The following is a 288358-nucleotide window of genomic DNA, read 5'->3' on the forward strand; positions in this document are numbered from 1 at the left end:
ATACTATTAACTACTGTCTTTTCTGTCGCCCAGTACGCCACTGTTACCAATCACATTGACGCCACTCCCGCTGCCTGTAGTTAGCTTTTATTTAATTATTAACAATGTGAAATATCTCAGGGGTTTTACGGGGGTTCGGCTTCGTGGCTGCAGGCAGGAGCGCGTCTCGGAGTTTGAAAGAACGTTCAGAAATTACCTGGGCTGTTCAGGCCACCCAGGACGCCTTGTAAATGAATGGTAAACGACTTACAGGACACTGCACTTTATTCAGTATCAATACACTCATTCGTCCCGAGACTGGCTGCGTCCGTTGTCGGACCGCTATGACACGCGTATCTCTAAACGTGACGGTTCGCGCGACCAAGATAGATTGCAAAGTTATATTGACAAGCTGAAACAGTGGCTTCACGTCCCTATGAATGGTTTAGCATGTAAATGAATGCTTATTGCCACAACTGCCGTCACCCGACCTATGTGAAAGGCCCGGGGGGTACCTGACGGGCGCTACGGGCGTCGCGGTGCTCTTGTTGTCCGGAGGGGCGCCAGGCTAGCGGACTGCTAGGCCGTTGATGTTGGGTCGTGGGTACTCTGCCCCCGCGTGCCCCGCCAGGTACACGGCTTGAATCTACCCTGAATGGTTCTCCCTTGACTGTGAAGGCCGCTCGGCCGTGTGGAGGACGGGAGACTCCGGAAAATTAGTATACACGAGTTGGTGAGAATTACCTTTAATCTAGTCCCGCTACAAAACACTCTCACCAACACTTGGCGACGTCTAGCCGTTACACGATAAACACAGAAAAAACAACACTACTCGACATTAATGGTTACCGCGGCAGTCTCGCGGGACGCGGGTCGATGCTCGCTGGAGATGGCCAGCGCCGAACATTAATGGGTGCAGGGGGTGCTCTATGAGCGGGCTCCTAAATTCGGCGAAACACTTACGTGTGTGCAGCCGGCAGGCATATGCACGGCGTCCTTAAGTAAAAACACTTTCGCTGGAGTCGGCCAGCACCGTACGTTTTGTGCTACGATACGTATCGCGGTATCACACTTAAGACGGTCGGGATAGGCCCGGCTCCGCAAAATACGCGCCGAGTCGACGTGGGCAGCGGTGAATTAACAAAAGGTTTTAAATTTAAAGATTTAGTACAGAATAAAAAGTAATAAAATTAAAGAAACTTGGATGCTGCCCACGGACACACGTCTGTTCCCGGCGCGGAGTGGTTCGAGACTGCCGGACATGGCCGCCTCGCAAGGAAGAGAAACTTTCTCTTCTTTGTGAGTCGGCGTCAAAAAACTTATATTAATTTAATTTACTATATTACCAGTTAAAACATGTTCCAGGTGCCCAATTAAAATGTAGCACCTGGTAATTGGGTGCTTAAGGCTTAACAATAGTTTTAATGTATTTAATTATTTAAAATGTGACATCAAGTTGGCGACTGTATTTATCAACATATTGTCTCACTGTGAGCTGTAATAGTTGGATTTCTTCTAATCTGACACGATCCTAGTCACGGACATTTTAATTAAGGCCAGTGGCCGCGGTGACTTTTAATAAGGTTTGTTGTCTATTGGGGTCACGCCCGGGACGCTTGCCTGACTCAATATGGCAGGGCAAGGGGCGCGCTCCGAAAACGGGATACGGTACTGGCGGTGCGGAGCACGGGCTTAAAGGCCATGGTCGGTACGACGTCACAACTTAGGCTGGCACGTAAATACGTAGAAAAGATCCTATGTTCAGGATAGTTTGCAGTCTAACCTGCTATGAAAATTAACGTCTCTGAAATTACGTGGGCACGCCGACTGAAGACGTACACGTAAAAGTTCCTTACACATAAAAGTTAGTCACTTAACTACATGTTACACTTTGCACTATAAAAACGGAGAATGTTACAAGACGAAAGTTAGTCAGTGTTATTCTCAACACTTAAAACAGAGGATCTACGACGATAACGATTAATTGGCTAATCAGCCGAAAATTGCGTACCACTACTACGCGGTCCTTAAACGGGACATGGATTTACGTATGAAAATGAAAATCCCTTGAGGGAAGAATCTAATAAATTAAGAGCCGCACGAAATATCGTGCGACTGGATTGGGGTCGGCGCCGAGTTAATAAAAAGATTTACGAAAACTTACACTATTGCTGAAATGTTGAAGAGATGCTAGAGTTGATGACCCGACGTTCGCGGAGCGCCCGACCCCTTCGAGCTCCAAACGGTAACTGAGCGCGAGACCGCCCTGCGGCCTCGCGCCTAACCACATGAAACGCGGGAAAACCGACCCGGCCAGTTTTGGACTTAAGGACAAGTTACAAAATATATGCTTATAAAACAATTATACATAATTTCCCTTACATGAATCTTCTTTTAAAGTGCTATTAATTTAGTTATTTTAATTTGACAAATAATTATATATAATTAGTTAGGCGCATTGCCACACTCGGCCGGTCGCTGACGTCGCTTAGGTGTTCGTCGCGGCGCACTTTCACACACTCACGCTCGGGCGTGTTCGATGCACTTTGGGGCAAGTGTTGTTGTGACATAACGACCTTTGCGGACCAGAGGGAGCACCGGCGGTTGGCGTCAACATATAAACAAACAAACATAAACATGTACATTCAAATCCTAACAACCACCACATGGGGCCTGCTCAAGGAAGTGGGGCTGATTAGGTTTTCTGCTTCGTCCAAAATCTAATAGCGTCAGAATTCATTTCTAATAATGTTTTACTAAAACGTTGCACCCAAATTTGGCCTTGAAATTTTACTCCCATCGCGCGCAAAAAAGTTTCACTAAAAAAAAAAACTTTGAATATATTTGTTGAATATAATTTCAAACACAATTATAAGTATTGAACTTATTATTGTTTAATACATATATTTTTTGCCACATAATATTAAAGCAGTGCAATCTACTTGCCATGGGAAAAAAATTATATTATTTTTTTCTCTAAGTTTTTACTTTATACTAGGCATGTTGATATCGGGAAAAAATATCGATATTTATTATATCGATATTTTCAGTAATGTCGAAGTAATATTTTGATATATCGCAAAAATATATCGATATTTCGATATATCGAGTATTACGAAAATAATTTAATATTTATTTTTAAGTTTACAACCGCAAAAAGAAATTAGACGACATTGATTTTTTGCATTTTGCTATATAAGGTTGAAGAATATAACTTTTTATACATTTTTCAATGTAATAGTAATGGAAATCTTTTGTCTGGTGCAATCACAGTCATATAGTGAAAAAATAGTTTCTATTTGTTTCACAGATGTGATGATAATGCCACAAGACGAAAGTATCAATAACTTTAAACTAACCAAAATAAACTCAATCTCGTATTAGAGATAAAAAAATTAACAAACCCAATATTTTTTGGTACAAATTATCGATATAAATGTGTATTTATATGGAATGTTGAAATTAAAAATTATTCATATGAAAATCAGTTAATCGAGAATTTTTGTGTGTCTAAATTTTTGACGTGACGTCTAACAAATCGATGAACGCCGGCTGCACGTACGAAAAAGGGTCCCGTTACGCACATTTACCTGTTCCGCTGTGTCCCGTTATGCTCATTTTGTATTGCTCTTTGTTAACCTGATCCTCCTAGCATTGCGACCGAGTCCGTGGCGTAATTCTGTTTTCATGCATTACAATGTAACATTTTCATTGCTCTTTGCTAACCCGTTCCTCCTAGCATTGCTGCAGAGTCCATGGCGCAAATATATTATTTTTGACTGCATCTTGGCGTTGGGTAAGCCATTTTTCTTCACATCATCTCTGAAACACTCCCATTCGTTTCCTACTTTTCCTATCATCGTCCTATCCTTAACAGAATAACACAGATTAGAAGAAGTTAAATAGTAAATATGTATAAAAGTTATAGTTAAAATAATCTCTTCATTAAAGTAATAAACATATTTGAATTAATGAGTGCAAATAAAAGTAAACTTATCAATTAAATTGTAAATTTCATTTTACTTTTTCTTTGTATCCATACAAAATAGTGATAATTTAATAAAAATGATTCAATTTTATTTATAAAAGTATGTAATCATTTCATCAATGTTTTGTTATGATATTGTTACGTTAATATATCGTCCATAAACCGACAACCAATTTTTTTGTTTTGGCATCGTTACTTTTCTTGTGCAGTTGAACGAATGCGTGCTGGTGCTTATTTTTAAAATGTGTTGCTAGGTTTGTTGTGTTTCCACTCGTTTTGTAGGTTTTCCCACACAAATTACATGATACACTTTTGGTCTATCTTCTTGAAAAACTACCAAACGGTAGATGCAGTTAACGACATTTGGACGGCTTTTATATAAAAAGAACCAAGCGCCATTTTTTACATTTTTGAGATATACCCATAACTGAATGCATGAAACACGTTAAATTCTTTAAAAAAATAGACCCAAGTGATATCTAGACTGTGCTGCTATTTGTGAGCACTTGAACCAACAACCATTTTGCATAGAGGTTTTCTACTTTTATTTAAACTGAACCAAGTGACATTTGGCGGTTGGTTCTGTTTAAAGAATATTTAATGTGTATTTTCTTTCTTGATTTAAAAAGAACCACGTGATATTATGGTGATTCAACAGTGATAATATTGTGAAATCAAACAGCTGCTGGATTCAATTTGTTTTTAATTCAATGTAGATTTTGAAATACTTGAGGGTACAAAATTCTGTAAGTTAATATTAGATTTGTTATTGTGTGTGTGTTTTTTTTTAACAAGATCATGATGTATATTGTCAAAAGGATCATACAAATGATGATGAAGACTGGGATGATAGTGTTCAAGATCCAGACTACACTCCACATTTAGATTCAGGCAATGAAGGTGAACATAGAGAGACCAAAGACATAGAGGAAGAGAATAAAAATAATAGTAATGTACCTGAAAAGTTAGATGGGCAAACGACTCAAAATAAGAAAGGAGGTAGACCTAAAAAGATGAGAAAACGAAAGCATGTAAGTCAAACATGCCATTCACGGAAAAATCTAAAAGACAGCATCAAACCTCATTTCGTAGTTAAAGGTACTTACTGTAGTCCCAAGAAATTCAATGATTTCAATTGCAACTACCCCAAACGATGCAAAGACAATGTTAATATTGATTCTAGAAAAAAAATTAATTTTGGGATTTAGGATTTTATGATTGCCAGACTGCTTTCATTGCTGCACATATTCAAGAGGTAAATGTTAAAAGAAAGAGGTCATCATCTAACAAACGACAATACACTAGAAAATACGAACTGGACAAAGTGAATGTCTGCAGAGAAATGTTTACTCATGCCTTGGGAGTATCAACAAAACGAGTCAACACATCACTGAACAAAATTCGCTCCGATTGTGTAACTGACAAGAGAGAAACTCAAAGAAAAGGTGTGCCTCGAATTTCTCCCGTTGAAATTCAAAAAAATTAAGGATCACATCAACAAGTTTTGTAGGTATAAATCACACTACTGTCGGCGAGTGAGTGGTGATACACAATACCTATCTACAGAACTTACAGAATCAAAAATGTATGAATTATACAGAGAGAAAACTGAAGGAAATGGAGCAGTAAGTTTTAGTTGCAACAGAATGATACTTCACAGAGATTTTAATATCAAACGGAAAAAGCTGAAAAAAGATACATGCAATGCATGTGACAGATTTCATGCAGCAATGCAAAACTGCAACAACATTGAAAAGAAAACAATTATGAATGAGTTAAATGTGCATCAGTCAGAAGCTGAAGAAGCAAGAGATGCAATGAATCGTGAGCTTAAGACTGCAAAGGAATGTGAAAATGTGGAAATGTTATGTTATGACATGGAGAAAACATTGCCTCTGCCTAGAATCCCAACAAGGGATGGGTACAAGGCACTGCTGGAAGAGATGCCCAAGAAGTGGGTTCCAGCTTGCGAAAGCATATTGTTACTCATGTCGGAAGGAATGTCACAGACATCATTTTGTGGTCTGACTCGTGTGGGGGCCAGGATAGGAATATCAAAATGGTACTAATGATGAACACATTGTTTGGTGATCCAAACTCACTGAATTCTGTGACACTTAAGTATTTAGTTTCAGGTCACACCTCCCGAATAATTCTGATTTTGGCGATGTGGAATCTGCCCTAAAACAACAGCGACTATATACTTTGGAGGACTACATAAAGGTAATGGAAGGATGCCGTAAAAAGAGAAAATTTGTTGTGACACAAATGCAGAATGACGACTTTAAAGGGACCAGTGAAATAGAGAAAGAGATCACCAACAGGAAGATTGACACAGAAGGAAATAAAATTAACTGGCTCACACTTCGTCAAATTAAATTGGAGGGATGTAAACCACAAGTTCTTCAGATGAAGACCAGCCATTCTCAAGAAACTTTCATTGATGTTTACATTAACAAAAACAAGCGACGAGGGAGACCCTCAGATGGATTTCAATCATCTAAATTAATTTCCCTGTGGCCTGAAGGAAAGCCTATAAGTAAGGAAAAGCTTAAGGGTATTAAATCTATTCGTCATCTTATACCTCAAGGAGTATGGCATTTTTATCAGAAATTTCAATCGAGTACAGAGGTTTAAGATGACATAGATGGCTTTGGGAATAACGCAGACTTCACAATGGAAGATTAATAATAAATTGCTTTGTGTTTTATGCTGAAATGTGTAAGTAAAAGTTTCTCATAACCAACTGACTTTTAAAAACATTTTTGTGATTTATTTGTCATCTCATATGGTATAAGTTATTCTTTCAGGGTATCTGGCATTTTTAACACAAAGCTTATATCCGATACATGAAGAACACTTGCCAGATTGTTTTAAGACTGATTATGTAGATTTGCAATGGGCAATTACTGAACGATGGGTATTAAGGTTTTTAAAATGGTGTATTATTTGTTTTTTTGACAACGTGACCATGGCATTCATGTTCCATTATACTTGGTTCTTTTTAAAGAAACTCTACTTTATTTTATTCAGAGAGAACCAACATCCATTTTTACTGATTAAACTATGATAGGAAGATAATTCACAATGTTGTGCATAATAATAAAGCAGCTTATTATACCTGTTAAAATATTTTACATTGATTTTTTTATGTAGATGTTTCATTATTTTTTTGACATATGGATACTTTGAACAGTCTTTTCTCAGTTGTGACTGAATGGCGCTTGGTTCCATTTATATAAAAGCCGTCCATTTTATTGGCTGTATTCTTTATTTATGAAAATATCGAATGAAAATATCGCAGAAAAATATCGATATTGATATATATCTTTGATAAAATATCGACGATATATATTAATTTATCGTATGTAAAATATCGGTATTTCGATATATCGATATGTTTCCAACATCCCTTCTTTATACTATGTTTCCTAAGTTTCCCAACTCGTGCTTTGAAATTACTGCCAAACGAACAAATGGAAACGGCGGGTACGTCTCATAACTTGAATGAAGATGTGTTGTTTGGTATGTAATTAAGTCGGCGAGTGAAAATATTTGTTTTATTAAGGTATGTTTCGTTATTTATGTAAAATTAATAGTTTAATGCAGGCCCGTTCCGGAATATGAATCGGTGTATTTAAATACTTAATACGTAGTTTTTTTAAATTCCGTTTAACAGATGCGTCATGTATAGAATTAAAGCCATTATTATTTTAATTTGAGTGGATATTACGGGTTTATAGCTAGTTTTAGTTTATATTCGGTATTTTCACTTGTGCATTGATTAAGTTATTTATTAATTATATTAACGGATCATTGAAGTTCAATTATAACAAACAATACGACTGTTTTTACATATATGCAAATAATATCCTGCCAGTGAGATGTATTTGTCGGTACAGTAATACATTTTTAATTTTGAAACCTAAACAAAGAATATGTGTTTTTAACATAAGGCCAGCCAGAATGAGAGTGCGTTTCACATTTCATGTTGAGGTGCTGCTTATGGGGGACACCATTAATATGGTTACTTAGAAATAGATAGTACGTTTTTTTTTTTTAAATTTCAAATACACGTGCTTAACTTTTAAATATCTCATCACTGTTCATACCCATTAACTTAAGTATTTTACTTCTTTGTATAATAAATGAACAATCAAGTGGGAGGAATCGAAGCATAAAATACAACAGGTAGTATGGGTTTTCTAGCCTTGCGTGCTTAGATAAAATTCTGGGAAGAAAAGTGGCTTAAATTTGCAGTTACATATAAACTACCTACAAAAAATTCCAGTAGTATCAAAAATGATAGAGTTCTTGAAAGTAAGTTAATTATCAGGCCTAAGTGAAATGTTGGTTATGTTAGGTTGATGACTTTAATAATACGTATAATAGTTAAAATTGATACAATAATTTAGATCACCAACCCTAACCAACCTTCCAGTGTAAAATACGATTTGACTTAATTCCCAGAATATGTAAATATATATATTTTTTAATTTGTAGGTAAAGATGAATGGCATTATTTGAGTGACTGGATTTTCCAAAAGATCTTGGATTGTTTGGCATAATTTTTGTTCACGTATAATGAATACAATGTAATTTTTTGTGAGGTTTTGTGATATTAAGTACAAGCAGTATTGTTTTTACCATTAAGCAATTTTGTTTTTACCATTAAGCAATTTTATTTTCTGTTGGATTGTTTATTATTGAGCCATTTATATCATTTTGGAATCTGTTATGCCCTATGAAAGTGCAAGTTAATATTTACAATAACTTTGAAAGCATGTTTGTGCAACTTTGTGTTTTGTTTTTTAGAATTTGTAATTTGTATGGTTACAAGTGGGGTTTTAAATGATAGCCCAATTAGTTTTAATCTAGCTATGTCTTTATTCACTAATTAATCTAGCTATGTCTTTTTATTCACTAATATTTACTCAAATTGTTTATACTATTTTGCTTAATTGCACTCTTAAGCTCTAGTTAAAGAAATAAGCTCAAAGTTTGTTTGGATAGGAATATTAATCTAATTATGCTACTTTTCACATATGTCACGAGTCTCAACAGTACAGTAAACTCCCTATTATCCGCGGGCGGATGATCTGCGGTGCGGATTATCCGCACATGCTACGAAACAATACAGCACATATGTAAATCCGTATTTTATTACAAGTGAGCAAATTTGAAGTCTACTGACGAGTGTATTGTGTGCAGTATACAGTAAAATGCCACAGGCGAGCCCAGTGCGAAAGCGCAGATGACTCGCGAAGCGTCTTTGCAACACATCATCGGACTGCTTCACTATTTAGAGGAACAAGACGACGATGCGCAGTTGGCTGAAAAACTTATGTTGCAAAAATTCAATCAATAACTAAGAAAATATGTTTCCAAAGCAAGAAACAAAAGCAATGACTGATTGTTTCAAAAAGTTGTTAATTTAAAGAGTTGTGCTTTTTTAGTGTCTAATGAAGTCTCTGAGTACGTACAGTATGTACTGTATCCTTGTTACGAAGTAAGTACCGAGCGCTTTTATGTTTACATCACTGAAATGTATTGTATGTTAATTATTCAGTAAAATACTAAAATATTAGTATCATTTAATAATTTTACTGTTAATTGAAACTTTTAATGTACATAAATTTGTAGATTTTGAAGTTCAAATTAATGTGTCCTTTTTGGTTTCCCCTTTTGGCTCTTTTGCGGATTATCTACGATTTTGACTATCTGTGGTGGCCTGGCCACTTAATTTCGTAGATAATCGGGAGTGTACTGTAACTTAAATGCTTAATGGTTTTTGTTTGCACACCACTGTTTCCAAATACTCGTCACTAATAAATTGCAAGCTACGTCACTTGCAAGCTGACCAGTCTCCTCTTTGCAGTCGCTTATATTCACTAACAAGAATCTCTAAACCAAACACACTCTAGAAACTGCTTGGCTGATACACTTGTATAGTCTGCTGGAGTGATTAAGGAATAATATTGTAGTTTTCTGATTGTGCTGGAAATAGATTTACTTTATCTGGGGCCTAGAAGTTCCCAGAGAGGGCATCCAAGTTCATGTGTCTGGGCTAGGAATGGTCAGAAATCTCGAAATGTGAGAATGAAACATGGCGGCACCATGTGATGGCAGTGGTGCAACAGCTGCTGAATGATGACAAACAGAAGCTGGGATTCCGGAACAGGAGTTATCGTTGGACTTTGAATGATCTACGCATCTGTACATCATATGTCTGTCAACAAGCTGAGCTATTCATGATATTCCGCACATCCACAATAATATTTTTTTCATTTGGATGCTGCCAACTGATTAGAAAGCTTAAATTTTTAAGAAAAAAAATTCTCTTGTAAAGGTTTATTTGTTTGATCATGTATGCTACCTAATCATAGTAATATTTAATGTTATAATATTAAATAAAAATATTTTAGGTTTACTGTAGGTTATTAATTACCCTTTGTGTCTTGGTCAATTTTGTTTCAAATATTAAAATTCAAAATATGTTTAAATGCAAGTTAATAACATAATATGGAAGCAGCTAAACAAATAAATAAACTTAGAACCATTTATTTATTTGGTTTGGGTGACACAAAATCAAACACATTAAACATGCAATAACATACAAACCACAATTACACAAAAACACTGTTAAAACAAACATACAATTAAAAATATACATACGGTATTAACATGTCAACACGACACACTGACAAACATATAAATGTGACAAAAAAATTTTTTTTTCTTCAATTTTTTACATCGTACCCAAAATTATGACAAGAATACAAATATATTTTTATTTTTAATGGAAAAAGCAAACTAAAATCATATATTATAATAATTTAAAAAATATTTGTTTTCAGTTTTCTTTCTGTGAACGGCTTTAGTTTCTGACTGTAAGTACAGTATTGGTACGATCGTGCTGAGAGGCAAGGCCACAATGCGTGCCAGGTACCTGAGCAGACCTTCCAGCGTAGTCTGGCCTGGTGACCCCCGCGGTGATGCACGCCTACTATCACGCACACATACCTTTAGGGATTAGGGTGGGCTGACCTCGCTACCCTCAGCGGCCTGGGAGTTTTGCAGGTACACAAAGGCCGCCGTGTGGATCGACATGAATGTACACCACTGTCCTGTGTGCTTTAGGCTTCAGGTCATTGGCGTGTTAAGGCCATTCTAGAAACATGGCCTAGGATTGTAAAGACAGCGTCGCCATCTTCCGGAGCGCTGAAGAGCTGAGAATCGAGTGAGACTGGAACTGAGAGATAGCAATACCTGCGAGTGAAGCAAAGCTGCAGACAAGCGACAGGACTGTGCATGCACAACAGACTATTGAGTGGCCTGACACTCTGTGTTGGACAGTGGTGCGTGGTAAGAGGCAAGCAGTGAGAGCCATTGTCGAGCCGAGCTCCAGTGCGGAGAGGGAACTGGGGACTGGACCAATAGAGATTGATTAATTTTGAACTAAGTTCTTGAGTGCAGTAATTTGATTGATAGTGTAGACATTATTAATAAATAAAACTGTATCAAATAATTGGGCTATCCTTTTCTCCCTACAGTTTCCCTACAGTATTATAGTTTTTAACACACGTATTTATTATGCTGTTTTCTTTTCATATTGAAAGTGTCATTTATTCTATTATTATGTTATGGAATTCTTAAGTAAATCTGGATATTAAAACTGAGCAGTCAAAAAATTATAAAAAAAAATTTAACTTAATTATAAATAGTGCAGCATTGGTAGAACACCTAATGGGTACAGAATATATTTTAGTATTACATAAAAATATAATATAGTCAAAAGGGATGTCATATGACTGAAATTTTTTGTTTATAAATCTTTATTTTTTTCTGGAAATTTTCTAGTCTATTAAGAGTCTGTAGCTGTTATTTAATTTCAGATTACAGAGCAGTATTCTAATTTGGATCTGATTTAGGTGATGAATAAATACATTGCCTTTTAATACAAAGGCAATACTTTTCAGACATTTTTGAGGTTATAATTTGTTTGTCCGTCCATCTAAAGTTAAAAGCTTGGTAAAGTTTTAGTGGAGGGTCATCTGATTGGCTGCAGGTCACGTGATTGTCAGACAAATGCCATGGATCATTGTGAGTCCAACTTAAGGATACAATATTTCAGAGACAGTAAGCACTGTGTGTCTCGAGATAAAATAAACCTTAACATCGAGTGAACACTTGCGGCATTGCACATCTTGTGCGCCATTTAGACTGGCTGTCTGGATATTTTTTTCACCACAATATAATTTCCACTTTTTCTTAAGCATCAATTTAATTGTATTAACATTTTAATTTTTTTTATACAATATTATCAAACTTGTTTTATTATCTTTTTTAAATTGGAAGGTTTGGTAAATAAAGGTATGATATTAGATCATTTCACTTCTGAATAAGGTTCAATGAATTTGTTGTTCTGGTTTTTATTTTTGGTCAGTCATTAGGTAGTCGCTGTCATTGAATTTTTGTGCAGAATTTGTAATTTCATTTGAATGTGGAATATATAATAAGTCGTTCCATACCAGATCATCCAGCCAAGATACAAATTGTCCACCCCAACATATCAGATTTTAAATGAAAATTTGTACATGGTATCTTCAGACAATTGTAAGAACCTGTATTTTTCATTGATAGAATATTGGCTTTAGTTTGGAGTTAGAAAGCCCTTCAAAGTTTTCCTCTGTTTGGTGAAAATTTTTTAATACGCAACCAAAGTGAAGCGGCACATCTTAATTCAACTTACATTTGTAATAATAGTTATTAATGTAGAATCATGAGATTCACCATACTTATTCAGAATTTTACGTAGATTTCAAATATCACCAGTAAAATTTAATTAAATACCCAAAAGTAAGTGCAATTTAAGTTAGAAGGGGAAAAAACGAATCACCAAAAATTGTAAACATCAGTTCAGTAATCTCATTTAACTTTTTCTATTAATCTTTACTATCTTGGGCTTGGTACCATTAGAAAGAGCACAAAATTTGTTACTAGCTTTTGTCATAACATTCATGTCATGTCTTACATAATTGAATACCTTGGAGCAGAACAGGCTCGTATAACATTTTGATGTATCTGTACGTTAGGTATAACTTTTTTATGTGCCGCGGTGCGATTAATTTAAGGTTAGAGTTGTCAATACATGTGTGCATCGTTCAGGATTCATATATGTAGTGTGTCATATATGGCTACGGCCACGAGGTATATTAATGTGTCTGAGATTTGCTCTGTTTCGCTTGTGGCAGTTTTGTATTGGCTTAATCTTGCCATGCTAATTTATTAATAATTTTGTGTACTTTTCCCTATACTGTTTAAATTAGTGTATAACATCTATTACGTTGTGCACATATTTCTTGTTTGCCTTTTTTCATGTGTTTGAATAAATATAACCGAACGTACCTACTTAACAAGTTTGCTAATACAGTTTTTTTTTTTCTAAAATATTATATAACACACATTTGTTGGTGCTCTGGTTCATAATAATTGTTTTGACTTCGTCGTCTTGTAGTCTGTCGGAACTCGTGCAGTCCCGGGACGCTACAGAGCAACTCATACACACACAGACCAACACACACACACACACACAGCAACTCACACACACAGCAACTCACACACACAGCAACTCACACACACAGCAACTCACACACACAGCAACTCACACACACAGCACTCACACACAAACAACTCACACACAGTGACTCACACATTAACACACACACACAGCAGATACATAGAGAGTCACACTGGCAGATACACACACTGACATTTATGTTTTATTACTAAAAAAGGATTGGGTCTAGCGACCAATGATAATGCACCGTAGATTTAACCACCCATTTTATTTAGCAATATTAGTGCTATGTACAATGTCACTCGTAATGTGCACAGTCATTACACTCACCATCTTGCCTTGGCATTGCCGCCAATTTCTACGCATGCAACAGCTCCACCTTTTACATGGTTTCCTATGATAACTGAAATGGTATCTTGGCATTAACTCTTCTACCATTCCTTGTAACATAACCCATTTCCTCCATCCTTCTTGTTGGAGGTAGTATGTTCCCTATCCCCTGATGGGTTGTGGGGCCTACTTGTATTCCTTAAACCCCTCCGTTACAGAACTCTCGCTAGGGCTTCTTCCCTTCTTCTCAAGCTGTTTGCCCATTACTCTATCCTTCAGTGTGGCCTGCTCAGGTTCCTCAGCTATTGGACTTTCCGTATGTGCATGTCGACTGTGGACGGTGTGGGTTACCTGTCATGTGACAAGTGTTTTGACTAACTTGGCTCTCCATCTTATTCTTTCTGCAGCCAATATGACCTTGGTTCCTTACATTTTCTCAACACTTCTCCTGGCTCCCACAGATTCTCTTTCTCTGGCCATCTGGCTGTTTTATGGTGCCATTTCTTTACTTTCTCCTGTTTGGTGCAAAGTAATTGGTGAATTTCATTTTGAACTATTGGCCTGGATGTCTCCATGCTTACCAGCACCCTTGTCAATAGTCCTACTAAACAATATCTAAGATGGTGATGCCTGCAGCCTTGTTATTGGCGTGTTATTGTGTTTTCAAGAGATCTCTGTAGTCGGACCCTTATGCTGTACCGTTGCGTAGTATATTTTTTCCTAATATCAGCTGCTTTCTCCGCCATCCCATTAGGTCATTGGTCTATCCAATAAAACAGCTGCCGAGCTCGTGCCCTCGTTTTCTCTGTGTCCAGGTGCCCTTCATGGACCCACTGCAATACCACTGACCTGAGTGTTTTAGGGATTGTAATTTTGTGGGATAAAAATACTATGCCCACTGCCATGTGGATGTCAGCTGCAAGTTGTAGTCTGCGACTAATTTCAGCGTGGGATCTGGGCCATTTCCTTACTAAAGAGCCCCCGATTTTCCTCGCTTATCAGTAAGTGTGCACTGACCATGTGGACTATCTATAGCATGTCGGGGTCATCAGTTGTTTCATTTAAAGGGATTGGTGCAGGGCAAAAATCGGTCATGAGTCAGAATTTGTTGGAATTTGGCTTAAGTGTCTCATAAATGCTTGTTCGTTACTACTGTAGGATCAGCCAGGACGTATATAAGATAGCGGGTTAGATTTCGCAAGTTAGTGGCAAGCGAGCTCTCATGAGGAGAGGTTGTCGAAGGGTGCAGCTCTAAGGCCTGCCATCTAGCGGGGATTGTCGTTAGGTCTTCGAAAATATCGCCTTTCTCTTTCTCTCTCTCAAGCACGGACACCCCATAGGTTTTCTTTGAAGGAAAGCAAACCGTGATAACCAGCTATTCTCCTTTCCTCCCATACTCCCCACCCCCCACCCCCACCCCCTTTTTCACCAGCCATCAACCTTTACAATTCCATTGTCCTTCATTTTTGGCAGCAGCCCTTACACGCGCAGACTTTTGTGTGTCCTGCTCAAGATGCGGTCTGACGTGACCCGATACGTGTGTCACCGTCCAGTTAGATCTATATACAGTTCCCACACAAATTATATATGTAATGTTACCAGCTTTCTTGAAACTTTGAGTAGTTGCAATGCATTTCCAGACGTCCGCTTAATGTTTACCTTAGTTAACGCTATTTATTGTGAGTATTATAAAATTCTGAAATGTTGATATTCAAATGAATTTTATTGTAGCGTTGAATAAATAGCGGTAGGCAGTCCTGTTTTCCAACTAAGCTTGATTTTCACTCTCAATATTTTCCCCTGCACTCTCGTATACAAGAGCTAATGTAAAATAACACCAAAACCGGTCAGTTATTGCAACTTAAAGTCTTTGCCTTAATATACAAACCTTCATGTTTACTTGGCAGGACATATTTTGAACACAATGTAAGTAAATATCATTCCCAAACAGTCACTATGCCAATTTTTTCCCTCAAGCATATGTCTTACTTAGCATTATATTTCTTGCTAACACAAATTTACATTTTATGATTCATATATTTTTAAGATATTTCCATAAATGCAGAATGTTTATTTAAAAAAAAATTGAATTAGGTAAGTGATTTTTCTTGCCAAATGGATTTATGTATTTTGATTGCGCTACATAGATTTCCACAATTCATCTTTAAAAAAATGGCACTTTTTTACCTGGACATACCTTTCAAAATTTTTACTCAGCTAGCCTTCCGAATTAGAAAGACGAGGTGCTTAATTAACACAGAACAATATCAATATTGTGGGGGAACTAACTAGGCACCACTTGGGTTGTCAAATGGTTATGTGGGGCTGCTTCTCACCCACACACTTTATATGTCAGTGTATATATATAAATAGGCCCCACTTCTATGGAGATAAACATACATGTAACACGTTGGGCTGTGTTAAACTGTGTAGAAAAAAATCGATATTACTTATGTGGCTCTCCGATGGTATGTGCTGATATTATGTAGGCCACAGTTAGGTATTAATTAAATAGAGGTACAAATATACATAGACATACACTAGGGTAAATGAAATTATAAATAACACAACACTCACAAATAAAATATATAATTATTTATTGCAAATGAAAAATGGATTCAAAGTTTACTCTTATTAATTATATTTATTAAATTACTAATTATATTCAAAACCTAACTGGTACTTGGCATCATAGATCACACATGAATTTCAATCATCAGGAGTTATGGTGCGCACATATAATTCTTAACAAACGTCTTTATTTGGGTTCGTCAAAATTACACAGTTTTACTATATGTTTTTAGGGATCTTAATTAAATTTTCCTCGGCTAGTAAGGTCCGAAATGTCGGTAGAGCTCAGAGCCTCTCAATCTATAGGACCTCTGAGTCGATGTAATAGTGTGTAAAACAGTTAAATTCGTATCAAAATATTATTTAAATCGTAGATAATGTCAAATTACTTCAAAATATCAATGTTTACAATTGTTTCTGACGTCAATTTGACGGAAAACGGGAGTTACGTGACAATGTGCATAAGTGGAGGAAACAAATTTTTGGCACTTTTAATTACTCACGTTTTACACTCCTAGGTCATTTATCTTTTTAGATAAATCCCAAATTATGTTCTAGACTCCCTAGAATACATAATTAATCATCCTCAGTTCGGGATGCCTACCGCTCATTAGCTAAATTGTAGGATTTATTACCGTCGACGTCACAAACTACAGCTTTCTTAGCTGGCCATTATAGAAATTTCTTTTCTACTAGCTTCTTAAATTAAGACAGTTAACTTAACTTTCAAATGGCGGCCCGTGATTGGCAGAAAACCAAAATCAGTTACATAATTTCCTTAATAAAACGTGAAATCCGCACGCAACAATAGCGCGGATTACAAAATTTCACGTACAATTTAAATAAAAAATTATTAAAATAATAATTTACATTACAAAATAACGGCGTTAACTTTACCGTTTACCGTCTTAAAGTTCATTTAGTCCTTAGAGGGGTCCCAATGTAATACCCCAAGTGTCTTAAAGAATAATTCAGTACTTAGATAAAAAGATTTGGAAACTCTGAATACTGGGGCCCTCAATTGATAGCTATAAAAGTCAACAACAGAGGCGACACTAGGAGTAAACAAAGAAAATTTAGAGACTCCCTACGAACACTTGGGAGAAAAAGGATCGTTATTATATATTAAACAAATAAAAAACAACTGTTACGTCTATAGACTTCCTTATTTTATTAATCATTGTTCTTTCTTTTTTATAGATTAAATTTTCCTTAATAACATCTGTTTTTCATTGATAAGTGATCTTATTAAAATGCCTCACAATTACACTTATTTACTAATTGAATTTTTTTTATCGGGCCGGCCCTGAATGTTTAACAAAAATAACAATACTTAAAAACATGAATGAAATCAACATTGGTAACTTGTTGTACATATAGTCCTTGCAAAACATAAAATACATTTCTCCTCCTCGAACTGCTTTTACTGTCCGCTGTCTTAACTGGGTTACACTATTTTTTTTGTTGAGTTCGTGAATAGAATAATAGAATAATGCGGGTATCACCCGGGGCTGTAGGTAGACGGTAAGCGAGGTAGTAGGCCTAGAGATGGTGGATTCTGCTCAGGAACCGACTCCAGAGGTTCTGGCAGAGGATTTTGGCTGCCCCAAACTTGGAACCCTGTCAAAACAGGGTGTTGGTCCTGGCGCTCAGGAGAGGGCGCCTCGTCTCCGAAAACTCGAACCACGATTCGCGGTAGCCACGGAAGTCATCATGATTAATTAAAAAAAAAAAATACTAAATTTCTCTAGGTACTTTCAACTAAACTACTGACTGGTTAATAATAATTTTAGATAGGGACTCCATCCCTCTAGTCTGAGCAGACTACATAATATACGGTGCGATGTCGATGATTCGCCGAAGATCGCAATTACAAACGGTACCAGTCAGTCAGGAGGCGCGCACCGAAGTCAGTTCAGAGCGGGATATCACCAGGATATCATAAGCGCGGGGTCTCTAGAGAATGGGAGGGGGGGTAGGCTCTGAGCCGAAAATGACCGAGTCCACCCGAAGGTGTCCGGCATAAAAAAAATAGATCTTACTGGAGTGACTGCGCGACTGAGGCGCTATCTTTTGGTGGCGAGAGGAAGTACTAATAAATCGACTTGTGAGCGACGAGAGTGTCAAGCAAGGGGGTAATGGAGTAACCAGCGGTGCCACCTAGCGGCCTGAGACATAAGGAGGGGAAAGGTTGTCGTTACCTCCGCGCGAGCGCGGTAGTGTCGGCGCCGCCGACGCCCACGAGTGGCATTTGTTACCACAGCCGTCGCTAGGTGTCGCTAAAGTCCAGAATCGTAACTGCGGCTGTCAAGCCTGAGATGGCCTTGACTCCGGTTAACGTCCCCGTGCGGTCGTCGCTCCTAGCCACACTTCTGAGAAGAAAGTGGTGGGTGAGCAGGAGGGGGATGGCTTCAAAAAACGCATGGTCTGTGGGACACAAGGCCCACGGGATCCTCCTGTCGTGTCTTGCTGCTAGTGAACCTTATACCGATTCGTGACAGAGTTAGCAGGGCTCAGCACTGCTTCACAAGCTGCTGTAGGCAAAAGGTAGTCACGCGAAGAAATAAAGTTACCGGCTCCGACGTGCCTGGAGGCGGGAGAAATATTAGCCAGAATGCTAAGCTAGCATGAGGCTGGGAAAGAAAATCAGCTCGCCTCTGAGAACAGAGGCTGAGGGCCTGGCCGTAAAGAAAATAAGATGAGAAAAAAAAATAATATTTCCAAAAATATTTAAGATTACAAATTTTTTAAATAAAACGTGCCTAAATCCCTAATACACGGCACACCAACAATACATATTTCAAATAGTCCAGAAAAATCCATAGAGTCTCTTTCTAATAGATACACATAAAAATAAATTACCGTTTCTGACAATAAATAACACTAGACATAGAGCAAACAAAATAAATAAATCGTAATAAATAATAATAATTAATCTGTCAAAACAAATAACATGTTGCAGTACAATATTTTATAAATTTTGTAACCTACATGACACAACTATATAAATAACAAGTCAGGCTGTAAGTATTTAAAATTATTTTTATTTAGCTTTTCAAAACATTCACAATTCAACTGACAGTTATTAATTTTACATTATAAACCTAAGTACGAGCTACGCGACGCAAAGTAACCGCTGGCACCGTCGCCGCGCCGTGCTAGACGAAGGAAAGGTTTGTGGTGGGGAGGGGAGAGGAGATAAGTGGAGTGGAGAAAGGAAAATGTTGGAGGGTGGGAAGAGGGGAAGGACATCTGCCCTCCTCCCTCCTTATGCTTTTGCCGTTTCTGATGGGAAATATCCGGTGTCGCATGCCGAATATAAGTTATTGTGAGGGGTTTATTAATTAAAGTGAATTCTTTGTGTGGCGCATTTCAACATAGCGCCGGTACCCCTGGTTCCACCACACTACAACAAGACACAGGAAATTTTGTGGGAAAGCTCAGACGCTATCGTAATATTGCATCATTAAATCCTGTAAAGCTAGACAGGAAGAGTGCTTTTTTTTTTTTTTTTTTTTTTTGCTTCCGAGCCTCCACTAACACGCTAACATACGCAACGTGGTCTCTCGTATACACACATGCACACACGCACACAGGGGACACTGCTCTAGTACACTGGGGCTGGGTTATTTTTAGAATTACCCCTCTTCCGAAAGCCAGCCTAGCGGCAGTAAATGAACAGGGGGGAGGGGGAGGGGAAGGGCTTCTTGAAACGGCCGAGCGAGAAAGAGACAGAGAGAAAGGGAGCATATTGTCCGCCACCAGACCCCCTCCCCCTCAACATTTCATTCTTTCTCGACAACTAACTGTGAGTTATTGTCCGCCGGCGCCAGCGGCCAGCATAACGGCCCTCTCCCGCTTAGCAGCAGAGAGGGGGTGAAGAAGGAAGTGGAAAAGAGGGGGATGACGCAGACTGGCTTGGCGCGTGAAATTGTAGAGAAGAGAGCAATAGTGACAAAGAGAGAGACGGGTGGTTGGAATGCACGCAGGAAGACGTCACTGTTGTTAGGCGACTATCTTTCGGGCTGCTCTACTCTAAAAATAGCTTTGCCTCCCTCGTCTTCAACACACTTCACTACCCCCCTCGCAACCCAACCGGGAAGCAAAACGACCTGCGCAGTGCACCTGCCCGACAGCAGTTACGGTAAAACCTGCCTAGCGCACGTACGTGTGTAGATGTAAATAAACAAATTGTCTTGTACTACTGGCAAATATCGGTAATTTGATCATGGTGAATTAAAAACATTCTAAAGGTAATTTGAAGTGAGAGTAGGTACTGAAAATGCCGAACAATAAATTAAGTGCTCGCGACAGGGCATTTCAATATCAGAAAAATGGATTCTATTGCTCAGATAGTCGCACCGTAATGTGCAAATTTTGTGTCAGGTTGCGTGGAAGCGTAAAGATTCTATAGAAAAACACCTCAAATCTGCCAAGCACATCAGTGCAGAAAATGGTTGCCCTGAATCAAAATTACAGACTTCGATCGCTACATGCATCAGTAGTGCGGAAAGGAAGAAAAAAACTGCTGAATACCTCGGCAAATGAGTGACGGAAACTTTTCTGAAAGCAAATATTCCGCTAAAAAAACTTGAAAATCCGCATCTGAAAGATTTCCTGAACGAGTTTGTTGAAGGTGCTGGTGATATTCCTTGTCTAAGAGTACTAAAAGAAAAGCATCTTCCATCAATGCAGCAAGAGAGAGAGGATGTAGTAAGAGAAAAGGTGAAAGACAAACTTATAGTAATTCTGTGTGATGAAACTACGGACTCAAGAGGATGCTGTGTATTTGTTGTACTATTTAAAGTAATTGATAGCAGTGACAAAATTGATACTGTTGTTGGTGATGTCCATACCCTGGAAACAGCCAATGCAAAGAACTGCCCCAGGGCTATTTTGGATTCCCTAAAGAAGTACAACATTGACTTTGACAACGTGTTAGCGCTTGTTTCGGACTCTGCCAGATACATGGCAAAGTGTTTTGACACACTAAAATACATCATGGCAGACCATGTGCTCATTGTGCAATGCTGGGCTCACAAGCTCAATTTAGTTGTAAATGAGCTTGGAAAAAACCTCCCTGAGCTTCAGAAGGGTCTTGCCAAAGTAAAGTCAGCATTTTTAAACACACGCAAGAGAAAACATTTGTTTAAGAAGTTCCTGGATGAAAAGTTCCCATGTGAGGACATTCCCCTGTTTCCAATGCCAGTGTTGACGAGGTGGTCTTCCTGGTACGACTCCGCCTCCTACCTCCTCGCCGACAATCTTGATGCCATTGTTGAATTTTTGACCAGTGATGAAATTTCCTGTATCAACAACACTGGAGTAGAGTACTTCACTACGGCATCAAGGGATGATGTTAAATGTGTGAAAATCCAGGCAGTTTTTGTTAAAGAAGTGTGTGAGGGTACTGTACACCTTATCAAGAAACTGGAAAGGTCATCATATCCCTGCAGTCACATACTCAGTGGTGAAATCCGCAAAATAGAGCAGGTTTTGCAGCTTGCTACAAGCGGAAACTTTGGGCAGAAAGTAAATGAGCTCTTGATTGCTTGTGAAAAAGCTGTCTTCAAAGGGAAAATCACATCTGCCTTGGTGACAGCAGCATCACATGCATCAACAAAACTTCTGTCATTAAAGGCAGGTGATCCTTCTCAGAAATTTTATCAACATGTTGCTGTATTTGATCCCTCAGAAATTGTGCTCGAAAGCATCTTTCCTGAACTCGGCAAAAAATTGAAAAAGCTCTTCTTGCTCTCCAAGCTCTGTGAAGACATTTTACTTCAAGGGTACAAGGAACTGCAGTTTCTTGTGCAAAAAAAGTTGAGTGAAAACCAAACTGTTGACATTGTTTCACTCCTTATGGCAGTTTCAGTGAACCATCCTGACTTTGCTCGTGCTGCTTTGTAGTCTGTGTGGTTACCATGTGCTAACGTTGACTGTGAAAGGTTTTTTTCTAACTACAACAACATTCTAAGTGATAAGCGTCATCGCCTGAAACAAGAAAATGTTGAAATGTTCACTGCAATTTATTTTGAAAGTTAAACTTCGCTGTTTCCTCAGACATAGACATTATGTTAAAAAGAAAATATTACTCTCCAAGTGTTTCAGTGTATTGCATTGTTTTTACAAGTATTTTCTAAGGGTTGTCTGTATTTTTTAAAAATTTTTTTAGTAATTATTTGCAATAAATTAAATGTTACTGTATTTGCTTTGTTTTCATATGTATTATGGTGTTTCCTCAGTTAAAAAACACTTCCCCATTTATTAATTCACAATTGGAAGCATCAGAAGGTTAAAATTGATTATACATCATGAGAAAACTATTGCGGAATCATTAAAACACTTAATATGAAAACACTGATTTTCCCTTCCTGAAAGTACTGCTTTCTGGGTTTGAAAATACCGCTTTATGCCACTTGAAAGTACCGAAAAATTCCCTTCCCTAGGTATCATACCACATAGTTTCATCGACACTAAATAAGCTTAACTTCTTCTCGTTTTTCAGTACACAGTAAATACAGCTTCACATATATAGGCAAGTCTAGTTTCATGCACAGGAATTTGTGACATTTGAGTTCATACTCATACGAAGAATCGTGCAAGCCAACTGATACATAAATACAATACACATTATACACTGGTAGCTTCACAGGCTACAATAACATCTGTATGGGTGGCATTTCACTTCACCTCAAATACAGCAATATAGTGGGAATTACACTTCCGCATAACCACAGGGTAAATATCTGCATATCTGCATTTCACTTCACCTTTACACAGAAACAAGCGGGAATCACACCTCCGCTTAAACAACATATTAATACAGTGGCTGCACTACGCCTCACATGGCGTACTAGATCACATAATCACAGTGACATACACTTACTCATCTGTACAATCAGATCCTTGGTCTGAAACTTACACTTAGACTGCGCTCAGCTGTTCATGGTACTATAGCTTGTACCATCACGAGGCATTCGTAGCTAAGGTCGGTACTGCTTACATAGTAGTAGGGCTCTTGTATTCCCTTAGCTGCGTTATATTATAACGGCCTACTGGTCGGCCTGTTGCTGGCTCTGCTAGAGCATAGCAATTCTCTTGCACTATGTCTGTGATATAAGGTCCTTCAAATAACAAAAACAACTTCTTGGTTACATGTTCCCAGGCCTTGCTTACTGGAGTTGTTTTCTTCAGTACCTGGTCTCCAAATTTTGATGCTGGTTTCCTCTTGCGTCTGATGTCAGCTTCTGCTGTCAGCTTCTGCTGTCAGCTTCTGCTGTCAGCTTTCTCTTTACTAAGGCTTCTACCTCTTCTCCTGTAGGTAGTCTTCCATCTTCATTTTCAGGGACTTGGTCACATCGGGGTAGATATTTCGGGTTGATCGCCACCGATCTGTTCAGGCTCATAGCTTCTCCAGGGGTAACTCCAATGGAACCATGTACTGTATGGTTAATCACACATTCTACATAAGGCAATTTATCTCGCCATGATTGCTGCGAGTTGTGGCATAGCGTACACAGTAGACTCCCTATTGACCTCATGAGTCTCCACAGGATTACTTTGTGGAGGTCGTACACTGATAGTTGTAGGTATTGCACCTAATTTCTTGACTCCTGTTTGCCACAAATCACTGGTAAACTGGGTGCCTCTGTCTGATAATACCACTTTAGGCTTACCAATCTCTTCAGTGAAAACTTTCAATTTCTGCATTACTGCTTTCGCAGTTGGGTTCACAATTGCATACAATTTGGTAAATTTTGTGAAAACATCTTGCATCACAAAAACATACTTTACACCTCCCTTTGACTGTGGTAGGGGGCCAAATAAATCTACTGACAACAATTCCAATGGTGCTGTTGGAATAATGGGCTGCAACTCTCCATGCAGGTGTTGTCCAGGTGTTTTCACCTTCTGGCATAGGTCACAGGCACTTGTGACCTTACTCACATAATGTGACATGTTAGGCCAATACACTTGCCTCTTTAATGCATCAATGAGCTTCCTGCTCCCTACATGTCCCAAGGCTACATGTAATTCCCAGGTGATTGGTTGTCTCAAATCAGCTGGTATCACTGGTTTCCAGTGATCTTCAAATATGCCTCTCCTTCTTGACTGGGCAAACAAAACATTATCTTCAGATAAATAGAAATGCTGATGAATTTTGTTGTCAGCTGACTGCTTCTGCAGCTGGGTGATAGTGCTCTTGCAGTATTCATCTGCTTGTTGTTTACATTGTAGCTCCTTCAGGATATCTCGGAGCGTAGAGTTAGTTTTAAATATTTCAGTTGATACTGGTGCCACTAGAAATTCCTTCTGACGTTTTGACGTTGATGGTGAACTTTCTTGCAGTTCATGCAGGCGACTTAGGTAATCTGCAGTGGTGTTGGCAGATCCCTGCATATGATGTATGTGTATATCATATTCCTGCAATAGCAAAAACCATCTCGTAAGGCGGCTTCCAAATAACTTGCCTGCCTTAAGGCATGTTAACGCTTGGTGATCTGTTAACAGTTTCACAGTCTCCTAGTAGCAGATCCCTGTACTTCTGGAGTGCCCATATAATGGCAAGAGCCTCTCGCTCTGTAACAGTATAGTTCCTCTCTGCTTGGTTGAGGGTGCGACTAGCCATAGCTACAGTCTTCTCAACTCCATTTTCCTCCTGTGCAAGCTTGCATCCTAGGGCTGTGTCTGAGGCATCTGTGTATAACAGAAATTCCTTCCCTTGTGTTGGATGGTAGATGACGTGTTCAGTCAAGAACAAGTTCTTCAGACTGATGAAGGCTTGCTCGTGCTCTTCACTCCACATCCATGCCTGACCTTTCTTCAATAGGCTGAACAGCGGAACTGCACACTGTGCAACTTGGAGTAAATCCTGTAAAAACCCATTATTCCTAGAAACGCTCTCAGCTGTTTCACGTTCCTCGGCATAGGAAATTCCTGGATGTTCTGCAGCTTGTCTGGGGCTGTCTTGATGCCTTCAGGTGTGAGGATGTGTCCTAGAAAGGGTAATTCCTCTCTGCAGAAAACAGATTTTCGAATTTTGACAGTCATGCCTGCCTCTTGCAGTCTGTGCAGTACTGTGGCAACATGCCGCATGTGCTCTTCAAAATTTGATGATGTTATTAATATGTCATCGACATACACCCTTGCAAATCCCTGACACTCGGGTCCTAAGGTTGCATCTAAACATCTCGTAAAGTCAGCCACTGCGTTACACAGTCCAAATGGCATAACTGTAAACACATACTGTTGATTTCTAAGCAGAAATTATGTATATTGGCAGGAGTTACGCTCTAATGGTATCTGCCAATAGCCTGACGACAGATCCATGGTGGTGAGATACTTCACACCTTGATACAATCTCAAAATTTCTGCCGTTTGTATGGAACTCTCCCTGTCCTTGACTGTTATTTTGTTTAGCTCCCTAGCATCGAGACACAGTCTCACTGTCCCGTCTCGTTTACTCACACAAACTATGGGGTTAGCATAGGGGCTTGCTTCTCTCCTGACAACATTCCAATTGATCATAAGTTGCAGGTAGGCTGTGGCTTCCTGAACGTACTTCACCGGAATGGGATAGCATTTGCGGTGGTACGGTGCCTCCTCGTTAATTTTAATTCTAGCCTGGTAGGATTTGTTTCGGCCTGGTTTGTCAGAAAATACTGACCGAAAGTTTGCCAGTACACCAAACAGTTGTTGCAGCTGGCTGGGTGATACACTTTTCACCTCCTGTAGTGACTGCCTTATGTCTTCAAGTGATGCCTGAAGTTGCTCACGTGCTTGCACATTGTACACCAATCCCTCACTTAGCACGACTAATTCGTTCCTAAAAATGTTCGTGTTAATCGAAATCGCGTATTCTGAAGCATTAGTCCCCATAAATATAAGGCTAAATTATTTAATGTGTTCCAAGATGTGTAGGGAAGTAATCTTTACATAATATAAATGCGTAGAATAATACTTGAAAATGCATATGTCATATCATTTATCTTTTTAAGCCTACCACCGAATACGTTAGATAAAGAAAACATGGCACAGTGTAACGGGAGATAAGTGGTAACATATTTACCGTCAGTCAGCAGGTTGGCTTGCCCGCCCAGGCGTGACCTTCAACACGCGCGTGCGTCTGTCTGCCTGCTGTTGCAAGCAGCTGGATCCTTTGTTATTACGTTTAAAACTTAACAAAATTAAAACACTTTTATGAAATTAAGAACCGGTTTTATATAACTTTAAAACACACAGCCATATGTAAACATTTAATTTGTTATGCACACCTCTTATAAAAGCGGCTATGTAAACAAATCAGTTAACAGATAAACAGATTTAGATTTTCCCTAGAGCACAAACATAACATTAAAATACATATGTACAATATGTACATATACAAAACATAAAAGTTAGTTAAATATATTCTGGGGTGAAATTAACACTATCATCTTGCTTTTTTTTAAAAAACGTGTCCAATTTCATCTGCTTTGGTTTCTGTACGGTACGGCCTGGTCTGCAGCCGGACATCAACGGTACGGCCTGGTCTGCGGCCGGGCATCAACAGAACAGCCCGGTGTTTGTTTATCTGCGTGCGCATCTCTTTCCCCTCGCATTCCAAACCACTCTTCCCCCTTCGAATTCCATACCTGACGTCGCGTCGTTTCCGAGATTTTTTTTAGCCTGTGGCGATTTCGTGCTAACTGAAATTTACAGACGTGCTATCTGAGACAAGGGCAGTAAAATTTACATCGTGCTAACTGAATTCGCATTAATTGAAGACGTGCTATGCGAGGGATTGGTGTATATGTGCCTGTGCATGGGTTCACTGTACAATATTCCCACAAATTTTTCCCTCACATGCCACTTGCCTGTGAGTGAGACTGGAGTTTCACAGTCACTCGAATGAATTGCACACAGTTTAAAATCTATCACTACACCAAACTGTGATAGGAAATCAGTACCTATTATAAGTGGTTTTGCTAGGCCTTTCACAACTAATGCAGTCATGTCCTTTGGTCTGCCTAGGCCGTGTACTGTGATCAGTACCTGTCTGTTCACAATGGGGCTTGTCCTTGATGTCACTCCAATTATCTTGAGTGCTGGTACAGGTATCTTGGCTAATATTATGCCCTGTTGCTCGAGGTAGTTCACCAACTCCTTGCTGATACACGTGACTTCAGCGCCACTGTCGATTAATGCATCCACATTGCATTCTCCAATTCTGAGTGTCACATGTGGACAAACTGTACAAACTTGATGAACTCTGTTTTCATCACTTTCATTACATAGAAAATCTCTTTCACTTTCCCTTAGCATTACAGTGCATATGAATTTGTCGTAGCTGATACAACTGTAGATTGGAGTTTCGTCGTTTAGTATCCCTGAGCCTGAATAGTGGGTTTCTGTCCGGGGCGATCTAACTGAAACCCGTTCTAGTTTAACGTGCTTTGATTTGCACGTCCACCTGGAACACGTTGTTGTCCCTCGTGGTTCCAATGACTTGGTCCTGCGACGCTGGACACTGCAGCCTTGAACTCGGCTGCTACCGGGTTCACTTCCCCTCGCTGGTAGTACGCAGCCTGATGTCCTGCATGCTGCTGGAATGGTGGTGGAAACATCGCGTTCTGGAATCTTCGGTTGTTTCCAGAGAACTGGCTACTATAGGCATTGCCGCCATGGTTCTCTGTTGTCTGGGGGGAATAATGGTGTGGTGGCATTCGGGTCTCTTCGTGCCGGCCCTGGTAACGAGGTTCCTCCGTTTTGCGGTACTTCCTCGCATAGTCTCTATCGTCTTCTGACGATGATCTTGGGCGTCGGTCACGGGATTCCCTGGGAGGCCGTACCTCTGGCGAGTAGGAACGGCGGCGGTTGTCATTGCAGTTGTCCTTCCTCTTGCGCTGGTACGCTTCTTCGTCGCTGTGGTAATTCCTCGCATTCGACCACCAGGTCTTCTTCTTACTGTACGGGCCCTTGCACTGGCTCGTAGCGTACCTCCCATATGAGCTCTGCTCTCTGCCCTTCGGTTGCCAGGTCATCATGTGGACAGATGCTTGCCTGTTGTCCCTTGGCTTGTTGTCCCTGTTCTGCCAGTAATTGTTCAGGGGTGGCTGGCGGTTTTGCTGAGGCACCCTCTCGTGATCATCCTTGGGTGCTGGCGTCCTGTCCATTTTCTCCAGCTTGTCGTAGTTCAGGAGCCTCTCCCTGAACTCGGTGATGTCCCGGTATGTCAGGCCGGACAACTGCATCTGATACCGGAACGGCAGCTGGGTCAAAATCGCCGCTACAAACTCCTCGTCCGTCGTGGGCAGGTCGAGATACCGTGTCTTCTCGAACATGGTGGACAGGTGGGCTTCCAGCATTGTGCCCTTCCTAGGATCATACCTCTCGGTATGGAGCTGGGCACGCAGATTGCTCTGGATGCGCAGACTCCAGTACTGTTGGCGGAACATGGCCTGGAAGTGGTTGTAGCTGCTGGTGGTTGCACTTAGCATCTCCCACCAGTAGAACGCCTGCCCCTTCAGTGCGCTGTTGAGGCACTTTAACACCTCAGCCTCGCTGAGATTGAACGTGGCAGCGTACTCTTCGAACCGTTTCAGGAATCGGATCGGGTTCTCTGTTACCCTCCCTGAGAACGTGGGCATGGCTTCTGCCCAATGCTTGGCCGGGTGGTGCATTAAAGTAGCAGGGTCCAAGCTCGATGTGTTTACGAATGTTCTGGTGGCAGGCCTGTGAGTGATGGTGGTAGTATGTGGCTGTTCCTGGGACTGGTGCTCAGTGTAGCACTTGGTGCCGCCCTGTTGCTTGCCTGCGGTGGGCAGTGTGGGAACAGTAGGCTCCTGGCACTCGCTTGCCTGGGCCTGGCCTCGGCTACCAGCTGACTCAGCTGTAGGGCTCGGTTGGACGGACATGTTCTCCAACCTGTCCCTCAGTGTTGCTGTGGCCACCTCAATGTCACCTAGCCTGGTCTCCAGGTGCTGGATGTGCTCACGCACCTCTTCCCTCGCATTGGCCTGCCCTCGGTGTTCATTGGCCATCATGTTTCGGAGTGAAGTGACATGGGACTCCAACCCATCTACTCTACTGTTGTATAGGGAGACCTGTTCTGCAATTTGTTGCATCTCCTCATGTTGTTGTGTGAGCCTAATCTCAATACTGTGCTCGAGATTCTTTATGCTGGTATTGTTCTGCTCTAACTCAGCTTTCAGCTCAGACATGTTAGCTGCTAGGTGGATACTGGTCTGGTCCATTTTCGCATTAAGACTTGTGTTGTTCTGTTCCAATTTCGAGTCGGTCTGCAGCAAGATCTGCATCAATGCCTCTAGGGTCACTGGTGGTGTTGTAGTAATGATGTCCTGGTGTGCAGCTGTGTGGAGGACAGTGTCATTCATGTCTGATTGCTGTGTGGCTAGGGGAGACATGGGCCGCCCTAACCCCTCCTCACATGTCCCTACAGGAGAATTCCCTGCAGATGATGTAGGCTGGGATTCACTGCCTGAACCTTGGGCAGTTGCATACTCCTCACCTACACTGAGTGATCTGTTCCTTAGAAGTATGAATTTTGCTCGCTGGCCATGGTGGTGTATTATGACGTTATGAGGTAATTGACAAAAATAATTGATTACACAACTAGTGCACTTGCACACAATACTGGGGTGGTACAGTATTTACACACTAAATGTTGAGGTGTCCCTTAACCTCAATAGTCGGCCCCACCGTATGGGCTCCAATTAGATATGTGGGGGAACTAACTAGGCACTACTTGGGTTGTCAAATGGTTATGTGCGGCTGCTTCTCACCCACACACTTTATATGTCAGTGTATATATATAGGCCCCATTTCTATGGAGATAAACATACATGTAACACGTTGGGCTGTGTTAAACTGTGTAGAAAAAATTCGATATTACTTATGTGGCTCTCCGATGGTATGTGCTGATATTATGTAGGCCACAGTTAGGTATTAATTAAATAGAGGTACAAATATACATAGACATACACTAGGGTAAATGAAATTATAAATAACATAACACAACACTCACAAATAAAATATATAATTATTTATTGCAAATGAAAAATGGATTCAAAGTTTACTCTTATTAATTATATTTATTTAATTACTAATTATATTCACAACCTAACTGGTACTTGGCATCATAGATCACACGTGAATTTCAATCATCAGGAGTTATGGTGCCCACATATAATTCTTAACAAGCGTCTTTATTTGGGTTCGTCAAAATTACACAGTTTTACTATATGTTTTTAGGGATGTTAATTAAATTTTCCTCGGCTAGTAAGGTTCGAAATGTCGTCGGTAGAGCTCAGAGCCTCTCAATCTATAGGACCTCTGAGTCGATGTAATAGTATGTAAAACAGTTAAATTCGTATCAAAATATTATTTAAATCGTAGATAATGTCAAATTACTTCAAAATATCATTGTTTACAATTGTTTCTGATGGCGATGTGACGGAAAACGGGAGTTACGTGACAATGTGCATAAGTGGAGGAAACAAATTTTTGGCACTTTTAATTACTCACGTTTTACACTCCTAGGTCATTTATCTTTTTAGATAAATCCCAAATTATGTTCTAGACTCCCTAGAATACATAATTAATCATCCTCGGTTCGGGATGCCTACCGCTCATTAGCTAAATTGTAGGATTTATTACCGTCGACGTCACAAACTACAGCTTTCTTAGCTGGCCATTATAGAACTCTCTTTCCTACTAGCTTCTTAAATTAAGCCAGTTAACTTAACTTTCAAATGGCGGCCCGTGATTGGCAGAAAACTAAAATCAGTTACATAATTTCCTTAATAAAACGTGAAATCCGCACGCAATAACAGCGCGGATTACAAAATTTCACGTACAATTTAAATAAAAAATTATTAAAATAATAATTTACATTACAAAATAACGGCGTTAACTTTACCGTTTACCGTCTTAAAGTTCATTAAGTCCTTAGAGGGGTCCCAACAATACATATTTCAAATAGTCCAGAAAAATCCATAGAGTCACTTTCTCATAGATACACATAAAAATAAATTACCGTTTCTGACAATAAATAACATTAGACATAGAGCAAATAAAATAAATAAATCGTAATAAATAATAATAATTAATCTGTCAAAACAAATAACATGTTGGAGTACAATATTTTATAAATTTTGTAACCTACATGACACAACTATATGAATAACAAGTCAGGCTGTAAGTATTTAAAATTATTTTTATTTAGCTTTTCATAACATTCACAATTCAACTGACAGTTATTAATTTTACATTATAAACCTAACTACGTTACCAAACCAATGTGATTAGCATTGCCATGCATGTTTAAATGTAGTTTTTAAATCACTGCTTATTAATTTTATTGTAGGCTAAGCTTTCAAGGGTTCAAATTAAAAAAAAATCCCTTTTGGCTAAGCTTACGGGCACATATAGACTTCGAAGTTTGTATACATTTTGGAAAATTTGTATCCAAATCATCATACATATTTTAAATTTTTAAAAAAAATTGATAAAAATATCTCCCCATTTTTAAACCAAAAATTTTGGTCTTGATTAGAAAATTTACAAAACTTTGTAAGGCTGGATACTGTATCTACTTAGGGTGTAATAAATTTGTTCAGCATGCGTATTTTCATTACCCATAGAAGTAAGGATGGGTCATATCAATAACTAGCTCAGACCCTATTTTATGGATAATATTTAGAAAGTTATAAAAAACTTTGGATGGTGTCCTAAATTTTTATAATATGGGGGCACTAAGATATGTGCAATTTAAAATTATATTTCTCAGGTGTAATTTTCGAAGATCAATATCTGGTTTCGGGTTCTGCTGTGGATATCTCTCTCTTCCCTCGTTGGCGTCAGGTCGAGATGCTGCTGGTGAACTTGCCAAGCGGTTATTCCAGCTAGCACGCCACTGAATGTGTGAGAGCGATTGTGAGATTGTTGCTATTGAAACCAGTACTGTATGTATCAGGTGTGTGATGTACCTCTGCATTAAGTTATTGGTCAGGTCCATAGAGTTCAATATCCATTTAATAATATTCGCATGATTTAAATATAAAAAAAAAGATTCAATAATTAGCAATGACTATGATTCTAAGGTGGGTAGTGCAAAGATCATTTTCACATTGGTATCTAAAACAGGCTTTAATATACTAGAGGACAACCCTAGTTAAAGGAGATTTCAATTACCATCCTGATAGAAACCTGCACCATTTTAACTTTAATATCTGATAATGCAAGAGGTCACACAATAAAATGTCGGAACTAGCTGTGTGGAGTCGGGAACAAACTTATTGTAACTGTCGGACCTCCAGGTGGTACTCAGCTACACTGGAAACTGGTTTGAAACCGGCAACCCTTTAGTCCTGAAAAGTTTATAGTCAGATTGGATCTAACGAAACGTTGGAAATATTCGTAGTGGAATGCTTCAACCATCGTCTTGAGACACTATATGTACAAAACTGACAGACGCAGAAGTGTTTCACAAAGACGTCGTAACTCCCTATTTATGACATACGTCAGAAAATACTATCTCAAGACTTTCAGAAGATAGAGCTCTATCTAATTAAATCGTGGGTAACGCGTATCTTCGGCCACTCGAGCGGGCAAGCAAGGATTTGGCAAGCCCCAGCCCGAGCAACGTCTTCCCCAAGCAATGCCCAAGTCTTCCCTCTAATATATATTTTTTTTTTAAAGCTGTTGAATTTGGTTGCTCACAGCAACCAAGGAGCTGTAAGGTTTTCTCAGTCATTCCTCAATGGCGAGGTAGTTGAAAGGTGAAAAGATTAACGAATAAAATATCAATGTGTGTGTGCAAAGATATGGCAAAATGAATAAAACTCCAAGGAATAATAATTCAGAAGACTCTGAAACTAAATAGGTATTATAAGAGGTAGTGTTATGTTATATGACTGTCAAATGGTTGTCCTAACAAACAAAAAAATCATTGCATTAAATATGATTTATCACAAATGATACCAATTAGTTTAGAGCAATGATAAAGAAAATAAAATAAAAACTGTAAGCAGTCTGACTATTACAATGGATTTGACACTATACCTACTAAGAGAATTAGAATTGTTTGGTCCCTCAACCCTTATTTTTCATCCTTTACAGCCATAGTTGTTCATATAGAAAATTGGTTTAGACAAATTTTTTATTTAATATTAGAATATAAAAAGACATTTGATACTGTGCGAAATGAGTTTTGTTTTTTCCCCTTTCACCCTCTCTGTTTTTCATCCTTGCAAAAATGGTTTGTCATTCCAAAATATTTTCGTAAAACATTTTTAGATAATAATTCAAATATTTCTATGATTTTTTAATGAATTTTATTCTGTGGCTATTCAGGATATTGTTTTTTTTTTTTATCCTTTAACTCCTTTATTTTAACCTCCTTCTGTAACAGTTGTTCGTATCAATAATTATTTCAGTTAAAAGTTTTATATGATAATACCCTTATAAAAAATAACTTTGAATAAATTAGATACTGTGTGTACTACTGAAATAATTTTTTTTTTTCAAGCCAATTTTTTTAAACCTCTTGCAGTAATGTTTGTTAGTATCAAAAATGTTGACAGTCAAAAGTTTGAGATAAAATTAAGAATAGTTATAATCACTTTGAACGGATTTTACTGTAGGTGTACCAAGGAAGTAACGATTTCCCCACCCCCATCAAAATCATGTTGTTTTAGCCCTTCCTCTAACGGTTAGTCGCATCAAAAATTGTTTCAGACAAAAGTGTTATATAATAATTTGTTGGTTTAAAATAACTTTGAATAGATTTGATAATGTATAAATACAATTTTTTTCCAGCCCTTGCAGTGTAATGGTTGGTAGGTAACATCAAAATTTGTTTGTGACAAAAGTTTTTGATAGTATTTAGAATAGTTAAAATTATTTCAAACTGATTTAATACTATGCTTACTATGCGAGCTACAAATTTTTTGACGGAAAACTATATTTTTTCCACCCCTTGCTGTAACGGTTGGCTGTATTAAAAAAAGTTACAGACCATATATTGAGGCATGACTCTCGTACATAATAATAAATTTAAATGATATAAATAGATAATATTTTCAGTAAGTTACAGTGATTCATTTGTTTTTCGAAAAACCATCCCCAATTCGACACCCTTGGTCAGATTTTGCCCATTAATAAACTCGACCAAGATTTTCTACCTTTTGAAGCAGTTGTTTGAGAGCATTTGATGCAAATTGCGGTGGTTATCATGCCCATAAAAATTTATGCATATATTGTCAACAGAAAAGTTTATATAAATATGTAAACTTTTCTGTAGATTTCGATTTTGGGTTCTAGCAACCATGCAACTAAAATCTGCATACATTTCCCGTAAGTTATATCGTGGTAACTGCGAAGGTAGACTTTCTTAGAAATGTACTTAAAAGTATTATTTCTTATTTGTTATGTTAAATCTGTAATTAGGTTTTCAAAACCACTGTTTATCAAAGAGCTATTTATATATTTTTGTTATTACAGATATGAAATAAGCTTATTTCTTAAACAAATACATTCCCCAGTTTTAAATAATCTTACACCAATAAATCAAACAAATTATTTTACAAATAAAAAAAAATATTGAGTTAAATTTGTTTTGTTGATGTTCTGAAATAGGTAGTTAAGAGTTACAAGACAACATTTAGAAAAATATAGCCAACAATTTACATAAACAATGAATCAAAATTCATAAAAACACTCTAGCATTGAAATAAGAATGAATGATCACATTTCTTTAGTTTTCGCCACAAAAAAAATCATAGCAAGTGTTTTGTCTACATTTTACATAAATTAAAACACAACACTGTAACTAATAAATTTGAAATTGCTAAAAATCAGAGGTAGAATAGAAATGTGGTCAATTATAAATTATTTATGTCCCTGAAGAAGTTTTTTTGTTGGTTTTTTAAGTAAAGACAAGAAAAGCACGAAAAAATATAAATCAAAAATTTGTTTGCACAGCAGCAAAAGATGAGCACATTACTATCTACCCTAGTTATTTTGAACTCTCGTATTTTTATACCAATAATCACTACCGCCCAATTTCACGCCCTGTAAGGCTATGTGTATCGTACTTGTTTTTGGTTAATAGTGTTAACACGTTTAAATAATGATTTTTAATACATTCAGTAACCTGATAGGTTTTATAAATATAGTTAAATTAATAATAAACATATATCTATAACAGTTTTACGAATAATGTAAACTTAAAAAAAATAGTCGAATCACAAAAAATTAACACATTTCCAAAGCTTCTAAAATAATGCAAATATTTTTAAGATTATGATTTAAACTTTCCGTCCATCGAAAGTTTATAAGCTTGGCAAGCTTTTGACGGACGAATATAATTCTGGCAATTTGATTGGCTGTAGAATCCCGGACGAACAATTGTGATTGACTTTTCTAAACATAACTTTAAAAATTAACTTTCTTTTAGTTGTTAGTTCTTTTTCATATTTAGTTATAAAAATAAAAAAAATATTCGATATTATTATATAGTTACATTAAATATTTCATTTATCATTTACTTTAATTTTACCAAATATTCATTATTTACAATTGAAATCGTTTTCGGGACTAATGCGATTGTTGGAAAAGCACTGAAGCATCAAAAATAATGGCAGAAAAATACCATCAAAGACAATTTAGAACATCCCCGGAATAAAAATATTGATGAAATAAATAATTTCAGTTTCTTGAATGACAAGATCACCGTGGTTTTGACATCATAAGACTTAGTCAGTTTTGATACAAATTGAATGTTATTTTAACCAACATTTAATAGTGTGAATGTGTCTTTCACTAGATTTACTGTAACAACATATTAATCAATAATAGTATGCACGGATTTGTCTTACACGGATGTATTGTATTAAGGCAGCAAACATCGTATCGCAATCTCTTGTAGTTGATGCTGAACTTTTTCCTTGGAATTTTCCCTTGGCAACTTGCTTTCTTTCTTGTGCTTCACTAATGTAGTCTGGATCTCTGCACCTTAGACCACAGCTATGCCTGCGGGCTGATTACGAACACTATCGACGACTAGCGTTATTCTTCACGCGGTAACGAAACACGTATCGCATTTGGTGATTACGACCCACCTTGCGATATGCGTTTCGTTATTTTCCACGGTAACGCTGACCTGCGATACGAATCCATGACGTCAGAGGACAAGCAACAATTGAACAATTAATATGTTCGTCGAACAGACTATTTTGTAAGTGAATCATGAATACTTAGTGTTACTGGGAACAAAATAATCTTTTTTAATGCACTAATTTCTTAAATAAAGTCTTTAAAGCTTTTTTTGCTGCCTTTTTCGTAGAAGTTTAAATCAAAAATGCAGTTAAAGATTTCGCGTCGTCATTGTGGCTAACTGCGTCTTGCCATGTAAACATAAACATCGAACGAGAAGCATGTTTAAACTTCAATAGAATGAAAATGAGGCCACTCTACAGGTTACAAAATTAAAGGAACAACTAATTACCACGAACCCGTGTCTGTTTTTATTTTACCTATTATTGATATGATATGAAGAGTGGAATTAAAAAAAATATTTAGTCAAGTTTTGTGTGCTTGTGTAAAAACATAACCTTATACTTCAAAGTTATACATATATGTGGTTGATGATATATTTAAGTGGTTATTAGCATACCTAATAAAAACTACACTTTTTAACATATTTCCAGCGGTGAGCTTTCTAGTTTATGTAATCTAATCAGTTAAAATTTTATAAATATATTTTAATACTCATGTGCTTTCGTATATTTTATATACAAGTGTTTTGAAACAATGTTTCCAAGATATTAGTACCATTCGTAAATAAAAATAATTTTGCTAATATTTATATTATAGGTCACTCAAACATTTTTTACTCCCTTCGTACACTTGGTAAAGTTTAATTACAGTAAATTATTTAAATTTGTGGTTTTCTTGACTAGAGTGCACATGCCGCTATTAAAGAGGACACTGTGTTGAATATTTGTGTTCTCAGTTAAAATAAGCCTTAGAGTGGCACTGGTAAAGTTACTGCTGCCCAACAGAAATCATGGTGTGGTTTATTAAGAGCCACAGAGAGTTTGCAGCCAATTTTTCTTCAAATAATGAATGTGAAGCTTGCATGTATCTGTGGATTTAACTGACAAAGAGGCTTAACAAACGTTTAGGGACATTAAAAACCATTGACCATTGGCAAAATATTATTCTTTTTTTTTTCTTTAGTGAATATAGCATTACAATTTTTATGTAAGCAGCAGCCTTCAATTACAATGGAGAAGATATGGGCTACTTTTTGTATTTTCATTTTTTTGAAGTCTGTTTTAAACTCCTCAGTGTATTGGGTTGCATATTCTAAGGATAAAATTAGGCCCATAATGTTTCAATTTAAAAAGATTGACATTTTAAACAGTTATTATGGAACAGTTCTTGAAAATTTTCAGTGTAAGAACAGTTTATTTTTATAATCTGAGGATATGAAAGTTCATTGCTATGTTTTTTTTAATTGCTGTTTAATTTAATCTCACCAATGACTTAAACAAGTGAAACTAAGTACTTAGTAATTAGAGTAAGTACTGAGTAAACAACTTTGTTTTCAAGATGGCATTCAAGTTGGTTAATGATCCAACATGTATGTAAATTATTAATATGCTGCAATTATTTTAAAAACTGTCTAGAAATATTCAATAATTTTAATTCTCCCCTCCCCCTTTTTTTTCCATTAAGATAAATTAATAGATTACTTTTTCTCAGCAAGTTTAGAAATTGATGGTTTAATATGTAAAATAATATTCAGTTTGAACAATTTCTCATGTACATGCATTCCAATTATTTAATCCATTTTTTTTTAATTTCAGTAATGGATCAACATGATATATGCTGCAATAAAAAGAGCAGCTTAAGCAATAGCTGCTAAGATAACAGCTGGCAATATTATCCAAGTTATATTTCTGAGCAGCCTTGACCAGTGAATTATCCAAATCTTCGTACAGCATCATTGGGAATGATGTAGATTCTAGAAGGTGGTTTTGTCCCTCAACCTCTGGTAGACATTATATTGTGTTAGTCATGCATTTTGTTTATCCAATACTTTTCCAAATATTTATTTGAAAATTAAATATATATTTTTTTCAATACTGGTATGCTTCCAATTTTGTTTTTTGAGATTGGTGTAGTGGGTTTAAAATAAGAGTGGTGAAAATTAAGTAGTTAAGATACCTGAAAGTTGACAGAGAGAAATTGGAGGTGTGCTACATTTAAAATGAAACACAAAAAAATGACTTGCATAAACATGGAAGTGTTAATAGTTCATATTAAAAAAAATAAAAATTAAAGTTGTTCTACTCAGAAGTGTATGCAGAATTTTGTTATGAGGGAGGAAGGGGGATGGGGAGGAGGAAAGTGGTATAGAAGCACTTAGCCTGTTGGCTTTATTTTTTTTGGGCGGTGGGGGGGGGGGGGGGAATATAGATTTTTCTTTTAGGATTTTGGGGGAGGCATATATTCCTCTTGCCCCTGCATATACCCCTGGTAGGTTCATTATTAAAACAAGACCTCTTACAATCCTTGTGTTTTCATAAGATAGCCAAGAAACCTAAGAGTTTTTTATGCATATTTGTTATAATGGCCATCAGTCACAATCAGTTACATATTAATTTACTGTATTAGTCTTTTATTTAAGTTAAATTTTACTTAATATAGTTAAATAAGCTGTTCAAATGCTTCATCACATATTTTAAGAAACATATGATTTGATCTCTAAATACTAGCTCAAAAATTGCTTATTTTAATGTTCACACACATCTAAGCACAGATTTAATGGTTATTGGTTATTCTGATGATAAATAGAAAGATAAGAACAGTGAGTGATGATAAAAATTCATAAGATGCAGAGTGTTGACTGGGGAGGTGCAAGGAATGGAGCTGTACCAAACTTTATCGCAAGATGAATCATACTAAGTAAGTCAATATTTGTTCCTGAATTATCTAGCTAAATGCAATGTGTGTCATTTAATTTGTTTGTACTTGTCTCAGTCTCAATAAACATACCTACATTGATTCTAAACTTACAATAATAAAAATTAGTTCAAAATATTTTTTTTTAATATTCGTCCACATGAAACAATGTCTATACTGTATACAAATGGGCTCACTGGCAACAACAAGCAGTTGTACCTGCTGGAACTTGCATTGATAGTCAGCTAGTCTAATGAAATTCTTCCATGTTATATCTTGTTTACACAAAAAAAAAGTAAAGAATGGTTATATACAAGCATTGTGAAATCTTTGACTGGAAAAACCTTGATAATTCTTTTAGTCAGCATACTTTATAGAATCTGTACTTTGTTATTAGCACCTCCTTTATTATAACTCTGCATCTATGATACCTAGTGTAACCTATACAATTCATACTGATAATGATCAATAGTACAATTTAAAAATAATAAAAAAAGATCAGTTGAGCAGCATTCAAGAAAGATAGCTGGCAGCTGATAAACAACATTCAAGAAAGACAGCTGGCAGCTGATGAGAAGCATTGGGAATATGTGCTTCTGAAATGGCAACCAGCAATTTGATTAAAAAGGCATCAAAGAACTTAAAGAAAAGTTAAAAGGCATGCTGGAGGCATGTGCTAAAATTGCCAATTATGAGAAAATATTGTGTTAAGAAATAATTTTTTGTATACAAACATGGAAATGAGTGAACACTTATTTTCACAATTTCTTTAATAAATGCAACAAACTTGATAACAAAGTATTTATTAAATTGCATAGCTCGTTTCTTCATGTTTCTTCATTTTATAAGGTTTTCCAACTGCTATGAGGGTGCAATCTGGCAATTCGAAGGGATTTTGATGGTTTCTTAACAATCTTCTCTGCCTTCTCCTCCAGTTCGATATTTAGCAGAAAGGCAGCAAAGGCCATTGTGTAGAACCTGAAATATTTTCAAACATTAACTAAATTAGTGTAATATAGTTTGGTAGGCTACTAATTGTTAACAAGAGGGCCTGATTAATAAAAATAATTTTTAAGATGATATTATTGAGCTAATATTCCTCGATGTAACGCATAACTGCATTCATTTTTCTTTAATTTCTAAAAACAATTTTAACTTTTCGACTTCTTTTCCAACAATTCTCCATGAGTGTGTTGTAATTCTTCAAGCAGTTAAACTAGAAATATGCCATTTTAATAGCTTGTTAGGTTAGGTAAATCAAAAAATTTAGACATGAGAATGATTGGTTGGCTTAAGTAAGCTACATTAAAAATACTTACTGTGTGATTTTGTGAACTGTTTCTTAAGTTATGTTACCAACAAAAATAATAGGTATAAACTGTAGTGTGGTTGGTTAGGTTAGAGTTAGCTGTGTTACAATATATAATTCTTAAAAACTGTTAAAATGAGTTCACAGTATATTTAATATAACTACCATAACCTAATAAACTGTCTACACTACTTTCAAGTATTTATAATTAACCTAATCAAACCAGCCATTCCCACCATTAAGTTTGTTAGATGAATTAAAAATAACAAATAAATAGTGTGGATCTGTGTGAATGGTAAGTTAAGTTAGGTTAGTTACATTAATTGTACTACAAAATATGTGTGGATGGTTGGTTAGGTGAGGTAAGCTTAATTTTCTATTAGTAAAACAATGTTACAGTATTGATAGCCTATGTTAATTATTGGAATTAATGTCTGAAAACTAATAAATAATTTAAAAAAAACATATGGACAAGTAGCTTTTCACCATATTTACCTCATTATACAATATTTAAAATGTAGCTAACCTAACCAACTATAGACATGAATAGGTTTGCAGTATTTGAAGTGTAGCTAACCACACATAACCAACAATAACAACTTGAAATATCTCAACAGAAATAAGTATCAAGGTTAATAATAGGAACTCAAAATTACCGTTTTCATAAACTTATTTTTATAATAAAGCCTCGCCTCCCCTACATAAAAGCTCGAAATGTTATTTAATAGAATCATCCTGTTTAAGGAGGGGAATTCATAAATAAATTATTCATCAAGTTATTTGTTTTATGATCAGCCCCACTTGTTAACAATTACCAATGTTAACACATTTAGGTGATAGAGCCAATATGTAAATGAATGAGCACAAATGAAAAATGTATTGCACAATTGAACACACAAGGAGGCCGGAAATAGCTTTCTGAAACTAAATAAAGAAATATACAATTTACTGTCTGAAGTCTACAAGCGCACAGATTAAACAAAAATGCTTGTTGAGCAAATACCCGAACACTAAATATACATAAGTAGCCTATTTGAACTATTTATAGCTATGTTGAGTTCATAATGTGCGTGTAAATAATATCGCTCTTTAGGTTAGGATTAATTTGATAAGCTATGACACAGCATTTATTAATATTCTTCTTACCTACTTTGATCGTATTTAAACCACTTCATAATTATTCCACACAAACTATGCATTGAAAACAATGATTTCATGGTACAATTAATAAACAGAAATAGCACTTTAAAAATAATGTTCGCGTTTTAAATATACACACGCTAACCTAAAACAATTGTTTTCGTTTAACTTCATCGCTTTACATCGTACTCGACTATATTTAAAACAATAATGTGCGATTATAATGCCGTTTTTAGGACGGGAGGACATTATTTTTAAGAGTAATTATATCACTTACCTCACAATCGCTTCGTATCACCACTTGAAATGCCCGTGATATATAACGTAGCTCCGGTGCGATAAATATCACTTGAAAAGTGTGCTCGTAATCAAAGTTTGCGATATATACCGCCACAACGTCATCAATATTCGAAGTTTAACGAAACACGATGTGTTCGTAATCACGTTGCTGGTTCCTGCGATATTCTTCGCAAACCTTCGTTATTTATCGCAACTTATAACGCAAAGTGTGTGCTCGTAATCAGCCCGCTGGGATCAGCTATTTCAGGCAATACACATTTAAGATAAAACATTTTATCTTTGGGTGGATTTCAATTGACCAAAATTGAAAATCTCGTTCCACAGAAATAAATTCTGTATCAAAATCACAAAATAAAACAAGAGTAGCGTACTTTACACTACAAATGTTCAGTTGCCCCTGCAGCTGATAGTAGTAATACGAGCTGTTCTTGTTTGCTACACCAAACATGTTCAATTGTCTTCTGAAAAGGAGTGCGTTGACCTTCAAACAGGTATCATCTTTATTCTTCTGTCTCCCATTCGTCAACAGAGGGCCGGCGCAGGGCCGAGTCAAGAGAAAGCACTGGTTGCAAAAAGTTCCGAAAACTGCCGAAAGGTGACTCCACAGTCCAGCGCGCTTTGCCACACATTGTCACCAATATTACACGCCGCCTAAACTCTGGTCACTACCATTGTACCTGAGGTCCGATTACAATAAACTATAAGCTAAAATAAAGTCAATCCTTCAGACGACAGAATGAAAGGATTTTAAATTATAATTGAAACGTGAATGCTTAAAAACTTGCAAATGAATATCACGTTATTTTGTAACAGATAATTTATTGAAATTAAAATCTCAAATACACTAAATTAGTAATGATTACATATACAATTATTGTTTTAATCAAATCTCTCCTGTTTGAAGATGTACCTACAGAAGTTTTACCACTAAATTCTTTATATTTTTTGAATTAGGAATGTTGATAATCCCAGAAAAATCATTAATAAATATATTGTTTTTTTTATAACTATGCTGGTGCACCAATCCCCTTAAGAAGGCCACGACAGAGCAGCTGAAAGCTCTTTGAAAGAAGCCTTCCAGAAATGCTTTTAATCTTGGAATTCACGTTGGAATAAATGCATTGCTAGCTAAAAAGAGTATTTTGAAGTATAATAGCTCAAATTTTATGTATGCTTATTACTTTCTTCATAGTAAAATTATTCTTTGTATTTTTGATCACACCTTGTATGTCTAAGAGTTTTTTCCTTTTGCTGCATTATCAGAGGTATTTTGCATTTCAAGCTTAGAATTTATTGTTGTGCAGCTGTTAAAAATGATCTAGATTGTTGTCTCATGACAATGTAAGGTTTTTTTTGTTTGCTCAAGAAAAAATAAATTCTATAGTCTTTTAATATAATGTTACTTAAATAAGCTGTACTAAATTCATATATCTAGCCTAACCATAAAAAAGTATAAACTTTTTATCTACTCTCTAAAGTATCCAATATTTGAGAGAGTTTGTATGCTGTATTATTGGTATCAGGTAGTATTCTTAGCTGGTATGTTCTGATTCATTACAATATGTATAAATAATTGTAATATACATATATCAAAATAATTGTAACTCTTGAAAGATATCTTGAAACTGTCTGAATTACAGAATGATTGGGAATGCAGAAGACTTGGAAGATTCCAAGGAGAACATTCAGCCCTTGAAGCAAGGGCGAGTTGTGTCGCAACTCAGCATGGCCCTAAAAGCTCAAACTGATTCTTCAGTCCAGCAAGAGTTGTTGGAACAGCAGAGGTGAGTGTAGGCTAGTGAGAAATAATAAAACACTTCCTTTACATTAAAATCAGCCTTTATTCACCGCTATCTTACATATCACACTGCCGCCAACCTTGCACTCGTTTCCATACAAACATAGCACTCCTCACATCTCCTTTTTTCAATAGCATAACATACACATTCTACGCTGTTCCTGTTGCAGTAAGAAACATACAAATTGACACTAACTAAAGCAACGTACAAATTCCACATTTTTCCTTTTACATTAAAAATACATATCAGCACATTACAAACAATGACAATATTATTGGGAGCCAAAATAAACTTAGGCCCTTCTAGTTTATATTACTTGGAAACATACTCTGCACAATTATATCTTTTGGATGGTTTCAGTAACCTCCCAAACCTCGATCTGCATTCAGCACTAACACAATGTGCATCAGATACATTTGCTGCTGGGTTCACAGAATCTTGCATGTCTACTGATGAGGGGTTTGTGTGTAATGTGTCCTGGGCACTACTCCTACAGTCATCTTCAGTGAATCCTCGAACGCCCTCGAATTTTGTATCATTGTGACCACCTATGTTGGGTGTAGCATCCTCTCCAAGTTCTGGACTAGCCCCCCTATTACTGGTACTGATATTCCCACCACCTATCACTGACATGTCCTTGTATTTAACTGGCACATCCGCTATACAATCATCTTGGCGAAGTACCCTAGAAGAACTTTCTAAAATGTTACCATTGGGCATTTTCACCACATACGAACGTGGGCGAGTAGCTGGCCCTACTATCACAGCACCTTTCACCCAACCGTTAGAAGTCGTACCCTCACTGCTCCTGACAATGTTTCCGCTTCCGCGTGACATGCTCTCCTATCATAGAATGCCTTTTGTTCCTTCTGCCGTACAAGAAAAGCAACCTGATGGTTTGGAAGCAAAGGATGAAGTAACTTAGGGACAACGGGAACACATCCTCTAAGTATACGACCCATGAGCAATTGAGCAGATGAGTACTCTCTTATGACCGGAGTGTTGCGTAACTCAAGTAGGACCATGTCCATGTCTTTCTGATCTTTGATCGCTTTTTTTTAGCAATTTTTTGACTGTCTGAATATGCTGTTCGGCCATGCCGTTCGACTGAGGGTAATGGGGGCTAGATGTGTGGTGACTAAAATTCCACTCGCGAGCAAATTGGTCAAACTGCGATAAAGTGAAATTACTACTTCCATCAGACATAACTACTACTGGGATGCCTAACCTAGCAAAAATGGCTTTTAAGCATTGAATAACGCATTTGCTTGTTTGGTTTTTGAGCCGTTGAAGCTCCACCCATTTAGTGTAGTAATCTACGAGAAATAAGTATGGCCGATCATGAAGAAAAAATATATCAATGCCTACCTTCTGCCAAGGTCTGTCTGGAACTAGGCGCGGAAGAAGTGGATATCGACGTTTCGAGTTCTGGAACTCCCTGCAAGTCTCGCAAGTATCAACAAATTGTTTGATATCTGAAGCCATCCCTGGCCAAAATACCGTACCACGTGCTCTTGGAGTACACTTTTCCAAGCCCTGATGAGCTGCATGAATGGAACCAAGAATTTCCAACCTTAACGATTTAGGGACCACTATAGCATTACCCTTGAGAACTAAACCATAGGCACAGCTAATGTCTTCTCTGTATGTCCAGTATGGTTTCAGTTCGGGAGATACATCCTCAAGCCTTTCAGGCCACCCTTCACTAACCACTGTACGCAAACTTCGCAGGACGTCGTCCCGATCAGTTGATTGCTGCAATGCTAGCAATTTGGCATCCGATATTCTGGAATTAACTACCAAAGAACATACCTTGCAACTACATTTCCTTTTCCAGGTCCGTAAACCCACGAGGTTTAGCGCTAGTCTGGCATGCACGTGAGAGTGTGTCAGGAATGTACACCTGTGAGACTGGTTTATAAATAACGGTAAGTGAAAATAGCTGCAGCCGCACTCTCTGCAACCTAGCTGGGCAATCTACCAAATTCTTTTTGAAGATAGTTACCAATGGCTTGTGGTCGGTTTCCACCGTTACTTGTTTATTGTAAATGTACTGGTAAAAATGCTCGACTCCAAACACAATAGCCAACATTTCTTTCTCTATTTGTGCATACCTTCGCTGTCTCCGTAAGTGCTTTAGAAGCATAGGCAATCGGATGACCCTCTTGTAGTAGCACTGCACCTAAACCCGCTTGGGATGCATCGACAGAATGGGTAGCTGGTTTACTCACATCGTAATATTTAAGCACAGGGCTTTCACACAACAGACCTTTAAACCTCTCAAAAGCTACCTTTTGCTCGTGCTCCCAATGCCAGTCAACATCTCTCTTCAAAAGAACCCTGAGTGGAGCTGTAGCCTCTGAAAGGCTGGAACAAAATCTTGACAAATATGTGACAACACCCAAAAATCTCTCGACATCTTTTTTGCAGGATGGAACATCTATATTTTGAATGGCATCTACTTTGGTACCATCAGGTTTGACACCATGTGCAGTGAAAATGTGTCCTAAATAACATATGTCCTGAACACCAATAACACATTTACGTTTATTAAACCTAACATTATTATATTATAACATTATTAGCTCTCTCCATCACAGCTTTAAGCCTCAGATCATGCTCCTGTTTGGAACTTCCCCAACAGATAATGTCATCAATATAGGTGAGCACTCCTGGTAAGCCCTCAAATACTTCACTGAATTTACGATGAAAAACTTCAGGAGCTGCACATATGCCATAGGGTAGCCTCAAAAACTTATAACGCCCCCATGGAGTGTTAAAAGTTCAGTAGTCAGTGCTGCTATCGTACAGTTTAATTTGCCAAAATCCTTGTGCCGCATCTAGGACAGTGAAATAACTAGCACCTGCCATTTGAGATGTAATTTGCTCAAACGTGGGTAGTGGAAAGTGCTCCCTCATTAATGCATTATTAAGATCTTGTGGATCTAGGCAAATTCTTATGCTACCATCTCGTTTGTGGACCATTACAAGAGAGTTTACCCATTCTGTGGGCTCGAGACCACTTTAGCGATTATTCTTTCCTTCACCAACCTATACAACTCCTTCTTCAAGGGTTCCCTGAGGGCAGCTGCAACTTTACGAGGAGCATAAATCTTTGGCTTTGCACCCTCCTTAAGAACCATCTTATAGCTACCAGGCAACTCCCCAATTCCTGTGAATCACTTAGGATACTGGGTGACTAAATCTGTAAGCTTAGGACTTGTGGTACTAGATTGCACACAATCAGCCTTGCGTATAAGGTCCAGCAACACGCATGCTGCTAGTCCCAGAATGGGTGAACTGTTATTTTCAACAACATAGAATTCGAGAACTCTAGTTCTCCCATTGTATGAACATTTCAGGTAACACCCAAGAAGGGTATTTTCTCTCCCAAGTAATTAACGAGCTTAACACTAGAACTTAACAGGTTCTTATGGCTAATATTAAGTTTCTCAAACATCTTCCTAGTTATGAGGTTGGCTTTAGCTCCAGTATCTAACTTAAATTTGATGAAATGAGAATTTGTTACCTCAATTTTTGCAGTCCACTCAGATATAGTGCTTGTGTGAGAGATAGTATGAACACACAAATTCTCCTGCGGACAACTTGTTGAATTTGATGCTGGAGTGTCATGAAGTTCCTTCAATTTGACCTCCGCCACCACCATTTCATCCTCGGAGGAACTAGACGTCGCACAGGAATATTCCTTTGTCACTTCCCTGTCTTTCTTCTGAGAGCGGCACCTTTTCGCTAAATGATTTTTTCCACTACACTTTCGACACACTGCTCCATATGCAGGACACTTACGACGTTCATGCTTCCTGCCACACCTGTCACAATCAAAGCGCCAATACTCGTTCGCCTTTGTTTCATGACTATTTGAGTCACTGGTGTTCTGCCGAGGAACGCGATGATTATTGCTGTACCGACGCAACTTGTGGCATGACATTTCTTGAACTGCAACCGCTTCTTCTTGAAATTTTTCTAGTCTTTTTCGGTCACTTCATCAGTTCGGCAGGTATCCGTGGCTTGCGCCAGCGTGAGGTTATGTTCCCTCAACAGTTGCTGTCGTACGGCATTGTTTCTGATACCACACACGATGCGATCTTTGATGAGATCCTCTTTCATAGTACCAAATTCGCAAGTTTCTGACTTCTTCCTCAATTCGGTCAGATACATATCAAAAGTTTGACCCTCTTTTTGAGAGCATGTGAAAAACACATGCCTCTCTTAAGTAAGGTTACGTCGCGGGAGAAAATACGAATCAAACTTATTTAGCACAGCTGCCAATGTCTGTTCTTCGTTTTCGCCAAAAACAAAACCTTCATAGATATCTTCAGCGTCATGGCCCATCAAGTTCACCTAAATGGCTATTTGTCGCAGCACCGGGAAACTATTACCGCCGACCGCCTCGTGGTAGTACTTGAACTTTTTTCACCATTGCAACCAATTACTGGCTACATCGCCATCTCGCTGAAGTTTCTTGATAGTTTTAATTAGAGAATCCATTTTGACCTAAGTTTTTACCGACTGCGCCATGTAGGCTAGTGAGAAATAATAAAACACTTCCATTACATTAAAATCAGCCTTTATTCACCGCCATCTTACATATCACACTGCCGCCAACCTTGCACTCGTTGCCATACAAACATAGCACTCCTCACAGTGAGTGAGTGGTTTCCTCTTGTCTCTTCATTATTGTCTCTCATGTGGTTGACCCATGACTTGCATTTTAGCAATAAATAGTAATGCTAAACATAATATTCATTATATGTACCAAGTAAGTTCATGAAATAAGTTTTGATATGACAAAACTAGATACTTTGTTCATGCTTTTTTTACATTTTTAGTTTATTAAGAGTATAAATAATATTAACATCAACCTAGTTCCATTAAATTGGTTTTAAATCATGATAATTTGTATTTTTATCTGATACTATTTAAGGTTTATTATATTATAATAGCTAAAATAAGTGCTAAACATAAACCAGTCCACATAACATTTGGCAGTAGTAATTTAATTAAGGGATTATTGTACAGTAAAAGTTCTGTATTGCAGTACTTCTTGGTCTGGCAAATTTTCTAATCTGGCAGTGATCAAGCCATTTGCATTCAGATTTTTCTGGTATTTGTAATCCCATCAAAAATGGAAGAAATAGCATTCAAATTGATAGAACCTATTTTTGCTTTACAACAATTATTAACTGTAGGGTTTGTGTTCTTACTAACCTTAATTTGTACAACTTAATATGTTTAAAAAAATAGAATAATTAATTATAATTTTATTGGTAGAGATTTATAACAACTCAACATTGCTGTAAATATAATGCGCTTCTTTGTTCCACATATACCTCTTTCTTCCCGTTAAAAATAGAGATGACCTGCCTGTTTGCAATCTTACTGGCTTAGTCTCACTTATCTCTGCATTTCCATGCATAAGATACTCAAATGCAAATAACCGTGTGAAACACACTGAAAATGCATTTCTACACATCCCAATCATTTCTTGAGCTGCTGACGATGCGACCGCACATGGTGACAATCGAGCAACTAGTTGGAACATCGTAGTTGTCTTGCCTTACAAAGGTGAATTAAGGGGGGAAGCATCCCTGTGTGTCAACGGACCAATCACAATACATAACCAGGTACATGACCATTTAAGGAAAGTGCTTTTCTAACATAGTGCTTTTCTAACATTTGTTTTCCTAAAATTTGGAAAGTAACATCACACCACAGCAGGGCTCGTCCTGATTGGCTGGCGAGACAGCGCCCAGCAAAAGTGTAGTGGTTTAGTCCATTGCTGCGCCTATGTGCTGTTTTCCCAACAACGCACTAACTTGAGGCGTGAAAAATAACTTACTGATGACAGTGTGGCACCCGTGTCTTGCCTTTTTCTTCCTTTTTTAAAAAACTTTTAGAATGTTACAGCTTTGCTATCAAGAAGATGCTTCAAAGTATTAAAAATGTAATTAATACAAAATAATTTTAACTGACCAGGCAAAGTAGAGAAAAAATTATAATAATAATAATTAAGCACAACCAAAATACCTTAAATGCCTATGCATAGTAAACGAAACATGAGTAAAAATTAATTATGAAACATGAAGAAAACATCAGCACCATAACACATTCTCAGTTACAGTGTTATTAGTAGCACGGGGCAGGAATTATGCTATATTACAGGTTTAGTGGAAGACTGTTCATTAACTAATTTTAAAAACATGTGTTTTCATGATGGTATTTAAATCAGTGTCCATAGGGTTAGGAATCAAGGACACCGACATCAATGTCACTGATGCTGGTTTTATTGAGTCAGTAAAAGAGTACCTAATTTAAATTATATAACTTACTTTAACCTGTAATTATATTTACCTAGCTTTTGTTAGGAGTTTTTTTTTATATGTTTGAGAAACCATGTATATGATACGAAAAAGTGTTATATGCAGTGTAGTATTTTATTTGACTGTATTATTTGACATATAAAGTTTTATTAGTTCCGAACATGCAATGACACAATTTTGAAAAAACTTAGAAGAAAACAAATTTGTATTGTCTGGAAGTGGCCACCTTGAACTTTTTCTTCCTGGTTCTCTGTGATTGCCAGTGCACCACGTTGGTGGCGGGGGTCGTACCCGGCTCAAAATTGCAGGCGCTGAGTCAGTCCAAGTGGTCCACTTTTATCTGAAACTTTGGAAGATTGCGTTAAGCCTCAGTGCATAATGGTGCAAAACCCTATTAAACAAACTCTTTTTGAGGTAGGCTTTTTATCCAAAATGTCAACTACATCCATGAAACATGTATGTCAATCATATATAAAATGTTGATTACAGAGTTAAACATAGAGAAAATATATAAATTGAATTATAGTAGATAATAAAATACGAAAATAAGATATTGTGAATGCATTTGTGGTTTCAATAGATGAATTAGAAAAAAAGAAAGAAAAAAGGTCCAATTGGTGTGGATGGAGTTGCTAAAGCAATCAAAATTATTACGTAGTGTTCACTGCACCAAACCTACCCTATTTTAGCAGGGTTTAAAAATTGTGTGTGCACCGAACTAATCTTTGGGAGATGGGTTAGTAAAATGATTAGCACAGATTATAATTAACATGTCATTTAATATTGAATAAATCTAAACTCAGGTTTGATTTTTCTGCTGATAGGTACCACGAGATGGAGATTCGTTCTTACGATGGAGATGACCCTCTAGAGCCGTGGTATGACTACGTGGCTTGGGTGGAACAAAGTTTTGTGAAGGATGGTCGAGCAAGCCAGCTGCAGCTGTTGCTTGAGAAGTGCCTCACAAAGTTCAAAGACAATCCCAGATATCATCAAGACTTGCGCTACATCAAACTTTGGATTACATATGTAAGTTATTTGAAGATTCAGGAAATGCTGAGTAGGGCATGGCAGTGAAATATTCATTATATTTTCAACTTACTTGCATCTATTTAACCCAGTGGGCGCAAATGTTAAAAAAAAATATTCTAAAATATATTTTTTGTTTTAGTTTTACTGCATACTATAAACACCACTTAAATTTCTTGCTTTCCACCAATTTGAAAACTGAACTTGAAATTTAAAACAAATTGAATTTTTAAGTACCTACGGTTGAGTTTTCTATTAAGTTATGTTTCATTGCTTGGAAACTTATAATTTAACAGAATCAACTGAAAAAGGTTATTTACAAAATGGTGCCACAGAGGTTTCTTAAGTACTTCTCATTTTTATTGAGTTGGGTGTTTGGAATTAATGTCAGTCTATTTCGGGCACATGAACTTCCACATGGCAGCAGTTAATTAAAGCACTAACTTTGGTACAAGATGAAGAGTTCTTTTTCAAATTGTGAGTAAGGCATGATGTGTGTGGCATTATAAATGTAACATTAAGTGTTCTAAGTGGTGGGAAGTTTATAAGCCGAATCAGTATTAAAAATAGAAAATTTAATTTATTGTTGTCATATTGTCACCTTGTATGTCATTCACTTACAGTGGAATTCCATAATTATTTTTGAGAATTATTCTTCATTGTGAGTTTCCTAAGAACTTCTTCCTTCCATGAAAAATGAACATGTACTAATTTTGAATTGGGGTTAGTAATCGGTGATGTAGGAGATGAAGTTTTATGGTTACAGTAGTGTTCTTTGATGAATAGTGGAAGATTTTCGTTCACAAACAATCTGTATGGATTATTTGTGCATTACCTTAAATTAAATTAAATTAGAAAAAAAACCTAACATTATTTAAAACTCCAGTTCCAGCTACAAACTGGATTGTAGTATTTAAAATATGTGTGTCACTTTACCAAGTTATGAATAACATAATTAACTTGGTATATTTTATCAGGGTTGTCCACATTCTTGAAACTGTGGGAAGTTAGAATTAGTGAGGGAAAGTTATAGAATTTACTTGAAATCCTGATCATAGTACAGTGTAAACTCTTTATAACGTCACTTGATTTAACGACAAACTCCTTAAAACGTCGAAATTGCTTGACTTTGGTTGGTTTACCTTGTTTTCTATACAATAATACACTCTATATAGCATCAAGCTCACTCTATTTAATGAGAACAATACGGCATTATAAATCATTTGGCAGTACTTTCTAAGTTGCCGAAGTTGATAAGAACTGCAGCTTTGTATGTTCTTTTGTTTGCTGTTGTATTATCTAGCACATGTTTACTTCGACTGACGTACCGGAGATTCTAAGGAATATTGTCTTATGTTTTTGTATGATGAACTTGCACATGTTTACCTCAGTCACCGTTACACGTTATAATTTTCGCATTTGCTTACAGACTTTCGAACTGTTGTAGCCTCTCGTGTTAAACACACGAGGGGAACAAGGAGTAGGAAGGGAACAGAGTGTGGCGAAAAGTCATTGAAAGCTATTACAACTGAATACATTTATTACTGATCATACAAGAAATTATTCATTGCAACATTAATGACGAAAACGTAAACAGTTCCTATTTGCGGCGTGGCTCTGATTCGAAAGTCTGCGAACAGAAACATTTAACAATTATGAGACCGTAAATGCAGCTTAACACATCAACTTTACAATTGCCCGTGCTCTCATACTTGGCACGCCGCTTGGCGTTGGGTACACCGTCAAAGAAAAGCTAAGTTACAACGTACATAAATTCCCAGACTGTAAAAGAAAATATATTGTTGACCTCTGTCAATGAACAAGTTACCAAACATCAGTAACTAAAATAATACTATTTGTACACAAGATGACTAATACATATAGCATGTATTTACGTAGGTACGCAGACCTCTAATAATTACTCTAACAGCTCGTCGACTCTTGTCGACATGTATTTCTGCGGGCAACTCGATGCATGGATTACCAGTGACTATCTGCGCAAACTATCTTAGCGCCAGAAATGCTGGTCGGTGTGGCCACTGGGTTTATTCTTCGGGTGTCACTGCCGGGTTTCGCACCTAAGTGCTGTATGTCCAGTCGGTAGTCCTCGGGACTCACGAGCTCACACTGCCGTCTCCAAGCCTTGCCTCCGTCACCACTGCCCCTCTTCTCGCTCTAAGTTTTCTACCCACTCGGTTTATAAGTGTCTACGACGAAACAGTACATTACCAAGTGGTAGCTTCTTCCAACGGGCAGCGTGACGGCAGGCCGGCGAGACGTGTAGACGGTGTAGCTTCCTTCCGCAGCCAAGGCCAGCAGGGCCTCCGGCTGGTGTCGCTGGCGGTCGCGACGAGTCTCCTCCTTCACCGCAATATGGGCCCCCTTTTATACTCTGCGAACTGCTCGTATCAAACATGGCAGAATGTTCTCGGTCGGGGCAACCGGAACCGGCGCCTGCGGCGATGTCCGGTTGGCAGCCCGCCAAAACGAGCCTCCCCGAGGGCTCCCGAGCGGCTCCGAACTTTGCGCGCTCAGCGCGTGAACACTTTCCTTGTGCGGGTTGCATCGGCGCGCGGTTAGGCGCCGCGCGGCATATCTTGATGTGCGTGTGCGGAGCACACGCAACACTGTAAACATGGCGAGTAAACGAAAATCTTTGTTTGAAGAAAAAGTTTATTAAGAGGGCGATAAAGGGCTTCATTTAGAGCTGTTTTAGTGGTCAATGCGACGGCAAGTAGAGGTCAAACCAGTTAATGCAGATGAATGAGATTTTTACACATCATTGAGGAAACGTATAATGAATGATCCCAGTTGTCAGAATGTGGTTAATGTTGTTATTAATAAGCAAAATTAATTAGTAAAAATGTTTATATTAGCGCAAATTTGACATCTTGCAGAAAATAAAGTAATCGGAATAACAAAAAAGTAAAAACTGAACGATTTACATGTAACATTCTTTTATAGTATATGATTTTTGGAATTAATTATCTTCATATAATTGCGAAATACTTGCACACGCTTAAGTCACTGCACATTCATGTTTGAGCCGAAAATTTGCCACTTCACTGTTTGGACATAGGACACTTTTATTCCATCCCTTCAGCAAGACCCGAGCGCTGTAGATAATCCTCGCCATTAGAGTGGTCGGGTTTCAGCTGTTATCTGCAACTGGTTGAAGGTCTGGTTTTCGATAACACATGTCTTGTCGGGTTGCTCTGCATTTCTCTTGTCATTGCATTCGCATCCACCTCATTTACATTATTCTTAGAGTATTCTTTGCACATATATATTTTATAGTACCATTTATTTACAAATATTTAACTGGATTGTGGATATACAATTAATAATTTTTAGTTGCTTTTAGGTTACTTGGCATACATCTTATTTTCAACCAAATAATAATAGTTGTATAAAAATTAAATGAACTAAATATACCGTGGGATATTACTTTGCAAGGCATTTATTGGGGGATAAGTTTTACAGATTTTGCAGTTCCAACACTTATAAGCGCAGCACAAAATACGAATAATTACACAAAACTGTAAAGCTGATTTGTAAACAAAATACATAAGTTACAATAGTTTACCTCGCGGTTACATACAAATTAATAATATACATAAAAATATTACAAGTTTTCAAAGCTATCATGATGTTTCATTACGTAGCATATAGAAGTACTAGCTGCAGTACCCGGTGTTGCCGGGCTAAACACATGGAGCTTTATTGTCTGTGAGTTAAAGCAAACTGGATAGCGCTATATGTCAGTGTGTTGGGCATAGAGAAATGTCACACAATTACTGTTTGTATATTTATGACCTATGATTTTTTGTTTACCAATGGCGATAGGTTATTTGTTATTTATTATAAATTATTAAGACCATTAATCAAAATAAAAACTACTATATCTCTCAAGTTGCAAAATTTACACATAAATGCCAATTTTCATCGAAATCGGTTGACTTGGTGAAGATTTCACTGGAAACAAACATCAGGACACTGGATTTATATATATTAAGATCTCTTGTTTGTATCCCATTTAACACTAAAATGTATTTTATATATAATGTATCACATATATAACACATGTATATTTCATGATTAGTAGTTACTGAAGTAAAAGGGTTTTTCCTTTATTACAAAATAAAATACACAATATAAACTATTCATAACGTAATTTCTTCTTGCTTTTAGCATTCTCAGAAGTAGTTTCTGCAATTGGCGTACTTTCTTCAGTCTTTGTGCTTTCCTTTAACCTTAAATCAAGGAGCTATACACTGAAAATGACTCATGAATACTATAAATAATTTGTGTACATACTTATTTTTCTCTCTCCAATTTGCTAGATTTTTACCTCTATTCCATTTTCTTCGCACAGACAAATGCAATTTACCACGAGCATTACCTTTTAAAACACGTGCGTTTGTTTTCGCCATTTATAAATGAACATCCATTCATTTATCCCGAGCTAACACAGCGACAGCTAGGAAAACTAAATCCGACTGCCTCGCAGTGCCACCCCACCCCTTTCGGTCCTTATCGTGGGACTGAGAAGTGTCACCTATCGCGAGGGACTCTGAGCAATATCGGTCTAACGTACAATATCAGGCGCACATGTTACGCTTCAAGCAGCTGGAATTTCTAGTAGCTATTTATCCCACTCTTAAGCACTTGATGCAACGAATCTATTAGAAAAATACTTTTTATATAATCAATGTGATCCAGCAGTATCTCAAGATATCAGTAAAATACATAAGAAAATACAATTAAAATATTGGAGCAGCAAAAAACATCAGACAAAGATAACAGACTATATGCAATAAGTGTTGTTATTTGTATGAATAATAATGTTCGTGTGTTAAATTTGTACTATAATAATAGTAAATACATATTATAGAATAGTATTCTCTGATAATGTTCTAGCCTTGTTAAACCTTGAATTAAATAAACACTATAAAATGCAAAATTAAGTTAATGTCACCAATGGAAAGAACATTTGTCAATCTTTCCAATATAATAAGACTAAAATATTTAAAAAAAAATTCACAAAATTGAATAATATGAGTTAATGGTGCCAGATGCGGTGTAAACATCAGACATGTTTACATGTTAATTTTATTATTAGTATTTCCTAAATCTGCGTTTCTTTAAATCTTAAATATGTTAACTTCGTACATTTATGTTGTCATTGTATTGAGTTTGTGTATTTGACCGAACCAGTACTTAGCCAGATATGTTTTATCTAGAGATTTCTAGTTTTGATTCTATATGTCTTTGGTTTTTGTTTCTCTACATATTTTTCTCGTTTAATTGTTCCCTTTTTAGCTATGCAGACATCAATTCACTTTTCATTATATTCACCTACACCTTTACTAAGCTCGCCAAGTAGGAATTTCTGAGTCTTCCATAGTTTCTCTTAGAAAGTTTGTTCCTTGGCCAGGGAACGAAATTGAATAGTAACTTTTCTTCAGTAATAAGAAAACAGAAATGGAATGTCGAGTCTAGACTTTGGACGTGGCAAGACGTCTCTCGTGCATGTGGCAGTCCCAATGGTCCAGGGATCCTGCATTGGAGACAGGAAGATACGTGATTACTGTGATTCATCCAGAGTCTAAGTCTAGGAAGTCTGAATTGTACTTTGATCAGACTTAAGGTAGTTGTCATTGTCCTAGTATACAACTGCGTAGTAGAAGGCTGATGTTAAGAGTCAGAGATATTCTCTGATGCCATTGTTGGCGAGACTTATCCTATTTTCCTATTTTAGGAGTTTTAAGCCAACCAAAAGGGAGGCAGTAATGTTCCAGAATACAGCTTCTCACTTAAGTGGTAGTGGTAGACAACTTCCTAGCTTCGTTCCAGATATCCTGAAACAATGAAGGATAGGTCCAGAGGTCCTGAACACAAGAATCTTTAGTTCTACTCCCTGAGCTAAGCAACCTAAAATTACTCTGTAATAATGTGAAATACTCGAGGCAGATAGTCACACTAAAAACATTTTGAACTGAATTAGTTAGTCTAGTCTAGCTGAATACTTGTGTCATTTAATCATTCAGTTAACTAACATAGTTTGAAAAACTATTTAAATATTATCTTTCAGTTAAACTAATTAATCAAACTATTAATTGGAAACTTTTATATTAAAAACTGCAAAGATTGTTTTTTAAAATGAATGCATATTGTATGTGTTAATGGCATTAATAATATATGTAAAAAACATAATCATAACTAACATATTTCATTTATGTTTCAACATTTTATTTGTTGTTTTATGGTTGATGTTGAGACCCATACAAGGTAAGGACCTACTGAAATAATTAATAAGCATTTATTATGTGAGTGTATTGCTTATAGCCTCTTAGCCGGATATAACACTAACACAATTTCCCATTTTACAACTATCATATAAAGTAGTTTGAGGAAATATATTTTATTAAATATATATATGTAGCCTATATTATTTCCATTATATCATTTCTATATTCCCACCACAGCTGGTCCATCATCTGGATGAAATCAACGAAAAATTGAGCTCTGCGCATGTGCAGAATTTGGGCAATACATAGGTCACAGATAGGACACTGAAATCTGTTCCCTAAAAATAAGGGACTGGCCTTGTCCTGTTGTACACTATGAGTACAGTTAGGGTACAGGTGTAACATATTCAATACCTAAACACAATTAAATTTATATCACTTCATTCATAAGTAGGGGATATATATTTTAAAGAAATTTATTTCTAAATATTAAAATGATTAATTTTATTACAAAAAATTACGCATGCTGGTTGCTAAAACATATGGGGCACTTTGGCTAACCTTTTTCTGCAGCGATGTGAAAGAATTTTGGTCTCGGGGCAATCCTGAAATCATGCAGTTTGGGACAGGGTGGTGAATGTTGTTTCTATTCATCTAAGTAGATTTTCAGTAACTTTGTAAGGTAAAAATAAAAGGAGGCTATATTATTGAATTGTTTGCATATTATTTTAGGTTCAATTTCCACTGCTCATGACCTTTTATTCCTGTGATGTGGGAGTGGAGAAGGGTGAGTGCTGCTTTTCAGGAAGCGAATACAGGCTCGTAACACGTGATAGAAAAATGGGCGGATTGCGAATCCAACCTATGAACACTGCTTGTCTGGTGGCTAGATACCACTGAAGAAATATTAGCGTTTTGTAATTGTAGAGATGATAACTGTAATGACTTCAAATTACGTGGTACATATTTTATGTCACACTATCTCACACCATGCATGTGAATAAATGAAATGTCCTAATTTTGGTTTGAATTACTTCCAGCAGATTTGATTTCATTTGATGAGCATAGTCAAAGTGAACTAGCTTCTTGATAAGTTACCTACAGTTAATTTACATGATTAAATTATAGTTTTCTTGAGAAGCTTGCTGCTGTGATAAAGCAATCTATAACTGTTATTGTGAAACTAGCACTGCTATGAGCAGAAGAAAAAAGTACATAATAACCAAAGTATAACACACTTTTGTTACACATACTCTCTTGTTCACTTGTGTAACTTAAATGTCCCTTTAAAATTACTTTGGGTGACTGGTGGATCTTTTAGTTTCAAAGGCAAAATAATAACCCAAGTGATTTCGTCTAGATATAAGTGCCTCTATGTTTATTGAACTCTTAATTACTTTAAGGGGGTGCCTCCTATTTCAGGTCATAATTTTATATTTATATTAATTACTTTACTGTACAACTTTTAGACTTTTTCAATTGTTTAACTTTCAAGAAATAAATAATATGTACAGAGCATACTTTTTGCATAATTAGCTGCCAAAGTTACATTTTTAACGTTTTTGGGTTGTTCAAATAAGATAATTAAATTTATTGCAGAATTGAAACTTTCTTGGTTTAACCGCAATGCCACTGGCTACTTCATGATATGGTACTCATTTCATGTTTCTTGGCTGTCAAAATTGTAAAAAATTTGAGAATTTTGAAATGCTGGGTAAAATTAATTAATATTTTCTTAAAGAAATTCAAACCATCTCTTGAAGTAGCCAGTGGCATTGCAATTAAACCTAAACAGTTTCAGTTCTGCAATAAATTAATTTCTCCTTATTTGTACAACCCAAAAATGTTAATATGTAATGTAACTTTTGCAGCTAATTAGGCAAAACGTATGCGCTGTATATATTTTTCATTTCGTGAAAGTTAAACAATTGAAAAAGTCTACAAGTTTATTTGTAATTACTGTAAATATAAAATCTTGACCTGAAATGGGAGGCACCCCTTTAACATCATTAAAAAAAAACATGGATTCCACAAACAGGTTAAAAAAGTAACTTAATTTATGTATGCGTCTTGGCAAAACATATTTAAATTATAACATTCAATGAATTGGTTGACAAATATATTAAAATTATTAAATTATATTAAAATATATTAAAATATATTAAAACTACATCATTTAAAGTATGGGCTGGCCCTAATTAGAAAATTACTCTTAGGTTTCATTTGACATCATTAAAACAGAATCAGAAACAATAAAAAGGTTAAAGTAAACAATCCCAGAGTTAGCGCTTAGAGTGATTAAAGTCCCGTAAAGAGAAATTTCGGATGTTCCAATCTTGTCAACGTCGTGATCTAATGGTTACGTTGTAGACATAACAAAAATCTGGAGGACTGAAGATTTGACGTTCGCTGACTGAAGGTGAGCTGTTAATATGGTGTCAGGGCGCCTTAGTCGTCCTGTTTGCTGGAGGAAGGAGTCGAGGGTGGTGTAGTTATGTCCACATCCGGCCCTTGGATCCGGTCTGTGAACAAGCTCCAAATCGAATATGATCAGAACTGGTTCACAGACAGTTAGCAAAATAGGCAGAAAATGCACACTAAAAACGGTGATGGTTGGGGAATAAAGTTTGACGAAAACTCACCAGACAGGGAGGTGGCTTCTAGCATCAGCAAAGTAGCCTGCCAGAATGCGAAGCTCGCGTACATGCGGTTGTCGCGGACGTTTCCATAATTTAAAATAAGTAAAATATTATTTATCATTAGTGAAGCATGACTATTTCTACGAGGCACGCAGACTGACTAATTACTAATTAAGAAATGGTTATAGGGACAACATCCCTTGCCTAGCTTACTACATATTTGAACGACGACTGGACTGAAGTCTTGTGGTGTGGCTCGCCGAGGATATGATGTCAGTCTGCTCTTGCGGCGCGAAGTGTTTTTCAGGGCGACAGCGACTCACAATTAAAACGGCGAAGTCAATCAAAAGAAAAGGAGGGGGGGGGAGACTTCGGCTTCCGGACCGAAATGTTCCTAAGATTTCTAAGGGGGTGGTTGAGACTTTGATATCTCGACGTTGGTAGTACTGGCCGATTGCAGCGCGATATACTGAGGGGTGTCCGAAACAAGAAAAGATAGACTTGTGCATCTCTCGCACGAGGTGTCTGCTAAAGCATGGAGCTTATGGAATGGATTAGTGCAGCACTCTGGTGGCTTGGAAATGAACTACAGGGTACTGCTTGTTGCGTGAGGCGCCAGGGGGCAGGCGTTTAGCGGGCGTTCAAACACACAGGGGAAATAACTCGCAAATCCGCCACGAGAGGGCGGTACATTCGCAGACTAGTATTGAGACCTTGAGGCGGACCGGGGTTGATGGCCGGTCAGTGAACTGGGCATGGTTCCCTGGAAAGGCAGTAGAGGGGGGAGGGGGGTGGAAAATGTGCTAGGGCAGTGGGAAACACTCTCGGCAGAGGCCTGCGACGTGCCAAGAGCTTCAGCAAAACGACTCGTGATCGTGTCAGAAATCACTCGCGTAAGGCTGCCTCTCTGAACCTAGCTGCTCTAATAGCTTGCAGGACATAGCACTTCTTGTCACTGCTCGGAGGAGAATTACAGGCGATGGCCGTGCGTGAAAGCGGGGATAAAATGAGCGCACAGTCTGACTCGCACTGGATCGGTTAAAATCAGATCTACCTCTGGGAACAGCATTGGGAAGGCTTGCCTTACAAAGATTAAATGGGAGTGTACAAGAGGCGGAAATAGCTTAAGTTTTAGCAGCAAAAAAAAAATGACTGGCAAAATTATTTTTCGAATTCAAATTTAGACTAGTGTTAAAAAATGCTAATTGGCGGCACACTTTAAAAACTATTTTGTACTCTAAAAATTTATCTCAGCATGTAGGAAAAGCAGAAGGGAAGGTATTTAGTTAATATATACATGATAATATTTGTTATTTCTCTTTTCTTTTACCATAATGATAAGCTATTATGAGCCACACATTTTAATTCTTTAAAAAATTAGATTTGTTACCATTATATGATCAAGATTATTCTTTAAGTTGCATAAGGTTTTATGAAATTGGTCCGAATCTATTCAAACCATGATGCATGATTTGTGTTAAAGATTTCCTCTTCAAGAAATTACTGAAGAATTTGTTAACCAGTTAAATTATGATGTATAAACTACTGTAATGTTATATGTGATGTTTGTATAGTGAGACAGAAAGATGAAAATAGTAATAGAAGAACAGCAAATAGTAACTGCATCATTGTGAAATAGGCACACTGTAGAACGGAAGGAGGGACCACTTTTGAAGGCATCATGTGCTTGAAAGCAGACCTCGAGTCTAGAGGGTGTTAAGCCCACCCAGATTCCTGCAGGATGTGTGCAATGTAATTCAAAGAGTTCTTTGTGCCGAGATACCAACATTAATTTTGTTCCTCTTTTCACTTGTGGTCAGGAATGATCTTTTCAACCAAAAGTAGACCTGTGGAAAAATAACACAGGCTCAATATACTACTTTAAATCTTAAATTAAAAATAAACTACGTACCATGATTTATAGTTGTCTACTCCTCATTGGACTGTAAATGTTTATCATCTTTCAGCCCTACATCACTAACTCAAACAAAAATACATGGTTGTGTATCCTCTTTTAACATATCTCTGTTAACTTAGGGATACATTACCTATTGAATTACATAAATTGCAATTGCAATTAATAGTTTTATTATTTCCTTTGTTATTTACTTCATCTCTTGGGAACAGATTGTACATTTTTCTCAAGCAAAATTTTTATGTGCCTAAATTAAATATTGACTCAGCAAAAAAAAGTTGTTACCTTGCTGCTCCACAGGATGTAGGATCTGTGCTACTGTAGCCATCTAGTAAGACATGTAATCACCTGTTACCTAGGGTTAAGGTGACTTGTTTGTGGTGAATTATGGTAAAGAGGGGCACTTAGCAGTGATACTGTTCAAATAATCATGACATTTTTTAAGACATGCTGTATCTTTGGTGTGACTGTAAATTGTGTGGTGGTGAACCAAGAACCGATTTTTAAGAATTGGAACCAAACTGGAAAGAAAGTAGAACCAACACATCACTAGTATGATTGCTGCTGGAATAAAGTACAAATACTTAGATAGCTGTGCCCTTTAGCTATTAGGGAATAAATAAAGGCTTCCAGAAAGTAAACATGGATAATATGTGATGTTGTGTCGAGTTCTTTAAATCGCATAGTTTTCTATGGGTCCAGCTAAACCATAAATCTAAGAGTCTCAGTTTGTCAAAGCCACTGCTTCACACATGCTGACCATAACAGCACCACTTTATTCTTGAACATGTAAGCATTGTCTTGTTCCCGAGACTAGCGCTGGAAGGGGCTGGATGGAAACAAAGGGTGGGCAGAAGCTCCGAACATCTGGAGTTATGTCTGTTGTGTGTGTTACCGTTGAGAACTATATGAGCGGTAACATGCAGTTCTCAGTGATGCACAGCTCGTCAGCAATATAAGAACAGCAGAACAGGGCGGCAGCAACTGTAGGATATCACATTCTAGCCACATTTCTATCGGCTGGCGACTTCTGGTAAATTATTTTCATCTTGGATTGTTTTGTACTCTCAAAGAGAATTGCAGCGTGCAGCAGCCAAATTACAAGAAAACTACTTTTCTGCCGATTTCCATAGGTTTTTCTCTCAATTTTTTAAACAAATTTTTTATTATATCCTTAAAAAGAGGATTATTACTTGGAGAGAATTATTATTCTCTATGGCTGTATAATTGAGAGTTGCCTGTGTTTGTATGTATTTCTAAGTAAAGAAACCTTTACTGTAATCTGAAAATATGTACAAGAAGTCAGGAGCATGTTAATTACTTAAAGATAACTCTTATAGAATTAAAATATTACCAAAAATTACTTCAGCAAACCATGTTGCAGAATTGTTTGTTTATTCTTGGTTAAATTTTTGTTTTATTTATTGAAGTGAAACTTCTTTGGACACGATGAGAGTAAATTTTCAAGGCAGAATTTTAATGGAACGGTTTAGTGAAACATTGTTGTGAAACGTTTCTGATGCTAAAAGGACAGAATAGGCATAAAGAGAGAATTATGCTATATATGTTCCTGGGCTCATTTTTGTTGTCTTCATTGTGTGCTGAGTTGTCTCCCACTTAAAAATACATATAACCAATAGAAATAGGTTAATGAAAGAATATAACAAAGTCTGTGCACATTTGCTTGTTCCATAAAATAGACACCAGTATTTTATACAGTTAGCCTTGAGTGCCTTGAATTTTATATTTGCTACCAGCGCACTCGCGTTCCTCCTTGTTCAACCAATAGTATAGATATTAGATAGCACTACCTTTTATGAATTTCATATTTAGTTCAGAGATTTGGCATGTTCCAAATGACAGGATTGTTTTAAGAAACGGTAATTACTCAGTCTTTATGGTGTATTTCAACAGTGAGTAATATTTATTGTTAGTTAATCATTATTGATTGATCAATAATTATTGATATCCTGTGCAGTTATTTTTGACGTGAGTAATAATGTAGTTGATTCATGTTTATTTAGAAAATTATATGAAGTATCAAAATCATTATTTTCTCTCTCTCTCTGCCGCTTTACCGCTTAATTTACTTTTGAGTCAAGGTTTGCAAAGAAGTTTCATGTCTGTCATATGTGCCTTTTTTTATTTTCTTTTCTCAAAATCATTACAGTTGGTAACAATGATACAGAATAGGGATACAGGGGAAAAATTGTCCATGGAGTATTGTAAAGCTCAATTCTCATGGGCTTCTTACTTGTGCACAAATGTTAACACAAAAGGCAAACAAGGAAGTGAATACTAATTCTAATTCTAGCTTGTAGGCAGTGGACAATAAATATGGTACAAGTTTATATATAGACATTGTTACCAATTTTTTACTAAAATGTTTTTAATTTATACATGCATGTAGGTACACCTATCCCTCACTTAGCACGTCTTCAGATTGCGCGTATTCATTTAGCGTGATGTGAATTTTACTGCCCCAGTCTTGAATAGCACGTCTGTAAATTTCAGTTAGCACGAAATCTTGGCAGACAAAAAAAAAGTCGAGCATGATGCCATGAAGTCTGTTTCTGTAACTTCAAAAAAGTCAACTCCTGTAAACAACAGATGTGCCGTGGGATACAGTTAGTCAAACAAGGGTGGAAGAGATGCGCGCGCTATCGGCTGTTGTACAAACATCAGCTATGGCAAGTTAAATTGCGGCTATGGAGTGTAAAGGACCAAATGTTTTTACGTCGCCTGGCCACAAATCGGGCCGTGAACTCAGTCTAGCCAGTGGCAGGGAATTCACTCAAACAAAAGCAACGTCTGTTCACTCAGCTGCCAGTAACTGTACGTGCTTGATCACTCATAAGTATTCAAGTATTTGAGACAAAACTAAAAGTATTACGGCGTGCAGATTGTCATGAAGGTCACTCTTATGTTGGTCGCACTTTAGTTTTAAGCAAGTCAACTGTGCGCACAATCATACTAAATAATGACTCTTACCAAATGTTTATATGACTGATGCTGTTGATTGTACTAGCAGGAATATATTTGACATTAGATACCGGAACAGAAATTAACAGATGATTCACATGGAAAAGGTTGTTAAATGAATGTTGCAATGAAAAAAATAATCATTGGCCTGACAGGATTGGTGTGAACCAGGTGGTGATACGCGAATAAGCACTTTAATTTGTGAAAAATTAAAATGTAATGATCCGGACAGTAATACCTGTTTCACTATCAATAAAGGATGGTTTGGAAAGGTACACAATTGTGTTGAAGGTCACACTGGGTGGGCAAGTCAGCCAGCTGACTGACGATAAAGTACATAACCATGTATCTCCCGTTACGCGGTGTCATATTTGTCATACAAAGTGCGATGGGGGGCACATAAAAATAAATGATGTGACATATTTATAGTTGAGTGTTATTCAACGCATTTATATTACATTAAAGTATATTTTCTTACACAATTTTGGAACACATTAAATAAATTAGCCTTGCTATTTATGGAAGCTAATTCTTCAGAATACATGATTTCGAATAACACGAGTATTTATAGGAACGAATTAGTCGTGCTAAGTGAGGGATACATGTACTTAAAATGGGCTAGAATTAATACTCAAGGGAAAAATGTTAAATTTTGTTTTCTAATGCTGCTATGAATAATAATCTGTTTATTTACAAGAAACTTCCCCAAGAAAAGTAGTGAAATATAGAACTGTCCCTATACTGCACTGGCTGGTATACTGTGTGGTCATTAACATGTTGCAAGCTCATTATAGGTTGATGTGTATAAGGTGTGCACAATATTGTACTAGAAAGAAGCCTGGGTTAAGCATTAAGGTACCATCCCAGCATTTACTTGGAATGATTACATGACACAATGGACAGGCTGGGATTTGGAGGATCCTATGGAATGTGAATCCAGTGTTGTAACTAATATGCCATTTTGCTTCACTTTAGTTTAATAATTGGGTTTTTAGAATCATGGTTTTCCAGTTTGATTTTTTTAATAATGTAAAAATTTCAGGTTACTGTAATGCTCCTCCAGATTATAAAATATTATAATACAATTCTGGGAGAGCTAAGCTTTGGATGCAAAACCCATTTTTTAATTCAGGCATTGTATGTAAGCTTGCTCTTAGATTAGCACCCCATAAAGCTGGGGCATTAATAACATGTAATAAATCACTCATAAATATAACATTAACAATAATTTGACATTATGTCAAACTAGTTACAGAGTTTGTTAACTTTTTCTGTTGTGTTGCAGATTGAACTGCAGGTACATCCACAGGAACTGTACAATTCTGTGTTTATTCATGGCATTGGCACAAAGTCTGCCTTATTTTATAGGTCTTGGGCCTATGAATTTGAGCGAATTAAGGATTTCAAAAATGCAGATAAGGTGTATAGATTGGCCTTCGAGAACTTTGCAGAGCCCAAAGAAGAGTTGGAGGCAGCCTATCAGTTAGTCTACTTTATAATTTTATTTCCTTTACATGCATAGGTTACTGAGTGAAGTTTGTGTGTTTATGTGTGTGTGTGTGTGTGTGTGTGTATATATATGTATATATATATATGTATATATATGTATATATATGTGTATATATAGATGTGTGTGTGTGTGTATTTGTGTGTGTATTTGTGTGTGTGCATATAGCTTTGATAGTGTAATTTTTCTTTTATTACAACCATTTTAATGAGGCTTTTTAGAATTTTTACAGTGGTCTCTTGATTTTTAAAAAATGGGTTTCCGTTTGAAGTGTATAAAATACTTAAAAAAAGAAGACTGGTACAACTGCATTTTTCAAACTGGTGGTGTATCTCCACACTGTAAAAACCACTAGGTGAATTATGCTAAAAATTAGTTTTTACCTGTAATGGTGGCCATGCGGTGCAGTGAAATGTTCACATTTGGAAATGATGAGCAGTGTAATGCCTACATTCAGTCACATGGAATTTTTTACATTGACTGCAAAAAACTATGCATTGCTTTACTTTTGTAGTTGAATGACATGTCTCATGAGAAATCTGTTACATCATCAGATACAGAAGACAGCAGTCAAAAACATAATGCATCTATTGATACAAAAAACTTCTATGTGAAGTTCAGGCATAAGAAGGATAATGGTTATAAAAAATAAAGCATAATAAAGTAACATTGTTTATAAATATTTTAATTGGTTTTATACTTTATTTGAAAAAAAATTAGGCAGTGTGGCAGTCTTTTACTCTTCACTGTTATGCCAAGATATTTGATTAACAACCTTGCTTTGTTTTGTAATATCATGTAAACATTTGTGAGAGATTGTAAAGTATTGAAAGCTGACGAATATTCATACTCGTACTGTTTGTAATTTCGTATTCACAGATTTAACAAGTCTCCGTTTTGTGTCCCAGTTTAACATCTAAATTATATAAGTTTTCCTATGAGTTACAGTAGAACCCCGATTATCCGCGACTCGATCATCCGATTCGCGGATTAACCGCGATTTATGTCCATCAAGTCCAATTTTTTAGTTACATATAACCAATGACTCAATATGTATGTAAATGTTAAAATACTTTGCAAAATGTATGTTGGGCAAAGTACTTTTGACTCAGTCATGTTTATATACAAAGAAAGTTAAAAAAAATACTAGTCGATACAAACGTTTGTACATACTATTTTTGTGTTCCGTGTTACGTGAATAGATTATGCACTGGTGCGCGATTCCATGCCCGCATGACTGGACTGTACACTCCCGCGCGCAGCACGGCGCCGTGTCACAGAGATTACCCGGCGCATGGAGACAGTCCATTAGTGTACGTTGTTGAAGCGTGAAGGTGGTGATAATTTTATGTATTGTAACAGTGATCTGCATTCCGACGGATTATACCGTAGTGTTGTGCGGAAGTGTTGAGCGTAACATTTAATCATGTCATCAAATGAACAGAAAAGAAAGCGAGTGGTACTGTCAATCGACAGCAAAACAAAAATTATAGAAAGATTTCAGAGTGGAGAAACGATTGCAAAACTTGCGACTGAGTTTGATGTCGGTAACACAACAGTGCGCGACATCATAAAAAATCGCGAAAAAATCCTTCAGTTTGCTTCACAGGCTGACACTTCAAGTGGATTAAATAAACGAAAGACGATGAAAGAATCCACATTTAGCAGCTTGGACGCTTGTTTGTTTGAATGGTTTCAACAGAAAAGGTCGGAGGGTGTACCACTAAGTGGCGTAATTTTATCACAGCAGGCTCAAATTTTTAAAAAAAAACTAGGCCTGACAGAAGAATTCAGAGCATCGCGAGGTTGGTTGGCAAGATTTAAAGATCGTCATGGAATAAGAGAATTGTCCTTGGAAGGTGAAAAACTTAGCGGCGATACCGAAGGGGCAAGCACATTTAAAAAGGAGTTCCAGCGAATTATTGACAGACACAACTTAGTTCCCGACCAAGTGTATAATGGAGACGAGACTGGTTTGTACTGGAAGTGCTTACCAAGTAAAACACTTGCAGCATCAGCAGAAAAGTCTGCGCCTGGCCACAAATCGAGTAAAGAGAGAATCACAATCATGTGTTGTGCTAATGCTAGTGGAGAAGATAAACTAAAATTAGTGTGTGTCGGGAAAGCAAAACAGCCACGATCATTTAAGGGCACGGAAATGAAATATTTTCCAGCCGATTACTATCACAATAAATCTGCTTGGATGACTCGAGAAATATTTAAACTGTGGTTCCATTCCAAATTTGTACCACATGTTTCTGAATTTTTGAAGTCAAGAGGTTTGCCGGTCAAAGCAGTGCTTTTCTTAGATAATGCACCATCTCATCCAAATGAAAACGAGTTGAAATCAGCAGATGGGAATATTTTTGTATCCTATTTGCCTCCAAATGTGACTGCGCTCATTCAGCCAATGGATCAAGGTGTTATTGTAACATTAAAGAGGCATTACCGACGAGAACTCTTAAACTTACTGCTGGAGGAAGATAGGGAAATGGTTCAGTTTTGGAAAAACATGAACTTAAAGGAAGCAATTTATCTTGTTGTTAAGGCGTGGGGAATGGTCTCGAAAGTAAACATAGTCAGATCTTGGAGGAAGTTGTATTGTGACATTGAAGGTTCAGCTGATAACTTCCACGGCTTTGAAAAAGAAGACATTGAGACGGAAAACTTTGCTGATTCGCTTCAATCGACTATAAAAAAATGAGCAATTTGCTCATGTTGATGAAGAAAACATAGAGGAATGGCTACAAACTGATGTCTTGCTTCCTGGGTATGAAATTAAAAGTGATGACGACATTGTCAGTTCGAACACATGCGCGGCCGCCGATGTCAGTTCAAGTGATGAGGGCGACGGGGAAGATTTGACTCCAGCAAAACGTGTGAATCTGCAAACTGCGTTAGAGTCAACAGAAACACTTTTACAGTTTATGGAACAGGAAGAAGATAGTGAGTTCTCAGATATTCTTACATTAAGAAAAGTAAGATTAAACATCAAACGAAAAATAAACAAGTCGCGACAGAAAAAAGTAACAGACTTCTTTAAAAAACTGTAGAAGACTTAACATATTTTCCTTAAAATGCTTAAAATGTGTTCAAAGTTTTAACATCTAGTTTTATAATGTTCTTAAGATAACTTTTGTAAACGTTTGTACCGAATTCCTTTGTTTTCAATTGCAAACCGCTCCACTTCAACTCCTCACTGTGAATGTGTCACGCTGTTGGGGCCAGTAAATCATTCCTCTCGGTGACAGTGACGACAGTAGGGACGAAGATAGTGGTGGTAGGTCTGATTCAAGTCTGGAAGGGATAGCACCACTGCCAGATAGTGATTAGGTGAGTACCAAATTGTAACACTATCATATTGTTGTCTTACGTTACGGTGCTATTTTATCGATTATTCAAAAAATAAACATTGTTTCCTTTTGTGTCGTGAAAGGTCACGGCACCATTTTCCTGTTATATTACTTCCGTTATTTTATTAGCACCGACTGTACTGAAGTTTGTGTGTGTTGCAACTAGTGCTTGGCATGCAAGATAAATTCAGCCTATCACTAGCTGACGCGGCGCAGTGATACGACGGTGTTTTTTATTTCAAAACTCAGCTAAGAGTGAACGGAGAATAGATACGACCCCTCACGGTTCCCGAGATTAGGGTCGTTATTTATATGTAATCTCCGAATGTCCACAGATGGTTGTCTGTGGGCTAATGACCTTTGAGGCAAGCATGACTCGGCTAACCGCGATTTTCGATTATCCGACTCACTCGTCCCCTTCATTAACACGGATAATCGGGGTTCTACTGTATTTGTGTAATTGAAAACTACCACCTCCCCAGTTTCTTTGTGTATGTAGAACAGTTCAGTTGCTGCAAGTGGAACAATTGTGATGCACAGGAAGTTCACGATGGCAGTGGGGCAGGCGGCCCTGGGGTATGAGGGGCCTGTCCCAGAGAAGCCCCTGGACGAGCAGCGCTTGGTGTTGTCGAAGCTGCACTCTGGGAGGAAAGGGCAGGTGATCTCTCGCGTGGGCAGTGCTGTTCAGAACAGGATGCCCATCAAGTTCAAGCAAGGGCAGCAGACGGATGGCAATGTGCAAGGATTTGCCATTAAAATTTTTGTGAGTTTGCTGGTTGTGTTTTTTAAACTTTTTGAGTTCAATTATTATAAAGGAAGCATTTGATTTGGTTTGAATTGGGGATGTACCAATATTTAAATGCATTCAGTGAATTCTCTTTCTTAAATACTTGATGGGACCAAAAATTTTGACTTTGCCTTATAGAGACGTACTTAATGGAAGGGTTTTCCAAAATTGTCGCAATGTTATGACTAGTCATTTTCTATAGATTTAAAACACTAAATTAGCTATATTTTGTTAACATTGGGTCTTGGAAATATTGTTTTATGAGAGCAGTCAATCAACTGGTAGCTATACATACAGTAGAACCCTGTTATAATGTTCCTGCATATAATGTTTTCCTGCTTATAATGTCATATTTTTAAAGTCCCAATATTTCCTCCATAAGGACAATGTATTTATTTCCTGCATATAACGTTCATAAATAGTGTAATTTCCTGCTTATAATGTTTGCTTTCTAACATTCAATAAATGGGAAAAAAATGTTTTAAAAACAAATTATTCCAACACTTACGATAAAAAGTTTCCTTTATGTATGTTTATGTTTACAATCACTACCATACAATATATGAAGTTTGTTAAAATACAATTTTATGCAATATACTGAAGGTACACAATGTTCATAGTTACGTGTCAGTTGGCACCCTTAGTCAACTCTTCTCTTCCTTGCCATTCCAGTGGGTATTCAGATGCACGTACATAGTCCTACGATATTTAAGTTGCCAACCATTGAGCGAGGGCATAACTAAAAGTGTTTTCTATTGCTTAAAAAATAATTTTTTTTTCATTCGTACGTAGGAATCCCAAAATTAAACATTTTCAGGTGGCGAAGGAGTAGACGTTCTCACTCTTATGTTGTCGTCATGAATCGTGAGACAATTTTACAAAAAATGTGGCAGTGTATCTTTAAAGACAAACAAAATTTAACCAGGGAACAAGACGAAGTTGAAAAATTGTTGGCTTGTTTCAGAAAATTAATGTATCAAGTATACTATCTTTGGTTTTAACATTGAAGTTGTTTACATAGCTTGGTGAGTCCACTGGTACAAAGCTCGAACATTGTTAAGTGCTAAATTGAGATTTCCTGCTTATAACAATTACCTGCTTATAATGTTTTTTTCTTGTGCTCCCTTGAAAAACATTATAACAGGGTTCTACTGTATTAGAAAAAAATAAAATATGGAACAGTTTCAGTACAATAAATGAAAAAGAACTTTTTCCTCTTCAGGTATAGTTTTTCTGTACTTTATTTCATTTTAGTTCTGGTTGATATGAGAGTTCATGGTGTCACCGGAGAAATAAAAATGTTTTGCCACATCAACTTCTTGCAGGTATTGACAGTTTTACGAATTTCCAATAATGCTGTTTTTTGTTACCATGATGGTCTCAAAGTCTATCATGATATATGTGCAAAGAAACACATTTTAATTTTACGTATAATTTTTTTTGCTAAATAAATTGTTACAGTACAATGTATTTTTAGGGCACTGTTTAAAAGCTTGACTGGTTACGATAAGGCTATTTTCTATTGGTGGGTTGTTCATGAACTGCCCGTGCATTTTGAACGGTTCTGAAATACAATGTATGTGTAAATAATACTAGAACTGTTTGTGCATGTTTGAAATGCAACATGGCTGCTGACATAGAAATGAAACAATTAGATCAAGTAGGAAATATCAGAGAAATTTTTTTTTATCGAAATCCAAAGTGTATATTGTGTGTAATTACTCTTTCTTCAAAGACATAATGAGCATATTATAATTTATTTTTTTAAATTGAGAAATAAATAATTGAGATTTGTACCGTAATCTGTAATACTTAGTTTAAAGCAAATCAGTTGGCCTAAAGACCATTGGAACTAAGATAATATCTTTGGCTCTTATCTCCCTAACTATAATAGTTTGTCTATTCTATGGGTACTTCTACTTTATATTATAAAAAAAAAGAACTGTGCAACATGTAAACAAGCTTAAAATTTACAGTTTGAATGTAAATGAGTAAGAATATAAAATAAAAATGTTCACATATTATAAAACTTGGATAAGTTGTTTTAATGCAGTGATGCACCGATTATGCCGCCGGTTAATCGGCAACTGCGATTATTGACCCAATGCCGATTAATCGTAATCGGCGATTACCAGGTTAGGTTATAACTGATTACCGATTATTGTAAAATTTGTTGCTGAAACCCATACGAATTGAAAGAAAAGAAAATACATTTAAAGTTTAAACCTTAATAAATTCTTGAATTGAAACTACAAACTGCTGAAATCTCTTAACGAATATGACCGTGGAAGGTAGGGAATGTCAACATCTCTGAGTGTACATAGATACACTCGCCTAATAATATTTGCTTGTTTCATGAATTGTGCTCGTACATACATAACTGCCCTGTATTACTATTTACAGTATTTACCCCTTTCAATTCATTTACTTACTGTACAATTTATCCTGTTAAGTTAACGTCGTGAATGGTATTAAATTATTGTCACAATATTTACCATGGCCACAGCCAAATCACACACGTGATTTCTTCGCACAAAATATTTAGTTAAGAAAATTAATGCATTTTTAAAGCTGTCACAATTCACAATATGGCATATGTTACTTATATTAGTAAATGTAAATCTGAAAAAAAAAAATTGGACATGGCATCGTAGAAACGATGCGCCTAACTAATTTTCACTGCGTACCGTATGTCGGCCATGTTTGTTATGTATGATGTGAGGTTGGAATCGACAACACGCACAAATACACAATAGCGCCGTTGGTTCACATTCCACTGCCGCTACATAATTCCCTTTCTCAAAGGACTGAGAAAAGTAGGCTCACGTGATGCTAATTAGTAATTAATAAACTGAAATGGTGATCATTTGGCATTTTTTTAAAATTTAGTTTTTACTTTTTAGTCATTAACGGGAGTTACTAAAATAAAATACCAAATTGCAACCATAATGTTTGCACAAGTGACGATCAGAATTGAAGTTGGCAACACTGCAATAGTAAGTCATGAATATTGATTACTGCAGTTTTTTTTCTTCGTAGACAATGGCCATTAACATAAAAACATTGTAGTTTAGCTTTGTAGTTTGATTGTTGTTCAACATAATGACGTCTTCAAGATTGAAAAGTGACATATGGAAATATTTCTCGGTGGATTTAATAAGTGAATCTAAACCAAAATGCTAAATATGTGGAACACTCATCTCACGAGGCAGTTGCGGGAACCGGAAGTCGTACACAACTACAAACATGTGGAAAAACGCAAAAAAAATTTCATTCCAGTGAAGTAATTTCAGCAAAAATAAATAAAAGTTGGGAAAGTGAAGTAGATGATCCTGATGTCACTCCTAGACCACCTGAAAAACGTCCACTGTCACAAAAAACACTACCAGCAATGGTATCAAAAAAAAATACATCAGAGAGGTTATTCTCCACTGCTGGAACTATTTTGACAGATAGAAGAAATAGGCTGATTCCAGAAAACCTCAATATGCTAGTGTTTTTTTAATAAAAATTTGAATATCTAAACTCTTCCAACCAACAGTGGACTCTCAAGCTACATTATATTTTAGTTATTTTACAAGTTGAGGCGTAAAAAAAATTTAGTGTGTTTTATTTGTGTGCATTTTAAAGAAAAATAATTATTATATCTACAACTACATATCCTAGTGCACTAATATATAAAAATCTGATTACAGTATTTCAATAAAAAGGTGTTCAAGTATGAATATTTAGTAAAAGACTTTGTTTTTTATTTCAACTTTACACAAAAACTGATAATCGTAATTGGTAATTGCAATTATTGGTGTAATAGACGGTAATCGGTAATCATAATTGGCAAAGTATAATCGGTGCATCACTAATTTAATGTAACATAAATATGTTAGTACCACCAAGGTAATTTGAATATTAATAACAAAATCCCTATGTTACTTGATATGCCCATATATTTATGCATGTTTTTCAAGGAACTGTTTTATATGGAATTTTATGTACACCTATCCCTTACTTAATACGACTAATTCGTTCCTAAAAATGCTTGTGTTTTTCGAAATCGCGTATTCTGAATCATTAGTTTCCATAAATAGCAAGGCTAATTTATTTAATGTGTTCCAAAATTGTGTAGTAAAATATAACTTTACATAATATAAATGCGTAGAATAACACTCAACTAAAAATGTGTCACACCATTAATCTTTATATGCCTTCCATCACACTTTGTATGACAAATACAACACCGTGTAAAGGGAGTAACATGGTATGTACTTTATTGTTAGAGTCAAGATTTTGTGGTGTTATTTTAAGACAAATTTCGGTGTAAAGAAATAAAGATTTCGGTGTTATATGGTTTTATTGTTTTGCTTAAAATACCCACGGCAAAATTTTCTTGCTTTTCTGTATGACATGCAAATTTATTAAAACAAATATTAATAAACACTAAAACCTCATGATCTAATTACAATTAAGTTCATTTGCAAATTCATAGATAATTAAGTTCATTTGCAAATTCATAAATTCAAACTTTTAAATAACTACTAAAAATTTCACGACTTAATTAAAATCACATACTTTACAAAATTGCACAATTAAGCACTTCCAAAGTAACTATTAAGACGGTTTTATTGAAATGCTATCATAGTTAAATTTTCCGCATTTTCTGGAGTGAGACGTTGTCTTCTGTCACTAACTACCAGTGAGTACCTGGAAAATGAACGTTCTGCATCAACATTTGATGTTGGGAACCAGATTGCCCTTAAACTGGCTTGAGCAAATTCACTGTAGTTCCCTTTAAGGGAGCAAAGTACCTTTGCAACATCAATTTGGCTTGTTTCTGTCAATGAAAGTTCATCCTCAATTATTTTTTTGAAAGCAACATAGCCATGTATGAATGTATCAATGGGAAGATGGGAAACAGAAGGCAAGTTATGCAGAGACTTCTGTAGGTTTGCATCTTCTATGCTAACCCTACTCACATTTCTTGTGTTGAACAGCAAATTAATGGCATTAAAGGCTCTTAGACAAGGATGTCGTCTAACAGATGAGTTTTGCCTCAAACGCTTATGTTTCTCACTCGCGACATGTTTCACAAGCGTATCGCGTCTCTCGTAGTCTAGCCTGCAGTTACAGAATTTGCACATTAAAATTTTTTCACTGATATAAAATCCTTCGCTGGAAAATTCTTTCGATCGGTCACTGGCAGCAACCTTCGTTTTAGGCATTATCAAAAAAATTTTAATCACATAGGAAGAATTTAACCTCTCAATACGCAAAAACTTGCCGTGCTGAAAAGATCAAAACAATGGAGAATAGATGCGAATACAAATGCATACCGAATACCAACATACGTACGTGAAAATTAATACCGACATAAACATGTACTATTTATTATTTACAATCGTTACGTTAAGCAGGGTTAATTTTATTTTCGTAGCCTACGTACTTTATTTTAAATAAACACTAAAAGCAATGTGCTTTAGTGTGTAATATTTTAATGATTAAAAACGTAATCTTAGAAAAACATATTTTGGACGTTTGTTATTTTTGTATTTACAGAAAGTGAACGGCGGCCATTGTATCATAGTTATCAACATCTTAAATTATTATGGTACACAAGATTACCGTTTAAAGAAAATATTACGTTAATTCCGAGACTTCATTTTAAAATCTATAATGAATCACCGTCGCATATAATATATATGGCTGCTAGTTACTGTAAGAAATATTTGATTGTGCTGAAGATAGTGAATTGTCTTTACAGAATGGAAAAAAAAAAAAAAAAACGTAAATAATCAGGATAGACGAACTTTCGTGACATATCGCGGATTTCGCACAATTTTGTTTTATTTTGTGTTTTCAAGCGGTTTTCGGTGTTATTTCGTTTTATCGCGCATTACCATATAATCGTGGCTCTATTTATTGTCAGTCAGCTGGCAAGCGTGACCTTCAACTCATGTCGCGTACCTTTCCAAACAATCCTTTACTGACAGTGAAACCGATATTACTGTTCAGATAACTACATTTTAATTTTTCAATAATTAAAGTGCTTATTCGCATATCACCACCTGGTTCACACCAATCCTGTCAGGCCAATGTATATTTTTTTTCATTGCAACATTCATTTAACAACCTTTTCCATGTGAATCATCTGTTCATTTCTGTTCCGGTATCTACATAATGTCAAATATATTCCTGCTAGTACAACTAACAGCATCAGACTTAAACTTTTGGTAAGAGTCCTTATTTTGTACGATTGTGCTTTTACAGTTAACTTGCTTAAAACTAAAGTGCGACCAACTTAAGCATGATCTTCATGACAATCTGCGCGCCGTAATACTTCTTGTTTTGTCTGAAATACTTGAACACGATGCATTATGACTATTATTAGGGCCTGGAATTTTTCGCGATCGCGAATTTTGCGAAAATTCGCGCGAATTTCGCATGAAAACGCGAAAAGTAAGTACATTCGCGAAAATCACATCATTTCTATATTACACTGCGAATATATCCCCGAAAAGTACCATTACAGTAGAATCCCGCCGATGCGACCCCCCTCTGATGCGTCCATTCCGTTTATACGACCGTTTTTTTGAGAAACAGTGAAAAATTTGAGCAGAAAAGTCGAAAATTTGAGTAAAATCGGCTTAAAAACAAGTCTGTTACACTTTGTTGGGCGCTGTGTGTTCACGTTTATTTTGGTGAGAGCTGTACTGTAAGCAGGCAGGCATACAAAAGACGGCTAAAAATAGATACCACCCCTCTAGACTGGCCACACAGCAGTGTCTAGCCGAGCTCGGCGCCTCCACTATCGCACGAAAAGCCGTCTCAGCTGTCACGTTATCTTACGATCTTACCCGCCCGGGGGCTTGACGTCATACGTGACGTGACGCGACACGCTTACCTCTCTCATCCCCTGCTAATTCTTCAGGGCTAATCCCTCCCAGAGCCACAAACCATGTAAAAACAACCCCTCCCCCCCCCCCCCCCCTTTTTAACAGCTAACATTTCAACACATTCCCTCCCTTGTTTCAACCTTCTGCGTAAGAAACTGTCAACATCCTCCTCCCCTCCCACACCGCGTGCAACAAAAGCCAGGTTGTATAGTCTATTCTCGGTAAAATAAATATTTTTATGGGCTTATACGACTGTCCTTCGCCGTTGATAAATACTTTATAAGTTTAAGTTATTATGATACAATTTGTTTATTAGTCACAGCAGTTTCTGCTGAAAAATCACTAATACCTCTAATTTTATTGAATAGAAAAATTTAGCAGGGCCGTAAATATATTTATTTTACTGCATAGTTACTTTTTCATCTGCATTCCGGGTTTTTTTCTTTTCTTTTTTTTTTTTGCGCTGCGAAGGGACGTGGAAAAGATAATTGCTTGAGCTGTCAAAATAAACATCGCTGACGGCAAGGGGGGGAGCGTATCCTGTCGGTCTGTCGCTGTGATTATCTACTCCAAAAACGTCACAGCATTTCAGGATAGCATTGTTCACACTAAGTTTATTCTCATTTGTGCGCCGGGGTTTGTTCAAGTGGCAACCCCGTGTTCCTCCAATCCATTATGCCAATATCGTATTTATTGAATGCAAGAAATCTCAAACTTTTGCACTAAACGAAAAATAAAAATAATATGATGCTGAATTCTAAACTACCGTGCACACTTGGCCGGATATGAGAACGTGTTTATTGTATTTTGCGAAAAGTGTATAAAATATATCAAAGCAAAAGAATAACCTAATATCTTGTATTTATCCAAGTTGCATCGTTTATGGTAAAATGTAAAGATCCAGGTTAGCCAACATAGCTTCTACTAACTTCTCATGTAAGTGAATGCTTCCTTACCGAAGATCATACATTTCCCAGACTGTGAGAAGTTTTGTTTTGTGTAAAGCTAAACACATATGTTAGCTGCTAACGAATTTATCTTACCGTAGTTGTTTATTTTGTGTAACTTCGTAAATAGCAAGAGAATAAGCAAATAATGATTTTGCAGGTACAAAATTAGTCTGCGTAGCAAGACTGGGAGTGTGCGGGCATGCGTGACTATCATGCAGCCAGCATCTGTTGTTGACGTCACGAGCCGCGACAGCATTCCCAACGTAGTGACATTCCACTGCTGATATTTATTCGCGCGCCAAGTTTAGTTTATTGTTTTCGTAACAGCCTGTCTGTAGTATGTTGCAACATATTTCTGTCTAGAGTTTGAAAATGCCGAATAATACTTTGAGTGCTCGAGACCGAGCATATCAGTATCAGAAACATGGGTTTTATTGCACTGACAATAGCACAGTGATGTGCAAATTTTGCAACTGTAAAGTTTCATGGGAAAGAAAAGATACCATTGACAAACACCTAAAGTCGGCTAAGCATGTGGCATCGGCAGCCGAAAAAAAGAAAATTTGTAGTTGCCAACATCTATAGCAACGTGTCTCTGTTTTGTGTAACTGTTTTGGATTTAATTGGCTGTTATTATGCATATTAGTCTATTCCTAGTATACATGGATTGTTTATTAAATATGTAAACTATTATATTCAATAACTGCACTATTTAGTCAACATTTAAAATACCGGTAAAATTTCCATTGCATAACGAAAATACCGACTTTAAACAACCGCTTTTCTAATTTGAAAGTACCGCTTTTTGCATACTGAAAACACTTAAATTTTCCAGGCCCTAACTATTATGAGTGATCAAGCACGTACAGTTACCGACAGCTGAATGGACAGATGTTGCTTTTGTTTGAGTGAATTCCCTGCCACTGGCTAGACTGAGTTCACGGCCCGGTTTGTGACCAGGTGACAACGGTACGGCACGGCGGCATACGCGTGGACGTAAAAACATTTGGTCCTTTACACTCCATAGCCGCAATTTAACTTCCAATAGCTGATGTTTGTACAACAGCCGATAGCGTAGACAGACCTGCGCGCGCATCTCTTCCCCCTTGTTTGACTAACTGTATCCCACGGCACATCTGTTGTTTACAGAAGTTGAAACAGACTTCGTGGCATCGTGCTCGACATGTAAAATTTACATTGCGCTAAATGAATCCGTGCAATCTGAAGATGTGCTAAGTGAGGGATAGGTGTATATGAGGGTGACATTTAAGAGAATTCACTGTACCTATTACTGAATGAAGTAACCAATACGTAGTCGTGTTTTTTTGGGTGCATAAAAGCAAAACAATGGAGTTCGTGAAATATTTTGCCAAGAATTTATCAAATCGAAAATACTGTTTTAAGGAAAGTTACTCTCATTTTAGCTCTTCAAATCCTGACCATTACTAGTTTAGTGTGGGTCTTTTAAATTACAATTTGTTCTCAACACTTAAATGATTTAAATAACTTATAGTTCTTACAGTTGTAAGGTTAATAGTTGCCTGTATTTTACCTAGTACCGGTATCAATTTATTTTTAGACTGATCTAGATCCTCAGATTTGGATAAATGCACATTTGAATTTGTACACCCCTAGTTGTATGTGTAAACACTAGAACTGTTTGTCTAGGAATGTCAGAGCAGCTTTATTAAAGTTGAGAGGTAAACAATTATTTTTTAAACTAAAAACTTTGCAATAAGTAAATATTTTTTTTTGCAGAATAGACTGATTTAACTTCACTGGATGCAATTTATTCTATAAGAACTGCAGGTCAACATTTTTTAAGGGTCCCACCTATTTAAACATTTCTCTATATTTAAAATCCTACTGTTTGAGGCCATATATAATGCATCAAGGAACAAAAGAGTCTTCTTGGTTTTTCCTTTGTGCAGGTACTACCTTTCTCTCCCGCAGCAAGCCAGCAGAGGGGTGGAAACCAACTGTTGTTCTTGAGCTAGACTTACTCTTAAATTTATTTGATCATTCATTTCGTAACTTAATCACGTTCCAGTTTTTTTTTAATTGCTGTCCAAACTATGTCCAAACTTTGTGATTTTGTATTTTTTAATATAATGATGTGACTGGATACTAGATACTATTTGTTTCCATTTGTTATTTATCCATAAATATGTATAAAAATTGATATTTGATTGCATAAATTTAAAAGCTTTTGCAAATGCTTAGCTGAAGAATCTGTTATGAACAAAATAAAATTTATGGTATAGCTAAAAAATTTAACTGCACCGATATTTTACTGAACTGCTTAGTATACATTTAACACATCTGCTACTATATAACATTGTTAACTGGAATCAAAAGTTACCACTGTGTGAACAGGAAAAATTGTAACAAACTAACATTTTTGTTTGCACACATTTTAATAAAAACCAAATATTACTTTCGTAATTGTTGCTATTCAGTTAATTGCTAGTTTTGAATGCCTTGTTTACTGATGATGCTGTAAGTTTTGTTCAACTGAATACTTTAACTGGTGTTACAGCAAAATTTGGCAGTAATTTACTTTCCACACTTATCAAAAATTTTCAAAATTAATTCAAGTTTATTTCCAGACTTCTGCTTTGGCTTAAAAATAAGTGAACCATATACATGCACAATAATTAATTGATAATTGTGTATCTATCCCAATGGATTTTGTTATGTCAATTTCTTTATTAATTAGAGTGCTTACAATAAATTAGCTGTTTGTAGTATGAAAGTATGTAATTTTGCCAGTATTACAAAATTAACATATTTGTTGGAACTGATGCCGTCTCCAAGTTCCTTATCCAGACTTTTCAACCAAAATATTTCTCTTCAATTTGAAATTTTTACAGCAAAAACATAGCAAAAAATTTCACTAGTAGTATTCCTCTGCAATTTAAATTGTGTCTTCTTGTAATGCTTTATTTAACTTTTTTAATGCTGGGAGCGATTCCTTTAGAGAATAAAACACAGAGTTTTCTTCATCCACGTAATTTTCCTGTCTTCTGTTTTCTTTACCCTGCGGGTGTCAAAAAACCAAACTGGTTTTGCGGTTTCCCTTTCCCTCTGTTAGAATTGATTATATTGTTAATATTGAACATCTTTTGCAGCACTATCGACGACATTCATAAAAATATTACTGAAAAGTGTCGCAATATTGTAAATAACATCTACCGTGATTGTTCACACTGAGTGTACCCAATTTCATATGCAATTTTAATTCTGAAGTGGAAACTATTCCGTAAATCAGATCATGTAACATGGACCTTATTCTGCCAATGTTCTTAGCTAGCAGGCAGCTGCCTGACTGACCCCCTCTACTTTCTGATGCGCTCGTCATTTGTTTGGTTACTGTGGGGTCTGTGCAGTTTCTTTTGCCTCTTGTTGCATTATAATACTTGGCATCTATTAAGCATTATTGGTGGTGACTTGCACTGCTCTTGTAAATAGTACATTTTTCTGGAGCATCTATGCAGTCAGAGCACAGTGCTCATGTTTATGTATTGTAGCAGTGACTGTAGTTCATCAAACTTTCATCTATCATCCTAGTAGATAGGACCAGCAGAAGTGGCTCTTCTGTGTCTCTCAAGCTTAATTTAAAATGCCCTGAGTTATTCTGACATCCTGCAAACAATCGGTGCTAGTCATCTTGCTAGTGTCCAATAACCAATAAGTCAGGTGTAGTTGAGACAATATTTTATTCTAATTGCTTTCACCCAGGCACCATTTGGTTCCCTAATTATCTTTTAAATCATAATCACTCTAGTACGCGTGGTATTTGTGTGGAAGTTACCTATTGCAACTCCAGTATGTGCGGCCTCAAGTGAGATACTGCATGTTTCCATGTAACTAGTCCATGGCACATTGCTACAGTTAGTTGAATCAACAATCAGTGAATTTCTCCTCTCTGCTCCATCATTCAGTGTTTCCTTTGTAATTATTCTCACCATTCCTTGGGACCTTGCCTCTATTGGTAGCATTGCTGTGCATGCAGGAAGACAACGCAGAGGCGAACTTGTACCAGCGCTCGGAGCTGCAGCACGTCCCTCGCAGGGACGTCCTGACCAAGGAGAATGTCCAGAAGCCTGGTCCGTGGACGAACGCCCACCGCAAGACCAAGCTTGGTGCAGCAGCGGTTTCTGCGCCACGAGTCCCTGGTCCTCACTTTCCCAGTGAGTGAGACACTTGTATTGATCTGGATTGAATCTTGTCAACGCCTTAAAACTAGGCTCCATCTCACATGCCGAGGTGGTTATTTTTTAGAGGTGTGCGAAGCTTGGAAAAGTTAAAGTTGAATCGAAGACTAATACTTTTCAACTTAGAGAGAACCAGTTAAACCATTAAAAATGAATTAGAACTGTCAGCATATTTTTTTCTAGGAGATAATACATAGCGACATCCAGACAATTATTTATTTTGTCTAGCTAACAAAAAAGGGTCTACTCATGTCCCCCACAAGAAGAAAAAACCTCTAAAGCCTTTTTTTTACACAAGCATGCAAGCATTGGTAAAAAAAAACACTCTAAACTTTCATTACACTCTGTTCAAGTTGACGAGAGACATTTTTGGCAGGTGATCAGGAAACATTTAGACTTAAGTACCTGGATATTCTTTTAAAATTAACAAAATAAATATTTACATGCTATTAGTAAGTCTGGTGAAAATACTGAGTTGTCAAAGTCTGAATGTTTAATGAATGAACAGTCACAAAAGTCTTGTGTTATTATGAAAAAAAGTGTATATTTTATCAAAATATTTGTAATTTTTTTTCTGTAAAATGACTTAATTTCAAATTAATTTCTGTGTTGCAATAATATATTCCTAATATTTAAATGTTCAATAATCAAATTCATTTAGTCTGTGTGAGACAGATGCTGAGGATAATAGGCAATTTACTTACATTTATTAATAGATTAATTACAATGAATTTGAATTTCACTATGCCTCACTCATAACAATGAATGCCCTTTTTTACAGCCTCACCCATAATTATTGAATCCAGGCTTTGAATAATATTAATTGTATTATCTATTACAGTACAAAAATTATTTTTAAATTTGTTTTTAAAAATATATATAAATTTTTAAAATTTAGTTATAAAAAAAAATATTTTTAAGATATTGTTAGTGGTGGTCTATTTTGAAATCTGCTGGAATGAGCTATTATTCAAAACAATTTGCCAAATTAGCATAATAAATATTTTGCTGTGTGAGTTAAAAATACCTGATTAATTTTTTTTTACTGCATAAATCATAGAAAGAAATATTCCCCCCGATCCCTCCACAAAGTACTGAATGTTTGATTTTATTTTGCATTGTTATGAAAAGTATGGTTAATTCAGGATTGTATAAAAAAAATTTGAACGGCACAATATGAAAATTATTAGTCCTAGTATCATCTTATTGGATGCAGGGTGGATATTAAAAAAAAATATGTGTACAACAATTAAGAGTTTTTTCCCCCTCCAATTCAGACCATCATTTATGAGCCTATATACTATTAATGGTACAAAGAAATCTGCGACATCCATAACTTCTTTAATCTCACTTACCCCTTTTTCCTTTTATCATCATCAGAAAAAAAAAATTACGTTTTTTCAATCCAGCAAAGTTGAAAAGATGATACCTAATTTAGAGACAAATGTTTCTCTCTTTCTCTTTTTCTCTTTTTCTCTCTTTCTCTCTCTTTTTCTCTCTTTTTCTCTTTTTCTCTCTTTTTCTCTCTTTTTCTCTCTTTCTCTCTTTCTTTCTCTCTCTCTCTTTTTCTTTTTCTCTCTCTCTTTCTTTCTCTCTCTCTCTTTCTCTCTTTATCTTTCTTTTTCTCTTTCTCTCTCTCTTTCTTTTCTCTTTCTTTTTCTCTCTTTCTTTTTCTCTCTTTCTCTCTCTCTTTCTCTCTCTTTCTCTCTCTCTTTCTCTCTTTCTCTCTCTCTCTTCCTCTCTCTTTTTCTCTCTTTCTCTCTATATATGTATATGTATATATATAATGCTATATCTCTATTCATCTATATTTCTCTATATATTGCACTTTATATAAACTCAGGGCCGCAACTAGAGTCTCTGGTACCCGGGGCATGAATGGATTCATTTCCCCCCCCCCCCCCCCTCTTTTTTGCACATACCACACCAATAAAGCGGGGGGTCCGGGGGCCCTCCCACGGAAAAATGGTGCTATGTGGAGACGTTATATTGTAAATCAGATTAGACATTTCTGGCATACAATTAAAAAAACTTTTTACCAGTTACCAGTTGTAGTAGGAAGGAATTACAATGCAAGTGATTTTGGCACCCCCACAGCTTTGCGCCCGGGGCGTATGCCCCGCTTGGTCCCCCCTAGTTGCGGCCCTGTATATACTTCTATGTCCTATATATCTTTCTTTATAAATCTCTATATTTCTATGTATATGCATCTATATCTTTACATCTTTATTTATCTATATATCTCTATCTGTTATATATTTATCCATTATATAGCTATCTTTATGTCTACCTATATAAACCCAGTTCCAAGAAGCGGTGCCATGTTTCTTATGTGGCAATAAGCTGAGACATGGTGACGAATACTGTCGCCTTCCCCAGAGGCCCATTCGCCACCAGCACAAATCCAGATGCGAACAAGCATCAATGCGGGCTGAAAGGTCCAAGCTCTCGACCCCAGCATGTTAGAAACCTTCTGCCCCTGACCAACTTTTCTTCCTGAACCAGCCTTCTTGTCCTGTACTGAACCTACCTGCTTAATGCTGGCACTATTTAACCCCGCATGAATGAGCTCAGGGTTTCCCCTGACTATGCAGGTTTTACCTGGACCCGATTTAATTAATTATAGTCCAGAGTTTAAGATACAGGAGTTAGTCATGGTTAGAGACATGCAAATTTCGCATTTGCGATAAAACAAATTTTTACGCGAAATTCTTAATTTTAACAGGAATAACTTCACTTTTACATAATTTCCGATACCGCGAATTTTTTTGCGAAATACGTCTGTTTACCACAAATAACCACACATTCCCGCCATTTGGTAACCTAAAAAAAAGGTAAATAAACAGCCGTTGTCACCATTGATAACACCATCAACGTAAAGACTACACTTGCCAATGTTTACATTTTATTATTTATTTGATACAACACGTTCTTGGCAAACTGCACTCGTGCACTAATACGTTACATACTCTCAAAGGCACGTTTACAGAATCAAAGAGTAATGTACAGCCATTTTGTTGGATATTTTGTGCGTACAGCGCTTGTGTCGCAAAGCAAATTATAATTTACGCACAACTGTTCATCTTGCATCTACTATGTACTGTGCAAACTGTTTTAATTTGTTCTCGTACTGTAAACAAACTTAACAATTACGTTTTCTGTTTAAGAATTATAATTTTCATTTAAAAATGTTTTACCTATACAGTGCTGCTATTTTATAAAAACTGTAGTTTGTAATAGAATGTCTTCATATTTTTCAGCAGAAGTGTGAAAGTGTAAAATATACCGAAACCTCAAGAAACCACCAAACTTCGAGAGCGTGAATTTCGTGATCGTGGGTTTCGTGATCGCGAGTGATTAAAGAACATTAATGTGTCGACACTGCAATGTTACTGTCTCATGGGATAGAAAGGACACATGCAGAAAAATGTGGAAAGTGTTAAGCACAAGAGGCTGGCTGCTAAAAATATTGAAAAGAAAAGACAAATGTCTTCTCTCTCAGCTGTGTTCCAAACTGCAAAAAAGGAAAAAAAGATTCAGCAAATGAAATGGCGAAAGACACAGTGGAAGCTTTTGTTAAAGCAAATATACCACTGGAAAATCTTGATGATCCCAACATTCGGAGTTGGATGGATACATATATTGAAGGAGCGGGCAATTTACAACACTCAAGAACCCTTAGAGAAAAATATGTTCCTGAGCTTGCTAGTTCACGTCAAGGCAAAGTTACTAGGAAAGAAGATTGACATTCTTTGCGACGAGACAACAGACAAAATGGGGAGGTGCGTGTTTTTTTAGGATTTTGACAGTTTCTAGTCCTGAACTTCTTGTTGGTAGTGTTCACTTTCTCGAAAGCGCCAATGTCACACATTGCTCAACATGTGCCATGTTGGGCACACAAGCTAAGTTTGTTTGGAAACATTTGGGCTCAGGAGTTAAAAAGATCTCAATGAAGTAGTTGTCAAAACAAAGAATGTGTTTCTGAACACGAAGAAGAGGAAACACTTGTATTCTCAGTTCCTCAGAGAGAATTAAGGTGAAAAAAAACAGTTGTTTCCAATGCCTGTAGTCACAAGGTGGAATTCCTGGTTTGAAAGTGTTTTCTACCTTGCTGACTACTTTCATTTGGTTGTGGAGTTTTGCAAGTCAGATGAAATGAAGGCTACCCAAAATGCTGCTGTGCTGTTCTTGTCCTCTTTAAGTTAAAGTGAAATAAGTGTGATTCAGTGCCTGGCGGTTGTTGTGAAATATCATGGAAAGTGTCTTGTTGATTTAATAACGAGGCTAGAAGGCTGGAGCTACCCAAACACTCATATTTTGAATGGTGAGCTTACCAAGGTGCAGCGCAACTTTGAAAACATGAAGCAGTGCATTTTTTTTTTTGATGAAACAAAATAAGTTTTGGACCACATGAACACCACGAAAGCAGCTGCTGTGAAAAGAAGTGTAGTGCAAGTGGCTACAAAATCTCTGGTGAAGCTTACCAGCTTGATGGCTACAGATCCAAGCAGACTTGACTTTGAAACACTGAATGTCTTTGATCCAAAAAATATTTTGATTATAGACATGAGCCCTATTTTGCTTGCTAAGTTGTGTGAAGTTTCTACTCTGAAAGAAATGGACTGCCAGGAGCTGATCACCGGTTTTGGAGAGTTAAAATAGATACCGTATTTACTCGCATATAGGTCGCCATCACATATAGGACGCACCCATAATTTTAGGTCTTGAATTTGGTATTTAAGATTCCCCCCATATAGGTCACACCGGTAATTTAATGACGTGAACGGCCGGCGCGCCGTGCATGAAAGAGTTAACAGGTACTGTAAAACTCCGCTACTACGAGAGCTGATAATGGCGTGATAAATTGTTGTAACAAGTAATCGTAATAACCGAATATAGAAAATTGAAGTCAAGTTAGATTCCAAACTTCTTAAAATGTCTTAATTGTAGATTATAACTCGAAAACAGTGCTTTGTATTGAAAAAATGCACAGAATAAAAGTTGTAGTAAATTTAATTACGAATAAAAAAGGCCTGTTATGATTTTTTATATCTACAGCGGTTTTCGTTTTAAACGTGCAATTGGTCTGACGCGTTAGGAAGTTCCCGACACAGATAAGATAGTGGCTGGGGAAACCATTGCTTCTCCCCTTCCCTTTTTCTACTTGTTTGCTATCCAGGTGCAACATCGCCCTTCGTTTACCATTTTTTTGTGTTTACTGCGTGAACATTTTCAACAGTTTTTTTCCCCTTCTTCGAAGATGCCATTTAAATCTTTCGTTGCCTTTGTTGCCTTTAATTTTTTTTTGTGTTTGATTTCTTGCTATGAAAATTTGCTTGGTTAATTAAGATATAAGAATGATGCTATCCTGAAATGCTGTGAGATGTTTTTGGAGTATATTATCACAGCGACAAACCGACAGGATGCGCTCCTCTCTCAGCGATGTTTATTTTGACAGCTCAAGCAATTATCCACGACCCTTCACAGCATGAAAAAAAAGAAGAAAAAAAACATGTTTGAATGCAGATGAAAAAGTAACTATGCAGTAAAATAAATATATTTACGTCCCTGCTAAATTTTTCTATTCAATAAAATTCTAGGTATTAGTATTTTTTTCAGCAGAAACTGCTGTGGGACTAATAAACAAATTGTATCATAATAACTTATAAAGAATTTATTAACGGCGAAGGACAGTCGTATAAGCCCATAAAAATATTTATTTTACCGAGAATGGACTATACAACCTGGCTTTTGCCGCACGCGGTGTGGGAGGGGAGGAGGATGCTGACAGTTTCTCACGCTGAAGGTAAGATAACATGACAACTGAGACGGCTTTTTGTGCGATAGTGGAAGCGCCGAGCTCGGCTAGACAGTGCCGCGTGGACAGTCTAGAGGGGTGGTATCTATTGTTAGGCGTCTTTTGTATGCCTGCTTGCTTACGGTACAGCTCTCGCCAAGATAAACGTGAACACATAGCGCACAACAAAGTGTAACAGACTTGTTTTTCAGCCGATTTTACTGAAATTTTCGACTTTCTCTGCTCAAAGTTTTCACGGTTTCTCAAAAAAAACGGTCGTATAAACTGAATGGACGCATCAGAGGGGGGTCGCATCGGCGGGATTCTACTGTATTGCAAAAAAAATTCCTCAAAAATTTTAAAAAATTTTTCTTCACATATAGGTTGCACTTCATTTTTGCCCCATCAAATCTGGTAAAATTGCCGCGACCTATATGCGAGTAAATACGGTAGTTGAGAAACAAAAGAAAAAAGCAGTGTGGATGTAGTGAATGCACTTCAAGTTGTAAAACTGTCACAACCTGAATTTTCTGACAAGTGCCTGGAAGCAGTGTGGATGTTGTGTGCAAACGTTGACTCGGAACGCTTTTTGTCACAATGCAATAATGTTCTCACTGACAAGAGAACTAATTTGAAACAAGAAAATTTAGCTACAATGGCTATTTTTTTCATTTTAATGTTAAATGTTGTGTCAAAGTACTTTGGTTCTGAAATTATTGGGTTAACTTAATTTAGAATCTGAGTTCTTAAACTTGTGTCTTTTTAACCTATATTTGTGTAATTTAAATTTATAATGTTTCAATTGATGGTGCAATTATCTTACAATGTTCTCTTCATATTTCTTACACTTGAAATCGTAAAAATAAAAAAAATATATAAACCCACTTTTAGGTAAAAATAACACCACTTTTCATCACAAAATACACACACCTTTTGTATGTCTCTAGTCATGGCATCAATTGCTGCCATGGCTTGCCATTCCCCGAACAAAGCACATGATGCGTGATACTTTGAAACCCAGCATGATTAGACGTAAAGGCCTGGGGTGTACCTAGTCTTCCCTAACCCAGACCTCTCAACAAATATACTTAAAGTTATGGTTGGAAAAAAAATTGACACGAACCATGAAGACTTAACTTGTATTCTACAGGATTCAGATTTATTGTGTGACCTATATTTGAGGGCGACCCTTATGGTGAAAAGGTTAGTTTTTTTGCCCAAAATTATTGATGGGACCCATATGCAGGGGCAACCCTTCTGTGGATAAATACGGTAGCCATGTAGGATGTTATTTTCATTAAGTTCTCAATAACGGTCTAGAAATTTCTAGAATGTTCCGGAAGTATACAGAACATTAAAAAATGAATATCTACTTCAAAATATACCTGGCCCTGTAGGCTGTGTCGAATGTGATTTTATTTCCTCTGGGAACTGAAACCATCAATTTTAATTCTTTCCAGGGTCACTGTGAGCAGGCAGGTCGCTTGCCTTCCACCAGGTGATCTGGGATTGGTTTCTGGCGGGGTCAAACCCAGAGTTTAAGTTTCCAATAGCCAGAGGATCTTATCAGCTAACTACCGTTTCTCTCGCCCATTCATTCCATACCATTCTCACTTTGTAACTCTCATGTGTTCTGTCAAATGACCTTCGTGTGGACAAGATGCTGTTGCTTCTCCAATACTCTTACGTTTTGTACAATCTTGGGTTGCATCTCCAGCAGTTTTACATTTTAGTACGGCTGATGTGTGTACAGTGTATGTTGTAAGCACTTTGTTCTGCTGATTTGTCAGAATAAATTATATGAATGGTAGTACTTAATTTTTTTTTGTTGCAGTTCATGAAGATCAATCAGAAGGTTCCCCTCATGCACACCATCCAAGTAATGATTTACTGCCTACTTTGAAAGTGAGAAAACACCAAGTCTGCGATTTCAAATGTCCCATTGCAGTTTTTGAACAATCAGATCCTACTAAAAGGCCCATGTATATAAAAGACAAGGTAATGTTTAGTAAATAACTTATTTATAATGTTGTAGATGTAAAGAATATAGTGATAGAGTATTTATTAATTTGCTTGAAAATTTATATTTGATTAATTTTGTTTTATATTATCATTAATTTTATTATTTTTTTGATTTACATGCAGAAATATTTTGTATTGTACGTTAAATTTCGTAAAATACTTTATTCCCACGTATATTTATGGGTTAATATTTTTGTAGTTCTTTTCCCCCCTTTTAGTTGTGTAGTAATTGTGATTCAGAAAATAATTTGCATTGGTTTGAGCTAAAATATTCTAACCAAACAAAATTTTCTTCTATAAAATATAACAGCTTAACTGTCAACAAAATTTGTAATTGAATGTGTTTAGTTTCCAAAAGCATAAATATGTATGTACGTACTTATTTCCAAATAATATAATGAACTGTTGTCACTCTATCAGTACAATACCCTAACAGTAGTAACTTTTTGTTGAACTTCATTTGGTAAAACTCTTTTTGGAATAATGAAATGCAGCAAGCTGCTTGCCAGGTGGAAAAAAATTTGCTATTATATTGAAATATACTAAATTTAATAATGTTCATTACGTACCATTTGTGATTAACTAATAATTTTTTTTTATCTTAGGAGATAGTATTCTTACATACTATAATATATCAGACAAATATCAGCAGGACTTTGCTGCTAACTCTCTTCCATTTGCAGCAAAATTTTCTATGCGTTTTGCATGTAGTTGTGGCTCAGTTATGCCAGTGACATGCTGAACTTCTGGGCTGAGCTCAAGAATTTATTGGGTGATTCCACGTTATATCAGCACACACATTCTAACTGACCCTCCTAGATTTAAATTATATTTTGTTTATAGTTTACCTGCTTGAAATAAACAAAGAAATAATTAATTTTTTTTTAAAGATTTTTAAGTTTTTTTCTTCTTCAATTAATTCACAAAATAACCCAAATTTTGCATGTTTCTGATCTAAAAAAATAATTGTAATTCGGGAACAGTTGATAGAAAGCTAAAATTGGTCCCATTTTAAAGATTTTTTTATGAGCTTTCATATGACATTGAACTGGATTTAGGCTGCTTCATTAAAAAATACAATGGAAAATTCCAAATTTGGTTTTCTCAAAAAGTGAACATTTTGAAATTTAAATAAATTGTCAAAAATTGGTTGCACCTTTCTTATTTGACCTGTTTTGGGATCAATATGGGGTCATGAGATATGAGGCATAAATCCGTGGTATATGTTAAGAGCAGGTATTTGATAATACCTATTTTTGTTCATTTATTTAAACTACGAATATTGATGTTTTAAGTACTCTCATACAAAGACAATTATAAGAATGGTTTATTAGGATGCTTACCAAATTTAACAGGTAGCACTTGTATAAATGATGCCAGCAGGCTAACCTGGGATTCTGTATTGCAGTGTTTCATTTCTCTTTGGATTGATAAAAGACATAAGTTGCTTTCTGTACATCGTAGTCAGAAATATTGTATGTTCTGCCTTTTGAGGTGACTGGGTGAACTTTGCACAGGATGTCTTTTGATGAAATGTAGAGAATATCAGATGCTGTGGAATAAGAAAAAGATGGATGGAGATAGTCCTGCAGGGTGTAGAAATGCCCCTTTCCCATGTGCTGTTGCTGAAAAATGTCATTCTGCATCAATAAGAAAGTCTTTTTTTTTTTTGTAATGGCACAAGTTCAGAAAGTTCTTCTTGTATTTATATTGTGCACTAGACCCATCTGAAAATTATAATAGGTATCTTTGTGGGAGTTCTTTATAATCTCTGCTTCAGAAAGTTTAAAAGTTTTGTTCTGAAACAGGTAGACAGCAACTGTGTTGTGTGTTAGAAATTACAACAAAACTCATTTGTTTGAATTTCCCCTCGGACAAATGCTAGCATCAGGCCGAGCCAAATTCAGAATTTTAGCAGAGGTGCTGCCATACATGTCTGGGCTGTTTCTAGAGGGAGTGACACATATAGCCACGGATATACCTTTCACAGTGTCATGAATTTGTCGGGAGATATAATTTTTTGTTTCTAACTTCCCTTAAAGCTATGGAATTTATACTATTTGCATCCAGTCAGCTTATTTGAAAAAAACTACTCACTCTGCCTATAAAGTGCATTACTTAGGTTACTTTTGATGAGTGTTATTTAATTCATCACACTTCACATACCTGATATATATATACTTACTTCTCTTGTGATTCTATTCCTTTCTTCAGTTTAAAAACACTAAAGATATGATGATATATGTTTTGTCACATATGACATGTAAAATTGATGAACTCCCTCAATTACTTCAAATACGTTTAGATGATGTAGGTATTTTTTTTCTCCGCCATAGCCAGTCGTGTCTTTTAGTGAAAGTGAGCCATAACAGAGACTATACATAGTCTCAGGTTAGCCTACTATCATTTATGTAAATGCTGCCTGTTAAAACTGTTAAGTAGTCTAATAAATACTTTGCATGCCTTTACTTAAAACATTTATATTAAGGTGGAATGAAAAAATGTATTTTGTCAAATTGTTTCTTAACACCAGGTAAAATTTGCCTTACCATCAGTATCAATTCACCAAAACTGGAGCTCGATTGAAAGTCATATTAAGGTGCTTCAAACACCTCAAACATTCCAAATATTCATGATTTTAGTCATTTTTGGCAGTTTTTATTTTTTTATTCTAAGAAAATTGTTTATATGCTTTAATTAAGAGTAGGTATGTATCTTATTTATAAAGAAGAGTAAAGAAAATTAATAATATTTGCTAGAGTATTAATAAAAAAAATGACATAAATCGTTGCAGACTGTTTGGGCATTGACATGATAAAATGATACTGAAGGGGGGAAAATTTTTGGTAATACTCAGTCGAGCTGTTCATGTTTCCTGAAATCGACAAGTATAAACAAACACAGGAATCCTATTTTTATCTCTTCCCTTCTCCATTCTGCCCCCAGGCTCCCACTCCAAATATTTTTCCTCTATACTTGCCATTTCCATCATTATTTTTCAGTCTCCTAGCAAAGAAGAAACGAGAGTATCGTTTGGTGTTTTGTAAACAATGACAGCTAAAGCAAGTAGTGAAGTAACTCGTGGTGTAGGTAAGAGTGTTGTTTTTGGTTTTCCTTCACAGTTGAATAAACAAGTTTTGCCAAGTTACTGTGAAGTGATACAAGGAGGAGGGAGGTGGGTGGGTGGTCTCGAAAATTTTCCATATACTGTAGACTGAAAAAAACCTGGAAAAGTCAGGGAATTTCATATTTAAAAATGTGTAACAGCCCTGATATTTATAATTTGTAGTTGAAAGCCACAGGTTGTTTCTGTACATGGTTTTAAAATGTTTAAATAAAATTTTATTGTCCACCAATTTGACCTTTATTACTTAAACCCTTGCCAAATGACCAATTTTTTTTCTAGATCAGAAACATGCAAATTTTTTTTAGTTTTTCAAATTAAACTAAAAATATATATATTCTCATTTACTTAATGCAGGTAAACTATAAACAAAAATATCATTGATATCTAAGAGGATCAGATTGAATTTAATGTTAAGATTTCCCTGCGGGGTTCGTAAAGGATAGCCCAATTAAAGATTTTTATCACACACACAGTTTTATTTATTACCACTGCTTGTCACTTACAAATAATCTTCTAAATTGTCAGATAATTAATTACACGTAAAGAAATGTAAATTCCCCAGTCACTCGTTTCACACACCTCGCTGGGCCGCACTTCCGGCGCAGCTCTCGCCGCAGCACCCCTCGTGGGTCTCCGCCGCGGGACTCCGTCGCCGCACTCCGTCGCCGCACTCCGTCGCCGCACTCCGCCGCCGCCGTCACACCCTTCGCCGAGATCCCACACGACGACTCGCTCGCAACTTCACTCGGGACTCCGCCGCGCCCACGACTCTATCGCCCGGAAACTCCCGACTCCACTGAACTCACTCACTCCCTGCCCTGGAGCCTTCGTCCAAGGACTTCGCCACTCTGCTGCTCCCGCGGCACTATCGCCCGGAAACTCCGCCGCGGGAGAACTTCCGACTCCACGCACTCAGACTCTCTGCCCTGGAACCTTCGTCCAAGGACTTCGCCACTCTGCCGCACCCGCAGCACTATCGCCCGGAAACTCCGCCGCGGGAGAACTCCCCAGTGAACTCCTCCTCGAAAGTCAGCCCAACCTCCTTATATAGCCCGTGGGTTCCCGTCCAGAACAATCGGGCATGTCTCCGAGATATCGCGCGACCTTCGCCGTCGAAATGCCCAGAATCGCGTCGTGAGTCCTCGAAGGACGCGGCGGCTGCTCAAAGAACGCCGATAAACGCAACAAGCATCGGGTTCCCACAAAACGCGCCGATAAACATGTCTAAGTCCTTTTATTCCGCAGTGCGGCCTCTTTTAAGTAACTCGATCTGAGGCAGGTGCGCGCTGCGACGGTCAGGATGTTGCGAGACAGTATGACACGAGATACCAGGGAGAGGATGCGGGTGGACGGGGGGTGCATACAGGCCGAACGAGCACGGCGATGCCAAGCACTGCAGCCAAGCGCGATCGTAACATTGCCCCCTCCTTAAACCTGTTCATCCCGAACAGGTAATGCATCTCCTCCTGGAGTTCCCCATGCTACTCGAAGTTTAGGCCTCCTGCCTTTCCTCCATCGCGGGCTGTACAGTCTCACCAGATAACCCTCTCTCTCATTAGATGTAGCTTCTCTTGTCACCCTGCGACACTTCTGCGTCGCAGATGCCCCATGTCGTTCAGCCAGCTGCCCGAGACGGGCTGACCGATGCCTTGGACGGACCCGATACTCTTGAGTGCATTGCTTATTGCCTTCCAACAGTTTCCTTGTTTCTTCCCTTTTTCTCTCCATTTCTTCTCTCGCAGCTACTTGTTCACACAGCATTTCTTCCCAGCTCTTCTTCGTCTCTTCTTGGTTACTCTTCAGCTTTTCTTGGCATTTTCCCCTCTCTCTTTCGTTTATCTTCATTTCTTCTTGTTCAATGTTCCTTACTTTGTAACTCATCTTCACTACTTCTGTGCTTTTCTTCAGCTCTTCTTTCATCTTCATGTCCTGGCTAATTTCCTCTTCGCTGTTCTCTTCGCTGTTCTCCTCTTGGCTGGTCTCCTCTAGGCTGGTCTCCTCTTCGCTGGTTTTCTCTTCACTGGTCTTCTCTTCGCTGGTCTTCTCTTGGCTAGTCTTCTCTTGGCTAGTCTTCTCTTGGCTAGTCTTCTCTTGTCTAGTCTTCTCTTCGCTGGTCTTCTCTTGGCTGGTCTCCTCTTGGCTGGTCTCCTCTTCGCTGATCTTCTCTTGGCTGATCTCCTCTTGGCTGGTCTCCTCTTGGCTGGTCTTCTCTTCACTGGTCTTCTCTTCACTGGTCTTCTCTTCACTGGTCTTCTCTTCACTGGTCTTCTCTTCACTGGTCTTCTCTTCACTGGTCTTCTCTTCGCTGGTCTTCTCTTCGCTGGTCTTCTCTTCGCTGGTCTTCTCTTCGCTGGTCTTCTCTTTGCTGGTCTTCTCTTCGCTGGTCTTCTCTTCGCTGGTCTTCTCTTCGCTGGTCTTCTCTTGGCTGGTCTTCTCTTGGCTGGTCTCCTCTTCGCTGGTCTCCTCTTCGCTGGTCTCCTTTTCGCTGGTCTCCTCTTGGCTGGTCTCCTCTTGGCTGGTCTCCTCTTGGCTGGTCTCCTCTTGGCTGGTCTCCTCTTGGCTGGTCTCCTCTTGGCTGGTCTCCTCTTGGCTGGTCTCCTCTTCGCTGGTCTTCTCTTCACTGGTCTTCTCTTCGCTTCACTGGTCTTCTCTTCGCTTCACTGGTCTTCTCTTCGCTGGTATTCTCTTGGCTGTTCTTCTCTTCTATGCTTATCTTTACTTCGGTCTTCATTTCATTCTTCATTTCTTCCTGGCCATTCTTAATTTCATCCTGAAACTTCTTCATTTCTTCTAGGCTATTATTTGACCCGCTCTTCGTTTCTTCATGATGGTCCTTACTCTCATTATTTTCACTCTTCACTTCTTTCGCAGAGTTCTCATACTGGATCTCCATGCCCTCATGTCATTCACCATTTCTTCCAGGAGAACCCTTATCTTCCTGATATCTTCTACATTTAACTCTTCAGCAGCCATCTCTCTCTAAAGAATTTACTGATTAAACAACCTAAATAATTTTTTTCTAATACTGATCTTAATTTTAAATGACCTAGCCGAACCTTCTTATTAAACTAAAAATATCTCTATTACATTCAAAACTAACACTGACTACAGTATACTCAAACTAACTCTAGAAAATTTCAAATTCACTGAAGTTCTGAACACTAACTATATTCTCGTTAATCTAAATTCTATCCTTAACTTTTATTCTAAAACTGTAACTGAATCCTAAATCTATTAATTAGGGCTATCCCACTTCTGACACCAAAATGTTAAGATTTCCCTGCGGGGTTCGTAAAGGATAGCCCAATTAAAGATTTTTATCACACACACAGTTTTATTTATTACCACTACTTGTCACTTACAAATAATCTTCTAAATTGTCAGATAATTAATTACACGTAAAGAAATGTAAATTCCCCAGTCACTCGTTTCACACACCTCGCTGGGCCGCACTTCCGGCGCAACTCTCGCCGCAGCACCCCTCGTGGGTCTCCGCCGCGGGACTCCGTCGCCGCACTCCGCCGCCGCCGTCACACCCTTCGCCGAGATCCCACACGACGACTCGCTCGCAACTTCACTCGGGACTCCGCCGCGCCCACGACTCTATCGCCCGGAAACTCCCGACTCCACTGAACTCACTCACTCCCTGCCCTGGAGCCTTCGTCCAAGGACTTCGCCACTCTGCCGCTCCCGCGGCACTATCGCCCGGAAACTCCGCCGCGGGAGAACTTCCGACTCCACGCACTCAGACTCTCTGCCCTGGAACCTTCGTCCAAGGACTTCGCCACTCTGCCGCACCCGCGGCACTATCGCCCGGAAACTCCGCCGCGGGAGAACTCCCCAGTGAACTCCTCCTCGAAAGTCGGCCCAACCTCCTTATATAGCCCTTGGGTTCCCGTCCAGAACAATCGGGCATGTCTCCGAGATATCGCGCGACCTTCGCCGTCGAAATGCCCAGAATCGCGTCGTGAGTCCTCGAAGGACGCGGCGGCTGCTCAAAGAACGCCGATAAACGCAACAAGCATCGGGTTCCCACAAAACGCGCCGATAAACATGTCTAAGTCCTTTTATTCCGCAGTGCGGCCTCTTTTAAGTAACTCGATCTGAGGCAGGTGCGCGCTGCGACGGTCAGGATGTTGCGAGACAGTATGACACGAGATACCAGGGAGAGGATGCGGGTGGACGGGGGGTGCATACAGGCCGAACGAGCACGGCGATGCCAAGCACTGCAGCCAAGCGCGATCGTAACATTAAGTTAAAACGGTGCTGATTTGACATAGAATGACACATTATTTTTTGGCTTGATCACAAGTTTCATAATCACTAAACAAATGTCACATAGAATCAGACCACTCAAAGTTTATATGTAATACATTCACACAATTTACGACTGATGTTTAACAATCATCTGATTAATTTTTGTGGCTGTGAGAAAACTTAATTTTGTTACCTGTCTATAGTTGAACAGCTATGACACATTTATATATCAATGCGGTCTTACATTTCTTTTATATTCTAAAGTTTCTACCAGGTTATTGTATATTCTTATTTTTTAGAATATGTTAACAATTTCATAAGGTGAAATTTTTTCTGAATGTTCTAGGTGTATGCTGGAAATGTTGAATTCAGCCTCGAAGAACTTCGAGCAAATACGTACAGAAAAAGATATGCAGAAGGTACTGTGTCAGAATATAAATCATATTTTAATTAAATAAGTAACATTACACTCTGGCTTTAAGTTTACTTTTACAGAAATTCATCTTAAGTTGAAATTAAAGCAGTGATGATTCCTGGTCCAAACTTTGTTAAATATTATGAGCAGGGCTGTGTGAATCCTCCATTTTCAGTTCGATTTGATTCTGAATCGAATCCCTACCAACTATTTGAAATTCGATTCCAATTTTGAATCTTTTCTTTCATTTTTAAGTTTTATTATCATAATAATTTGCATTAAGTTTATATGCTCATATTACTGAAGGATAAATAGTTTCACAAACAAAAGAGTTGACAATATTATTTTATTACATACAATTTCCAGCTGGCAGTTGTAGAAATAATAATTAAATTGAATGTAAGAACTTCTTTAAATGCTATTTGTTACTTTCATATACAACATTCACAGATTTATATAGGCTACACTGCTACAGTTTACATACAAAATAAAACACTTTGACATAAGATTTATGGTAGGCTGTATATACATACATTGAAACAAATGATTTTACAAAAATAAGAATTACGTAGACCTACATGTTAAAGCTACTTATTCCTTTCACAAAAAGCTAAAAATATAGGCTCAATGCCTAATGCAAACATCCCTTTTCAATAAACAATTCAGGTGTGTCAAGTTCATTATCATCTTGTGTACCTACCTATATAAAAAATGGATAAGCTTAATAAACATAAAACACTGCAAATAAAAGCCTGTATTAGAGATGGTGTTTACAAATTATCATGTAAAAATGTCAACTTTTCCCGAGTTCAGGCGCAAGACATTCCCTGCGAGAAGACACAATATTACCAGCTGTAGAAAACATTCGCTCACTTGGTACCGAAGTAGCGGGAATTGACAGCAATCTTTTGGCAACCACCGAAATGTATCTGAACCGGAATTGATTTGCTTTCCACCATGCAAATGGATCAGTGTGTCGGCTGATGACAGGCTCATTGATGTACCTTGAAATGTCATCAAGCACTCTCTCATGTGGTAAGGGATGATTCACGGCCACTGACTGTGAAGCTGTATCAAATTTGTTCCACACTGAGAACTGAGAAGATGATAATGGCTAAAGTGTATGTTGTGCCCCTGTTTGTTCCTTATGGATGCCTTCAGAACTTGTCAGACTCTATGAACAATTTTAGAGAATGTTGCTCTTTCTTCTTTTCATGGCCGTGTAACAAAATTGCTTTATACCTTAGATCTACAATCATTGAAATAACATATTCTTCTCGTAGTCTGTAGTCAGGAAATCGCACAAGAATTGCCTTAAGCATGTTATGTGCAAAGACAACGCCACTTCCTGCTTCAGCTCTTGAGATGAAAGTTTCTAACAAATCTTTAATGCTATCTGCAATGGGGATAACCATAGAAATGGTGGTATACTTTTCCCCACAGAAATCATTAGTAGCTTCATAAATAGGTGCTAATACATCCATCACACCTGCAATCAATCTCCATTCAAGAGCATTTAAATTATCCATTGAGCATGAAGAAGCAAGCTCAGCTGCAATTACTTCTTTCTGTTCCAAGAGACGTAAAAGCATTGCATATTCACTGTTCCAACGTGTGTTTCAACATCTTGAATGAGTTCATGTTGTAGTTTCCCCATTTGTTCTTTAAGTGTGTGCAACCGCTGAGTGGCCTGTGAGCTACGCTTGTAATGGCCCGCAATGTGGCATGCTTTCTTGCAAACTGACTCCATGCCAGGAGTTTCCTTTTTTCCATCATTTACAGCTAATTGCAGGGTATGACCCAAACATTTGAATGGCACCCAAAAAGTTTTTGATAGTGCAAGTTTAATGTTCTTTGCATTATCAGATAAGACATACACATGTACACCTTGGGGAATTTTCCACTTGTTTGAAACGTCTAATAATGCATGGCTAGGGATGTGCGAGTACCCGATATTTTCGGGTACGGTTCGAATCCACAATTACCCGAACCCGGAATCGTTGTAAGTACATGGATTCAAACACTATTACGAATATTCACAATAGTTATAAATTAGGGATGGGATTTTCGAATCTTGGATTCGTCGAATATACCGAATCCTATGGATTCGAGGATTCGTAGGATCCGAGGTGGGATTCGAGGTTGGATTCGAGGTGGGTTTTTAAGAGTTTTAGGTAGTAATTGAAAATTGTAGTGCTGGGCGAAGTTCGAAAATTTAGAACCTAACCGAACCGAACCGAACCGAACCCTTACGTTCAGTTCATCGAAACCTCATAAAATATATTCGAAAAACCGAACGTTCGTTTAAAAAAAATTACTTTTTCTAATTTTCTAACCCCCATTTGAGACCATTCACAAAACAGCACAACAAAATTCCATTACTTGTAATATTCCGACTTTTATTGTATAATCGTCGCCTCAACAGTTTCAAGCGCAGACAAAATAAAAATAAAATTATTAATCGTCGCATAACTCGCATAGCATTTTTTTCATATAGGCGCGCCTCCTTTTTTTGTTTACTTTAGAGATTTTTGTATGCATTTCTCGTACTACGTAATATAAACTATCGTACAAATGCCAAAGGTATTGTATATTATACCTTTAACTATAGTGCGTGTACGATAAGTATTGTAAAATCACCAAACATTGCGTACCCCATACGTTAAACTAAAGCGCATGTATGAGAACTCTCGTATTTCGGCAAAACTAACGTGATCAAGTTAACACAAGACAAATGCGGTAGGAAATGATAACGTAAATTACGTATTTTAAATTACTGGGATGTATATATTTTCTTTGGCCTTTTTGGTTATATCAGTCAAGTACTGAAAATATTAATTTAATCTTGTGTATTAAAAGTACTGGTCCAGTAAATTTTACAGTACGGTACTAAGTTGACTAGCTTAGTCGCGGCAGCCATCATTATTTTTCGTGTTTTCTTCTTTCTGACGCAAATTTCTATAACCACACTTCTTATGTTACGTTTACAATATTATTGTTCGTGAGGTGATTTGCGATGAGCAGGCTTCCGTCGTTGAAGTTTTCCAAATGGAGAAAAGATAATGACGACCCAGATGACCCAGAACCACCCAAAAAATGTCTAAAGTTTCTTCTGGCGAGCAGCATTCTTCCAAGAAAACAGCAACTGCAGTCAGCTGGTTTTGTAATGTAGATAGGTAACTTAATTCACATTCGACTTTTTTTTAATATCCTATTAAAAAGTTTTACTTATTAAAAATGTTAGGTTATGTCTACCACAAAAATATGTTATGTGGCATTGTGCTGAATGTTCGTCATCTTTATAATATTATATTTTTTTTAATGAAGGTTAGTGAACACTGAAAAAGGAAGATACTCTTTATGAAATTTAGATGGAACTTTTTCATGAATTAAAAGTATGTATATATAAAGAAATTAAATGCAAAATGATTTTCTCTAAACTGTTTTCTTTCCTTCCCTTCATTATTTATTGCATAAACTTTACTTATACAATGTTTTGTAATTTAATATAGCTAAGCTATATAATGTTTTAATTTTACATATGGCTGGAGAACTTTTCTTTCTCACCATTCAGTTAAAGACCAAAATTCTGGTGGTCGGTTCATTTTAATTCAAAACAATTATTTCTGTATGACGTTTGGTTCGGCTCAGTTTGAAACCAGAGAATTGAGGTTCGTCCAGCTCTAGAAAATATTATACCTAAACTATATTATAAAGGTAACGGAAAAAGCACAAACATAAGATGAACTACGCTGCATTTTGTCAATTAGCATAACTACTTGATCATTTCCAACATTCAATAATGTAACATTGCAGAAAAAAATGTAAATTTTTTTAAATGGTGTCTGTTATACAAACATATTTTATTGAAAACATAGGAAGGATTAATTTAACAGAGAATTAGACAGATGCAAACTTACGTGTGTGGTTTTTGAGGTTATTTGTCTCTGTTTTATATCAGGTTTATACACTATGCACTTATTTTATAATTTTATAAATACATATGTGATTTTTTTTAATACATAGGCCTATGTAATTTTTTAAAATAAATGTGTGATTTTTTTTAATAACATGTGAAGTTTAGTGTGGGACTGGGATTCGAGATTCAATGACAAACACTGAGGATTCGAACAAGGATTCGGATTCGACCAAAATGTGGATTCGTCCCATCCCTATTATAAATTAATTTAATATGGCTCAAAAATACTAGCAGTGAAAAATGAAATTAGGCTACTATTACGTAAGTATTTATAATATGATGTATCAAAGAAAGATATCTAAATTAAATAATTAACACAGTGACATTAAAAGAATTTCGAGATTTCGAGAGCTTAAAATATAATTACGAATTTTGTCGTACAGCAAACTATAAACTAAAAACAATTACTTACCTACAAGAAAAAAAGTCTTGGCTATTTATTGGAGAAAAAATGGTTTCGTTTACTGAAACGTTTATAAAACTGAGATTTCCCTGTGGCGTGCAGTTTATTACGATTGAGTTGGAGAATCAATATGTTTTGGTTTTCTTATTTTAAAGTGTTTATTATTAATTAAGTTTACATACTTATAAACATTTCAATCTCAGTGTAACAAATAATTGCTAGTAGTTACAGTTAGAAAAAAGAGAACATACATTATTTTTAAAATAATCAGTTATTTTTAATTATTTTGTGCTTAATATTCGGAATCGGATTCATATCTCAAATATTGCCAGGGATTTGAATCGGATTCGAACCGTACTGAAAATCAAGGATTCGCACATCCCTATACATGGCAAATTGCAGCACCGCTGTGTTCCCCAGAAAAAGGATGTACAATGTGATGTACAAGGACAAAGTCGCTAGTCAAGTAATGGCAAGTCAGTGACAAGTAGCTATCATTACTGCGAGATGTCCACATGTCTAGTGTATGAAATGGAGCCAACACCATTTTGAAAATCATGTTGCATTTCTTCTGTGACCTTCTTAACTGTATCTTCATGCATTTGTGGAATTACAGTTCGTGAAAAGGTAGTGCGGTCAGGAATTGTGTACTGTGGTTCTACTAAATTCATCATTTCAACGAAACCTCTGTCATTAACCATGCTGAATGGCTGAAGATCAATTGCAATCATTCTGCCAATACTTTTTGTAATGGAGATTGCACGGGGGTTGTCAACTGAATATTTATTACTTTTTGTAAACAATAATGGTAAAGATTTTTGAGCCTTTTTTACTACATGTATTGGTTTTTGCTTTTCCATCTGCATCTGCAAGAATTCTGAATATTGCTTTGTGTGTCACTTCAAATGTTTGGCCATGCTTGATGTGCAACCTGTCGTTATTTTGAGTTCCCGCCCACATGTATTACAATTTGATTTTAATTCAGACACTTTTTCAAAATGGGTCCAAACACTGCTACGACTTTTCAATGACGTCGGCTGTACACATGCCAAAGCATCACTGTTGGCGGCAGCGTAACTCATTCTTCAGCACAGTAGGCTACCACAGAAAACTGTAGTTACTTTACTGCATAACCTTCGATATTGTGTACAAGCATTGAATATATATATAATGTATAGAAGTCGTGAGCCCAGGTTAAATTTTCTGTCCGTTTTCGCAGAAGAATTGTTGTAGTAGGAAGCTCCGTCGCAGCGATTGCTTCAATCGCTGAGTATCGACAGCACACGCCCCTAGCGGTCTTAGCAAGTACTACGTTAACCAGCCAGTCATGCCACCTCCCTTCACCCTCCCATGTATGGGAAGCTGGTATCAGCACCGCTCTGTGACCTTGACGATAAGTATTCCTTACCACTGCCTTTGAGAGCCACGAAACCCCGGGAGAAGACAGTTACTGGATTTATTTTAATTTTATTTCGCATTGGTAATTTTATGTCAAACATTCTGAAGGGTAAAAAGGTGCGTACACGGGTTGTCAGAATACGAGGATCAGTTCACGAGGCACATCAATGTTCCAATTTTCCGCTTCCCAGTTAAAAATAATGACAGGGAAGTTGTGAATTATAACTTGCCAATTTTGTTTTACATTATTTATCAGTTAGATACTGTGTAAAAAAAAAGTTGACGTGAGTATGCGAGGAAAGTCCTAATTATTTAGTATGAATTGGTAAAGAATTATTTTCTTTTAAATTTAAAATAACCACGTTTTAATTACTTAAAAAAACTAATTAGATTACTACAACAGCATATTTTTAATTTAATAATTTTGACTAAAATCGAGTGAACGCTAGTTAATTTTCGATGTAAATTTAAATAAACTCAAAGTTTTAGCCAAGTATTACCCACGTCGTCTATTTCACATAAAATGCATTTGTTTGGCAAGCGTTTCAACAAAAATTTTAAGATTGATTGCAAAATATGTTTAAGAAATAACTAAACCACTAAATAATTTGTGAGTAGATAGACTGCAGCTGCATTAGTATTTTGTTTTGTTTATTACTTTATAATATTAAGATGTTAGTAGCTTAATGATCCCTGTCAAAAAACGTCATGTGAAAAATGTTGCGTTTATCTACCAGAGAACATACTTTGCAAGTGGATTAGTGTAAGAAAAACATAAGTTCGAACTTTTGTTTTATACAAAAATAAAAACAAAACCGTGGTAAAAATTGGTCCACACAACCACCTCAGTACTTTTTTAAAGTACGTAGATAAAACTGTTTAAAATGCATTATATTCTACCGTTATTACCTAAGTTATGAACAATTTAAATTCCAAAATACTTTATTATGTATCCAGAAACAAAATTGACCTGGAAGACACTTATATTGATATTCTTAAAATTAGGTACTCATTTAAACACGAGGTGTTTTAGACTTCTAGCCCAGCCAAAGTATATTATGTGCTCAAATTCAATCCGATGTTTATGATTTTGTGTTTCAATTGTTTAGTGGTCTGCATGGAATGTCACATCAACAGTCATGATAACTAGGAAATGATAATGTAATTGAAATATTTTTGGCAAATAGATGAATCAGTACCACTTGTCGGCTATATGACTGTGTAGTAAGAAACCACCATTGAGAACAAAGTCAGCGTTCTCCAAGTCCAAATTCTCCCTTGTCACCTAAAACATGTACAGGGTTGCTTTCTTAGCTTTCCGTATCCCAGCTTCGTCAAAGAGAGCTAAATGAAATGGAGCCAACTCATACTGCATATACATGATCAAGTCATCCTATTTTTCTTAACTTATCGTTATCCTCTGGAAAACTAGCAAATGATGAATGAGCTATTACAATTGAAAGTAATAGTGTAGCTAATATTCGCCAGAGGGAGAACTTGATCTTTTCGTGACAATGCTTGATTAGAATTTTTCCAAAATTATTCTCTATTGATTTCTTTAGCTAAGCAGAGATCTTATATTAATCTGTGGCATCCCTACTTCTTCGAGATTGTCAGAAATCAAGTTCAAACATATAAACTGAGTACTGCATAACTCTTCAATGATGAACAGATGCAGTTGCGGTCATCCCCAAGATCCACTCGCAAAGAACTTATCAGTGAATCCTCGTCCTCGTGTAAGGCTTCCAACAATTTTCATGTTACGCATTTAAGTCTGTTCTGTGGTCTGTCTGACCAAACGCTATCAGTTCTTTTTATTGAGAAGTAACCCTGATATGCAAAAAATGTTGAATTCTGGATTATCATGGATTCTAGCTTAAACATGTCTTGTAAAGTCAAATGACAGCATTTGGCATACGAGAGGCACGGTTCACAAATATATAGGTCAGTTGCTATAGGAAAAAGGTTTGAGATAAAAAGAAAAACTCATTGTTTAAGCGAAACTATCTCAAACAATATTGGAGATATGAAAAAAGTGAAAATAATATTTTATAGGATTTTTAATGGTCTTCCATTTTTTATCAAAAACGTTTTCTTTCAAGGTTAATCATTTACGAGATAATTCTTTAAAAATCAAAAACAAATGCCTTTTTTTATAATCCTTTCTAGTTTCTGACTATCTCACTTCCTATTCATCATGTCTTTTGATTTTAATTCCCCTGGACACTACTAAATACGTGTAAAGTGTAACAAAAATATTGGATTTAATTCGACTACGAGTGAAATTTTAGCATATTTTGACTGGGCTATTCCTTCATTACAACTATTGCTAGTTTGAAAGCTTTCAACAAACGTTTCTGACAAATAATCTCAGTCCTGACATATGACAGTTGATTATTCCTCTGCGTTTTACACGATCATATTTTTACATATTTCACAGATGATGAAACAAACACGTACATTTTCTAATGAGTCATTGATTTATAAACCTCCCTTTATACGTGTCAGTGATTGCACGTGTGTAAGTCGTTTGCTAAAGCTCGACAATGAAATATTTTACATTAGTTAATGTTTTAAAAAAATAATGAGATTATTTTACTTAATCTATAAAACGTATACGTAACGTATACTTATGGACAATAACATAATACGTAGTTTTGTTAAATGTCATTAGATGGCATTGTGCATGTTTCGTATCGTTAAGAATGTACAGGAGTAAAAGTTACAAAATTTTTATACGCAATGGAAGAGTGTTATATACTGATATTTAGAATGAAATAATTCTTGGAAATTTATTTTGTACTGTTTTCTTTTTGTTTTGTTTTTTTAAGTTGTTAAGTTATATTTAAATTTATTGTGCATATACATATAATACAGTAGAACCCTGTTATAATGTTCCTGCATATAATGTTTTCCTGCTTATAATGTCATATTTTTAAAGTCCCAATATTTCCCCCATAAGGACAATGTATTTATTTCCTGCATATAACGTTCATAAATAGTGTAATTTCCTGCTTATAATGTTTACTTTCTAACATTCAATAAATGGGGAAAAAATGTTTTAAAACCAAATTATTCCAACACTTACGATAAAAAGTTTCCTTTATGTATGTTTATGTTTACAATCACTGCCATACAATACATGAAGTTTGTTAAAATACAATTTTATGCAATATACTGAAGGTATACAATGTTCATAGTTGCGTGTCAGTTGGCATCCTTAGTCAACTCTTCTCTTCCTTGCCATTCCAGTGGGTATTCAGATGCACGTACATAGTCCTACGATATTTAAGTTGCCAACCATTGAGCGAGGGCAAAACTAAAAGTGTTTTCTATTGCTTACAAATAATTTTTTTTTCATTCATACGTATGAATCCCAAAATTAAACATTTCCAGGTGGCGAAGGATTAGACGTTCTCACTCTTAATGTTGTCATCATGAATCGTGAGACAATTTTACAAAAAATGTGGCAGTTTATCTTTAAAGACAAACAAAATTTAACCAGGGAACAAGACGAAGTTGAAAATTTTTTGGCTTGTTTCAGAAAATTCATGTATCAAGTATACTATCTTTGGTTTTAACATTAAAGTTGTTTACATAGCTTGGTGAGTTCGTTGGTATAAAGCTCGAACATTGTTAAGTGCTAAATTGAGATTTCCTGCTTATAACGTTTTCCTGCTTATAACGTTTTCCTGCTTATAATGTTTTTTTCTTGTGCTCCCTTGAAAAACATTATAACAGGGTTCTACTGTATAAGGTAAATACAGTTGTGGTACATGGGAACTTGCACAATTACAATTTCGTTCAAAATTACTGTGCCCCATTTAGCCACAGTCTGTTTCACTTAAGGTGGCTTTAAATAACATTTATTGCGACGGCTTAAGTCTTTGGCCGCTGAATATTTTACTGTAAAATAAACAAAAATTATTAATAAATAATACATGATTAACTAGTCTTGCACTACATGAATATGTGTTAGTTTTGTTTATTGCTTCACAAATTCTTAATGCTTCACATAATTCATATCTCATATGTCAAAGTCTTAAATTTCGTTGTACGACCTGTCAAAAATGTCACCTACGGTACTATGATAGGATGATTATGTGGCTTTTTTTACATTGAAAGTTTTGTGCATGTAAATAAACTCTCCAAACAACTCTAGAATACAGAGAACTGTTTTTCGCAAGAGTTTTATACACCAACTTAACTCAAAGTTACTGGGCCCTCATTATTTGGAAATTATAAGCACGTATAATCATTTGTTTGTGGTATTTTTATTTTACTTCCACCCATTTTTAATTTGTTTATGTGACTTGTAATGCAATTCAATGCACTGTGTTGTATAATGCTTCTGAAGGAGAATTTACAAACCAACCTTACTTCTGAAAAGTATAGGTAGTAAATATTTTTAAAATTTTCTATAAACTTTTTTTATATCTAGCCATGTTAATAAAATATTAATTTATCACTGCAAAATAATATTCACTGCACGTATGCAAACATAAATAATATGTATGTACATGTTCACTGTTTAGTTATTTCTTTAATATATAATTTTTTTCCCGATAAAATCGAGTTTCTGGTGTTAGAGCTTTTATGAATGTATGACTAAGTTCGTGCACAGATTTACACTGATCAATTATTTATATAATAGTGTCCGGTATTTTATAATTTCCGCTTTAAATACATTTGGTTGAATATATATTAAAGTGGATTCTTTGAGGTACTTTAATTAATTTGTTGAATAAAATATTTATTTTATATCCAATTGGACCAATTTTTATTCAAATACAATAATTATTACACCATATGGAATCAAACACCAATGAATTACTGATATATGTGGCTCTTTTTAAATAATTGTGTAATATTTCAAGGATTTATTTTTTGCTTTCGGTTCTTTAAACAATTTACGCATCATTTTGACGAGCATAACCTACCGCCTTGTCAATGCGCTGGCTCTCCACACAGCAACGGAAACAAAATACAAAAGATTGAGAGAGAGAGAGAAAGAGTGAGAGAGAGAGAAAGAGTGAGAGAGAGAGAGAGAGAGAGTGAGAGAGATAGAAAGAAAGAAAGAGATAATACGCGCGCAACCATGAGACAAGCGATACTATAGCGCTCTAGCGTGGGAGACACTAACCACGAGTGCCTTCTTTTCGAAAGCAGAGCTGTCTGGCGGGGGAGCTTCCAACTACCTCAGTTTGGATTCCAAAACTGGCAGAATAAATTGTATCCTCTCGCGACTTCTATACGTTATATATATTCAATGGTACAAGTAAGCTAGCCCGAACATGAACGTGTGTGGGAACATATACGCAGACGCTTCAAATAAAATTATTTTAAGGCATTTACAACTACAGTATTTGCTCCCGTAAAGGCCCTGCCCGCCCTCTTTGTTTTGTAAACATTTTTGATAAAAAATTTAAAAACGTTGTAGAACGTGGTATATTTATTTATTGAAATTGGGTGCCTAATTTTATATATATGTTTCTCCAGAAATAATTAATTAATTATGATTCCTCTTATTAATATTGTTTTATCCAAGTTATTACACTCATTTGTTCCTGGCTAAAATGTTTCCGCTTACAAGACATGTAAGTGTCTAAAATGTGTAATAAGGAAGTGTAGAGTGAATCATAAACTAAATATTCATTTATGAATTCGATTTGTAAAATGTATATTTTAAAAGTAATGCCAAAGGTTAGGAATTTGACGTAACTAGTTATACCTTCCAAAATATTAGTTTTTTTTTTATTATCTTGACTTAAAAGAACAAGCAAACATTAATGACATCTATTTAGGTGATCTAAGTCTCAATAACATATATACTATATCAGTGATAGTTATCTGTATGCGGACATATATTCCTAGAGAGCCAAAAATCTAAGTAAAGGTATTTCATACTAGTAATGTCTCGATTCACGTAACCTTACGTCTAGTTCAGTTGTTCGGAGACACTTCAAACTCTGCTGCACTGGACATCTGGATTGCGGTAATCAGAGACAAGGACGTTTTGACCAGCTGAAAACTACAAATACTACTGTTCTAATTGTAAAATTAGATGACGGCAGTCCAGCATCCTTCTCTGATCCTGAAAAGTCTTTATAATTATTGTGAAACGATCTCACCGACGTAGACAACATGGAACCTTGGATGTATGGTCGTCATGGTTGTGTCGGGAACTCAGGCCTCAGAATTCTTGTGACAGCGACTGACTGCACCGACCATCGTCCTTCAGGGATGGAAAGTACGAAGATTCGAACCCAGGATGGTCTGGAATGTAGATATCGACCGAAGAGTAAGCTTATTCTTGAAGTTCGGAAAATACATAATTCCGTCAAATTAATGCGGAATTTGATGTACCCAAATTGACGTCTATCAAAATAACGTAACTCCGCTGTAGTCTCTTCTTGTGAGCTGAACGGAAATGTAAAGAAAAGTACGACCCTCACTCAGTACGTATCTTCCTCTCCAGATAATTTTTCCTTATTTTATTTGCTTTTTACACATCCATATTCGAAAATCCACTATCGAACGAATACCTGTTTATAGCAACCATATATGAATTAACCAAAGCTGGAATTGAAAATCCACAGACTTATGCAAGTAGGAATAACGATAATGTGCAGTGTTGTCGGAGTAGAAGAGGGGAAGGGAAGTGGGTGGAGCAGGTACCTACACTCCTTTGTCTGGTTGGCTGACTAGCTTACAGGAGGGAGGTCCTGTCAAAGCGCTGCCTCTCCCCCCCTGTGGATTAACTGCCTCTATCCCTCGTGCCGCGTCGTTGCTTCCCCCACCCACCCTCATTAGAACAAAGACGCACGACTTGCCAGTCGTTCCGCCTGCTGTTTCATTTAATCAAAATTTAATTGGCGTTTAAATAAGTTGTGGCGGTATTTCATTTTGCTTTTATTAAATGTTAGTTTTTCATACCTGAAAAAAAGAAAGATCTATTTTTTCCTCCGAATTCGCGTATAGGAGTCGAAAATTTGGAAAAAAAAGTGGGGGCCTTTACGCGAGTAAATATGGTACCTCAAATTCTTCTAGACTGCTACTTTATTACGTTTATTAGTGTGCTCACTTGGAGATGCCTAATATGTCCATCAAGTTCTGTCCCTGCCCGAACACGCCCGAATATTCACCTTCTGCCAACCTCAGGATTTATTTTATTTTTGCGCAGAAAAAATGAATTGAAATATTAAAAGTGGTCGGTTAGGTTATCTACATTAAAACACTTTAAAACACTATGGACTGTTAGTTAGCTTAGTATAGCTACATTAAAATAAACAGACAAATATAAATATATATAAATAAACCCGAGGTTGGCCGAAGGTGAATATTGGGGCGTGTTCAGGCAGGGACAGAACTTGATGTACATCTTAGGCTTCCCGCTGACTTGAGGTTATGTCAATTCAATATACAAATTTGGTAAATAATCGGCAAACAATATTAACACACAAGTACCAACAACATATTAAAATAAAATTGGTTGTCTGTAAAGTCGGTTTACGGACGATAGTTTAACGTGACGTCATAACAAAACATTGATGAAATGATTGCATACTTTAAGAATAAAATTGAAGAATTTTTATTGAATTATCACTATTTTGTATGGATACAAAGAAGGAGTGAAATGCAATCTACAATTTAATTGATAACTATAACTTTTATACATGTTTGCTATTTAACTTCTTCCAATCTGTGTTATTCTGTTAAGGATAGGACGTTGATAGGAAAAGTAGGAAACGAATGGGAGTGTTTCAAGGATGATGTGAAGGAAAATGGCTTACCCAACACCAAAATGCAGTCAAAAATAATATATTTGCGCCACGGACTCTGCAGCAATGCTAGGAGGAACGGGTTAGCAAAGAGCAATGAAAATGTTACATTGAAATGCATGAAAACAGAATTACGCCACGGACTCGGTCGCAATGCTAGGAGGTTCAGGTTAGCAAAGAGCAATATAAAATGAGCGTAACGGGACAATGTGCGTAATGGGTCACTTTTTTGTGCGTGCAGCCGGCGTTTATCGATTTATTAGATGTCACGTCAAAAAGTCTACCATAACAACCTAAGATATTATTTTATTTATACCAAAAAAAATATAGTACTTAACTTTCAACATTATTTTTTATTTTTATAACAAAACAATTGTCTGATTTTGTATTATTTTATTTCGTCAGACGCATGCCTGTTTGTTGGTGTTGCCTGAGTGCAGTAAGTGCAACCAGAGTATTGACAGAGAACAGATTAGAGTATTATTCTGTCATGTTGGTGTTGCTGTTCTGCTTTCATCCTACAAATCCAACATTCAAAATGGCAGCTCAGAAAAATATTTGCTTTGCGGGATGTTCTTTGCGTTCATATAGTTACAAAATTTTGATTTGTATTCAAAGTCCTATTACCGGTAATTATATGATACGGTAAGCTGCAAATTAAACATTTTAACTGTCTTGAATAAATAAAATACTTTAATTTATTGATGTGTATGTGTGATCATAAGCTAAACTTTTTTTTTTTACTTGAAGCATTTCGAATCTATTAAAATTAATCGGGGCGAGTTCGGGTATTCATGGAACCAAACGGAAATTTCGGGTACCTGCACACCCCTAATTATTGTTTTTTTCTCAATGTTTTTAGCTGTTGCTTCAGTGTTGCATTGTCAAACCTTTATTTTGTGGACAAACAGGGTTCCCCTAAACTAGGTATTACAACGAACATTATTGTTTTCTGGCTAATTTTTTGATATATAATACAGCAAAAGTGCAGATGTGAATAAAGAGAAGCAACCAAATTATAAAGAGAACTGTCCAAATTAGCAACAAATTTATCACATAGAATTTCTGCCCTCATCTGTGTACAACCATCATGGTTTTTTTTCCCCATAGAGAAAAACAATTTAATCATGTAATGTGAATATTATAATCAGGAGCATACCGTGTTTTATCGCATAATCGTCGCACGTTTAATGCCAAAATAAGGTTTGAAAAGTAGGAATGCAACTTTCGTGAGATTTTGGGATTTATTTTTGGAGGTTAGGTTTTTCATAACAACAAAATACGTTGCAAATCAAGTACATTTAATTAATAATTAGATTATTCACAAACGCACGCTAAACAATTAAAATGATTTACTTAACAATCTATTAAAAAAAATCTTCGGTAATGCATCTGTTATACACGAGTTGTTTTTCCATTGTAACCTGCAAGAGAGAAAAATTTTACAAACAAGCAATAAGTAGTTTTAAGTAAAACACCGTACCCGTAAATTAAATAATTTAACTCACCAGAATTACTCTGCATCGCTTATTCCGTACTTGATCCATTGCTTCCGCCGAGGTTGTTGTCAGAATCGTCGCCGTCACTATGCCAGATATCATCATCTTCACTTCCGTCAATGGCGTTTGAGATAACCGTTTTCTTGAAACTTTTGACGACAAGTTCGAAAGATATCTCGTTCCAGCTTGCCAGAATCCACTGGCACACTTTTTCTAATGATGGCCGTTTCAATCTTCCTGTAGGTGTTTGGGCATGTTCGCCAGTCGACATCCAATCTGCGTAGTAACGGTGCAAATTGTCTTCGAAAGGCTTATTCAAGCACACGTCGAGTGGTTGTAAAACAGACGTCAGGCCACCTGGAATTATGACAAGATCTGTTTTGCCTTCTTTGATCATTTTTTTCACTGGTTCCACAAGATGATCTCGGAAACTGTCCAACACAAGCATAGATGGCCGTTTCAATAACGCTCCCGAACGATTGTTCCACACACATTTTACCCATTCCAACATTAACTTTTCATCCATCCACCCTTTTCCCTGAACACGTACTAGTATTCCACGCGAAAATACTAAACCCTTAGGCAAAGTTTTGCGTTTAAAAATAACGTATGGCGGTAATTTTCTTCCGTCTGCTGTAACTGCCAGCATTACCGTGCAACGCATTGTGCTGTTACTATTTTCATAATGCACAGAAAGTTATGACTTATTTTAATGATATTATTTATAAAATCTTATTATTTTAATTGTTATTATTATTATGAAATTTTATTATTTAATTTGTGTATTGTTCGCCCGCAAAAGTTATTTAAATATATTTTTATTAATTATGTATATCTACGAGAGCTATGCTCTTGTATTGCTATGTAGTATTGTATTATAATAATTACTTATAAGTACTTATAAGTATATAAGTAGAAGTGTGCTACAATAATATTAGTTTCCCAATGGTAGTAATATAGCTAAATACATATAACTGTGATGAATTGGGCGCCGTTGCTATACTATCCAAAGGGGTCTATTATGTTGATTAGGAGTATTGAACACGTACATAAAAAAATGAATTAGAGAATAATAATTAATTTTAATGATTCAGATGTGTGCGGATTGTGATGGGGACATAACACATATTAATTAAATACAGAATGACAACAACGATAACACATACATTTAACTATAAACAAATACATACACAAAACATAACACTTCAACTGCAAATAATCGGTAATTAAATGTGTTATTAAAGGGAAGTAAATATGGTGTAGATGTATTGTAGTAAAATTCTGGGTTGATATGGATTATTGTGGCTTTCCTGGTTATTTTTATGTTGTTTAATTTTCAGGATATACGTAGGCACAGATTTATATTCAACCAAAAGTTCGTCAATTTAAAATTATCATCACTCCAAAAGTTCATGTATGATAAACAGTTCAGTGTTCAAACTCTTCAACTTATTTAAAATTATCGTAGCTCAGTGTTTAAAAAAAATCTAAGTGCAATAAATAAATATCTTAGAATTTATTTATGATATATTGTGTTCACCTCGGCTATTAGCTCAGGGTTTGCAGGAGTTCTGCTCTAAGACCACTGAGTAGAATGAACTGTAAAGGACACTGAAATAAAAATATTAATTTATAATACTGTTCCATCAGATGTTAAAAATGTACTTAATATGGATAATTAGCTTTGCAATAATCATCAGTCTCAACATTAACATTGCATAATAGTCCGTACCAAGGACGCTACTAAGATCAAGATGGCTACCTTTGGCTTATAGCATAAGCCTCAACTTAATTTGTTGGTAACTTATCTTTTTACTGCCTGATATTGCTGCAAACACTCACGTTCGTAGCTATCACTATACCAATTAATATTAAGTCACTGAATTTACTTAATCTTTTAAGATTATGCCAAAAATGCTAATTTAGATAAGGCCGGCGTCGGGATAGACCCTGACGAAGAGACGCCTATTCTTACTTTTTTTTTACATAACATAATTCACGGACGCATTTCCGCCCACAGCGGTATGCTATTTTACAAGATAGCCTGCGGCTGTAAACAATGCATCCAAGAACAGACAAAATAATGTGGGTGATTAACAATCACCTCAAAACACAATGTAAACACAATTAAATATAAAATACTTGTGGTGAGACAAAAATTACAATAAATAACAGAAGTGAAATTACAACAATGAGTTAAATATGGAATCAGGTTAGGTTTGATGGTAGTATAGTCAGTTCAATGTTTATGAATGCTAAGCTGTAGCATGACAGTTCCGTAGTTTGAAGGTTCGACGTATTACATTAGAAGGTTAAACAACAACATAGTATCATAACTAATAAAGAAATACATATATGATAATAAAACAATTAATAAATAGTCTTATGTTGCTGTACGCGGTACCATGTACCCGTACACTCTATGACCTGAAATGGACTTATATGGACAGTCAATTGAGTATACCCCTCTAAGGACTAATGAACTTAACGAATAAACTATGATTTTATTCGGGGTATTACTTAAAGAAATTTTCATTGTTGGAAATTTTCGTTTTAAATTTACCGCATTTTTGTGTTTTCAATTGTATTAATGAGAGTTATTTACGGTATTTATATTGTAAATTACGCTAACCGATTTTGGTTTCGGCCAATGAGAGGCCGTGTTTTAGATGTGAGGCGTCTAGAACGTCTTAATTAATAAGAATGGTTGTATGAAGGCGTCTGATGCCGACGCAAAGGCGCGAGGCCTATTTTAAATTTGAAATATAGCTAGCTAGATTATGCCATCCGACACTCAGGATGAGCTTAAACGACGTATAAATAAATAATGTGTAAGATTATAAGGGCATATTCTGACGGATATGTTATTAGGAGTGAAAATCTGTAAGTAAAGATCTTGCATTTTGTATCGCCCATAGACATACCCAGCTGTATGTAATTTCGTCGTAAATAACTCCGATTTGACTACAAACTGATTAGTTTTCACGTAAAAGGTGTCAATTATCCTGAACTACGTCATGAATTGTTAGTTCCAAGATTTAAATTATTATTTTATTTTGTGATACCCAGAGGTGAAATGGGAGTACAAGTTTCGTGTCTCTACCATATAAACTGAGTTAAGCCAAGGCAAATACGAACCCAAATATAAACATAAATAGTAATCATACAAATTAATTGTGCTATGATTTCAAACATTTTTCTGTTATGTAAGAATGCGTCCGTAAAAATATCATTTGATTGATTTTCGAAACTTACACTAACGAACTTTTGTGAACGATTCATGTGTGCTACGTATTTTCCTGATGTTTAATTTACATAAGCGCATATCCACGAGTCATGTTCAGTATCGTTAGGATTGTTTTTCTGTGATTTTTATCTAATTATATTAATGTTGATTTTTATCTCTACACATATGTTAGTTGTCCCTGATGAATAGCCATTTTATTCTTAATAATAAAAACCTGAATTTTATCCCTATGTGTTGATATATGTTACCTAGCTACCTGTGTCCAAGAGTGTGTGTTTTATGATAAATAACATTTTATGCATGTTTCTAAGGGTCAGAGTACAAGAGCATAACAGTACCATTGACACACATATATATATGTATATATATGTATATATATATATATATTTTTTTTTTTTTGAAAAATAGTGACAGCCAGTGTATATTGTCCCGACAACACACACACAACAAAAGGGTCTATTTATAAATCGAGTACTCATAATGGTACTGGCGCCAGCAGTAAGAATACACCAACAAGTTTAGCAGCAGTACAGCATCTTCTCATTTCCTGTGGTTCTTATTGTAACGCTAGGTGCATTTTTCTCACTAATTGTCGTGTTCCTCGGCATATCAAAATATACAGGTGTCTGGTCTGCATTGCCAATTTGAGAAAGCATGTATGCATTTACTTTACGCTTTTGGATTACGAAGCTGTGAAATCTCGCAATTTTTTCATTGTAATCTGCAGGAAGACTTTGGCACAAGGAATTTCTTCTGCGCACACTCAAATTATTGCGCCGCATGAAACGCACAACCCAGCCTGCAGATGCCTTGAACCGATTGTTAGGAATATTGTTTGCTCTTGCAATTTCCCGGGCCTTCGCCTGAATCATTTCGTAAGAAATAGCACAACCATTATTTCGAAGTTCACGCACATATTCAAGCACGCTTGCATCGACTTCCGGATATTTCCCACGTTTCGCCCCACGAAAAGTTTTCCGGTTTCCGTCCAACATTGGTTTCACTTAATTCTGTTGTTTGTTTCCTCCAATCTCGCACTAATTTTTCGTTAATGGAAAATTCACGGCCTGCCGCTCTGTTCCCATGTTGTTCAGCATGAAGAATTTCTTTCAGTTTGAAGCCCGCACAATAATTAATGTATTTTCCCATTATAGAACTACACTGCCTGACTGCAACTTAAAAACTGATTATTGTCACGTTGTTGCTCAGTGCTTCGTCCTGTGACCTTGGCAAGGTCATGTTTACTACCTACACAAAGCGCTCTGAATCTAACAGCGGGACCAAAAACATCACATGAATAATACAGCGGCTGGACCAAAAACATCATGCAACTTTAATGCAGCGGCCGGACCAAAAACATTGTGCGACTTTTATGCGCGAATTGTTTTTTTCCCAATTTGGACGTTTTAAAATCACAGTGCGACGATTATGCGCGTGCGACGATTATGTGATAAAACACAGTATTTCATAAACTACAACTTGCAAGTTAACAAGCTACGAGCTGTAATGTTTTAAGATTACATTTACTGACTGCAAGATATGTATATGTTTCATAAAAATAAAAACATTTTCTCACTTGTAAAAGTAGATGACCATGTAAGAAATTTTACAAGTCAGCTGATTTTGTTTTTAAAATGTGTACATAAATGATGGGAGGTATATGAGTGTCAAAGTGCAGCATTAAACAAAATATAATGATATTCTTTTGAGCTAAATTAAGACAGTTGTGCCAGGCTCAAAGAATTTGTTTTTAATAATGGATAGTTTTGGGGGATAATCACTTAATAAAGACAAAGACTCGGGATATTTGAGAGAGAGTCTGCAGAAACATCATGTATGTCACCGACAGTAAGATGCTGCCCTCCATTTCCTAACCAATATATAGTGAGTGGAACTCACAAATGTTAATCTCAATTTTTGGATACTGTAAAAAGTGCCAATTCTTTGTGAGGGTTCTGCTTAACCTGGACACATTAGAAAAATTTATTGCATACATAATATGTAGAGAATGTTAAGACTAGAGAAAGGGGATATTTTAAAAGAGGTGTTATTTTTTCTTAAAGGCAGTGTTATTTTTTACAACAGGGTGACAACATTCTAGGAAGTCAAGGAAAAGTTAGGAAAGTTGAAATTGGTCAGGGAAAGTCAAGGAATTTACTTTAAAACCTGGAAAAGTCATGGAAATCCCTGAGAGCTTTTCTGCTGCCTGGCTTCTATTAAAACAGGAAGCTACAGAGATGAATAAAGAAAATTGATATTGTTACTGCAGGAATATTTTATTGTGAAATCAAGCATGTAAAAAAAATTAAATTAAAGAATGTGGCCTAATATAGTGGTCGCCTGAGCGTGTGAATGTAAAGAATGCTGACAAAGGGAAGAGAGACTCTTGTGACAACATCCATTAGCGTGCTCTCTCTCTTACTCTCTCTTTCCACTCCTCCACACATTATTAAGGTTATCTTGTCTCATTTTTCACACCCAGAACTGGTTAAGGAGGCAGTCAAAAGTAACATATATGAGTGTCACATTTTAAGGGCGGAGCGTGTAGTTTTACAACTTAGCTCATCCTTCTCTATGAAGAATTTAAAGCTATAAAGATGTTTTTATAGTTCTCAACTAACAGAAATTCTGGTGACAATTTTAATTGTGTTAAAATTATTATTATCATGTGTAAACTCATTTTATACCTGGCAGTAGTTGAAGTAATTTTAATTATGCCCTTATGGGTAGCTATTATTATTTATACCAAAGCTAACTTTTCATGAAATTTTACTGTTGATTGCTACTGACATAGTTTAAACAACATAGAAGAGCTAAATTATGTTAAGGAAATTTACTTTTATCATAAAGTATATAGTCTCACAGGAATTCTTTCTATTTTACATGATATTTAATGGTTAATTTATTTCAGCTCTCATGTTAGCTAAGTTACATTTATTTTTATTAGGTAGTAGCAGTTATAAAATTTGTTTGTCATGTGAGATCAGTTACACCTTGAAACAGCATCAGTTTCATGGTGCTTTAATAATTTAATGATCCAATTTCATAAACCCACTGCCATTGCTATTTTTTAATTAATATATTTTTATTTATTAAATGCTTTAAAAAAAGGCACAGGGCAAAATTGGATATTGTTTGAAGATAGCTTCATCTTTTTTTTTTTTTTTTTTCCAACTTATAATTTGGGGGTTTTATGTCAGTTCTGAGAGCTTAAAACTGGTACTTATGTAATATGATGGGTCTTCATATATGCTGAAAAATCTTGTACATAGGTATTTTGAAGCTACATACAGAATTAACTTTATTTTAAATGTGGCCCGTGTGATCAAAAAAAAATTTTAAGTGTATAGTTTTTACTTGTAGTTTATAGTTATATAGACCATTTTTAGTTAAATGTCTGTTTGTAGGTTTGAAGAAATTGAAGAACAGATCACCAGTTGATGACAGAATCAGTCTATCGCTGTCGTGTGGAAATGTGGAACAAACAAGCTCAGAAAGATTGACCTCACACACAGATGGATCAGCTGCTGGTTATCGAGAAGTCTGTCAGAATCTGCCACAGGTCATACAATCACAGCAGCATGCCCAGATGTCTTATCCTGACACGGACTCTGATAGGCCACTACTGAGGGAGCAGGAGCCTACTAAAAATGTGACAGAATTTGTAAGTTAGCTCAAATTCTTTTGATAACTTCAAAAAAAATTTCAGTAGCAATGTATATAGTTGTTAACTAAAAACATGTCAACAATGCTATTCTCATCAACCAAAAAAATTTTTTTTTACTGTGTTTGCACGTTATATGGTCTTCGAATAATTCACTACAATTTACCTTTTTACTATAAATTGGTAGATGTAGTCATCTTGAACAAAATTGAGATGGAAAATTTTCCCAGGATATAAAAATTTTAGACTATAATTTCTCCAAATATGCAAACTGTTTTTTTTTAAAGCTCTTTCATTATAAAACAGAACCAAAAAAACACGATAATTAACTCCATGCTCACTTACTGTGATTGAGGTCACTCAGAAATGAATGGTAACCAATGTTTTTGTTTCCTTATCTATGAAGTCATTAGAAATTGAAACATGCAACATGAAATTTAGAGAAAAATGGGAAAGGAATCTGCCATAGCCTGTTGTACGCAACCATCCCAGCAGTAATGTTAGTTTTCCAGAAAATGATTTTTTGCTAAATTTTCTGGTAATTTTCAGCTAAACCAGAAAATTTTCCGAGTTACACTTTCACAGAAAAAAAATTACTAGAGACAAGATTTTATAATGTTATGTTTCGGAAAATTTTGTTTTTAAAACAGGAGATTTCGGGGCTGATTTTTTTACTTTTACCTTTGAATATATATACTGTATAGAAGTTGCCAGCCCAGCGGGCTGATTACGAGCACACACTTTGCGTTATAACTTGCGATAAATAACGAAGGTTTGCGAAGAATATCGCAGGAACCAGCAACGTGATTACGAACACATCCTGTTTCGTTAAACTTCGAATATTGATGACGTTGTGGCGGTATATATCGCAAACTTGATTACACGCACACTTTTCAAGTGATATTTATCGCACCGGAGCTACGTTATATATCACGAGCATTTCAAGTGGTGATACGAAGCAAATGTGAGGTAAGTGATATAATTACTCTTAAAAAAAATGTCCTCCCGTCCTAAAAACGTCATTATAATCGCACATTATTGTTTTAAATATAGTCGAGTACGATGTTAAGCGATGAAGTTGGGGGTGCGGCGTTTGTCCTAAAATCGTTTGTCCTAAAGCGTTTATCCTAATTTCGTTTGTCCTAAAAATTAGGACAAACGACTTTAGGACAAACGACGTTAGGACAAACGACTTTAGGACAAACGACTTTAGGACAAACAAATTTTAGGACAAATGACGGAACAGCTTCAAAATATTTTTACTCTGAGTTTTAGGACAAACGACTTTAGGACAAACGACATTAGGACCAACGACTTTAGGACAAACGACTTTAGGACAAACGACTTTTAGGACAAACGACGGTTCCAGTATCGATAAATCCTTACTCTGAGTTTTAGGACAAATGACTTTAGGACAAACGACATTAGGACAAACGACATTAGGACAAACGACTTTAGGATAAACGACTTTAGGACAAACGACTTTAGGACAAACGACTTTAGGACAAACGACTTTTGGACAAACGACTTTTAGGGCAAATGATTTTAGGACAAACGACATGTAAAAACCCAAGTTAGGACAAATGACTTTAGGACAAAAAACTTTGAGTCAAACTATTTTATTTAAAAACAACAGAGCATGTGAGAACTTACAGTAAATGAAAATGTTTGAAAAAATAATGTTATATACTGGGGAAATACTTTACATTCTATGTAAAAAAATTCAGCGTTTACGATCGTTACAATTTTTAGACATCTAGCAATGGACGCCTACGATTTCAACGACTTAAATCTGTTTTTTTTTTTTTTTGCCATCTTGGATCCGCCATATTTAAATAGATCGCGCCACTCATTATGATGAAATTTTCGTCATGACCGCCATATTGAATTTTTCTGTTCCACTGGAGACGACCATCTTGGATGCCGTCGACTTTGTTTCTGTTCTATGTTCCTAGATAGCGCCAGCAACGCTCCTGATTTTTTTTGTTCTTCTGGAGGCCGCCATCTTGGATACCGTTGACATTTTTCTGCTGTTTGTTCCTAGAGAGCGCCAGGCTAGCTCTATATTTTATTTTTTTTTTGTTCTTCTGGAGGCCACCATCTTGGATACCATTCACTTTATTTCTGCTGTTTGTTCATAGAGAGCATCAGCGTCGCTCTGATTCATCACATAAGGTCGATGTTCCATTACCTACCATAGCTATTTTGGTCCTTATCGACATATTAAATTTAAATTTGTTAACAAAATACATTGCAAGCGCTGTGATTCGAACCATTGCAGCTCTGATCTCTAGGTTGGAAAACATACGCCTTTAACCGCACGGCCATCGAGACATTTACCAGACTGAGGATTAAATAAGGTATATATAAAAATAACATGCATATTCTGACTTGTAATTTTTTTGATTTGAAGTAATAATAGCACCACCTGTTCGAGACAGAACCACCATCATGTATTAAGACGTAACTGTAACAATTATCGTTACCGTCACAATCTTGAATTTCCGTAATTATTTTGTTAGAAAATTGGAAAAAAATTTAAAAATCATTAAAAAGTTATCAATCGAATTAAATAATAAAAATCTTAAAAAACACAGTTGCACTTTTCGTTACAGTCACCATCTTGAAAATACATAATTTTAATGCTAGAGATTCGAGAAAAAAAATTACTTATTAGAATACTGATTAATTAGTTCGATTCCTGTCCTTGCTTCGAAACTATTAGAACAAAAACAAAACAGGTCCTTCCTCCACAGAAGCCACCTACAGACTGATCTCCGCCACCAATAGCAAGGTATATATATATCGTCAGCTGGTATGACGACATGTCCGCCATCTTATCTTCATCTGCTGGAGACCACCATCTTGTTTTCGTCTACTAGTGTGCTGATACCATTATAGTATAATATTCTGTTCACCATAACTTTGTCCTCAACTGTTGGCATTGAACTTTGACCTTGACCTTGAAATTTGTCCTTGACCTTGAAATTTGACTTTGAAATTTGACCTTGACATTTAAATTTGATCTTGACATTTAACTTTGACCTTGACCTTGAAATTTGACTTTTACCTTGACGACCATCATGGATCCGCCATTTTGCGTTTAGTACATGCTACCAGGAGCTACCACCTGCTAGAGGTCATTGCCACCATCTTGTTTTCGTCTTCTGGAGGACACCATCTTGTGCGTGTACTTGTCTTAAAGAGTACATTACCATCATACTTGTCTAAGTTTTACCCGCTAGAGTGCAGTAATCATTTATTATTACTGAAGTGCCTGCCATCTTGAAATTTGGGCGCCATCTTGGAATCGTGTATTTATTTAGCTAGACATTCTGGAAAAAATTCCAAAATTCATCAAAAAAATCACTCATTAAAGTAATGATTGATTATATCAATTCCTGTTCTTGGTTCGATCCTTGGATGATGCAATAAATAATTTTATGTAAAAAATAATTATTTTAATAAATTATTATCAAAGTCCTAAAAGAGACTTAAAATCATCTATTACCATCATCCTTTAAACTATTACGTCCGCCATTTTAGATTTTAGTATTTATTGATTTATTCGGGAAAAATTCCAAAATTCACCGAAAAAATCACACTTTATTTTACATATTGAATCGAAACTTTCTTCAATCTATGAACGAAGCTGAAAATAAATTTAATTTTAATACCAGAAAAATGTCAGGTTCGAGAAATAAAACACCGCAAGTTCTTTTACAAACACAATATTTATTACATAATTTCTATCCTACTAAAGGATCACTAGCGAAAGCCAGCAATCTTATAAACATTTAGCCCTGCATAGACGTGAAACGACTAATTCTTAGCTCCAACAGCTCCAACTGCTCCAAATGCTCCAACTGATTTCAATTACTTTATATTATCGAACTTGACATGATTACATGCATGACTTTATTAGTATTAATTTGGATGTCAGTGGTGATTTTTTACACCTTTAAGTTATAAATTTATTTAGAAATGAGCTTTCGAGAAACATAAAATACATTTTTAAAAAAACATTAATTTTTCTTCAAGTTTATACACATGCAATTAATGGAAACCATTATTTTATGTAGCCAGCTTCCCTCAGTTCTTTAAGTATGAAGGATATTTCTTTGATGCTCGAATAGTTTCCTGCACAAAGCGAACCATGTAGAAGTCTTAGCCTGTCAACCAATATGTAAGGATCTTCCCATGAGGTATAATCAATCTCTCTGCTACGTTCATCTTCCTTGTATGTTTATAATAAATATGATTATTCCTGGTGTCTTCTGTTTCAACACCAACCACAAGGTCACTTCCCTCATCGAACCAGTGATTATCAAAGGTTGATTAGGATAATTTATTTTGTGTTGGAAATTAGGTATTTCGTCACCTTTTTTTTAATTTTTCTATAATTTTAAATATTTTTTTTTGGAAATCTTATTTTTTTTTTATTTGTCTAGTTGTTAAGGGGGTGATTTACTCTTTGTTAGGCCGGTGTACGCCACGTTTTTAAATTTTGTGCCAGTGGACCGAAGACCCCTTTCCCAGGGGGCCTATCTGATATTTTGCCGTCAAAATGTGGACGTGGGCAGCCCAGTTGAAATTTCTCTCGCCTGCAGTCACGTCCCGAGTTTGTAATTTTATTTCTCTCCATGACCAAAATTGCATAAAGCAGCTTCTGGGCTGCAAGCTGCTACTTCTTAGAGCCCTGCTGAGAATAGCAAGTCTCGTCACGAATGGGTCTCCAGTGGACCTGTGTTCCCACCTTAGTGGCAATTTCTGTCCCCCCTTCCTCTCACTCCACCTCACCTTAGTTCTGAGAAATCAAGTCGGGAGCAGTGACCTGATGTGAACTTAGCCAAGACGATGGGCTAATTCAAGGACTTTCTGCCTGGTCTTACAGAGACGTCCACGACATCTAGCGGCAGAAAAAGTAACAGCGGGCCTGGTCGCCAGCGTGTAGAGCACACCCTCGTGACACCTGGTGGCAAGTCAGCTCACCGCCTCAGTTAGTTCCCCTTTACGCTGCTATAAAGCAGCTCCGCGGAGCCATAAGGCACTATGTTTCTTCTCGCGGCCTGTAGAAGTCGATTGTTTGTTGCCTTCTGTACTTGCCGGTAGAGAGTGCGCATGTCTGTGTTCTTGTCACGACCGCCTCGGACTCCTTCACATGTTTTCGGCCATGAGCCGAACCTTCCCCCTCTTTTTTCCTAGGGCCGACCACCCGATTTTATTAGTAGCTTTGACCGTCATCGTTAGGACTCAGTACTCTGACCTCGCCTGCTGACCACATGTTCTCGGCATCCTCTGCGCTAAGAGACTTTTCGCGGGAACGGCGATTTTCGGTTGCATAAAAAATGTAGTCAGTTGCTTAAGGGATGTGATTCCATTTGTACAGTAGCCAGGCAGATGTAGTTTTTAGAAAAAGTCATGTGTAGTTATAATTTTTATTTTTTTTTATTCTTTAAAAATTTGTTTTCCTAACGCGCATCCGCGATTTCTCGGTGCATGTCATACTGATGTCGGCGCGAGACACCTCGGAGGCCCTGTTTCCACACCCTGTTTTGTGAGTTATCTGTTTTTTTTTCCTCCCCATATTCCCGTTTGTTGGCATTTCGCGCCGACTGTGTATGACTGTCTGGAAGCAGGTCTAATTCGTTTTTATTTTGTCTTGTGTTTCAGACAGGGTCCAAGTTTCTGGGGAGAGAAATTGCTCCCCGCATGATCTTCGGGACCTCCAGCTGTGTTCCCCCTTTAGAAGAGTTTTCCTCTCGGTCCGACGTCATCCTGGGAAGACCTGGGTGATATGAGCTATATATATTTTCCGCTTGCATAGAAGGAACTAAATTCATTAAAAAGATACCAGCGAGCAGTGCTTTAAGAACGTAATCCTCAAGAACATGTAAAATCAAGGAAACTAATATATATGTAATCGTTGGGAGAATCGAATTTTGGTGCTATACTTGAAATTTTGTTAATGTAATCATTTGTTTGTTAAGGTGTAATGTGTATTGTTTTAAATAATGTAGGGGCTCCCCCTTAACTTGGTTAATTACTAAGATCTTTATTATCATGTCGAAATAATGCTAAAACAAAACCTCTTAATAATAAACCAGGAAAACCTTTAGGCCAAATTATTTATATAGTGTATTTATTTATCATATACCTTCTTCTACATAACGATCCACGAACGCCCAAGTTACTAGAGTGCAGGGAGTGTAAATTTTGTCTTGTTCACCGCCTCGTGTCCCCTCTGGTAATTAACTTTAATTGTCTTAATATTTTGCCCAACAGTTTTCAAGGTGTTTTTAATTAATTTAAAATAATATAGTTTTTGGGCACGAGGGGCGTTACAATTTTATTAGGTCATTCCCATCGTTTTGATCTCAAGCCACCATCACTGTCTTCGCTCTTGACCGCTTTAGGTGCTTCAGCACAGTACTCAATTATGTCAGCCTTACAAGCTTGATCAGGAAATTAATTTTATTACGTCGTTTCCATCGTTTTGGTCTCAAGCCACCATCACAGTCTTCGCTCTTGCATGATTTAGGTGCTTCAGCACAGTACTCATTCATGTCAGCATCACAAGCTTGATCAGGATAATTTATTTTATTACGACATTTCCATCGTTTTGGTCTCAGGCCACCACCACAGTCTTCGATCTTGACCGCTTTAGGTGCTTCAGCACAGTGCTCAATCATGTCAGCCTTAGATTTGTCAGCACAGTCATCGATATGTCAGCCTCAGATGTGTCACCACAATCTTCAATCATGTCAGCTTCAGAAGTTTCATCACAGTCTTCGGTCTTGTCAGCTTCAGGTGGTTCTCCATCTTTCACATTTTCATGGAGACGACTAGATATTGATGTAAATATATTTTCATTTCTAATGAGGTTGATACCTTCTTAGTTTGTTTTTTTTAATTATTGTCTTGATCTATATCAGTATTTTTAGCATTAGCTTTTTGACATTCTTCATAATCATTATTGTCGTCTAATATTCTGCCTTCATTCCTCTTCCACGATGTTGGAGCACAGTCTTCGTTATCTTTATTCATCTTAGTTGTACAGTTCTTGCAATTTCTATCCAAGTAATATCTTCAACCAAAGGATTTATGACACTGACTGCAATTATATAGTTTTTGACAAGGACCCAAATTATACTCCTTCTCTCATGTCGTTTAGCATTCTTTCTCAAGGTAAACACCTTGCTGCAGTATCTACAGTGATGTCATATTGATACAGCTACAGACAACGAACCAGGGTACATGTTAGATTCTGCGACTAATGGCAGATGCAAACTAAGAGTTTTAAATTAAAACCATTACCTAAATAGAATTTTTTAAATATTTCGTCAGCGAGAGTTAAATTATCTCATGCAAAAGTACTGGTTGTAAGTAGTTATGCTTTTCAACAACAGATGATGCCATGTAGCTGCAGGTAAATAATATTTATTTCTTTTATGCCGGATGCGGATGTTCACTAACGATCGCAAAAGAAGGACGGCTTTGCTAGACTCCAAGGAGAAGGAAGTTTTTCATCCAGTTAGTGTTACTCAGATTTCTCAGGGCATATTATTATTTGACTGAATAATGATTTTTTTAAATTCCACCTGATAAAAATATTGCAAGTGGTGATTTAGTAGCAGAAATTCACTAATTAAATTTAACCTTGAATAAAATGACATGTCTCATTAACAGTAAAACTCCTTCATGGAGAGATCGGTTTCTCATAAATAACCAGAAGCACTTGGAGAAACCACAGGAATGATCTCAAGCACACGGAAAAAACCATCACAATATTGACAAGAATAATTAGGAGCACACGGAAAACACCATCAAAATATTGACATCGATAATCGGGAGCACACAGAGAAAACCACCACACATTTTCTTTCATAAATTACAAAAAAAAAAAAAATAAATTACAAAACATACAAAAACTGATTCTGACTTGGACTAGAACTCTATCTTTGCTCAATAATGAGAAGTTCATAAGTATTATTTGGGTCCTTGTCAAAAACCATATAATTGCAGTCAGTGTCATAAATCCTTTGGTTGAAGATATTACTTGGATAGACATTGCAAGAACTGTACAACTAAGATGAATAAAGATAACGAAGACTGTGCTCCAACATCGTGGAAGAGGAACGAAGGCAGAATATTAGACGACAATAATGATTATGAAGAGTGTAAAAAAGATAATCCTAAAAATACTGATATAGATCAAGACAATAATTTAAAAAAAAAAAAACCAAGAAAGTAGCAACCTCATTAGAAATGAAAATATATTTACATCAATATCTAGTCATCTCCATGAAAATGTAAAAGATGGAGAACCACCTGAAGCTGACAAGACCGAAGACTGATTAAACTTCTGAAGCTGACATGATTGAAGATTGTGGTGACACATCTGAGGCTGACATGATCGATGACTGTGCTGACAAATCTAAGGCTGACATAATTGAGTACTGTGCTGAAGCACCTAAAGCGGTCAAGATCGAAGACTGTGATGGCGGCCTGAGACCAAAACGATGGAAACGTCGTAATAAAATAAATTATCCTGATCAAGCTTGTGATGCTGACATGAATGAGTACTGTGCTGAAGCACCTAAATCATGCAAGAGCGAAGACTGTGATGGTGGCTTGAGACCAAAACGATGGAAACGACGTAATAAAATTAATTTCCTGATCAAGCTTGTGATGCTGACATAATTGAGTACTGTGCTGAAGCACCTAAAGCGGTCAAGAGCGAAGACAGTGATGGTGGCTTGAGATCAAAACGATGGGAATGACCTAATAAAATCTTAACGCCCCTCGTGCCCAAAAACTATATTATTTTAAATTAATTAAAAACACCTTGGAAACTGCTGGGCAAAATATTAAGAAAATTAAAGTTAATTACCAGAGGGGACACGAGGCGGTGATTAAGACAAAATTTACACTCCCTGCACTCTAGTAACTTGGGCGTTCGTGGATTGTTCGTACTTTGTGACTTATGTCCTTGTTGTGTGAAGTGTTACTTGTGCCCCTTTTGCGTGTCGTATAAACAGTTCGGCAAGATGGCGGGCCCCATACAGTCGGGTCGTTTGTTTTGTATTTGGCTATCGTTTCGTTGTCATATTTGTATTCAATAAATCAGACTTTTAATATATTTATGGTCCTCCAGAAGAAATTTGTTGAAATAAAGAACATGGATCGTTATGTAGAAGAAGGTATATGATAAATAAATACACTATATAAATTATTTGGTCTAAAGTTTTTCCTGGTGTATTATTAAGAGGTTTTGTTTTAGCATTATTTCGACATGATAATAAAGATCTTAGTAATTAACTAAGTCAAGGGGGAGCCCCTACATTATTTAAAACAATACACATTACACCTTAACAAACAAATTATTACATTAACAAAATTTCAAGTATAGCAACAAAATTTGATTCTCCCAACGATTACATATATATTAGTTTCCTTGATTTTACATGTTCTTGAGGATTACGTTCTTAAAGCACTGCTCGCTGGTATCTTTTTAATGAATTTAGTTCCTTCTATGCAAGCGGAAAATATATATAGCTCATATCACCCAGGTCTTCCCAGGATGACGTCGGACCGAGAGGAAAACTCTTCTAAAGGGGGAACACAGCTGGAGGTCCCGAAGATCATGCGGGGAGCAATTTCTCTCCCCAGAAACTTGGACCCTGTCTGAAACACAAGTCAAAATAAAAACGAATTAGACCTGCTTCCAGACAGTCATACACAGTCGGCGCGAAATGCCAACAAACGGGAATATGGGGAGGGAAAAAAAACAGATAACTCACAAAACAGGGTGTGGAAACAGGGCCTCCGCGGTGTCTCGCACCGACATCAGTATGACGTGCACCGAGAAATCGCGGATGCGCATTAGGAAAACAAATTTTTAAAGAATAAAAAAAATAAATTATAACTACACATGACTTTTTCTTAAAACTTCATCTGCCTGGCTACTGTACAAATGGAATCACATCCCTTAAGCAACTGACTACATCTTTTATGCAACCGATAATCGCCGTTCCCGCGAAAAGTCTCTTAGCGCAGAGAATGCCGAGAACACGTGGTCAGCAGCCGAGGTCAGAGTACTGAGTCCTGGCGATGATGGTCAAACCTACTAATGAAATCGGGTGGTCGGCCCTAGGAAAAAAGAGGGGGAAGGTTCGGCTCATGGCCGAAAACATGCGAAGGAGTCCGAGGCGGTCGTGACAAGAACACAGACATGCGCACTCTCTACCGGCAAGTACAGAAGGCAACAAACAATCGACTTCTACAGGCCGCGAGAAGAAACATAGTGCCTTATGGCGCCGCGGCGCTGCTTTATAGCGGTGTAAAGGGGAACTAACTGAGTTGGTGAGCTGATTTGCCACCAGGTGTCACGAGGGTGTGCTTTACACGCTGGCGACCAGGCCCGCGGTTATTTTTTCTGCCGCTAGATGTCGTGGACGTCTCTGTAAGACCAGGGAGAAAGTCCTTGAATTAGCCCATCGTCTTGGCTAAGTTCACATCAGGTCACTGCTCCCGACTTGATTTCTCAGAACTAAGGTGAGGTGGAGTGAGAGGAAGGGGGAAAAAAATTGCCACTAAGGTGGGAACACAGGTCCACAGGAGACCCATTCGTGATGAGACTTGCTATTCTCAGCAGGGCTCTAAGAAGTAGCAGCTTGCAGCCCAGAAGCTGCTCTATGCAATTTTGGTCATGGAGAGAAATAAAATTACAAACTCGGGACGTGACTGCAGGCGAGAGAAATTTCAACTGGGCTGCCCACGTCCACATTTGACAGCAAAATATCAGATGGGCCCCCTGGGAAAGGGGTCTTCGGTCCACTGGCACAAAGTTTAAACACGTGGCGTACACCGGCCTAACAAAGAGTAAATCACCCCCTTAACAACCAGACAAATAAAAAAATATAAGATTTAAAAAAAAATTAAAATTATAGAAAAATTTAAAAAAAGGTGACGAAATGCCTAATAATCCGGCACAAAATAAATTATCTTAATCAAGCTTGTGATAATCACTGCATACCTGCCAACTTTTACGGATTGTCCGTAAGTTTTACGGATTTTAATACTATTTTACGGTTTTACGGACGTCTTTAATATCTTAAGGATTTATTTTTGCGTGGTGGTTTATTACCGTTAACTGTAACGGCCATGTATACCTGCCAACTTTTACTGTACCGGCCATGTTACCGACGCACCGACGGAAGGCGGAATGAAAACAAAACAAGAGATAGTTATTTGTATTTTGTATATGGTTTGGACTGAACGGTTTGCGGTTGTTTTCCATTTACCGCAACGAAAAAGTGCTTCCTTAAACGGAGGAACGGACCACAATAATTGTGACGTCAGCCTTACCTCCTTGGTCTGTTCCTTGTTCCTTATATTATGTTTAAAATGGCTGACTATTGTTCGTAGTTCCAATTTAGTGCTGCGCAACCGTTTTTTTCGTGTGTATTTGCGTGGTGGGAACCATGAGTAAGCCAGCCAACAAGAAATATGTTCAGACTTACCGTGCAGCGTATAACAACGAATTCCCGTGTATTTTGAAATCGCAAAAAGGAGAAACTTTTGTGTTTTGCACAGTGTGCCGGTGTGATTTTAGTATTGCTCATGGAGGTAGGTCCGACATAACTACACACGTTAAGTGTCCTAAGCATAGGAAAAACGTGCTTTCTGAGGAAGAAAATAAGAAGATTTATAGCTTTTTCACCAGTACTGCACACACGGGGTTGGAAGTGACGAAAGCAGAATGTCTCTTTGTTTCGTTTTTGAATGAACATAATATTGCATTAAACGCAGCAGACCACGCTGGTGCATTATTTAGAAAGATGTTCCCGGACTCTGAAATAGCAAAGAAATTTGCTTGCGGTCGTACTAAAGCAACGTGTATCTTAAATGAAATGGCGTGTGATGTAACATCTGAAGTTGTGAAATGTTTGCAGGTTAGTGCATTTTCCATTGCCACAGATGGAAGTAATGATACAGATGAAAAGCTGTACCCGATTGTAGTTACGTTTTTTGATAATGATGAGAGTAGAATAGTTAGTAAGGTTCTCTCAGTGCCTAAGTTAATCGGTGATTTGACTGGCAAGAACATAGGCAATATGTTGCTTTCACAGCTGAAAATGAAAAATATACCTCTAAAAAATTGTGTCTCGTTTTGTTCTAACAATGCACCGAATATGGTTGGTTCTAAGAATGGCGTTGCAGCTTTCTGAAGGAAAATCATGAAGAAATAATAGTTATTGGGTGTTCATGTCACCTAATAAACTTGGCAGCAGAGAAGGCTGTAGCAAGTTTGCCACTAAAAGTAGAGGACATCCTGATAGACATATTTTACTTTTTAGAGAAAAGTGCGAAACGAAAAGAGAGCCTGCAGAAATGTCAACAGTTGCACAATAAAGAAACAAAAAAAATTTTGAAGCATTGCTGTACGAGATGGCTATCACTTGGCAGAAGTTTGAAAAGATTGATGGATCAGTGGGAACCATTACTTAGTTTTTTTAAACAAGAGGTGTCTGCAGCAAAGAAATCAAGTAATGCCATTTCTCTGTCGTCATACAAGATCCCTAAAATTCAGAAACCTGCAGATGATCCTGTTCCATCAAAGGGAAGTGAAAAACATGGGAAGAGAGTATCCGACGTGGTTGCAGACACTGAGGCAAGTAGCAGTAAACGAATTGCATTGGATGATAGATATAGCAGTGCTCCAGTTTTGAAAAATCAGAATCTGTCTTTGAGCCGTGAGGAAAAATTATTTCTGTTTCTTTCCTCTAAACTGAATTGTACATTTTGTACGTTCCTTCTAAACACGATACCTATGTTTGACAAAGTAAATGTTTTACTTCAGTCTGCTTCACCACAAATACAAATTCTTCAAGAAATTCTCACCACATTACTGAGAGATCTATTATCAAGATTTGTAAAGCCAAAAGTTGTGAAAAGTGGTAATATTCTGCTTAAGTACCATTTGATTGAAAATCAAAGAGAAGATGATGAAGTAGTTGTTGGGAGTGAAACTTCAGCTTTAGTGTCTCAACTAGAAAAAAAAGAAAAAGTATTGTTTTTTGCATCAGTGCGGAAATATTTTGTTACTGCATGCGACTATATAGTAAACAAGTTTCCCCTCAAGAGTGAAGTTCTGAAACATGCAGAAGTGGCTCGACTAAATGAGTTTGAAATTGCAAAGTTCTCCTCTGTTAAGTTTTTTGTGGAAAAGTTTCCATTTATCCTTCCTTTGAAGGACAATGAAACAATAGATTCAGCCATGGATGAAGTCCAGCAACAATTTGTGGCACTTCAAGTTGATGACATTTCATCTCTTCTAGAAAAAGAAGGCACTGTTGATGTCAAGTGGGCTGAATTATCAAGAGTTCGTGGAGTAGATGGCTTCCTGAAGTATAACAGACTGTCAAAGATAATGCTATCAATTCTGTCAATCCCCCACAGTAATTCAGAATGTGAGCGCATTTTCAGTATGGTAAAAAAAAACAGAACCCAATTTAGGTCCTCCATGTCATCTGAAACTTTGCAGTCTATTTCTGTGTTGAAATCTAGAAATTGTGTTTGTTATGAACAAAGGTTTACCTCAGATTTGTTAGGTAAAGCAAAGAAGGCAACTGCTGCACATTTAAAGTTTTAAAATTGCATCAAGGATAATCAGGAGATGACTGAAATATGTAACAAACATGTGATATAGCAAGGTATGTCTTTATGTAATCTTGTTTAGTGAATACTATTGCTTTTGTTTTGTACTTGATCATTTTGCTTTTCATATACATGCTGTGTAAATTGGCACATTCTGGATAGGTTTAGTTTCCCAGTACATTTACAATATTGACTGTATTAGATTTTCATTCTAGGCCATCATTATGCCCTTCATGTCATTAGCAAATTAGCATAATCCAAATGGAATAGAAAAATAGAAAATAATTGCATATAGAGCATGTAAAAAATTGCCGCATTTGATTTACGATACATTTTCCCAATTTAAAAGTTTTCTTGATGACCAAACTAAAAAGTTGGCAGGTATGTCACTGGTTCGATGACGGAAGTGACCTTGTGGTTGGTGTTGAAACAGAAGACACCAGGGATAATCATATTTATTATTAACATACAAGGAAGATCAATGTAGCAGAGATATTGATTATACTTCATGGGAAGAACCTAACATATTGGTTGACAGGCTAAGACTTCTACATGGTTTTCTTTGTGCAGGAAACTATTCGAGCATCAAAGAAATATGCTTCATACTTAAAGAACTGAGGGAAGCTGGCTACATAAAATAATGGTTTCCATTAATTGCATGTGTATAAACTTGCAGAAAAATTAAGAGTTTTTAAAAATGTATTTTATGATTTCTCGAAAGCTCATTTCTAAATAAATTTATAACTTAAAGGTGTAAAAAAGTCACCACTAACATCAAAAATGTATACTAATAAAGTCATGCATGTAATCATGTCAAGTTCGATAAAAAAAAAGTAATTGAAATCAGTTGGAGCATTTGGAGCATTTGCAGCTGTTGGTGTAATTGGAGCTGTTGGAGCATTTGAAGTATTTGGAGCTGTTGGAGCATTTGGAGCCTTTTGAGCATTTGGTGATGATGGAGCTGTTGGAGCATTTGGAGCATTTGGAGCTGTTGGAGCATTTGGAGCATTTGGAGCCTTTGTAGCATTTGAAGCTGTTGGAGCATTTGGAGTATTTGGAGCTGTTGGAGCATTTGGAGCTGTTGGAGAATTTGTAGCATTTGGAGCTGTTGGAGCATTTGGAGCATTTGGAAGTGTTGGAGCTGTTGGAGCTGTTAGAGCATTTGGATCAGTTGGAGCGGTTGGAGCTAAGAATTAGTCGTTTCACGTCTATGCAGGGCTAAATGTTAATAAGCTTGCTGGCTTTCGCTAGTGATCCTTTAGTAGGATAGAAATTATGTAATAAATATTATGTTTGTAAAAGAACTTGCGGTGTTTTATTTCTCGAACCTGACATTTTTCTGGTATTTAAATTAAATTTATTTTCAGCTTCGTTCATAGATCGAAGAAAGTTTCGATTCAATATGTAAAATAATGTGTGATTTTTTCGGTGAATTTTGGAATTTTTCCCGAACTAAAAAGTCAATAAATACAAATATCTAAAATGGCGGTCGTAATGGTTTAAAGGATGATGGTAATAGATGATTTTAAGTCTCTTTTAGGACTTTGATAATAATTTATTATAATAATTATTTTTACATAAAATTATTTTTTGCATCATCCAAGGATCGAACCAAGAACAGGAATTGATATAATCAATCATTACTTTAATGAGTGAATTTTTTGATGAATTTTGGAATTTTTTCCAGAATTTCTAGCTAAATAATTACACGATTCCAAGATAACGCCCAAATTTCAAGATGGCAGGCACTTCAGTAATAATAAATGATTACTGCACTCTAGCGGGTAAAACTTAGACAAGTATGATGGTAATGTACTCTATAAGACGAGTACACACACAAGATGGTGTCCTCCAGCAGACGAAAACAAGATGGTGGCAATGACCTCTAGCAGATGGTAGCTCCTGGTAGCATGTACTGAACGCAAAATGGCGGATCCATGATGGTCGTCAAGGTAAAATCAAATTTCAAGGTCAAGGTCAAATTGCAAGGTCAAGGTTCAAGGTCAAAGTTCAAGATCAAGGTAAAATTTCAAGGTCAAGTTCAAAGTTCAATGCCAACAGTTGAGGACAAAGTTATGGTGAACAGAATATTATACTAACATGGTATCAGCACACTCTAAAAGACGAAAACAAGATGGTGGTCTCCAGCGGATGAAGACAAGATGGGTGACATGTCGTCATACCAGCTGACGATATATATATATATACCTTGCTAATGGTGGCGGAGATCAGTCTGTAGGTGGCTTCTGTGGAGGAAGGACCTGTTTTGTTTTTGTTCTAATAGTTTCGAAGCAAGGACAGGAATCGAACTTATTAATCAGTATTCTAATAAGTAATTTTTTTTCTCGAATCTCTAGCATTAAAATTATGTATTTTCAAGATGGTGACTGTAACGAAAAGTGCAACTGTGTTTTTTAAGATTTTTATTATTTAATTCGATTGATAACTTTTTAATGATTTTTAAATTTTTTTCCAATTTTCTAACAAAATAATTACGGAAATTCAAGATTGTGACGGTAACGATAATTGTTACAGTTACGTCTTAATACATGATGGTGGTCCTGTCTCGAACAGGTGGTGCTATTATTACTTCAAATCAAAAAAATTACAAGTCAGAATATGCATGTTATTTTTATATATACCTTATTTAATCCTCAGTCTGGTAAATGTCTCGATGGCCGTGCGGTTAAAGGCGTATGTTTTCCAACCTAGAGATCAGAGCTGCAATGGTTCGAATCACAGCGCTTCCAATGTATTTTGTTAACAAATTTAAATTTAATATGTCGATAAGGACCAAAATAGCTATGGTAGGTAATGGAACATCGACCTTATGTGATGAATCAGAGCGACGCTGATGCTCTCTATGAACAAACAGCAGAAATAAAGTGAATGGTATCCAAGATGGTGGCCTCCAGAAGAACAAAAAAAAAATAAAATATAGAGCTAGGCTGGCGCTCTCTAGGAACATACAGCAGAAAAATGTCAACGGTATCCAAGATGGCGGCCTCCAGAAGAACAAAAAAAATCAGGAGCATTGCTGGCGCTATCTAGGAACATAGAATAGAAACAAAGTCGACGGCATCCAAGATGGCCGTCTCCAGTGGAACAGAAAAATTCAATATGGCGGTCATGACGAAAATTTCATCATAATGAGTGGCGCGATCTATTTAAATATGGCGGATCCAAGATGGCAAAAAAAAAAAAAACAGATTTAGGTCGTTGAAATCGTAGGCGTCCATTGCTAGATGTCTAAAAATTGTAACGATCGTAAACGCTGAATTTTTTTACATAGAATGTAAAGTATTTCCCCAGTATATAACATTATTTTTTCAAACATTTTCATTTACTGTAAGTTCTCACATGCTCTGTTGTTTTTAAATAAAATAGTTTGACTCAAAGTTTTTTGTCCTAAAGTCATTTGTCCTAACTTGGGTTTTTAAATGTCGTTTGTCCTAAAATCATTTGTCCTAAAAGTCGTTTGTCCAAAAGTCGTTTGTCCTATAGTCGTTTGTCCTAATGTCGTTTGTCCTAAAGTCGTTTGTCCTAAAGTCTTTTGTCCTAAAGTCGTTTATCCTAATGTCGTTTGTCCTAAAGTTGTTTGTCCTAATGTCGTTTGTCCTAAAGTCGTTTGTCCTAAAACTCAGAGTAAGGATTTATTGATACTGGAACTGTCGTTTGTCCTAAAACTCAGAGTAAGGATTTATTGATACTGGAACTGTCGTTTGTCCTAAAAGTCGTTTGTCCTAAAGTCGTTTGTCCTAAAGTCGTTGGTCCTAATGTCGTTTGTCCTAAAGTTGTTTGTCCTAAAACTCAGAGTAAAAATATTTTGAAGCTGTTCCGTCGTTTGTCCTAAAATTCGTTTGTCCTAAAGTCGTTTGTCCTAAAGTCGTTTGTCCTAACGTCGTTTGTCCTAAAGTCGTTTGTCCTAATTTTTAGGACAAACGAAATTAGGATAAACGCTTTAGGACAAATGATTTTAGGACAAACGACGTGTACCCATGAAGTTAAACGTAAACAATTGTTTTAGGTTAGCGTGTGCATATTTAACCCGCAAACATTATTCTTAACATGCTATTTCTGTTTATTAATTGTACCATGAAATCATTGTTTTCGATGCATAGTTTGTGTGGAATAATTATGAAGTGGTTTAAATACAATCAAAGTAGGTAAGAATATTAATAAATGCCGTGTCATAGCTTATCAAATTAATCCTAACCTAAAGAGCGATATTATTTACACCCACATTATGAACTCAACATAGCTATAAATAGTTCAAATAGGCTGCTTATGTATATTTAGTGTTTGGGTATTTGCTCAACATGCATTTTTGTTTAATCTGTGCGCTTGTAGACTTCAGACAGTAAATTGTATATTTCTCTATTTAGTTTCAGAACGCTATTTCCGGCCTCCTTGTGTGTTCAATTGTGCTCATTCATTTACATATTGGCTCTATTACCTAAGTGTGTTAACATGGGTAATTGTTAACAAGTGGGGCTGATCATAAAACAAATAACTTGATGAATAATTTATTTATGAATTCCCCTCCTTAAACAGGATGATTCTATTAAATAACATTTCGAGCTTTTATGTAGGGGAGGCGAGGCTTTATTATAAAAATAAGTTTATGAAAACTGTAATTTTGAGTTCCTATTATTAACCTTGATACTTATTTCTGTTGAGATATTTCAAGTTGTTTACTGTTTAAATTGTTGGTTATGTGTGGTTAGCTACACTTAAAATACTGCAAACCTATTCATGTCTACAGTTGGTTAGGTTAGCTACATTTTAAATATTGTATAATGAGGTAAATCTGGTGAAAAGCTACTTGTCCATATGTTTTTTTTTTAATTATTTATTAGTTTTCAGACATTAATTCCAATAATTAACATAGGCTATCAATACTGTAACATTGTTTTACTAATAGAAAATTAAGCTTACCTCACCTAACCAACCATCCACACATATTTTGTAGTACAATTAATGTACCTAACCTAACTTAACTAACCATTCACACAGATCCACACTATTTTTTTGTTATTTTTAATTCATCTAACAAACTTAATGGTGGGAATGGCTGGTTTGATTAGGTTAACTACAAATACTTGAAAGTAGTGTAGACAGTTTATTAGGTTATGGTAGTTATATTAAATATACTGTGAACTCATTTTAACAGTTTTTAAGAATTATATATTGTAACACAGCTAACTCTAACCTAACCAACCACACTACAGTTTATACCTATTATTTTTGTTGGTAACATAACTTAAGAAACAGTTCACAAAATCACACAGTATTTTTAATGTAGCTTACTTAAGCCAACCAATCATTCTCATGTCTAATTTTTTGATTTACCTAACCTAACAAGCTATTAAAATGGCATATTTCTAGTTTAACTGCTTGAAGAATTACAACATACTCATGGAGAATTGTTGGAAAAGAAGTCAAAAAGTTAAAATTGTTTTTAGAAATTAAAGAAAAATGAATGCAGTTATGCGTTACATCGAGGAATATTAGCTCAATAATAACATCTTAAAAATTATTTTTATTAATCAGGCCCTCTTGTTAACAATTAGTAGCCTACCAAACTATATCACACTAATTTATTTACCTAATGTTTGAAAATATTTCAGGTTCTACACAATGGCCTTTGCTGCCTTTCTGCTAGCTATCGAACTGGAGGATAAGGCAGAGAAGATTGTTAAGAAACCATCAAAATCCCTTCGAATTGCCAGATTGCACCCTCATAGCAGTTGGAAAACCTTAGAAAATGAAGAAACATGAAGAAACGAGCTATGCAATTTAATAAATACTTTGTTATCAAGTTTGTTGCATTTATTAAAGAAATTGTGAAAATAAGTGTTCACTCATTTCCATGTTACTTTTGAGTATAACTTGGATATTATATTAAACACATGTTAACTTTTTGTTTTCTGGTTTCAGCAGATGATCTCATTGTCCTGAGAGAGTTGGCAGTGGCTTTTTTCAACCATTGTTTGCTGCTCAACTGATCCTTTTTTTATTATTTTTAAATTGTACTATTGATCATTACCAGTATGAATTGTATAGGTTACACTAGGTATCATAGAGGCAGAGTTATAATAAAGGAGGTGCTAATAACAAAGTACACATTCTATAAAGTATGCTGACTAAAAGTATTATCAAGTTTTTTCCAGTCAAAGATTTCACAATGCTTGTATATAACCATTCTTTGCTTTTTTTTTGTGTAAACAAGATATAACATGGAAGAATTTCATTAGACTAGCTGACTATCAATGCAAGTTCCAGCAGGTACAACTGCTTGTTGTTGCCAGTGAGCCCATTTGTATACAGTATAGACATTGTTTCATGTGGACGAATATAAAAAAAAATATTTTGAACTAATTTTTATTATTGTAAGTTTAGAATCAATGTAGGTATGTTTATTGAGACTGAGACAAGTACAAACAAATTAAAAGACACACATTGCATTTAGCTAGATAATTCAGGAACAAATATTGACTTAGTATGATTCATCTTGCGATAAAGTTTGGTACAGCTCCATTCCTTGCACCTCCACAGTCAACACACCGCATCTTATGAATTGTTATCATCACTCACTGTTCTTATCTTTCTATTTATCATCAGAATAACCAATAACCATTAAATCTGTGCTTAGATGTGTGTGAATATTAAAATAAGCAATTTTTATAAAAGTTAGCTAGTATTTAGAGATCAAATCAAATGTTTCTTAAAATGTGTGATGAACCCTTTGAACAGCTTAATTAACTATATTAAGTAAAATTTAACTTAAATAAAAGATTAATACAGTAAATTAATTTGTAACTGATTGTGACTGATGGCCATTATAACAAATATGCATAAAAAAAACTCTTAGGTTTCTTGGCTATCTTATGAAAACACAAGGATTGTATGAGGTCTTGTTTTAATAATGAACCTACCAGTGGTATATGCAGGGGCAAGAGGAATATATGCCTCCCCCAAAATCCTAAAAGAAAAATCTGTATTCTCCCCCCCCCCCCCCCCCCCCCATTTCCAACCACCACCCCGCAAAAAAAATAAAGCCAACAGCAGGCTAAGTGCTTCTATACCACTTTCCTCCCTCATAACAAAATTCTGCATACACTTCTAAGTAGAACAACTTTAATTTTTTTTTTTTAATATGAACTATTAACACTTCCATGTTCATGCAAGTCATTTTTTTGTGTTTCATTTTAAATGTAGCACACCTCCAATTTCTCTCTGTCAACTTTCAGGTATCTTAACTACTTAATTTTCACCACTTTTATTTTAAACCCACTACACCAATCTCAAACAACAAAATTGGAAGCATACCAGTATTGAAAAAAATATATATTTAATTTTCAAATAAATATTTGGAAAAGTATAGGATAAACAAAATGCATGACTACCACAATATGTCTACCAGAGGTTGAGGGACAAAACTACCTTCTAGAATCTACATCATTCCCAATGATGATGCTGTACCGAAGATTTGGATAATTCTCTGGTCAAGGCTGCTCAGAAATATAACTTGGATAATATTGCCAGCTGTTATCTTAGCAGCTATTGCTTAAGCTGCTCTTTTTATTGCAGCATTTATCATGTTTATCCATTACTGAATTTAAAAAAAAAATGGATTAAATAATTGGTATGCATGTACATGAGAAATTGTTCAAACTGAATATTATTATACATATTAAACCATCAATTTCTAAACTTGCTGAGAAAAAGTAATCTATTAATTTATCTTAATGGAAAAAAAAGGGGGGGGGGGGGGGGGGGGAGAATTTAAATGATTGAATATTTCAAGACAGTTTTTAAAATAATTGCAGCATATTAATAATTTACATACATGTTGGATCATTAACCAACTTGAATGCCATCTTGAAAACAAAGTTGTTTACTCAGTACTTACTCTAATTACTCAGTACTTAGTATCACTTGTTTAAGTCATTGGTGAGATTAAATTAAACAGCAATTAAAAAAAAACATAGCAATGAACTTTAATATCCTCAGATTATAAAAAAAAAACTGTTCTTACACTGAAAATTTTCAAGAACTGTTCCATAATAACTGTTTAAAATGTCTATCTTTTTAAATTGAAACATTATGGGCCTAATTTTATCCTTAGAATATGCAACCCAACACACTGAAGAGTTTAAAACAGACTTCAAAAAATGAAAATACAAAAAGTAGCCCATATCTTCTCCATTGTAATTGAAGGCTGCTGCTTACATAAAAATTGTAACGCTATATTCACTAAAGAAAAAAAATAAGAAAACTAATATTTTGCCAATGGTTTTTAATGTCCCTTAACGTTTGTTAAGCCTCTTTGCCAGTTAAATCCACAGATATATGCAAGCTTCGCATTCATTATTTGAAGAAAAATTAAGCTCACCGCTGGAAATATGTTAAAAAGTGTTGTTCTTATTAGGTATGCTAATAACCACTTAAATATATCATTAACCACATTATGTATAACTTTGAAGTATAAGGTTATGTTTTTACACAAGCACACCAAACTTGACTAAATATTTTTTTTAATTCCACTCTTCATATCATATCAATAATAGGTAAAATAAAAACAGACACGGGTTCGTGGTAATTAGTTGTTCCTTTAATTTTGTAACCTGTAGAGTGGCCTCATTTTCATTCTATTGAAGTTTAAACATGCTTCTCGTTCCATGTTTATGTTTACATGGCAAGACGCAGTTAGCCACAATGACGACGCGAAATCTTTTAACTGCATTTTTAATTTAAACTTCTACGAGAAAGGCAGCAAAAAAGCTTTAAAGACTTTATTTAAGAAATTAGTGCATTAAAAAAGATTATTTTGTTCCCAGTAACACTAAGTATTCATGATTCACTTACAAAATAGTCTGTTCGACGAACGTATTAATTGTTCAATTGTTGCTTGTCCTCTGACGTCATGGATTCGTATCGCAGGTTAGCGTTACCGTGGAAAATAACGAAACGCATATCGCAAGGTGGGTCATAATCACCAAATGCGATACGTGTTTCGTTACCGCGTGAAGAATAACGCTAGTCGTCGATGGTGTTCGTAATCAGCCCGCAGGTTAAAATTTCTAACACGGTTTTGAGGTAGTTGATTAATTCACCGCCGCAATCGCCACCATCTCTAGGGCATCGACTTGTGGTGGTCCCTGGCGGACAAGTGTCGAACTCTTCAAACACCCCTTCCCCCTCCCGTTGAATGACCTTGAGCTGCAGTGAATGATGGATGAGGGGTGCGGGGAATGAAAGCGGGCGACAGTGCTGCGCTCTAACACGTAAATAACAACTAAGACGATACAGGGCGTTACGGCAGCGCACTGCAGCGGTGAAGTTCCCAAGCTGCTCATCATACGCATCTGAAAAACTTAGAGTAAATCCTATCCACTCGCGACTTCTATACAGTATATATATTCAAAGCTTTTACATAGTGTCTTTGTTCATTAAAAAAAATGTCTATTATTCAACAAATGCTAAACTAAAATATTAATAATTCTTATTTCACCAAAATACTCTTATTTTGATTGACAACTGTTGTAAATTTACATTTAAATCAGTAGTAATAACATTTATAGAACAAAAGTACTCAGAAAAAGAAAAATAAATATTCAAATTTTTATGTGCTTGAAACATATGCTAGCATTAATGTAAAAATGTGTTACTAATGTAAGAGATACAAGATCAAACAATATAGTGTTGATTTCTTTTCGTTCAGTTTAGGTCATACATTCTGGTACAAAATTCATGTTGCAAGATAAAAATTTTTTTTTTGACGTGGCAACGTCTAATAAATCGATGAACGCCGGCTGCACGCACGAAAAAGTGTCCCACTACGGATGTCCCACTACGGATGTGTCCTATTTGCTCATTGTATGCATGCGTAGCATCTCTCTTCATGCTCATTGTAGGGCCTACGCATGCGTGGCATCTCTCTTCCACTCTATTGGAACGACCATCGATTTGACTTTTCAATCATATTTTCGTCGTTTGAATTATTAATATTATGTAATTTAACTATTGTCCACCGATTTTCAGCACAATCGGTACAGTTATTTAAAAGTAATGTTGAATATTCAAATATGTTTTGAACCAACAATGGTGTTTTACAGTTACACATAATAATTCAAATTACAACCGGGATCTTTTGCACAATGTTTTAAAAAATATTGTAACACATTATAAATAAGTTTATTGTATTTGGGATGCGTATTTGTTATAAAATCGAGTTATAAAAACGAAATAATATTATTCCCCTACCGTGAACAAAATTTTTAAAAATCTATATATAACATCTGAAACAATTAATTATTGAATATGGCCTCGTGGGTGAGCGATCAGCGGCGCTATCTTCTAATTGTAAGGTTGACGGTTCGAATCCCGGCAGGTGCAAAAAATTTTTTTGTACTTGTAAAAATAAATACGGCACATGTAACATTTCAAAAGTAATAAATATATTTGAATGATGAATGCAAATAAAAGTATATTTATAAATTAAATTGTACATTTCATTTCACTCCTTTGTATCCATACAAAATAGTGATAATTCAATAAAAATGATTCAATTTTATTCATAAAAGTATGCAGAGGTAGATTTTATCATACAAAAGATAGAAAAATTTAAAAAAAAAAATTCTTCCTCAAAGAATATAATATTTTTAATGCCTAAATGGTTTGGTTGCAAAAACCTATTACGGCTCAGTCTCAGGCCGAATATGATATTTCCTTTTCTTCTGGATCAATCATTTCATCAATGTTTTGTTATGACATTGTCACGTTAAACTATCGTCCGTAAACCGACTTTACAGACAACCAATTTTTTATTTTTTTTTAAATTTTTATTATGAGTTAAGTTTGGTTAAGTGGTGATTGATTTAATATATTTAGTTACATTTCAGTGTTACATGTTGAATTGGCATGCTTTGTGGTGTTATTTCGGTTTTATCGCAGTTCACCATATGATCTGGTCCCAAACAATTACATTTTATCAACTTTTTTATAAAAACAAAACCAAATAAAACATACATTTTTGTCTTTCTTCATAACGTAATGGGCATGGCTCACTTAGCATTTGAGAGTTGGGTAGAACATTCTACTCTCTACCAACTGATAAGAACAAAAAACTGTTTTCAAAACCATATCTACAATCAGCAAAAAATAAGTTATTGTGTAACATACCCTCTTTTATGACATAATCGTCGCACCTATATTTTTGGCTGTCAAAATTGGGATAAAAAAACTTCTCGCTTAAACGTTGAATGATGTTTTTGGTCCCGCTATTAGATGCAGAGCGCTTTGTGTATGTACCTTTTCCGTATAAAACTATGTATTTTAAAGTAGAAATCTAATATTTATTCGGAAATAACCACTTACTTATTGAATTAACGGAAATACGAAGTTGTCTGACGTGTAAATTTTCTTTTAAAGATGTTTTTAAACGTTATTATCTTTATCTGATCATCTGCGTCGCCACGGTGTACCGGTGTAGATATCTTTTCCGTATAAAACAATGTACCGTATTTACTCGCATATAGGTCGCACCCATAATTTGAGGTCTTGAATTTGGTATTTATGATTCCCTCCATTATAGGTCGCACCAGTAATTTAATGACGCGAACGGCCGGCGCGCCGTGCACGAAAGAGTTAACGGGTACTGTAAAACTCCGCTACTACGAGAGCTGATAATGGCGTGATAAATTGTTGTAACAACAAGTACTCGTAATAACCGAATATAGAAAATTGAAGTCAAGTTAGTTTTTGGAGTAGATAATCACAGCGACAGACCGACAGGATGTGCTCCCACCCTTGCTGTCAGCGATGTTTATTTTGACAGCTCAAGCAATTATCTTTTCCACGACCCTTCACAGCGTAAAAAAAAAAAAACTTATTAACGGCGAAGTACAGTCGTATAAGCCCACAAAAATATTTATTTTACCGAGAATGGACTATACAACCTGGCTTTTGCCACACGCGGAGTGGGAGGGGAGGAGGATGCTGACAGTTTCTCATGCAGAAGGTTGTAATAAGGGAGGGAATGTGTTGAAATGTTAGTTGGAGAAGGGGAAGGGGGTGTTTTTAAATGGCTGGTGGCTCTTGAAGAATTAGCAGGGGATGGGAGAGGTAAGCATCACATCACGTATGACGCCTGGTCGGACGAGTTTCTTATGCTCTCGCAGAAGCTACCACAGCGGCTTTTCTTGCGGGCGGGTAAGATAACATGACAGCTGAGACGGCTTTTCGTGCGATAGTGGACGCGCCGAGCTCGGCTAGACACTGCCGCGTGGACAGTCTAGAGGGGTGGTATCTATTTTTAGCCATCTTTTGTATGCCTGCCTGCTTACAGTACATCTCTCGCCAAGATAAACGTGAACACATAGCGCCCAACAAAGTGTAACAGACTTGTTTTTCAGCTGATTTTACTGAAATTTTCGACTTTCTCTGCTCAAATTTTTCACTGTTTCTCAAAAAACGGTCATATAAACGGAATGGACGCATCAGAGGGGGATCACATCGGCGGGATTCTACTGTATTGCAAAAAAAAATTGCTCAAAAATTTTAAAAAATATTTCTTCACATATAGGTGGCACTTTATTTTTTTCCCATCAAATCTGGTAAAATTGCCACGACCTATATGCAAATAAATACGGTATTTTAAAGTAGAAATCAAATATTTATTCGGACATTACCACATACTTATTTAATTAACGAAAATACGAAGTTGTCTGACGTGTAAATATACTTTTAAAGACTTTTTAAACGTTATTTTCTTTATCTGATCGTCTGCGTCGCTGCAGTGTACCGCTTATGAACATTTAGCCAGCGCTAGTAGTCATCATTCATGTTTGGTTATGTTGCTTCCCGTATAGAGCGCACACACGTAGTCGAATATCGATATCTCTCTGATTGCATGCAGCGCGCGCTCTCTGTCGAGTGCCGAGTTAACTACATTTGATGGCCCGCATTCTTTCTTGGTAAATGTGTACTACGGCAATAGTTACCCGTTGGTTCACGTCACAGATTCAAGTGGCCTGCGTTCGCGTTACAGTTTGGGTTTTCTATATAAATTTGAAGAAAGTTTTTTGTTTAATGAATTATTAATATAAACTGTTCGGCGTGCCTTTGTATACTCCACCTTTTTTTAAATAAACGTACTTTCCATTAACTGGTTTGGTTTTTATGAATAACTTTACCTAACAAATTTTTTTTTTCCTCATAATCATTGCACCCCTACTTTTCAAACTTGATTTTAAAATAAAATGTGCGACGATTATGCGAGAAAACACAGTATCCATTTTAAATTATGCTTATCTAATTTGGTAATTAGACAAAGGAAAAATTTTCTGGAAAAATTTTTTTACAGTCTCTCTACACAAAATAATTATCTTTATTTAAAAAGCTAATCAGATGCAAATATTTAATGCTAAATATTAAAGTATAATCAAATTTTCCACTTTCACCAAGAATCATAACACATAAAAAAATAAGTAACCATAGTAAATGAAGTTACAGAAATTACGAATCTCTATCAATTTTTTTTTGTAAGATAAAACATACGTACACATTGAAACACTCTTGAATGCAATGTCATTTATAACATTACCTAATTTTCAACTGACATATTTAAGTTATATTTAGATTTTTCTAAAACTGGCCTGTGATTCTAACTGCATTTTGCAATTTAAATAGCTTCAAAAATTTATTTTCTACTCGGTTAAGTAACTCTTTGACACAAGTTTCTTTTATATTTCTGTACACCTCTGCCTTTTATTTTCAACCAGTAAACAAAATTAGCTGTCACTATTAAACTGTTAAAACAAAGTCTATGAATGACTTGTTCTGTTGTAACGTTGTTTTGGAACTTCCTCGTCCCTAGTCACCTCGAATTCCCTGGCTACGAAACCAGTCCTTATCGTAGGCCACCTCGAAAGTCCTTTGTCTTGGCATCTGGATCTGAGGGTTCGTGATCTTAGCAACTGATGAAATAATGTCCTGGAAGTTCCATGATATAAAATGTCTTCTAGCACTAATATTCGTTGAATAAATCAGTTCAATACAGTGTTAACAAATTTGACACACTTGTAGTTTGATGCTAGTTACTAGTTATAGATATTTCATAAATACAGTCTCTCTTCTTTAGTTCTAACTCCATTTAACTGTATTTACATAAAAATATCTTGGCGAATATGCCTAATCATTGATGAGTTTCTTTAGTAGAAAGTTTGCACAAGTCCATTTACTAACATAACTAATTACTTCCACCAAATTTTCTTAATGGAACCTTTTATTCCAAACTCCAAAGTATACTGATTATTCAGAACTTAATTTTAGTACATTTCTCTTAGTATACCTACTTTCATAGAAATATTATGTAATACTTTTGGTCCCAAAATATATAATTATTTTACTACAATAATTTTTAAATAAATTAAATATAATGATCTATACATACCATTATAATATGGGTTTTTTTAGCAGAAAATTTTTCAAGTGGAAAATTTTCCCACTCACATCTCTGCATCTTAGAATTTGCTTGGAGTTATTCCAGCTTACTTCAGAGTTACATCTATTTTATTCAGAAACAAGCAAATTTCAAGATACTGCTGATGTAACATTGTGCATAAAGTATCTGGTAAATCCCAAACAATTTTACTAAAGCGATATACACAGTAAAATGTCAAGTGGATGTAAGATTTAATTCATAACTAAAAATTTTAGGGTTTAATTTCAATAATAGTAATGCGTAACCATGTGGGTATATGTGGATACTAATCGTGGTATTTTTTTTTATATATTTTATGTAAAACGTTTTTTAGGGAGTATAAATTAAATTCCATTTATAAGGATAATGCATGACTACTCAGGCTACAGTAGCAATAGGATCAAGGCGCAGACTTTTGCCTTGTTTCATTTAACATTTTGTTTGATTTATTGCCGAGTTTAAATTTTATGTCCTCATTATATCTGTAACGTTTTCTCTGGGTTTATTGGGTTTACAAACAAAAAGACGTGAAATGAAATAATGTAATATTACATGAGTGAAAGAATTTTTCAAAGAGGTCCTGTTGTTTTCATGCTTATTTCTTCCACAAACTGACTCTCTTTATGAGTATAGATATCACTTTTTTTATTCTTTTTTTTTTTTCACTTTACACTTTAACGACTTATCACAAAAAAGGGAAAAGGGAGATTTAAAAACATGAGTGGTGTTCTGCAGATGGTGTGCTGTCACTTGAGTAAGTTATGGAATGTGCCTACTGCATGTCTAAATTCTCTTGTAACCTGCAAATCTTTATACTAATTATACATGCATAAGACTTTTTTGTTAGATTTTTGTTTGGACTTTCACTAATTCACAACTTTTTTTTTTCTGATTATTTGACTAACCTAAAAATACTGTAGTATGTCATCTGTTTTTATTAAAGTTATTAGCTGCTCTGCTATTTTAAAAATTTTCACTTAGTATATTTATTAAAAAAAAATTTTAACAAAATAATTTAAAAATACAGAGTGTTTTAAAACAAATTGTAAATAGATAGTGTACTGACACGTTGGGCGCCAGAAAAATTTTTCTTCTCTTCTCTCTCTGTAATGTTACTTGAAACTTAGTTACTGACTATTAAGTTGAAAAATGTTATAGGTATATATTAAGGTTTTGGTATTGATACATACCATGGGAAACTTTATATCATTGATATTAGTAAGAAAATTACAATTATTACAATGAATTAATAATAATGTGTTTACTTAAACTTAATAGAATGTTATGAAATATGGTTTGCATTGAGGTATAATGATTGCGTGTTCATTACAATATACAATGTATAACACAACAACAACATATATTAACTCATAAATATACCACACAATATCAGTATTCCTACAACCTAAGGAACATATAACAAATCATTCAATATCCTTGCTATTGTTGCAAATAGTAAGTTAAGTACTAATTCGTGAGAATTTATCTCTTGCTAATAATCAGGATTTTAGGCTGGGGCTTATAGAAAAATATCAAGTGTCATTTTCTAGCAAAAATCTTCAGTTTTATTTATTGTACATTTATATGTTTAAATTAATTCACAGAAAGTTTCTAAATAAGATGAATACGAAACTCTGTGTGTGTGTGTGTGTGTGTATGGCTAGCGTTATGTCGGAGTTCAAAAGAATCTACACTGAGACCCCTGAATATACGTTGTATTTTGTTACAATGTAGGTTATTCTGGTCTAAAATGTATTTTATTATTTAAATATTTTTAATTTCATACGGTACTAATTATTATCATAACCAGATTTGCACCTATTCGAGGTACTGTACCGTAATTCATTGTTAAGCAGTTGAACCAATAAGTTATACATTAAACTCGTAGATTTTTTTCGGATCAAATGAATATAAAATTCATATAAGCATTACTTACTCAGACATATTTAGCACTCCTAATGACTTCTAGCTTTGGCTGAAGCCCTAACAATACTAACTTTTATCCTTTTAAGGTTACATACCAGCTACACACGATACTATCACTGTATTAATTAGTATTTCCTCAATTTATTTCAGGTTTATAACTTTTTTTTTTTATCATTTACTTCCAATGAACAAATCTTGTTCATATAAATAAAACGTATAATATTACATTGTTACTTTTGTACCAAAGACAAAATGCATAGCATTCGACTATGGTAGAACCGTATATTAGTATTGAAATATAAACATAGATAAATATTAAAAGTAATTACTAAAATAATGTCACATATTAAAATATAATTTCTGTACGGAAAAGTGTCAGTACAATAGTAAAAAATATACATATATGTATTTAAACATCTTGAGATGATCAAATTTATAATTGTTAACATTCCTGTATTTTAAGGAGCTTTATGAGTAGGTATAAAATTACCCTTAATGAAAAGTGTAGTTATATAATTTTCTTAATATTATATACAGTAATTTTTAAGTTTCTTGTAGTAGTTTGTCTTACTTAAAATATGTTACAAATATAAACTATAGAAAAAATATATTCTAATACATACAACCATTTATTTTATACCTTTTTTGTACCAAAGCTGCATGTAATTGGTACTGGCTGTATCATAATCAGTTCAAAAGCCGCATTAGTTCAGCTCTTGTAAGACATTTGAGCTGGAAACAATATATAACTTGTTGGGTAATCATTGCACGGTTGATGTAGTTTCATTTATTGCTGTCTCATGTTATTTTTCAGTTTGTACCCCAGCATGGCTCTCAGTCAAGGGCAGTGTTTGAGAGTGATCAGTCTTCACTGTGCAGCCAGTCTATAACAGTCAACACCAAAGAGGCACTCAAGACGGTTGGTGAACTGTGGAAGACGCCCATGGACAAGTGGTCACCACCATCCAAACCTTCACGTAACACTGAAATCTATTTATTGAAAGCTTTGGTCTCTAAATGTAGATCACATGTAACTACTAGAGATGTTAATTTTCTGGAAAAATATTCTGCAAAACCAGAAAACATTTTGAGTTTTACTTTCACAAACAGAACCAAATAAAACATACATTTTTTCTTTCTTTACCAGGTAATAGCTCACTTAACATTTGAGAGTTGGGTAGGCCTGATGTAACCCTATACCAACTGATAGGAATCAAAAATGGTTTTTTAAACAGATACTACCAATCTTTAGAAAATAAATTAGTTTAATATGTATATCAACCTACCTTCAATTATGTAAATCTTAATCTTAGTTGATAATCTTAAAAAATAAATTTTTCCTTAAATATATGTGGTTAGAATTTTTAGAATGTTAATGAGTGATAAGGCTAATAAGAACTTAAATGTTTCAAAATTGTGGATGGTTCTAAAAATTTTTGCCAGACCTTTGATTTTGCTATATACTTAATGTGAAAAATTTTTATCAACTAGAATTTGATTTGGATAGTTCAAAGTGAAATGCCCAGAATGTTTGGTTAATAAAACATCTCTGAATTTCTATGGAAACAGTATATTGTCTTTGTAGTAGAAAAGAGATTTAAGACTTGTTTTGTAACAAAAGAATCAACTCTCCGGCCATAAACATATCCAAACATCTTATGTCTACGCAACCCTGCCAACAGCCAGTGATTACCTAATGATTACCTACAGCAAAGATTACCTAATTACCAGCTTTATTGTTCATTTATGTTAATCTTGAATTTAACTTGGTTGTTTCTAGATTTATACTGTAATGTTTTTTTTTGACAGAGTTATTTTACCTTGATAGTCTGCTAACATTCTTGAATCAGATCTTATTCATAAGATATCAAATGTGCTTTCTCTACTTTTACTTATCAAATCAATTCAGCTGTGTGATTTGGTTCTATCTTGTGTGGTTTGTTTCAACTAATGGATTAGCAACTAGTGTAGGTATATAATGGGGAGGGGATGGAACACCCAATTTAATAGAGGTCTGTTTAAAGTATATTAATACATGATATGTTGGTTGTATTATAAATATAAGTAGAAACCAAGAAATTTCTTGAGCAGCAATTTTTAATTTTTTGTGACAGACATCAAATCTTGGGTGAAATTGGAGGGATTCTCGAGTAAAAAAATACATTTCTTTAGTTAAAGGACGTGCATAACAAACTAAGTGACATGTTAATTTATATAAATATAACATTAATAATTATATTAAAAAAATAATTCTACTTAAAAAAATATTTTCAGGTAAGCTATTTGTAATACTAATTTAATAAAAGAGAATAGATATTTATATCCGTGAAATAATGAAAGGACCCTTTGTCTTGCAAAACCCAACTTCAGAATAATGAGATTATTGTCATTGGGTTGTTTGGCTTGAAAATCTGTGGCTGGGTAAAATGTAGTTGACTGGGGCGGAAGTGCTGAAGGTGAAACGAAAACTGCCAACCACAATTTTACCTTTTTGTGAAATTTAAACCCTAAGGGGGGTAAAAGGGTTAGGTTTGTTTTTAAAATAAAATATGAACTTCCAATTCAGTTAGAACTAGAAGTAAGAAGCTAAGGAAAAAACTTACATCTAGAGTTACACATTGCTTATTTATACCATTTATTGAACTTCATCTTTTAATGGGGTGAAAAGGGTGCAAGTTTTGTTGTAAAATGAAAAACTTCTATCTCCATAGCAAATAATGCTGGATGTAAGAAACTGTGCATGAATAACAAAAAATTATTACGTGGGGTGCTTTTACACATTTTCAATATTTGACAACAAAGGCATTGAAGCGGAAGCAGGTTAATTTATTATAGTACTAAATCATATATCTAAGAAAATTAAGATAGAGTTAAGAAAATGATCAAGAATAATGTATGTCATTATGATTTAATACCATGTTTTTTTTTCTTTACAATTTATAGTCAACCACAAAAGGGGGGAAAAGGCAGTGTTTTTTTTTATTATAAAATTTGTATCTCTGAACCTAATCAAGCAGGATGTACATTATGCCGTATGATTTATAAACGTGCAAAATCTACCAACTCCTTTTTACTACTTGCCAAAGTTCTACTTTTTAAGGATTTAAATATTGTAAATATGGTTTTAATGTAAAAAAACTTAATATAAAATATTGGAAATTATTAATAAACATACCTTAAGCTACTTTAATTTAATGTTCTCCGAAATATCAAACCATGTTGTAAAAGGGGTTAATATTATGAAAAATAAAAGTTATGGAATCTACTTAGTATTAGCAAGATAAATTCAAATTTAAAAGAAGTTTAAGTGAAGTTTTTCATTTTCAGTAAAAAAAATGAGTTGTGTTTTATTTTGTTATTGGATATTGCCACATTTACTTATTTATGAATTTTTATATAGGCATCCCTGTGCGAAGAGAGGAGAGGGGTAAAAGATTATTTTTAAGGAATACTTATCATAACTAAGAAATACTAATATGTTAGATAAGAAATTTGGTATCTTAAAATAATGGAGGTATTTGTAATAAGGTGAAATTATTTAATTATTCTAAGCATAGCTTTAACCATAATAAATTAAAATGTTGGTGTAAATAATGGCATAAACTTAATTAAAAAGAAATAGGTGGATGTTTAACAATTTTTTTAATTATCTACCCCATGAAATGAAATGGAGGTATGTTTGATTTAATCAAGTTAAAATCAGATACTTAAACATATACGAAAATTTAAAAAGGTCTACCCTTTAAAAAATATCATTCTTAAACATTTCTCTTATGAATTAAATCTTTTATGCACCTGAAAATTGTGCCTTTTTCTGTAGTAAATATGTTTGGAATAAATCACATACTTTTCATTCAATGTTAGGATAGCAGTACATAATACCCTAAACTTGCATAAGCGAAGCTGCTGGTTATTAGTTGGTAGTCTAATAAGTTTGTTGTGTTAGCTGTCACAAATATAATGCATATTGCTAATAATTTGAACAGTAATAAAGTACGTTGTGCTTGTCGCTAAATGATGCTACATTTGCTAATCAATAAAAATTAAAGGCTCTTTTCTATGGAGTATTATAATTTTAAGTAGGATTTTAGCCAATATGTTTTACTGTAGCTGTTTATACTTCTACCCAGTTGATGCAGATGTCTTGTGTTGCAATAGAAAACATATGCCACTCGCTCTTCCCGGGCAATGTCAGCGCTACCTCGGAAGTGAAGAGTGTGCCCTTCCAGATCTACCCCGACGATCAGTCCATTTGTCAGCCTAGTCAGCCCATGCCTCCGGTGTCAGAGAAGAAGCCCATCAAGTCGATACTGAAGGCTCCTCCGAAGGTTTTGGTGCACCCCCCTCACGAGCAGCTCCCTGGAAAGTGTGTCGATCTAGCACAGGGAAAAGAAAATATCAATTTCTTTGTATTTCATGATGACGACAATGAGGATGTGGACTGTCCTCATCAGTGTAAGTATAATAAATTTTGCTCATCACTGTCTTTGTGAAACCTGCTTGTACACACAGTGGAACCTCCCAAATAAGAGTTACATGAATTACATCGAAAACACAATAGTTTTGTAATGCATCTTCAGTTTGACTACAGAAATCATATTGAACTAGTATTTAATTAGTGTATTTAACTAGTGATTCCTAGTTGGCCATTTCGTAAGTAAGTGATTATTGTATTTTTAAACAAGAAAATCATAGTCTGTTGAAAGAAAGGAAAATTAACATTAACATTTTAAATAGAGATGGGTCGAGTCTTGGTTTATCGAGTCGAGCCGAGCCGAGTTGGGTCAGATTGACTCGACTCGAAAACCGAGTCACATATTTTATCAAGTTCGAGACTCGAAACACGTTTCGAGTTAAGTACCAGCATCGTGACATTATAGCACTTTATTATAGGTTGTCTTAACGTTTTCGCCAAGTCATTAATACAGCAAGAAATGATAATGACCTTTAAACAAAACAAATCCCGTGCAAACCTAACCTTGCCCGCTACCGTGCTACGGCACTATAATAGGTACAAGTGCAACCAAACCTAGGCCTACCTTCATTTATGAACGTGACGTCGTAACGTGATTTTGTCGATAGTGGCGACAGTTTATAGGACAAAATTATGTCACATGACCATTTTATATAAAAAAAATGCTTGGAAAACAGCGTGCACTGTTTTCATTTTGTTTTTCATCATGTGTTTACTTCAAATACGGTACCGCATTTGTTTACAAAATACGTCAATGGATTTTCACTGAAGAAATATTTGTTGCAAAACGCACATATATTAATAATCATCACGTTTATTGTGCCCCGTTTATAATAACTCGTATAAACAAGAGATTTCCGTAACCTAAAAATAAAAACATACAATAATTATATTGTAATATTTAGTAAATAACACCAAGCCGTGATGCGTGAAAATGGCTGCGTGTTAGGCCAGCCAGCCTTGCATTTTGGAACTAAATTTAGCTGTGCTTCACTACGCAGCGCTGCGTGTCAATAACGTTAAGGATAAAATTACTTTCTTATTGTTTGAATAAAAAATAATAATAACGCTCATGCATTTTATTTGGCAATCAGTTACTGATCGCCAAATCAAATGCATGAAATATTTATTTAAAAACATATTGATATTCTTGTAGTTGTAACAAGTTCCGGGCGAATAATCTTGCCGCGGAAAGTGTATTTACATTGAGAATGTGACAATGTGACAAGGCCTATATCCCTTGAGCTGTTTGTTCATGTGGGGATCTGCCGGTGGATCGGAAAAAAAAAGTTACGTAACTCGGGAAGCCTTCTTTTCACAGACGAAAGAGCCAAACTCCCGATCGTACATCTTCGTTTTTTTTTTTTGTTCATTGTAAATAAATATGGCGGTGTTGATAAAAGGAAATACCATAAACAAGGCAACGGTATTTATTTGTGCGCCGCCATATTTTTCGTTTGCAGTGTGTCCGTGAATGTTTATTTTGGACAACTCATGATAACTATGGTCAATTAGGTTAGGTTAGCTACATTAAAAATTCTTTAAAACATTGTGGACGGTTGATATGGTTAGGATAGCTACTGTACATTAAAGATACTGTGAAATAATGTTGAAATAAAGCTTAGTTTTTTATACAGTACAACCCTGTTATAACATTCTCCAAGGGACCAACTTAAAAAAATGTTATAAGCAGGAAATCATAAAATTACATCTTCACTTTGTATAAATTACGTGTCGATTGATTAATTTAAAGAGTATAGGTAAAACAACACAATACAGGAGTAATACACTAAGTACAGCAATAGAGTGGAAAATTGGTTAATTTTATTTATAGATAATACCTAATAATATGCTAAAAAAAAAGTGTTGTACGATACAGTTCAGACACAAACAGAAATATTCAACTCTTTTGCAATCACAACACGCGTTTTGTTGGGGTTCCTGTCCACTAGTTAATAAACTGAATTTTTTCAGCTACAGAATATGATTTTCGTTTATATTTATCGGCCATCTTAGCCGTACAATAACCTGAATAAAATTTCAATACTGCGTATTTTAATTAAATACGACCGTGACTACAATAAGTAAGTGAAAAAAAAAATTACGGTAAAGGTTAACCACAAACAAAAGCCGTGAATATATCCATAGAACATTTAACTATCTCAAGGTGTTAAACCTTTGAAACAAAAACCAGCACCATAGAATACAGTAGCACTGTTTCCGACCATGTATCAGTGCACAAAATGTGCATCATAAGTATAACGGAACAAGTCATAGGCTAACATGTGCGAACAGGACGCCATATTGATAGTTGATCCGGTGCAAGTTGTTTAGTGCGTGTGTACCACGTCTATGGTGAACTACACAAATGTAAACATCTGATGTTTGTATATGCGTGTTGTATTTTCTAGCTATGTTTTTGCTCTAAATTATGACTTTGAAGGAAGAGATACTGAAAATTGTGGCAGTTATCAAAGCAAATTTGAACGTTAAAGGCGGGAATGTAGAAATGTTAATATTGTTACAGGCGAGAAATTAAAGCATTGTGATAAATGGAGAAATGACGGGACCATGAAATTATGGTGTTATAGGCGGGAAAATGTTAAAAACGGGAATGTTATAACCGGGTTGTACTGTATTTAAATAACATAATGATTTGAATTAATCATTTAAAATATTTAAATAACATAATGATTTGCTAATTAATCATTTAAAATATTTAAATAATGCAGGTGTATCTTGGATACACAATTTTTATATCAATGGGTGTAGTAATATTTTATTTATCATATTCGACGCAAAAAATTATAAAATTATGAAACTGGAACTGACTCGACCTCTTCAAAAATTTTGTGACTCGAACTCGACTCGACTCGAAATATGAATTGCTAAACTCGGCTCGACTCGACTCGAAGCCAAAAAACCTCAACTCGTCCATCTCTAATTTTAAACACTTTCAAAAGAGAGTGAGCACATGGCTAAGACGTATACTAGCAGCCATTTCTACTCCTGTTTCCCCAGACATGTCCTCTCTTCCCATGTTTGAGGGGTGACATTGACATTGAACAATGGGTGCTTGTTAAAAAAAAAACAACCACACTGCTTGCGAAAAAATGGGAAATGTCGGCGTGAGAACTGACAATGTTATTAATACAAACAACAATACCGTTTTTATTTGTATATGGATAGTACATTTTATGCTAATTTTAAGTTTAAAAATTATAATGTGAACCTTACGTGCTAATTTCTAATAAAGTGGAGTCCCACTTATCCGAAAATCCAGCTAATTCCATCTACAGTAAACTCTCGATTATCCGGGCCTAGATTATCCGGTTTTCGGGTTATCCGTGCTTGATTTTTTTATGAAGTTGTAAAAAAAAAGACTGGGGTGTAGCCGCACTTTTTTTTTTTAATTTGTCACACTTTAAACCAAAAAGGAATGCCGTGACTGCTGCTTCCAGCTCAACTCCCCCCCCCCCCCCCCCTCCTCTTTAAATTTTCTTTTCACAGTGCCCCGCCACGCTAAAAAAAAAAAGTTCCCTCTACCTCTTTTACTTTTCCACACTCCTTACGGCTGGAAGAGGCATTTTTCACGCAGTTATTTACATCAGTTCTCCCAGGCACATTTGTTTTTGTAATGATGTCTGGTAAAAGGAAACGTAAAGTGCTGACAATAGCAGAGAAGTTAGAAGTTGTGGACAGGTTAAAAAAAGGAGAAACTGCCGCGAAATTAGCACAGGAATATGAAATTGGAATCCAAACCGTGCGAGCCATTAATAAAAGTGAAGAAAAACTTTTGTTTGCTAGTAGATCAGACAGTGTGGCAGGGCCTTCTAAATGTAAAAGCATGAAAACATCTACCCATGCAGATGTTGACAATGCTTTGTATGTTTGGTTTAGGTCGTTAAAAGAGCGGAGGGAGATGCTGAGTTGGGACTGCCTCCGCCTCCCGAAGCAATAAAGGGGACAGGAGAAGGATGGCGGCAACACAGTGCCAGTATTGTTTACGGTCCAATAAGCTGGGACGTGGTATACAAAGCCTTTGCTTGTACTCATAGAATTCTACTGAAGAGACCCTCTTTTGCCAGTAAATACACCATTTTTAAGTGGTGAAACGGATTATCCGGTTTTTTTTATGGGCATTCAATTATCGGGGCATCGGAAGGTCCCAATTAACACGGATAATCGAGAGTTTACTGTATTTTATTTATTTATGTATTTTTCTAATTTTTGATGTCTTGGCCCAATAGTAACATGTTTGTGATTTCTTGTTTGTAGAAATGTTATAGACTTTGATGTGTGAAAGCTTAATGCTTATAGAGATGTAGTTTACTACAGCTTAATGCGTTACTGCAGATTATCGGCCAATCCGATAATATAGTAATCCAAACAGGTATTTACCCCAATAAGTTTTAATTAGTTGAACTCCACTATATTACACTGTGTTGTTAAATGGGTGTAAATAATTAGACTGTGTTAAATAGATAAATAAAACTTTACTGTAGAGTAGAAATTGTTTGCATTCAAATAAAGCATCGTGAACCGTGCCAGCATGTCATTAAGTCTGTCGTCTGTCTTTCTGACTGGCCCGCCTGGGTAGTGACGATTCTGCTTGCTTCGCAGACATTCAGCTTTAGGAGAGGAAAATGTAATACACCTATCCCTCACTTAGCACGACTAATTCGTTCCCAAAAATGCTCGTGTTATTCGAAATCACGTATTCTGAAGCATTAGTTTCCATAAATAGCAAGGCTAATTTAATTAATGAGTTCCAAAATTGTGTAGGAAAATATACTTTACGTAATATAAATGCGTAGAATAACACTCAACTATAAAAGTGTCACACCATTAATCTTTATATGCCTTCCATCAGACTTTGTATGACAAATACGACACCGTGTAATGGGAGTAACGTGGTTATGTAAGTACTTTATCGTCAGTTGGCTGGCTGACTTGCACGCCCGGGCATGACCTTCAACTCACGTCGCGTATCTTTCCAAACCATCCTTTACTGACAGTAAAACCGAATAATTGCGTTTTAATTTTTCAAAAATTAAAGTGTTTACCTTGTCTTAACACATAATCGTCGCACAATTATAATAAGAACAAGTTTAAAAAGTAGGGGTGCGATTTTTATGCGGGAAAAAAAATTGTTAAGTAAAGTTATTCATAAAAACATAACCCATTCATGGAAAGTAAGTTTATTTATAAAGTAGAGTATAAAAAAGCACGCCAAACATTTTTAAATTAATAAGTCATGCAACATAAACCTTTCTTCAACTTTAAATAGAAAAACAAAATGTGTGACCCAAATGCAAGCCTGAACTAACGCATAACTATCGTCATAGTACACACCACAAAATAGTGCAGGCTATCAAATGTAGTAAACTCAGCACCAGACAGAGTGCACATTGCATGCAATCAGCGAGATATAAATATCGATATTTGACTACGTGTCCGCGCTCTATATGGGAAGCAACATAGCCAAACATTAATGGTGCCAACTAGCGCTGGCTACATATATTTATATGTATAAGCGGTACACCACGGTGATGCAGGCGAACAGATAAAGGTTATAACGTTTAAAAAGTCTTTAAAAGAAAATTGTGCTCACAGTTGACTTGCTTAAAACTAAAGTGCGACCAACATAAGCGTGGCTGTCATGTCAATCTGCGCGCCGTAATTATTGAACATGATGCATTATGAGTGATCAAGCACGTACAGTTACCGGCAGCGGAATGGGCAGATGTTGTTTTTGTTTGTGTGAATTCCTTGCCACTGGCTAGACTGAGTTCAGGGCCCGGTTTTTGGCCAGGCGACAACGGTACGGCACGGTGTCATCCGCGCGGACGTAAAATCATTTGGTCCTTTACATTCCATAGCCACAATTTAACTTGCCACAACTTATGTTTGTACAACAGCCGGTAGCATAGTCAGACCTGCGTGAGCATCTCTCTCTCTCTCCCCCCCCCCCCCCCCCCTCCCCCTTGTTTGGCTAAATGTATCCCATGGCACATCTGTTGTTTACAAAAGTTGAAACTGTTTTCATGGCATCGTGCCCAAATATATACAATGTGTATATATTTTTTTTTGAGATTTCGCGCTAACTGAAATTTACAGACGTGCTATTCAAGACTCTGGCAGTAAATTTAGCATAGCGCTAAATGAATCCATGTTGATTGAGGGATAGGTGTAATGAATAAAAAAAAAAAATATTTGTGTGTTTGCTCTTTATGAGCACGAGTGACTATATCTTGATCAGTGTTCATGGTTCTTCTTTCTGCTCACTGTTATAAATGTCGGTGAACTGGGGGCAACCATGCGAGGGCTGACTAAACAGTATGAGCCCACCCGTCACCCCCCTCCACCAATCCTACCTAACCCCTCCAGGCAGGCCTAGTGCACAAGGCACCACAGTTGCTTCACCTGTTGCCTGAGTGACCACCCCCGCATATTTTCTTTTCTTTTTTGGCAACCATTTCAAGAGCTGACCAAGTTGCCCGAACCCACCTGCCCAGTCACTACCCATCCCCTCGTCCACCAGGCAGGCCGAGTGCACATAGCACTACTGTCACCTGGATCCAAGAAGCGGCTGATGATTCCCAGAATACCACCCTTGAATATGTTAGTCCCAGGCCCTCAGGAACAATATATGAAGCCATCCCGTGGCCAGGAAAAGGCAGTTAGTGTCCAGAACAATCCCGAAGGCAGCTGAGTTCACTCACCGCGCCAATCCCCCCCATACTGCTGAGCCCTGTTCTCACAGTGCCGGCAATTGAGACGTATTGCTACCCCCACATGGCACAAGATCAGAGGACTAGCGACCGGGAGCCAGACCACTGAGTAGTATCTGCCTAGCTAAATGCCGTAGTCCACTGTGCTGCACCGTGTGTAAGTAGTGTAATTTGCCGGTTCTGAACCAGTATGTATGTAGACGCTGTCGCAACAAAGTGTCAACTCGTAATAAACCCTCTGCAACATTATTATCGGTGAGTGTTTCTACAAACGTATTTGTCAATCAGTGTAAATACCCTACTGCAAAAGACAGCCTGCTTGGTCTTAATTGTGTGTCTATCTCTTTTAACAAGTTCATGTTCTGTTATTTCTGGCTCTCTCTAGAGTGTCATTCAGCCATAATTAGCCTGAAGCATGGTTCAAAATAAATACAGCTGGAACCCCAAGATGGATGTGTGTACTATCAATCTTAATGGGATTCAGGAAGCATCACGTGACAAGAAGTCTCAGCTCATAGCTAGCATATAAACACATAATGCATTTTCTCTAATCTGGTCATGTAGGGTGGCCCAGACAATTTAATTGGCTACCTTTCTTCATGCAGTTTTGAATTTTAAGTTGTGTATTGGTGTGGTGCAACTTAAATTAAGTGTTTTGAAACCTCATGAAACCTCATGGGAGCAGGAGGATTGGCATGATGTGCATAAAGGGGTGTGGACACCATGAGGGTCCTCCTCTGCGATCAGGTGTGAGTGAATATAGCTTCCCCGTCACTTGTTGTGCAGCCGGCTTTTGGCATAGATGATGTCACACACTGAGACAGTACCTAGCAGGGACTCTATTCCCTTTAAATCTCTTAGAGTAGAGTCTAACACACTGAAAAACATAAAAATACAATGTTACAATGACAACAAAATAAGCAAGTAAATTTTTTTTTTTGCAGGTAGGTAATGTATATGAACAACCACAATTCCAATCTCTGTGATTTGTAGCTTTTTAGCTGTTTCTAACTCAATCATGTAATGAAGTTGATAATTTTGTATATTTTATAAGTTTACCAGTACGTATTAAATTACAGAAAAAAATCTGCTAAGAAATTTTATGTTTTCGGTGATTATAGGCTGCATTTTGTAATAATATATTTTACTAGTTACTCTTACTATGTATATTAAATTTGAGTTCTTATGCTTGAAGAAATGCAAAATTAATGTGTCATTTAAACTTTAAGCAACAGTGTTTCAACCTTTCACACTCGGCTATTATAAGTATTTGATTGTATTTATTTGGGCAGATGTCTAATGAGGCTTGGTGTAACATTTACAGCAGAAACCCCGAAGCAGGACATTCCATTTGTACCGTCGCCAGGCATGTCTGAGGAGGAACTGTCAAAGCTGAAAGACAGTGAAGTAAAGGAGAACATTGCACCGTTAGGATCGGCGGCCGTCAAGAGGACACAGCAGGTTGATGCTGACAGGATCCTCCAGCTCTCCAAGACTGTTCCCTTCCTCCCGCTCGAGGAGCAAGAGAGACTGTGCAGCGAGGAGGTAACCAGCACACCATTAGTGTAGCAAGTGCTCTTAAATGTGATTGAGTCTTGCTGTTACCATGCTTGATGATTACTGCAGAAAAGGCAATGTCCTCATTATTTCCATTATCAAGGTGTGTACAGGTTACGAAAGTCACGAAAAAGTAAGAAAGCTGGAAGACGGGTCTCGAAAGTCATGGCATTGTCCCAGAACAAACAGTAATGGTTCTGGAAGTCACAAAACTAATTTCCAGCATCATTTAGGTTGACTTGCATGTTGTTTTCTGACACCTCACTTCAATTTATAGTCTCACTTTAAATACAAATATTTGGAGCCCGTCTGCTTAAATTGTCAAATTTGCCCTGAAAAGGTTTTAACTAACTAACTTAAACATTAGCACTTTACTGTGAATAGTAGATTGTTTCGTTTTACATTTGCTTATGATAATTTTCTTGTTATTATGTATATAACAAACACCTTGACATCAAATACAAGTTGAAAGATCCTGAATAAGTTATTAAATTAGGGCACTAAGTATTTGTAGACACCCTGATTATTTTTTATTTAGTGGGGTAAAGTTGCTTTATTGGCCTTCGTGTTGTGTCAAGTTCAAGCAGGTTAAAAGGTAATTTTCTTTGCTGGTTTTAGTTCCTTAATTAATTTTAAATTTTGCTTGCAGCAGGGTTAGAGGTAATGCAGTATTATTAGTAATGAAAAATACCTTGTAGTGAAAAATTATATATTTTGTGAGAAAGAATGAAGTTGTGTAGAAAAAACTGCAAAACAGCTATATGTTATGTTGCTGTATGTGCAGTATAATGATCTTGGAGTTCGGAAGCTGCCCGAAAACTCTGAAATTGGCAATGAAACCTGCAACACCCAAGCATTTTGTTTTCCATTGCCATCTTCAACGCCGTTCACCATTCACTCACGTAGATTCCAGGGTCTCTGCGATGATTCTGAACCTGAAGAGGGGTGAGTTTTTTGAATACTGTAATGTATGAATTGTAATGTTTGCCATCAGAGTTCTCTGCCTACCATGGATTTTTTATTTCAGTCAATGGTTTTTATGTTTTTTAGTTGTTTTTTTTAACTTACATTAAACTAACTGTGAGATTTTCCGATAGGGTCCAACCCAGATTTTTTCAATGCAGGGTGTCGGCAGGTGACAGAAGGGACGAAGAAGTAATTTAACTGAAGGATTGGTGATGAAAGTCACGAAAAAGTCCCGAAATAAAGAATAACAGTGATGAGTCACGAAAGTGTAATTTCCAGCAACAGGCAGGGAAAAACCAGGAAAAACTTAAAAATTTTAGAACATCTGGGAAAACTGGGAAATTTCAGGAAATTTCTGTCCATTGCAGGAGAAAAAATGTTGTTAATTTAGTGTAATTTGGTCGTTATTCATAACAAGTATGTCAATGTTGTTTTTTTTAGTTCTCGTTAGTCACGTGCTAGCCTTAACATCAAGAATGATTTGAGATAGGAAATTTCTCTATATAGCCTCTCAATATTTTGTCTCTGTATATTTCAAGTGTGAACAATTATGTTTTATTTGGGTATCACAAAAATACTTTAAGTACCAAAAATGCAAAATAACTCAAGAGAGAGAGAGTGTGTGCACACACACACGCACATGCACACAGCGACTTACAGGGTGTGGCGCTGAAACTTGCTGATTTGCATTTCGCGTCAAGAGGTGAGATGGGGTCGGGAAAAGGTGGGGAGTGCCTCATTCGAAAGAGGCAGTTTATGACGTGTTGTCACCCGCCTAGTCAGTTGCTGCCATGAGTTGAACCAATGAGCAGCACGTGTTTGCCATCGAGGCTTACTTTTTTAATGACCGTTCCATTATCGCCACTCAACGAGCCTTCTGTATTCGGTTCCATATTCGTCCTGTAGGTCCAGTTCCTGGTCAGCAATCGACTTTTACGTGGATGGACACGTTTAGGGCGAGTGGAAGTTTGATGAAAAGTGGGACAGGAGGGTCGCAGGCTGTCACCACCCCCGAAAACATTGAGAGAGTGAAGCAGTCATTTTTGCGCTCTCCACGGAGTTCAGCACGTAAACACACCGCTGCTCTGGGGATATCGGATCGCAGTGTGAGACGAATTCTTCATAATGAACTGAACTTTCATCCCTATAAAATTGTGATGACACAAGTGCTTAGTGAACGTGATTTTATTGCTCGCCGAAATACTGTGAAATGCTCCGCGAAAACTTGCCTCATGACACACTTGTGTTCTTTAGTGATGAGGCTCACTTTCACATTTCGGGCAGTGTAAACAAGCAAAACATGCGTTATTGGAGTGATAAAAATCCGCGTGAACTTCACTGTGAATGAGTAACTGTGTGGTGTGCAGTGTCAAGAGTGGGGATAATTGGTCCTTTTTTTTTAATTTACAGTAGAACCCCGATTTAACGAAGTGCTATGGTTACCAAAAATGTTTACTCTAAATCGATGTTTCGTTAAATCCGATTTACCGATTTTCAATGACCCCCGCACTCATAATCGCGTCCCTACGTTTCCATATCGTAGACAGGGTCGACGCCGATATCTTGTACTGCCGTGCTATCTTAGACTTCGTCAACTTTCCATCTTAAACGTTTTTGATCTCGCTCGTACGGCCCCCGGTTCGTACGTAAACCTCAGTCGTACGTACAGATTTTCAGAAACCGTGAAAAAATAGGCAAAAAAATATATGAAAAGTGTAAGAAATACGTTAAAGTTTATTAAAATACAGTCGCAACCTGCAGCGTTTATAACAAATACGAACTACATACACATTGCGTCACAGTAAAAAATTAAAAAAAAAAAATGGCCGCAAATTGATGGATATAGCGCGCCGTACGCGGAGAAAGGTAATTAATTACTCAGTCAGCTGTTGTTACGGCGCGGCGTAGCCGCCGGCTGGCTCTCTCTGTTCGCTTAGCTGCGCATGCGCTGTATAACTCACTCAACGCTCCGCCCAGACTCGTGACCTTCCATCAGCAGCCAGCCAATAGACGCGAGCTTAGCGGAAAAAAAATAAAAGCTCCACCGCCCGTGTACCAGTTTTGTCCAGTTCTAATACCAGTAACATAAACGAATCGTCAAAAAAACGTAACAAAGCCGATATCCAAAAACAGTAAATAAAGTCATGTACAGTAGAATCCCGCCGATGCACGTGGTAGTGTCTAGCTGAGCTCAGCGTTTCCACTATCGCACGAAAAGCCGTCTCAGCTGCCATGTTATCTTACCCGCCCGCACGCACGAAAAGCCGCTGTGGTAGCTTCTGCGAGAGCATAAGAAACTCGTCCGGCCAGACTGGCGGTAGCGGCGGCTTGACGTCATGTGACGTGACGTTTACCTCTCCCATCCCTTGCTAATTCTTCAAGGCTCATCCCTCCCAGAGCTACAAACCATGTAAAAACACCCCCCCCCCCCCCCCCTTTTATCAACTAACATTTCAACACATTCCCTCCCTTATTACAAACTTCTGCGTGAGAAACTGTCAGCATCCTCCTCCCCTCCCACACCGAGTGTGGCAAAAGCCAGGTTGTATAGTCCATTCTCTGTAAAATAAATATTTTTATGGGCTTATATGACTGTCCTTCGCCGTTAATAAATACTTTATAAGTTTAAGTTATTATGATACAATTTGTTTATTAGTCACAAAGCAGTTTCTGCTGAAAAATCACTAATACCTCGAATTTTATTGAATAAAAAAAATTAGCAGGGCCGTAAATATATTTATTTTAATACATAGTTACTTTTCCATCTGCAATCCCCCCGTGTTTTTTTTTTTTTTTACACTGCGAATGGACGTGGGAAAGATAATTGCTTGAGCTGTCAAAATAAACATCGCTGACGGCAAGGGTGGGAGCGCATCCTGTCGGTCTGTCGCTGTGATTATCTACTCCAAAACATCGAAGTCCGAACAGCACTTATAAAAAATGTATTCCAAAAACTAAACACCACGCACAAAGCTCTTACTGAAAATAATTATAATGGCGTATTGGTGTGACGTGCTCACAAGTTGAAAAAACCTGGAGGATGGGAAAAGGAGAATTTGGAAACGTGTGATTAGCACTGTTACTATGCGGGCGTGATTGGAAGATAACGTGGTGAGTCAAGCTAGGGATAAGGAATAGGGAGGGGGATGCGGACAAAGAAATCCTTCATGACGTCATGTGTCGCGGACAGTCTATCTATCCAGGCGCGCGCAATGGCACGCACCTACGCAATTCAATTACAGCGCCCGGAGTTTTTAAGCAATTTAAACAATTTTTTTTTATTTTTATTTTTATTTTTTTTTGTGATTGGACAGATGAAGCAAATGCACATATTAATATATAGTACCTCCATTCTATTACTGACACCACAGAGTGTATTTTTTAATAAGTTTCCGTTACAATTTACTTTCATTTTTTGGAAATCTATATTATTATTTCAATAAATTGGTGTTTTTTGATGGTTCCTGAAAACCTTTACGTTAAATCACTGTTTTCGTTAAATCCGTGTTCGCAAAATCGGGGTTCTACTGTATATAATAATAATATAGAAAAATAAACGCACAGTCATTGTGACTGCGGCTCGTTACACACAACTGATTGAAGGATTTTTTTCTGCCTGCACTCGCAGAAATTAATTTTGGGGATGTCTGGTTTTAACAGGATGGAGTCACGGCACACACCGCGCAATGTTCAAAGGATCTTTTGAATCAACATTTCGCAGAGCGTCTTATCTCATTGAGAGGTGACCTTGTTGTTTGGCCTGCCCGTTCCCCCGATTTGGCTCCGTGTGACGTTTTTTTATGGGGTTATCTGAAATCAATTGTTTACAATAACCGTCCAAGGACCCTACCTCATCTGAAAAATAACATACACCAAGCTATCTCCAACATACCCATCAAAATGCTTGAAAGAGTTGCACAGAACTTAAGAAATCGGGTAACTCAATGAATTGACAATGGGGGCCATCATTTGATGGATGCCATCTTTAAAACTATGTAATGGAAAAATTTCAGGTGATATATATTACAAGAAAAATCTAATTATAATGATATCTTTACTATATTTTTTATTGGCTATTAAAATCAGTAAGTTTCCATGCTGCACTCTGTATAAAGATGAAGCTTTAAACAAAATTGCATGTATTTGAGGTTATTAAGAATTTTGTGTGTACTATCAATAAACTAAACCAATTGAGAGCAATTGTTTATTTTTGTGTGTTAAATGTTTACCAGAAATGGCTTCTTTTTTATTTTATTTTTTTTATTTTTTTAACTTTTTTTAACATAGTTTATTGTGTTGAAAACATTTTTTGCATTCCAGGGTTCATTTCAGCGATTGTGAATAGTGATTTATTTCTGTTTAGCAATGAGTAATAATTTTGGCAAAACTGTTAATGTTTTGTTATTTTGTGTCAGTTATTTATTTACTTATTTATTTATTTATTTATTTATTTATTTATATTTTATTTGTAACATGCCACACCAACAGCACAAGGCTCCAACGGTGGGCACAACACGTAGGAAAAGTACAAAACAAATGCAGTAACAGAACAAAAACTAGAACAAAACAATTATAAGAACACAAAAATAGTAGGACAAAACAAAGACAAGACAATACAACATACGAATGCTTAAATTCTAATAATTACTTAAACTAACAAAAAGTTTCATGAGAGTAACATGGTTAAATTAACGTATATATGTATAAAAATTTTAGATTAATTAAAAACTACAATTATATAAAATTGAAATACTATATGTAACTAAGGTAAGTACCATAAAGATAATTAATCTTTGGATGCAGAAAAAATAATTTTTTTAAACAAGTTTTTTCTCTGTGGTAGGTTGTAAGTGATTAACATACATATTGAAATTATTAACAAGTCTATATATAATATCATTTGTATTTAAGAGTGTGCACACAAAAGGTGGGTTACGGCTATTAAATGAAGGAATTTTAATGCCAGTAACATCAAATATATGAGGACATATAAGATTATCATAATAACAATTCAAAACAAAAATAGCATCTAAGATCTTTCTTCTATTTGATAATTAACCGAGGAGGGAATTTACATCTATGTTATTGATGGTATTTAATTTTTTGTTAATATAGTCGGATACTTTAGATTGAAACCTATCAAGCTTTTCAGTGTTATTGATGCTATTCCATATAATAGAACCATATTCAAGTTTCGATCTTATTAGAGCTGTATAGAGAGAGAGAGAATAGTCAATATTTGAGGTGTTGAAGGTGATAAATTTAATTAGACCAAGTATTTTATTAGATACCGAGATAATGTTTTCAATGTGAAGATGAAAAAATAGTTTTTGATCAAGTAAAATTCCTAGGTCTTTGACATGTTGAGATTTTGTAATAGGTGAGTTATCAAGTTTGTATTCATATTGCAACGGGTAGATTTTTCTAGAGAAGGTAATGATAGAAGTTTTTTCCATGTTTAGATTAACCAAATTATTTGTGCACCAATTAGGAATTTCTGTAATATCACATTGTAGTAGATAACTGTCATGATATGAAGTGATTTTTCTATATATCTTTAAGTCATCAGCAAAAAGAGTGCCAACTGAGTTCTTTAATTCAGATATTATATCATCAATGTAAATATTTAAAAGTAAAGGAGATAGTGTGCCACCTTGAGGGACGCCAGAAGGAGTTGGGTGAAGATCTAAATTTATATTCTGTACTGAAACATAAAATTTTCTGTTATTTAAATAGCTTGTTAACCATGATAAATATTTATCACTTAGCCCAATTTTGGAACATTTGCTTAGTAGTATTTGATGATTAACAGTGTCAAAAGCTTTAGCTAAATCAAAGTAACAAACATCTACTTGAACACGTGTGATGACTTCAGAATAAATGGGATTAAGAAAGGAGACTAAGTTTGTCATGGTTGTTTTACCTGTTCTGAACCCATGCTGTGAATCGGATAATCTATTATTTACATTAAACGCTAAGTGTTTAAATATTATTTTGTCAAATATTTTGGCAAAGCCTGTAATTTGAAACAATAGAAGTTTTGCCCTTTTTGTGTACAGGAATAACCTTGGCAATTTTCCATTTGTCGGTGACATCTATGTCTGGTCACTTAAACTAAACAAACATTTACATAATGTACCTATATTTTGTTTTCATATTTTTCTTCTTATCAGGACTGTGCTATTGAGATTACCCATTTTATAAGCAATAGGTTTTTATATCAGGTTCTGTGTGAAACCCAGATAATAAAGAACATTTTATGTATTTTGAAATGCATAAAATGGTTGCTTATTGAAAGTATTACTTGAGGTTTGTAAAGACTACTGAAGCCATGTTATTACCAATATTCGTGAAATAAAGATTCATTTTATGAAAAAATTATAAACATTAATGGCATTTAAATGTTAGAGATATGCAAGAGATGCCCACTTCAATGTTTTCTTGCAGGAAAAGTACAGATTTTGGCATATGATTGTTAATAAATTTTGGTAGTTCCATATTCTGAAAATAAAATTGAGCACCTTTGAATTTGACTTAAAGGATATATTGTTGTTGATGTTTACAGCAGTACTATAAGTCTCATGATGAACGTAAACAAGAAGAAAGAAGAGCCAAAAATAGTGTGTGAAGGTAACAAGAAGGAAGAAGAGCCAAAAATAGTGTGTGATGGTAACAAGAAGGAAGAAGGGCAGAAAACAGTGCGTGAGGCTAATATCATCAGCATGAAGGCACCAACTCCAGCTGGCAGGCATTGCAACCTCAGTGACGTCATGGAAGAATCATCCAGAGAGTACAAATCCAGCAGCTCATCGGGTGAGTTGTGTAGTTTGATACCTACAAGCCTTGAGTTAAGTAAAAATATATTATGTTATCACCAATACAGTATCTCTAAAAATCATATTGCATTGAATAATTCATAGAGTGAAAAATGTTTTTCTAATATTTTTTATAATAATAACCATAAGAATATATTGAGGATTTGAACGATTGACTCTAATTTATTATGATTTTTTTAACATTTTACATAACCAATTTTCATAAAGTTTTATTTTTAGTAATTATTCAGTACTTTGGTTTTAAAATGAATTTTTATGGAGATGGTTTAATCATTTAAGCCAGTGGTTTCCAAACTTTTTCAGCTGGCGACCCACCTTTCCTTATAGCAATACCTCCACAGTTTATCGGTCCATGGTGGAGTAAAAAACCTTGTTTGTATCGTATCCCTTCCTTATGTATATACATAATTTACCATCATGTATATATATATATATATATAATGTGTGTGGTTTTTTTTTTTTTTTTTCCCAAGATACCGATTGATAATAAACAAGATGTGTTCTGATTTGAAAATGATTGACAAAATATATAAGTACTTTGTAGCAAACCAATTATTTATTTAACAATAGATATGTGTTAGCACACAATTCGATTTGTTTCGATTTTTCTTATCTTTTCTGATGGTTTATTCGATGGTTTATGATAGTTATAGGATTGAGTCGCGACCCACCGTTTGGGAACCGCTGATTTAAGCAATGATAAATCCCTAAATTGTATCATTTGTGGTAAATCCAAGATATATTTGGTTTTAAAAAAATTACAAAACAAATTTGTTTATATTTTTCATTCTCTACAAGGATAACATGCAATTTTTTTATTTATTGTATCATTATATTTTTTAATACATGAACAATTTCAACTAAGTATTTTGTTATAATAATTTATTTAGTCCTTTCTTATCATTTGAGTACATAATATTAATTTTTTTTAAAGGAAAAATTTAATGTGGTTGTTTGGTAAACACTTGAGTTTGTATCTAAATTTCATTCCTGTAGTTAATCAACACACAGAGAGAGAGAGAGAGTGAGTGTGAGTGTGAGTGAGTCCAATCACTGACTGACAACTGAGGAGCGCCACCGCGGCAGATTTACTCCCTTCACCCCGTCCGCATAAATCCCCTTGCCAGAGGAGAGTATCAAATTAAAGTAACCTTAGCGCACAATAAAAATTAAATTTCATGCTGTCTATGTTGAATCTCGAAAGAACTGGGAATTGTATTTAAGTTCCCAGTTCTAATACTTTATCAAAATTACCTGGAATTCCTGGTACTTTCTGGATTGGGCTTTCCCAGCTCTAAACCCTTTTGGAGAGTGAGCAAAATCGCAGTCTCCTAGCATCAAGCTAAGCCAATTTGAGAAATTTGTGTTCAGTGCTACAGTAAACACTACTCTTCGAACATCATTACTGGGAACTTCTTATTTATCATTGTCCAGTTTCATAACAAACAAGACATTGCGATATAAGTGGCCTGCCCCTTTGCCAGCCAGCCCGTACGTGATGAAACTGCCCCAGTATTTGGCGTCTCCGTCTTCGGCATCTGGATGATGTCTCAACCTGACATCACTCATGCGATCAGCGATACAACTCGTAGCTCCCAAGAGTCCATACAAAATTTCAACTGGTGGTTATTTTGATTTAATGATGACCAAGTTTCACCATTTACCCATACAGCGAGTGTCCTGTACTCATATAGCGAGTGCAAATTTACACTCGCCTTGCCTGTTACTTCTTCACTCGCTTCCCTCTATGTCCTGGTCTCCGCAGTCCTCCAGCATGGATGGCGAACTAAGTCCGTCTCTTAAATATTAAAATGGTGTCTTACCAAATAAAAGTTCCAGTCCGTAGCGTTCGTGGCGGCCCACAATTGGGCAGCAGGGCGGCGGCGCACATACGGGTATTTCAACGATCTACGCGGCCAAAATTATTTTTTTGTTTTAATGTATTTTAAAAAATGTTACTAAGTCAAACCAATTGTATTTATGAATACAAAATGTTTTTTATATACAGAACAAAAGTTTTAATGAAAAAAAAAAATAATTAAAACAATAGGCTATAGGGTATATAAGCCAATTGATCACTTAAACAAATTTATGCACTTATAGAAACATTAAAGGAATTTTTAGATAAAATAAATAAATAATAAATGCAATAAATATATATAAATATTATTATAATAAAAATAAAAAAATTATTTATTTATAGTAAAAATAATAAATAAATAATAAATTAAAAATGGTTTTTCATGATCTTGCAACAAAATATTTTTGAAGCATGGGTCTAGTACCGTTGTAATCATGACTTCTTTTACTGTTGTATACAACGGAAACCTAGATTTAATACTTTTCTGAAGAGAGATAGCAAATGCAATTCCAGGATTATTTTGATCTTCAACATAGTAAGAAAGTGTTGGCTCAATTTTTATATTATATATATATTATTTTTATTATATATTATATTTTTATTATAATTAATTACATAAAAAAATAAAAAAATAATTTATTTATAGTAAAAATAATAAATAAATAATAACTTAAAAATGGTTTTTCATGATCTTGCAACAAAATATTTTTGAAGCATGGGTCTAGTACCGTTGTAATCATGACTTCTTTTACTGTTGTATACAACGGAAACCTAGATTTAATACTTTTCTGAAGAGAGATAGCAAATGCAATTCCAGGATTATTTTGATCTTCAACATAGTAAGAAAGTGTTGGCTCAATTTTTATATTATATATATATTATTTTTATTATATATTATATTTTTATTATAAATAAAACCATGAAAATGTTTAGAAAAAATAAATAATAATTATATTCATATATTCCTTTTTTAATCACTATATAATGTGGTTTTGGCCCTATGAATAATAGATAGACAGATGAACATGTTCTGCAGTCACAAAGTAGCTAGATGGAAAACAAATTATAAAAAGATACAGTTGATATAAGCTCTAGGTAATACTTAATACAAATATTAATAATAATCACACTATCATTCAAAAACAAGTTTTCTTAGTCACTTCCTGAAGAACACTTTGGGTTTGGATCAGCAGGCAACAGCATTTCTAGGGTTTCAGGTAGGTAAGAATTTAGCTTCCTCTTTTTTTATTCTCCGTCTACATCTAATTAACGGGTCCGAACTTAAAAGCAGGCGGTTAAAGATGTCTCTATTGCAGTTTTCTCGAGAAAATTTTCGTGCGAAATCTTGTCGATATGATCGGAAGTGCTTGTTGCGTGCTTCTGCGGCTTCTTCAGAAAGTTCTCCAATTGGTAACAATGCATTTTTTATAATTACTGCGCCATGAACGAGAATTTTGTGCATCGTGGGTGTCATGGGATGCCAAGGATATAGGTCAACATATAAACGAGCAGTTTCTTTCGCGTAACAATCGTATTTTTCCCGATTTATTTTGTGACCACTTGAGATAGTCTCTAAAATTACTTTTAATATGTATATCAGCTCGTAACTAATGCCCGTAATTTCTGATGCCAATTTGTGATCTTCAAAAAATCTTCGGCTTGTATTGCCATCATTCGTGTTGCCGAAATTTGCCTTTGAGTCATTCCGTGTGAAATCACCAAGTTGAGGTTGCTCGACTATTTTTAAAAAAATTAATATTTTTACCACATATAACCTTATCAATGGGTAGTTCAAAACCATATTCATTTTATTTTTGTGTGCCACCATTTTCAGTAGAGGCTTGTATATCTTCCCAAGTGCGTGCTCTAACAGTGGTTTGCAGTGGTTTCAATAAAAGGTCATTGTTGACATTGTATTAAAGATAGAAGGTTCTGGTCTTCACTGAAGTAAAGTAAACATTGTATGGTTACCAAAAATGTCTAGAAATAAAGATATAATTTTGTTTAACCTTATGTGAAATGACCTTGAAATTTGTCAAAAATGTTATAAAAATTCCATTTTGAACATTTTTTTAAAGTGACTTGGAGTTGGAACCACAGGGCAAATATTTTTTTGCAATAAGTATGGATGGCAGACTTTCCAGAAAAAATGAGATAATGTGTGGGTTTAAACTCCTTCCTGGTTTTCTGTTGCATTAAACTTCTAAAATTTTCATTTTTTTGAGTTTTTCAAGGTCAAATATCTCAAAAGGGGGACCAGGTAAAATTTTTCTGTTTCCACTATTTAGTACACCTACTGGTACTTAACAAATTCTGCAAGTTTCATTTTGTGGTTCAAACAGGTGTAGAAGTTACAGGCTTTGAAACTTGGGTAAAAAGTTGCATTTTACGTAGAAAATAAAAATTAACAGTGGCTCATGTTCACATAGTCTTTTAGTGATTTTACCTTTAAGTTAAAACAATTTGTAGTGCTAATAATAAAAAACATAAAACTCACCCTATTACATTATCCAGATTTGCAAACCACAAAAAAAAATGTCAGCTGCAACAGATTTATTTTACAAGTTTGACCCGCAGTTTCTGAGAGAGTTCTATATTTTTCTCTTCAGTTATATTAAATGTTCTACCTGTTATAGTAGTGAACTCTGTAGGTTTCAAAATGTCTAGAACATTCTTCATCTCCACCCATAAAACATCATCTTTTGTTTTACTGAAGCTTGTAGATGGACCACCTGGTGTGTAGAAGACCACCTTGATATCACTGTTTTCTTGAGAAACCTCACAAACTCTACCAATATACCATCTGTTATCATAAACACACACAACAATGTCGTTTACTGAGATGTCACTAATGTTAAAAACACCAGTAGTGCCATCAATTGGATATTCTTTGTGTTTCGTATCAAACGATGCTGAAATGATGCTGTATTGTATTGTTGATGTGTTCTTCGGTTTAAAACAATGTTGATCTCTAGTGCTTAAAATTCTTTTAGCATTATCAAACCTGCTTTTTAAGTGAAGATCTGCCTCCTGAACTTCTCTTTCTCCCACAAACACAAAATTTATTCCTTTTATGTTTTCCACACAAAATTGAAACATACTCATTGGTGTTATGATATGGCCTTCTTTCGGTCGCTGTAAACTTGTCTTAGCCACCAGTCGCTTGACAGTTCCACCAATACCATCACAAGGCCCCTTTCCATGACTTGTTGCAAAGAAATGCCACTCTGCTTCTAATCCAAAATCTTCTTTATGCTTGCACAAGTTAGAAAAATTGAACCTGTTCTTGTATTGAGCAGCCGATCCATCAGAAAAATAGGCAACTCGATTCAAATTAGGAATAAGGGACTTAACAAAGTGTATCAACTTTGTTTGGAATGTGTACACAGCAACTGTGTTATGATTCATACAGTCACTTATAACACAAAGGCTCTTAGTACACAAATTCTTAGCATCATCTCTGTAGTACACACAGAAGGGATGAATTGTGGCCTGAGAATTCATCCAATGATAACTCTGGATCTCATCTTGGATGATAAATGTATAGTTTTCTGAGAAATCCAGAATTATTACACATTCATCACTTTGTAGATTCTCTTTCTTACTTTTCAGAAATTGTGATTGACTCTGCGAGATGAAATGGTGTTTCTTCAATGCCATTAGTTTACTAACAAATTTCTCTTTGAATTCAGCATGTGGTTCTACTATCGTTACAAGGTTGCAATGGTCTGCTACTATCCACTGACTGTATGTGATATCGTCATCATCACTGACACCCTGCAATAGTTCATCTACTTTCAGGTTTCCTACTTCAGGACAATTTGGGCACTCTCCAAACATACAATCTTCACTATTTAAATCACACACAATATTTTCAAGAAGGACCTTCCAGTCATCTGTTTTTACTGCCATAGTCATTAGTTTGAAATTTTGGTGAATTGAACATACACAAACAGAATGAGTGCCACTAGCTCCTGCAAGGATGCACCACTTGGGACGCAGAATACAGAATGTAGAAAACCCAACCTTTACAGATTGATGCTCTTCTCTAAACTTTTGGTATAGTTCTTTTAAATTACACAGAATTAAACGTTTTTGCTTTAGTTCTTTCTTCCCATCATCAAGACGAACCGATTTTGTATCCTTCATTCCAGGACAGATTCTACTAACTTCATCGTTTTCATAAAATTGAACAACGAGATCTCTAGTTTCTTGAGGCAATTCTTTCCCTTTTTTCTTAGATGTGAGCTGTGGAATAACACCACGTTCCTTAACAATTTCACGTGTTCTTCTAACCAGATATTCGCTTACATCTAACTCATGTGCAGTTCTTTTCATTGACCAGCTTTTTGGCACTACACTAATGACTTGTATTTTCTCATTGTTGGATGTACAGGTCTTAATTCTTTTCTTGAGATTTTCAATATGAATTTCCATGTCTTTTATTGCAGTATCAGCTATTTCTTCATCATCCTCATCTTGAGACTCACAGGTGATGGTAAAAGTGTCGCTTAATTTTTTCTTAATTGCACAAGAAAATTTGCTCACAGTTCGTCTAACTTCTAGATGTTTTTTTGTATCACTAAGTTTAATAATTTTAGTTGGGGAAACTCCTAAAGCAGAGCCAGCTTGATTGATAGACTCTACAACAATTTCAGGTGCGGTGAATAGTTCTTCGTTATCACAGTTGCTAGTACTAGTACCTAAATTCCCCTCAACATTACTTGAAAGTTTTTTATGACAAGAGCAACAAACAGATTTGCCAGGAATCAGTGATGGCCATCTTTCAGACAACTCTACAGTTATTTCCCTTAACTGTTTTTTGATAACTTTTTTATGGTATGAAAATGGATCGCAACACGAATTTCCAAAAAGATGATTATACTTGTCCAGATATTTTTTTTCGTGGAAAGTACACACATTAACAATGTTATGTAACTTACTTCTTTTCTTAAGAAGGTCAATTTGCGATTTAGTGAAGTCTGATGATAATTTTAGGTAATACTTGCCATATGAATCATTTTCACAATCTTCATGTGTAAAAGTACCCAAAGAACACTCCATACTTCTGGTAGATAGTTCTACGTAGTCACTTTGAGACAGAAACTGCAGGTAACAACTAAGTAGCTCACTTCAATGCAGAATTGTAACACATACCAGCAATACTTGTGTGGAGCCAAATAAACAATATTAGAGTAGACAGCACATACAAAACCACAGAACACAAACACATCTTTACTCCTTGGCAGCAGACACAAGACTAAAGTGGTTGGCTGCAATGCACATATATTCAACTTGTCACAACTTGCTCTTTGGATGGTTACATCAGGTTTGCTTGTCACAACTTGTCCATTCATGCCTCCTTACAAAATGATTTACTTTTAACTTTCCATATGTTACAACTCAAAGCCTTATATTATATTTGCACTTCATAAGAAATAAAATAAACATTAATAACTGTTACACAATTTGATTACAGTCAAGTAATTAGAGCTAAAATATTACAACTTTTTACCTAAGTTTCAAAGCCTTTAACTTCTACACCTATTTGAACCACAAAATGAAACTTGCAGAATTTGTTAAGTACCAGTAGGTGTACTAAATAGTGGAAACAGAAAAATTTTACCTGGTCCCCCTTTTGAGATATTTGACCTTGAAAAACTCAAAAAATGAAAATTTTAGAAGTTTAATGCAACAGAAAACCAGGAAGGAGTTTAAACCCACACATTATCTCATTTTTTCTGGAAAGTCTGCCATCCATACTTATTGCAAAAAAATATTTGCCCTGTGGTTCCAACTCCAAGTCACTTTAAAAAAATGTTCAAAATGAAATTTTTATAAAAATTTTGACAAATTTCAAGGTCATTTCACATAAGGTTAAAAAAAATTATATCTTTATTTCTAGACATTTTTGGTAACCATACAATGTTTACTTTACTTCAGTGAAGACCAGAACCTTCTATCTTTAATACAATGTCAACAATGACCTTTTATTGAAACCACTGCAAACCACTGTTAGAGCACGCACTTGGGAAGATAAACAAGCCTCTACTGAAAATGGTGGCACACAAAAATAAAATGAATATGGTTTTGAACTACCCATTGATAAGGTTATATGTGGTAAAAAAATTATTTTTTTTAAAAATAGTCGAGCAACTATTTAATTAAACATTTGGTGATTTCACACGGAATGACCCCTTTGGCATGTCTATTAACAATCCAGTTTCGTTACGAAACCTCGCCTGGATTTCTTGTTTCCTTTCTTTTTCGAGGTGCTTTTCTGCTTCTGTTTTCCTTTCCCTATATTTTTTCACTGGCAATTTATACGCTAAATGGAGAATACTCTCAAATAATCTTATCCTGGCATGTAGTACAGAGAGGCCAAATTGGATAGCCTCAAAATTAACATATTTTATTTCATCCAATGTGTTAAAATCCTTTGAAGTTTCACCGCAAATATAGCATCGACTTGTCGATGTTGTTCCTGTGGCGGCATTACACACCTTCCCGTCAACCATTGTCATTATGAACTCATGTTTAACGGTAAATTTTTTGCCACACAAATCTAAATCAGTTGCAATGAGCGAGTTTATAGAAGTATTGACATGATTTATTTCTTCTTGCGTAACATCAGTAGTTTCTTTGACGAATCTAAACCTTATAGGCCGACAAAATCTAGGAGAAGAGGGTGTTGGATTTCTCCATACAGTCTTTTCATTTGTTTGTCCACACACTAATTTTAAAGGCACGAAGCAGCTCTGGAATATGTTCATATCACTGTCCGCATCACTGTCTAACTTTTGTTTGTACTGGGATTGCTGGGACCCATCGCAGCCCCATTTGCAGATTAATTTTAGGGATTCACGTTCTTGATCCTTTAATGTTATCAATACATCTTCCAGATACTCCGATAATCGCCTAACGGTAAGGTCGACCAAAGGCTGCAATTGAGCTTCTGCACTAGTGCTAGTTACCGTGCATGCTTCTTGTGGCGGATAACACTTATTTTTTTTTCTTTTTGTAAAATACTGTAACACGGAAAGAATTTCTTATTCGTGCTTCTTATAATATCATATTGCTCTCGTGTTAGGTCTGCATCAATGAACATTTGATGTGCTTCCTGGATGGTCAAAGGGCTAATTTTATCTTTTGATGACTTTGTGCGATGGTATGCCTTTTTGTACTTTGTTGCGCGAGTTGGCGAACGGATGATTTCCTTGAGTACATTCGAAGCGTCTCGCTTTCCATTTTTTCTTAACTCTACTTGAGCAGCATGCACTATGATGTCCTCGTCAAAGTTAGAGCGAAGATACTCAGTTTTTCTTCTTTTGCTTCTCTCGCTCAGCTCCCCAAAATATTTACTCGGTCGACCTGGCCGACTTCCCGGACTGTCGGCAACGGGAATCGCAAAGGTCCCTTCTAGCCAATAGTGATTGTATTTAAGAAAAATATCTTCTTTGTTATGAGCTTTAGTCCATCTTTTCTTTATTTCTGATTTGAAATGTGCAAAATTGCTTTTTAAAGTTTCAATTTGGTCATTGCTGTAGCCTTCATAAGATAAAAGTTGATTTTTCAAAGAATTAAGTTTTGAATCTAAATTAGGTAAATTTTCACTGTTCATGCGGTCAAACAAGTATTTCCTAGTTACGATCCTCATTCTCGATGTACCCATAAAACCTAAAACAAATAAACACCTCATTTAAAGCCAAAAAATTAAGGAGAATATTTTCATACAATTTACTGAACAATTTTCAAAACACTAAATTTCTGTTTATCCGGGCTTATCCGGGGCCAAATCCTGGGTTTCTTAAAAGAATATACATTGAACAATGAAATGCAAACAAAATCTTAGCCCGATCTATCCCGATAGTATGAAAAAGTACCTATACAATATATTTTTATGAAAATAAAATAGTCTAGGGAAGGGTCTACTTTTAGAGCTTAAAAATGAACTCCTAAATAAATAAATTATAGAAATTAAAATATATATCATAAGTTACTAACCTGTTGTTTGACAATCCATGATTTTTCCCACCACTGATCAACTTAAAAACATTAAATTTCACTTTTGAAGTGTAGCTTTTGTAAGAGCACTGAGAACAGAAAACGTGCACGAAGCGATACGATCAGATTCCGACTGATGGTAACGGTGCGTAAAGCGTGAGCGGGGAGCGGGAGGGGCTGGGTTTAGTTCTCGGAAGTGTCCTGCACCTCAGGTAGTCATTTTCGTAGAAATGTGTATTGTTTTGATAACTGGACCTTTGGCCGCTTGGATCGTTGAAATACCCCTATGTGCGGCGGTTGGAGCAGTGTGATTGCAACTCTTCGACGACGACAGCACGGCACTGGCTCGTTATCTTGCTGGGTCATTACCCTCAGAGGGTAAACAAACATTTTCTCAGAGTACTTTCTACTCTGTAATCGCTACTGTGGTGTGGACTTCCGGCCATGTGGTGATGACTTCACATCTGGCTGGCGGCCTATCACTTCAGGGATGAATGAGGCTTGCCCGTGCGGTGCTAGAAATGGAGTGGGCAGCCTGCCACCAGGCCTCAGCTCCAAAGTCAAATTTTGTGACCCTGAATAAGAAAGTTATGGCTTAAAATTTACAACCGTAACAATACAATATTGGTGTCCGTGTCCACTAAATAGAGTTGTTATTCTTTGGTTGTAAATTATATTATGTACCTACTCCAAATTCTATTAAGTCTGTATTAGTTAGAAATTTTGACATCAGATCAAAATTCTTTTGAACTTAGATGATTTACTTCTGTAGATTATTATAGTTTGTATACATGCCAGTTGCTCATGTTCCCAACCTCTAGAAAAAAACATTTATTTAGTTTAAAATACAAGCTTCTACTCAAGGACTAAGGGCTTTCATTTAATTATACACATATAACTTGACAAATATATTTTAAAAATAGCATATTTAGATGTATGTTTATCTTCTTGTTATTAAGATACTATACAATAGATGTGAGAGTTTAATATAATTTCATTAATAATATTATGTAAATTTATGTATTTATATTATTGAAATTGATTTTTAGAGTTTTATGTTTTCATTAGTCCACTAAAAGAAAGTAATTTTGTTTATTCTGGAAAAATTATGTCAGAAATAGTAAATTTGTGTTCTTTTTGTTATCTAAGGAAGCAGTGGAATGGTCACGAGGCGGACAACATACTCAGTAAAAGAAAGTCTTGGAATAATTGATGAAATGAGCTCAAGATATGATGAAGGTGATAAACAAGTCTCCATTCCTCAGTCTGGTCACAGAATTGAGCATCAGAGCATGAATGTGGTGTATACGAGGGAAGAAAAGACTGAAGTTCAAGTGGCAACGCGGGGCATTATTTTTAATGGTCAGAACAGCGAGATGGCTGCCCCAGCCCTGGACCGTCCGGACAATGTGGTAGAAGGGAGACAGTTGGACCTGGAGGAACAAGATAATGACCTTTCTGGACATCCTGTGCTGAGAACACTCATGAGCCTGACTATAGATTCTGATTTTGATCCTTTCAGTGACGAGTTACAAGAAATGGTGTTGAAGAGACAGAATTTCCCAAAATATTTTGAGTCTGATTACGTAAGGTGTACATCTGATCTACCATTTTTTAAATCTTCAAGCACTGTTATTTTAGGTGAGCTTACATATTATTCCTTATTTTGAGAGTAATATTGAGATTATTTATTTATCTATACTTAGCAGTATAATGTTCCATTAGAAATAGTGAAAGGGGTCGTCCATTAATCACGTGATTTTTTTTAGCAAATTTTTAACCCCCCTCCCCCCTAGTGATTTATGGTGAGGTTTCAGACAACCCCCCCCCCTCCCCCCCCCTCCCCCAATAAATCACGTGTATTTTTTGGTGCAAAATATTTTTAAAAATTTTGGAATATTATCTTTAAATATAGGTATAATCTAATTTAATTCTGGAAAATTAAGCACAGTGATAAAAATTTCCAGACACACATTTAGTTTGCAGGTTTATTCTCACTGGCATAAAAATAATAAAGGAAAGGCTTATATGTGATTTACGCATGTATTCGGCGCCAAAATCACAGTCTTACTAGCGACTGGCAAGCCAAGCCGGGTGGTTCATGTTGGAGCGGGCAGGGATATTGTTGCCTGGCTACGGCGAGTCAAGGTCACGCGTCGCTTTTCGGTTTAGTAGAAATCGGGCGAAAAGAAAAATACACGTGATATCTCTCTACACCTCCCCCCTTGTGATATTTCGTGATGTTCCCCCCCCCTTCCCCCCCCCCTCCCCCTTTTCGAGCCTCACGTGGTGAATGGGCGATCCCAAAGGTGGTGCATCAGTAAGACACTGGACTCATACTCCAAACCTGGTTTTGAGTCCTGGTCTTAAACAACTTAACCAGTTAGTCATGTTTCCCTCAAGATGTATTTCCATTTATTTAATGATCCTTAACCTTTCATTCCATGATTTCATTTCTTTTAAAGGTAGTACCATGATAACATGCTTTATTAACACTACCAGGCAGTACATAGCAATTACGGTATAACACTGTTTGCACTCCTATGTATATGTAGTTTATAATATTTACTTTAAGTATAATTATTGTATAGTATAAATGTTGTGTATTTATATAGTGTAAAAAATAACACATGTAAACAAACATAACAAACTTCATGCATACATATCAATGAAAAATATGCATAAAACCATAAATACAATTAAAACCTTCTCACCAAAATGGTTCCAATTCATAAACAGAACTCTTCATAGAGAACTCAAAATATTGTCAGACGTATCAATTGTGTAATTTTTAATGCCTGGCTGTTTAAGTTGGTGTATTTTAGTCTTGGGCGATGGTGCCGTGTTTTTAAACCACTTACGATACAAACAAAAAAAAAAATCAATAGTCGTTAAAACTGTATGTGAACACGTAATTGTTTTCTTGCAATTTTCCAAACAACACTTATAAATTTGGTTGCAAATTCATTCTAACTTCATTTTTGCTATATTAAGAGTTATTGACCATAATTTTTATAGGATTAAAGAATTCAGAATACAATTATTTTAGAATTGCAGCTGGTCCATTGTTTGTTCTTTAGCTGGGATGCCACCAAAAATGGCATTTAAATTCTTAAATTAGCAATCCAAAAATCCTCAAAAAATTAGTTTAAAAACCTTAAGTGTCTTAAAATCTTTCTTTATGAAAATATAATTTGTATATACCCTTTTTTATCGCATAATCGTTGCACCTATGTTTTTGGCCGTCAAAATTGAGATAAAAAAACTTCTCGCGAACACGTCGAACTATATTTTTGGTCCCGCTATTAGATGCCGAGTGCTTTGTGTAGGTGTCTTTACCGTATAAAACGATGTATTTTAAAGTAGAAATATAATATTTATTTGGACATTACCACTTACTTATTTAATTAACGGAAATACGAAGTTGTCTGACGTGTAAATTTTCTTTTAAAGAAATTTTTAAACGTTATTTCCTTTATCTGATCGTCTGCGTCGCCGTGGTATACCGCTTATGAACATGTAGCCAGTGTTAGTTGGCATCATTCGTGTTTGGTTATGTTGCTTCCTGTATAGAGCGCGCGCACATAGTCGATTATCTATATCTCGCCGATTGCATGCAACGCGGTCTCTCTGTCGAGAGCCGAGTTAACTACATTTAATGGCCTGCATTCTTTTGTGGTAAATGTGTACTACAGCAATAGTTACGCGTTTGTTCACGTCACAGATTCAAGTGGCTTGCGTTCGCGTTACAGTTTGGTTTTTCTATGTAATGTTGAAGAAAGGTTTTTGTTTAATGAATATTAATATAAATTGTTCGGCGTGCTCTTGTATACTCCACCTTTTTTTAAACAAACGTACTTTCCATGAACGGGTTTTGTTTTTTTGAATAACCTTACCTAACAAAATTTTTTTCCCCGCATAATCGTCGCACCCCTACTTTTCAAAATTGATTTTAGAATAAAATGTGCGACATTTATGCGAGAAATCATGGTACACATTTACATTCAAATCTATACTAATATTATAAAGCTGAAGAGTTTGTTTGTTTGTTTGTTTGTTTGTTTGTTTGAACGCGCTAATCTCAGGAACCACTGGTCCAATTTGAAAAATTCTTTCAGTGTTGGATAGTACATTTATCGAGGAAGGCTATAGGCTATATTATATTATCAATAACATTAGGGATCCTTACTAAAAGTCCAATTTAGAATCAAATGCGTTGGAGGGGGTTAGATACAACATGCAGTACACGTACGAAGTGTGTGTTGCCAATGCCGCAGGTGCTAGAAGTTTATTTCCTATTGCCTATTAACATTATTGCCACGCACTAGGTGCCTTATCATTCTTAATTTTCCCATACAAGTAAAAAACACCCGTGTGATATTAACAACGAAGCAATCAGTACCCTCATAAGAGTTCAATTAGTATTTAAATACTTTTTATCATTTTAAATCGCAAACCTAAACTATTGGTTTTTTTTTCTCTCTCTGTGTTTAATTTGTTTTTTAATTGCCTTTCTTTTTTTTTTCTTTTTTTCCAAGTATATATATTTTACAGACTTGAAACTTCACAGTAATGTTCCTTATGTTACGCAGGATGACATTTTCTAAAATTAGATCCCATGGGTGGTTAAAACCAGGCAACAGTGGGTACTTTGTCTGCATGAGAACAGGATTTTGCATTGTTCATGCCTTCTGTGTCTCCATGGCAACGGGCATTGCGCGGCAGTGGCGTACCCACAAGGAGGGGCATGTATAATGAGCTGCGCAAGAGTGATCTGCCTGTAGACTGCCGTAGCGAAGTACGGGTACATCAGTTGTACGTTGCGTGCACGAGTCTGGAAACCATCGGTGTTATTCTTTTTCTCTTCGGTACATTATACAGCATTGTAATAAATTTTCACTGAATTTTTTTTATTTACCATTACTGTAAATGAGAGATGTGGCTTAATTTTTTTTCCATTAGTATAGCCGTACGAAGCCGGGTCGGGCAGCTAGTAGACTAATAAAAATATTACTTTATACAACATTCTTAAGGTATAAGATATTTTACAATTTCAAAGCAGTTATTATCAAACTTGTGTTGTTTTAAAAGATAATACAGGGTAGAGCAGAGAGTGTGCATTTTTGAAACCTACATAATTTAATTAGATTTGGAAAATAATGTCAGTAAGATGATGTCCTTGGATGCAAATCTGGAGCCTCTCCTGAAAACTCTGCATGGCTTTCTTCAACATTGCATTTGACACAGCTTAAATTTCTTGACAAATGGAAATTTTTAGGTCTTTGTTTGTGCATGGCTTGTTCACGTACACTCTTGATATCAAGCAGCCTCACAAAAGGTAAACTCAGACTGACAGATCAGAAGAGCGTGCAGGCCAAGAAACATCTCCGAATCGTGAGATGATATTGTGACAGGACTCCGTCAGACATCCCGCGTACACCTATACACAAATCAATAAATAACCTATAACATTTGGGGGGGGGGGGGGGGGGGGGTAATTAGGTAGAGTCGTGGTACCCGAGACCAAGTCTTCTCCCAATACAGGGAGTGTAGGGTTTGATTTATGCACTGAAAAGAAACATTATTAATTCATTCAAGCACAGATTTTATTTACTTAACCAGATACTAGAAACACAATAAACACACACTGAAAAAAAAAGTTTAGGAAATAAATTTATATCAAATAAGTTAACAAATAGATTCACGCATAAATAAATACATTAAATACACATTAAAGTGAAGTCGGCCGGCAAACAATTATCATTACAACAACATGGCCGTTCTCTCATCGCCGCAGCTCCGCTGAGGAATAGTCTACTTCCCAGTTCCCACTACATGCATGCTTATAACCAGACGTCGATTTGTTTTAAACTAAAAAAAAATAATATGGATGGAATAATACTACGTTATTTCTTAAAAGATTAAGTACTGGACGAAGATCGTCCAGCCCGAAGCTTAGTCTCCTTATCCATCACTGCCAATCACTTACCCTCACTTCGTCTCAGTGATTCTGCCCCGTACTGTCGTGAAGTACCCGTCCAGCGAGGTCTCGAAGGCGAAAAAGCCCCGTTCACTCCCTGGACGAGGGTTTTACCTCCCGAACGAGGTCACCCCGAAAAAACACGAACACCGGGAAAAACTTAGCCACGGGGAAAATGGCTGTCCCTCCTTCCTGCAAGGAAAACCAAAACAAGCGAAGTCGACAGTTCCTTCTGCGCAGGCGCGAGCGAGCTTCCCCTTCCCCCTCTCGCGCTGCTCGATTGTTTCTGCCCACGTTTCCAAACTCGGACGCAAGATGGCAACACTAATCAGGACAGAGTCCTCGAAACGAGTACACGAAAGCCTCGCGTGGCAGAAATAACAAAACGGCAATCAAGAAACTAGCGTAGCGCAGCAGGTTTTTAGGAACAACGTGGTGCAATCCCTCGGCGAGCCCTGGCCAGCGGCCCGCGAGAATCGGCAAACCACGCAGCCTCGCAAAAGCCTACGGTGCCTGCAAACTACCATCGCAGCAACCTATATTCCACTACCCGTGTGTCGAAATCAACCGGCCGAGCCTGGAAACGTGCACGTACACCAACACGTTAACCTAACGAGATACAAAAGTAAAATAATTTTAAGAAGAAAAAAAAGTAATGAAATTTTCAGATTGTGACAATATGTCCAGGAAACATACTAGTTTAAAAAAACATGCATTTCCTCTGCTCTGCCCTGTATGTAATGAAATTTCATAGACATAGTCATACTCATACACAGTTTGAATTTACAGAAACTAGTCACAAAAGATGAGTAGGTGTCAGCAATATTTCATATACCTTCGTGGACTCTTTCTTATTTTTGCAAATGGTTTCTAGGTAAAAATTTGGCCTATTGTATTATTTTGTGTGATTAAGTTGCATTGATTCTTATTTTCTCGTTATTTTAAATCTTGCATCTCATTTCGCGAAGACAGATGCTGTAGTTTGAAAAATTAAACACAGGCAAACATTAAACTATTGGAAAAGGTTATTATGTAATAAAAGATAATATAGCTGTAAACAAATTCACGTGCAATTTGAACAAGATAGCTCTTAATTAGATAGTTAATTATTCTTGACAACAGTTTGGTGGAAAACATACAAGCAGGTTGTTCCTACAGTCTAAAAACATTAAATTTATTTTTCAGAATGGTTCCCCCTTCCCCGCATGAAATGAAAGCTTTTCAATTTGTATGGTTTTTCTGATTCAGTTCCTTTTTAGGAATTACGAAAAAAAATTATTACAATAGCTAGCATTGGAGTGTTTTCAATGTTTTGTTCATATTTATTGTTTTGTTTATCTGTATTGGTGTTTTACAACAGACAATTGCCCTTAAAAGGTCTATGTTCAAAAAATTTTATCTAAGACCCCTCTTTTGTTGTCCAAGATGAAAGACACTTAAGTGATGTAATTTAAAACCAATCACAAATAACAAATATGCACAAAAAAAATTAGCCAGCCATGGGCACATAGCAATAAGGAACTATACCAACTCACTTTTCTTTCTCACTTGCAGGCAGTGTTTGTGTGGTTTTTTTTTCTTTTTTTCTTCTCACACTTATACAACTAATGAAACCATTTTAAAGCCTTCGTGAAAAATCCCTGTATTTACATACCAAAGAAATGCAACAAACAGAATAATTATTTAAAAAATATGTGGATGCACATAAAAACGTAACTCTACAAATATCAACTTAAAATGGCTTACACACCCTAAAGCAAGCAAAGCATCAGGAACCCTTAAAAAGTATTAAATAATTAAATTTGTCATGAAACAGGTGGCAAACAAAAATACTCTCAAAAAGAATAAATAGCTGTTATTTACAATATACCAGAAACCTCACCAAGTACTGAATATGATCAGACAACATGATAAATTGTTATTCAAACTGTTTAACAAGTAGGGAATTGTACCCTGAGTTATTTCAGACAATACAGTAGAGCACCCTGTATCCGGAATGGTCGGGACTTAGACTATTTCGGATAGTAGTAAATTCCGGAAAGTAGAAATTCACTATAAGGCCCCCTAATTGAAAAAAAAAATTGCTTCCGAAGTTTGTGAACATCCTGTAGCTGTAGATGAGGACGGCAAGGGGGGTGGGGGTAGGGTGATGACAGCTACATCCGGTGTTGTGACCTTGCCACGGGCATGCTTATCAGACCTTGCCTAGAAGCACGCTACAGCTACGTGACTGTACCATGATGTCCGCGCGAAGCAAGCAGACGTAGGCGAGACGTTTGACATTCAATGAATTGTGTTACAATTACGTAATTTACATACAGTTTGTACAGTGATTTGGTGTATCCACATGTTGCATAAATAAAATATAAAATAATAACACATGGTACAGTTAGGTACGGTACATTACAAATAAAAAAACACTTACCATGACTCACTGTAGGCTACACATGTCCCGCGAATAAAAAATAATGTCCTAGAACTTAGATAAACTGTATTGAAATAATCACTGTATACGGCCCCACTTGTCAGTGTGTAAGAAACATTGTTTAACAGTCGCATTAATTTAAATTTAAAAAGCTAAACAAAAATTACCTAAATCGTCACACATTGTTAAAGACAGGAGAAGTTAAAGTTAATCACTGTCACTGTCACTCTGAACGTAACTGTTTACGTTTGTGCCACTGGTGCCAGGTGTTGGATCGTCAATGTTCTCACTCGTAGTTGAAGCAGGTGTGGAAACAGGAGCTTTTTTGAACATGTCACTAATGCGTTGTTGCCGCACACGTTTGTGCTTCTCTTCAGTCAGCTGTTTTTGAAGCATATACAAATGCATAATTTGCTGGTCGTTGATATAACTTCATTGCTCTAGGCCAGCTATTAATCGTTCAATGTGGTGAAGGCACTCATCTTGCGAGATTTTCTCCTGTGGTTAATCTTCATCGCTACTGCTTTCATTGTTTCCGTCGTCTTTGTTACACTTAACAGAGTCTAATCTCCTTATCTGAAAAGTGATGCGCAACGGGAACATTATCATCAACACAAAACCATTCCACAATGTTTTGTTCTTGCAATTGTAAGTCTTCTAGTTCTGGATTTGTTATGTTCTTGGCATACTCCAGCAGTTCGTTCACGTTTTTTTTTTTCAAAACCTTTGAAGTCGGCTTCATTTCCCTTGTCATGAACCTCGTCACGATAAACCAAAGTCGGCCACAATTTAAACCATGCCTTGTGAAATGCTGACGCAGGCATACCTTCCCATGCACGAGCTAGTGAGCATATGACATCCTTTATGGTGTATTCCTTTTTAATTTCTGAGATCGTTTTGCCGCCATTCAGATCAGATAAAAAGTGCTTCATGAACTCTGTGCGATAACGACATTTTAGGGAGCGTAATATTCCCTGATCTTGCGGTTGGATTAGTGCAGTGCAGTTAGGGGGCAGATACATGACAGAAACATTATCCCTGTCTAGTGTTTCAGCTGCAGGATGCGCGGAGCAGTTGTCTAGCACAAGGACAATCTTGCAGTGCGGGTCTAAGTCTATCTTGTTACAGTGTTGCCGGCTCTGGCGCACAAAACTGTCAAACCATTCTGTGGTTATTGCAGATGTTATCCACGCGGTTTTTGTAACTCGGTATTCAACGGGTAACACTTTAACACCTTTTAGCGCCCTTGGGCGCAAGCTTTTGCCAATTACGAGTAGCCTTAGCTTGTGGGTACCGGCAGCATTTGAACAACCAAGCACGGTCAATCTGTCTTTAGAATCTTTCATCCCGCTGTGAGGATTATCTGCAGTGCACAGCGTGCTTCGAGGCATACAACGCCAGTACAAAGCAGTCTCGTCCACATTGTAAACTTGGTCTGCTGTTAAGTTGTTGTCCAACACATATTCTGCGAACTCAACAACAAACTTTTCCGCCGCCGCTGTATCTGCAGAAAGCTTTTCACCGCTAACTTTGAAAAAAGAAATTCCATGGCGTTTTTTTAATTTATGAAGCCACCCTAACGAATAGTCACAATCGTATGTTATATTCAGTTCGGCATGAAACATTTTTGCCTGTTCTATCAGCATCTGTCCAGAAATGCTAACACCTTCACTTCGCCGCAAACGAAACAATTGATAAAGAGCATTATCAAGGTCGCTACATTTTGATTTACTACCCTGCATTGTTTTTCTGTTTTCAATTTCTCTCTTCGTATCACTGTCTGAATAAAATTTACACATTTCATTCTTTTGTTTCTTTATGTCGTAAATCGTCGGCCGACATCATACGATTGGCTGAGATTCTTAACAGAAGTCCCAGCATCTAGTTTCTTGAGAATCTCAACCTTTTCTTTAATGGTAAGAACTTTTTTCCTTCGTTTACTACTCTTTTCCTCATCACCAGGAAGTTTATGTTTTGAAAACATCACGTGTCTGCAGGAACGTACATACTAGCGATCGCGCACCACAAGCAATACTGACATTGAACGCACACAATACACCACTCCCCCTCCCCTACAACGCGTTATCACGGCGCGCTCACGCGTAGGCGGGGCCGCTGCCGCCAATTCCTGATACTGTACGCGCTCGACGCCCGTGCACTGCAGTCGCGAGACCGGAAGCCTTGGCTTCCATCATAACTCGCTGAGTGTTTATAAAATCAAGTGCACCCTGACTGACTAGACGGGGCGTGAACTGCGCAAACAATCGGTATTTACTTCCGCGGGAATAATATATATTAATATATATTATAATTCATTTAAAAATATATATATATTTTTAAATTTTGTAAATTTTTTTTAACTCTCGGAAAACATCCGGATAATAGAAATTCCAGTAAGTAGAATTACGGATACAGGATGCTCTACTGTAGTGTCAACTTGTTAGTTCTCAACCATATAAACAAATTATATCTCTATCTATCAATGATAATAGTGCAGGAAAAAAGTGTTTCTTAATTAATTTTGGTCCTCACGCTGCATTTAAGAGATTTTTTTGTCTAGTTTTTCGCCAATTATGTTAATTTGTGTTATTGGCTAAATTTAATTTTAACCAAATACAAATGCATGTAAAAATTCAATATTACTGGTTCATTGTGAAACCGTTTCAGATTTTCTTGTAAATAGTGAAACTATGTAAATATAACATGACAGAGCCATGTAATAGGTTTTTGTTATTATTAGTCCTGGTTGCCATCGTATAATCTGGTTGTTTGTAAATTTTATAGTGTATAACAATAATATCTGCATGTTTTCATATCATTTTAACCATTATGCACCTGTGTTGTAGTGTTTATGTTTCATTACAAAAATCACTTATTTTTTTTGTGAACCCTTGGAAATTATTTTGCAGTGGTTGGTATGATTTTTTTCTGATTCTGAATTGTGTTTTCATAATTATCACATTGTTTATTTTGTATTTCTGCACATCAAAAATTTTATTTTTTCAACTAAGCCGGTTCTAAAAAAAATTTGTTTAAACACAATTTCGTTACTTTTCTTCTCAATTTCTTACTGACTGTAAATCACTATCTTGTTAGGTACTGCATTTTAGGCAGTCATTGCTGAATTATTTGATCATGTTGAAAATCTTAATGTTCTTATATGTATTGTTTCATTGTGTGTTGCCTTATTTAATCTATATATAAAATTGGTTGTTTGTATGTATGTATGTATGTATGTATGATGTTAATAAATTCCGACACCGTTTGACCGACCGCTCTGAAAATTGGTATTCATTTATATTTGAACACTGAGAATATTTTCACAATATCCATTTTGGCATAACTTGCCACTAGATTGCACTGCTGCGCATTAACTTCTGTTCCGTTCAATTTATCACCATGAAAATTTGTATATTGTAATTTTTCATCTTTAATCTTCAATAATAACAAATAGTGATTGTGACTGATTAGTAATTGGTGAGTGAGTTTAAAATAAAATATCACTTCAAATGCTTTATAGATTGTAGATTACATACAAACCATCCATTTTAGATATATAGAGGTAAATGGGTAGGACAACATCTGCCAGGTTCTGCTAGTTATATATATGTGTGTGTGTATGTATTAGAAAGTATAATTATCAGTGCAGAAACCTTGTAAAAATAATTTTTATAATGTAAAAAATTATGGGGACTTTACTGTTGTAAAAAGATTAAGTTTCACATTTTAGGCCCATTGTTATTTCAAATAGTATAGCTGTGTTACCTAATGAGGTTCTTTTGTAAATTTTGATAGGTTCAGAGAAATTCATGTTGAGTGAAATTATTGGAAACGGTGCCTATGCTAAATTGATGAAAGCAACACATCTTGGATCTGACAAATTAGTTGCTCTTAAAATTCAAAATTCCTCCTGTGACTGGGAATTTTACATCAGCCGGCAGATTCAGAAGCGGCTGTCGGACAAATCAATGGTAAGTCAGGTTGCTTGTGACAAGTCTGTTGTTGGTGACACTTCCACTTTGGCTCATTCACAAACAAAAGTAGAGTTGTAAGTAATCATTTGAGGAATGCATAGCAAACAATGGCAAACAATTGTCATTCTGTTCTCATTTCATTGAACTTTACATATTGTTAAGAAGTTTTTAATGCTCTCATTCTTCAGTGTGATTTTTTTTTTTGAAAGTGCACATTATTTTAAATGACTTATACACTTTAGTACTGTTACTAAATTGAGACCTGGCCCATTCTGACCATCCAAACATAACTCTTTGCAGGGCAGCTACAAATGTGCTACAGCAAACCTGATATCCCAACTGTAGTGCGATTTCTGCAGTTCTTTTATTGCACACATTAGATGCTACAGCGCTACAGTGGCGAGGGCTCGTTCAGCTTCTAGCCGTACCCTATCCTTTTAGGCACCCACCCTTCAGGAGAGGTACAACTATCTAGAAGGGAACAACACATTTACTGTTTCAAAATATGTATGTTTCATTATAGCTACAAAACCTGCTGAACATAAGTCAAGCAATACATCATGCAAAAAATACAATATGATATTGTATGATAGCTGCTAAGGTTACTATTTGCTTGCAATACACTGATTACAAAAGAAAAGAAAAACTCCAGAAACTCTAAACATTTATAGAGTTCATTTACATAGAATCTGGAACTCCACAAAAGAGCGGGCTAGCACTGTAATGTACAGTTACAGTGTGAGGTTATGTCACAAGAAAACATGCAGAAAAATCAACATTTTATCTTGCCTTTATAAATGCATTTTAATTATTTGTATGATTGTAAATATGTATATGTATATCATCACCCAGTACTCCCAACCCCTAATCCGGTTATTATGTTGGTCTAATCTAAGTAAGATCTTTATATTACCATCTTTTGATTGGTTATTTTATTTTTATGAAATTATTACTTTCATTATAGCAATATCATTATTGATTTTCCTCCAGGTATCTTCTATGTGTTCCTCCAGGCATAGGTAGGTGTTAATACTCAATATTGTAGTAGGACAAGACGAAGACATGTTATGTAGTGCATTCTAGCAGCAGGGCTTGGTCCTATAGGGTTAGCGCATTTGTGATAAGGGTAGTTTGGCTATTTAGAATTTATTTATTTTTTTCCAACATTTCAGCAGTTGTGATTATTTCTTATGCCTGGAAAAGTTTTTGCAATGTTTGGTTACAACAATTACGATGTTAACTGCTCAAATCCATTTTTGAACTTTAAATTCTTTAGACGCATTGGTGCAGAAGTCATCTGTGGGTAGTGGCATTAACCTGTATATATTCGCTTACATGAACATGGAAGGATGTATCGTGCATATTGGTGTGCTAAATAAGTTTTTGTGATTGCAAAACTATTCTGGAATACATTTTATAACCTCTAATTGCTAACCCAATTATTTTTTCAATTCTTTAATTGTTAGGTGTATTCAGCCTTGCAGTAAAGTGTGTGATTGCTGATTTAAAGTTGGCTGTGATCTAACCTCATCATTATAAATATTTTTTTATGTATTTTCTTATATAGCTTATTGTTGCTCTTTAACATTATAGTTTCTGAAAATTATATTATTACTTGTTATTTGTTTAAGTATGTGTTATAACTTTTAATACAAAGCTGAATCCATTTGTTTGGTTTATTTAACTAGGTATAAAACATTTATTTTTTACTTATAATACAAATAAATCTTATAAACATAAAGTGATTATTCAGGTATATATGCATGACTGCCAAATATCATTGCGATATTTTAAGTATTTTACTATTTTGAACAGTTAGGTTAGTTAGGAAACTTTAAAATGCTGTAAATTGTAAATGGTTGGTTAGCTTAAGTTAGCGACATTAAAAATATTTAAGTGTGTTCTTTTCGGAACAGTATCACTCAAAAATACTATTTTTTGAGTTTTTTTTTTTTTTCAGATGAGCACTTATTCTAGAAATTTAACTATTTTATCATGTTTCACAAAATCAGTTACGAAATGACCTATTAACAAAAATTGGTGTTTGAAGTTCAGTATTTTTCTCTGTTTAAAGTTGTATGATGTGTCCTTTTGTTATGTTTAAAGTAAGGTATTTTTCATGATCTTGGTCAGTAAATTTTTTTAGATTGCCTAAACGCATTTCAATTACGAATACACTGTTTTAATAAATGCATGGAGTGTAAATTAATTTCTATATAACACGTTTTCAAACAACGAGAGAAAATGTGCCAAGATCACATTTAAATTTTGAGGATGTTTTACCTTATGATCGCTGCAGTCTGGTGTCTCCAGCATTTGCCATGTTAAAAGGCATAAGTTTCCTATTAGGTAAGCTAGGAGGAAGGTCGTTTAGTGCCAAGTCTTCAATCCATCAATGTCAAAAGAACTTCTGCTGTACAGCACACAGGAGTCGTGAAGAAACAATTGTCCGCATATTGGCGAGATAGAAGGTGTGCTACTAATTAAATAGTTAGGAGCATCTGCCTTTCTGATGGCAAATCTAGGGGATTTCATCGTTGTCCGAAAAAACATCTGCGACTGTCGCTTGTTCTGTCCACGGCAGCCGAGATCATGCCAAAGGTGACAGCGTCGACATCCTCTGACCCCAAGGTCCAGCAGCAGAGGTTGGTGAGATGGGCCCAACTCACCCATATTCCAGCTTCCTCTTGATAGTATTTTTAATATTTCGACATAATTTTCCTCTACTTAAATGCTCCTAATACTAATTACATGATTGCTCTTAAGTTACACCTAGTGGTCTAGTAGTGTTAAGGGTTTCTTAACAGATCAACAGGCCAGAGAGCAAAATTTTGTGAGACCTTGGAATGCCTCATATTTTTCAAAGAAACTGCCTAGTGAGCTTCTTAATAATTTTCATTGAAAACAAAACCTAAGGAGTTGGCAATTTGTTATCAGAATGTGAGAGGATTAAGAAATACATCTGTTGAATTCTTTAATAATATAGTCAGCTCCAACTGTGATGTTATCTGTTTGAGACTTGGTTTAATGCTGACAGTATAACCTCTCATTATTTCACCACTCAATATCTTGTTTATAGAAATGATAGGAATGCACAACTAACTATGAAGAAAAGAGTTTGCGGTGTTCTCTCAGCTGTTAACAAATCTAAATTTATATCAATACTACCTAATTATGTCCTTGACTATCCTGGTACTGAAGTTGTCAGGCTGAAAATAAAAACATCTACTAAAACCTTAACTCTCTGTAATATCTGTCTACTCCCCGGGCATTGTTTCTAATGTTTACCTAGAATATTTTAGTTTTTAGAAGATAAAACCATCTCCTGTCGAGAAGACTTTGTGATTCTTGGGTATTTTAATGTTTCCATTATTGGATGGAATAACAATCACTCTTCTAACATTCTGCACGTGCATGTCAAATCTAAGGCTCATCACTTACTTAATTTTCCATCTACCCTCGGTCTGAGTCCAAACATATTTTGGAAGTATTATGGCTTACCTTCACTAGACATGCCTGTGGCATAAGTGAGATGCAGTTAGTTATCTTTAGGAAGATGATAGCGCTTATAATTTGGAACATGAAACAAAGGCTGTGGTTGACAGTTGATGAAATAATGCAAAACTGAATGTTGCAATGGAGTGGCAGAATGTTTGCTAACTTTGAGCTCTTATATATTCTCAACTGAGGTTACAGGGACGCAAAGTGTATTACAAGTGCTGTGGTCTCTATGATAAGACGTGTGTTAAATTTTGCAGGTGGCTGCATTTATCCATCCAGATGCTGCCTTCACGTTCAGTAATGGGAGTGTACTGGTGCTGGAGTTGCTGCCTTATGGCAATGTACTCTCTGTTTGCAACAAAGTGCGAGAGAAAACTGTAAGTAGAGCTGCTAGCTTAAAAGCATACTTTATGAGACAAAATTATATAATTACTGTGTCTTTTTCGCAGTAAGATTTTTTTGTTGTACTACATAATTATTGCCACTCATTGAAATGGTGACAACTATTTGCAATAGTGGCAAATCTTTAAATACTGATAAGCGTAAACTATGTATACATTTAATGAGCCCCAACATAAAAAATCTCATGAATTTCATGACAACTAGTATTTCATTTACCAATTGAAAAGATTTAACAATCGTTAAAATGAAGTTATCATAAGAGGTTTTTTTTCCCCCTGTTCAAATCTAGGCACCAAACTTCTCAATATGACACCTACATTAGCTCTGAAGAACTATACTTCAATAAAAAAATTTAACACTATTTTAATATCTATGTTGATAACATTAAAATCCCAATTGCATTAAACTAGTTCATGAATTCCACATTAGATATCTGTGCATATTTTGAGTCTGCAAGTTTTCCACCAGCATTCAATACTCAGTAGTAGTGTATGATGCATGAATGTCTATTAAACTGTATATCACTGCCATACACATACACATACAGTTCAGTTCCAGGTCAAACATCACCTGATTAAACGTTCTAAATGAACCAAACTCTTTTCTGTGTCTTTGTTTTTTTCTGATATTACCCAAATGCATAAAATAAGACAAAATAAATAAGTTACTTTTACAATAGCTCATAGAGCAATAGTTTAACAAAAGAAAATTCATTTTGCTAAGTTTTATCATTACCATATTACTATCATCCTATGAAAGATTGGATTTAACATTTAATATTATTTTCTGTGATTGAATGTCTTCACACTCTAGCCTGCATTTCTAATATAATTTATAATTATCTTCCACTAAAGGAGATTTTTTGCACGAGTACAGTTTTTTTCATATGTTTATATGAAAAAATAGCTTATTTTTTATAACAATTCCTTTACTCTCAATACTTGTGTTGTGTATATATATATACGTGTGTGTGTGTGTGTGTGTGTGTGTCATATGGTCTTGTTGGTGGGTTTTGTCCTGCCAAGGAACACTAACTAGACTGGTATCATGTAAGTATTTTACCATTAACCACGAGGGGTTCGCTCCACTGTTGGAGAAATCCGCATTTCTGCGCTAGTGGTACTGTTCAGGTTACAGGGGTCTCTCTTATCTCCCGTGTGTGACCTCTCTATGTAGGCTTGGGCATTCCCGAGTAAGATATCTCTGACAAGAAGGGAGAAGGGGACTGCCATATTGCCAAATGTAAATGCTAGCAGGTAGACATTCTTGTAAGCCAGGTTATTTATCCCTGCCTTTCTTTTCAAAGACATTGTCTGCCTGCATTTCCTCATCTGCCAGGCAGTGGTTTTCTGGGTGAAGCACATCTCGTGGATGAGAGGTAGAAATGTAAGCATTAAGATAATTTTTGTACTCTTCAGTATAATTAGAATTATTTGAAAAAGGCGCAACATTTAAATGAATGAAAATCAGGGATTAAATGCCCAGAAATTAAAGATCATTGCAAATTAATTTAATACATACAATTAAATGGAACTTTAAAGAATAATGAATGAATGTTATCCAACAGAATACTTTAGTCAGTATTTTGATTTAATAAATTTTAAAAATGTTTTATTAAGGTAACATGGTTCTTGGAAAGGGTTTGAGTAAGAATAAATACAAACAGCAGGATTTTTTAAAATAAAATGTTTTTTAGAAGTTATGTTTCTGTAAATAATTATATAGCTGAAAGTGTTTTCATGCATTGATTTATATATATATAGGCTTACCAATAAATCACATTAGAATGCTAATGATCTTGATTTGAAATAAATTTTAAGAAAAATAGTCAGGGACAAGTATTTGTGTGTGTGTGTGTGTGTCTGTCTGTCTGTCTGTCTGTCTGTCTGTCTCTCTCTCTCTCTATATATATAATTAATTAATTAATTAATTTTCACTAAAATGAACACTTAGAATTAACCCTTGAAAAAAATCCCTGCCCATAACTGCATCTAATGTAAAATTGTCTAGTAAACATCCAGTCAAGTTAACAAATGAAAATTCAAAAGTATAGTTTAGTGCTTTAACATTTTATAAAAAATATAATATTTAAATTGCTGCTCCTGTAATTGATTTATGTTTTATATGAACTAGAGTAATAATTAGTATATCAACAGCATTTTGAAGTTTGTAATATTTTCACATTTCTCCATGATAGATATTGATAAAAGTCACAAAGTCAAGTACGTCAGTTTCGCCTTTGAGCACAATGATGAAGAGTTTTCAAAAGTTATCAGCTAAGCCTTAACACACAATTTTAAATATATTACTAAGTAACCACCTCAAAATACTCAGAATGATACATTAAGAAAATATTTTGTGCTCACAAAATAACTCTCGTTATATTGCGTGATTTAACCCATATCCCATATTAAGTTATGGAGTATCTAAATTTGTACATACGTTGTAGGAAAGAAACTAGTTTCAAAGATTATTACAGTTGCTAAAGTCTTCCAGTTTACATATTTCTGTTAACAATACTGAGGGCCAAATCACCCATAACCAAAAATTATGATGCCTTACTACATCTTAGTTTGTAATGCATAGTTGCTATAAAAACAAGCAATGCTTATTCTTTGAGGGGGTACTAGAAAAAGGTACATTTATTCTCAAATTTGACTACCAGGGATAATTGTATACTAGATAATATAATTTTGGGGTAAAGGCAGGTTTAATAGCTGAGTTATAAGTCACTTAGAAAGCAGAGAGGGTAAAATAATACTCCAAAAAAGATGGCATCATGCATGTTTGTGAACTGTTATTTTAATTTCATAAAATAAATTTACTGATGAACTACAAAGGTAAGGAATAGCATCTGAGACTTCTTTCAGACATAATTTTATCAAAAGTTCCAGAGGATACAATGAACTTTCATTTATGCCGAAGTAATCTCTTAACAACTTATGTGTTATCCTATCCCTTTTTTTGTATGGTTCAGCATCAGTTGTGTGTCATTAAAACCTCTTAACTTCGCTGGGTGTCTAAAAGTGAAATGTATAATGGTACTGTATACAAATAGACTCCAGAAAATTTTGTACTATGTATGGTTATGTTACCATGTAAAGAATCTCCAGTTTGGTAAAAATTAAACAAAGGGTCAGAAAGGAAAAACCAAAAAAAAATTGAAGGTTTTCACCATAGGTAAAACATGAAATTGGGGGGGGGGGGATTTTTAATGTGTTTTTATGCAAAGTTTTTATAGTTTCTGGAAATAAGTTTTGAAATAACATTTACCTGTGGCAATTTTCTAATATCTTTGTATCTATTTTTTTTCTCCCAATTAAACACTGCACACATATGATTGATTTATTCAATGTCTCCAGCATTGAGATTACAGGTTTTGAAATAAGTCTTCATGAATATGAAGATTCACTTCATATCACTCAGCAACGAAATCAGAAATGCACCAGGAGTACCGTACACAAACATTTTTTATCTCAATTTCGCAGTGTTGCAGTGGTCACGTCTGGGTGATATTAAAACCACTCAAAGGTAAAATTGACATTCTAAAATATTATTTACTCCATGCATAAAAACAACCTTAAAACTCATTATTAACAAACAATTATATTGGAGCATCAATTATCCAAACCTTCAACCGAACAACCGGTTAACCAAACACATTCCAGGAGGCAAAATTAATTCAAATTTGTGCACCATGCATGTATGTAAACCTACAGTACTTTTAATTTTCTGCAGATTTTTTTGATGATTTTATTCTCTACATAATTGCTTCTTTGATTCGTTGTTCCTGTGTTTATTTGTTCCTTTGTGACTCCAATTTGTTAAATTGTTAGTTCTTGTGTGAGCATTGTAGTACAATAAATACATAAATATTTGTGTTTATTGCCATTGTTTGTTTCACTGTGCTCATATAATCCTAGTATTTTTTTTCCCTCGAATATGATTGGTTATCCAAAATATTTATTATCAGAACACCCCCAGTTACCTAGTAGTTCGGATGATCGATGCTCCAATGTAACTACAAAACACAGGTGAGCCTTTCTTAGTTATGATAAGACCTTCAGGTCATATCCGACCTTCCCACAACCGATTCCTCCGGGTATCCGACCTAGTCTCTGTGGTTGGCGAGCCTGTTTAGACTTGAAAAAATGACACATCTACATGTTTTCGTGTCACAAACTGTCAGTTCAGCCGTGATTGTTAGTGTAGAATGTGCTCGTACTATAATATTGTACTGTTCTATGTTTTTTAACGTAACGTAATTAGGGATGGGGCGAATCCTGATTTCCTCGAATCCGAATCCTAACTCGAATCCTCGACTGGAATTGCCGAATCTCGAACCCAAATCCGAATCTTTTAACAGATGATGTCCACATATATAATGTAAGTGAGATGTATTCTGCTTGCACTAAAAGTCCCTTGACTTTATCACATGTAGTTTGGTACATTTCTGGTATATCCTAAGTGTATATAAAGACAAAAAAATTTTCTTGAGAAATTTCAGTTTTAGTACAGATTAGCGGTTAGGATTTTTTCTATAAATAAGCTAAAGGTCTGCGAGCCTAAGAATTTTACTTCACGCCGAGCTCGAGCTTTTGTGGTACAGTTACACTTTTGGGAAATTATTTTTATCTTAAACTTAGTATAATGTTTGAATAAAGTATTAAAATGAAGTGGGCTTATTAATTTTGGGTAACTATTTACAGTGTGTGTTTACATTTTGCACTGCTAGAAAAAAATAACATTTTTTTCCATTGAATCTTACCTGTTTCCATTGGTTCATTAGTAACTGATATCATCCAACTAACATAACCAAGTATATGTTTGTGTAAATGTAACATATCTTTGGGAAAATTTCATCCTTGTCAATTTTTCTGGAGTCCTTACTGAGCTTCAACAAACTTAACACCAAAAATCATGTTGTTTGAAAAGTACATTCACATTGTTTCAACATTTCCACTTTTCAGCACAATAATTCTGAGAGAGATTGTCACAGAGTATTAAATTCTGTTCTTTAATCTATCATGCAGAACAATAATTTGTTCTGCACGTTCAGGAGTTAAATTAGCTCTACGATTGGAGATAGTGTTTCCAGCAGAAGAGAAGCGTCTCTCGCTGGCAACCTGCTTGGCTGGAATGCTTTGGTAAAATTGCTTAACCTCTAAATTAGTGTCATAAATATCTGTAACTGGTCATTAAAGTTTTATCAATTGAAAGTAATAAAAATAAAAGCATTTTACTTCATTCAATTTACACATGCAAAAAAAACATAACACATAAACCTACATGGAAATTAAAGTCTTTTTTAATATCCTGAAGTCTGAAATATGTTTACTCATGTCATTTAATGTAGAGCTGTATTGAAGAAGCCGATTTTGCCAATATTTAGTTGAATCGGCATTTCTGCCGACTTCCGATTCAGTACGCTTGTTAATTTTCGGCCGATATTACTGAAAAACGAAAGAGACTGCCATAACCTAAAAATCCACGAGTACCATTTAAACTTTTCGTAGTAGTACTGCATTCTTTCAGATCGCATTATTTCTTCGCAACATGTGCCAACCGTACATATCAAAGTTTAACATCCTTTTTTTTTCAACAATGTTCTTTAATTTAATAAGTCATAAATAAATAATACATTACTATCACGGTAAATATACATCTCGGTTGTTACGGTAACTATAGTGCAAATATGGTAGCTATCATGCTTCTGTAGTAATTATGGTATTCTACAAAGAATCTTTAGTTCTTTTTATGGTAATTATCTTAAAATAACTATTGGGTTTGTACTGTAGTTATGGTACATCATACATATTTCTTCGTATGTTGTTGTTCATTTGTCTTTTCTTCATATTTACGTGCGCCATTATTTGAGACAGGAAGTTTCAGAAAAAATTTTAACGGACATTATATCACACATTTAATGGCGTAAATGACGATACCTCGGGCAATTTAAACGCTTTATACGGAAAAACCTACCATGCGGGACCTCGTAAGCGAGTTTTACTGTATTTTTTTTCCGTAAATAGTAAAAACCGAATCCTTTGACGAATCCTATATCAGACCCGCCGAATCTACGAATCACTAGGATTCGGCGGATTCGGCGGATATTGGATTCGGTCGCCCCATCCCTAAACGTAATGTATTGTGGGCAAAAAAAAAAGTGGAAGGGCACTTCCGCATAATCAAATTGACAAAACTCAAACAAGAATGCATTACTGAATTTTTTAAATTAGGTAGGAATGCTTACATTGTATTAATCTTCTCATTTATAATTTAACAACAGTAAATGTTTGAAATGTATACCGCAACATTTTTACAAATAAAGTTGTATTACTATACATGCTGTATAGCTGGGAAAGACATTGTTTGCTCCTACTGATATCCGACCATGGCCCAGTCCCGTCATGGTCGGATATGAGAGGTTCTACTGTAGTAACTGACTAACATTTATCTTTTGATCTTGTAACTAAATGTTAGGCAATAATAAAGCCTATTTCAAAATTATTTTATGGCTTTCATATTAAAGATTCAAGTTACTACAATTAATACTACAAGTTCAATTTTGTAAGGTTATTGTAAATCCTTAGTTCCATATTTTTGTATTTTCTTTATTTATTTTCATACACTAGCCACATACATTCACAGTTCTTGTCCGCCATCATGCTTACTGCCTACCCTCTACAGTCCTGCCAACCTGGCCCTCCTTACAGTCTCTCTGCACAGTCACTTTCCCTACACTTATACACTTATACACTACACTCCATCTTCTCTTAAAACTTTAACAACACAGTACAACACTAATACCAACAACTCCAATGCAGAACTCACACCTTACCATGTCAAATACCCTACTTATAAATCAAGCTTATCTGGAGCCTTGACCATCCTGCCAGAACGCCTGACTACACCCCTTTGTGGTAGCTCGTGGGAGAATCGTCGGGAAGGTGGAGCAGGTGTGCTACCAGTACCCCATCCTCGGAAGGGCGAAGAAGGCGTACTGCTATCCCTACTACTTGACCTCCTTTCTCTAGTGGGCGAGCTGCTACCACTTCTCTCACTGCTCCCTATCTTCTCTAACACACTACTGTGAGGAGGAGAGTGTTTTATCCCAGTACCACAAGTCCCTGCCGAGTCTAGTGTGGGAGGGCCAACCGGGCCTCTAGCTGACGGAGACCCAGGATGACGCTCCTCGGTCAATTGTGACTTCCGCAGTTGGTCTACATGAACCACTCTCCGGCGCTGTTCTCTATCCTGCAACACTAGGTATGTCATGGGACTTAAGATTTTCACCACCCGATCTGGAAACCATTTTTGTCCCTTTGCTTTTACACCTTGTACCCAGACCTTTTCCCCTGACACATAGAGTGGTACTGTATGTCGAGATCCCTGTCTACTCTGTTGCCTTTTCGTCTCCTTTGCCGCCGTTTTCCTGTGTGGTTTTAACATCGTAAGCCGTGTGCAAGGTTTATGTTTGAACATGATTTCTGCAGGACTCTGCTTGGTTACGGAGCATGGAGTATTCCGATATGCAAATAGAAAATTTTGCAATCTGTGTTGCATGTCAACTATTTGGCTGCATTTTTTGTTGTCGATGACCTGTTTTTTTAAGTTTTGTTTAAGGGTTTGCACCGCCCTTTCGGCTAACCCGTTAGATTGTGGGTGGTATGGTGGACTTTTCATTTCCCGAATGCCATTTGCTCGACAAAAGGTACTAAATTCTCCCGAATTAAACGGTGGCCCATTGTCAGACACTAGAGTCAATGGTATTCCAAAAATGGCGAAGCAAGATCGTAGCCTTTCAATGACACAGCCTGCAGTTGTTATCTGCATTACCCAAGCTTCAATCCATTTGGAAAACTGATCACACAAAATCAGTATTGTTACTCCTTCATGTTCCAGAAAATCCACGTGGATCCTCTCCCATACCTCAGAAGTGTCAGGCCACGCCACTGTTGGAATATCATTCCTCACATTCATCACACTCTGACAAGCTTCACATCTCTCCACTGTTTGTTTTATGTCATCGTCTAAGGTGGGCCACCATACCATAGAACGAGCCAGCATTTTCATCCGTACGATACCTGGGTGTTCGGCATGTAGAAGTTTCAAAACTTCGTGTTGAAGCCCGAATGGGATAACAACTCTATCACCCCAGGTTAAACATCCCTCTTGACAGGCTAACTCCAGCCTCCTACGAAAAAAGGGCTTTATGTTTATGTCAACAACGCTATTAGGCCAACCTGATCTTGTTGCATTCAATACTCTGGACAGTACTGGGTCTACTTTTGTGGCTTCTGCCACTGCCTGCGCATCAACTGGGCTAGTCAAGGTTGCACTGAACGAACACACCCCTTCCTCTGCTGCATTCAACACTGGCAAACGGGACAGAGCATCTGCATTTGCCATCATAGACCCCCTTCTATACTCTATCACATAGTTATATGATGCTAGTATGACCGCCCATCGCTGTAATCTAGTATTGGCTAATGTAGGGATCCCCTGCTCATGACCCAAAAGCCTTCGTAAAGGTTGGTGGTCTGTGAGCAACGTAAATTTCTGTCCATACAAATATTTGTGAAATCGTTTTACGGCAAATATAATGGCCAATGCCTCTCTATCTATTTGGGAGTAGTTTTGCTCTGCCTTGGATAAGGTGCTGGAAGCAAAGACTACTGGTTTTTCTTCTCCGTTTACCCGGTGACTCAAGACCGCTCCTACTCCGTAAGGTGAGGCATCACACGCCACTACTATCGGTAGGTTCGGATCAAAGTGCGTTAGCAGTGTTTCAGATGTTAGTGCTTGTTTGGACCACTCAAATGCTGTTTGACACTCCTCAGTCCAATTCCATACCTTGTTTGATTGTGTCAGCTCATAGAGGGGTTTTAGCTTACTTGACAACATTGGGAAGAATTTGTGGTAGAATTGTATCAGTCCTAGAAATGATCTTAGCTGCTCTACATTTTTAGGCACCGCTACCCTTTCCACCGCCTCAACCTTCGGAGAGGTTGGGTGCACACCATCTTTGTCCAATCTATGCCCTAAATAATCTACTGATTCCTTAAAGAACTGGCACTTTGACATATTGACCTTAATGTTAAAGCTACTGATACGCTCTAATACTTGTTCTACCTTATGTTTACAATCTTCATATGACTTACCTATAATCAAGACATCATCAATATAACACATCACCCCCTCCAACCCTTGTAACACCCTATCCATTACAGACTGGAAGATTGCAGGTGCACTTGCAACACCGTATGGTAGACGAGTCCATTGAAAGAGACCCAGGTGTGTGTTTATTGTGAGGTATTTCCTAGATTCCTGCCCAACTTCTAGTTGCTGATAGGCATTACTGAGGTCCAGCACAGTAAATATCTGTCCTCCAGCCAACTTTGCAAAAACATCATCTAGCCTTGGCAGTGGATATGAATCTACATTTAAAACTTTGTTTAATGACACCTTGCAATCAACACACAGCCTAAAAGCCCCAGATTTCTTTCTCACCATTTCAATTGGACTCGCCCACTCACTGTGTTTCACTGGCACAATTTTTCCTAACTTCTGCAGGTCCCTCAGTTGGTCTTCCACTTGCTGTTTCAATGCATAAGGTACTGAGTAGGCCTTGTGAAAGACAGGTGTTACATCCTTCTTTAGCACTAGGTGCGCCTGGAACTGTTGTATAGCACTCGTCGACTTCTCTTCAAATATTACAGGAAACTTCGTTGTCAGCCCTACAGTTTTGTTTACACTGGCACTGTTATTCGAAGGTGTCAGTACTTCCTCCCTAATGATCTTATCTGCACCCATACACAACTGTTTTCTCCAGTGGGGTAATATTTTATCTAGCCAGTCTCTACCTAAAAGTGGGGCCGTGTTACGGCGCGATGCTGTCACTACAAGAGGCAAACTGTGCTGTTGTCCATTTTCGCCAACCACATTTACTTGGATTTTGCCTACTACTTTCAAACAATCTCCAGTGACCGCTTTAAGTGTCAAGTCACAGTGCTGCAACTTGACTTTGGGAAACATAGTCTTATATGTTGCTACTGACACAATGGACACACTTGCCCCACTATCGACTTCCATTTATAACCTATGGTGATCAACTGGGACAACTACTGTGAGTGGATTATTCACAGCATTCATCTGCGCCCCTTTACCTCGCACCTGTCTGTGTAGGTGTTTAATTACCACTGATCCCACTGATTCGTCACCGGAGCTGTCTGTTTCGATCACTTTATGAACTTGTTTACTCCGACATACACGGGCTACGTGTCCTTTTTTTCCACACTGGAAACAACTCCAATTTAATGCTGGGCACCGCTCATGTGCGTGTTCCCGACCACAACGTGAGCACCGCGATTTTTCTGTCGATTTTATCTGCCTCGTTGCCTTGCCATGGCCTGAGGCATGGACATTCGGTTGATAGATGCCTCGCGAGTTGTTTTCGTCTGTACGTCTCGTTGATAGCTTGTTAACTGCATCTGCCGGTTGTAGTAGTTTCGTTTGTGAAGTAGCTAACTCCATGCTGAGTGCAATAGTACATGCCTTCTCGAAGTTGAGGTTCGGCTCAGTGAACAGTTTCCTTTGTGTCATGTCACAACTTAACCCACAAACAAGGCGATCACGCAGCGCATCGTCCAGAAACGTTCCAAAATCACATGGCTTTGCACACTTCTTAAGTTCCATGATGTATTGCGACACCGATTCCATTGCCTGCTGGTCACGTTTGTGGAACTTATAGCGTTCAGCGATAATCATCCGCGCCGGCGAAAAATGGCGAGTCAGCACTTCCACTAATTCAACGAACGACTTTGATGTCGGAGCTGCCGGAAGAAGCACATTTTTCAAAATTTCGTACGTTTTTGCACCTACCAAGGTGATGAACAACGGCACTTTATCAGGGTCTTTTGTGTTGTTAACAAGAAAGAATTGTTCCAGTCGTTCTATGTATGACCCGAAATCTTCATTATCAGGATCAAATTCCCCGATGTGTCCTATCAACCCCATCGTTTCTGCTCGTTTTTTTTTTGTTGACGTTTATATAACGGTTGTTTTTATCCTCGTCGCCAATTTTGTATTTTCTTTATTTATTTTCATACACTAGCCACATACATTCACAGTTCTTGTCCGCCATCATGCTTACTGCCTACCCTCTACAGTCCTGCCAACCTGGCCCTCCTTACAGTCTCTCTGCACAGTCACTTTCCCTACACTTATACACTTATACACTACACATATATCAACTGTAATGTAGGTGATGTGAAAGTAAACTATATGTTTTTGATCCCAGATATGAACCGCCACCTTTTTCTGTACCAGTGGGTTATGGGTAGGCCTGTGCGAATACCAGTTTTTTAGTTGTTCAAATTGAATTTGAATATCAAATTATTCTCAAATACAAATATTGAATTTGAATAGTAAGAAATTGATTCCCACTAATAAAATTGTTTTTACATATAATAAATACATATTGAAAGAAACAGTAAATGTATAGTCTAGTGGCTTCTGGGAAATTAGATAATATTAATTGAAAGGTTGATTAGGTTAAGTCAGTTACATTTGCTATATGTAAAATTTTGTTGAATTATTCCGATTTTGAAAGAAAAATATGATTAATTTTTTTTCATGGTAATCAAAATAGAATTTGCGCAAAAAAAAAATATTTTAACAAACAGAGCAAAGCGAATATGTAAGGCAATAGCAGTATGTGTGAAGAAACTTCAAGAGGGTGGGTTTAAAAAGAATGTAAAAGTGAACAGTATTAATCTATAGTTTCATATGATGTAGGTCTAAAAATCTTTAATACTTGTTTGTTTGAATTTTTCACTATGTGAAAATATCTTATTGTTTATATTAACATATATGAATTACATTTTTTGGCTTGTTTTAACTAAAGTGTAGAAACACAGTAGCTGGTTAGAATGTTCGTCTCTTTTTCTGTGCGCTTGGTAAAAGAGGCAAAGTTCCCCCTCCTTAATGACTTTTTTTGCCACACAGGAGAAGATAATCGTGTGAGCTGTCACTACCCTAGGAGTATGAGTGTGGGCCTGTATCCGGTCATCATTCACTGTGTATTATCCACCAGAAAAATGTTGTTGTAGGTTGTTAGGCTTTAGGTGTCTTTGCTGTGAGTATGTAACCAGATATTTTCCATGAGATCTATACAGGTTTTTTTCTTTGTGGCCACGTTCTTAACGAAACTAACAACTTTCCTGGCATGCCATGTTTCTACCCTCTGATCTGAAAATTGCCAACTTTAACACCTTGCGCAGTATTTTATTTTTTCACACACGTATTTATCCTTGTCAGTATGCTGTCAGTTCTAACCTATTTTTAATTACCTGCCAGACTCTTCTCTGTAAAATACTTGAGCTGATAACATGAGTGTTAGGAATGGTTCTGAAATACTGTGTTAAATCCGGCTTTGCTATATTAGTCTTCTCAAAATTTATGTTGCCAGATGTAGCAAAAACTCCACATAAATAACCCTAAAACATTACAAAAAACCTGTGTAAATAAATACTTTCCCTGCCCGACAAGAAAATCTTGTGTTCCCAAATTTTTTATAGACTATCGAGATCCCGCACAGCCATATTTGTAAATTACTGATTTTTTTTTGTATTCAAAATTGAATCAAATACAAATAATAAAATATTCGTTTTGATATTCAAAAAATGAAATTTTCGCACAGGCATAGTTATGGGACGAGTGCTTCCAGTGTATATGATCACTCAGCAGAGTGATAGTGAGCTAATGTTATTATATAAATTGTGTAGGTAAATCTGTAGCTGCTTTATTAAAGAAGAGTGCTGTGGATGATCATGGCGAGTGTTGTAAGTAACCTCTTTAGGTGGCATGTGCTTGCATCTGGGTGGTTCTACTGACGGTTTGAGTTATTGTCCCTGCCTTTGTGACACTTGATAGAGGTCTTTATAGAATGAGTCAGCATCAGTATAGCAACTTGTTTTTATTATTCGAGTTGCTGGAAAATTGAGCCCATAAAGCTGTACCAGCGACTGTGCAGTTGGAGTCTGGAAACACCTGCAATGTCTTTTATAGTGACTAAACTGGAAGGACATCGGAAACTGCCTGAAGCAGTGGTGCAGGAAGTGATTAGCAGATAACAGGTCTTACCAAAGAAGTTGCTCAATCTCAGGGAAGTCATGACTTCCCAGTTCCCTCCTTGTTTTTGGCTACTGGGAATCTTTGAACTGTGCATGTGACACATCTTCATAAAAAAATATTGGAGTGTGGTAGTGCAACTATCATGCCACCACATTATTTCTTTCCATTGTTTTAAACAATACACTAGTAACATTGAACAGTTTGAGTGAAAATTAGGGTCCAAGAGTGACTGAAATATTGTATGTATGGTATGTATGTATATATTTCCAAACATCATGTAATGTTCTCCAAGTATCATATTATTGTCAACATTAATGTTTTGTTTTGGACAGGGCCGGTGCTTGAACCATCTCATTGCTACATTCTGGACACGGGAGCTCCTCAGCATTGTGCGACATCTTATGAAGTGTAACATTATTCATGGAGACATGAAACCGGATAACCTAATGCTTCATATTCTGTACGTAACTTCAGTTATTGTTTAAACTTTGTTGCTTCAATCTTATGTGGGACTAGTAGTAGAAGAGTCCTTGGTAGCTGTGTTTACAATTTCTTTCTATGATTAATTAAATGCATGTGTCATCCTGGTGACTTGTGGTCATTTTATCCGTTGTATGCATCATCATGTGTGTATTACACATCTGCAAAGAAAAGTAGTCATTAAGGTGTCCACAGTTATCATATGGGCCAAACTTTTAATTGATTACACTTGTACAGTGTGTTTTCAGTATTTATTACGTACATTTTATTTTTGTTTCACATCCTTATTTGTGCCTAGTTTTAGTACGTAGTATCTAATATTTCTTACGTGTTCTGATTGGCTTTCATCTTCATGGAACATGAATAACTTAGCTTTCTGGGCTTAGCCTCGATTATTGAGACACTTGAAATATAGGCTGGGTAATAGAACTAAGGTGGATTGCGAGTTATTATGACTAAGCTATGGCTTTAGGCCCTTGTTAATCATGCAGAGTAATGCATGCATTTGCGCCATTCCCGAATATTGTTGCGTGGAATCAGGGATTACAAACACAAATTACATTTTGTGATAAGTGTTGTCTACGAGTGCATTGAAGTTCGTGAGTAAAATGTCTGAAGTCTTACTTTTTTTTCACAGACATGTTGGTAAGTCACTTACTGCAATTTTTGTTTTTGTGATTTCGTGGGATTTTAGTCTACTTTATGTTTGCATACATGCGTTAAAACACATTTAATATTTGCACTAACTACTATTGTTGTATAATTTGAACACTGCAACTTCTATATGTTATAATAAAAAAAAGCAGACTAAATGAAGTTAATGTTGTGTCACAAGTCCAGAGGTAGAGTTAAGAACTCGTGTATCTTTGTCTGAACTGCTCTGAACAATAATTATTGTTTAATGTAATTTGCAATATTCACTTTGATCTTAAATAGTTATTAAATTATATTTTTTTAATTGATTCCTGGAAATTTGTAGTATTAGTGCCTATCGTATTGGCATTGCTAGACTTAGAGCCATATATCGACAACATTGTTTTTAAAGGATTCTATGCTATTAATTTTGAGGATAACATTATAATAGTATTTTAATGCAATATTTATCATATTAGTTGTTTATTTGCATCATGTTTGTTCTATGAAGTGCTTTGTAAATTGGTTAATTGTGTGTAATGATTCATTGTAATCAATGTTAAGAACATTTTGTTTACACTTAATGATGAATAATTATTCTCAGATGAACCATAAATTCATGTAATTGTATAGTGTTGTATTTCAGTTTTTAAACTTAAGTTTGTATTTTTTATGCACTTCACAAGGCTACTATAAACGTGTCTAATAGAAGGTATTACTGAGTGTGAAAAAAGAGTGACATATAAGTGTTGCATGGGAAAATAATACTGCTTTTAATAGGATTGCATTTTATTGCATCTCTGTAGGGAATGCAGCATGGTTTAGTTGTTGATAGCTGTGTGAAGCAGTTGCATAGGTATGTGCATCTCAATGTTTAAGATATAATGCAAATGAAGCTGTTGGAATGTGTTAGTTTAAAAATCTAATGAATACTTTTTTTTCCCTTTGATACACCTCTGTAGTGAAATTACAGGCAATTGAGAATTAATTTTGAACATTTTGTCTGTGTAGTTTTTTTTATGGATATGGTGTGTAGTTATTTAGCAAGGATAATATGCTGAAATTTTATGCACTCAGGTACTTCAGTACTAGAATTATGTTAGTACTAATTAAATTTAAAAAAAAACTATTTTTGGGGATAAGAAATTTTAAAAAAAATTGTTAAAAAATGTTAAGACAGTTCACGTTGATGCAGTTTGATAGTATGAGCATTCATGAACTGGAGCTACAAATATGCAGTGTAAAATATCTACTGAGGTAGCATAAAGTCTGATTGGGAGAAGGTTGATGAAGCCAAGAGTTGTCCAAGAGCTGTTCCATCATATTTTTTTGTCCATAGAAAGCTTTGGTTGGAGCTTATGACCACCATGATGGGAAGATGAAACATCTAGTCATTGCCTGGCAACACTTCAGCTTATTTGGCTTCTCAGCATCACTATAGCTAGCACTTATTCAGTAGGACTCTTCCAGTATCTTTGAAAACACAGGAAAATATAAAATTACTTATATGTGGGTTACTAGACATATGCCTGATGCCAGTTTCTGTATTGTTTATCAGGCCAACGGTAAATCTGCAAGTGCCAACCCTCAAGTTAATTGACTACGGCAGAAGTATTGACATGTTGCAGTTTCCAGCTGGAACTTCATTCAAGAAAGTGGTCACAACTGATGATTTTCAGTGCATTGAAATGCAAACCAAGCAAGAGTGGACGTACCAGGTGAGGCAGACACAGATGTTGCAGTCAGCTTCGTAGCTTTTTTTTTTTTTTTTTTGTGCAAGTGTTCTTGTCTTTCTTCTTTTCCATAAAAAAAAACTTTCTACACAATTTTTTTCAAATGTAATTGTTCTGTCAAAATTATTATTACTGACATTGTAAAAATGTATAAGGGGGTTGATGTGGTGGTTGTTGTTGTTGTTGTTGCTAAATGCATGGTCGTTGAGTAAAGCAAGCCTTTTAAAAACAAGCTCCAACACGTGGTCACTTGAAACACATGGGCTGAAATTGAAACACATTAAATTCAATAAAATAGTAAAATAATACAGGGGATGTGGCATTGACACTACTTACACCTCTTATGGTGATGGACTAACACACACATGCACGCTGGCAGAAGGTTTGGAATACGTGGCTGGCCAAAGAGATGTGGGGCATGAAGTGGGGCGAGGCAAATCGGTCTTAAGGGAGGATGTAGCTCTGGTCGTTGTCAAAATATGTGTAAAAACAAGAAATGGGGATGTAAACTATGCCTTATTCAGATTACTTAGTTTATCTGACAACTTTTTTCAATCTAACTTTGTGAACAATTCATGTCCTTAATTGTGCATAATTGTACTAAAAATAATGTATAACATACACTTTCACATTACAGCCACTTCACAATCTCTGCACCTAGTCTAGTCTGGTGAATTAACATGAGCACTGCCATGTCGTAAGGTCTCTTTATAAGGGCAGTAAGGCCAATGTTTGTATTGAAGACGTTTTTGTTTTATCGTGTTACTGTCACAAATGCATAACTGCCAAATTGTTCTTTATTTGTTTTATTTTTAACTGTTAGTGCCATTTTACTTGTTTTATTATTTTTTGTACAAATTTCAAGCTTTTCAGAGATTTGGTTTCTTTTTAGTAACCTTAATTAGTATTCATAAAACTCTATAAATGAATAGCAAAAAAATTACCAGTTTACAGTTGCTTTAGCATAGCCTAAGGTTCAAATTTTTTTTTTTTTTTTTTTTTTTACTCCTGAATAATTTAATTCTCTCAAAAATATTCAATATAACATTCATGCAACCTCAGTATCATTGCATTTGTTTAGTCTGTAGCAATATGTGAGTCTTAAACACAGGTTCATTCAAATGTACCCAATAACCATGGTAGTTTTATAGTTCGATATGCATTTTAATAAGTAACTGTAACAGGGGTGTGTCTTTACTTTCTTTCTCTCACCCTCCGTCCCCCCTCCTCCTCTTCCCCTCCTTTTCCCCTCCTTTTCCCCTCTATCACTCTCTCCCTCTCTCTATACATATAGCAAGAGAGAGGGGCGGAGAAAGGGATATGAATATATGTACAGTAAAAGTCCGTTATAACGTAAATTTATAACAGCGCCAAAAGTTTATGTTATAGCAAATTTTCTTTATAGCCAAAATTTTAAAAAAAATCTTATTTTTGTGGCATTTTTAAAATATATTATTTTCTCGCTTGTTTTTACTATGGAAATTCACACCAAAAGTAAAGGAAATATACATAAAACTTACTAAAATAACATTTTTAAGCTATATCAGCAATTGCCCACTACAAAATACGAGACCGCGTGGCCATGATAAGGCCGTCACGCACATCGTGGCTAAGTGCACAGCTGTTTGTTTACATGGAGACAGGCGGGCGGGGTCACGCAAGGTCATGTCGGCCGCTTTCTGTCGCTTTGACAGCAGCTGGTTTGCTGGAGACATGTGCGCTAAGCTGATGATATCGGGTGAATATTTGCGGAGTTTTGAATACAAAAAAAAAATTAAAAATCTCTAATTACGTTGGACAACCATACAAATTATATAAAATAATTTTTCCAACAATTGGTCAGTAACACAAAAATAATCACTCGTACAGACCCTTGGAAAATAACACAAAATTAAAAATCACTTTTTAAAAAACGAATCAATTTTCGGTTGCCTTGATTTCACTAGACTTTCAGACAAAATAAATGACTGGACCTCTTGGAAGTTCATCAAATCTTTCGTCGAAGCATTTGTATGCTGATATAAACGACTGATTGTGTCAAGTGCCTCCATCATTGACGTTTTCGACGGAACAGGTACGTAACTTGGTTCATCGTCATTATTGTCATCATCTTCAGACGCCGCTTCGTTTTGATTAGAAGAGACGAGCTCGACTAGTTGCGTGTTCGTCAACTCCCCGCACGCTTACGATGCAAGTGTGAGACGAGTTATGCTCATTTACGGGCTACAGTCGGAGTGATTCTAAATAAGTAATGCTTGCAGCGGGGCCCTGTCTTGCTTTCGTCGCAGCGAGGCAAGCTATGCTTGCTGTGGGGCCCCACCTTGTGCGGTGTTGCCAAGATGGCCACATCATGCGCGTTGTTTCATTTGCCGGACGCGTGGAATTGTGCGAAGCTGTTTTTCATTTATTAAGGAAATTGTAAATGTTTTTTCATTGTTTTAGAGCAAAATTACAGGTGTGTAATCTATTGCTATAGCGAAAATGAGCCCAAGCTGCATTTGTTATTTACGAAATTTTTATCCTATGCAGCATATGCGAAACTGACGGTGCCGATGGCTATTATCGTTATAGCGGACTTTACGTTATAGACTGTATTTGCTACAACGGACTTTCACTGTATATAACATTAAATCATATTAAAATATTGAACAAAAGTATCTTTACCATTGTAATTTATTTAAGTGTGATAATTTTTTTAAGAGATAGTGATTATAGAAGTATTTATTGTTTAGTGTCTTGCAAACTAGTGAATAAAAAATTAAAAAAAAATAAATTTGTGCTTGTTAATGGGTGCAGTTATTGGCACAGCACCCATGACTGACAGTATGTGATATAGGCATCCTCTTGATGTATGTTGGGTATCATTTAAAATAAGATCAAATAAATAAAATGTGCAACATGGCACATTTGACAGGATTTTGTATTAACTGAAATGGCCACACTAAATACACCAGGCCAGTAAAAGCAGTGAAAGTAGGTACAGGCTAAAAGTTGTAAACAATGACCATGGGTGGTGGGGTTAAGTTGCCACCTGACTTGGACCTGCACACTAAAAATGCATACGTGGATTGGAAGTTTTGGGAGTCTGAATTTGAGGACTACCTTGTCAGTATGGGACAAGACTATGGCCAGGCTAAGGTTGAGGTTTCACATTTAAAAATATCATGTATAAAGAATCTTCTTGAATTTTGTCGACTATTGACATATTGGAAGATGATTGAGATAGTTATGTAAGGGTGAAACAGGCTATAGAAAGGTATGTATGATCCAGGGTCAGTGAGGTAGTTGAACGATACATATTAACTCAGAGGTGCCAAGAGGAAGGAGAAATTTTTGATCACGTTTTGACATTCCTACGGCAGCTCATAAAGAAATGTAATTATAATCGCCGCACTGGGGAGATTGCAGAATACAAGATGGTGCTGGATTGTATTGTTCACGGTGTTCAAGACAAGGCTGTCCTAGAAGCCTTGCTACGAGTAGATAATCTCACATTTAAAAAAAGTGCAGCACATTGCAGGGTGTGTGAACAGAGCAAGCAACAAGATCCTTTAATACACAGCAAGAGTGGTGATAGTGAGCATGATACAGTTATGGTCAGTGAGGTTAAGAAAAGCTCAGGTGGACAGCGTCAGAGGCTGGTGAAAGACGTGGAAACAAGGGGAGAATTCCAGTGTAAGTGATGCCAGTCATTTCGTGAACCCAAAGCATGCCCGGCATATGGAAAATAAATGTGCCAAATGTGGAGTTCTGAATTATTTTGGAAGGTACAAGAGGTGAAGCAAGTTGAATCGTGCAGCTTACAAGAAAGCTTTTATTGTGACAGTGCCAGTGTAACAACTCTATGTCCTGTTAATGTTGGGGGTCTCGTGAAAACCGTCAGGAGCAGTGGGACTACTGGTGCTAACTACCCCAATGAGTGGCAAGAAAAAATAACCATTGAAGGTGTAAATTGTGGTGAAATTGGACACTGGCGCACAGGTCACTTCGGTTCTTTAAAAAAGTTGACAAGCCGTTTAAGGTCGAGCCTACAAACATGAAATTTAAGTCATCACACTTGTGGATAAAGTAACCTTGCAGTGTTATGCTACGAGGACTGAAGCTTACATAGACTTTATGGTAGTGTAAATTGGACGTGGTACCATTGCTAGGGTTACCGGTATGCATACAACTCAACTTGGTGCACTCTGTTGACAACAGGGCGGCAAAACGAAGAGGTGTTTCGTGGTCTGGGTTGCTCTTCTCAAGAAGGTAAGATCATTACTAAAGTAGGAGCAGACCTGGTATGTTTTCCTAAACGAGTACCTCAAGTCTTGAGAGGGGCACTCTAGGCTAAGAGACAAAGGTTTTTTTTTTTTTTTTCAAAAAGTGGATGAGGTTGATGCCAGAACATGAGTAAGCAACCTAGTTGTCACTGAAAAACCCAATGGTAAGCTCAATGTATGGCTTGATCCGACAGACTTAAATAAACATATCAAAAGACATCACATGGTTCCCAAACTCAGTGACATTGATTAGTGAGCAGCTGGCAGAAAATAAATGCTTCTCTGTATTTGATCTACGGGAAAGTTTTCATCAAACTGAATTATGGGAAGAGGCATCACTTAAATGTTTCTGTTTGTCCATTTGGTATCTATTGGTTTTTGCGGCTACCATATAGAACTGCCAATGCACCAGAACTTTTTCAACATCTAATTGAGGGTAATTTAGCAGGCATACCTAACAGTAATATACTTTGATGATTTACTTTGTATGGGGAATACTGAGGTAGAACACGATGAAGCTGTTCAACAAGTTGTGGAAAGGGCTAGGATTCGGAATATAAAATTTAACATGGATAAACTTCAGTACAAAGCAATGGAAGTTAAATACATTGGCCATGTTTTCTCTGCAGCAGGCATGAAAGTAGATCCCGAAAGAGCAAGGACACTGATCAATTTACAAAAAAGGAAAAAAAAAAACCTCTGACAGGAAAGAATTGCAACAAATACTGGAGATGTTCTATTACATCAGTAGTTTCTTACAGCGAAGGTGTACTGTGTACCTGGGAAAGATCTGCATTTGGCTGATACAATGTTGAAAATGCCATTCCCAGAGCCGAGCATGATCCTGAAATGTTAGAAGTGGTACATTCGTTAAGTGCACATTTACCAATGAGTGACAGGAGAAAATTGATCTTTCAAAGAAAACTAAGCAGGGTTCCATCCTTTGTAAGGTGGCCAAAATGCACCAGGAGGGCTGGCCGCATCCCAGTAAGCTGCCGGGGGAATATGGTGAATAATACAAGGTTCAAGATAACCTTCACATAGAAGGAATAATATTCCTTGAAAACAAAATTGTGGTACCTCTGCATTGTGGCAGTATGTCCTGCACCAGGAGAATGAAAGACATTCAGCAGTTGAAAAAACTAAGTTTTGAGCACTGCAATTATTCTATTGGCCCCGAATGGTGAAAGATATAGAGGAACATGTATCATGGTGTAGGACATGTGAAAATTTAATAGGGCTAAGCGCAGGGAACCTCTTATACCCCACGAAATCCCTAAACTGCCAAATTTCCTTGATATCCTTGAAATAGCAGGAAAGGCCTTCCTGATACTCATGATTACTATTCCCACTGGCTTGATGTTCGACCTTTGGCTGCGAAATCTTCTGCAGGTTTCATAAATGCAATGCAGGATGTCTTCAATGTTCATGGGTTTCCCAAAGTCCTCATCACAGATAATGAACCCTTCACATCATATGAGTGCCAGCAGTACTACAAATATGGCATCAATCTGACCACATGTAGTCCACATTACCATCAAAGCAATGGGATGGCAGAAAAAGTTGTTGGCATTAGTAAACAAATCCTACTTAAGAGCAAATCAGAGGGAACTGATCATAGAGACCTCTTGCGTGAGTATATCAGTACCCCTATCACAGGCTTGCAGACATCACGGGCACAAATCCTATTTAGTAGATGCGTTAGAACCACCAGGCCCGTCACTACATCCATGCTGCAACCTGTTGACCAGGAGCGATTTATGAAGCCTTGCAAGTCAGCAGGCTAGGTTCAGGCAGTACTTTGACAGGTCAGCTCAGAGTACAGATGTCAAATTTCAGGAAGGCAAGAGGGAAGTCACCAAAACAGAAAGTGACTTGTGTCTGGGAACCAGCTGTAATTGTCTCACAATGCCATGAATAAAGGCCATATCTCATCAGGAAAAACAGTGGTTTAAAGAAACATGTGTGATTTTCGCGCTTCACGGTGCAAAGGAACCGGTCTGATAGAAAGGTGCCAAACCGAGAAATAGATGAGGGAGGTCAGGCAAGTCCTATAGTGCAGAGCAGAAGAGGGAGTACTGATACAGATACAGAAGATTTTCGGGGATTTAGTGGTAAGGACAGTGATAATCCAGGAAGAGACAACATTAGGGACTTGCCAGACAGTGGAAGCAAAGACCATCATGTAACCAGAAGTGGTAGGAGGATCAAGGTGAAATAGATATACGAAGGGTAACAAGTATAGTGGAAACTTGAGGTGATGCAAAAGGGGAGGTGTTATGGGTGCAGTAGTTGGCACAGCACCCATGACAGACAGTGTGTAATATAAGATGGTGTTCTATTGATGTATGTTGGGTATCATTTAATATAAGATCAAATAATTAAAATATGTAACATTTTGGTCTACTGTACTTACAGAAGCCCCCTAAGCCATAACTACTTCAACAGCAAAGCAGATGAGATGATGCTATCTTGGCTACTCTTGAAAGAGAAACCAGTGGAAGTATTCCTTGCTGAGTGCCATGTACCACCGCCTTCAGCAGAACTGAAGCTGTTTTGTAGATGATTTTTTTTTCTTGGCACACTTCTGTGCTGCTAGATATTTTCTCCTTGGTGTTGGGAAACGTGGTGGACAGGTGCCAGTATGTAACAACGTTCTGTGCTGTAATGCTTGTACATTTCCTCTCTGTAGTTTAGTCACCCACCACCTACTGCCACATGGCTCACTTGAGCTGGCAGCCATGTGTAAATTTAACTTCCTTGGATAGTGTCGTATCACTGCAGAATTATTTAAGCTTTCAAAGGAACTGTTTACAGCCAATTTCTTAAATGATTTTACATACTGTATTTAAATCATTAAAATGTATTTGCATAAGTGTTTAATTGCTTGTAATGATTAATTACCATGACAGCTTGTGTTTTCTTGCAACTTTATGTTGATATGTTTTCCAGACTGACCTGTACGGTGTTGCTGGAATTGCACACTGTTTATTGTTTGGCAGTTACATGAAAACATACAAGCTAAAGTCTCGTGAGTGGACAATTGAATCTTCGTGCCCGAGGTTTGTAGTACAAAAATTATGTTAATACCCCTGTTTTCTTTAACATGAAAGGAATTCATTTATGTGCTTAAATGAATTATTTTCTCAGAACACGTTAGTTTGGTTGAAAATCTGTAGGTTTACTGTTTTGCCTTTTAAGCTTTTCGTTCCATCTGATGTTTAAATCTACTAATAATAAATAATATTAACTAGTAATAATAAATAATCTTCAAAACAAATGTCAAGTATTACTTTACTTCTACACATAAACAGTTAGGGTTTTAGTCAATATAAGGTCATGTTGGAAAATATTGATCACTGACTATAAACATTTGGGTTACAGCAAAAATGGGTATAGCACATCTGTACAAATTTGTAGAATTGTAAAATATGATGCTTATACATTCGTAATTTATATTTGCTACAATATAAAAAAATAAACAAGTCAGGAACATTGTGGAAATAAAAAAACTTTCTGCAAGTTTTTTTACAAGTACATGTGTAATGCAATATGTCATGTACCTATGATGTATGCCCTCATACAAGCTGTGCTGTATTTTTAAGTGCTTGTTTATAATCTTAGTCTTCCTAACCCTTTGCAGTGTTGCAGATGGTATAGGGCTCTTCAAATGAACCTTCCCAGTGTCCCAAAAAACTGTACCGTACACTGGCTACTTAAGTTTTAGCAAACAGCAAGTGCAATACCAGGTTCTTTGTGAAAATCTAAAGTTTAATTATTGTCTTTTAGTTTATTCCTTTTAGTAGACATTTTCCAATCAAAATGGTACAATAAGGCTAAATACTAACAACCACCTGTTGTCGCCATAAAAGTTTAAGTTGTTTGCACACATCATCAATATTTAGGGCATTATGTAGGAGAATCTTAAGGGCTTTTATTGAGATTTTGTCTCTAAAAGTTAATTTCTCTTAAGAATAAAGTGTCTTTGCCGCTAATATTGCATTAACACAAAGAAATTCCTTACTTCTAGAAAAATATGTGCATGTGATAGCTTTTTTTATGGTTAAAGCAATAAATGGCATATGGACCTTATATATTTCCATTAAATGTCAGGAATCATAACTTGCAAGATAACTGTGTGGAGTTTCCAACATCAAAGAAGCTGTTTTGTGAATTTGTCAACTTGAAGGCCATTTAGCAAAAAAAAAAAAAAAAAAAAAAAAAAAGCACAACCAGCTGCTGCAGTTTTATCAGATGACAGCCGTTCTCTCTCTCTCTCTATCTCTCTATCTCGAAAAATCAAACAGCACAGTCAAGCTTTTCTAGTGCAGTGGTTTTCGCAGTTTGGTGGGATTCGTTAATCTACTTGTTGTTGAAATGCAAAATTGTTCTATTTTTTAATGGTTTTTCTTCTAGTGAGTGATAATATAATTCCCCACTTTCAACGCACCTTCATCATTGTCTAACCATTTAAAACTTCAAGTTTGTCTTGTAATGTGCACAAAGTATGTTTTCATTTCAAAGCCATTTCACTGCACTCACAAAATAAAATAAGGACCCAGCAGAATAAAGAACACAAGTTTTAGATGCTAATGCTAAACTGAGACTAACAGTAACGACTGTGGATGTCTGAAAGACAGGTGACAACGCCAAGAATATAATTGTTCAGTCAGTTGTACCACCCACCTCCACAAGGCCGCTTCTTTCCACTGTCGCTTACTGTGACCTATCATTAGGGATAGGAATTTTTCGGTGTTTTCGAGGCAAAAAGTGGTGCTTTCAAATCAAAAAGTTGGTACTTTCCGACACAAAAATCGGTGTTTTCAAAAAGATGTTTAATGACTTTTACCAGTGATTATAAACAAACGTTTTCTTTATTTTAACATTATATGCACTACATTAAGTTATCAGAGCACTATTTGCTATAATCCTATAAAATATGTGAAAAGTTAATAACAAACAGAAGCTAAGCAATGAAATATCTTATTTACAAAAATTTAATTTCAAAAGCATAATCATTAGCAGGAACAATTTCTTCCAAACTTAGACTTGATTATCGAGGACTAGGTCTCAAAATAAATTTTACTAAACAATTCCAAGTTGTCTTGTTTTAAGCGGTGGCGTTGATGGCTGAGAATATTTTTGTAGTTAGAGAAGTATCTCTCACAGTCTACATTTGCACATGGCAACCAAATTGACTGCAAGGAAGCACGAGCAAAGTCAGAGTTGTTAACTGACACAGCCATAAGAACAGAAACAATGTCAACAGTTGCACTTTCACTCAATTTTTTCTTGACAAGAAACTGTAATTATTTGTAACCTTGAAGTACTGTACTTTCACCAAGGTTTGCAAACAAAACCAGTTTCTGTAATTTCTTGCTTAGATCAGGTGTTACATTTGTCAGCAAAATTTCTGAAGGATTGAAAACACTTAGTTGCTCATATAAATAATGAGCTGGATCACTGGCCTTTAATGAAATAAGTTTTGTATGAGAATGTGAAGCAGCTCTAGCTAATGCTGATGTAATTTTTGCTTTGGTGACAGTTTTTTCACAAGAGTTCAAAATTACTTTTGTTTCTTGTGGTAAGCTTCCAGTAGAAGAGAGCTGCACAACTTGCTCCACTTTACGGAGTTCACCAACCAGCAGGTGACTACAAGGGTAATTAGAACCCTCTAGCTTTTTTATCAGTTCAGTTGCATCCTTACATGTCTCTTTCACAAAAACTGCCTGAATCTTCACACTTTGAAGATCTGCTGATGCTGTTGCAACGAATTCTACACCAGCATTGTTGACACCGACTATTTCACTGCTTGTTAGAAACTCAACAACAGCGTCGAAGTTGTCAGCAAGGTAGCACACAGATACGTACCAGGACGACCATCTAGTGAGCACTGGCATGGGAAAAAGTGGGATGCCTTGGCCTGGATACCTCTCATCTAGAAACTGTCGAAACAAATGCTTCCTCTTGCGCGTGTTCAAAAAAGATGATTTCACTTTAGCAACAGTCTGCTGAAGTTCAGGCAAATGTTTGCCAAGCTCATTTATGACTAAGTTGAGCTTATGTGCCCAACATTGGACAACAACAACATGATCAGCCATTATTTCTTTCAAAGTATCAAAACACTTTACCATATACTTTGCCGAATCTGACACCAGAGCTAGAACACTGTCAAAGTCTACATAGTACATTTTCAATGTATCCAAAATTGCCCTCGAACAATTTTTCGCATTGGCAGTTTCAAGCGTATGAACATTTCCCACAATAATTTCAGTCTTGTCTGAGCCTTCTATTATCATGAAGAGATCAACAAAAATGCAGCTGCCTCTAGCGTCAGTTTTTTCATCGCAGAGTATTGCTACTTGTTTCCCCTTGATTTTCTCCCTCAGTGTATTCTCTCTTTCTAGTTTCACTGCTGGGAGTTACTTTTATTTTAAGACTTTAACGCATGGGATGTCTTGAGCACCTGCAATAAAACACCTCTATTAGATCCTGTGTTAGCAGCGGTATAACAAAAAGTTTAATTTTCTAAGATAGCATATTTACCTTGAACCAATTTGTTCATTACAGTAAAAGACAAATAACAGTTAGGCCCCTAATTATTTCTTCCAACCAAACTACAGTCATTAATTTAAGAATGATTAATGAAATATGCTAACCATGAGAGATTACTAAAACAATTTAACCAAAACCAAAATTGCCACAAAATAAATAAGAAATTCCTCACATCATTGTTTGGGGGAAAAAACTACACTATGATAATTTTATTGATTGGGTTCTCACCTTCAATGAACTCATTCATGAATTCTGCCATGTGGGCATTTTCTAATTTGTGCAACGGTATATTTGCTTTCAGAAATGTTTCTGTAATTCTCTTTCCCAGGTATTCTGCAGTTTTCTTTTTTTTTTTTTTCCCAACACTGCTGAAGCATGTTGCGATTGAAGTTTGTAGTTTGGAACCAACACATCCATCTTGTTCAGCAGCCACGTGCTTGACCGACTTGAGGTGTTTGTCGACCGAATCCTTCCTTTCCCACGCAACTTGGCAGTTACAAAATTTGCACATTACCGTGCGGCTATCAGTACAATAGAAGCCGGTTTTTTGGTACTGGAATGCCCTGTCTCTAGCACTTAGTTTATTATTTGGCATTTTGTAATCACGTGCAAAATATTCCCGCTACGGTAATAAAATAATCAACTGCATAAAATATATTTACTTCACAAAACTATCTTTTTTGAAGTTTATTATTCTGCATTTTTACATACACAATATTTCGGCCACAATAATAAAAACAATAAAAAACACTAAATAATACATACTTTTCCACAAAACTAGTTTTACTTAGTCTGTATACACAATACAAATATTTACTTCCGTACCACGAGAGTCAAAGATACTGCAAGAGCAGGAATATCAAGTCGTCGAAAAATATAATTGAATGACTTTGTACGTTCGTAGTTGTGATCAAGGCATTAGTACCCTACGCCATCTATGTGGAACTGTGTAGTCTTAACTATCGATAGATCACTTAGAGACGATAAAAAATTGCCTATACACGTGTGCGGTATTATTCTTAGTTCTTACCATTGTGCGCCGTCTACCTGACTTTTTTAGTCTTTGGGTACATTGTTTATCATCACGTGAGTGCATAAAATTTGTTGATATACTAACGAAACGTAAACGGTAAGATGTTTTAAGTGGGTTAGCGAAATAATATCAGAAATGTGAAAAATTCACGATTTCGGTTGGTTATGATGTTTTTTCGTGCAAACCTAATAATTTCGCGTTTTGGTACTAATTTCGCGCGAATTCGTGAGAAAATCGCGATCGCGAAAAATTCCTATCCCTACCTATCGTTAAAGCAGTTTACACTACTGTAGTAGGCAGCGTTCCGCTCTTGCACCTATTTTGTCACAAGATTTGGTTATTTTTAAACAGACATTTCAAAATAAACTGTGTAATCACACATTTCTATGTAATTTAAGTTTATTTTAAGAATGATTTCGCTTAATCATCCGAAAAAGGGTCTGGTCTCAATCATTTCTGATTATCATGACTTAACTGTACTTAGTTACATTTTACATCCAGTGTCTATATGTTCTTAAATATGGTAATATTAATTCCTAATGTATAAAAGTATAGTCATTTGAACTTGGACCTTTACAAATTTGTATATAATTTCAGGTATGTCTGCAGAGAAGAGTGGAAGAACTTTTTTGGCACTCTTTTGAACATTGAGAATTGTGATAAAATACCAGACCTCCTGCCGTTAGAAACTGCATTCCAGATGTATTTGCATGAACAGAAGGCTTCTCTTACATATGCTTTCAATTTTATGAACAACATTTTGAATGACAAGTGAGAGTGGGTGTATTCACTGTAACATTTATGTCACTAGTGTGGTTAACATTGTATGATATATGTTTTTCATTAATATACAAAAGATTATTAATTCTTTTATGTCTTATCTTGCCTAATTTTGTCAGTATTATGAATCTGTTCAGAATTGGTGCTGCTTTGTATTACTGTCTTCATTTTTATCAATGTTAGGGTTGGAGACATGTTACTTAAATTATTTACCATTACTTAAGAAAACTTTACATTTAACATTTTGAAAACAAATAAGTGTAAAAAAAACTCTTTTGTGTACTATTTTTATAAATAAATATGAATAGCTAATGCTTTTTGTTTAATATCATTACTGTTTCCTTTTCTCAAAAAAGATTTAGTTTACTCCTTCATTTTCTCTATTTAAGTTAGATAATTTGTTGATCGACGGTTAATCTGCCTTGATCATTTCTGGTAAAATCTATTAAAAGAAAGGTTATGCACTACATAAAAGAATATTAATATAAATAAACCAGGAAGCCTATAGATCACATGACTTATTTTGTTATTTTTATTTAATTGAGTACATTTTATATATATATATATATATATATATATATATATATATATATATATATATATATATATATAACCACTAACTCCCAAATGGACTGTGTGTAGGGAGTTGCTAAATTGTTTTGTTCCCTGCCTCGTGCCACCTCTCGTGATGTTAGAATTTTATGTCAATTTTGTAGTTTGTTGCTCAGCTGTTTCCTAAGACTTTTAAGAGGTGTTATAACATCAAAAATCAAGGGCACGAGGGGTGTTACAAATTGGTAGCAGAGCGTGGTTTGGTCTATAGGCATACCTAAGACGATTAGGCTTATGCCAAAGTAAAAATGAAAAATTTAAAATTTTGAAAAAAATATATATATACCTATATACAGACCTGCCAACCTTTACGGATCTTCCGTAAAATGTACGGAAAGTGCTTGGTTTTTACGGTTTTACGGGAGCTGTTAATATTTTACGGATTTTTCTAATGTCATTTTGAGATTGAACAATTTTCCGCGCCGTACTAGCGATTTCAATAAATTGTGCGTTTGTGGTAACATACTTATGGTACGCATATTGTATTTGTAACCAAAGTATTGTGTCTGATTTTAATAACGTACATAAGCTTTAGGTACCATAGTAATTACTAACTAGCGTACGAGATATGTAGTCATTCTACCTGTACCACATTTATTCCCATCGCACGAACGTAGCCGAACCGATCGGCGATTCGTGATACGACAGTCGGTTGCTAAAATGGTGGAACTGTGTCACAATGCGTAGGCTTGATAAAGTTCAATGGATGGTACAAAGCCAAGAAGCAGCCATGCATTTTTCGCTTCATTGGTGTGTTTTTCAAGTATTGTGTTCTTCTTTGTTTGATTTATAAGTACCTATTTGGTTGTTTGCATTCGGCGTAGTGTTCTTACGTTTGCTGTTCAGCAGTTGCAGATAAAATGTCCGTTGGTGCTAAAAAGAAGCAGTATTTTCAAGTGTTCCGTGATGAATATAGTAAAAACTTTCCGTGTATTTTGAAGTCGGACAAAGGGCAGAAGTTCACATTTTGCTCAATATGCAGGTGTGATATTAACATCGCTCACGGTGGGAAAAATTATATTACTAATCACCTGAAGTGCTCGAAACACGTGGAAAATGTGAAAAGTTGTGAAAGAAATAAAAAAAATCAGTAGCTTTTTTGTTGCTGAAAGTTCTGGCAGTGACGTAATACGCGCAGAATGTTTGTTTACGTTCTTTTTAGTTGAACATAACCTTCCGATGAGCATATGAGACCACGCTGGTGCATTGTTCTGAAAAATGTTCCCCAAGTCGGATGTGGCAAAAAAGTATAGATGTAGGAGAACAAAATCTACTGCCATTATGCAAGAGATGGCTGCAGATGCAACCCAGTGCATTGTAAGTATTTTACAAACTTTGCCTTTTTCTGTATCTACGGATGGCAGTAATGATTCTGATACTAAACTTTATCCTTTTGTCGTAACATTTTACGACCCATCCCTACAAAAAATAGTTTCAAAGCTTCATTCTTTGCCACCTTTGCAAGGTTATGCCACAGGAAAGAACATTGGTAATTTGCTTGTAAGTGAACTTGATCGTTTACATGTACCATTGAGTATCTTGTAGCTTTTTCTGCTTATAATGCAGCAGTGATGTTAGGCAGTAAAAATGGTGTGGCTGCAGTTCTGAAGGAGAAACAAGAAGAGCTTGTTATTGTTGGTTGCCCATGCCATTTAATTAACCTGGCAGCTGGAAAAGCAGCAGCTGTTCTACCCTGCAGTGCTGGGGATATTCTCATTGATATATATTATTATCTTGAGAAAAGTGCCAAATGTAAGGAAAAGCTCCAGAAATTTCAAGAGTTGTACAATAGTGAAGTAAGGAGCATTTTGAAACACATTTGTACTAGGTGGTTATCACTTGGATGTAGTTTGCCTAGGCTCATAGACAACTGGGACCCTTTGCAAAGTTTTTTCAAGAATGAGGTGACTACGCAGAAGCAGCAGCCATCTGCAATGCCATTCAAAATCCCAAAAGTTCAATACAGAAGTGGTTCTGTAGGCTTAGTAAGTAAACATGTTGCAACACAAGATTTTTCTACTTCATGTTGTAAACATTCAGCCAACAAATCAGTACCAAGCACGTCCAGTACTGTGAACATGCCTGTCAAGTCACAATGTAGGCCTATGCCTGCCTCAAACTTAGTCCAAAAACTCACCTAGGCTTGTAAGTCACCCAGCTGAAGGAAGTAGAACTGTTAAGAATAAGAAAAGACATTTAAACTTGCCTTATAGTAGGCAAATGAAAAAATCTAAATTCAGTTCCAGTTCTGTAGAAGCAAAAGCTAGCCTGAAAAACAAATATTTGAATCTGTCCAGTGAAGAAAAATTATTCATGTTCCTTTCTTCTTCTTTGAACAAAGCATTTTGTCTATTTTTGCTTTACATGACACCTTGTTTTGAGACAACAAACACTGTATTGCAGTCTGCCTCTCCTCAAATTTACATTTTGAGAAGGTTACTATGTAATCTTCTGCAAGAATTGCTGGTAAAATTTGTGAAACCAGTTGCTATAAAGTATGTAGAGTTCCATCAAGTGAGTTACCACTCCACTAAGAATCAGCGTGAAGACTCTGAATTAGTTATTGGTAGTAAGACATCTCAGGTTGTTGAAAAACTTGAAGAAAACGACAATCAGATATTTTTTACTGCAGTAAGAACCTACTTTGTAACTGCGTGTGATTATATCATCACTAAATTCCCTCTGAAAAATGAAGTACTGGAGAAAGCAGAAGTTGCAGTGATTGAAAACATAGAAAATGCCAAGTTTTCTGATGTAACTTTTTTCACTAAAAGATTTCCATTCATTTTGCCAGTTACTGATAATGAAACGAGAGACATTGCAGTTGATGAACTTCAAAAACAGTTCTCTTTATTTATGCTGGAAAATACTTCATCTCTCTTCAAGAAAGAAGATTCAGTTGATGTAAAGTGGAGTACTGTGGGGAATATTGTAGGTGTAGATGGCCATAAAAAGTTTGACAGACTGTCAAAAGTAATATTATTGGTATTGACGATTCCCCACAGTAATGCTGAATGCGAGCGTGTTTTCAGTCTTGTTACTAAAAATAAAACCAAGTTCAGATCACAAATGTCAACCAAAACATTAGAGAGCATGTGTGTTATGAAATGCAACCAGTCAGTTTGCTATGAAGTATGAACAAAACTTTTCTGAACCTTTTCTAGTGAAAGCCAAAAAAGCAACCGCAGCCTCTTTAACGAAAGAATAACTTATGTGGATATTTGTGACAGTGTAAATATTTTTCCCTTGTTTTCCAGTGATTTATTTTAACTATGTTGCAAAGGTTGTGTTAGTTTTTCAATATGTACAGTGATTTAACTGGCCAATCAAAATCTTGTCATCTACTAGCCATCTTGCTCCAAGAAAAAGGAAAGTAGGTGAGAGTGTGTATGGTTCTATACTTAAATGAAGAAAATGATCTTGTGTATCTTCTGAAACTTAAATAGCACTGTTGTAGACATATATGGTTTTAATTAGAATTTTAGGTCTAGGTTAAATGTACACACCAATTTGCCGCTTGGATTTCACGCAATGTTTTTAGCATTTCTGGATTTTACTGATAGGTCTTTTAAAAAGTTGGTGTGTGTGTGTATATATATATATGTATATATATATATATATATATATATGTGTATATATATATATATGTGTGTGTGTGTGTGTGTGTGTGTGTATGTATATATATGTGTGTGTGTATGTGTGTGTATATATATATAAATTTTGGTCACTTAGACCACGGTTGTACAAAGTAATTTTTGAACTGTTTGCTGGTACACCCTGTAGTAAAATTACGCTTAAAATTTTAAAATTATATTGAGTTTTAACGTCCCGCTGTGACTGTGTTTGAGCGCAGCGCTAGAGACCGCCCGCCCCTTTTTGGCGCGATGTCCCTGAGGCAGCGTGTGTTATCGCGCGCGCGTGACATTCTCCCTGTGAACCACTTCCCCTCTCGCCTCTCTGGCTCTTTGAGGCAAGGTCACTCCGTCCTTGTCCAGCAGCGTAAATAACGTGTTGCAATCTAGCCTGATCCTCACGGCCGACAGTGCCCTGAGTTTGCTAAATTCTGTCTTTTGATCTTTTTTTTTTTTTTTTTTTAAAGACTACCGTCGGAAAACAAGGCTGGATTGGTGGAAAACACAACACGTCCACTTATTGTTATTATTCTGTTAAAGGATTTACTAAATCCCCCCAAAAATAATATACATAGAAGTCCTTTCGGACATTGTGGTATTTTTTGTCTCTCTGCGCTTATGCGCGGTGCTATGTTACTCTCATGTTCAGGACCGCCAACCTGACGGCTACCTTTTCCTCCCTGTTGTCCACATGCCTTGTGTTAATAAGGCAAGCACATTTTCGTAGCCACCACTGACTTCAGTTAGCACATTACAAATTTTATTTTTGCTTACCATTTTCAATTCAATGGGAGCATAATTTACTTTTTGGGAATCTAAAATATGGTATATAAAAAATAAAAATTTAATTTAAGTATAATTTCATTTTGTTTTGAGCACATAATATTTAAATGCCGTGTTATATATATTTATACATAATTATATTTTACATTTTAAGAATTGTTTTGTTTGTTCTATCTTTTTTATTTTACACTGGTCTCTCGAGACATACATTGTACAAGCACCTCATGTACATCACCCGCCGCCATCGTTCCACACACTGACTGCCCACCTTACACCTCTAATATCCCTGACGTCACGTCTTTCACTTACACATATACAACACCTTCCTTTCTTCCCAAAGCTGATATTACTGAAACTTTTTGGGTTTCCTAACAGTTCGGCCTGTTCTTGTAATGTATACTGACTCCCAGCCTCCAGCCTTATCCTGAGGTTGACTGGCTGTATCACTCCTCACCCCTCTACTGCATTGGCCTGTCTCTTGGTCAAACCCTTTGAAGTCAGGTGATTTACATCTCCTACTGTCTTCATTCTCTTCACCACACTCTAAGTTGATTTCCTGCTCCTTTCCCTCTCCTCTAGTTTCATCAACAATGTTATAGCTCCCTCATGCTGCTGTTTTGGGTACTTCAGAGTTGGAGGGTCTTAGATATTTAGTGTTTCTCCAGAATTGTGGCTGGCTCCCACACTACACCCCTCTGCATGACTACTGTTTGCCCTTTCATATATTCTAAAGGCTTACTTGGAGCTCTCTGGTCATAATACATTTTAACTTTCCTCTGCTTCGCAATCAACTGTGGTTTTGTATTAGACTGAATCTTCGGGAGGAGATTATTCACAGTTGTTGGTATCTGTGTTCTGACTAACCTACTCATCAACAGTTCTGATGGTGACACATCCATACCTGCCAGTGGTGAGTTACGATATCCCATCAGTGCCATCCAATATTCCTTATCCTCCTCACACCTTTTCTTCAATATGTTCTTGGCGATTCCTACACCTTTTTCGGCCATTCCATTTGACTGTGAATGTAGTGGGCTGGATGTGTGTATCTCAAACTCATGTTCATGTGCAAAGCGTGTACATTCTTATGAGTTAAACGGCATATTGTCAGCCATCACTATCTTTGGAATGCCATGAGTGCAGAAGATGGCTTTCAATGCCTTTATTACACTGATGCTTTGTTTACTTTCCAACTTAACTATTTCCAGCCATTTTGAAAAGTATTCGTAAATCACTAAATAACTTTTCCCTCCAAATTCTAGTATATCTGCTCCCACTTTCTCAAAGGGAAATGTTGGAACCGCATGAGGGAGTAGGGGTTCTTTCCGGTTTATGGTCCTGAATTTCTCACACACCCTGCACTCTAATACATATTGCTCTACCTCCTTCGACATGCCTGGCCAAAAGAACACCCTCCTTGCTCTAGCTTTAGTTTTGCCCACTCCAAGGTGTCCCTCATGAATAACTTTCAACATGTTCTGCCTCAGTTTTTTAGGTACTACAATTCTATCACTTAGAAACAGTAGATCATCTTCTACAAAAAGATCACTCTTTACACCCCAGAATGGGTAGCACTGCACTGGTACCTTACCCTTTTTGTGAGGCCACCCGGTCGTCACCCATTTCATCACCTCACTCAGCACTGGGTCCGCGGCCAGTCCTTTTCGAAATTCTTCCTTCCACACTTCAGTCATGGGAAGATGCCTACTCACACTATGCACTATTTTACCCAGTTCCGGATCATCTTCAGCTGCATCTGTCCCATGGGCCCTGGATAGAAGATCAGCAATGTGCATCATTTTCCCAGGGAGGTACTGAACATCCAGGTTGTACTTCAGTAGTTTTAATTTGAGTCGTTGAAGTCGCGTGGACATTATCTTTGATACTGGTTTGCTCATAATAGCTACTAAAGGTTTATGATCTGTGAGGACCTTAACCACCTGACCATATATGTAGTAATGAAACTTGTTAGTTGCATATACTATGGCTAATAGCTCTTTCTAAATTTGTGCCCACTTTTGTTCTGTCGCGGTTAGACTTCGAGATGCATATGATATGGGCTGTCCGTTTTGGAGGAGACAGCAGCCAAGGCCATCCTGTGATGCATCTCCTTGAATGGTAATGGACTTGGTTGCATCAAATGTCCCCAATGCAGGTGCGCAGCTTACGGCTGTTTTAAGATTCGCTACACACTGCGAGTGACATTTCAGCCACTGCCAGGACACATCAGTTTTTAGTAGCTCCCTCAGAGGCGCTGTGATTGTTGCCATGTTGGGTATAAATGGTCGTAGGTAGTTAACAAACCCAACAGTCTCTGTAACTCTTTCTTATTTTGAGGATCTGGTATTTGTTGTATCGCCATCACTCTACCTGGATCAGGTTGAATTTCATTATTCGATAACACATGTCCCATGAAACTAACCTTTGACAGTCTGTATTGCAGTTTTTTTGGATTAAACTTGATGTTGTGAGCTCTTGCCCTCTGTATTACTTTTGCTACACACTTATCATGCTCCTCCAGTGATGTCGCAGTCACAAGAATGTCATCAAAGTACACCACAACACCCTCAATGTCACCAAACACACTTTCATTCAGTTCTTGGAACTTTTCTGGTGCACAGGACACACCAAACGGTAATCTGAGAAATTTGTAACAGCCCCACGGTGTAGAGAAGGTACACAAGTCACTGGATTCTTGATCGAGCTCAATTTGCCAGAACCCATCCTTCAGGTCAAAGACTGAAAAATATAGTTTTCCCGACAGTTGCTCTGTTAGCTGTTCAATCGTTGGTATTTGATAAAAGTCTCTTTTGATGGCAGGATTCAAATGTTGTGGGTCCAGGCAGACTCTTAGTGTACCATTTGGCTTCTCAACGACAACTAGGTTATGTACCTACGAGTTTGGTTCCTCAACTTTTTCAATAATTCCTCTCTTCCTTAGGGATTCTAGAGTTGTTTTCAGTTTGGGGGCTATTGTTTGCGGTTGTCTCCTAGGTGGTGCTACTCTTGGCTGAGCATCCTGACAGACTCTAATTTTGCACTGACCTGGAAATTTTCCTAGTCCAGTGAAAACATCCTGGTTTTCTTGCATGAACTTGCTATGAGATTCTGGTTGCGATGAGTCTTGTTTGATAACCTTCACTGTTGTGTCCTCTAGTCCAATTAGATGCACCCTTTTGATCAGGTTCAGGTCTACACATGCCTGTAAGCCTAGTATTGGGGTACTGTCCGCATTGGTAATTCGAAAATCCATGTATTGTACTACGTCTTTTGATTCACACCGTAACTTAACAATGCCAATGGGTCTTACTTTAAATCCACCATAGCATTCCAACAGTTCGTTGGTGTCCCTTACCTTCAGTTGATTATCCACTTTCCTAAACATTGTCTCTGATAGAATGTTAACCTCTGACCCAGTGTCAAGCTTAAAATTTATCTTCCTTTCCTCAACTGTTATGTTTTCATACCACTTTGTTGATTTTTCTTGGTTTCTTACACATTCTACCTGCTTAACACTCTGTTTTGCTTTACTATCCCATTGACTACAAAATAATCTTCATCTGAGCTCTCTGCTTCCTTTTTATTTATCATTCTCACCTTGTTTACTTCACGTGATTTTCTGCACATTATCGCAAAGTGATTGAGCTTCCCACAATTGTGGCATTGTTTGCCATATGCTGGGCATTTGCCTTTTATGTGGGTGAGATTGCATTGCTTGCACTTGCCACTGAAACCCTTCTCTTGCACCCACTGACTGGTTCCGCCCTCTGTGCTTTGAACTTACTACATTTACCGACACGGGCTGCATGTGTTCATAGATCCCTTCTTTTGTTCTGTCACCTTGTAAGCACTGCATTTGTTGTATGCTTGATTCAGCCACTTTGCCTAGCTCACACGCTTTTTCAAGGGTTAAGAGCGCGTGGGAGATAATATTTTCTCGCGCGCGGTCAGTTGAAGTGGTTCATTTTTTCCTCGTAGGATAGCGTTGCGTTCGGCCACGGGCATATGAAGTGAATCCAAGTGGAGATACCGCGAACTAGTAGGAAAACGGAATGTCACCACGGGTGGGGGGGGGGGGGGGGGGGGAAGTGAGATACAAGAGTCAACTGTAGCAGCCAACGCAACGGCTTTGTGATGTGCTGAGAAGCACAAGACGACACTGGACTATCACGCCCGTTTCATGCATAACCAGGCAGAGCGGATAGAACTTTTTTTTTTTTTTTTTTCGTTTAAAGGAACGCCGTTTTTATGCTTAACTGTTTCGGCGTCCGTGGATGTTACTGTGTGATACAACACCACTTCGTTTAAATAAAAACCGTACAACAGTTCTGGTACATAAAATATTACAAAGTAAATTTATCACTCATGTTTATTTTACATTTTACTGCAAGCGAAACAAAAAAAAATAGAACTTTCGATACAAGGTTACACTACATACCTAATAGTTTAGTATTGTCATCTGCCTGACAACTTCAGAACGAAACTTCTTATTTATACCTTTTTTAATACACTTGACGTTTCTGACTCGTGTTTTGTAACAAATGTACCGTTGATTTGTAGAGAGTAAAACACAACATAATTTGTTAATAGTTTGAGAAGATAACAGCATATTAAACTCTGAAAAATCACCGATCTCTGCACTTTCTGCATTACAAAATATCGGCTTGACCTCAACTTTTTCTGCTCTTATCGCGCGAGGTTGCGTTAATACCAATGGCGCGTCCTGATAGGCTGGAACAGTTTTTCGCTCTGTCTGGTCAGCGTTGTCTGGCTGACCCGAATTACTAGGCACTGGCTCAGGCAACTGAAGCTGAACTACTCCAGGAAATATTATTCTAATCAGTTTGCTAGTGTACTATTTTCTACATGAACATTTGCTAATTGTTTCTCCAAATTTCGTTTCGAAGTTTAAAAAAAACATGAAGTCCGTGTAGTCTACGTTTTTGATTGAAAAGTCAAACAAGTATTTGTCCTTTTTTTCCCCCCGCAATGGACCTAGATACTAGTTTCTATATTTTCTCTAAATCCAAATGTCCATTCTTTAATTTTAACTTTAATTTAACTTTTATAAATGTATGTTGTGTATAATTAAGAATACCTTTTTTTATCGATCAACATAATATTTGCTCCGTAACCAATTAAGTGAACTTAAAAGTGAATGTTACTGGCATTACAGTATATTACACATTAATTATTATTATTGCAATCACAACTGGTAATCATAATTTAAACAGAACTAGTATAATCTATTTCATTGTCCGAATTTTGATGTTTAGCTTGTGAGAAAGGTCTCTGTAAACAGGATTGCAAAGATCTTATTTTACCAGAAAACTATTGGCCTGCCAGAAACTTTCTAAAAAAGTGAACGTCAAAATTCGTACAACATGGACTTCATCTGAATGGAAGTTATATCGGTTTTTCGAAATTGAATGACAGTTCACTATATAATTATTGTGTTATGTTGAAATTGAGCCAACTTCTCACTACAGAAAGAAAACTTCTGTCTCTTCACATATAACGTAGTAACGTAGAACATGGACGTGGTAACTACCCACCTATGTATATACTACCTCTGAAGGTTCAGTTACTGAACTCGCATTCGCGTTGGCCTTAGTTTAAATCATTTTCCAGCGAGTCTTGTTATATTTTTAGTAGTGTATCTATATTGTGGCAAATTTTAGACTAAATTATATGTGTCGTTTAGAGCGTCTATGGTGGAAGGCCGCGGCCTAGGGTGTGGGAGGGCTTGCTGCCTGTCGTTCAGTGGCTATTCTGTAATTGAAGCTACGGTATATCTAAATATGATACATAGACTATAACAGCTAATGAGCGACAGCCATTAACCCTAGTACACCGCGGCCTTCCAATAAAGATGCCCACGAAAGAGCCCATCGAAAATTAATATTGAAACATGTAATAAATTTGGGTGAAAAATTATGTATTACTTTAGAATTTTTTTTCGTTCATGTTACGTAGCGTTTTCTTTCAATTGGCTAGTCATAGATTCAGCAACTTAACCAAAGTAAGTTTACTCTTGGTTATTGAGCACACTATATATATATATATATATATATATAATACACATATATATAGAATACATATAAAGTTGACATATATACACAACGACTATTTAAAAATACGTACAAACTTCGGCAGGCTGTTTCTGGAAAGAATACAAGACGAAAGCCTAATAACCACTTTACTCATAAATCGAGTTACGAACCTCCAAAAATGTAATTTTCCATATCTTGAAATTAACATCATCAGTAAGTAAACTGTGGCATATGATTTTTTAGGAAGGAATCTTTACACCTTGCAAACGTGTTTTGTAATGCCTGCCCTGGTTTATTTTTTATTAGCTTTTCAGGTGATAAAATTTGCTAAAACAGAAATGCCGTTATATTCATTGAAGGATGTTCATTACCAGGGGCGTAGCCAGGGGGGCGGGGTTAGGGGTTCAAAACCCCCCCCCCCCCCCCTTTAGCACCAATATTTAATTAAATTTCTTACTCATCACTCAAACAAATTTCATATTGAAAATTAATAAAAAAATTTTACCATTACAATATTTAAATTTAAGTACCGAAAACTGCTAAAATAGCACTATTTTACACCTTAAAATCCAAATTTTTCCGGGGGAGGACCCCCGCTTTAATACGGGAGGGGGGGGGGGGGGCTATGCTTCATAACACCCCCCATACACAAATCCTGGCCACGCCACTGTTCATTACAACCCATGTATCTCGTGGTGAACAATTTGCGTTCTACAAAATCATCAGACGCAGTGCAAAAGTTATTCAAGTATAGGAAAATTTTATTTTTGGGGGTTCAAAACTCCGAATCCATTTACGAGAAAAAAGTATGGTACACAGGTTTTCGTCTTGTATTTTCGCCAGGAATATTCTGCCAGAATTTGTCAGTATGTTTTAGATACATGTTGTATATAGAATGCATTCGAAAGTTTACACACGCGCGCACACACACACACACACACACACACACACACACACACAGATATATATATATATATATATATATATATATATATATATATATATATATATATATAAATGGAATACAGGAAAAAAATTGGTTGTCTGTAAAGTCGGTTTACGGACGATAGTTTAACGTGATAACGTCATACAAAACATTGATGAAATGATTGCATACTTTTATGAATAAAATTGAATCATTATTATTGAATTATCACTATTTTGTATGGATACAAAGAAGGAGTAAAATGAAATCTAAAATTTAATTGATAACTTTACTTTTATTTGCACTCATTAATTCAATTATTTTTATTACTTCAACGAAGAGATTATTTTAACTATAACTTTTGTACATGTTTGATATTTAACTTCTTCCAATCTGTGTTATTCTGTTAAGGATATGACGATGATAGGAAAAGTAGGAAACGAATGGGAGTGTTTCAAGGAGGATGTGAAGGAAAATGGCTTACCCAACACCAAGATGCAGTCAAAAATAATATATTTGCGCCACGGACTCTGCAGCAATGCTAGGAGGAATGGGTTAGCAAAGAGCAATGAAAATGTTACATTGAAATGCATGAAAACAGAATTACGCCACGGACTCAGTCGCAATGCTAGGAGGTTCAGGTTAGCAAAAAGCAATATAAAATGAGCGTAACGGGACACAGAGAAACGGGACAATGTGCGCAACGGGACACTTTCGTGCATGCAGCCGGCGTTCATTGATTTATTAGACGTGGTCACGTCAAAAAGTTTACACATATAATATATAGAATACATTACTAACTTAAAAAATGTATATAGAATACTTTAGAAAGTTGACATTCCGTGTTCGGCCCTTGCAAGAATCGAAGTTTTACAATTCGCATCCACAAAATAATAAGTAATGTGTGCAAAAAAGATAAAAGATTATGGAGTATATATTAAGTTAACGATATGAAATGAATTTACAGTAGGATAGGTCTTACAGTAAAGCACACAAAAACACATTTACTATGTACTTCTTGCATCAGAAAATAACTTTGGCGAAACCTTGTATTCATTCAAACCTTCTTTTGAAAGTTAGCCTATCTTGTGTACATGCATCATAGTTAAAACAAATTTTTGTTTCAATTTATACAGTTAAAAATAGTAAGGAACATATTCACATATCATTATAATTTAGGTACCTATTCTATATGTAAATTAATCATGAACATACATTACAAAATGGCGGGTTTTAAAGCATGCTTTCTTATAATAGGCCTACTTACACATTTTTATATTGAACCCTACAATACCGCACATAACATATATTTTGGGTTAAAGTTACAAGAAGAATGAGATACTTAATTACTAACAATATGTTGGCTACACTGATACAATTATGATTGCTACAATGAATATTTCAAACAACATAAAAGAAAACATCTGTTGTTTGAGTTAATATGCACACAACTGGCACTTGTCAAAGATCAACTAACCAAAATTTTTTTCATAAATCGTACGCATCTAGGTACATAAATACATAACGAAGTAGTCGTTTTATTACATTATTCTACTATAACTGGGAAGTTACTCCACCTGGCTCCACTTGCATTCAAACATGCTAAATGTTACTAAGATTATTTTCTTGTGTAACTAGAGAATTAGACTTGAAATAAAATAATGTTGTAGATAAATTCAAACCTATAATGTCGGTTTTTAAATAAATTAAATGAAATTATACAGATGCTTTGAATAATAATAGACTATTATCTTCATTTTGAATACAAATAGTGAACGAACGGTGCGCGATTGTTAAAGTCGCTAGTAGCTAAAGTATTGGCGCCTACGGAGCTGTATTTGATGTTCTGAAACATTGTTAGATAGTGTTATAAAGATAAGTATTAGTAACATCAAAATTTATTTTGAAATGAAGCATAATCTTAGTAGAAAACCACATATGATACCACAAATTAACGATTAATTGTTAAAAAAGCTGGAATAGTACTTTAGTAGTCATTGCAATTTGTTTTCTATTCATCTGTTCATGCGTATTTATGAAATTTTTAGACACGTAAGATTTTTTACAATGTTCTCCGGTATCAGTCGCGGTGAAAATTACGATTATTGTTATGTACTCGCACAAAACAGAACAAGGGTACCACCACCAAAAGTAGTACACATTAAATAATTGAAGCTATAGCATCTCGTAAGATTCGTTTACCGTGCCCAAAAGTTTGAAATAGTCCTCACTTACAAATAAGTGTAACTATGTTACACTGCGTACTGATACAAACATTTCGGGACCAATAACATTTTACGATGTAATTATAATATTCTATGAAACTGTACTCCTCCCCCGTGTATCCGGCATCCAGTTATCCGGAACTACACAGGGTGTCTACTGACCCTGGAAAACCTGGAAAAATCAGGGAATATTGTAATCAGGGAAAAATCAGGGAATTTTGTTAAAAATCAGGGAATTTTTGTTTGGTAGGTTGTAGTTGTCAATATGTTTTTTGTTTATTGATCTGCTTGCATTGACGTAGCATCAAGTGTATCGCGTCCCATTATTTTATTTTTGGATGGAAAATAACGAACAGTTCCCACGTCCATTTTCTTTTATTTACCATCGAATTCAGAAGTGGCGTTAAATCACGTGATACAAACTGGTTCAAGCTGGTCTGTTATCCTGCTTACGTGACGTGCTGCAGCATGTGCTTCCCATGTTCTGATTATACCGACAGGTGCATTTAATTTTAAGTATCTATGGATGCCCTCAACGTAAACTGGGCATTTTTGTTAGCTTTGAAAATACATATCACAGACACTTTTGGTGAAGATTCACCATCGTTGCTAGAAATTGGTAGCTGTGGACTTCATACGGTCCATGGTGCTTTCAAAACTGGAATTTCTGCTATACAATTGGATGTTGTTAGTTTTTTCAGGCACAGTTACTATTTGTTTATGCATGTACCTGCAAGGAGGGCAGATTACATTAGAATAACTGGATCAGAGCTTTTTTCCAAGAAATTTTGTGCAATCAGATGTAATACTGCAGTTGCTGAGCGTGCCATGAAAACTTTACCCCACCTAAAGAAATTTGTTAGTGAAGTTTCTATTTCATCTGTGTCTTTCAGTGTAGTGGAAAGTGCTCTTGAAGATAATCTTCTAGAAGTAAAGTTGACATTCTTCTACTCTGGCATCAGAGCTGGAATTGTTTCTTCACAATGTTTCAAAGTGAAGCACCCATGGCACCTTTTCTCTATGATTCACTGGTAGACATTTTATTAACTTTGGCAGGAAAGTTTTTGAAACCAGAGGTACTGAAGAGCTTTAGGGAGAAACGCAATGTATCTCAATTGGATGTAGATAACCAGGAAAATCTATTGACTGCTAACAATATCAAGTTGGGTTATGCAGTATGCCATGCCATCAAGAAAGAGAAAGTACCATTAAAGTCTGTCCTGTTACTGAAAAATGATGTTAGGACTTGTCTAAAGGTTATGGTAAAAAAACTCAAGACAAAAGTCCCCTGAAGTACAAACTTACCAAGGGAATTTCCTGCTTATGTCCGTCTGTGGCTTTAAATTCGGGTGTGAGGAAACAGCGTGTGAATTACAGTTTAGAATGTTGTCTTCAAAACAAGTGGCTATAAGGACAAGAAGCTGATAACATTGAGTGATCATATCAGTTGGTATGTTCCTCGCAAGATTCTGAAGCACTGTTCTCGTCTTTTTCTCGAGAAGACTGGTGCTTTGATCAATTGTGGATGCTCATCCTTAAGGCCCATACAGTAGCTGCCAAAACAGGCCTTCTAAAGTTTGTGAGTATGATGTTGGTACTTTCCAATGGAAATGCATCATTGGAAAGAGGATTTTCAGTGAATTCTAATCTGCTGACTGAAAACTTGCAGGAAGAAATACTGAACGCACTAAGACAGATGTACGACTTTGTTCAACGTTCTGGAGGTGTAGAGCATGTTGATATCACCAAGTCCATGTTACAGTATGTAATAAATGCTAGTTGTAGGCGTAAGGAAGCCCTGCAAACAAAACAAAAAGAAAAGGAAGCTACAGACAAGAAGAAGGCAGAAAAAGAAGAGTTGAAGAGGAGATCAAGGCATTGCAGTTGAAGAAGGCTCGAGTGTTGGATTTGGCTCGTTCTGAAGCAAGTGCAATAGACGCAAAAGTTGAGTCACTGCGAAATTGATGGGAGCTTCCTTTTACTAATGTTTTTGCAATAGTAAGTGTGTGAAATATTTGTAGCAGCATGTTTTATTTGCCATCAATTGAGTCACTTTGGCCACGTCTGGAAGAAGGTATTTTTTTTTAATAATTTAAGTGAGTTGAAATATTTTGAAACCCGTCAATGTACTGTTATGCAGTTTTTTCAGTTTTGTGGAATGTCGTAATTGTGTTACAGAAAACCTGGAAAAATTCAGTTTTAGACCTGGAAAACCTGGAAAAATCAGGGAATTTCATTTACTAGATCTGGTAGACACCCTGACTACAGTTATGAGGAAAAAATCTGCTGGCCCATACAACCTCACAACACGATGCCCTCCTCCCTTTCCTTTTTCCCCTCTCCAGATGCAGCAATCCCAAATATGTAATGACCTAAAAGAGTCCTGGATAAATGTTTTAAATTCTTTAAACTAATGTTTTTAATAGACGCGATATATAATTGCTATGCTATGCTTATTTGATAAGTTTCCATTTACGTGTGACATTTGAAGAGTAGTATTGCATAAGGCTGTACGAACGTTCGAAATTTCGAACTCGAACCGAACTTTATAATAGTTCGGTTCAAGTTCGTGTCAACAAATTTGGGTTCAAGTTCATTTTTTGTGACAACACTAGAACTTGTTAGTTTCCACATTTTAATAATACTAGAACCACGATTTTATGTATGCTCACGGCAAGGGCACCCATATGGCAGTTTGTAAGGGAGGCCAGACTATAAAATAGTTTGTAAGGGGAGGGGGCAGACCTTCAAAAATTGACAAAAAATGTCAAAAATTACAATTTGCCAAAAATCCTCAAAAACCCATACATTTTTTCCTCTTTCTGAAAGCTGGGAGAGGGGGCCACGGCCCTACCCTGCCCATGGGTATGGGCGCCCTTGGCTCATGGTTCCAAGGATGGCATTCGTAAAATCGCTGCCTTTGTAAAATCGGGGTTGGCCCATTTGCCCCCCCCCCCCCCTTTTTTTTTTCTCCCTATTTTATTTCTTTAACTTTTCGAACTAAATATATTTGGTATTACTTGTGTGTATTTTGTCGTTATAAACAACATATCATTAAATATTAACGACTATTACTGCAACGAGGGGGGGAAAACCTACGGCCGCAGCACATAGAGTAAGTAAAGGGAGAGGCGCCACTCCCATAGTAATGATCGTTTGCTTAAATTTGTAAACAAAACCCTTGCGATCATACCATTTCTTTGCAACTTGACAACAAAAAAATTACAGCCAGATACAACCTGAGAAAGGTTTAGTGTGTGATAGTTGGCACCTTTGTAGTCGCCATATTTTATATTGTTTCGTTAAAGGCTACTGATATTGTAAAATTGCTTTATGTTAGTCCTTATAATGGAACGTTAAACTATTTCCGCAATAGAAAAAAAAAATTTGATTCAAAGTGGATTCGAACCCTCAATCGTTAGTTTAGAACTATGACGCCTTTACCCACATGACCACCAATTTATCTAGAGTATGGCTGGGTTCACAATTAAAAAAATTAAGCGAGTGCATAGCAAGCCATGCACACGACCTGTGCTTATGACTTGTGCGAACTGCGAAATCGGTTTACAATCGAATTATTACTGTTAATTTCAGCCAATGAAATTTCGCGAACTATGCGACATCTGTTATAGCAGTGTTAGTAAATAAACATATTAACTTTCAAAATAACGATACTACTTTTATCTCGACATTTTCTTACCACAATATGTTTAATAAATATAAACATATTTCTAGTCCCGCCAAAAACAAAAAACCACCCTGCTCTTCTCTCATTGGCTGTTGTGCCATGCGTACGTGACCGAAATAAAATATATTCATTTCAATCCTATGCGCATGACCTCGCGCCCATGCACACGACCAACTTTCTGCTATTGTGAATCGTTAGGTTAGGAAACATGGCGTTCATATCCTATGCACACGACCTACTGTTACTGTTACTGTTACTGTTATTTTTTCAATTGTGAACCCAGCCTAAGGTTCAAGTGTATGTACTTATATAATATTTTTCTGCACTAGTAAAGTCCAAATTAATTATACAGCCAGATTGAAACTGATGATCGTTTAGTAATGAATTTTATTTCTATTTATTATATTTATTTTCCATTCCATTATTAATTTTTTTTAATTTTCAACTTCAAAAACTACAGTAGCAGCCCTAGCAGGTAATATGGAGAACGACAGGCCAACGTGCTCTAATTTTCGTTTTCGGCAAAATGCCACGCAGCATCTAGTTTTCAGTGACATTTTAAATTATATACTTTTACTTTCAAATCCCATTATTACCACGAGACAATACAAAGATGGCCGTATGTAATTATAATAACTGGATATGTAATAAACTAAAGAGATCAATTCTTGTAATTTTCTTTCCGATGTTGGTGAAACATGGTATGATCTCATTTTTAAGGATTCAGTTTGTCCTATCTACTGTCACCAGCGTGTGAACGTGGAATGCGCACTGGCTTCGTCAGCCCGGCGCCGCCCGCCCTTTCCTGCGCTATCTTCCCACGCTGCGGCCGGTCTCGGATGCCACAGTCTCTGCGCTGCTGTTATTTGAAATATTCAGATACATGGAAAGTGTTATACATTCGTTTTAAAGATTTTGGAATCAAAAACAAACTAATATCATCAATTTAAAAATAAGTTACCTAACTTTTATTTTTCCACCTTGCAGAAAGAAGCAGGTTTCCTTTGTCACTATTCTTTTTAAAACGTGTCTTATTGCCACCAATTGCAGTGTTTCCCACCTATTTCAATTTAAAAATGTGGCTTCGTGGTAGCGCGATACAACAAAACAAGTAGTGACGACCTCCGACATGTGCGACATCTGTTATGTGTTACTGCAATGAACCTCTGCGTGCGGAGTGCCCGACATCTGTGCGTGGATGCGTGAACTACGATGTGTAAAATTCGTTCATCGTCTACCGATTACAAAGGTTACGGCGGAACAGATTTTTCAGCTGGTATTGCTTCTAAATGCATCCTGCTGTTTCTAACTCATGCACACTTATGTGTTGTATAATATTATTACTTTGTTTCCCATTTCCAATCAAATTATGCTAGCATTCGTCTACTAAACTTCGCCGTTCTTAGGAATAATTAGTTAATAAAATAAGACGCATACCGAAATTTCGAGTAATAACATTTTAAGATCCAGCCTTACTCTGTAAATAATATTTTACCAAAATACAATTTATGTCATGGTATTTACAGAATCTGCTCCACCGCAAACGTCGATTTTGCTGCTCGGAACCACATGTATCGCGCACTCTTAAGTTATTCATGCGGAGCATTTCTTGCTGTAATTTGGTGTCCCTCACACCCATGAATATGCAGTCCCTAACGATTGCGTCTGATTGTTCACCGAATTCACAACTTCTCACAAGCTTTTTCAAGTCATTTACAAACAACTGAAATGGTTCATTTTCTTTTTGTTTTCTCGAATACAACAAGAACCTTTCATATGGCACGTTTTTTCTGGGTTTACAATAAGCTTCAAATGCTTCAAGTACCTTCTTGTAATCTGTGCGATCTTCATCTGCAAGTTGAAATGTATTGAACACTTCAACAGCATCTTCTCCCACCAAATTCAGAAGAACAGCTGCTTTAACTGGCGATGATTGTTCCGACTTTCCTGACGCCACCATGAATATTTCGAAGTTTTGTTTAAACTTTCGCCAATTTTCACTGACATTTCCCGTTTGGTCCAACCCGCTAAGCTTGTTTGCGTCCGCCATGTTAGCCTTTGTTTTCCACGTTCAGGAGACGATGATATTGCCACAAATGCGATTACGCCTTCAAACTACCCCAGCACGTAAAGATTGTTCGGGCGAAACGACTGACCGACTGCGCCATGTTTTGTTTGTTCTATCTTTTTTATTTTACACTGGTCTCTCGAGACATACATTGTACAAGCACCTCATGTACATCACCCGCCGCCATCATTCCACACTCTGACTGCCCACCTTACACCTCTAACATCCCTGACGTCACGTCTTTCACTTACACATATACAACAAGAATAATCTCAAGTTCAGATTCATAACATTTAAATGGGGTCTAGAAATTACTTTTATGAACATTCTTAATTCAATAATCATAATATAACTTTACACCAATCATTTAATATTACAACTAATGTAAGCATAAATATGCTATTTACTATTGTCCCAAGTACTTAATATTTACTAGATGTGATCCATATATTAACATTTAAATTTTACAAGAAGTTTATAATTTCAGTCGATTTAATTTTAAATTAATATATGCCTTAATGTTTTTTTTTTTTTTTTCCCCTCTCAAAATTTGTATCCATCAAGTAACTAGCACTTTTGTTCTGATGATATTATTTTTGATCACCTAGTGAGCGGTGTATCCATTTTAGCCTTCGACGAAAGGTTCCTTAATTAAGTTGTTGTGGTGTAGGTTAATTAACCACATTTTTTTTATAAGCTAGTACAGAGATGATGATTGCCTAGGACATCATGACTACATCATTACATTGACTATTTTAACCAGTAACTGAACTGTATATTCATAATTTTTTAGACTGGATTGAGTGTTAACTAATTTTGTATTATTGTTTCAATAAGATTTCTAATTTGTTGTATTTTCATTAAGAATTTTTTTTTTTTCACTATACAGCTACGTAAACAGAATTTGAGCACAGTAGCTGATATCTTTGTGCATCTAGATAAAGTTTTATCTTAATTGTCTTACACACACTCCCTAAAATTAGTAGCTATTTTACATCATTATGATAATATTATTATACTTTGTTTTGCAATTGTGACTTCCAAGGTGGCATCAAGGTTTAATATTTGTGTTTTTTCCTAAAAGTCGAGCTAGGTCGAGCTAGTCACCAAGCTGCGCAAAAGTAAGGGTCCTCTGCGCCAACGAGCCACGACCCGGTCCTCTAGGTGAAACATCCTATGACCACAGAGTGTCACTGCGTTAGATCCCCAGCACTCAACCTTTGGACGACCTATGTTCAAACCCCCTCTCAGGCAGTGTGAACTTTTATGCCCGCTATGGAAGATCCGACGGCAAAATTAATTAATTAAAATTTAGTTATGTTTATTAGGATTATAATATTAGATGTAATGATTTTACATATATATTTTTGTATTAATTAAATTTGATTGCGAGGTTTAATATGAAATAATATTAAATTATAATCACAATTAATAATTAGATAACTTAACTTTTAAAATATATTTTACCAAATAAAATATTTTTCAGAATCTAAATATTATGGTTTTTACAGTCTGTGTTTGTTTTAATCTTTTTTTCTAAATTCATCTAAATTCGTTGATCTTTCGGGCTTCAAACCCGATCTAACTCGGGGTGAAATTCCCTCGTAGGTATCTTTGCTTCAGCCTGTTGGTCTAATCAACCATCAGAGCTTGAACATATTGATCCTATGTGAGTTAATAAATATAGTTTTCGGGGCTGAGGTGAACTTAGCTTTTTGAGCAAGTATAAAATTATATAATTTAGTTTGATCCATCATCAGAGTGAGCAGGACTTGGACCCATGCCTTCGACTTCTTGTGGACAAACAAATATGTACAGGGGTTTTCATTCCCATTTAGATTGTAAGTTATAGGGGTATACAATCCCCATATATCACTGAGTGCTCAAGGACGCATTTCCCTTGTTTTGGCCACAGTAATTTCGGCTTTCCCTCACAGTACCCACTTTGTGAAGCTACACGATGTCCAACATCTGAGATCCACGTGATTCAATATTTACTTTATTAACTAATTATGTGTGATCATTACATATAATTTTAGATTTATCATATGCTAAATATTAAAATTTAATTTTAGTCTCTTGACCTAACAATATTTGAAACTTACTTTATTAATAATGCACCCACAATAACTATCTATAATTATAAATTTTCTTTAAGAATAAGAATTTTTCTAATAAATTAGTTTAAAGTGACCCCACTTAGTAATTGAGATTATCTGTAAGGTATTACCACCTACTTTAACCAGTAAGTTTATTCATTTCCCTCTATCACGACCCGACTCCCTCTCTTAACTCAACGCGACTGCAGGTGCATCTAATGTTAGTAGTAGTATACAGGCGAACCTGGTAACTTGCTGAACTGAAAAGTTATTTTGTTGCATTTGTTTTCCCTGTGCTTCGCATATTAGCGGTGGAGTATGTGCCGTTTAATTTTTGTCAGAATTCTGTACACTCTTATCAAACCTTTTTCATCCTAGTTCTCTTTCCCTGGTTTTCGGCGCACTCTAGTGGCCGTGTCCTTAAGTATCTCCCTCTCTCTCTCTTCTTTGGCCACCAGAGAGCACTCTTGTTTCCCCCCCCCCCCCCCCTTTAGCTCCATGCTGGTTGCAAGACACTTAGCGCTAGATTTGCGAGTCGAAGTTAAACTTAGTTCGACTGCGCCTCCACAAAGCGCGCAGCGCTCAACGGCTATAGAGGTTTTTACCAAGCAACAGATCTTTATTTTACCTTACCTCGGACGTCTTCGGCTCCGTTCGGCGCTGAGCCATCCCCATTCCCCCCCCCCCCCCCCCCCCCACGAGGCCTTCCGGGTCCCAGCAACCTTTTTTTTTAGACGATCTAGCTGCCATGATGGAATTCATTCGCGGGCTGTTGGGCTGACTACATCGGCGTCTCTGTCGAGTTGTACCTCGACTAGTCGAGTTGCACCTCGACTAATAAATTGCGTGTATATCTGCCTTCTACTGCGCTATAGGATGTAATTGTCTCGGCCGAGGGAATTTTTCCCTAAACTTTTCTTTATCTTCTGTTAGTTAGTCAGGCAACCCGAATAGCTACGTTTTAGTATTTTTTTTATTCTTTTCTATGTGCTTCCGTGACATCTCCGCGTCGCGCGTCCGAACTGGCGATCGCCCAACATGAGTAGTGTTATGTCCCTCAACACATATTCAGATTGCATTCCTCACTCCCGTATACAATCACCATGTACCAACGACTGACCCGCTGGCCGCCATCATTACACACTGTCCTCTATTTACACTGCAGGCCTACCAACCTAACTACCCCACATTTCCTTTATAGCACTTCCCCCCTTAAGATTTCTACACATAGTCTTGCAGCTTCCCCGGTACCATTCTCGCCCTGGTGGATCTCCTGGGCGGCTGTGCGCGTATCATCTCCATCTGCAGTCCCTCCCATGGCTCTGGCCCATGGTCACGATGATGTTCAAACCCTCTGAAAGGGCTGCTGCTGTGGTCTGGTGTTGATGCTCCCACCGGTGATGTCCCCGGCAGCTGTTGCTGTTTACCCTTCCGCTCCTTCCAATTCTCTGCCGGTTGCTCCTGTACGGTCAGTGGTACCTGTGCCGGCTCCATCGGAATAGGGTGCCGCTGTATGGTCGCTGGGACCTGCGTTGGCTCTGTCAGAGCCATCCCGTCAGTCGGCATGAGCTGACGCAGGGTGGTACTGCCACGATTGGTCGCAGCACAGCCATCAGTACACGTAACTGACACTGCCTGGCTTGATGGATGTGCCACTTTGTTGCTCAGCAATTGGTCTACGTGACGTCTATACACGTTGCCGTTCTTATCTTGGGTTGTGTATGTCACGGGCCCTTGTTTGGATACAATGGTTCCTGGTATCCACTTACGAGTCCCTCTGTAGTCATGAAGAAGCACCTGCTGCCCAACTAAAAAAAACCTGCCCCTGTGGTGGTTTGCGACCTCTTTGGTCTCCTCGCCTTGAAAACTTGGTCTGGGGCGTATCTGGTCCAGCACCGTTCTTATGGTCTCCCCATTAGGAGTTCTGCCGGTGTCTTATGAGATTCTCCCAGTGGCGTTGTGCGCAACGCCAACAACATTCGAGCGACTCGTGTGTGCCAGTCTCCTGCTCCCATTTTCCGCAGTTTGTTCTTCACCGTCTGCACCATGCGCTCCGCTTGACCGTTTGTGGCTGGATGGAATGGTGGTGTGCGCATTCGTACAACTCCATTCTTCGTTAGGAATTCTTCCATCTCTCGGGACACGAAAGCTGTCCCGTTGTCTGAGACCAGGTACCGGGGAATCCCATGGCAACTGAAGATCTCTCATAGTGCCTGGATAACCGCACCTGATGACATGTTATGCATTGCCTTCACTTCTGGCCATTTTGAGTGCGCATCCACCACAATGAGGAAAACCTTCTCCTGGAAAGGACCCAGGAAATCCATGTGTAGCCTAACCCATGGCTCACTCTCCGTTGCCCATTTCACCTCCTTCACTTTGGGCGGGTTGGCTCGCTGCTGCTGGCAGATTGCGCACTGACCTACCATTTGCTCGATGTCCCTGTCCATTCCTGGCCACCACATATAGCTCCGGGCAACCATTTTAGACTTGACAATTTCGTCATGTGCGGCATTAAGGACCATCAACAGTTCCCTGCGACGCCCCTCTGGAATAACCACCCTATTTCCCCACAAGAGACAGCCCTTGTGGAGGGATAACGCCTCTCCTGTTCCAATATGGCCGCAACTCCTCAGAGTCTGCATTCCTGCCCTGCCAACCTTGGCTTGTGTGCTGCTTTACTTGACGGAGGACAGGGTCCCCGTCGGTCAACTGCGCCAGTGTCTCAGCATCGATTGGTGGCTCTGGCATGGCCTCAAGCATGAGCACATCACCAACAGTTGGTACCTGTATGTTCCCAGTGGCAATGGGTAGCCGGCTGAGGGCATCGGCAGGGGGTATCTTGGTTCCCGGCAAATACACTATCTGGAAGTCGAACATCGAGAGCCATAAGCTCCATCGTAAGAGGCGTGGCGACAGAATATCTGGTGTTTGCCGCTTGGGGTCCAGCAGTCGAAACAGGGGTTTGTGATCTGTCAAAATAGTAAAATGCTGGGCTGTCACATACTTTCGAAATTTGGTCACCCCAAACATCACAGCCAGTGCCTCTTTATCGAGCTGGGAGTAGTTCCTCTCATGCCGGGTCAGAGTGCGCGATCCAAAGGCCAAGGGCACTTCTTTGCCATCATCGGTAACGTGTGCCAACACTGCACCTACTCCATAGTCTGATGCATCACATGTCAGCGTTAAAGGCTTAGTTAAGTCATAATGAGTGAGCACCTGATCAGACTGTAATAGGTTCTTCGCCTTTCACAACGCCTCAGTATGCTCCGACCGGTGTGGGAGAGAGCCCCGTCCCGCGGCGCGCCAGGCTGCAATTACATACTAGCATACTTGCGGAAACACAGAATATTCACAGCTAAACGAAACATTAATCACAACAAGTTTACAGAATTAATAAATTATATACAATATTTACATACTCGTTGAGGCCCGTGACCATTTGGAAAATACACAAAAACACAGAATCCTCTCTTGCACAAAAAGGCTCATTAGCCCGCTAGGGCGCACGCGGGTGCGTCCCTGGCCGTCGCACTTCACTGGGGAAAAACACACTACCTCAGGCCCCCGTCGGTGGCCAGGTACGGCCTCTACACCTGAGAGGGTACGACGACTGTCGTCAATACATATTCATTGCTACTGGGAAAACATTTCCTTTTACAAAATATTTAACACAATTGACACCTACGTAAAATATCGTAGAATTAGATCACGCCCAAAAATGTACTATTTTCGACAATGTTTAACTATTTGTGTACACATAAATCGTGCATCCGCCATGATTTCAACTGGCTGCTAATTCCCGATCGGCAGTTTTTCGACAGCAATTGTATACTCGAAACATACCGATTGTTGGCTTCCGAGAATCGAAAGGTTCCGAGTTGATGAAAGTAGGTAACTTAGAATACCATATTGTAGAAAGCTTCCGATAATCGTGGCATCACGATCGGGAACTCTTTTCCGAGAAACTTAGAATAAACCCCCTGGACTGCTTTCTCGGCTTCTCGCGTCATTAGATTCTGTCATTGTTTTCGCGCATGTGCACAGGTAGGTTATTTAATTACAGCACAGCAGTAAAGCTGGGTTCACAATTGAAAAAATAACAGTAACATTAACAGTAGGTCGTGTGCATAGGATATGAACGCCATGTTTCCTAACCTAACGATTCACAATAGCAGAAAGTTGGTCGTGTGCATGGGAGCAAGGTCGTGGGCATAGGAGTGAAATGAATATATTTTATTTCGGTCGCGTACGCATGGCACAACAGCCAATGAGAGAAGAGCAGGGTGCTTTTTTGGCGGGACTAGAAATATGTTTATATTTATTAAACATATTGTGGTAAGAAAATGTCGAGATAAAAGTAGTATCGTTATTTTGAAAGTTAATATGTTTATTTACTAACACTGTTAACAGATGTCGCATAGTTCGCGAAATTTCATTGGCTGAAATTAACAGTAAGAATTCAATTGTGAACCGATTTCGCAGTTCGCACAGGTCGTGTGCATGGCTTGCTATGCACTCCAGGGGGGTGACAATAGATAGGACAAACTGAATCCTTAAAAATTGGATCATACCATGTTTAACCAACATCGGGAAAAAAATATTACAAGTTTTGATCTCTTTAGTTTATTACATATCCAGTTGTTATAATTACATAGTGTATTGTATTGTCTCGTGGTAATAATGGGATTTGAAAGTAAAAGTATATATTTTTAAAATGTCACTGAAAACTAGATGCTGCGTGGCATATTGCCAAAAACGAAAATTAGAGCACGTTGGCCTGTCGTTCTCCATATTACCTGCTACTGTTTTTGAAGTTGAAAATTAAAAATAAATAATGGAATGGAAAATATATATAATAAACAGAAATAAAAATTAATTACTTAACGATCATCAGTTTCAATCTGGCTGTATTATTTGAACTTTACTAGTACAGAAAAATATTACATAAGTACTATCTACACTTGTCAAACTATTAGCAACATGAAATGGTGGTCTTGCGGATAAAGGCGTGGTATTACAGATCTATTGGTCGCGGGTTCGAATCCACCCTGAATCAAGGTTTTTTTCTTTTGCGGAAATTTTTTTTTCAATTGTGTAAATATTTTTATTATAAGGACTAACATAAAGCAATTTTACAATATCAGTAGCCTTTATCGAAAAAATATAAAATATGGCAACTACAAAGGTGCCAACTATCGGGCGCTAAACCTTTCTCAGGTTGTGTCTGGCTGTAAATTTTTCGTTGTCAAGTTGCAAAGAAATGGTATGATCGCAAGGGTTTTGTTTACAAATTTAAGCAAACGATCACTACTATGGGAGTGGCGCCTCTCCCTTTACTTACTCTATGTGCACTCGCTTAATTTATTTAATTGTGAACCCAGCTAAGGTTAATTCTACTACAGGTTGGGAAGATCAATGTTATAAGTTTGGCACACTATTTGGTTTCTCCGCCAGGTAGCAGTAGTGTTCCATGAGGGGGACATTTTCATCTGTTTCAATGCATTTAAATGGGCCGTTTGCATTTTTCAAAGTGAAATAACAATATGTGTAAAACTTCTCAGTTCGTTTTGAATTTAAAATTAGGATAGCTTAACTTTCATCTTTAAGTAATTTTTAATTTAGTTTTTCAATATGCCTAAGTGTTGTTTTGTGCCCGGTTGCAAAACTGGATGTAGTAGAGAAAGTACGACGCAAGCATTAACGTATTTAAGGCTCCTGCAGACGAAAAAAAAAGAGAATTATGGAACAGAAGGATCCCAAGGAGTGATAGAGATTTGAGGAAAACTGATAATGTATGTGAAATAAATTTCGAGGTTCGTGAAAATAAATTGTTTATCCTAACCAATTCCATCCCGACTTCCAGCTTGATAGTCACGTTAGGCTCTGTAGTAGGATGAGTTCGTTTGTATCAAACCAGATATAAAAATGGTATTACAACATGCATTATGATCTTTTTGTTTATGTTAAGGTTCGTGTTCGCTTCTGTATAATTAAAAAAAAACTTCAGGTTACATCTTATGTATGCCAATAACCCCAAAATTTAAAAAAAAAAATTGGCATTCATATTTTCAATACGTTTTGGGCTGTTGATAATTGTAATAGGTACTTTAAATATAAAATTTGCTCTTGGAAAATTTAAATAAAATTATTTATATTTTATCGAAAATCATTTAAGTAGTGTAATTTTTTCAAATAGCCTTTTAGTTTGCCATAATACTACTTACCACTAAGTAATATTTCTTTTGTTGCAATTTTCATTCAGGTTATCATTTTGCTCAAGGATTCCAATCTGTTGACTATATTTAACACATTTTTTTTAGATAACCAATTAAATCAAAATATTCTAATTGAAAAAGTTTTCACCAGAACTACATGTGTGTTAATTTAAATTTAAATGCAATTGCGCTTACTAGAGAAAGTTAACAGCACTTTGAAACTTTGTTGGCATTAATAACAATTCAATCTAAATTGTTGCTCAATCTTCCAGTAGACACAACACAGAGAACACACACTGTGCATTAAGGAACATAAAAAAACACATTGTGGAAGCCAGATGTCCTAAGATGATATATTTATAGACCTGTACAATTTCCTTTCACAACTAGGAAAATCTAAACGCACGTGACTTAGTACACAAGATCCTCAGTTTAATATAAAGTAGGAAAAATATATTTAACGAGTTAGGTTATATAAAGTAATTGAAGGGTAGAGGGGCTGGGGAAATCCGGGAGATAGGCTGTCCCGAGGGGTGTACAGAGGGAGGAGGGATCACCAGTGCAAGATCCAGAGGGAGTGGAGACGAACTGAACCAGGAAAACAGGTGTTTCTGGTGAGGACAGGGCGAGAGTGGAATGGGCTTGAGGGAAGGGTACTGAATGGGAGAGGAGGGACGGACTTCAGAAATTGGTAGAGCTAGAGGGGAGCTCCTTACCAACGGGTGTAAGCCCAACCACAAGTGTATAAAGATAATAATTTACTTTCCAACTGCCCTGAGTTCGCTCCAACCAACTGAAAAATATATCAATGCGTGCTGTAGGTACATTATTTAATATTTAAATTCATTTGAAGTCAATGACTATTTGAAGCTCATTCAAAATCCCTTTATTACCTTAATTGCATTTTGATTTTAAATATTATATTGGTTTAAATAAATTCATGCAAAAAATATTGATGAACAAAAAGCACAATTGATTTTAAAAAAAACATATGTGTGTGTGTGTGTGTGTGAATGAATGAAGTGATTTAAGTGTTCCAAACTTACAATACAAAATGAGATAACTATTTAATTCTTGTTAGGGTTGACTGTAATGTTACTCAACATTTTTATTTTTATACTTATATTTGAATACAACAAATGAGGGCTTATTATTGTGGATTGGGTTGAAAATGAGAAAATCCATTAACAACCACTTAGCTCGAACAATAATGTGCTCAAATTCAACTATGCACAGTTTTTAAAGAGCACAAATTGTTACAGGACATGAAGTGGCATGTGGCATACATGTTGAACACAGCTGTTATTACAGCGGTAATCTGTCAAGTAATTAGCAACTATGTATACACATTTCAGGAACAAATGATATTAAGAAATTATGTTCACGAAGTTCAAGGTGAAACCATCAAGATACCAAGAGGTAAAGTAACTTTAACAAAATCTGCAGTGCCAACTATTTATCCAAACTTTCCTTCATACTTGACACAGCGCAAGCCATACAGAAGAAAACTAGAGATGAGTGTAAGTTCATTTTTGAATCAAATACAATACTTGCTGCAGTTACGACCATTTAAATTTAAAATTTCAAAGTAACCAAAATCGCACTTAAAACAATTTACAGTTGCTGATGGCATTTTTACTTTTAATGAAAAATTTTTACCATACAGTAGTAAAGTGGTTTTTAAGATAATTACTTGATTTTATTCTACAGCATAGCATAGCTGTGAATTTTGTGTGTGCATTATGATAGTTTTTTTGCATTAAGTCCTACAAAATATTTTTTTTTCTTCATGGCAGGGGAAATTAACTTGCCTTTTTTTTTATCCGCAATTTTTTGGCTCTTCAGGAACATTGGATCTGCTGTAAAACAATTATGGCAGAAAAGTGCTCTATTTGCAGGGCAGGCATCACATGATATTTTATTTCATATCTTTTAAGTAAAACATAAAATTGAAAGAAATACATTTAAGTTTTATTATTAAAGGTATAGAATTGAGAATCGTAACATGAAATTCAGTTAATCTATGTTCACTTAAAGACTTGACTATAATTGTCTGTTTAAAATTACCTTATTGCAGTATAATTTGCAATGTTTATTAAAACTTGGGCACCAGCACAATTCAGAAGAAAAAAATTAAAAAAAAAAAAAAAGATGAAATATAACACATTACAGATGAAATTCTTTTAAATATTTTGAATGTATTACAATAGGAATAATAATTTTCAAAGTATTTGCTTTTCAATAAAACAAAACCTATGTGAGTTAATTTAATCACTGTTAAGTAAAGCTTTAAGGGAATTTTAATTTCAATCTGAAAAATTCCTTTACACTGGGCTTAGAAAATCCTATTTTATCACACAATGGTTTACAAAGAACGGCCCCAAATTAAAAATATAAACATGTGCAGCCAAAAAATTTCCAGAAAATGAGTGTTACTCTCATGAAGCAGGTAACTACAAATTGCTGTAAAAATTATGTAATTTCCATAATGCAGTTATTCATAATAAAAGTTACACACATCAAAATTTAAGCGATAATGGTACTTGTCATTGTTTTCTTTACCGAATAACTACCAGTGGCACTAATGAATTTATGAACACAATTTTCTTTTGCTTCCAAGAGCATTTTTGGGAATGATATGGGAAATATGGACTCTGCCAATTTATTCACATCCTGTGCACACAGCACATAAAAATTATTTTGTAAATTAAATATATATACTTGTTTTATTAAATAAGTACACAAAAATAATTTTATAGACAGTTTATTTTTTACCATTAATTATTTATATTTGTAACATGGGGAGACAACAAAAGTTTTACTTTAATTATTTTGATACTACTACAAATTAAAATTCAACTTACTAGGCTACACCAGACGTTAAATTATTAAGTTATTTGTATTGGGCATATGCATTAACTGAAATAATCCAATAATCACTGATGAAAACATTATATTTAAGAACTAAAAAAATTAATAAATTGTATGTCACCAGTATAGTTTTATATTTAACATTTTTTTATACAAACAACCTAGCTTAATAATTTAATTTACTTATCACACAAACACAATACATTGAGGGTAATTACATGATTAAAACTGGTTAGAAACTTACATGAAACTCACCTTAAAAAAAAATAATTTCTTATTGCTGTAAAAATTATAATGAAATTTTCATGCTTGTAGCTTTTCACAATGAAAACAGCTGCAGCTTTGAAGTTTAAACAGTAACAAGCCTGGTATAGAAAATATTTCTGGCACCGTAAATTACATAGAAAAAGTTGCACAAGTTTATTCCATACTAGACAACAACAAACCATGGAAAGGCCTGACTGTTGGATCAGATGATGAAAAGGTAAAACTCTAAATTTTGAAATATTTCAATATTATGTCTGTACATAACAAATAGGCTACTCAGAATTATTTGTTTAGTTAATTTTTATAATAACTGATATAAAAACAATACAGTAATAATTTAACATTAAAAGAAATATTTGCTTCTATTCATAATCTGCACTTAAAAATAAAGATTTTCCTGTATTGGAACATGAAAAATACTTAATGATTATTTCTTATGTAGACACTTCTTGGTTTCTTGGAGTATATTGACACATGGGAATTATCCACCAAATATCAGCCAGAATTGTTTCTTTCACCATCAACAGCCTGTGGAATAAGAGTAATGATAACATCAATCATTGAGTTGTCACATACACTTAATTCTATTGGCTTTCGTTACCTTCTCACATCAAAGGTCAACCAAAACATATTGGAGGTATGTATTATTTAAAAAAAACATTCATTGCTGATTTTTTAAAGCAAATAATAGCTAATTAACTAATCCTTATGTGATGTCTATAGGAAAAGTTCAATATTGCAATTGGAATTTAATTTTTTTGCCTTATAAAATTTTCAATAACTATATTTTAGACCTCAGAAAAAAATGTTATGAAATGCAGGAAAGTAATCAGTGTTGAAAATGAAAAATAGGGACAAATTTATGGACATATCAATTGTAGCATTCCCTGCCTCTGAGCACCTGGTGACGACAGAGAGGGCAGGAGCAAGAGACACTACATGCCAAGGGACAAATTAATTCTAGTGCAGGCTTAGTAATACAAATACACATATTATTTCACTGATTTTTCCAGCACAATTTGATATATTTAAAAACAATCAGCTAGTAATTTTAAAACGTGATAGTTACAATTGCTTATATTACTTCTCTAAAACATATGTTTTGACTTCAGTGAAATTCCATTGAAACATAAAAAATACAGCTTTGGTACTTCATTATAAAAGTTCACAATTTTAAAACATATTACATGGATATAGAATATATGTTTTAATTAAGTGTGGTACTTTGCAATGAGATTTCAATTTAATAAACAAATAATTAAATTGAGGCCATCACTTACAGCATAATAAATAAGTAAATTAAATATAAAAAATCCAACTTAAAACCTTTACACATATCTACATGGTGTATTCTCCACTCTTATGAAGGCAACCATGTGGTTGAAAATTTGAATTATTTTGTTTGTCCCGTTTCCATTTTAATAACTAATAGTTCTGCAACATACACATAAAACTAACCTAACCAATCATTCACTCCATTTCACAGTAATTTTAATGTAGCTAACCTAACGTTTCTACATGTTAAAACAGTATACTACAATAACATAATTTTTAAAAAATATGTCAAGAATTTTGATACTGTGAAAATGGTTGGTTAGGTTATATTTAGTAAGCTGCGTTTAAAATACTTAAATAGTGGGTGTGGACAGTTGGTTAGGTTAGTTACATTACAACGATTGAGATATTAAAATAGTCAGTGAGTTAGGCTAACTACAAAAAAAAATAGTAAAATCGTTTAGTTAAGAACCGCCCCTTTAAACTACACATCCAATGGCATTGATCTAATTATTTAATTTTTGCTTCACATAGTGCTTGAAGATTAAGCACAAAAGGAACAACCATTTACCTACCACATTTTATCCCTATTTCAAATTTCTAAACAAGCACAAATGCTGCAAGTAGATGGGTGCACCATACAAGCTCACTACACTCATAGTTTTGAAAACCAAATTTCACAGTGAAGCGATGAAAAGTTGAAAAAACAATTATTTTTCTCTTAAATATCTTAGTAAATCACCAATGTTTTGTGTCCGTAAATTTTAAATTCGGACTTGCTGTAACTGATAATGGAATATGGTATGTAAATTGTATTAGTGGCATGAATAAAATTTACGTTAAGCTTGGAAAGACTGTCGCATATCCCGAGAAATCAGTCGAATAATAACCAAGCGAAAGGTTGTTTATGTTATGCTTGCTATATTAACAAGTAAATCTGTAATTGAAGTACAAAGCTTACCTGCAGGTAAAGTGAAGTAAGGTAAAGTGAGGTCATGACCTCAACTTCACTTTAGTTATTATTCGCCTAATTTCCATTAATCTGAGAATCAACAACATTCACAAACTAAATAGTATAGTTACTGTGATATCAAACCGATAAAAACACAAACAAGCACATCTTTTTTCATCCAGACATAACTTACCTCAAATATTTGCTTACCTTCATATGCAGATTGCTCGCGGCGAAACATAAACGCAGTATAGCTTTTATTTACGTGCCCAAAAGGCACAAAGTTGTGAAATTTACACGTTCTTAACGGAAGACTTGTTCAATATAATTCTTGCAAACAAAAAGCACATAACTAAATACCATACCATTTTATTTTACTTCAATGCGGTTTTCTCACGTTCACCCTCAATGGCAGTGTGTAAAGTGTTACCCTTTCGCTACGCCAGCGCACCTAGCGGCAGAATTTTTCCCTGTGCCAAACTCGCCCATAAGAAAACCCGTTTTCTTCCTAACCTGTAGTAGAATTAACCTTAGTTAAGGTTTTCTTATGGGCGAGTTTGGCACAGGGAAAAATTCTGCCGCTAGGTGCGCTGGCGTAGCGAAAGGGTAACACTTTACACACTGCCATTGAGGGTGAACGTGAGAAAACCGCATTGAAGTAAAATAAAATAGTCGGTATGGTATTTAGTTATGTGCTTTTTGTTTGCAAGAATTATATTGAACAAGTCTTCCGTTAAGAACGTGTAAATTTCACAACTTTGTGCCTTTTGGGCACGTAAATAAAAGCTATACTGCGTTTATGTTTCGCCGCGAGCAATCTGCATATGAAGGTAAGCAAATATTTGAGGTAAGTTATGTCTGGATGAAAAAAGATGTGCTTGTTTGTGTTTTTATCGGTTTGATATCACAGTAACTATACTATTTAGTTTGTGAATGTTGTTGATTCTCGGATTAATGGAAATTAGGCGAATAATAACTAAAGTGAAGTTGAGGTCATGACCTCACTTTACCTTACTTCACTTTACCTGCAGGTAAGCTTTGTACTTCAATTACAGATTTACTTGTTAATATAGCAAGCATAACATAAACAACCTTTCGCTTGGTTATTATTCGACTGATTTCTCGGGATATGCGACAGTCTTTCCAAGCTTAACGTAAATTTTATTCATGCCACTAATACAATTTACATACCATATTCCATTATCAGTTACAGCAAGTCCGAATTTAAAATTTACGGACACAAAACATTGGTGATTTACTAAGATATTTAAGAGAAAAATAATTGTTTTTTCAACTTTTCATCGCTTCACTGTGAAATTTGGTTTTCAAAACTATGAGTGTAGTGAGCTTGTATGGTGCACCCATCTACTTGCAGCATTTGTGCTTGTTTAGAAATTTGAAATAGGGATAAAATGTGGTAGGTAAATGGTTGTTCCTTTTGTGCTTAATCTTCAAGCACTATGTGAAGCAAAAATTAAATAATTAGATCAATGCCATTGGATGTGTAGTTTAAAGGGGCGGTTCTTAACTAAACGATTTTACTATTTTTTTTTGTAGTTAGCCTAACTCACTGACTATTTTAATATCTCAATCGTTGTAATGTAACTAACCTAACCAACTGTCCACACCCACTATTTAAGTATTTTAAACGCAGCTTACTAAATATAACCTAACCAACCATTTTCACAGTATCATAATTCTTGACATATTTTTTAAAAATTATGTTATTGTAGTATACTGTTTTAACATGTAGAAACGTTAGGTTAGCTACATTAAAATTACTGTGAAATGGAGTGAATGATTGGTTAGGTTAGTTTTATGTGTATGTTGCAGAACTATTAGTTATTAAAATGGAAACGGGACAAACAAAATAATTCAAATTTTCAACCACATGGTTGCCTTCATAAGAGTGGAGAATACACCATGTAGATATGTGTAAAGGTTTTAAGTTGGATTTTTTATATTTAATTTACTTATTTATTATGCTGTAAGTGATGGCCTCAATTTAATTATTTGTTTATTAAATTGAAATCTCATTGCAAAGTACCACACTTAATTAAAACATATATTCTATATCCATGTAATATGTTTTAAAATTGTGAACTTTTATAATGAAGTACCAAAGCTGTATTTTTTATGTTTCAATGGAATTTCACTGAAGTCAAAACATATGTTTTAGAGAAGTAATATAAGCAATTGTAACTATCACGTTTTAAAATTACTAGCTGATTGTTTTTAAATATATCAAATTGTGCTGGAAAAATCAGTGAAATAATATGTGTATTTGTATTACTAAGCCTGCACTAGAATTAATTTGTCCCTTGGCATGTAGTGTCTCTTGCTCCTGCCCTCTCTGTCGTCACCAGGTGCTCAGAGGCAGGGAATGCTACAATTGATATGTCCATAAATTTGTCCCTATTTTTCATTTTCAACACTGATTACTTTCCTGCATTTCATAACATTTTTTTCTGAGGTCTAAAATATAGTTATTGAAAATTTTATAAGGCAAAAAAATTAAATTCCAATTGCAATATTGAACTTTTCCTATAGAAATCACATAAGGATTAGTTAATTAGCTATTATTTGCTTTAAAAAATCAGCAATGAATGTTTTTTTTAAATAATACATACCTCCAATATGTTTTGGTTGACCTTTGATGTGAGAAGGTAACGAAAGCCAATAGAATTAAGTGTATGTGACAACTCAATGATTGATGTTATCATTACTCTTATTCCACAGGCTGTTGATGGTGAAAGAAACAATTCTGGCTGATATTTGGTGGATAATTCCCATGTGTCAATATACTCCAAGAAACCAAGAAGTGTCTACATAAGAAATAATCATTAAGTATTTTTCATGTTCCAATACAGGAAAATCTTTATTGTTAAGTGCAGATTATGAATAGAAGCAAATATTTCTTTTAATGTTAAATTATTACTGTATTGTTTTTATATCAGTTATTATAAAAATTAACTAAACAAATAATTCTGAGTAGCCTATTTGTTATGTACAGACATAATATTGAAATATTTCAAAATTTAGAGTTTTACCTTTTCATCATCTGATCCAACAGTCAGGCCTTTCCATGGTTTGTTGTTGTCTAGTATGGAATAAACTTGTGCAACTTTTTCTATGTAATTTACGGTGCCAGAAATATTTTCTATACCAGGCTTGTTACTGTAAAACTTCAAAGCTGCAGCTGTTTTCATTGTGAAAAGCTACAAGCATGAAAATTTCATTATAATTTTTACAGCAATAAGAAATTATTTTTTTTTAAGGTGAGTTTCATGTAAGTTTCTAACCAGTTTTAATCATGTAATTACCCTCAATGTATTGTGTTTGTGTGATAAGTAAATTAAATTATTAAGCTAGGTTGTTTGTATAAAAAAATGTTAAATATAAAACTATACTGGTGACATACAATTTATTAATTTTTTTAGTTCTTAAATATAATGTTTTCATCAGTGATTATTGGATTATTTCAGTTAATGCATATGCCCAATACAAATAACTTAATAATTTAACGTCTGGTGTAGCCTAGTAAGTTGAATTTTAATTTGTAGTAGTATCAAAATAATTAAAGTAAAACTTTTGTTGTCTCCCCATGTTACAAATATAAATAATTAATGGTAAAAAATAAACTGTCTATAAAATTATTTTTGTGTACTTATTTAATAAAACAAGTATATATATTTAATTTACAAAATAATTTTTATGTGCTGTGTGCACAGGATGTGAATAAATTGGCAGAGTCCATATTTCCCATATCATTCCCAAAAATGCTCTTGGAAGCAAAAGAAAATTGTGTTCATAAATTCATTAGTGCCACTGGTAGTTATTCGGTAAAGAAAACAATGACAAGTACCATTATCGCTTAAATTTTGATGTGTGTAACTTTTATTATGAATAACTGCATTATGGAAATTACATAATTTGTACAGCAATTTGTAGTTACCTGCTTCATGAGAGTAACACTCATTTTCTGGAAATTTTTTGGCTGCACATGTTTATATTTTTAATTTGGGGCCGTTCTTTGTAAACCATTGTGTGATAAAATAGGATTTTCTAAGCCCAGTGTAAAGGAATTTTTCAGATTGAAATTAAAATTCCCTTAAAGCTTTACTTAACAGTGATTAAATTAACTCACATAGGTTTTGTTTTATTGAAAAGCAAATACTTTGAAAATTATTATTCCTATTGTAATACATTCAAAATATTTAAAAGAATTTCATCTGTAATGTGTTATATTTCATCTTTTTTTTTTTTTAATTTTTTTCTTCTGAATTGTGCTGGTGCCCAAGTTTTAATAAACATTGCAAATTATACTGCAATAAGGTAATTTTAAACAGACAATTATAGTCAAGTCTTTAAGTGAACATAGATTAACTGAATTTCATGTTACGATTCTCAATTCTATACCTTTAATAATAAAACTTAAATGTATTTCTTTCAATTTTATGTTTTACTTAAAAGATATGAAATAAAATATCATGTGATGCCTGCCCTGCAAATAGAGCACTTTTCTGCCATAATTGTTTTACAGCAGATCCAATGTTCCTGAAGAGCCAAAAAATTGCGGATAAAAAAAAAGGCAAGTTAATTTCCCCTGCCATGAAGGAAAAAAAATATTTTGTAGGACTTAATGCAAAAAAACTATCATAATGCACACACAAAATTCACAGCTATGCTATGCTGTAGAATAAAATCAAGTAATTATCTTAAAAACCACTTTACTACTGTATGGTAAAAATTTTTCATTAAAAGTAAAAATGCCATCAGCAACTGTAAATTGTTTTAAGTGCGATTTTGGTTACTTTGAAATTTTAAATTTAAATGGTCGTAACTGCAGCAAGTATTGTATTTGATTCAAAAATGAACTTACACTCATCTCTAGTTTTCTTCTGTATGGCTTGCGCTGTGTCAAGTATGAAGGAAAGTTTGGATAAATAGTTGGCACTGCAGATTTTGTTAAAGTTACTTTACCTCTTGGTATCTTGATGGTTTCACCTTGAACTTCGTGAACATAATTTCTTAATATCATTTGTTCCTGAAATGTGTATACATAGTTGCTAATTACTTGACAGATTACCGCTGTAATAACAGCTGTGTTCAACATGTATGCCACATGCCACTTCATGTCCTGTAACAATTTGTGCTCTTTAAAAACTGTGCATAGTTGAATTTGAGCACATTATTGTTCGAGCTAAGTGGTTGTTAATGGATTTTCTCATTTTCAACCCAATCCACAATAATAAGCCCTCATTTGTTGTATTCAAATATAAGTATAAAAATAAAAATGTTGAGTAACATTACAGTCAACCCTAACAAGAATTAAATAGTTATCTCATTTTGTATTGTAAGTTTGGAACACTTAAATCACTTCATTCATTCACACACACACACACACATATGTTTTTTTTAAAATCAATTGTGCTTTTTGTTCATCAATATTTTTTGCATGAATTTATTTAAACCAATATAATATTTAAAATCAAAATGCAATTAAGGTAATAAAGGGATTTTGAATGAGCTTCAAATAGTCATTGACTTCAAATGAATTTAAATATTAAATAATGTACCTACAGCACGCATTGATATATTTTTCAGTTGGTTGGAGCGAACTCAGGGCAGTTGGAAAGTAAATTATTATCTTTATACACTTGTGGTTGGGCTTACACCCGTTGGTAAGGAGCTCCCCTCTAGCTCTACCAATTTCTGAAGTCCGTCCCTCCTCTCCCATTCAGTACCCTTCCCTCAAGCCCATTCCACTCTCGCCCTGTCCTCACCAGAAACACCTGTTTTCCTGGTTCAGTTCGTCTCCACTCCCTCTGGATCTTGCACTGGTGATCCCTCCTCCCTCTGTACACCCCTCGGGACAGCCTATCTCCCGGATTTCCCCAGCCCCTCTACCCTTCAATTACTTTATATAACCTAACTCGTTAAATATATTTTTCCTACTTTATATTAAACTGAGGATCTTGTGTACTAAGTCACGTGCGTTTAGATTTTCCTAGTTGTGAAAGGAAATTGTACAGGTCTATAAATATATCATCTTAGGACATCTGGCTTCCACAATGTGTTTTTTTATGTTCCTTAATGCACAGTGTGTGTTCTCTGTGTTGTGTCTACTGGAAGATTGAGCAACAATTTAGATTGAATTGTTATTAATGCCAACAAAGTTTCAAAGTGCTGTTAACTTTCTCTAGTAAGCGCAATTGCATTTAAATTTAAATTAACACACATGTAGTTCTGGTGAAAACTTTTTCAATTAGAATATTTTGATTTAATTGGTTATCTAAAAAAAATGTGTTAAATATAGTCAACAGATTGGAATCCTTGAGCAAAATGATAACCTGAATGAAAATTGCAACAAAAGAAATATTACTTAGTGGTAAGTAGTATTATGGCAAACTAAAAGGCTATTTGAAAAAAAGGTAAATATGTATTGTACGGATTAGCGCCAAAAAAAATCTTACAAATATGAAATAACTTTCATTATATGCTATCTTACGTCCTCTTTTCAGAACCGCCTGCGGAGATAAAAAATTCCAAATACTTTTGGAGATATGGCCGTTCTTATTTTGCTATACCAGACGTGTGTAATAATTTGACCGTCGCCATTTTATATTTTGCCGTGTGCGCGTGAATGTCTAAATAACATAAATTTTCCATTATGTAAGGTTAGTTACATTATAAATACTTCAAAATAAACCGAAATTAAAAATAATATCAATTTATTTTACATGTTGTATAGTTTTAAGTATTTATAATGTAACTGACCTGACCTAACAAAATGGGACAAAGGTAGATTAGGTCAGGTCAGCTACATTATAAATACTTTGAAACTGAACAGACATTAAAAATAATAAAATTAATTTTATTGGTTGTTTAGTTTCAAAGTATTTATAATGTAGCTGACCTGACCTAACAAACCGGGAAAAAGGATGAACAGAATAAACTCACGTAAGTTTCTTTTTACATGATGTATTCGTTTACGTGAGAGTCCTAAGATCCACATAAAGTTCTGCCATTCCCGATTACACCCGAATATTCACCTTCGGCCAACCTCGGGATTTATTTATTTTTGCGCAGGAAAAATGAATTGAAATATTAAAAGTGGTCGGATAGGTTAGATACATTAAAACACTTTAAAACCATTTGGATGGTTAGTTAGGTTAGTATAGCTACAATAAAATAAACAGAGAAATATTAATAAATAAACCCGAGGTTGGCCGAAGGTGAATTGTTCGGGTGTAATCGGGAATGGCAGAACTCTATGTGCATCTTAGGTTTCTCCGTTCGGGAACATCGCAAAAAAAAAAAAATGATACTTGTAAACAAGCAACCGTTATCGCCGCACGAGTGCACAGGATGAAAATTAAAAAATTTGATATCTCCAAAAGTATTTGGAATTTCTTATATCAGCCGGGTTTAATGAAAAGAGGAAGTTTAAGAGCACAGAATAAAGGTATTTTCGGATTTTTAAATTTTTTTTTAAAAAAAATCCCCAAAAAATGAAGATTAAAAAATTCGATATCTCCTAAAGTAATTGGAATTTTTTATCTCCGCAGGCGGTTCTGAAGAGAGTACGTAAGATAGCATATAATGAAAGTTATTTCATATTTGTACGATTTTTTTTGGCGCTAATCCGTTTAATACATATTTACCGAAAAAATTACACTACTTAAATGATTTTCGATAAAATATAAATAATTTTATTTAAATTTTCCAAGAGCAAATTTTATATTTAAAGTACCTATTACAATTATCAACAGCCCAAAACGTATTAAAAATATGAATGCCAATTTTTTTTTTTAAATTTTGGGGTTATTGGCATACATAAGATGTAACCTGAAGTTTTTTTTTAATTATACAGAAGCGAACACGAACCTTAACTTAAACAAAAAGATCATAATGCATGTTGTAATACCATTTTTATATCTGGTTTGATACAAACGAACTCATCCTACTACAGAGCCTAACGTGACTATCAAGCTGGAAGTCGGGATGGAATTGGTTAGGATAAACAATTTATTTTCACGAACCTCGAAATTTATTTCACATACATTATCAGTTTTCCTCAAATCTCTATCACTCCTTGGGATCCTTCTGTTCCATAATTCTCTTTTTTTTTCGTCTGCAGGAGCCTTAAATACGTTAATGCTTGCGTCGTACTTTCTCTACTACATCCAGTTTTGCAACCGGGCACAAAACAACACTTAGGCATATTGAAAAACTAAATTAAAAACTACTTAAAGATGAAAGTTAAGCTATCCTAATTTTAAATTCAAAACGAACTGAGAAGTTTTACACACATTGTTATTTCACTTTGAAAAATGCAAACGGCCCATTTAAATGCATTGAAACAGATGAAAATGACCCCCTCATGGAACACTACTGCTACCTGGCGGAGAAACCAAATAGTGTGCCAAACTTATAACATTGATCTTCCCAACCTGTAGTAGAATTAACCTTAGTTAAGGTAAGGTTAATTCTACTACAGGTTGGGAAGATCAATGTTATAAGTTTGGCACACTATTTGGTTTCTCCGCCAGGTAGCAGTAGTGTTCCATGAGGGGGTCATTTTCATCTGTTTCAATGCATTTAAATGGGCCGTTTGCATTTTTCAAAGTGAAATAACAATATGTGTAAAACTTCTCAGTTCGTTTTGAATTTAAAATTAGGATAGCTTAACTTTCATCTTTAAGTAGTTTTTAATTTAGTTTTTCAATATGCCTAAGTGTTGTTTTGTGCCCGGTTGCAAAACTGGATGTAGTAGAGAAAGTACGACGCAAGCATTAACGTATTTAAGGCTCCTGCAGACGAAAAAAAAAGAGAATTATGGAACAGAAGGATCCCAAGGAGTGATAGAGATTTGAGGAAAACTGATAATGTATGTGAAATAAATTTCGAGGTTCGTGAAAATAAATTGTTTATCCTAACCAATTCCATCCCGACTTCCAGATTGATAGTCACGTTAGGCTCTGTAGTAGGATGAGTTCGTTTGTATCAAACCAGATATAAAAATGGTATTACAACATGCATTATGATCTTTTTGTTTATGTTAAGGTTCGTGTTCGCTTCTGTATAATTAAAAAAAAACTTCAGGTTACATCTTATGTATGCCAATAACCCCAAAATTTAAAAAAAAAAATTGGCATTCATATTTTCAGTACGTTTTGGGCTGTTGATAATTGTAATAGGTACTTTAAATATAAAATTTGCTCTTGGAAAATTTAAATAAAATTATTTATATTTTATCGAAAATCATTTAAGTAGTGTAATTTTTTCAAATAGCCTTTTAGTTTGCCATAATACTACTTACCACTAAGTAATATTTCTTTTGTTGCAATTTTCATTCAGGTTATCATTTTGCTCAAGGATTCCAATCTGTTGACTATATTTAACACATTTTTTTTAGATAACCAATTAAATCAAAATATTCTAATTGAAAAAGTTTTCACCAGAACTACATGTGTGTTAATTTAAATTTAAATGCAATTGCGCTTACTAGAGAAAGTTAACAGCACTTTGAAACTTTGTTGGCATTAATAACAATTCAATCTAAATTGTTGCTCAATCTTCCAGTAGACACAACACAGAGAACACACACTGTGCATTAAGGAACATAAAAAAACACATTGTGGAAGCCAGATGTCCTAAGATGATATATTTATAGACCTGTACAATTTCCTTTCACAACTAGGAAAATCTAAACGCACGTGACTTAGTACACAAGATCCTCAGTTTAATATAAAGTAGGAAAAATATATTTAACGAGTTAGGTTATATAAAGTAATTGAAGGGTAGAGGGGCTGGGGAAATCCGGGAGATAGGCTGTCCCGAGGGGTGTACAGAGGGAGGAGGGATCACCAGTGCAAGATCCAGAGGGAGTGGAGACGAACTGAACCAGGAAAACAGGTGTTTCTGGTGAGGACAGGGCGAGAGTGGAATGGGCTTGAGGGAAGGGTACTGAATGGGAGAGGAGGGACGGACTTCAGAAATTGGTAGAGCTAGAGGGGAGCTCCTTACCAACGGGTGTAAGCCCAACCACAAGTGTATAAAGATAATAATTTACTTTCCAACTGCCCTGAGTTCGCTCCAACCAACTGAAAAATATATCAATGCGTGCTGTAGGTACATTATTTAATATTTAAATTCATTTGAAGTCAATGACTATTTGAAGCTCATTCAAAATCCCTTTATTACCTTAATTGCATTTTGATTTTAAATATTATATTGGTTTAAATAAATTCATGCAAAAAATATTGATGAACAAAAAGCACAATTGATTTTAAAAAAAAACATATGTGTGTGTGTGTGTGTGAATGAATGAAGTGATTTAAGTGTTCCAAACTTACAATACAAAATGAGATAACTATTTAATTCTTGTTAGGGTTGACTGTAATGTTACTCAACATTTTTATTTTTATACTTATATTTGAATACAACAAATGAGGGCTTATTATTGTGGATTGGGTTGAAAATGAGAAAATCCATTAACAACCACTTAGCTCGAACAATAATGTGCTCAAATTCAACTATGCACAGTTTTTAAAGAGCACAAATTGTTACAGGACATGAAGTGGCATGTGGCATACATGTTGAACACAGCTGTTATTACAGCGGTAATCTGTCAAGTAATTAGCAACTATGTATACACATTTCAGGAACAAATGATATTAAGAAATTATGTTCACGAAGTTCAAGGTGAAACCATCAAGATACCAAGAGGTAAAGTAACTTTAACAAAATCTGCAGTGCCAACTATTTATCCAAACTTTCCTTCATACTTGACACAGCGCAAGCCATACAGAAGAAAACTAGAGATGAGTGTAAGTTCATTTTTGAATCAAATACAATACTTGCTGCAGTTACGACCATTTAAATTTAAAATTTCAAAGTAACCAAAATCGCACTTAAAACAATTTACAGTTGCTGATGGCATTTTTACTTTTAATGAAAAATTTTTACCATACAGTAGTAAAGTGGTTTTTAAGATAATTACTTGATTTTATTCTACAGCATAGCATAGCTGTGAATTTTGTGTGTGCATTATGATAGTTTTTTTGCATTAAGTCCTACAAAATATTTTTTTTTCTTCATGGCAGGGGAAATTAACTTGCCTTTTTTTTTATCCGCAATTTTTTGGCTCTTCAGGAACATTGGATCTGCTGTAAAACAATTATGGCAGAAAAGTGCTCTATTTGCAGGGCAGGCATCACATGATATTTTATTTCATATCTTTTAAGTAAAACATAAAATTGAAAGAAATACATTTAAGTTTTATTATTAAAGGTATAGAATTGAGAATCGTAACATGAAATTCAGTTAATCTATGTTCACTTAAAGACTTGACTATAATTGTCTGTTTAAAATTACCTTATTGCAGTATAATTTGCAATGTTTATTAAAACTTGGGCACCAGCACAATTCAGAAGAAAAAAATTAAAAAAAAAAAAAAAGATGAAATATAACACATTACAGATGAAATTCTTTTAAATATTTTGAATGTATTACAATAGGAATAATAATTTTCAAAGTATTTGCTTTTCAATAAAACAAAACCTATGTGAGTTAATTTAATCACTGTTAAGTAAAGCTTTAAGGGAATTTTAATTTCAATCTGAAAAATTCCTTTACACTGGGCTTATAAAATCCTATTTTATCACACAATGGTTTACAAAGAACGGCCCCAAATTAAAAATATAAACATGTGCAGCCAAAAAATTTCCAGAAAATGAGTGTTACTCTCATGAAGCAGGTAACTACAAATTGCTGTAAAAATTATGTAATTTCCATAATGCAGTTATTCATAATAAAAGTTACACACATCAAAATTTAAGCGATAATGGTACTTGTCATTGTTTTCTTTACCGAATAACTACCAGTGGCACTAATGAATTTATGAACACAATTTTCTTTTGCTTCCAAGAGCATTTTTGGGAATGATATGGGAAATATGGACTCTGCCAATTTATTCACATCCTGTGCACACAGCACATAAAAATTATTTTGTAAATTAAATATATATACTTGTTTTATTAAATAAGTACACAAAAATAATTTTATAGACAGTTTATTTTTTACCATTAATTATTTATATTTGTAACATGGGGAGACAACAAAAGTTTTACTTTAATTATTTTGATACTACTACAAATTAAAATTCAACTTACTAGGCTACACCAGACGTTAAATTATTAAGTTATTTGTATTGGGCATATGCATTAACTGAAATAATCCAATAATCACTGATGAAAACATTATATTTAAGAACTAAAAAAATTAATAAATTGTATGTCACCAGTATAGTTTTATATTTAACATTTTTTTATACAAACAACCTAGCTTAATAATTTAATTTACTTATCACACAAACACAATACATTGAGGGTAATTACATGATTAAAACTGGTTAGAAACTTACATGAAACTCACCTTAAAAAAAAATAATTTCTTATTGCTGTAAAAATTATAATGAAATTTTCATGCTTGTAGCTTTTCACAATGAAAACAGCTGCAGCTTTGAAGTTTTACAGTAACAAGCCTGGTATAGAAAATATTTCTGGCACCGTAAATTACATAGAAAAAGTTGCACAAGTTTATTCCATACTAGACAACAACAAACCATGGAAAGGCCTGACTGTTGGATCAGATGATGAAAAGGTAAAACTCTAAATTTTGAAATATTTCAATATTATGTCTGTACATAACAAATAGGCTACTCAGAATTATTTGTTTAGTTAATTTTTATAATAACTGATATAAAAACAATACAGTAATAATTTAACATTAAAAGAAATATTTGCTTCTATTCATAATCTGCACTTAAAAATAAAGATTTTCCTGTATTGGAACATGAAAAATACTTAATGATTATTTCTTATGTAGACACTTCTTGGTTTCTTGGAGTATATTGACACATGGGAATTATCCACCAAATATCAGCCAGAATTGTTTCTTTCACCATCAACAGCTTGTGGAATAAGAGTAATGATAACATCAATCATTGAGTTGTCACATACACTTAATTCTATTGGCTTTCGTTACCTTCCCACATCAAAGGTCAACCAAAACATATTGGAGGTATGTATTATTTAAAAAAAACATTCATTGCTGATTTTTTAAAGCAAATAATAGCTAATTAACTAATCCTTATGTGATGTCTATAGGAAAAGTTCAATATTGCAATTGGAATTTAATTTTTTTGCCTTATAAAATTTTCAATAACTATATTTTAGACCTCAGAAAAAAATGTTATGAAATGCAGGAAAGTAATCAGTGTTGAAAATGAAAAATAGGGACAAATTTATGGACATATCAATTGTAGCATTCCCTGCCTCTGAGCACCTGGTGACGACAGAGAGGGCAGGAGCAAGAGACACTACATGCCAAGGGACAAATTAATTCTAGAGCAGGCTTAGTAATACAAATACACATATTATTTCACTGATTTTTCCAGCACAATTTGATATATTTAAAAACAATCAGCTAGTAATTTTAAAACGTGATAGTTACAATTGCTTATATTACTTCTCTAAAACATATGTTTTGACTTCAGTGAAATTCCATTGAAACATAAAAAATACAGCTTTGGTACTTCATTATAAAAGTTCACAATTTTAAAACATATTACATGGATATAGAATATATGTTTTAATTAAGTGTGGTACTTTGCAATGAGATTTCAATTTAATAAACAAATAATTAAATTGAGGCCATCACTTACAGCATAATAAATAAGTAAATTAAATATAAAAAATCCAACTTAAAACCTTTACACATATCTACATGGTGTATTCTCCACTCTTATGAAGGCAACCATGTGGTTGAAAATTTGAATTATTTTGTTTGTCCCGTTTCCATTTTAATAACTAATAGTTCTGCAACATACACATAAAACTAACCTAACCAATCATTCACTCCATTTCACAGTAATTTTAATGTAGCTAACCTAACGTTTCTACATGTTAAAACAGTATACTACAATAACATAATTTTTAAAAAATATGTCAAGAATTTTGATACTGTGAAAATGGTTGGTTAGGTTATATTTAGTAAGCTGCGTTTAAAATACTTAAATAGTGGGTGTGGACAGTTGGTTAGGTTAGTTACATTACAACGATTGAGATATTAAAATAGTCAGTGAGTTAGGCTAACTACAAAAAAAAATAGTAAAATCGTTTAGTTAAGAACCGCCCCTTTAAACTACACATCCAATGGCATTGATCTAATTATTTAATTTTTGCTTCACATAGTGCTTGAAGATTAAGCACAAAAGGAACAACCATTTACCTACCACATTTTATCCCTATTTCAAATTTCTAAACAAGCACAAATGCTGCAAGTAGATGGGTGCACCATACAAGCTCACTACACTCATAGTTTTGAAAACCAAATTTCACAGTGAAGCGATGAAAAGTTGAAAAAACAATTATTTTTCTCTTAAATATCTTAGTAAATCACCAATGTTTTGTGTCCGTAAATTTTAAATTCGGACTTGCTGTAACTGATAATGGAATATGGTATGTAAATTGTATTAGTGGCATGAATAAAATTTACGTTAAGCTTGGAAAGACTGTCGCATATCCCGAGAAATCAGTCGAATAATAACCAAGCGAAAGGTTGTTTATGTTATGCTTGCTATATTAACAAGTAAATCTGTAATTGAAGTACAAAGCTTACCTGCAGGTAAAGTGAAGTAAGGTAAAGTGAGGTCATGACCTCAACTTCACTTTAGTTATTATTCGCCTAATTTCCATTAATCCGAGAATCAACAACATTCACAAACTAAATAGTATAGTTACTGTGATATCAAACCGATAAAAACACAAACAAGCACATCTTTTTTCATCCAGACATAACTTACCTCAAATATTTGCTTACCTTCATATGCAGATTGCTCGCGGCGAAACATAAACGCAGTATAGCTTTTATTTACGTGCCCAAAAGGCACAAAGTTGTGAAATTTACACGTTCTTAACGGAAGACTTGTTCAATATAATTCTTGCAAACAAAAAGCACATAACTAAATACCATACCGACTATTTTATTTTACTTCAATGCGGTTTTCTCACGTTCACCCTCAATGGCAGTGTGTAAAGTGTTACCCTTTCGCTACGCCAGCGCACCTCGCGGCAGAATTTTTCCCTGTGCCAAACTCGCCCATAAGAAAACCCGTTTTCTTCCTAACCTGTAGTAGAATTAACCTTACCTTAACTAAGGTTAATTCTACTACAGGTTGGGAAGATCAATGTTATAAGTTTGGCACACTATTTGGTTTCTCCGCCAGGTAGCAGTAGTGTTCCATGAGGGGGTCATTTTCATCTGTTTCAATGCATTTAAATGGGCCGTTTGCATTTTTCAAAGTGAAATAACAATATGTGTAAAACTTCTCAGTTCGTTTTGAATTTAAAATTAGGATAGCTTAACTTTCATCTTTAAGTAGTTTTTAATTTAGTTTTTCAATATGCCTAAGTGTTGTTTTGTGCCCGGTTGCAAAACTGGATGTAGTAGAGAAAGTACGACGCAAGCATTAACGTATTTAAGGCTCCTGCAGACGAAAAAAAAAGAGAATTATGGAACAGAAGGATCCCAAGGAGTGATAGAGATTTGAGGAAAACTGATAATGTATGTGAAATAAATTTCGAGGTTCGTGAAAATAAATTGTTTATCCTAACCAATTCCATCCCGACTTCCAGCTTGATAGTCACGTTAGGCTCTGTAGTAGGATGAGTTCGTTTGTATCAAACCAGATATAAAAATGGTATTACAACATGCATTATGATCTTTTTGTTTATGTTAAGGTTCGTGTTCGCTTCTGTATAATTAAAAAAAAACTTCAGGTTACATCTTTTGTATGCCAATAACCCCAAAATTTAAAAAAAAAAATTGGCATTCATATTTTCAGTACGTTTTGGGCTGTTGATAATTGTAATAGGTACTTTAAATATAAAATTTGCTCTTGGAAAATTTAAATAAAATTATTTATATTTTATCGAAAATCATTTAAGTAGTGTAATTTTTTCAAATAGCCTTTTAGTTTGCCATAATACTACTTACCACTAAGTAATATTTCTTTTGTTGCAATTTTCATTCAGGTTATCATTTTGCTCAAGGATTCCAATCTGTTGACTATATTTAACACATTTTTTTTAGATAACCAATTAAATCAAAATATTCTAATTGAAAAAGTTTTCACCAGAACTACATGTGTGTTAATTTAAATGCAATTGCGCTTACTAGAGAAAGTTAACAGCACTTTGAAACTTTGTTGGCATTAATAACAATTCAATCTAAATTGTTGCTCAATCTTCCAGTAGACACAACACAGAGAACACACACTGTGCATTAAGGAACATAAAAAAACACATTGTGGAAGCCAGATGTCCTAAGATGATATATTTATAGACCTGTACAATTTCCTTTCACAACTAGGAAAATCTAAACGCACGTGACTTAGTACACAAGATCCTCAGTTTAATATAAAGTAGGAAAAATAGATTTAACGAGTTAGGTTATATAAAGTAATTGAAGGGTAGAGGGGCTGGGGAAATCTGGGAGATAGGCTGACCCGAGGGGTGTACAGAGGGAGGAGGGATCACCAGTGCAAGACCCAGAGGGAGTGGAGACGAACTGAACCAGGAAAGCAAGTGTTTCTGGTGAGGACAGGGCGAGAGTGGAATGGGCTTGAGGGAAGGGTACTGAATGGGAGAGGAGGGATGGACTTCAGAAATTGGTAGAGCTAGAGGGGAGCTCCTTACCAACGGGTGTAAGCCCAACCACAAGTGTATAAAGATAATAATTTACTTTCCAACTGCCCTGAGTTCGCTCCAACCAACTGAAAAATATATCAATGCGTGCTGTAGGTACATTATTTAATATTTAAATTCATTTGAAGTCAATGACTATTTGAAGCTCATTCAAAATCCCTTTATTACCTTAATTGCATTTTGATTTTAAATATTATATTGGTTTAAATAAATTCATGCAAAAAATATTGATGAACAAAAAGCACAATTGATTTTAAAAAAAAACATATGTGTGTGTGTGTGTGTGTGAATGAATGAATGAAGTGATTTAATAGTTCCAAACTTACAATACAAAATGAGATAACTATTTAATTCTTGTTAGGGTTGACTGTAATGTTACTCAACATTTTTATTTTTATACTTATATTTGAATACAACAAATGAGGGCTTATTATTGTGGATTGGGTTGAAAATGAGAAAATCCATTAACAACCACTTAGCTCGAACAATAATGTGCTCAAATTCAACTATGCACAGTTTTTAAAGAGCACAAATTGTTACAGGACATGAAGTGGCATGTGGCATACATGTTGAACACAGCTGTTATTACAGCTGTAATCTGTCAAGTAATTAGCAACTATGTATACACATTTCAGGAACAAATGATATTAAGAAATTATGTTCACGAAGTTCAAGGTGAAACCATCAAGATACCAAGAGGTAAAGTAACTTTAACAAAATCTGCAGTGCCAACTATTTATCCAAACTTTCCTTCATACTTGACACAGCGCAAGCCATACAGAAGAAAACTAGAGATGAGTGTAAGTTCATTTTTGAATCAAATACAATACTTGCTGCAGTTACGACCATTTAAATTTAAAATTTCAAAGTAACCAAAATCGCACTTAAAACAATTTACAGTTGCTGATGGCATTTTTACTTTTAATGAAAAATTTTTACCATACAGTAGTAAAGTGGTTTTTAAGATAATTACATGATTTTATTCTACAGCATAGCATAGCTGTGAATTTTGTGTGTGCATTATGATAGTTTTTTTGCATTAAGTCCTACAAAATATTTTTTTCTTCTTCATGGCAGGGGAAATTAACTTGCCTTTTTTTTTATCCGCAATTTTTTGGCTCTTCAGGAACATTGGATCTGCTGTAAAACAATTATGGCAGAAAAGTGCTCTATTTGCAGGGCAGGCATCACATGATATTTTATTTCATATCTTTTAAGTAAAACATAAAATTGAAAGAAATACATTTAAGTTTTATTATTAAAGGTATAGAATTGAGAATCGTAACATGAAATTCAGTTAATCTATGTTCACTTAAAGACTTGACTATAATTGTCTGTTTAAAATTACCTTATTGCAGTATAATTTGCAATGTTTATTAAAACTTGGGCACCAGCACAATTCAGAAGAAAAAAATTAAAAAAAAAAAAAAAAAAGATGAAATATAACACATTACAGATGAAATTCTTTTAAATATTTTGAATGTATTACAATAGGAATAATAATTTTCAAAGTATTTGCTTTTCAATAAAACAAAACCTATGTGAGTTAATTTAATCACTGTTAAGTAAAGCTTTAAGGGAATTTTAATTTCAATCTGAAAAATTCCTTTACACTGGGCTTAGAAAATCCTATTTTATCACACAATGGTTTACAAAGAACGGCCCCAAATTAAAAATATAAACATGTGCAGCCAAAAAATTTCCAGAAAATGAGTGTTACTCTCATGAAGCAGGTAACTACAAATTGCTGTACAAATTATGTAATTTCCATAATGCAGTTATTCATAATAAAAGTTACACACATCAAAATTTAAGCGATAATGGTACTTGTCATTGTTTTCTTTACCGAATAACTACCAGTGGCACTAATGAATTTATGAACACAATTTTCTTTTGCTTCCAAGAGCATTTTTGGGAATGATATGGGAAATATGGACTCTGCCAATTTATTCACATCCTGTGCACACAACACATAAAAATTATTTTGTAAATTAAATATATATACTTGTTTTATTAAATAAGTACACAAAAATAATTTTATAGACAGTTTATTTTTTTACCATTAATTATTTATATTTGTAACATGGGGAGACAACAAAAGTTTTACTTAATTATTTTGATACTACTACAAATTAAAATTCAACTTACTAGGCTACACCAGACGTTAAATTATTAAGTTATTTGTATTGGGCATATGCATTAACTGAAATAATCCAATAATCACTGATGAAAACATTATATTTAAGAACTAAAAAAATTAATAAATTGTATGTCACCAGTATAGTTTTATATTTAACATTTTTTTATACAAACAACCTAGCTTAATAATTTAATTTATGTATCACACAAACACAATACATTGAGGGTAATTACATGATTAAAACTGGTTAGAAACTTACATGAAACTCACCTTAAAAAAAAATAATTTCTTATTGCTGTAAAAATTATAATGAAATTTTCATGCTTGTAGCTTTTCACAATGGAAACAGCTGCAGCTTTGAAGTTTTACAGTAACAAGCCTGGTATAGAAAATATTTCTGGCACCGTAAATTACATAGAAAAAGTTGCACAAGTTTATTCCATACTAGACAACAACAAACCATGGAAAGGCCTGACTGTTGGATCAGATGATGAAAAGGTAAAACTCTAAATTTTGAAATATTTCAATATTATGTCTGTACATAACAAATAGGCTACTCAGAATTATTTGTTTAGTTAATTTTTATAATAACTGATATAAAAACAATACAGTAATAATTTAACATTAAAAGAAATATTTGCTTCTATTCATAATCTGCACTTAACAATAAAGATTTTCCTGTATTGGAACATGAAAAATACTTAATGATTATTTCTTATGTAGACACTTCTTGGTTTCTTGGAGTATATTGACACATGGGAATTATCCACCAAATATCAGCCAGAATTGTTTCTTTCACCATCAACAGCCTGTGGAATAAGAGTAATGATAACATCAATCATTGAGTTGCCACATACACTTAATTCTAATGGCTTTCGTTACCTTCTCACATCAAAGGTCAACCAAAACATATTGGAGGTATGTATTATTTAAAAAAAACATTCATTGCTGATTTTTTAAAGCAAATAATAGCTAATTAACTAATCCTTATGTGATGTCTATAGGAAAAGTTCAATATTGCAATTGGAATTTAATTTTTTTGCCTTATAAAATTTTCAATAACTATATTTGAGACCTCAGAAAAAAATGTTATGAAATGCAGGAAAGTAATCAGTGTTGAAAATGAAAAATAGGGACAAATTTATGGACATATCAACTGTGGCATTCCCTGCCTCTGAGCACCTGGTGATGACAGAGAGGGCAGGAGCAAGAGACACTACATGCCAAGGGACAAATTAATTCTAGTGCAGGCTTAGTAATACAAATACACATATTATTTCACTGATTTTTCCAGCACAATTTGATATATTTAAAAACAATCAGCTAGTAATTTTAAAACGTGATAGTTACAATTGCTTATATTACTTCTCTAAAACATATGTTTTGACTTCAGTGAAATTCCATTGAAACATAAAAAATACAGCTTTGGTACTTCATTATAAAAGTTCACAATTTTAAAACATATTACATGGATATAGAATATATGTTTTAATTAAGTGTGGTACTTTGCAATGAGATTTCAATTTAATAAACAAATAATTAAATTGAGGCCATCACTTACAGCATAATAAATAAGTAAATTAAATATAAAAAATCCAACTTAAAACCTTTACACATATCTACATGGTGTATTCTCCACTCTTATGAAGGCAACCATGTGGTTGAAAATTTGAATTATTTTGTTTGTCCCGTTTCCATTTTAATAACTAATAGTTCTGCAACATACACATAAAACTAACCTAACCAATCATTCACTCCATTTCACAGTAATTTTAATGTAGCTAACCTAGCGTTTCTACATGTTAAAACAGTATACTACAATAACATAATTTTTAAAAAATATGTCAAGAATTTTGATACTGTGAAAATGGTTGGTTAGGTTATATTTAGTAAGCTGCGTTTAAAATACTTAAATAGTGGGTGTGGACAGTTGGTTAGGTTAGTTACATTACAACGATTGAGATATTAAAATAGTCAGTTGAGTTAGGCTAACTACAAAAAAAAATAGTAAAATCGTTTAGTTAAGAACCGCCCCTTTAAACTACACATCCAATGGCATTGATCTAATTATTTAATTTTTTTAATTGAATATATTTTCCATCCTGCTTCACATAGTGCTTGAAGATTAAGCACAAAAGGAACAACCATTTACCTACCACATTTTATCCCTATTTCAAATTTCTAAACAAGCACAAATGCTGCAAGTAGATGGGTGCACCATACAAGCTTACTACACTCATAGTTTTGAAAACCAAATTTCACAGTGAAGCGATGAAAAGTTGAAAAAACAATTATTTTTCTCTTAAATATCTTAGTAAATCACCAATGTTTTGTGTCCGTAAATTTTAAATTCGGACTTGCTGTAACTGATAATGGAATATGGTATGTAAATTGTATTAGTGGCATGAATAAAATTTACGTTAAGCTTGGAAAGACTGTCGCATATCCCGAGAAATCAGTCGAATAATAACCAAGCGAAAGGTTTTTTATGTTATGCTTGCTATATTAACAAGTAAATCTGTAATTGAAGTACAAAGCTTACCTGCAGGTAAAGTGAAGTAAGGTAAAGTAAGGTCATGACCTCAACTTCACTTTAGTTATTATTCGCCTAATTTCCATTAATCCGAGAATCAACAACATTCACAAACTAAATAGTATAGTTACTGTGATATCAAACCGATAAAAACACAAACAAGCACATCTTTTTTCATCCAGACATAACTTACCTCAAATATTTGCTTACCTTCTAATGCAGATTGCTCGCGGCGAAACATAAACGCAGTATAGCTTTTATTTACGTGCCCAAAAGGCACAAAGTTGTGAAATTTACACGTTCTTAACGGAAGACTTGTTCAATATAATTCTTGCAAACAAAAAGCACATAACTAAATACCATACCGACTATTTTATTTAACTTCAATGCGGTTTTCTCACGTTCACCCTCAATGGCAGTGTGTAAAGTGTTACCCTTTCGCTACGCCAGCGCACCTAGCGGCAGAATTTTTCCCTGTGCCAAACTCGCCCATAAGAAAACCAGTTTTCTTCCTAACCTGTAGTAGAATTAACCTTACCTTAACCCAGCCTAAACCACCTGAGTCAAAATTATGCATTTGGACAGCAACAACAACAGACACACACATACATTGCGGCCATGACAGTTTTCGCGTTTCAAAAACATTTACCCAAACATAAAATAGACAAAATGTAAGCCAAAATACAACTACGAAGTCATAAAGGCAAAACGTAAGGCTAGTTAATAATATTAAAAAAAAGTGAATTTTTATTCGTAATGTTAAAATTATTTAAAAGTCAAATATGATATATATTTCAAAATATGGTATTATATTATAACAACTCCAGGACTCATACCAAGTATTGGCCGAATATCAGCCATGTACCAAATGAAAGCTGTAACATTTCTTAACAAATAATAGTTTTCAGAATTTTTGTCTGGGCCGACACTTTTAATGCCGACGGACAGCAACAGGATCGCGCGCCCAGTTTTCCTTGCAGGCAATAGATTTACCCGCCCAATACAGGCCCTGAAAAAAACCATTTTATTTCTCCATTTAAAACTGAAATATATAAATCTAACTACAAAGTCATAAACCCAAGATATGACGCTTTGTATTTAACAAAAAAATAGTATTTATTAATAGTATTCTTAAAATTATTTAAATTCAAAAAAAGTACATATTTCAAAAACTTGCATTATATTAGAACGACTCCAGGACTCATACTAAGTATTGGCCGAACATCAGCCATGTACCAAATGAAAGCTGTAACATTTCTTAACAAAATATACTTTTCAGAATTTTTGTCTGGGCCGACACTTTTAATGCCGACGGACAGCAACAAGATCTCGCGCCCTGTTTTACTTGCAGGCAATAGCTTCACCCGCCCATTAAAGGACCTGAAAAAACCATTTTATTTCTCAGTTTAAAACTGAAATATAAAAATCCAACTACAAGGTCCTAAACGCAAGATATGACGCTTTGTATTTAACAAAAAAAATAGTATTTATTAATAGTATTCTTTAAATTATTTAAATTAAAATAAAGTACATATTTCAAAAACTTGCATTATATTAAAACGACTCCAGGACTCATACCAAGTATTGGCCGAACATCAGCCATGTACCAAATGAAAGCTGTAACATTTCTTAACAAAATATACTAATCATAATTTTTGTCTGGGCCGACACTTTTAATGCCGACGGACAGCAACAAGATCGCGCGCCCAGTTTTCTTTGCAGGCAATAGATTTACCCGCCCATTACAGGCCCTGAAAAAACCATTTTATTTCTCCGTTTAAAACTGAAATATAAAAATACAACTACAAGGTCCTAAACGCAAGACATGACGCTTTGTATTAAACTAAAAAAAGAATATTTATTAATAGTATTCTAAAAATTATATAAGGTCAAAAAAGGTACATATTTAAAAAACTTGCATTTTATAAAAACGACTCCAGGACTCATACCAAGTATTGGCCGAACATAAGCCATGTACCAAATGAAAACTGTAACATTTCTTAACAAAATATACTAATCATAATTTTTGTCCGGGCCGACACTTTTAATGCCGACGGACAGCAACAAGATCGCGCGCCCAGTTTTCCTTGTAGGCAATAGATTTACCCGCCCATTACAGGCCCTGAAAAAACCATTTTATTTCTTCGATTAAAACTGAAGTATAAAAATCCAACTACAAGGTCCTAAACGCAAGATATGACGCTTTGTATTTAACTAAAAAAAATAGTATTTATTATTAGTATTCTTTAAATTAAATAAGGTCAAAAAATATACATATTTCAAAAACGTGCATTATATTAAAACGACTCCAGGACTCATACCAAGTATTGGCCGAACATCAGTCATGTACCAAATGAAAGCTGTAACATTTCTTAACAAAATAGACTTTTCAGAATTTTATTCTGGGCCGACACATTTAATGCCGACGGTCAGCAACAAGATCGCGCGCCCAGTTTTCCTTGCAGCCAATAGATTTACCCGCCCATTACAGACCCTGAAAAAACCATTTTATTTCTCCGTTTAAAACTGAAATATAAAAATACAACTACAAGGTCTTAAACGCAAGATATGACGGTTTGTATTTAACTAAAAAAATTGTATTATTTAATAGTATTCTTTAAATTATATAAGGTCAAAAAGGTACATATTTCAAAAACTTGCATTTTATAAAAACGACTCCAGGACTCATACCAAGTATTGGCCGAACATCAGCCATGAACCAAATGAAAGCTGTAACATTTCTTAACAAAATATACATTTCAGAATTTTTTTCTGGGCCAACACATTTAATGCCGACGGACAGCAACAATATCGCGCGCCCAGTTTTCCTTGCAGCCAATAGATTTACCCGCCCATTACAGGCCCTGAAAAAACCATTTTATTTCTCCGTTTAAAACTGAAATATAAAAATCCAACTACAAGGTCCTAAACGCAAGATATGACGCTTTCTATTTAACTAAATAAATATTATTTATTAATAGTATTCTTTAAATTATTTAAGGTCAAAGAAGGTACATATTTCAAAAACTTCCATTTTATAAAAACGACTCCAGGACTCATACCAAGTATTGGCCGAACATCAGGCATGTACCAAATGAAAGCTGTAACATTTCTTAACAAATTATACTTTTCAGAATTTTATTCTAGGCCGACACTTTTAATGCCGACGGACAGCAACAAGATCGCGCGCCCAGTTTTCTTTGCAGGCAATAGATTTACCCGCCCATTACAGGCCCTGAAAAAACCATTTTATTTCTCCGTTTAAAACTGAAATATAAAAATACAACTACAAGGTCCTAAACGCAAGACATGACGCTTTGTATTAAACTAAAAAAAAATATTTATTGATAGTATTCTAAAAATTATATAAGGTCAAAAAAGGTAATATTTAAAAAACTTGCATTTTATAAAAACGACTCCAGGACTCATACCAAGTATTGGCCGAACATAAGCCATGTACCAAATGAAAACTGTAACATTTCTTAACAAAATATACATTTCAGAATTTTTGTCTGGGCCGACACATTTAATGCCGACGGACAGCAACAAGATCGCGCGCCCAGTTTTCCTTGCAGCCAATAGATTTACCCGCCCATTACAGGCCCTGAAAAAACCATTTTATTTCTCCGTTTAAAACTGAAATATAAAAATACAACTACAAGGTCTTAAACGCAAGATATGACGGTTTGTATTTAACTAAAAAAATTGTATTATTTAATAGTATTCTTTAAATTATATAAGGTCAAAAAGGTACATATTTCAAAAACTTGCATTTTATAAAAACGACTCCAGGACTCATACCAAGTATTGGCCGAACATCAGCCATGAACCAAATGAAAGCTGTAACATTTCTTAACAAAATATACATTTCAGAATTTTTTTCTGGGCCAACACATTTAATGCCGACGGACAGCAACAATATCGCGCGCCCAGTTTTCCTTGCAGCCAATAGATTTACCCGCCCATTACAGGCCCTGAAAAAACCATTTTATTTCTCCGTTTAAAACTGAAATATAAAAATCCAACTACAAGGTCCTAAACGCAAGATATGACGCTTTGTATTTAACTAAATAAATATTATTTATTAATAGTATTCTTTAAATTATTTAAGGTCAAAGAAGGTACATATTTCAAAAACTTGCATTTTATAAAAACGACTCCAGGACTCATACCAAGTATTGGCCGAACATAAGCCATGTACCAAATGAAACCTGTAACATATCTTAACAAAATATTTTTTTCAGAATTTATGTCTGGGCCGACACTTTTAATGCCGACGGACAGCAACAAGATCGCGCGCCCTGTTTTCCTTGCAGGCAATAGCTTCACCCGGCCATTACAGGACCTAAAAAAACAATTTTATTTCTCAGTTAATACAAAAATCCAACTGCAAGGTCCTAAACGCAAGATATGACGCTTTGTATTTAACAAAAAAAATAGTATTTATTAATAGTATTCTTTAAATTATTTAAATTCAAAAAAAGTACATATTTCAAAAACATGCATTATATTTAAACGACTCCAGGACTCATACCAAGTATTGGCCGAACATCAGCCATGTACCAAATGAAAGCTGTAACATTTCTTAACAAAATAGACTTTTCAGAATTTTATTCTGGGCCGACACATTTAATGCCGACGGTCAGCAACAAGATCGCGCGCCCAGTTTTCCTTGCAGCCAATAGATTTACCCGCCCATTACAGGCCCTGAAAAAACCATTTTATTTCTCCGTTTAAAACTGAAATATAAAAATACAACTACAAGGTCTTAAACGCAAGATATGACGGTTTGTATTTAACTAAAAAAATTGTATTATTTAATAGTATTCTTTAAATTATATAAGGTCAAAAAGGTACATATTTCAAAAACTTGCATTTTATAAAAACGACTCCAGGACTCATACCAAGTATTGGCCGAACATCAGCCATGAACCAAATGAAAGCTGTAACATTTCTTAACAAAATATACATTTCAGAATTTTTTTCTGGGCCAACACATTTAATGCCGACGGACAGCAACAATATCGCGCGCCCAGTTTTCCTTGCAGCCAATAGATTTACCCGCCCATTACAGGCCCTGAAAAAACCATTTTATTTCTCCGTTTAAAACTGAAATATAAAAATCCAACTTCAAGGTCCTAAACGCAAGATATGACGCTTTGTATTTAACTAAATAAATATTATTTATTAATAGTATTCTTTAAATTATTTAAGGTCAAAGAAGGTACATATTTCAAAAACTTGCATTTTATAAAAACGACTCCAGGACTCATACCAAGTATTGGCCGAACATCAGGCATGTACCAAATGAAAGCTGTAACATTTCTTAACAAATTATACTTTTCAGAATTTTATTCTGGGCCGACACTTTTAATGCCGACGGACAGCAACAAGATCGCGCGCCCAGTTTTCTTTGCAGGCAATAGATTTACCCGCCCATTACAGGCCCTGAAAAAACCATTTTATTTCTCCGTTTAAAACTGAAATATAAAAATACAACTACAAGGTCCTAAACGCAAGACATGACGCTTTGTATTAAACTAAAAAAAAATATTTATTGATAGTATTCTAAAAATTATATAAGGTCAAAAAAGGTAATATTTAAAAAACTTGCATTTTATAAAAACGACTCCAGGACTCATACCAAGTATTGGCCGAACATAAGCCATGTACCAAATGAAAACTGTAACATTTCTTAACAAAATATACATTTCAGAATTTTTGTCTGGGCCGACACATTTAATGCCGACGGACAGCAACAAGATCGCGCGCCCAGTTTTCCTTGCAGCCAATAGATTTACCCGCCCATTACAGGCCCTGAAAAAACCATTTTATTTCTCCGTTTAAAACTGAAATATAAAAATCCAACTACAAGGTCCTAAACGCAAGATATGACGCTTTGTATTTAACTAAATAAATATTATTTATTAATAGTATTCTTTAAATTATTTAAGGTCAAAGAAGGTACATATTTCAAAAACTTGCATTTTATAAAAACGACTCCAGGACTCATACCAAGTATTGGCCGAACATAAGCCATGTACCAAATGAAAACTGTAACATTTCTCAACAAAATATACATTTCAGAATTTTTGTCTGGGCCGACACATTTAATGCCGACGGACAGCAACAAGATCGCGCGCCCAGTTTTCCTTGCAGCCAATAGATTTACCCGCCCATTACAGGCCCTGAAAAAACCATTTTATTTCTCCGTTTAAAACTGAAATATAAAAATCCAACTACAAGGTCCTAAACGCAAGATATGACGCTTTGTATTTAACTAAATAAATATTATTTATTAATAGTATTCTTTAAATTATTTAAGGTCAAAGAAGGTACATATTTCAAAAACTTGCATTTTATAAAAACGACTCCAGGACTCATACCAAGTATTGGCCGAACATCAGGCATGTACCAAATGAAAGCTGTAACATTTCTTAACAAATTATACTTTTCAGAATTTTATTCTGGGCCGACACTTTTAATGCCGACGGACAGCAACAAGATCGCGCGCCCTGTTTTCCTTGCAGGCAATAGCTTCGCCCGCCCATTACAGGACCTGAAAAAAACATTTTATTTCTCCGTTAAAAAATGAAATATAAAAGTACAACTACAAGGTCTTAAACGCAAGATATGACGGTTTGTATTTAACTAAAAAAATTGTATTATTTAATAGTATTCTTTAAATTATATAAGGTCAAAAAAGGTACATATTTCAAAAACTTGCATTTTATAAAAACGACTCCAGGACTCATACCAAGTATTGGCCGAATATCAGCCATGTACCAAATAAAACCTGTAACATTTCTTAACAAAATATACTAATCATAATTTTTGTCTGGGCCGACACTTTTAATGCCGACGGACAGCAACAAGATCGCGCGCCCAGTTTTCCTTGTAGGCAATAGATTTACCCGCCCATTACAGGCCCTGAAAAAACCATTTTATTTCTTCGATTAAAACTGAAATATAAAAATCCAACTGCAAGGTCCTAAACGCAAGATATGACGCTTTGTATTTAACTAAATAAATATTATTTATTAATAGTATTCTTTAAATTAAATAAGGTCAAAAAATATACATATTTCAAACACGTGCATTATATTAAAACGACTCCAGGACTCATACCAAGTATTGGCCGAATATCAGCCATGTACCAAATGAAAGCTGTAACGTTTCTTAACAAAATATACTGTTCAGAATTTTTGTCTGGGCCGACACTTTTAATGCCGACGGACAGCAACAAGATCGCGCGCCCTGTTTTCCTTGCTAGCAATAGCTTCACCCGCCCATTACAGGACCTGAAAAAACCATTTTATTTCTCCGTTTAAAACTGAAATCCAACTACAAGGTCCTAAACGCAAGATATGACGCTTTGTATTAAACTAAAAAAAAGAATATTTATTAATAGTATTC

The 288358-nt window shown here is 35.8% G+C and overlaps 1 protein-coding gene and 2 long non-coding RNA genes across 6 annotated transcripts; 2 read left to right on the plus strand and 1 right to left on the minus strand.

Moving 5' to 3' along the window:
* The first annotated feature begins 3713 nt into the window (after positions 1-3713).
* On the plus strand, positions 3714-226138 carry LOC134537618 (mitotic checkpoint serine/threonine-protein kinase BUB1 beta-like). Of its 4 annotated transcripts, none has more exons than XM_063378288.1 (21): positions 3714-3775; positions 43815-43958; positions 51139-51343; positions 66416-66612; positions 70531-70753; positions 82630-82807; positions 90463-90626; positions 98381-98453; positions 120164-120420; positions 151311-151473; positions 154655-154951; positions 163029-163249; positions 164046-164206; positions 170793-171040; positions 182078-182569; positions 193129-193304; positions 197066-197185; positions 210680-210807; positions 213019-213178; positions 220411-220520; positions 225644-226138. In XM_063378288.1, exons 2-21 carry the CDS (start codon positions 43816-43818, stop codon positions 225819-225821), a joined length of 3894 nt encoding a protein of 1297 aa, XP_063234358.1. In that variant the 5' UTR covers positions 3714-3775; position 43815; the 3' UTR covers positions 225822-226138. The 4 variants fall into 4 exon arrangements, with proteins under 4 accessions (XP_063234358.1, XP_063234352.1, XP_063234342.1 ...); XM_063378282.1 differs by lacking the exon at positions 3714-3775 and adding an exon at positions 7392-7492; XM_063378272.1 differs by lacking the exon at positions 3714-3775 and adding an exon at positions 7394-7535.
* Positions 226139-256877: 30739 nt separating this feature from the next.
* LOC134537655 (uncharacterized) lies at positions 256878-260052 on the minus strand. Its single transcript, XR_010076020.1, has 2 exons — positions 259705-260052; positions 256878-257795 (listed from the first exon to the last, which is right to left on the minus strand). It is a non-coding gene; the product is annotated as an uncharacterized LOC134537655 (long non-coding RNA).
* A 41-nt stretch (positions 260053-260093) lies between these two features.
* Positions 260094-263150, plus strand: LOC134537652 (uncharacterized). The gene is made up of 2 exons (XR_010076019.1): positions 260094-260324; positions 262234-263150. It is a non-coding gene; the product is annotated as an uncharacterized LOC134537652 (long non-coding RNA).
* The last annotated feature ends 25208 nt before the right edge of the window (positions 263151-288358 follow it).

The sequence above is a fragment of the Bacillus rossius genome, chromosome 1, assembly GCF_032445375.1.
Source record: "Bacillus rossius redtenbacheri isolate Brsri chromosome 1, Brsri_v3, whole genome shotgun sequence".
In the NCBI taxonomy this organism is placed as follows: Eukaryota; Metazoa; Arthropoda; class Insecta; order Phasmatodea; family Bacillidae; genus Bacillus; species Bacillus rossius.

Excerpts from the sequence above, each read along its gene's own strand:
- LOC134537618 (XM_063378288.1), top strand. The coding sequence starts at position 43,816 with ATGATTGGGAATGCAGAAGACTTGGAAGATTCCAAGGAGAACATTCAG. Across the intron at positions 98,454-120,163 it reads CAGAAAAAGATATGCAGAAG|GTTTGAAGAAATTGAAGAAC; the intron begins GTACTGTGTCAG and ends GTCTGTTTGTAG. Across the intron at positions 154,952-163,028 it reads TGTGGACTGTCCTCATCAGT|CAGAAACCCCGAAGCAGGAC; the intron begins GTAAGTATAATA and ends TAACATTTACAG.